Source organism: Miniopterus schreibersii, assembly GCF_964146895.1.
Source record: "Miniopterus schreibersii genome assembly, chromosome: 12".
Lineage (NCBI taxonomy): Eukaryota > Metazoa > Chordata > Mammalia > Chiroptera > Miniopteridae > Miniopterus > Miniopterus schreibersii.
This window is the reverse complement of record NC_138112.1, coordinates 68,656,913-68,876,006: the sequence shown is the minus strand read 5'-3', so window position 1 is coordinate 68,876,006 and position 219,094 is coordinate 68,656,913. Positions and strand designations below refer to the sequence as shown.

Here is a 219,094-nt window from a genome sequence, read left to right as displayed (position 1 = left end):
AGATTTCTTGACGGAGGTATAGGATTAGACCAAGGAGTTCCAGCAGTGGGAGTCGAGCCTCAAATCAGCAGAGGCCCCTGACCCCAAGTATCCAGGGAGGACTGATCTGCCCAAGCTGCAGACAGTTCCACCTTGTCGCAGGTTTCCCCAGCCCCAGGCTGCCACCCTTGTCTGAAAAGGGGGCTGAGGGTGGGGCTGTCAGAGTGTAATGTGCCAAAGTGGGGGGACTGGGAAAAGCAAGGGCCTCTGGTAAAATATTTGCTGATAGCAAAGGCTAGCTACAAGCCAAAGAAAGATCAAGAAATATACACTGAAAGACTAAAATTATTTTATTTATGTATTTTTAATAGGTAGCCCTTGCTACTTACTTGTATTTAAAAAAAATACAAAATAGATACTATAAAGTCTCCCACCCAGGCCCCACTTACTTATGAACCCTTCTAGAAGTATTTAAGCAGTCAGGTATGCTTCATTCTTCCTCCTTTTTATACCACAGTAACATTGCACACACTGCCCTTTAAAATCTGTCCTGGTGCCCTGGCCAGTGTGGCTCAGTTGGTTGGGCATTGTCCCGCACACAGAAAGGTTGCCGGTTTGATTCCCGGTAAAGGCATTTCTCTCCCCCTCTTCTCTCTAAAAATCAATTAAAGTACTTAAAATAAATAAATAAGAATAAAATTTGTCCTGGAGAGCTTTCCATGATCAGTGAGTGCCTCCTCTTTTGATTTTTTAATAGCCAGTGGTATTACATTGTATGGGTTTCCCATAACTAATGTTAATTTACTGTAATTAGATTCCCATTGATAGAAATTTGTTTCTACTACTTTGGTATTAAAAATGATGCTGCAATAAATTTGCCAGTGCCACTCTGTACACATTCAAGTGTCCATTAGGACAAATTCCTGGAGTGGCATTGCTGGGTCAGAAGTGGCTGTTTGTCCTTGTGATGGTTACCGTCAAATTGCCCTCCCCCGGGCAGAAGCCTCTGGGATGGGTCAGATCAGCCTCTTAGCCATTCCATGGGTGAGTGCAAGAGGTGTGGGCAGCCCAGGTGTTCAGGTAGCTAGCCATACACCAATCAAGTGAGGGTCAAGAGGAGAGGCAACAACCAGAAAGTGGCCATGTTCACTGTGGCACGCCCAGCACCTGGTCACTGCCTGGCGCATAGCAGCCCCTCAACATGCTTTTCGAGGGAAGAGGAGGCCCTGGAGTCAGGCCCCTGGAGTGGATGAGCTTACTGAGATGTATTTTTTTGGGTATATCATATCTTAAGTTTGTCTGCAGGGCTGTTGGGAGTATTGAAAGTACCCTAATTCACAAAATGCAGCAACACAGATGAATCTTAGGTAACGCTGAATTGAAACAGCAAATTGCATAAAACTTCACACAGTATTATAGCAAAACTAAACCACATATTATTTGGTGATAGGTGCACATGTGATAAAACTCCATTAGGAGGTCAGAAGAGGAAAAAGCACAAAATGCAAAATACTAATCCCTGTGAGGGGAGTGGGGGTGGGGTACAGCAGGACCCCAGGAGTTTGCAAAAGGTATTGGTAATATCTTGGTTCTCAGGCTGGGTGGTAGGTTCACGGTGTTTATAACTCAGTTCCTAACTCACATAAGGTGCACACACCCTTTTGTATGTATCAAATACTATGGAATAAAAGATTAAGTTGAAATACTGTAAATTAATCGCAAAAATTAAAGCCCTATAATGGCTTAAAAAACAAAAAGCCAAGATAATCTTTTCCTAGATGAGGACATCCAGTGGAAATGATGAAATCAGAGTTCTGTGTAGAACTGTGGGCAGATATTTCCCAATAATTGCTTTCTTCTATTGTTGCTTTTTAAAAACAGCTTTATGGAGTTATAATTGGCATAGAGTAAAACCACATATATTAAAACGTACTCTTTGATGACTTTGACATATATAAACACCTGTGAAACCATTACCACAAGCAAGATAACAAACATCTTCATCACCCCCAAAAGCTTCCTCTGCCTCTTTGTAGACACCGCCCCCCGCTCTTCTTCACCTCCCCATCCCCAAATAACCAGTGGTCTGCTTCCTGTCAGTATAGATGAATTTGCATTTTTCAGAATTTATATAAATAGCATCATACACTATGTACCCCGTTCCTCTCTGGCTTCTTTCACTAAACACAATTATTTTGAGTTTCTTCCATGTTGTTGCATGCATTAATAGTCATTCCTTTTTATTGCCAAGTAGTATTCCATTGTATGGAGATGTACCACAATTTGTTTAGCTAGTCACCTGGGCTGTTTCCAGTTTGGGACTATTAGAAATAAAGCTGCTAGCAACATTCATGGTCTTTGTGTGGCTATATACTTTCATTTTGGTAAGTACTATGGACAAAATAGGGGCACTGCAATAAACCCAACAGAAAGTAACCTCACAGGGTGATCTGATCATAAATTCTTAACTGGGCAGGTCATGGTGGGTAGTCACACCCCAGGCCTATAAAAGGTTTATCTTTGCCTTAAGTTGGCCGTGTCCATTGCTCTTTTGTATCTTGGTTCACACACCTTTGGAATGCCAGGGGTAATCCTCTTAGGCAGACCCCTCAGAGATGACCACCCTCAAGGGAGCCCCTTTTTTGTCCACACCAGCATGTTTGGCTCAAATAGAACTCAAACTCTCATACAGGTTTGTACCTTCTTATGTAGACAATACTCTGGAATGGAAGGACTGGGTCATATGGTAGATATGGTTAACTTTTTTACAAAACTGCAAAACTTTTCCAAAGTGGTTGTAGCATTTTACATTCCTACAAGCAGTAGAGGAAAGTTTCAGCTCCTCCACGTCCTTGTTAACAGTATATATAGTCAGTCTTGCTTAATTTTTGCCATCCGTGTGGTATCTCATAGGTTTTAATTTGCATTTCCTTACTAATGATACTGAGCATCTTTTCCTGTGCTTATTTTCCATACATCCTCTTTAGTAAAGTGTGTTCAAATCTTTTGCTCCTTTCAAAAAATAGGGTTGTTTTTGTGTGTGTGCTTAAATTGGTTTTTTAGAGGCAGGAAGGGAGAGGAAGAAACATGGACTGGCTGCCTCCTGTACGCCCCCTACTGGGGGATCAAGCCCAGAACCTGGGCATGTGTCCTGAAAGGGAATCAAACTGGCAACCTTCTGGTATAAGGGTCCTGAGCCCAGGAGCTGATGTAGTGTGGAGTCAGGGTGCACCACCCTACTGTCATATCAGTAAGTCCCAACAACTCAAACATTCTCTAAACTTCATTGTTCAGAGTTTTTGTTGAGGTGGTATCATATACGCACGATTAAATTAACCCCACGCTGGGATTCTAATGACACTGCATATTTGTAAACTAATTTTAGAATTGACAAGTTTACATTCTTTTCCACTTAAGGTTATGTTGTTCCATCAGCTCAGTTTTTCAATCAATCAGACTCTCTTTTATGGCTATTTTCCCCCATTTCTATTTTTTTCAAAGAAAACAGGATGTCCTTTTCTACCTGCGGCGTCAACGGACCCCGTTTACAGGCACGCGCCAGACCCGCCCCTACCACGGTTCCGGGTTACCATGGGAATCGAGAATTGACGTCACAGGTTTAGGCTCCCGACCCCAAGAGCGACCAAGAAGCCAGAGGCAGCTTTGCCCAATCTACGCATGCGCGCTTCTACTCCACTCCTCCCCCGCCGTAAATCTCACTGGGCCGCGGCGTTTCCGTCGCGACCTCTCGCTTACTCCCAAGCGAACCTGCGACAGCCAATCCAAGACACTACGACGCAACCGAGTTTGACTGATTCCATAACGTTTAGCCAATGAGAGCGCAGTTCAAGCTACGTCATAGCATGCCCCGCCCTAACCCCTCCTTTCTGGACTCCTGGCTCCGTTCGCGCAGTAACAAATGAAGTGCGCGCTGCGACACCTCCCAACTCTCCGGGCTCGGCCGCCATTTCCTCGCCTTGCCTAACGGTCCGGCCAATCCCAGCGCGCATCCAGAAGGACTGAAGTTCCGCCAATCGGAGACGTCTGATCCGACCCTTTGCCTCAGCGCGACCCAATCCAGGCTCCAGCCCCTCGCCCCCGGCCCGCCCCCGCGGCGCCCTCTCTCCTCCCTCTTTGTGCGTCTCGCGCCGCCGCCGCCGCCGCGTGAGAGGACGGGCTCCGCGCGTTCCGCGGCAGCGCAGTCGGGTCCCCTCCCCCCGGAAGGTTCGCTAAGGAGAAGCCGCCGCTGAGGAGGAGCCGCTGGTGCGGGTCTCCGGGGGGCGCCATGGCTACCGGAGCGAACGCCACGCCGCTGGGTAAGCTGGGCTCCCCCGGCCTTCCCTCCCTTCCCGGGCCTAAAGGGGGCTTCGAGCCGGTGCCACCGCCTGCCCCCGGGCCTGGGGCGGGGCTGTTGGTGCCTGGGCCGCCGCCGCCCGCACCCGTGGGCTCGGTGGGGGCCCTGACCGCGGCCTTCCCCTTCGCGGCACTGCCGCCGCCGCCGCCGCCTCCCCCCCCGCCGCCACCGCCGCCGCCGCCGCCGCCCTCCTCCTCTCCGGGCTCCTCGTACCCGCCGCCGCCGCAGCCGCCCCTTCCGCCACCGCTCTACCAGCGCGTTTCGCCGCCACCGCTACCCCAGCCGCCGCGTCAGGACCAGCAGCCGGGCCCGGCCGGCGGCGGAGGAGGTGAGTCGGGCCGAGAGAGCGAAAGGCGTCGCGCGAACGGGCCCGGCCAGCTGAGGGGCGCGCGGCGGCGGCGACGGCGACGGCTGCACGCGGCAGGGGCGCGCGCGCGCGCGCGCACGGGGAGGCCCAGGCGGAGGCCCCACGGGGCGCGCGGCCTGTTTCTCTTACCTCGAGTGCGCAGGCGTGCTGGGGAAAGGGCGGGGGCGGGGGGAGCTGTGCGGTCGCTGAGCGGGGGCGGGGTGGCTGTGCGCAGGCGCAGTGCGCTGCCAGGCTGTAAGTTCCGACTAGAAGCTGGGGGCGGGGGTCCCCAGTTGGTCTCTATCCCCTGGTGTAGGGAAAAAGTGTGGAGGGGTTCGAGTAGGTGGACAGGGTGCTGGGTGTGCATGTCAGGAGAGTGTGAAAGAGTTAAGTGATGACGTGGAACATCCTCTTCCTGGTTGTAGAGGAGTCAAAGGCAGAGTCTAAGAACGAAAGAGTTGAAAGTCTTAAGGGCATCGTTGGGTCCAACCTTTTGTGGCTCTTTTGGTGGGGGAGGGAATTCTGGTTTTTCCCCTAACCTCCCTAAGTTGATCTTAGAGAAGTGTGGTACATCTCCTCCTGGTTGGGGTTGGAGCTTCACGCAGGGCCTGTGCCCCCTGGGAAGTAGAATGACGTGTACCAAATGCGTAGGTAAGGAGGATTTAGCTATTATTATATAGTTCTCTTTTCAACCTTTTTTTGAAGGGTTAAAATTTTTTTTTTAAAGTTTTTAATTTTACTGATTTTGAGAGAGACATCTATTTGTTCCACTTACTTATGCATTCACTGGTTGGTCCTTGTATGTGCCCTGATTGGGAATCAAACCTGAATCCTTGGTGTACAGGGAGGATGCTCTAACCAACTGAGCTACTTGGCCAGGGCTTTTTTTGAACTTTTGGTATGTCAGACATGGTGTCCAAATAGCTGCGAAAATTCAATGCTGATCTCAACTAAACTTTTGAAGAAAAAAGTGATCTTGTTTAAGAAATCTGCTGTAGGTTTTGTCAGGTTCTGGCCCAGTTAGAAAGGTGGGGAGGTGGAGGTGGGAGGAGCCAGCAGTCCCCCACTAAACTTTACAAGCTGGTTTGGTAATTCATCCTCCTGTCTCCCTTGGGGCTTGTGAAGCTTTCATGGATGATGTATATATATTCTCTCAACACTTTATTCTGTATCTGAAACTTACTAAGGTTTGTTACCTTGGGTGTTGTCCAGTGCACCGAAGGTTTACTGGTTTGATTCCCTGTTGGGGCACATGGCCAGGTTATGTGCTTAATACCTGGTGGGAGGTGTGTAGGAGGCAGCTGATTGATGTTGCACACAACACAGCAATGTTTCTCTCCCTTTCTTTCTTAAAAATCAATAAACTATTTATTTAAAAAAAGATTTGTTACCTTGTTTACGTACTTTGCAGAGTTTCTCTAAAATGTTAACTTTTTGGACCCACTTCCAGGTGCCCATATGTCTCTGATTTCTCAGGTTTGGCTCCATTCTTTGCCATTTGCGTTTTAGGTCAAGTTCTCAGTTTCACAGTCTGCTGAGCTGCGTGTAATGTCATAAGTATCCTGAACTGCCTGTTGGTAGTTTCTCTGGTGGTTGTATTTGCATCTGATGGACTTTATTTGCCTTTAGATTTCCCAAGTAAGAAGCGGAAGAGGAGCCGCTGGAACCAAGACACAATGGAACAGAAAACGGTGATTCCAGGAATGCCCACAGTTATCCCCCCTGGACTTACTCGGGAACAAGAAAGAGCTTATATAGGTAAATACACGTTCTGCACCCAAGTGCATTTTGAGATTGTTAACATTCTCAGTGACATTTATCCGTTTTAGGTTTGAGACTTTAAAGTTTTCTTTTTTGAGATAATGGTATGGTCAGGTGTATTTTCACAACTTTGAAATAACCCTTCAGTTTTTGTTCTGTGGGTCCTGCATTTGCAGTTCCTTGTTATGGTCTGTTGGTAACAGCAGTGTTCTCCGTGAGTACCAGCAAAGTAAAGGGGCCCACTTAGGAGTAAGAATAGTCCCCAGTTTAGAGCCCACCCTTTTCAGCTGCTGTTATTGCCAGTTGATGAGGTGAGTGTCTTATGCCTCTCTGGACACGGCCCCAGTGGAGAACACTGCAGGTATTGTAAAACCAAGTACCTTTTTCACAGCATGGCCTTTCACCATAATTTCACATTTCTCCCTTCCCCTAAAATGTGGTCTTTTACTTTTTATAGGTACTTTCTGAAAGGAAAAAACTCAATTTAATCAAAATGTGGTTCTGAGAGTGTTTACAGTGGCACCCCCTTTTTACCATTCTGTTGAGTTTAACCTTTCCTTCAGCATTTTTTTTCTGGTTTGATCTTTAGAGAGCTGTCTTAAAGTGAGGGCTCTTGTATCACTACTAAAGAACTCTGCTGGGAAAGGGATGTTGCTTGGATATGGAATAAGGTGGTAGGATAAAAGATCTTAACTGTTAGAAATTTTAAGAATTAAGAATGACTGTCCACAATGGGAATTAAGTTAACCTCAGAATTACCTTTTTTATGATACAAGGTTTTTCATGTAAGTTTGACCTTTATTCATGTACCTGTGCAGCTGTCTCAAAAAAGTTCACTTGATAAATATTTCCTACTAACCAAATAAACACCCCCTTTGGAGTAAATTAGGGCAGTGGTTTCCTGCACCTGTGAGGCTATGGCCTTTACAAATGAAAAGCTACAAGGCCGGCTTCTTGTTTTCTTGAGGATCATGTCTTACATTCTTTAGACTGCTGAGAATTTTGAGGTGTTGGAATTGTCTAATATTCACAGTACTAATATTTTTATTCCTCCACTATTCTATCTACTCCCACCCAGTCTCTTCTCTCTCTCTCATATTAGATAGTTCTGGATCTTCACAGCTCCCTTGTGGAGCAGTATCCCATGACCACAAGCTGACTTAGAAAATGGGAAAACAAGCTCATTCTGTACAACTCCAGTTCTTTTCCTCTGGAAGGAATTAATGCACTGAGCCCTAAGGGCTATTTATAGCTATAATCGAAGGAGCTAGACTCAAAGCTGGGGCTGATGTAGGTTTCTACTCCAAGGAAGATAGCAACCTTTTGATTTAAGTGCCAGCTGTTTTCTTACATCATACCCTACCGCTCCTGCAGTCCAGTTAAGAGAACTGTCTACCCTCATGAAGGCAACTTTCACCTTGAGTTGTTGAGCTTAGTACTTAACTGCCAAGTCAGAACTTTTCTGGCATAAAAGAGATTAGAGGGAGCCATGTGTCTTTCTTCTGTCTCTCTCAGTACACATTGCCTTGTACAGAATGCCCCCAGTGTTTTTTCAATATTAATGTAGATTTTCGTTCCTTCAGAGTTTGAATGGGTGTGTGGTGTAGCCCTGTGGGATGTACTTAAAATTCGAAGGGTTTCTTGGGTTAGGCATACATTAATCCTGCCTTGGAGCCAGTTCAACTTTAACCCAATCCAGTAAGACTTGCTCTTATTAGAGATACCTGCTCAGAACTCTCAGATGCTGCAAAGGTAAGAAATAGGTGGCTGTTCACGCTGAAGAAAGTGATCTGGCTCTGCAGGTCCCATTATTTTGAGTAATCAGCCGGATAGCATTTCCTTGGAGTCACTGAACTTTTGTGAAACCCTCCTCTCTCTTTTTCATGTTCTGCCTCATTTGTCAAGGTCTGAGGGCCACATCATCCCTTTGACCCATTCTCCTCTACACTCCTATGTTTACTCCCATGTAAGGAACAAGCCTAAAAACAGACTTCTTGAATCTTTACCATTACTGATTTATTAAGGTATATGGATTGTCATCTAAGATTTGAATAAAAGTAGGAGGTATTGAGAGATTACTACTAATATGGATCTGGTTGTACAGAAAGTATGTATGAACTTCTGTGAGGTGTTGAATTGGTTATTAACTGTCTTGCTTAAGGAATTTTAAGCCTGGTATCAATGGAAATAATCCTTGCTCAACTGGTGTTTTTCCTTGTCCCACATTAATTGGGTCACATTTTGGGCTATGTTTAATATTTAATGAAGAAAAATTAACTCTCAAGAGTCTTGCCCTCAAGAAAGTAATTGGGTGGGAACGGGGTATTGGTGATTGTACATGGTTTGGTGCTGGGTGCCAATTGTTATAGCCTTGGTGGGGGGGAGAGGTGAAACACCTCCTGATAATTGCTTTGATGTTAGCTATAGTGAACAGTCTATACTGCTAACCCCTCTTCCAACAAACTGTTTGCTTCCTTAAGTGATAACCATTTTGAAGTGAAAAAGACTTATAGATGTAAATGGACTCCTGCCGATAGGTGGTTGGGAGTTTTTGCCTCAGTGTGTTCACTGATCAGTCGTCCCTTTCAAAGTCTCCGAGTTCTTCATGCTTGTTGTTGAGATTTGAGATGTTTTTTGGTAACATTGTCTTTTTTCCATCCTTTTTTTTTCTTTCCTAACCTGGTTTCTTCCAGTGCAACTGCAGATAGAAGACCTGACTCGTAAACTGCGCACAGGAGACCTGGGCATCCCCCCTAACCCTGAGGACAGGTTGGGAAACAGTTTTAACCAGCTGACAGTAACGCTTTTACCTTTTTCTCAATACGTTTTACTGGTGGCAACATATTGTGTCAGTTCAATAAAATCCTAGTAAGACGACTGGTACTCTGATCATTCTGGGGAGTAGGGTTTGATTAGCATTATATATGGTCAGTCATCAGTTAGGAAAAAATTGAAATGAAACTTAATTACTAGCAGAATAAGAAGTTACAGTAAAATGGACAACTGGTTTCTACTTGGTAAGCATGTATATTTTAACCTGATTTGCCCACCCATAGGGAAAGTGAGGTGGGCCGTTACCAGCCTTTTCAGTACCTGCTTTGGCTGAAAGCCCAGGGTGTAGAGTTTTTCTCACAGGTCACGATGCAGGAATTAAGAATATTTTTGAACATCACTGAATTTGAGCAGGCCAGAAACACTCAATCTGGTCAGCTCATTGCTATAATCTTCCTGCTCATGGTTTTGAGATGGTTTTAAAATAGACAAACTTCTAACCAACTTCCTTCACTGCCAGTTAATTTTCAGCCTTGATCATTGCCTGGGGTGTTGGGAGGGGCCAGAATATTCTTACTTATTTTGGGAAGGCAAGCAACCAACCCTCTATTACTGCCCCCCGCTTTTTTAAGGGGTGTGTGGTCCTCAAACAGCTGTGGTGATGTTATCTCAGTTTTCAATTTCACCTGTGAAAAGAAAAAAGTATTTCCAAGGGAAGTGAACTTTTTAAACAGGAATTTTATTGGCTGATTGTGGTCTTTGAACAGCTAAAATCTGGTCCATTTAATTGGAAGAGCAGTATGCCTCCCTCTAAGTGAAATTTTTCTGAGTGCATGCAGCAAAGTTGAAAACACTTCGCTTTAAAAAGTAGTGTTGGGGCTTTTGTTACCCAATTAATAGCTTGTTAAATCCGGAAGATGTAATGGTTTTAGAAGGCACTCTCTTACACATCTTTGTGCTGCCTTTTGCTGGGAAACAAATGACTTTAATTTTACTTATCTTTTTACCTGTAGATTTGTTTGGAGGGTTGTATTTCATATTTCTTGACTTTTTATTTTTTAAGATTTGCATTGTAGGTTGTAGACCACAACTGTTAAGTGCCTTTTTGGCCTTTTTCTTTTAATAAGAAAATTACAGGTAACCAGGCAATTCCTCAAAAGGTTGAATTTTTAACAAACCTTTGCTTCCTGGAGAACTGGGATTAGAATTTAGTTGATCTATACGATGCTTACTCAAAGTGAAGAAGTTGGGCCAATCTAACCTTTAGGATATCAGCTTTTGCCTTTCACATTCATAACTTGGGAAGAGGTTAAACTGTTATGAGGCCTTTAAATGACCAATTTGTATTGCTAAAACTTGTTTGGTGATTAGCTAGAAATGCTTAATTCTAGATAGCTATCAGGTGGGAATTAGAAATGTCAAGCATGCTAGAAATAAAACCAGAGCAGACTTTTCCTCCCTTCTATTCAGTCTGAGAGAGTCCCTAATGCCTGATTGGTTTTGCTTTCAAGCCCAGGTTGGAGGGAAATGCATGAGTTTCTTACCTTAATTAAAGATTATTTCTTAAAAAGGTGTATTTTCAATATAAGCCACTTTATGCCATTTTGATGTTGCTTAAGTTGCACAGTTAAAAATGTTTTAAAATTGCTTGTAGACTTAAATGTATAAGGTGTTAGTCTGATAAGCTGGGGTATGTTTGCTTTTGTTCACTATTACTGGATTGTGCTAACAGTTTATACAAATGCTAGAAACGGAGGTGTCATTTAGCCGTCATTAGCCATGAACAAACCTGACCTTTTATTCCATCGTGTGTGTAACGGATGACATGGTTCCCTTTAGGCTGAAGACAGTGGGAGCAGCCGAGTTCAGTCCTTGCTCTCCAACTAGGCAAGGTTCTCTCAACTAAACCAAGGGTGTAGGAATCTTGACTACTTTCAGGATGTTTTTTAAATAACCTGATCCACATGGTCTCTTCCCTTCTTGCAGCTGCTACTAAATTTTCATTCAGAATATCAAGCTATGGTCCTTTTTGTAATCTTAACTTAGAATTCTAGGAGTGTAACTTCTCTTTTTTTTTATTATTACCGCAAAATCCAGCTGTGGTAAATGGATCATTTTATCATTACTATTTTTTACTTGTAGCAACAGCATTTTACTCCTTAAAAAAACAGAGAGAGAGAGAAAATCTGCTTTCTGGACTTGTAAATTCTGGTGGAGAAGCATAGGTTTTCCCCTTGCTGTTTGCAGGTCCAGACCTCAGACAAGTACTTGACCAAACTGCATTTGCAGCCTCTCTCGGAAGCTGCTTTAGCACTTTAACATTTTCTCTACCCAGACTCCCCAACCTCGAACAGCCAGAAAACAGGTTGACTCCTGGGCCTTGGATACAGCCAGTCAGGCCATTGAAGGAAAAGCAGAGACGAAGCCTTGAACCATCTCTCCATTGTGGGGGCCAAGTAGCTGCAGTAGCCTTGAGTCCTAGTTGCTTTGGGTTAAAGAGCTCATACTTACTATGTGGCAGGGGTACATACACTTCCTGATGGGGCATGAGCTCTGCAAGAGTTAACATTTTACCTAAACTTGGGGTTTCTGTGGTTCATAAAGGTGTAATACTGTAAAATTTTTTGCAAATGATAGAAAATTCATATTTGGCAAGAAGACTCCAGAGAGTACTGTCCTTGCCATTTGCAGTCCAGAGATTTTCCCCCAGAAGGACAGACTTTTTTCCCTCATCATTTTTAGAAAGAAGCAAAACCATTTTTATTCCTTTCTCACACACACCCCAGTCCCCCTAATATTAAGCCAGCTTCCATCTCCCCATTCCACACGATCTTGAATAGCACACGTTATGGTCGGTTCCTCCGAAGAGTGTTGTGTTAGGGTCTGAGGCAGAGGGGCTGGGGAAGACTTACTATAGCCCATGTGGGATGAATGAAAAGGGAAGGTAGAGCAGTAACGGTGGTCTGTTTCCCACAGGTCCCCTTCCCCTGAACCCATCTATAATAGCGAGGGGAAGCGGCTTAACACCCGTGAGTTCCGCACTCGCAAAAAGCTGGAAGAGGAGCGGCATAACCTCATCACAGAAATGGTCGCTCTCAACCCTGATTTTAAGCCACCTGCAGATTACAAGTAAGCAGAGAGGCTGGGTCATCTGAGACAAGGACACATGCAGATTGTGTGAGATGCGGTAGAACAATGTTGGTACTATCTTCTCACCTCTTACCTAAAATCACCTGTAATTTAACACACGGCGCCAAGGGTTCTAGAAGAGCTGTTGTCGCTTCAGAAACGTGCAGTCAATGAGTCTTTTCTTCCTTAGACCTCCGGCAACACGTGTGAGCGATAAAGTAATGATCCCGCAAGACGAATATCCGGAAATCAACTTTGTGGGGCTACTGATTGGGCCCAGGTAAGCAGCTCCCTGCCCGTGGGTAGGTGTCCTACTTGGTGCCATTGCTGGCCCCTTCCTGTTTTTGGTAGGCCCTTCACTTTGGCTGAAGTCATGCTTTCCTGTGAGAAAATCTCTCTAATCTCCTAATTTTACTTCAGAGAAGTCAAATCTTGAGGATTGCTGTGGCTGATCTTAACAGATCATGGATCTCTTGGGAAAATCCAGTTCTCTGCACTCACGGTTTCTTACCAGTGCATGATCAGCCCACCTTCTGTCTTCTCTGGCTTGTGAATTTGCATGTCAGGTATATAACAACTCAATTTTATTTCTGCATCTGATAGAGGGAACACATTGAAGAACATAGAGAAGGAGTGTAATGCCAAGATAATGATCCGGGGGAAAGGGTCTGTGAAAGAAGGGAAAGTTGGGCGCAAAGATGGCCAGATGTTGCCAGGAGAAGATGAGCCACTTCATGCCCTGGTTACCGCCAATACCATGGAAAATGTGAAGAAAGCAGTAGAACAGGTGAGGGAGCCAGAAAGGAAGCCTCTTGCCAGAAATCTAGGTAGTGGTCTTCTCAGTGCCTACATAACTGCCCATTGTGTCTCCATAGATAAGAAACATCCTGAAGCAGGGTATTGAGACCCCTGAGGACCAGAACGATCTACGGAAAATGCAGCTTCGGGAGTTGGCACGCTTGAATGGAACCCTTCGGGAAGATGATAACAGGTGTGTGATCAGTTTGGAGGGGTGCGCACAGGAGACCTACAGAACCTAACAAAGTAAGAGAGGTTGGCCATAGCCCTTGAGGTGACTTTTTTTCTCTCAACAGGATCTTAAGACCCTGGCAGAGCTCAGAGACCCGTAGCATTACCAATACTACCGTGTGTACTAAGTGTGGAGGGGCTGGCCACATTGCTTCCGATTGCAAATTCCAAAGGTAAGGGGCTGCAGTCGTGGTTTGCTGGTAGCCTGTGGTGTACAGGATAGCTCTTTAGCACATTGGCTGGTTGCTATTAACCAGTGGACCCAGGAAAAGTTTTCCTTTCTGTGAATGCGGTCTGTAACAGTGCAACTTAAAGCCCAGGATGATTAGAAACAGGCTGTGCAGAGGACCTCTTTTTAAAATAGATATGTGTGTGCATATATGTATATATACACATGTTATATATATGTGTGTTTTCATTGACTTCAGAGAGGGGAAGGGAGGGGGGAAGAGAGAAACTTCAGTGATGAGAGAGTCATTGATCAGCTACCTCCCCCACACCTCTCGCTGGGGACCGAGCCCACAACCTGGGCATGTGCCCCATGTGCCCTGACCAGGAATCGAACCAAAATCTCCTGGTTCATAGGTCGGTGTTCAACTGCTGAACCACGCTGGCAGGGCCAAACACCTCTATTTTATTCATCTTCAGCCCAGGAAAGCTGAAAACAAAGATTTTTTTTTTTTTTTTAAATCCTCACCTGAGGATATGTTTCCATTGACTTTAGAGGAAGAGGGAGGAAACATCGATGTGAGAGATAAACAGCAATCAGTTGCCTCCCATGTGCACCCCAACTGGGGAATCAAACCCACAACCTGGGTATGTGCCCTGAGTGGGAATTGAACCGGAGGCCTTTTAGTGTACAGGACGATGCTCCAGCTGAGCTACACGGGCAGGGTATAAGTGCTTTTACTGTGTCTCAATATTAAATTAAGTGCCTTTTTATGATGCTGAAAATTGGTTTAAGAAGACTAAATAGTGTAAGGAATTTGACCAGTTGCAAACCAGCACAGGATAGCAACATTTTCCCACTTTTGGGGTGGCTTTGCTAAGGAAGTCCTGGAAGCTATGTTCCAGTCTTGCATAGATATCCTTTCCTCAGACTGGGAATGCAGAATTTGATGAAACTTGCTCCTTAGAAGAACCTGTGCTTTGCTGGCTGACATGGCTGATTGTGGTCTGATGCTCACTGTCTCCCTGTTCTTGCCCCAGGGGTCTCTGCTGTGGCAGAGATATGTGTAGTCCCAGCTACCGAGCTGGGCACACAACTGAAAAGCTGATGAGACTTTTGAAGAACATGTTAGAAAGGATGATTCAGTTCCTCAACTTTCTCTAAATTCCTCAGGGTAAAAGTTGCTTAATGATTTCTTCTTCTCTCTGTGTCCCCCGCCCCACCGTCAGGCCTGGTGATCCCCAGTCAGCTCAGGATAAAGCACGGATGGATAAAGAATATTTGTCCCTCATGGCTGAACTGGGTGAAGCGCCCGTACCAGCATCCGTGGGCTCCACCTCTGGGCCTGCCAGCACACCTCTGGCCAGTGCACCTCGGCCTGCTGCTCCTGCCAACAACCCACCGCCACCGGTGAGCTTCAGGAGCTGGTTCTTGTGGCCTGGCCCCCATCCTCTTTCTGGGGGCTGTGGCTAGGTACTTTGGGCATAGCAGATTGCTGGACATGGCTGGCAACATTGTTCTTCCGGGATGTCAGAGTGTTTGGGGACCTCACTCTGGGGAGATCCTGTCCTTGTGTGTTGGTCCTCTGGCATAGCCGAGAGAACAATGTTGCCACCAGGGGGAGCAGGCAGGGACGTTGGCGGGAAATGCTCTCACGTAGTCTCTCATGTCCACCACCCAGAGCCGCCCACCCTGGATGAATTCTGGCCCTTCAGAGAGTCGACCCTACCACGGCATGCATGGAGGTGGTCCTGGTGGGCCTGGAGGTGGCCCCCACAGCTTCCCACACCCATTACCCAGCCTGACAGGTGGGCATGGTGGACATCCCATGCAGCACAACCCTAATGGGCCCCCACCCCCTTGGATGCAGCCACCACCACCACCGATGAACCAGGGCCCCCACCCACCTGGGCACCATGGCCCTCCTCCAATGGGTAAGTAAGTGTCAGACCAGAAACCTTGGGGCTTTGGGATAAGCACGGGTTACAGCAGGTTGCTGCAAATTAGAAGCAGTTCTCAAAGTGGCTGAGTATTGCATTGGGTTTTTGTCAAGGGTTGGGTTCGAGGAGGAGCAAGATTCCATTCTGATTCAGGAATGGATTTCGTAGTGGAGTAGGCACAGGCCTATCTCTTACAGAACTGATCTTGTAAGGATAGTGACTGCAAGCTATGTGACCGAATAAGCTGTTGATGGGGGTGACTTCCCTGGCCAGTTCAAATGTCCTGCTAAGTCCCTGCTCTTTCCTTCCATCAAGATCAGTACCTGGGAAGTACGCCTGTGGGCTCTGGGGTCTATCGCCTGCATCAAGGAAAAGGTAATAGGGCCTGGGAATGAATGGGGGTCTATCCCAAATCTCTCTCCTCGTAGAGGCCTCACCCTTTCGTTCACCTACCTATAGGTATGATGCCGCCGCCGCCTATGGGCATGATGCCGCCACCGCCGCCGCCGCCCAGTGGGCAGCCCCCGCCCCCACCTTCTGGTCCTCTTCCCCCATGGCAACAGCAGCAGCAGCAGCCTCCGCCACCCCCTCCGCCCAGCAGCAGTATGGCTTCCAGTACCCCCTTGCCATGGCAGCAAAGTGAGTGGCATATTTTGGGCTTGTGGGGGTGGGTGGGATGGGGGTGCTGAGAGGAATGAGAGAACCTCACAGCTCACAGGCAGGCCAGCACCTTAGGGGTGAGACTCTGATCTCTATTGGGAGTGAAAACAGAAAGGGCCTCGTGGCCTCTGGGGGGTCTTGGGGAGATCTGATGTTTGGCGTGGTTGTGTCTGGGGAGAGGTCTGTGGGGGCCTGGAGGGGTCCTGCCAAGTAGGTAGGGTATCAGAAGTCCAGGTTCTCATTGGCTGAGTGAGCTGCTGGCTGGCTCAAGCCTGTGCATATGGCCAGGGGTGGGTGGTGCATGCAAGTTCTGGAGAGGGATATGATTGGGGCCTGAGAGACTGCAGGGATGGGACCTGGCAGTGGGGAGAGTAGCTGTGGCCTTGAGGTTGAATGTGCCGTTCGGTGGTGGCGGCGGATGGGCGGAGGGATGTCAGAGCCGGTTCTTGTGTCTGGTACCTTCCTGTCAGCCCTTCCAGGGGGCATTGGTGACAAAGGGCTTACTCCGTTAAGCCCAGAGACCTTGAGGCTGACCCCAGGGTAGTCCTGCCCACCCCTCCACTCCCCATCACCAGGACAGCCCTGCCCGCCCGCCCGCCCCCCACCACCGTACAGCATGCCAAGCAAGGAGCAGGCGCCCCTCGCCCCCATCCCAAGGCAGCAGCCGCAGAGATCCGCGGTGTGCCCCCCGCGCGTGTGACCTTGGGCTTCTTTACCACCCCAGATACGACGACTACCACCACGAGCGCTGGCACAGGGTCCATCCCGCCATGGCAACAGCAGCAGGCGGCTGCCGCAGCTTCTCCAGGAGCCCCTCAGATGCAAGGCAACCCCACTATGGTGCCCCTGCCCCCCGGGGTCCAGCCGCCTCTGCCGCCCGGGGCCCCTCCCCCTCCGCCGCCTCCGCCGCCTGGTTCCGCCGGCATGATGTATGCCCCACCTCCCCCTCCTCCGCCTCCCATGGACCCTTCTAACTTTGTCACCATGATGGGCATGGGGGTGGCAGGCATGCCGCCCTTCGGGATGCCTCCAGCTCCCCCACCGCCTCCACCACAGAACTAGACTCGTTTTTTTTTAAGAAAATATATATTATATATAGAGAGAATTGGTCTCGTTTAAACACACGCCGAACCTCACCATATGGAGCCAGACATTGGGACGCACGCATGTGATTGTGTGCACGCATGTGTGTGTGTGCACGCACCGGGCTGGGCCAAGCGACTGAGGACTCGGGTATGGGCAGGTGGTAGTAGGGGCGCCAGCTTGGGCTTTCCTGGCGCCCCGTAGCATCGAGTGTCTTCTTTGTCTTCTTTCTCTCCTCACCCAACTCCCTTTGCCTCTCCCCAAACTGGGCTGCCAGGATCCCTCCCCGCAGCAGCGATGGCCCGAGCCATGAGAGTGAGGACTTTCCGCGCCCATTGGTGACCCTTCCAGGCAGACAGCCTCAGCAGCGCCCCTGGTGGACAGGATGGTTCGGCAAAGCAGCCTGAGTTATTTTTGTGGACGGAATCGGAACACGCTGGCTCCATATTGTGAAATTTTTATTAATTTTTTTCTTTTTCCTTTGTTACTTCCTTATCTCTTCCTTTCTTCAGACTCCGTCCAAGGAGATGCTCTCCCCGGTCTTCTGCTGCAATCAGATTCCTTTTCCTTTTCTCCATTCCTCACTCTTCTCTTTCCAAGGAGAGAGGAGCAAATGGTTTAGGTAAAGGCCTTGGCCACTAATGTCAGGCTAGTTGGGACAGGGGTGTTTCTTTGGTTCTAGGATGTCCAAGGTGCCATTGCCACCCTGAGATTTTTTTTTTTAATGTGGGGTTTTGTTTCCATTACCTTCATAGAGTAGTGGCTTCATCTCCAGGTCCGGGGTCCATCCTGATGCCCCTGCCGGCAGTAGTTGTGGCTGCCCAAGCCATGTTGGGCTTGTCTGCCAGACCAGAGATCCTTTCCACTTACCCTGAGCACCTGAGCTGCCTCATATTCCATTTGTTCCTCTCCTTCCTGGAAGGCTTCTTTTTAAATTTTCTTTTAATTCCAAATGTCTGAATGTTTGCAGTGTCTAGGGTGTTGAGCCCTTTGTTTTTCATTCTCCTTCCCCCTTCCCTTTTCATGGAGTGATTATGTTGACAATAATGTAAAATGCGCGTTCTCTTCACTGGTTTATCTGCAGAAATTTCTCTGGGCTTTTTTTTTTTTTTTTTTTTTTTTGGTGTATGATTCAACACTGCGTTAAAGGGGGATATTCCATTGAATAAAAGAGCAGTGTGGTTTTCTGGGTCTGTTTCTTTACTTTTCTCTTAAACCCCCACTCTCAGCAGCACCGTAGTTACCTATGTTCAGCACCTGGTCCCTGGGGAACCTATGGGACATTAGCTAAGGAGGCCTACTGCCTGCCTCCCTATGTGGCTTTGCTGGTGGAAGCGGAGTATGTGGGCAGCCCCACCACCTCCCCCTTGTGTATTAGTTAATAGCTGAGAACCAGGCTCCCCTCTCCCTGGTCACCCCTCATCCTCCTGGTCCCTGTCCTTTTGAAGGTATTTCCCTGGGGCTTGGACCCCCTCACATTTGCCAAACTCCAGTTGCAATTTCTGCCTGGAAGCTGCCACCTGACTAAGGCCCTGGACCTAGGGAGAGGCATCAGCACTAAAGGTCAAGCTAACTAATCCTGCCTGTCAGGCACAGAGCAACTAAAATTAAAATTGCCAAGTGGCTTTTCCTTCTCTGCTGGTGACTTGCAGCCTGCCAGCACTGCAGGCTTTGGGGAGTGGTGGGGGCAAGAGAACGTGTTCCATCTTGTGCTTTGTAAGCACTTCTTTGCAAAGGGTCTTAGCCTGTTCTTTTCTTTCATGTCTGCACAGTGCCCATTGTGGCACCAGATAAATCCATGTCCAGTCTCCATGAGGTAGTGAGGTCCTCATCCCTCTGCACTGCCCCTGGGAGGCTGTGTTAGAGCTGGCCCTTCCCTGGCTGTCTTTTCCTTCCTTTGGGGAGGCTAAGGGACAACAAGCTCCTGCTGCTCCCAGCACCTGACCAGTGGAGACAACTCTTGCCCGGGCTGTTTTCCAGCTTCAAGCTGGAGCTGGCCACTGCTGTTGATCTGGAGCAAAACCCAGGTGTCTGAGTGCAGTCCAGGGTGCCTGTCCTTTGCTGTAGGCCTGCAGGGGTTAAGGAAGTTCAGTGGGTTCCCTAACCCAGCCCTAAACCTCAGTTGACTAAAAGGAGAGGGGAAAGTCTTTCAACTGATGGAATGGAGGTAGGGCTGGGGCCTGGCTTCTCTCTTTGACCTTGGCTTCACCTCATTGCTTCCCCACAAGCTTGGTTTCCCTGGTGGGCTCATTGGGCGGTTAATTAGCTCTTTGAAGCTCTGAAAGAGGCAAAGTGGCGCTATGTGGGTTTTAGAAATAAAATCAATAAATGACTTAACCACAGCCCAGCTATCTCCTCTGTCTCTCCCCTGGGGCCAGCTCCATTCCTGTGCTCACTCCTCTTGCTCCCTGCCGTTAGCTTTTGTTAAGGTTTTGGAGAATAACAAAGTGGTTGAGGTAGGCATCAGTCTTGGGCTTTTCTCTAAGCAGCTTGAGACCCTGAAATGGGGAGAAACAGCAGGAGGATTTGGCCCCCAGAATGGCAGCAAGCCACCTGTCTTTGTGGCAGAATGGAGAGAGATGAACGCTCCCCCCCCGCCCCCCCACCTGGAGACACACAGGGTGAAAAAAGACCCTCTATGTGACCCTGTTACAGATGACCATGCACCCCTTGTTTCTGTCTGCTGCTGCATCTCCCCACCCTCGCAAAGCTTGGTTAGAGAAACGAATGCCAGTTGAGAAAGGTCAGTGTTTGCACTGTTACTGAGACACAGCCAAGTGCTCTGGAGAAACCCAAGATCAGTCTGGGGAAGGAGACAGGATTTCTGATGAGAAACCTAGTCAGACATAAACAGTCAAGAGTTCATTCAGGTTGGAAAATGTGTTTTTGGGGTCCTTTAAAGTAAATGCATGTGCAACACCAGGCAGTGAACGAACAGGGAGAACAGTGAAACGAGAAATAGGGGTTTGAGCCTTCAAGGTTTCATACTATTGGGTGGGGGCATCAAAAGAAAAAGCTTGGAAACTGAGTTGGGGCCACTGACACAAAGACTGAAAGAACCCACAAGAAAGACAGTTAAAGAACTGTTGTTCAGCCAGTGTGGCTCAGTTGAGCATTGGCTCATGCACCAGGAGGTCACCAGTTCAATTCCTGGTCAGGGCACATGCCCAGGTTGCATACTCAGTCCCCAGTAGGGGGTGTGCAGGAGGCATCCAATTGATGTTTCACCAATGTTTCTCTCCCTCTCTGCAATCAATAAAAACATTTTTTAAAAACTACATGTGTTTTTCAGTGGAAACGGAATATCCCAGTTCAACAAGTGCCTTGAGTGCAGAGGAAGGCTGAGTACTGAATTGATAAGCAGGAAGAGGGCCTTGGGCCAACTGCTGGGAAAGGATTGAATTAACTTGGGGGGGCTGGATAAAAAGGTTGGAATGGTCTGGCCCTGGCCAGTGTTTCTTGGTTGGGATCATACTGAGTACCAAAAGGTTGCCAGTTCGATTCCCAGTCAGGGCACATGCCCTGATTGCAGGCCTGATCCCCGGCGGGGTGTGCAGGAGGCAGCAGATCACTCTCCTCCAGCTCTAAAAATAAGGGGGAAAAATGGGAATGATCTGTTGGGAGCAGGTCCTTAGTGGCAGGAAGAGAGTCTTATGGGCAATTAGGGGTCAGTGCAAAGTTCTGTGTGGCGAAAGTGTGCTACCACAATTGGGGGGTGGTGAGAGCACACCACAGAAAGTACAGGCTGAACAGCAGGGACCAGGGGCCTGGTGGAAGGTAGAGTAAAGCTATGCAGAGGCACTGCCCAGGAAGCTGAGGGTAGGAGCTGTGAAGAGACCAGAGTGCCACCAAGCATTCTTTTTGGAAATACAACATACAAGACTTCTAGCCCGGCTTGTGTGGTTCAGCAGTTGAGCATCAACCTATGATCCAGGAGATCACGGTTTGATTCCGGGTCAAGGCACATGCCTGGGTTTGGGGCTTAATCCCCACCAGGGGGCATGCAGGAGGCAGCCGATCAATGAATATAATTTATGTTTCTCTCTCCCTCTCTCTTCTCTCTGAAATCAATAAAAACATTTAAATAAAACAGCTCTTTTCTTTCGGACCTTTTTCCTCCACTGTGAAGCATGGCACTGTGGAAGACCAGCATGGTAACGCTGTCTTGGGGAATAGGTAGGGCAGGGTTTGGTTATCAGAAGGCCTGGGTAGGACTTGCAATTTGGCCCCCATACTGAACTGTAATTACTGGGCTGGGCTTGCTGTGGCTCAGAAAGTTCTCGGGCAGAGCCTAGCTTCCGCTGAACCAGGCTCTCAGTAGCATCCTGCAGTTGTCCAGGCCTCTGACCTTGGTCCTCAGACCAGAACACCCAGTTCTTCCCTTCCACTAGCCCACAGCCCCAGGAGGCACAGACATTCTTTGGAATAGCACAAGGCCCTGGGCTCCCTTTGCTCAAAGAAGAAAGCAGGATCCAGAGTCAGCTTCCACAAGGTTTATAAATTCGATTTGAGTCCAAGGCTCAGAAAAGTAAAGCAACCAGCCTAAGGACACACAGCAAATCAGCACTGGGGCCAGTCCATGAGCAGTGAATTGGGGGCAGCCAAAGCCTCCAAAGGAAGATGAATGGTGTAAAGTTCCTGGGGTGCAGGGGCTTCCATTTTACAAGTGAAGTCAGCTGTGAACCCTGGACCATTAAATCCCTGTCCAGTGGTTGGCCCCAGGTGGGAGGAGTGAGTGGGAGAAGGCCTCCAATCACCTGGCAGCTGCATCACAGGAAGACTTAATACCATAGGCCAATATTATGGCAGGGGGGTGGGGTGGTATCCTTCAGTTCCTCCTACCCCTGTGGGTCCACAGGACTACAGTTCCCAGGGGCCCCTGCTTCAGGCTGTTGGCCCCTAGCCAAAGTTGGCCTGTAATCTGACCGTCCTGTCTCTCAAAAGGTCACTTCAGAGCTACTTGAGAGACAGCAACGGGGGGGGGATCAGTTTTGGTGGGGGTGGGGTGGGGGTAGTGGCCCTGCCTCAGGTAACATCCCTCATGCAACCCCCCTGAAACTCAGGGTCCTAGTCTCCCTTTTCTCAAGACACCTGGTGGCCTATGCTAGTTACACCTTTTCCGTTTGTGGCACACTGAAGCCTCAACTCCTGGTGCTTCGGCCTGCCCCCTTCTGCCACAACATGTGGCCTTCCCACCAGAGTGCAGCTAATGATAGCCCCCCAGTGTAGCCACCATGGAAGCTTGACCAGAGGTCACTCAGCCTGTGGTTTGCATTCTCTTTGGGTAAATGTCTAACAAACCAAGCTACAAGTGAAGGCTGGGCCTCCTGACATCTGCCCACGTGACAGCCCCCTTAGACTCCTCATTGAGAGCCCACAACCCAGCCCCACCCTTCATCTATAACCTCTTAAGCCAAAGACAGCCCATCAGCTCCAGGCAAGCCTCGGCCTCTCAAGCCAGCACTCTGCCTGCTGCATCTTGTTTCTGACCCTGCAGAAGACAGAAGACAGAGACCCCAGTGTGCGAGGCCCGGAGGAAGTGGGTCAGCACAGGGCTGTGAATGAGCCAGGCTGGGCCTGGCGTGGCCTAGCCCGTGTGGAGCTGGGCCCTGTTCTCCCTGCCCAGCTTTCTTCTTCCCTCACCCCCAAAATAGCTCCTCCGGCAGACTGTCAGGCCAAGACCCTCCCATGGGGGGGGAGGGGGGAGGCGGGGCATGCTGCCCAGAGTCTGGCTTTAAATCACCCGGCGCCTGAGGATTTCCACTCCCTGGCTGGAGGCACCACAGAGGCCACCCGTCCACCCATCGACCCGTCAGGCCCACCCTCCTGCAGCCATGTCCCGGCCCCTGACAGACCAGGAGAAGAGAAAGCAAATCAGTGTGCGTGGCCTGGCCGGCGTGGAGAATGTGACCGACCTGAAGAAGAACTTCAACCGGCACCTGCATTTCACACTCGTGAAGGACCGCAATGTGGCCACCCCTCGAGACTACTACTTCGCGCTGGCCCACACTGTGCGCGACCACCTCGTGGGCCGCTGGATCCGCACGCAGCAGCACTACTATGAGAAGGACCCCAAGGTGCCGCTTGGGGCACCCCGGGCAGGGGAATGGGCAGGGGAATGGGCTGGGACATCTTGACCAAGTGAGCCCCTTCCTGGGGTCAGTTTTCTGCAGCAAAGTTTCTTGAGGTTGGAGAATCCAGGGGTCCTACGGTGCAATAGGTGCTGGGGCAACCCAGGGGGAGAAACCTGAGGTGGGAGCAGGTCAGGGGGCTCAAGTCAGGTGGGCTGGTTGCAAAGGCTCAGTGGGCACTCAGAGAGTGGGGGGACTACTGGGTGTGGGGAACAGGAAGACCCCAGAGGCCTGGGTTGGACCTAAACTGCAAGAACGAGTCGTTGAACGTGTGTGTGGTGTGCCTGGGTAGCAGGTGGTGCGCAGCTGGAGTAGTTGGGGCAGTGGGATCAAGTGTCTTTTGGGGTCGGTGGTAAATGTCAGCAACCTGACGCTCCTGGGCAGGGGTGGGGGAGGGGCAGATGGTGGGGCAGAGAGGGGACCCAGGAAACCTGAAGACTAGGAACCACGAACATCCTGGATCCTGGTGCTTCTCGGTCCCCTTCTTGAGGCTGAGCTTGAGGGCCAAGTGGAGCTGAGCACTGCAGGGACCGGAGGGGACTGACTATCCATGAGTCATTGCATGACCTTGAGCCAATGACTTTCTCTGGGCCTGGCTTTCTCCATTCAGGGAGCACTTGGAGGTATTTCTCTATGTCCTGACTCCCAGCTGGGCTGTTGGGAGGCATGTGGGATGGAATGGGTTCCCACCTCTCCCAGGCACCTCAATACCTGAGGCAGATATGGCCAGCCCTATTTTCTAGATGAGGAAACAGGCTTGGAGAAGAAAAGTGATTTGTCCAAAGTCAGGAAATGCTGGGATCAGAATTTTACCTGCTGTGTCCCAGTGCCTGAAATGGGAAGAGAGAAAATGGGAGAGAGGGCTAGGCCATGCTGGGCCCAAGGAGGGGGTGAGAGGGTGAGAGGTGCAGGCCCCCTGGGCCTACCTGAGTACCGGTTGGCAGCCCTGACCCCTCCCCCTGTGCATCTGTGTCTTGGGCAGAGAATCTACTACCTGTCCCTGGAGTTCTACATGGGCCGGACGCTGCAAAACACGATGGTGAACCTGGCCTTGGAGAACGCCTGTGATGAGGCTGTTTATCAGGTCTGGGAAGGTTGGGGTGGGACAAGCCTAGGGTTTGGAGATTCTTTGCTGGCCCTTGGCCCTGACTGCTGCCCCACCCCCCACCCCCACACCCCACCCCCGCCTAGCTGGGACTGGACATGGAGGAGCTGGAGGAAATCGAGGAAGACGCAGGGCTGGGCAACGGGGGCTTGGGCCGGCTGGCAGGTAAGTGGAGGGTAGCAGGGGGCAGGTGGGCAGAGTTCTTTTGTGCTGAGTCCCTGACACTCACCTCCCTGCACACCCCTAGCCTGCTTTCTGGACTCTATGGCAACACTAGGCCTGGCTGCCTATGGTTACGGGATCCGCTATGAGTTTGGGATTTTTAACCAGAAGATCTGCGGGGGCTGGCAGGTGAGCAGCCTTTGGCCCTGGCTGTGGGGTCCAAGTTGTGATGGAAGGGACCCCCATTTAGTCATCCATCCCTGGATAGACCAAAACTAAGCCCAGTCTTGATGGAGAGCACCCTGGCCCCTTTCCCATGACTCCAAAGCCAGCTGGTCACTCCTGAAGCAGGTGGTTCACACCTGCAGCACCTCTTGAATTCACACACATACCATGTCCCATCAGACATCCCCAGGCCAGGGCCCACCCCAGAGCCCTTAATTTACACCCTGTATAGGCCACACAAGAGCCACTGCTCCTGCCCCCTTCCCCACAGCCCACGGTGGTGTGAGTGGTGGTGTGAGTCTGGTTCTGACGCTGCCTTCGTTTCTCCCCTAATCTGCCTGGGGCTCAGATGGAGGAGGCTGATGACTGGCTTCGCTACGGCAACCCCTGGGAGAAGGCCCGCCCTGAGTTCACGCTGCCTGTGCACTTCTACGGCCGAGTGGAACACACCAGCCAGGGGGTCAAGTGGGTGGACACACAGGTGAAGACAAAGCCAGGGAATGGGGGAGGACTCAACAGGGAGGTACGGGGAAAGAGCCTGGAGGTTTTACAGTGGAGGACACCAAGGCTCAGAGAGGTGAAGTGACTTAGCTGAGGCCACACAGCTGAAGCCAGGAGAGGCTGGAGAAAGTAGGGTCACAAGGGAGCCAGGCCAAGTGCAGAGCCGGGGAGGAGAGAGGCTGCCCTGTTCCATCAATGTCCCTCCCCTGACCGCTCCTTTTCACCCCACTAGACCCATCAAAGAATAACCATAGTAACTTGACTCCCCCCACATCTGAACTGGGGGCTTGACAGGAAGCAAAGCAACCAGCCAGAAAGGGGGAGAGGGGAGAAAATGAAAGCCTTGAGAGGGGGACTGACTTGTTCAAGGCCACATAGCAGGTTAGAGGAGCCCTAAAGCCAAGCCAGGTGTCTGAATTCCAGCTCAGCCAGTCCTCTTGCTGTGGCTACAGGCCATCAGCCTCCAGATGACTGCACAGAGACCTCTAGGCTTTCAGAATTGGGCATTTGTTCTGTCATCCCCACTAAGGTCCAGCAGGGACTTGGGCTGCACCTGGCTGTCTGCTCTTGGGCCTGTTCCTTCCTTCTCCAAGCTACAGCTTCCACTTGGCTCCAATCGGGCTACTTAGTATTGGGGAGGGAGGTGTGGATGTGCCCCCAACCCCATGGTAGTAGGCAGTTATTGGTAGCAATCATTGATGGTTTTCTTTTCTTTCTTTTTTTGGTTACCTGTGGACATTTTTATTATTTGAGAGAGAGAGAGAGAGAGAGGAGAAACATCAACATGAGAAACATCAATTGATTTCCTCCTACATGTGCCCTGACTGGGAATAGAACCCTGGGATCTTTCTGTGTATGGAATGATGCTTCTACCGACTGAGCCACAGTGGCCAGGGCCAATCATTGATATTTGCTAATTGTGGGAAGTGGGGCCAGCATTAGTCACTGCTAACTAGCCCTGTGGTCAACCAGGCATAAGACCCTTGGATGGACTTGGCCTCTTTGACTCTTGCAGCCAGGCCCCAGGATCCCCCAGCCCTTTCACGAGTCCAGAGTGTCTTCAAGGTTGTGCTCAGGCCAGGTGGGCCAGCTCATCCCCATCACTGCAGAGCAGCCACCAACAGAGCCCCACCTTGAAGCTGGGCTCCCCACTGCCTCCTCCCATCGTCCTTACCACACCCGGCAAGGCGGGGCTGGGGATATAGGAGACATTGGGGGTGTCCTCTCTTTCTGGATGAGGACCAGAGAGGTTGAGGGGTTTACTGGAGGTTACCTGGAGCTGGGACTAGACCCTCAGGTTGGGAGTCAGCAGAGTGCAGGAACAAAGCCTGGAGTTCCAGCTCTCAGGGCCTCACAAGGGAGACACAGCAGATGCCCAGCTCCTGATACCAACTGGGTGCCCCTGCAGGTGGTGTTGGCCATGCCATATGACACACCTGTGCCTGGCTACCGCAACAACGTCGTTAACACCATGCGCCTGTGGTCTGCCAAGGCCCCCAATGACTTCAACCTCAAGGACTGTGAGTTCAGCCGCCAGTAGTAAGCAGCCCCGCCCCAACCAGGCTTGGCCGAAGCCTGACCCTGTGCCCACTTCTGTCCTCCAGTCAACATTGGTGGCTACATCCAGGCTGTTCTGGACCGCAACCTGGCTGAGAATATCTCTCGTGTCCTGTACCCCAATGACAACGTATGTCTCCCCCTGGGCTGGGGGCAGGAGGCCTGTGTGCAGGGGAGAAGGCAGGAGGGGAGCGCCATCTTCTGGCGCACTAGTCACGTCCAGGACATATTGCTGGTCCCTGTGTGCCCTCTTTGTCCCCCCAGTTAAGTGGAAGTATGCCTGAGTCCTGGGGCAGCAGGTTAGGGTGGGCACTGTCCCCATTACTATTTCTTGGTGGGGGAAAGACCCCTGGGCCCTTGAGATGGGGGCAGTTCAGGACTCAGAGTCTTGGTGTCTGGGGAGTCTCTCCTGGCCACATCCACAGTCGTGTTAGGCGGTGCCCTTACATCTTGCCTCTGCTCTGCCTTACACTGTCCCCAGTTCTTTGAGGGGAAGGAGCTGCGGCTGAAGCAGGAGTACTTCGTAGTGGCTGCTACGCTCCAGGACATCATCCGCCGCTTCAAGTCCTCCAAGTTCGGCTGTCGCGACCCTGTTCGCACAAGCTTTGATGCCTTCCCGGATAAGGTACCAGGCCGCAGAGAGGGTGCCCTCTGCACGTGCTGTGATGTGTGCCACGCTCTCTCCTCCAGCCTCAGCCTGCCCGCCCATTTTATAGATGAGGAAATGGAGGCTGGGGGCTGGGGGCATGTGTGAGGGTCCTGGATCCTCAATCAACAGGCACAGAAGTTGGGATCCTGCTGCTGCTGCCCCAGAGTTGCTCCAAGGGGCAAAGGTTTGAAGCCCAGACTAACTCCCTACCTGCCCCCCACTCCTGACAGGTAGCCATCCAGCTCAATGACACCCACCCGTCCCTGGCCATCCCCGAGCTGATGAGGATTCTGGTGGACCTGGAGCGGCTGGACTGGGACAAGGTGGGCTCCAGGACCCTTCCGCCCCTGTCTGACCCTCCCTGCCTCACGGTTCCCTTCCCAGCTTGGGGAGTGGAAAGATGTGAGTGGATGCCCTCTAAACAGATGGCAGTGTGAGGCCCAGAGGGGGCGTGTGCTAGAACCTGGTACTGCAGTGGCAGTATGTCCGGAGAGGCATAGGGCTTTGGCCTGGGATCTGGATCCTTCGTTCCTCTCCCAGGCATGGGACGTGACGGTGAGGACCTGTGCCTACACCAACCACACGGTGCTGCCCGAGGCCCTGGAGCGCTGGCCTGTGCACCTCCTGGAGACCCTGCTGCCGCGGCATCTCCAGATCATCTATGAGATCAACCAGCGCTTCCTAAATGTGAGCGGAGGCGGTGTGGGCAGCATGGGGCCTGGGGCTCCAGTGGGGCGGGCCCTTGGCAGATTCTGAGGGTACAGGGCTGGGCGCTGGGTCCCGGCATCCCCTCCTAGCTCTGGGTTCTCCTAGCACAGCGGGTGGCAGCCGCGTTCCCAGGGGATGTGGACCGGCTGCGGCGCATGTCGCTTGTGGAGGAGGGCGCGGTGAAGCGCATCAACATGGCCCACCTGTGCATCACCGGGTCTCATGCGGTCAACGGCGTGGCCCGCATCCACTCCGAGATCCTCAAGAAAACCATGTGAGACCCCACCCTCCACGGGGCCCGCCCACTTATAGGCCTCTGTCACTTATAGGCCCCCCCTGACTGCCCGGCACAGCTGGCCCTTCCACAGGAGGCATCGCTCTAGGAAGCACCACAGCCCTGAGTCGGGTCCAGTCCTGTCCCCAGATGGCCCCCAGGCCTCTTTCATCAAGAAACGAGGCTAGCCTGGCCCGCGCGGTGTGGCTCAGCGGTTGAGCATCGACCTAGGATCCAGGAGATGGCAGTTCGATTCCCAGTCAGGGCACATGCCCCTGTTTCAGGCTCTATCCCCAGTCGGGGGCGTGCAGGAGGCAGACAATCAATGATTCCTTCTCATCATTGATGTTTCTATCTCTCTCCCTCTCCCTTCTTCTCTGGAATCAATAAAGATACATTAATAAAAAAAGAAACCAGGATAGGGATACGGACCCCAGAAGGTGGCCTTCATCCCACAGGGGTGAGTGGTCACCCCCCAACTCCATTCTGCAGCTTTAAGGACTTCTTCGAGCTGGAGCCCCATAAGTTCCAGAACAAGACCAACGGCATCACCCCTCGGCGCTGGCTGGTCATGTGTAACCCTGGGCTGGCAGAGGTCATTGCTGAGGTGAGAGGTCACTGAATGGCCAGTAGGAGTCCACATGGGTTACTGCAGGACTCAGCTGGGTATGGTCATGTAGGTGGTCGGCTGCAGGGTGCCCAGTGGAGGGCCAAAATCCTTGTTGCATTTTGTTCCCAAGACATGCACGTGCTGGGATGAGGGGAACCACTTTCCTGCTTGCATGAGGATATACTATGGGTTAGAGGAGACCCCGGCTATGAAAATCAACCCAGGGGAGTTTACAATCTAATGGAGGGGTCATCAAGAGGTCACATCTGAAGTGAGGCTGGGAGGGGACAGAGATTGGGAGCAGGAACGTGGAGTCAGTGCCTGTATGAGGAAAAGGCAGGAGGAAGGCCTGCTGGGGTCAGCTCAAGGTCGGGAGGGGAGGAAGATGGACGTTTAAGATCACACCCCAGCTGGGAAGCTGGAGAGGGAGGAGCTGTCTGCTGTGGATGGGGCTTGCCTGACCTGGAAAGAGACCGCTCTGTGAGGAAGGCCAGAGGAGGGGAAGGGGCCTGACAGAGCCACCTCCCCACAGCGCATCGGGGAAGATTACATCTCGGATCTGGACCAGCTGCGCAAACTGCTCTCCTATGTGGACGACGAAGCCTTTATCCGGGATGTGGCCAAAGTGAAGCAGGTGAGGAGCATCACAACCTGGGACCCCTGTGCCCGGCCTGGAGTGGAGCCTGCTGGAGGGCTAGACGTCAGGGTCGGGAGCGGCCAATAGAGCTCCTCTCTCCTGCAGCCTCAGGCCACTGGTAGAAGCTGCATGGAGTCCATGGTGGGAAAGCATCATTGGGCCTCACTGGAAGACCGCTGACATTGATTAGCAATGTCTGCCCTGGTGTAGGAGTGGATGCAGGTGGCACGGGAGCCCCCTATCCTCTACCTTCCTGGAAGGAAATGAGACTGTAGGATCTCCCGAGGCTGAGGCCTGTTGGTGAGCTCTCCCCCCTCCCCTGCCTTCAGGAAAACAAGCTGAAGTTCTCTGTGTATCTAGAGAATGAATACAAAGTCCGTATCAACCCCAACTCACTCTTCGACGTCCAGGTGAAGCGGATTCATGAATACAAGCGCCAGCTCCTCAACTGCCTCCATATAATCACCCTGTACAACCGTGAGTCCCAGTGGCCCACCCTTGTCTCCTGGTTCTCCCCTCCGTGTGCCTCCCAACACACTGCACGCTTCCTAGTCAACATCTCCTTTGGCCTTGGGACAACTCTTGGGACATGGAATTATCCCCATTTTAAAGATGGGCAAACTGAGGCTCAGAGAGGGGGAAGGGACAGATCTGAGGTCACATAGCAAGTGATTGCCAAGTCAGCCTACTGTCTCCCAGCCTGGGCCGTGGCTGGATGCGTACCATCAGGAGCTATGACCCAGAGGGAAACCCCTCTCTTTCTCTACAGGCATCAAGAAGGAGCCCAATAAGTTTGTTGTGCCTCGAACTGTGATGATTGGAGGGAAGGTGAGAAACTGGGCCACAGACCATGGCTCTGGTCTTTTGATACCTTGGTTGAGGTCAGTCTTGGCTGGGCTGCAGGATGGAATAGAGAGTTGGGCCATGGAGCTGACTCCAGACTGTGTCCCCACAGGCTGCCCCTGGGTACCACATGGCCAAGATGATCATCAGACTCATCACGGCCATTGGAGAAGTAGTCAACCATGACCCAGTGGTGGGAGACCGACTCCGTGTGATCTTCCTGGAGAACTACCGTGTCTCACTGGCGGAGAAAGGTGGGGCGCGGCCAGTGGGGATCCCAGGGAGGCTCTGATTAGTTCGGTGCCTGGAAGAGGTATTAGTCACCTCTTCCTGAGGTACTTGCACTTTTTTTTTTTTTTTACAATTAAAAAAAAATTTGTTGATTGATTTGAGAGAGAGAGAAAAACATCGATTTGCTTTTCCACTGATTCATGCATTCACTGGTTGGTTCTTGCGCGTGCCCTGTCTGGGGATCGACCCCCAATTTTGGTGTATCCAAACGATGCTCTAACTAACTGAGCCACCCGGCCAGGGCCAGCATTCACACTTTAAAGAAGAATCTGGAGAGGGCATTAATTAAACCATGAGGATGTCCCCTAATGGTGGAGTTTCTGGCAGGCTGGGTGAAATTGTAGGGGAGATGTGTATTTGTCACCTTGTTGGTGTTTGTCAAATCACACAATGGTGCAGGGGTGGGGGAATCCAGGTTAGACCCCAGATGTTCAAGAATCATCAAGAGGCTGGGGGGTGAGAGGGTGACTCAGTTGTTGAAGACTGGAGGGTTGGGGTGGTGGGAGGGGCTCTGAATCTGGCTATGCCTAGGGCCAGCATCACTACAGAGTCCCCCAGCTGGGTGGGACTCTTCCCAGAGCTGACCCTGTCCCCCTGCTGCTGCCCCACAGTGATCCCAGCTGCTGACCTCTCTGAGCAGATCTCCACTGCGGGCACTGAGGCCTCGGGCACTGGCAACATGAAGTTCATGCTCAATGGGGCTCTGACCATTGGCACTATGGATGGGGCCAATGTGGAGATGGCAGAAGAGGCAGGAGAGGAGAACTTCTTTATCTTCGGCATGCGGGTAGAGGACGTGGAAAAGCTTGACCAGAGAGGGTACGGGGGTCAAGGGCTCCTAAGTTATCTGTCTGTGGGCAGGAGGCTGCTGGAGGGTAGGGCTGGGAGCAAGAGGCGTGCCCGGAAAGGCTGGTGCAGGCTGCATGAGATCTTAGTTACGCCATCAGAATTCTGGAAAACTTTGGAGGTAACTTACCAAAAAAAAAAGAGTATATCAATCCTAAGAAATAATATTATTTCTGGAATTGAAAGCAAACAATTTTAGCTCCCTGGCAACCATGGCAAAAAGAGAAATAAGAATATAGCAGTTAACTGTACTTGTGGCCAGAAACACAGTTCTTTAGAGGAGACATTTCCCTGGCATTATGTTTTTAAATTTTTATTTTTAAATATGATTTTTTATCATAAAAGTAACAATGCTCATTAATTGGAAAAATACAAAACTACAAAAAATAAAATAACTGTCATCCATAATCTCATCACCCAGATTTAAAGTCACAGTTCTCTTTTTCTATGTATATTTATATATGTGTGTATGTATGTGTAGTTTTTTAAAGTTGGGAATAACGTATATATAATTTTGAATCCTGATATTTTATTTAACATTAGAGAGGCATTTTTCATATCATTAAATAGTTTTCAAAAATATTGTAAATGATTGTGTAGTGTTCCATCGTATGGACTTGCCATAACTTATTTAACCACTTCATATGGTTGGACATTAAAGTTGATTTCCCCTGTTGGTATAAATATCACTGTAATGACCAACCTTTTACATCTCTGTCCGCATCTCTGATTATTTCCTTAAGATAATTATTAGAAGTAGATATTCCAGAGTCAAAAAGTATGAGCTCTTAAAGTTCTTATTATGTATTGCCAAATTGTTTTCCAGAAAGTTGGTACCAGTCTACACCCCCACCAATAGCTTACGAGGGCTGGCATTAAATAGTGAAAGGAATTTCTCCTGTGAAACCTGGTTAGGAAGTTCAGAGTTGGACGGGAGAGAGATGTGAAATATTTCCAGCAAGGTCTGATATGTTCAGAACTAGGCTCCAGAAGGACAGTTTTGGCTGCAGGATGGAGACTGGGCTACAGGGGCAAAGTGCAGGTGGGGGACCAGTGTGGGGACTCACACCTTAATGCCAGGAGAGTCACTTGCAGCAAACCAGTGCTAGGGATAGGGGATAGGGACATTGTTGAGGAGGTGGAAGAGGGGAGGGAAGGGGAGAGATGAGACTGGCCTTGGGGACCGTTTTGAATCCTAGTGGCTGAGAGCTGTATTGTGCTGCCTCAGAAAATAAAGCACTGGAGGAAAGCCGGGGCCGGGTACAACAACAAGCTCGGGTGGACAGTCTGAGTTTAAGGACACTCCTTAGGGTACACCCGTTGGCTCCTCCTGGAGCCTGAACGTGAGGCTAGGGTTGGACTGGGATAGTGCAGGAAAAAGACATTCAGGGAGGAAATACACTGGTTAGGAGATGGTGGTGGTGTGTGGGCTCTGACACTTCTTTCTGCCCTCTCCAGACCTCGGTTTCCTCATCCCCATAAAAGGGGATGGAAAGCTGAGCCCTGAAGGGAGAGGGCCTCCAGGGAAGGGCCTCCAGGGGCAGCTGCAGGGGCGGCAGAAGCAGGCTGACCCTGGACCCTAGGACTTCCGGGATTTTCTCTGGAGTAAGAGCCAGGACCCCCTTTCCTGGGTGCTGACCCCAGCTCTGCCCTGCAGGTACAATGCCCAGGAGTACTATGACCGAATTCCTGAGCTTCGGCAGGTCATCGAGCAGCTGAGCAGTGGCTTCTTCTCCCCCAAACAGCCCGACCTGTTCAAGGACATCGTCAACATGCTCATGCACCATGACCGGTGAGCCAGTCACCCAAGGAATCTTGCAGGTGGGGCTGCTGGGCTGAACAGGGCTTGGAGTGTTAGGAGGCTAGGCAGGGCTCGTGGGCAGAGCTCCAGTCCACCAGGACAGGATGGGCTGGTCCCTTGACCTCATGGAGCTTTCTGCCTGTCTATTCCCCTCCAGGTTTAAAGTCTTTGCAGATTATGAAGACTATATTAAATGCCAGGAGAAAGTCAGTGCCCTGTACAAGGTAAGAGGTCCTGGGCCAGGGGGCTGGCAGGGCTTTGGTGGCCCTGGCTGGGATGAGGTGGAAGGTGGGGACCCCACCAACAGAGTGAGCCAGAGATCCCTTTTGGCCTGCAGAACCCGAGAGAGTGGACGCGGATGGTGATCCGGAACATAGCCACCTCCGGCAAGTTCTCCAGTGACCGCACCATTGCCCAGTACGCCCGGGAGATCTGGGGTGTAGAGCCTTCCCGCCAGCCCCTGCCGTCCCCTGATGATCTGATCTGAGCCTCCAGACCAGACCCCACACCTGCCCCCGAGTCTGTTTGCAATCCCTTGGGCCAGCCCAGCTCCTGATCCAGAGGCTGGGGTACTGGACTTAGATCTCTAAGCCTCTGCCTGAAACCCTCATTTACTCCCAGCCTTGAGTTCACATCGTCCAGTGTGACTGAGGACACTGCTCCCATCGAGTCTTCGGGCTTCCTGCCCCCTCCTATTTATGGGTCTGACCAACTGCACCCGCCCTTCAATAAATTGATTCTCCTTGGGAGCCTCCTTAACTCCTCTCTCTGCTGGGAAATATTTTTAGTTCTGGGTGGGCACAACGGCAGCTGCGCAGTCACCCTGGCTTACCCCCACCGCCGCAGGTGCGTCCCCTCGAAAGGGGGGCGGCCCGCGGAGGCAGGGCCCGGGGCTCTCCAGCCCCCTTCCCGACGTCACCCTCCACGCCTCTCTTCCCAGAACCGTGTCCATACTAGGTCAGAGGCCTGCCAGGCTGGCCGGGGGCGGGGCATCCGCCTGGGTGGGGTCCACGGGGGCTGGGACTTGGGACTTGGGCTGAGGCTTGGGGACTGCAGAACACCCACGGCGCGGGGAGCGAGACCGGGGAGGGGGCGGGGCCTGGGCGAGGTCGGCGCCTTCACTCCGCCCTCAGCCCCGCCCCACTGCGGCGTTTTAAGGGTCTCTAAGCCCCGGCTCCGCTTGCGCCAGTCCGGGGAGTGTGTGCGGGGTATATTCACAGGCTGTCCAGGCTAGCCAGGGGAAACTGAGGACCAGAGGTCTGTTCCTAGGCCTCGCATTACCTAGACTGAAGTGTGAGGGAGGTCCTGACTCCCCAGCACAGAGTCGGGGAGGGGCAAGCCTCCGGAGGCAGGTTTGGGGCGGGTGGTTTCATAGTGAGTGCGCTTGAACCCACAGTCCGGAAACCGTTACCGGCTCCCCTAGAGCCGGCTTGTGGGGACCCCAACCGCCTGCTCCTGCCCCTCCCAAGTTCCTCCCTGCCTAGGCCTCCAGGCCTCCAGTCGCCAACCTGCGGAGAACCCACCCGCAGCTTGCAGCTGCCCCCTTCCATCTGGCACCGTGGGAGCCAGGCTTCCGGGGCCCCAGTCCCGCCCGTGTGAGTTGGAGCTTCCCCCACAACATCCCCAGACATCGAGGTCTCGTCTCCAGGTAGCGGCGTTTGCATTCTTCCCTCCCCACAGGGCTCTCTCCTCTCCAAAATCTCTCATCTAGCTCTAGCCCCTCCCCCGGGCTCTCACAAGGACCCGGCGCCCCAAGCCCCCGATTTCCACCAGGGCTGTGCCCCCCGCTGCCCGCAGGAAGACGTTCGGCCCCAGGTCGGGGTAGTCCCGTGGGAACGATTTGTTTCAAAAACAGGAACCCGGGCCGGGGGCTGGGCGGGGCGCCCCTTCCCCACCGCAGTCCGCTTCCTGCCCCTCCCGGCTTCCTCTGCCCAACACCAGGCAGGGCGGGGGGCACAGGGGCGTCTGGGGTTGGGGAAGCGGGCCCGAGGTTTAGCCCCCCCTCCTCGTCCGGCGCGGCCCGACCTCGGCTCGCCCACCCTCTGCGCAGCTAGTGGCGCAGCCCCCCGCCCGCAGCCCTGGCCTCTGCGCCGCGCGGTAGGGGAGGGGTTAAGCTGCCGCAGGGACAGCCGTGTGCGGGGCGAGGGGGAGCCCCGGTGGGGGAGGCGCGGCAGCGGTGCGGAGTCCCGCGCAGGGGCGGGGAGGGGAGGAGGCGGCCGCGGCACGGGGGCGGGGCGGCGGGGAGAGGGGCCGCGGCGCGGAGAGCGGGCGGGAGCCGCAGCCGCAGCGAGGCCGGCGGGCAGGAGCGCACGGAGGTGGCGCCTTCCGGGCTGGGTGCGTACTCCTAGCCGCGGGTCCCAGGAGTGAGTGGAGCGTGCGCGGGCGGGGCGCGGCGCTGAGGAGGGCCTGGCCCCTAGGGGCCCCCTAGGGCAGCAGTGGGTTGGTGGGTGGGGAGGCTGCGGAGGGGGTCGGGGGTCGGCAGAAGCTGCGGAGAGAGCTGAGGCGCCCTGGGCAACCCCGGGAGGGGGCGGCATCGCGGCGCACTCGGCCCTTCCCAGCCAGGTTTCAGTGGAACCTTCCTCCGCGGACCCCCCTTTTGACATATGAGAAAATTGAGGCTCCGAGAGGCCAAGTGACTCTCAAGGTCACACAGCAAGAAAGTGGCGGAGTCAGGAGGGGATGGCTCTGGGTGGCTCCTAGGAAAAGTCCGCCAGAGGACTCCATGGAGGAGCCCCCCCCCCCCGCAGTAGGGGGTATGTGTAGGGGCACGGTATCCTTTCCGTGGCGCTGAGCTCTGCCAGTGGCCGGGGTGTGTGTGTGTGGGGGGGGTGTGTGTGTTAGGGTATTTGACCCCAAGGCTGGCCCTGGACCGCGTATGAAGGGGTGGTGTCCGAATGGGCGTGTGTGCGCACACCCAGGGGGTGTGTGCATATGTGGGAGAGTGTACATACGTGCAGGTACATACGTGTCTGGTGTGTGTGCACACGTGTGCAGATGTCAGCGATGCTATGGCTGAGGAACTCCAGGCTGGTCTGGCTGGAGTGAGCAGAGGGTCCGGGAGGCGGCCCCAGGAATGGGTTTGCATTCTGAGGTAGAGAGCTGGGTATACGTGCCTGAGGGTTCTAGGTGTACGCTGGGTGTGGGTGCCACTGTGTGTGTGACACGGAGGATGACCCCCGAATGCCTGAGGCCCGGGTGCATGTAAGCTGGGTCATTTTGCACCCCAATGTGGGTCCCTAGCCTTGGGTATGGAATGAGTGTCTGTGTCTGCGTGGATGCGTACTGGAATTGCTGGTGGTGTCGTCCAGGCACTCTCCAGCCCCCACGGCAATGGCGCCCCCTTCTGGGCACCCTACTCTTTGTGTCCGCGTGTGGCCGGCCAGTTCGTGCGCTCACGGTTCAACTGTGCAGTATGGGAGCCTGGGTCGCAGGAGCCCCGGCTGGGAGAAGGATGGCTGGCGGAGAGGCTGAGCCGGGACCCCTTGGGGCCTTCTCGGAGGAGGTGGCTGGGGAGCTCGTGTTTCCCAGGCTCAGGCATCCCGCAGACGCCTCTGGGCCGCAGCGGGCTCCCTCCCAACCCCATCTCCACCCCCACCCCCGCCCCAGGAATGTTCCGCTCCACTCCTGCCCTCCTCCCCAAGGGCAGGCCCCCGGGGGCGCTACAGCCCCACCTCCCCTTCCCGGGAGCCCGGGAGGGGGCCGAGCGGGCAGGACGCCTGGGTTCCTCCCCCCTCCCATCCCAGAAAGAAATTCCTCCGAGGTCCCCTCAGGCTCTGGGTTCCCAAAATAACCCTGCGGGGGAAGGGAGGCTGTGGTGGGAGGGAAGCGATAGGGGCGCAGAGCCGAGCTGCGGTTGCTGCAGGTGCCTCTGGGGAGAGGGCTCGAGGAGAAGAAGGTCTACGGGGGGCTGGGGGCCCAACACGCCCCCGGAGTCCTGGCTTGTCCCCATCGCCAGAAAGCCCCTCGGCCCTCTGGCGACTCCGAGGGTGGGCCGGAAGTCTCGGCCAGCTGGTTTCCCAACTGGTGGGTTGCACCATCCCGGGCCGGACCGTTTAACCCCGGCGGAGGCCGCGGCCGACGACTCCGCCCCTGCCCAGCAGGGGGCGTGCCCGCCCCGCCCCGTCCCTGCCCGCCGGCCGCTCCCCCGGGCCCGCGCCTCGCAGGCTCCTACTCTGCCTCTCCCCCCACAGGGGTCCAGTCCGAGCCCCGCGGGAGGCTCCCGGAGCGCACCCGGGCCCAGCCCACCCGCGCCGGCGGCCATGGCGGGCGCCCTGGACCTGGACAAGGGCTGCACGGTGGAGGAGCTGCTCCGCGGCTGCATCGAAGCCTTCGGTGAGTGGCGCGGGAGCCCCGCGGGAACTGACCCGCTCAGCTCCGCATCCTCCCTAACGAGACCCTCCTCTGCACCGCGCAGAGGCCCGCGTGCTTCAGAAAGATAAAATGCTTCCCTTCCCTGCTATGTCTGCGCTGAAGGCAGGGACGGGGGTCCCCGGACTCTTGACACACGGGGAGCATTACGTGTCCCCCTCCTCCCCCCGGGAATCCGGAGGAACTCTCTATCTCCGCCCTGGGAGCTGTTTCCGGCTGATGTGGGGCAGCTTATCTGGCGAAGGGGTGCCCCTTCCCCCAAGCCCTCAGGAAATGACCTCTGCATTCCCGACCCTGGGGAACCCAGGCTCCTTCCGCCCCAGCTGGTTCCCCTCCGAGGACCGGCCCGACTCGCGCTCCCCTCCTCCAGGTCCTCGGATCCCGACTTCTCTCGCTCCCGCGCTCCCTCCTCTTTGCAGCCTGCCTCCTGGTTTCCGAATCCTGGGGAAAGCGGGAGACGGGGCGGGGCAGGTACCGACCCGCTAAGGGGTAGGGTTGAGAGACTACAGCCCACTTCCCTTTGCCCCCTCGGAGTTAGATGACTCCGGGAAGGTGCGGGACCCGCAGCTGGTGCGCATGTTCCTCATGATGCACCCCTGGTACATCCCTTCATCTCAGCTGGCGGCAAAACTGCTCCACATATATCCTTCGCGGGCCTCGTCAAGGACCCTGCAGCCCGAGTCCCCAAGCGAGCCGCGGGCCTGGTATGGGCTTCACTGCAAGGGTGCGAGCGCCTCCCGCGTCCCAGAGTTCAGGCTCGCCCAGCCCGTCCCTCTAGGGCCCAGGCCCACCCTGACTGTCTCTCTAACCCAGGCCTTGCCGTGCCCTCTCTACAGCCCAGGACCCTGCCCTTCTGCCAGCCTGGTCTGCCTTTGCCTCTCCCAGAAACCAGGCCCTGCTCTCAGCTGCCCCCAGAACCTAGCCCCCTTCCCTGTCACCTACCCTCCTAAAGCTCACTGCTCATCCCTCCCTTCAGCCTCTTTCCAGAGCTTTGGCCTGGGCCCTGCCTCTGCCCCTCCCCCTGCCCCAGACCCCTCCCCCAGCATTTCTCCTAGAACCAGGCCCCACCCCCCGTCTCCCTTTGTAGATTTAGGCTGCATTCAGGTTTTCCTTAACTCTTTTTCACCTACCAACAATCCCAGAAGGACAACTCCAGTTCACTGCAGTTGAAAACTTGTCATCTAGTCCGGTGAGTCTTCCCTCCTGAGACACTGTCCCCTCCCTCCTCTGCGCCCTGCTCCCAGGCTTCACACTGGCTGGAAGGGGTTGGTCATGTGGGTTTGCCCCGGGCACTGTCCTTGGTGGGAGTGCTGCCATAGGCCTGCCCCTTTCTGGTCCTGGCCTGGGTTTTCTGATCTGCCCGGTGAGGGTGGGGAAAGACAGAGCTAGGACGGGGGAAGCGTGGTTTGAGGCTCTTTCCCCCTTTATGGGGAACTACAATACCAGGGGATGGTGGGGGAGGGGCCACCTTGGTGACTCCCACTCCCCTTCAGGTACTGGATCTCAGCATTCCCGGCAGAGTTTGACTTGAACCACGAGCTTGCTGAGCAGATCAAGGAGTTGAAGGCTCTGCTGGACCAAGAAGGGAACCGCAGGCATAGCAGCCTCATCGACATCGAGAGCGTGTGCGTGGGGGGAGCTCGCGGGCAGGGAGGGCATTCGGCATCCTACACTGTCTGTGCTTAATAAATGTTTGTTGAATTGAATGAGCGAGGGTCATGTCACTCTCTTGCTTAAAAACCTTCTGTGGTTCTCTGTCGCCTTCCAAATGTCTTGGTGGGGAATTAAGGCCTCTCATGGCACCCTGCCTCGTCTTCCACAGCCCAGCGCCCATCCCACCCACCTCATCCTGCAGTCACATGGGTCCACTCGCCATCCTCCAGCCCTGCATCCTCTCGCATCACAATGCTCTGCTCATATCGTTCCCCTTGCCTCTCTGTATCACACTCAGTGTGGAGTGTCTGAGCTCTGAGGGCCCAGGCTCTTCCAGGGCAGAATTTGTTGTCCCCTCCTCTGCTCCCCCGTGGCCCTTTTTGCAAAGACCTGTACACACGCCACACTGTTTTGTGATTGTTTCTGTGTCTGTCTCCCACAGTAGCCTGTGAGCTCCTTGGGGGCAGGAACCATGTCTTGCTCATCTCTGTGCCCCCAGCGTCTAGCACAGTGCCTGGCACAGAGCACGTCTTCCATCATTGCGTGTGGAGTGCCTGTTGAGGGGGGCTTGCAGGAGTGCTGGAACCGGGGACATTGTGGGGGTCCTCAGTCAGCTTGAGTGGCCTGTTTGCATGAGTGTGGGGCATCTCCAGCAAAGGGCTCACTGCCCTTCCCCCCCAGCCCCACCTACAAGTGGAAGCGGCAGGTGACTCAGCGGAACCCAGTGGAACAGAAAAAACGAAAGATGTCCCTGTTGTTCGACCACCTGGAGCCTCTGGAGCTGGCTGAGCATCTCACCTACCTGGAGTATCGCTCCTTCCGCAAGATCCTGGTGTGGCCCCAGGGCCTTTGGTCAGGGGTGGAGTGCAGGCTGGGGCTGGGGTCCCAGAAGGGGCAGCATCCCTGGGGTAGGTGGGGTCACAGGATGGATGGGTGGTTTCAGTGTAACCACGAAAGAGCATCTAGAGGGTGAGGAGTGGCCATGGGGGAGGGGAGGGGCACACAGGGCACTGAGACTGCTCCCGTCCCCAGTTCCAGGACTATCACAGCTTTGTGACTCACGGCTGCACCGTGGACAACCCTGTCCTGGAGCGATTCATTTCCCTTTTCAACAGTGTCTCGCAGTGGGTGCAGCTCATGATTCTCAGCAAGCCCACAGCCCCACAGCGGGCCCTGGTCATCACACACTTCGTCCACGTGGCAGAGGTGCCTGTCTGTCTCCTGTTCCCTCCCTGCCTCCCCAGTTTGCCAGTCTGGCTGAGTCCGTCCTTTCCACGAGCCCACTGCCCCCTCTTCAGAAAAGCTGGGCCAAATTCTGGGCCCAGTCAGTGACTCTCCCCCTCCCCCTTTGTCCCCCAGAAGCTGCTGCAGCTGCAGAACTTCAACACGCTGATGGCGGTGGTCGGGGGCCTGAGCCACAGCTCCATCTCTCGCCTCAAGGAGACCCACAGCCACGTCAGCCCTGAGACCATCAAGGTTCCTGGGACTGGGGGGTCAGGGAACAGTCTTGTCAAGCCCTGAGGTCAGCCTTCCCAGGCCTGGCTTCCCTGGGAACTCACAGCAGCAAGCGCTGGGCACTCCTGCCCTCATTTGACAGATAGGGAAACTGAGGCTCAGAGGGATGAAATGCTTTTGCCAGGTTACACAATGAAAGTGGCAGAGTGGGGCTCACAGGGCTGCCTGACTCCAAAGCTTGTATTTTCTCCTTTTGTTTATGTTGGGTGACATACATGTAGAAAAGTATAGGGTGTCCTCAAAAATGTACACACACACTTCGAATAATTAATTATAAAGGCAGTGTTTATTAAAACACATTTCATTTTCAAAATTGAGCTATCAGTTGTTGAAGTGTATATACATTTTTGGGGGACACACTGTATATGAAACCTATGCACAGTTTAAAGAAAAATTATAAAGAAAACCGCTGTGTAACCACCACCCAGGTCAAGAAATAGAACACTCACAGCCCCCAAAGCTCCCAGCGCCTTAGAGCGTTAACTCCCTCCTCTCAGAGGCAGCCAGCGTCATGACGTCATGACTGTCACTGTCGTAACAGTGATGACCTTGCTTTCCCTTGTAGCTTTACCACCTGTGCATGTATCCCGAAACAATGTGGGCTTTTTGTTGCCTGATTCTGAACTTTCTATAAATGGAATTATGCTGTTTATGTTACTTTATATCTTCTTTCATTCTTACATTTTGTTATGTGGAGCACTTGCTCATTCATTTCAATCACTACGTAACATTTTATTGTACTTACATCCACTCCAATGTATGGACCTACCCTACCGTTGAACATTCGGGTTTTTGCAGTTTGGGCTGTTATGAATGACATACCTGTGGACATTCTTCTAATTGTTCCTGTGCTGCTTTGCCCCACTGAGCCTCAGTTTCTTCTCCTGTTAAGTGTTGATAATCTGTGGCCAGGCCTATTGTAAAGGTGTGGTATTTGGCAGTGGGCGTTCCCTTGAACTCATGACCTATGAACTCTGACCCTCAGGGGCTAAGGGAGCCAGTGTTGGGGGACCGTGAGGGAGGATTTTGACTTTTCACCCCTCCCTGACTCAGATCCCCATCCTCACCCACATTTCTAGGGCTGAGTGGGAGGGCGGTCGAGCCAGTGACGTGTGTGTGTGTGTGTGACTTTCTGCCCTTTCCCCCCAGCTCTGGGAAGGTCTGACAGAACTAGTGACGGCCACCGGCAACTATAGCAACTACCGACGGCGGCTGGCAGCCTGTGTGGGCTTCCGCTTCCCCATCCTGGGTGTGCACCTCAAGGACCTGGTGGCCCTGCAGCTGGCCCTGCCTGACTGGCTGGACCCTGCCCGGACCCGACTTAATGGGGCCAAGATGAAGCAGCTCTTCAGCATCTTGGAGGAGCTGGCCATGGTGAACAGCCTTCAGCCACCAGTGCAGGCTAACCCCGACCTGCTGAGCCTGCTCACGGTGAGGCGCCCGGCGTCAGGGTTGACAACCACACCAGGCCCTGCCTTTACACATGGCTGCAGGCTTGGCCTTGGGTTCTCGGGTCCAGTCAGGGGACTAAGATCCAGCCTGGACTCCAGGGTTTGGAGTAAGTTCTGAGATGAGTTCCAGGCTCCAGTGGACAGGACTGTGGACTGAGGTCTGATCTCAAGGTTGGCTTGTGGTCCTGAGTTGAGTTCCTAGTAGTGGGTAGTGTTCAAGGTTTGGGGCGAAGCTCTAGATTTTGGGTGCAGGGCTGGTTTCTAAACATGGCCCTGAGCTCTAAGGTTCCGAGTTTGACTTTGGACTTGGTTTTGAGGTCTAGGGTGGGAGCTGGATTCTAGTGTAGATCTGACCCAGGTTCTAGACATTGGGCTGGGGCTTAGGTTTTGGGTTTGGAGTGAATTCTTAGCTGTTCCCAGGCTCTTGACTGGGATCAGGGTTGAAGTCTGAGCTGCATTGGATTCTGGATGCTGGGTTGGGCTCTAGGGGTGAATTTCAGAGCTCTCGTCTGGGTTCTGACCTGGGTTCTTTTTTTTTTTCTTAAGAGAGAGAGGAAGGGAGAGAGAGAGAGAATGAGAGAGAGAGAGAGAAACAGTAATGTGAGAGAGAAACATGGATCAGTTGCCTCCCATATGCATTCCGACTGGGGATAAAACCTGCAACCCCAGGCATGTGCCCTAAGCGGGAATTGAACCCGCCACCTACTGGTGTACAGGACAACGCTCCAACCAACCAAGCCACACCAGCCAGGGCCTGACCTGGATTCTTGGCTGAGGTCTTGGCAGTGCGTTGTGCTCAAGGTTTCGGGGCAAGCTTGGGTTCTGGTCTGTGCGCTAGGCTGGCACGTGGTTGCTGGGGCGTGTTCTAAGCTGGCCTTTGTCCTGAGTCTAGCTTCTGGACTGGGCTCAGGACCGAGCTGGTCTCTAGGTGGACCTGTGACCCTGGGCTCTAGGCAGTGGGCCCTGAAAGCAGCAAGGGCGGTGGGAGTGATCAGACCTGTGTGCCGCAGGTGTCTCTGGATCAGTATCAGACGGAGGATGAGCTCTACCAGCTGTCCCTGCAGCGGGAGCCGCGCTGCAAGTCCTCGGTGAGGAAGGGAGCTCTCCTCTGCCCTGCCATTCCTCTTCCTCCCTGGCCTCTGCCCCTCCTGGGAAGCCCAGGATGTGAGGGCTTTTATTTGGTAGGGGGTTTTCCCAGTGGGATGGGTAAGGTGGGTGGTGGGTGGTCCTAGTGAGGGCTCAAACTGAGGCTCAAACTTAGCCGCTGCCTCACCCATCCTGCTGGTCGTGCAGGCTCCCTTCTCCCCAGGGCTTCTCCTCTCTGGGCTCTGGGCTCCCCTGGGCTCTGGGCTCCCTCACCTCTGGCTCTCGCTCAAGCCTGATCATTCCCACAGCCAACCAGCCCCACAAGCTGCACGCCTCCTCCCCGCGCCCCAGTGCTGGAGGAATGGACCTCAGCTGCCAAACCCAAGCTGGATCAGGCACTCATGGTGGAGCACATTGAGAAGATGGTGGAGGTGAGGCGCCGTGGCACAGGCTCTGAGGCCTGAGGACGCTGGTTTTGCCAGGGCACCCGTCTAGGAACCACCACCAGTGCCAAGTTCAAGCGCTAGGGCTCAGTCTCCAGGAGGCATGGGGGTGTGGGAAAGGGAGGTGGTGGGGGAGACGGACAGCTGCCCACATCCAGACACCCTTCATAACACGGGTAGAGAGTGCAGGCAGGACGGGGCTGATGGTCCTTTTATTCTCCTGCCTGTGTGTCCCTCTGTGTCCCCCAGTCTGTGTTCCGGAACTTTGACGTCGATGGGGACGGCCACATCTCACAGGAAGAGTTCCAGATCATCCGTGGGAACTTTCCTTACCTCAGCGCCTTTGGGGACCTCGACCAGAACCAGTGAGGAGGACTGGGGGCTGGGGGAGAGGGAAGGCAAGCTCACTTCCCCTTGGGTTTCAGTTTCTTCCTGAGCAAGATCAGGCCATTGGACCAGATGCTCTTGGCAGAGAGAGCTACCAGTGTGGGAAGGCGCTCTTATCTGGGGAGAGGTTGCTGGCTGCGGAAGCACAGGGCTTCCTCACTTGGACAGACAGATGGGGGCTCCACCTGCATCTTACAAAAACTGTGGCCTGGGGACTATTGCTACACAAATGCCATTTTATTTGTGGAGTTCACAGCTGGCAAAAAGTGTGGGCAAGTTGACCTCCTGGGTAGCCTGTTTTAATGAATAGATAAGAAAGACCTGTAATTAGCAGCACCCACTTGCTTATCAACAATTCACAAGCTGACAATTTGGACAAACAGCTGGTTTGTCTGAAGTAGGTTAAACATGCCCCCTGCAGCCATGTTCATATTTCTGTTTTGCTGAACAGACAAAATTCCAATCAACATTTACAGTCCATCTCAAGTAGAGAGATTTTTTAAATGTTAATCCATATTTTAAAAATCTGGTTTTTTTCCATATTGCAAAAATCCCTGGTTAAAAAAAATCAGGTGTAAAGTAGATTTGTAGTAAACAAAGTGTACAAAGTAAGAAGAGAAAGTTCCCTTCCTCCTTTCCCATCTGAAGAGGTTACTGTCATAACTTCCTAGTAACACCCTTAGCAATGTTCCTGGTTTGGCAATATGTGTATCCTTCCAGTCTTTTTTTTCATGCATATGCAAATTGACAGATTTTGTTTGCCTGTGTCCCTGTCATGGACAAAAAGAATTATAGCATAAATTTAGCTCTGGCCTTGGTGTTTATTGTAGTTGCTTTGTTTCTCCACCCAGAGTTGAGAGAGTTCTACCTTATCTCCCTGGGTTGGTGGGTGGATTGTTCTGCAGGCCACATTTCAGTGAGGATGCAGCCCTGGGAGACCTTTGAGGCCCCAGTCCTCACCACCTGCAAACCCCAGGCCTTGTGCCTGGCCCCTGGTTGGATATCAAAACCCAGCACCTGGCCCTGGCTGGTGTGACTCAGTTGGTTGAGTGTCGTCACATGCACTGAGAGGTTGCTGGTTCAATTCCTGTTCAGGGCACATGTCCCGGTTGCAGGCTCAATCCCCAGTAGGGGGCGTGCAGGAGGCAACTGATCTATGTTTCTCCCTCTCCCCCCCCTTTCTAAAGTCAATAAAAACAAAATTACCCTTCCCCCCCACAAAAACCTAGCACCTGGCTTACCAGGAGGTAGACCAGCAAGCCCTCGTGGGCCAGCCCCAACTCACTGCCTCAGCTTGAAGCTCCCCCTTTGGTTCTGGAACTTGGGGGTTTCCATGTCTTTCTTTCAAACTCATCTATGCATTGAAAGCTACTTTTGATATATTTAACCAGCACCTAGGTATTTGTAGCAGGAGGGTTTCCAGGGTTTTTTTTAGTCACTATCCTGACAGAGCTGCACGCCTGGCTTTTTCTGCTTTTGTTTTCCACTTACCCTTTCTCAGGGCCCTGTCCCCACGCCCACTCAGGTAGAACTGCCTCATTCTTTCGAGCAGCTTCAGAGCAGCCCGTGACGCGGCCGGGCATCGCTACTCGCCGCTCCCCCGGGCACGGGTGTGTAGATTGTGCCCTGTTTTCTCTATTAATATACGCCGGGCTGCTGTGAACATCTTTGTAGCGAGGTGCTCGAGCCACTGTTTCTGTAGGAGAAATTCCTAGAAGTGGGATAATTGAATCAAAAGATATGCACATTCTAAATTAGGAAAGAGCCTGCCAAAGTGACCTCAGGCAAGGTTGTGCCAGCTTGTGCCCTCATCAGCAGCGAACGAGTGCCCATTTCCCACCTTCCTTGCCAACAGTGGAATCTATAATAAGCTTGACGACTTTGCCAGTCTAATTGGCAAAGGTGCTTTGGTTAAATTCGCATCTCTTTAATACTAGTGGGGGTAGGATTTCTCTTCATGTGTACTGGCCACTTCTATTTTTCTGTTAATTGCCTGTTCATAGTCTTTGTCCATTTTCCCACTGGGTTTGTTGGTCTTTTTTCTCATTGATTTTTAGAATCTCTGTTAATGGATATTAACCCTTTGCTGTTGAATGTGTTTGCAAATATTTTCTTCTAGTCTGTCATTTATGTTGTCTTTTCCCATATAAAAATTTTAAAAAATTTTGTGTGCTCGATATGTCAGTCTTTTCTTTTATGGCTTCTTGGATCTGTGTTATGTGTACAAAGGCCCTCACGCCCTCAAGATTACAAAGTTATTCCCTTATACCTTTTCAGATACCTTGATACTTTTTATTTTTTACATTAGTGTTCTCGGTTCAGTAGGAATTTAGTTTTCATGCACCATATGAGGTAGGGATCCAGGCTTATGTATTTTTTCTAGCTGGCCAGTTGTCCCAGTGCCCCACTGATTTGAAGGACCACGTGGATCCCATGATGGAGCCCCAGATACAATGGGTGGGAGTTTGCAGCAAGGACCAGCCTCAGCAGAAATAGCTCTGGGTAGCCTGGGACCTATTAACTACACAGACACTGTTGTAAATGCTTCACGTGCACTATCTCACATAATCCTCACAAAACCCCGTGAAGTGCAGGAACTGTCATTACCCTCATTTAGAGGAGAGGAAACTGAGGCACAGAGAGACCTAACCAGCCCAAGGTCGCACAGCCAGGAAGTAGTGGAGCTGGAATTTGAATCGAGGTCTGTGGATCTCCAGGGCATGTGCTCACTCTTTTCCCAAACTATGGGAAGAGGTAAAGAAAGGATTCTGTGGGAAGCTCTGGACAAAGTGGGAAACTGATTACAGGTGTCCTTCCCATAGGATTATGCAAGAGTTCCTGCCCCAGAACTCATCAGAGATCTCTTTAATTCTCATGGCTCTGAACTGCTGCTGTTTGTCAGAGCTCAGTTTGGGAAACAGAGGCTGATAATCCCAGGGGAAAGTTTACACACCAACTCTGTGAAGTGCGCAGGGCAGGAATTATAATCCCCATTTTTTTCTGGGGAGGAAACCCAGGAGAAGCGACTTTACCAAGACCACACAACTAGTTAGTAGCAGCCATACAGCTGCCTGACTCCAGTCTAGTGGTCTTTCTCTTGCCTGCCCAGGGGTCAAAATCAGGAGTTTGGTGAGAACCTTTTATTTGGTAGGGGGTTTTCCCAGTGGTGTGGGTGATGGATGGTCCTGGGGAGGGCTCAAACTGAGGTGGTTCCCCCCACCCCCCACCACACACAGGGATGGCTGCATCAGCAGGGAGGAGATGATCTCCTACTTCCTCCGCTCCAGCTCTGTGCTGGGCGGCCGCATGGGCTTCGTACACAACTTCCAGGAGAGCAACTCCTTGCGCCCGGTTGCCTGCCGCCACTGCAAGGCCCTGGTGAGCCCCTGCCCAAGCCACCCCCCTCCAGCCCTGGTCCCACCCACCCACGCCCGCCCTGTTCTCCCTTCTGGCCCTGCCCCAACAGAGCCCTCTCAGCTCTCAGCCCAGGCAAGCCTCATTAATTTCATCTGCCTCCCCTCTTGCTGTTCTGCACCTAACCCTAACCCCTAAGGCCCCAGGGAGGGTCAGTCCCAGCCCCTGCCCTTGAGAAAGAAGAAATAGAGTCATCACCTTTAAGTACCTCCCCCTCAGCACGGCCCCCTCCTCTATTTCAGATCCTGGGCATCTACAAGCAGGGCCTCAAATGCCGAGGTGAGATGGAATGGGAGGGCCACTAGGCTGATTTATTTTGGGAAGAGTTATTTTCTGGGTGGGGATTCTTATTGTGGTGGGGCAATTGCAAAGGAGTGAAGTACCTTGGAGCCAGGGAGGCATGATGGTTATATGTGAAAGGTTTTTATTTTGGTGAGGCAGCTGCCCAGGAACAGAGAACTGTGGAGAGGGCATAGAATGGCAAGTAGGATCAAGAGAGCACTTTGGAAGGAGACTTTTGTTTTGGTGGGACAGCTGCTCAGGAGCAAAGGAACCTGGGGAGAGGTGCAGGCCTAGAGGTGCATGGAGGGTGTTCTCACCAATGCCTCTGGCTGGGCTCCCCATCTGCCTCCCCCAGCCTGTGGTGTGAACTGCCACAAGCAGTGCAAGGATCGCTTGTCAGTGGAGTGCCGGCGCCGGGCCCAGAGTGTGAGTCTGGATGGGTGTGTGCCCTCACCTTCACCCACACACACCCACCATCGAGCCTTCAGCTTCTCTTTGCCCAGACCAGGCAGGCGAGGCTCCCGGCCTCCAGGTAAGAAGAAGCCTCATTCTGTATTGGCCTGTGGAGGGAGGGAGTCAGGGCCACTGTGGCAAAGTCTTAACTTATCCAGGGTGGAAACCATTTCAATTCATAATTCTCTTATTTTGGTGGGGCAATGAAGAGAGTTGGACTGGTTAGGGGGCCAGAAGGTGGCCAGGGAACCCTAAACCGTCTGAGGCTGAGGAAGAAGGAGACTTTAATATAGAAAAAGAGTAAAAATGAGAGTCTTCAAGATTCCAGTCCTACTCTTATTTTGTTAGGGGGATTAACAATGGATTGGACAGGGAGTATGTGAGCCATTTACATGCATTTTCCTTTTTGGCTTCTCTGGAGGCCATTCTGAGTATATAAGTCCCTTACCCTGAAAATCTCCTGGCGACTCTCTTGGGGCCTCTGATGGTTTTAGGTCAGCTTGCTGAATGGTAATTCCTCCAATGATTATTTTGCTGAGAGCAGTCTGAACAACTATGTTAAATTGGGGTCTAAGGCCATTGACCACAACCATTCGGATTGGCATAAGTTCTCAAAAATAGAAAAGATAAAGCCATTTGCATCGAACCTTCCAGAAGTGCTGGGGCCTAAAATGTGAAACACACAGAATTGACATTTAAGCAAACTGCCTTGACAAACCTGTGGCTGCAAAAAAGCTGCGGCGAAATGAAAACCTAGGAGAGCCTCAAAAATTGGGCCATTTGGTCAGTCAACGAATCGATTTTTGGTGGGCGGGTCTGCTAGCTTCCGGGATGGGGCTGGGTGCCTCCTGTGAGTGGGGAGGGCTGCCCATGGCTCAGGGGCTCAGGTGTTGACCCTGGGATGCGCCCCGGCCCGCAGGGATCCGAGAAGAGCAGGCCCAGCCGGTGGATGACGCAGTGTTTGATATCCACCTCTAAGGACCGTGAGTCCCCTCAGCTCACCAGGACGTCCCGCTGGGGCTGGGGACCGGGGACTGGGCGGGGGGGGGGGGGGGGGGGCGCTCCGTCCAAATGGCCTGTGCCAGGGCGGCTCCTACGTTTCGGGGAGGATCTTCCTCACCACCTGTGTTTTTCCCTTCCCAGCTGTGACTGGATCGAGCACTCACGCCGGCCTTGGAGAAAAGACCTGGACCAGAGCAGGGAGCCTGGGGCCGAGGCAGCAGGCTGGGGCTGGGGCTGGGGCTGGGGCCGGGGGGCGGGGCCTGAGGGTGGCATGCGTTGAGGGCAGGGCCAGGGCTGGTGTCCCTAAGGTTGTACAGACTCTTGTGAATATTTGTATTTTCCAGGAATAAAAAGGCCTGTGTCACGAACCTAGATCATTAGAGCCTAGACTCCTGAAGCGGGGCAGGGGCTGTAATCACAGGGATTAGAATGTTAGAGTCTAGACCTCTGTGGTCAGAGAATCTTGAGAGATCCGAGAGATCTCATGTGTCTGGAATTGGGGGAACTAGAATCCTGGGGGATAAAACCTTAGGACCAGAAAACCCTGGAACTTAAGTATCTTGGAGAGGGTCTGAATTCTCAAGGAGTCCAGAATCTTGGGGGTCTAAAACTTGAAACTAGCATGTCTTTGCACCCAGAATTGTTCGGTCCAGTGGTCTTGTGTAACCATAGCCTTCAGCCCATAGTCGAAGTTCCCTTGCTTCACAGGTGGCCTCTCAGCTCCTGCTTGAATACTTCCAGCAGTGGGGAGCTCACTGCAGAGAATCGTGGAAGGGAGAGGGCAGCCCTGAGTGCCAGCTGTGGGGGGGAGGGGCGGAGGGGCCTGGGCAGCCTTCCTGCCTGGGGGTGGGGACCGCTCTCCTTGGGCTCACAGCCTCCCGGCCTGGCCTGGTGCTGCTGCCAGCCGGAAGGACAGTGACTTCCAGAGGAAATGCATATTGATCCTGCTCTCAGCCTCCTGCGGCCTCTCCCAGCCCAGCTCCTCTCTCCTGAGTTTGCGGCATGGAGGTTTTGGGGGTCACTGCTACCTGAAGAAGGCTAAGACCACTTCTGAGGCTGGTCTAGATTAGGAGGTCTTCTAAAGGTTTTGAAACTGGGCCAGGCTACTGCTGGAGTCAGGAAAGTCCAGACAGAAGCCCTGGGAGTAGGAGCTACTTCCCCAAACCCCCAAGTTGGGGTGTGTCCTACAGCAGCTATGGGCAGTCCTGGGGGTGGAGGCCTGAGCAACCCACTCCTACCTGCCAAGCTCATCCGTGGACCTGCCAGCGGCCTCAGCCCCCTCTCCCAGGGTTCCCTGACCCCATGGCCATCTTCCCCTTTGAGACCCCCCTCCCCTGGCCTACTCCTCATTTGGGTCTCCTTCTCCCACCCTGTGACTTTTCAGCCCCATGTTGGCCCCCCAGCTTTGTCTTCCACTGGGCCCCCTGCTCTGCCCCTCCTTTCATTCTCAGCCCCCTCCCGCCCTTCCCCCTCTGAGGCTGTAATATCCGTTTCACGATTTGGGGGCTGAGTTGCTATAACAACAGACGGTGATTGTGTTGTGAAGAGCAGCTCGCTCCCTGCGCTGCCCGCCTCCCCTGCTGCCTCCACCCCTGCAGCCTGGTCGGCTCCCCTCCCCACCGCCCCAGCCCAGCCCGGCCTCTTCCCAGTGTGTGTGTGTGTGTGTGCGTGCATAAATGTGCCCAGGGCCACCCGCCCAGGAAAGTGACGTGGGGTTGCATGTGTGAATCTGATGTAGGAGCTTCACGTTGTGCATGTGCATGTGTGTGCACAGACACACTCACTGCATTTGCTGCATTTCCCCTTCACCTTGTGCCCCCACTGGACTTCGCACTGGAGAACGGTCACATTGGGTGGGGCCCTGTTGGGGAGGGTGTCTTGAGGTGGTGGGTCCCAACTGCATTAGGTAGTCTGAACCTTGGGCCTTGGGGGGAGACATCCTTGTAGCTGGGGGGAAGGGCAGGGAGGTGCAGCAGCTGTCAGGTGACCTTTCCTGCCCTTGATGGGCAAAGGTGGCCCAGGGAGCTGGGGGTGGGGACAGGAGACAAATGCTTTCTCTTACATTCTTTCCTGCCCCTGTCCTGCCACCCCTTCCCACACCCATCTATAAGAGTCTGAGAGACAGTCTGTGAGTCACTACACCTGTCTGTCTGTCCATTTATGCCCCAGTGAATGGCTGGGTAAGTCTGTGTGTGTGTGTGTGTGTGTGTGTGTGTGTGTGTGTGTGTGTAGGCTGAAGGGAGAGGAGCCATGGGGGGTTGGGTGGGGCAGTGGGCTGTGGGGTCAGAGAGGCAATTTCACATCCACAGGCCCTGACTCAGCAGTCCCCATTCTCTGGCTCCTCTAAAGACCTTGGTGGGGCCAGCCTGGGGGTCTATTGAAGGTAAGAGTGGGCCCCAGGTCTGAGACCTGGCTCGGGGATCTCTCTTCCTGACCCCTAGGAAACACCCCCTGCAGCCTGGGTCCCCCTGTGACCCCATCACAGGCTGTGGAGGGAGACCTTTGGTAGGTGGCTGTCCCTACCCATCTACTCAGTAATTGACCACTCTGTGCCAAGTGCCTCAGGGGGGCAGCACCTGTGGGTAGGTCCTCTGTGTGTACCTGTTTCCTGGGCATGTATTTGCCTCTGAATGTGTAGGCACCTGTATGCACAAGTTTGTGTGTGTTCTTCAGAGAACATGAGCTTCCTGTGGCTGTCTTACCATGTGGGGCATTTCTGCAGCTGTCCCTGTGTGCTGCTTTGGGAGTGGCTGTGTGCACATGGACAGGTGTGCATGGCTGTGAGTGTGCTCTGCGTGCCCACGCATGCATTAGTGGTTGAATGTGAGTGTGTTTGCATGTTCCTCTGGCTAAGGAAGCGCCAACTACCACCAGCTGTGCAGATCACAGACCCTGCTACAGAAATCAGGATCCTGGAGTGAGCTGGCAGAATGGTCTGGCCCGCGCGTGCACACACACACACACAGACACACACTGCTTCATTCAGAAGCCCATTGTCCAACTTTGTGGTACACACACTAGGTGCCAGGTCTACCTTTCATTGGCTGAGTGAGTGAAGGTGTGTCCCATTCCTCCCATACTAACACACACACACACACGCACACGCATGCAGTGATGCAGACGCCCTTACAGGACAGAGCTTCCTCCCAGCACCACACTCACACCGAAACTCATGGTTGATACAGAAAAGGGGGCTGCTGTCAGTTTTCCTTCAGGGTAATGTGCAGTCACGCCCCTGCCCTCAAACCTACTCTTACCCCAGTCCAGGGTTCCAGGCAGGGCTGGGAATCGGCTTCAAACTCTGGGATTCCCATGAGGCAGGGCTGGGAAACCCCAAGCCCCTAGGTCCACCCTGCCCCCTCTCTGCCTTCCCTCCCCCACCGCCTCCTCAGTTCTAGGGGCAGCCACGGGGCCCTCGGGCGGTGGGAGGCAGAGGCCAGGCTTCGGGCTGGAAAAAGCCCCAGCAGCCGCGGACAGGGTCCCCCTTCCCTAGGCTCGTCGCTAGTCCGGGCCCGAGACTGGGCGTAGCCAGCAGAGGGCGCTTCGGCCCGGGTCCCACACCGGTCCCGCTCGCTTGGTGCCCCAGGTCGGGGCCCACAGCCTCCCCTCCGGCTCGGCCCAGCTCTGGGCACTGCCACAGGGGCCCTCCGGCCTGGGAATGCGGGACCCGAGGACCCAACCCAAGGGGCGAGAGGCTAGGGCGCCTGGGTTTCCAGAAAAGGCACTGGGGCTGGGTTGAGGGTCTGCCTGTTTGGGGGCCCGGGCTCCAGAGCCAAAGACCAGGAGAGGCTGGAAAGAGCTCCGAAGCCCTGGGGCCCGCAAGCTTGGGTCCTTCGCGAGGGAGGGAGGTGGGCCTGTGGAGCCGCCGGACTGGCGGCTTCTGCGCCTTTCCATTGGCTGCGCCGCTCGTCCATTAGCGCTGCCTGGCCCAATGCGCGCGCGTGGGAGGCGGGCCCTGGTGCTGATGCTGCCGTCAGTCGGTGTTGCAGGGATGCGGCGGCGGGAGCAGCCGCCCTGACTCGCAGAGCATCCTCCGAGCGGCACCGCGGCGGGGCGGGCGGGGACGCGGCGGGGAGCGAGAGAGGCGCGAGGCAGCCGGCACCGCTGGCCCCGGCCCTGTCACCCGCCGGAGACGGGGCGGCTCCGGGGCTCTGATCCCCACCCTCCAGTTCCTGGAGCCCCCAGACCAGGTACGGGTGGCGGGGGGGCTGCGGCGGAGACGGGCGGGGGGCGGGAGCCGATCCGGGGAGGGAAGAGATCGGAGGGGCGGGGGAGGCAGGAAGGATGGATTGGGGGGCGGGGGCACTGCCGCGCTGAGAGGGCTGGCTGGGTGACTGAGAGGAGGCTAAGCGGCTGCGGGTTGGGGGTCGGAGCCTCCCTGTGGAAGGGGCACTGGCCCTGAGCTAGGGTGAATGGAGCTGGGGGGAGGGATGGGAGAGGAGGGATGCGAGGGAAGCTCTGAAGAGGGGTGTCCCCGGTCTGTGCTAGCCCCAAGGGCTGGAAGCAGTGCTCAGCTAGAGGGGTTGGGGAGCTGTTGTGCTCCGAAGGGTCTGCAGGGGAGAAACCAGCGAGGAACCGGGCTTCGTGGGAGGAGGAGAGGGGACTGGAGAGGGGAAGGAGAGTAGTGGAGAGGCAAGGAGCTGGGGCCAGGCCAAGGGCTTCATACTGGGGGGCACCACTGAGGACCAGGCTTTACTGGGGGATGGGAGCCAAGGAGAGGAGGTTATTGGGAGGGAGCAGAGGGGAAGGTGCCAAGGTGTTTGAGGCAGAGATGGGTCTCTGCTGGTGGAGAGCAGGGAAAGATGGGGGGCCTGAGGGAGAGGAGGGGAAGCTTGTGTGCGGGGGGGGGGGGGGGGGGGGGGGGGGTTGGGGGCGATGAGAGAGGGAGATAGAAATCAGTAAGAGGGGGCTGTGCTGGGGTGGGAATGCACTGGGGCGGTGACAGGGTTATGGTCAAAGAATGCTGCAGGGAGAGGAAGCTGCGGGGCCCTGGGCTGCTTCCCACCCCCAAAGAGGAGGGGACCTTTTCTCATGTCCCAGCCTCCCCCCGAGCTGAAGTAGACATCTGCTCTGGGTCCTTTGGGCTGTGGTGTGAGCCTTTAAACCCTTGATGGGCCCTTGGCTGCAAAATTGGCTTTGGGGGAAGGGGCTGTTGTCTCCTTTACTCCCAATCCCACCTGAGTCCTGGGTGAGGGCATTGGGCGCTTCACTGAACCAGTGAGGTCTGGGAGGGGGCTGGTGGTTGGTGCCTGGAGGGGAAGCTGTCCAGACCTGGAGTGATGAAACCAATCTTAGGGGGGGTCTTGGGGCTCCAGTCCTCTTGACTGCCTTTGGGGGCTTCTGTATACCTTTGGTTTTGTATGTGTTGGGGGTGGGGGGTGGGCGAGGACCTCCCATTCATTCCTGCCCCTCCCTCTTACCCCGCGCTCCCAGTGCCTGGGTACTCCTTTCGTGGAAGGGCAGACTTTAGGGTTTTTCGTTCTCTATCTGCTGCCAGAGGGATAGAAAGAGAGAAGGGAGGTCGGCTGGTCTGTTAACCAAGGCACCTTCTGTTTAGTGGGTGCTTCAGCCACTCAGGTCCCTAACTCCTTCTGCCCCCAGGGATGCTGATGTGTGAGGATGGGCTGTCTCTTTCTGGGGGTAGGAGAGAAGTGTCTGGCAAGGGGCTCCTTCATTCCTGCTAGAAGATGTGTTCTCAGACCCATCCTGTCCTCAGATTCACAGGGGTGGGTGGGACCGACGGGTTGGCCGAGGCCAGTGGTCATTGTCAGCGGGTGGCTGGGGAGTTCCCTCCAGAAGCCCAGGCCTCTTTTGGCTTCTTGGCCTGGGCTGAATCCATACTCTGGCTTCTTGAGGAGGGGGCTGGGTTCTGGAGGGGTTGTTGGGAACCTCTGTTCCCTCCAGACTCTCTACCCAGGTCCAGCTGCTTCCTCCTGTCCACCTTTGTCCGTGACATAGACAACCTGACACTGATACATATGCTCTGTGCCCCCCCCCCCCAGACCCGCACCTACACAGGCACACACACCTGAGTACACAATACATCTCCTGGCAGCGTGCCACCTACACTGATGCCCAGAGAGGCTGCCACCTCGCTGCCTCAGGGAGCTCCCCAGGCACCTGCTGTCATGTCCATGCTACACACATGACCCCTATACCCCCCAGAGCCCCAACACCACACTGCCAGCCCTCACAGTCCCCATCCCTCCACCCACCTCCCCATGTTCCCACAGCCATCTCAGGCACACTTGTGCTCTTCCACACACACCTTCACTCCCTGGGACACACCCTCCTCTCCCAGACACCCAGGCATGCACACCCTCCCAGATACATCAACATCTCCCACCCCCTCATGCCCCCGACACACATCATTAAGTAACAGGTTCTCATCTGGTACTAAGCACTTTGCCCCAGGCCTTTGTGTGCACGTTTGTGCGCTCACCGGCACACACTCATGCGTGCTAAGAGCCCCTTTAAACCTTGGCCCATCCCCTAAGCTTCTCTCTCTTTCATTCTCTCTCTCTCTCACTCACTCTCATGTCTTTGTACCCTCAGAAAGCCCCCCAAACCTCAGGCCCTCCTACCCCTCCTGATTACAACCACAATCCCTCCTGATCTAGTTCATCACTCAGGCACGCCCGGCCTTCCTCAGCACCTTCTTGTTTCTAGGCACCCCCACCCCAGCACCCACCCTCACCCTGGGGGCCCTGCCCCTGCCTGGTGCTGACCATGCTGTCCATTCATTCCCAGCTCCTGATCCCAGCCCCCATGGGGATGCCCCGACTGTGTCTCACACGGCAACCAACCCTGCTCCTCCATCTGTTGGAGCCCTCCCTGCCTGGCCCTGTCCACACCGGAGGGCCTGTGAGTGCTCAGAGACTCATTCAACCCAAGAGGAGAATTCCTTAGAAGTTGTATCATAGGGGAAAAATTACAGTAAAAATAATCCCGTGTGGGCTAGGCACCTCCTTGTCATTCATAAAGCCGTCTCTGCTGCTGCCACCATTTGACACGGTGGGGTAGGGTGAGAGTGAGGCTGCAAGGGCTCAGCTGTGCCCCACAGTGGGCCTCAGTTTCCTCATCAATAAAATGGGGGTCCTCATGCCTACCTCATTGGGTTTTTTCAAGGACTAGATGAGATGATTATGACAATGATCACAGTAACAACAACTGTATTTTTTGTAGACTTGCTGTGAGTGGGGCTCTGTGCTCAGTGCTCTGTGCACTTTACTTGGTCTCATGTATTTATCAGCCACATGGGAAGCCCTCAGTAAGCAGCAACTCTGCATCATCACTGCCATAACCTTCCACACACATACCTGTCACCGATACATTTCCAGGCACCTCAGGCCTACTCACAGGCTGCCCCTGGGAACCATCTGTCCCCTCTGCATGGCTGGGGTGTCAGAATCCCCAGGCTGTGCACAGCGCAAGGGTGGGCACAGGGGTGAGCTCATCCCTCCCACTGCCTACCCCTCTGCCCCCAGGCAACTGTTTCGCCCCCCACTCTGCCGAGTCATTGCACCTTGGTCCTCAGCCCACCCATCTCCTCAGCCCCACACATCAGGCAGAAGCCTTGTCATGCGCACCTCAAGTTGCCACCTCTTGCCCCCTTCATAGACACAGAGACCTGCTCAGAGGGACCCGTGAGCCTAGCCTGTGGTGCTGGGGAACTCTCGTGGGTCTTCAGACCCACTCCTCCATTCTCCCACCTTCTTAGGCAGGAGGAGGTGCCTGCAGATAGAAGGGCCCAGGGGGAGAAATCTGAGTCCCAGCTCTGCCATTTACAAGCTGTATGACCTTGGAGGGGGGGTCCTCTGTGAGTGTCAGTTTCATTGTCTGTAAAAGGGGGCAGTGATAAGACCTGCCTTGCTTACTTCCCTCCCTGGGCCCTGGGTGAGAATCAGAGGAAACATGAGACACATGGAGTTTTGCAAACTGTAAAATGCAGAGATGAGAAGTTTTAAAAGTAATCATTAATACAACACATACTTTTTCACTTCAGTCTAGGCTAGGCACTATTCTAAATGCTTTACATGTATTAATTCTTAATTTTCACAACACCACTATTACCTCTATTTTACACATAAGGAAACCAAGGCCCCCAGAAGCTAAGTAGCTTGCCCAAGGTCACACAGCTAGAAAAATGTAGAATTGGCATTTGAACCTAGCTCTGGAGTCAGTGCCTCTAACCACTGCATACTTGTTTTTGCCCACCGCTGAGGTGTGGCTGGATGTGGGCACACATGAGGGCTCTTCTGTCTCTTCTAGGTCATCAGGGCTGGAAGAAAGGAGCAGGAAGGGTAGATGGGAACTGTTTGAAGCCTGCCAACCCTATCTAAGGTTTTAGGGAGGAGAGGGGACCCTCCACAAACACATTATGTGACTGGAAGGGACCTCAGGGCTCAAATAGTTTGATGTCCCCCTTCCATATGACTCAAGAGCCTGGTCCTGAGCATCTCTGAGTGGTAGTCAATCTGCCTCAGCTCATACACCTCCGCAGACGGGGAACTCACCATCCCCCGGAGGCAGCCTACTCTACTGTTGGCTGCTTTGGATTGCCAGCAAGTTTCTCTTTATCTCGAGCCAAAATCTCCCTCCTCATAACAGGCACTTCTCCCACCTGTCCACGGGCTGCCTTCTGGGGCCACCAGAATGTGTGTAAACCCAGCTCTTCCTCCCTGGCGCCTGGGGGAGGCCCTGCTGTCACACTCCCAGCTGGCATGAGAGGGAGCTGGCGTGAGGAGAGGACAGCCAGAGGGAGGCTGGCATTCCCATGGCTGGAGGTGTATGTGTGTGAGTGTCTATGAGTGTGGTGTGGATGTGACCCAAGAAGGGGCTGAGTGGATGCTGGGAGAAGGCCCCTGACCAGGGGCTTTGCCAGGGTGCTTGTGGACTATCTCACCCTGGCATCTACGTCCAATTGCTCAGTTTGCACTGCTGCTGGTGGGGGGGAAGAGAGGAGAGGCCTTTGGTCAGGTGGGAAGGCTCAGGTATGGAGTAGCAGGCACAGTGGAAAGCATTTGGAATGGAAGGCCAGTGGCCTTGGTTTTAGCTTTGCTCTGCTGTGTGACCCTGAGCAGTCACTGTCCCTCTCTGGGACACAGTGTCCACCACACAAAAATGAGAGGGATGCACTCCATTAGCTTTGAGGTCTGTGTCTTTCAGGCCTAGGGGCAAACTCAGAGTCTGGGTCATCTGCAGAGGGCAGTGACCCCTGTGAAGACCAGATCAGAGCAGGGTGGGCTCTGAGCCTGACACTGCCCTGCGGACCATGCAGGGTAGGAGTAAGGCCACTGCTTACTTGCACTCGAACTTGGGCAAATGAGTTCATTCTAAGCGCAGGTTCCTTGTTTGTAAGCCTGGGTGACACAGCTACCTCCTGGAACTGGAGGGTTAAATGTACCCGGTGGTACAGCCTGCACCCGATGTACAGTGTGGAGCTCAAAAGTTGTAGCCCAGATGCCACAATGGTACTGGCCCGGCCGTGGGAAGATGAGGAGGAGGTTGTCAGCCGAGGAGGAGCCAGAAATAGTTTAGGAGAGGATTCAGTGGGGAAGAGAGCAGGCAAGTCACCCCACTCCCCACCCCCTCCAGCTCCCATCACCACTGGCTCAAGACTGCTGGGTCCATCAGTGGTAGGGGGCACTGGGAGATGACTGCAAAATCCCAGATTACACTGGAGAGGTCAGTTCCCCAGAGGACCAGTGGCCCCAGGCCAGCAGTGGCTGGCAGTGTGCAAGGCCTGACGTCAGACAGTAGGCAGGATATCCCAAGGCTGTTCCGGCCAGTCAGTGTTTGTGCACTCGCAATCGGCCCTGGAGAAGAATGGGTCTTGGGGAGCAGTGCCTAGACTCTGTGGGTGCAGGGGGCTTCCACTGCATTGCATGAGCCTGGGTGAGGGGCCTTGCACAACTCCAGGGACACTGTCTGCTTGATATAGTTGTGCAAGGCAATGGCCATGGCCATGGGAGATCTGAGGCCAGATGCTGTGGATGTACCAGGAGTTGAAGAAGGAGGGGACGTCATCAGTTAGCGGGAATCCCCTGGGTCCTGGGAGGAAGGGCCAGCAGTAGGCTGGGTCAGCAGAAACTTGGGCCTGGGGAGAGGAGGCTGAAGGGAAGGGAGAAAAAGGGTGAAGAGCAGCAGGTTTTTTGGGAACTGCAAGGTGGGTGAGGTGGAAAGGACCCAGGTGTCCGCTTAGCTCACATTCCCCTTGGGACAATCTCTGCAAGCCTGAAGCTGCCCCAGTGGTCCCTGGGTCCCTGGAAAGAGGACCCAGGGAGAAATAGGGCTTCCTCCCAGCCAGCCCTGCAGCCCCTACGCCCCTGGCACTGAGCCAAGCTGGCCTGTGCTGCAGAGCTGCGGGCTGTGGGGAGAATGAGAAATGAGCCTTGAGGGGGCCTCAGGCCCAGGCCCTGGCCTCCCTCCCAGGCGCACCCAGAAGTTCAGCCTGTGTCCCCATAGCTGGCTCACAAACATGTGCCTGTGCATAGCATCCGTTCTTCCCACACTGTCCCTCCACATCTTGGTACATACAGACCAGTGGAGTCACCCTCTCCGAGACTCTCACTTGATTTGCTGCCCCTCCAATCAGGTAATGTTCTTTTTGGCTCTCAGGACCCAGGCCTTTCCCTCCATCTCTGGAGGCCTCTTGACCATCCTTCACTCTGTCTGTCTTCTGCCAGCTTCCTGAATGAGGGAGACCCTGCCCCTAGGTTTTCAGCAAGCACCCCTCTGCAGTCTCCCTAGAAGGTGGGGATGTACCACAGAGGAACTGGGCCGGGGAGTAGGGCAGGGGAATGAAAACCCCCTCCCTCTCCTGAGCTGAGGGGTGAGCGGACAGCGCACGAAATCCTATTCCCTGTGCCAGAGGAAATCGATAGCTAATTAATTCCCTCCCCAAAATAGTGTCCGGAGGTGGGGGCCAGGAGAGAGGCTGGGAGGGGCCAGGCTGGACTGAGACCCCAGCAGGGGAGGGAGGGTGGATGTCGCTCAGGGGCTGTGCATCTGCTGGGGGCACTGGCTGCCCCTTCTGGAAAAGAGGGGGAGTTTGGCCTTTCTCTCCCCCAAGCCTGAGGGTCGGCCTCCCCTGCCCTGGGCTGGAGTGGGGGGTACAGTGTGTGTGTGGGTAAAGGCGTCAATCAGGCTGGGAGCAGGTGCTGCATTTAATTTGATTGGCTAATTAGCCCGAGCATGTTAATTACCTCCATTACCCAATGAGGAGAGGCAGTGGCAAAGCTATATATAACCCCAGTGTTTAGAGGGAGAGGGGCTGCTTCCTGGATCGCCTCATGGCCTCTGTCCCTGCCTGGGAAGGGGCAGGCCTTGGAGGGGCACTTGAGTCCCTGTTGGAGTCTAGGATTGGGGGTGGGCAGCAGTTAGAAGGAGGCAGATGTAGGGACCCAAGAGCTGGGCTTTGAGGGTCTTTGGAGATGGCTCCCTAAACACTATGACCAGCCTCCTGAGGACTCCTCTGCCTCTTCTTCTTTCTGAACATGTCGCTTCAACCATCTCTCCCCTCTCCCTCACTATGCATTATTAGGGTGACTCTAGCTTTCTCTCTCTTCCCTCATACCCCAGCTTCCTCCCACATAGCTTCCTGACCCCTCAGCACATCCCTCCCAGCTCCTCCCTTAGTCAGCCCTCTCCTCTTCTTTAAGTTTCCACCCCTCTGAGCTACACTGTGGTTGCCTTGCCCTTTGTCTCCTTTGTGGCGACAGACAGATGTGGATCAGACAGATGTGGATCTAAGTCCTAGTTCCCTGCTGACTCGCTGTGTGACCTTGGGCAAGTCCCTAGACTTCTCTGTGTGGGCTTCCCCAGTGGTTAATGGGAATAATGGGACTTCCCAGTGTGATGAAGTGAAATGACATTTGTAAAAATGCCCAGCATCCAGGGCCTTGACAAATGCTGTTTGAATTTGGAATTTAATTTTATCTATCTTCTTATTTCTTTTCTCCCCATCAGGCCACCTTTCTCTTCCATTACTCTCCCCTCTCTGTCACTTTTCATGTGATTCCTGTCCTTCCACTTCCCCCTTCAATCTTTCCCTGTCTCTTCCCAAACTCTGGCCCCTCCCTGCTTCTCTCTCAGACTTCTCCCCACCTCCTTCTTTTCCTCCCTCCCCCAAATAAAATCAATGCAATATTCAGGAGGGTTGTTGGATATAAATAATTACGACTTGGAGTTTAACGAGATGCAAATTCCCCTCCCCTGCGTGGGGTATAAATTGCTCTCTGACAGCCCGTTACAAGGGTAATCATTTCAGAAAGGCAATTTTATGCAAATGAGCCTGCCTGCCTCCTGGTGACTCCCCCAGCCCTGGGTGGGGAGGAGGGATGAAACTGAGAGGTTAAGAGAACCCAGGTATTGGGCCAGGTCTGACGCTGAGGACTGGGAGATGGAGGTGGAGGGTGACAAACATTTAGGTTCATGAAGGATCTGGGCTGGTGAGCAGTGGGGTTGGAGCCCAGGAAAGGGTGAGTGTGGTTGCAGGGGCGGGGATTGGAGAAAGGAATCGGATGCCTGTGTCCTTGCGTGGATGCAGAGGGCTTGGGGCCTGGATGCCTGGGTCCTGTCTGGCTTCTTTTATCCGCTTCCCAGCCATTGATACCATTGACGAATTGACATTTAATTAATCCCAATGAATTATTTAGCAACTTCATTATCGAGCATAAGGAGCTGATGAGAGGGAGCCGTGGCTGGTGGTGGGAGCCATGCCCAGGGTTTTGGGTGGCTCAAAGAGGAAGGGGCCCGGGTCACCAGCTGGAGGAGCTGGCCCTGGTCCTGACCGGAGTCGAGGGTGAGGACGTATGGGTTGGGCTCCTACGGGACTCTAAGGTGTTACCTGCCCACGTCTCAAACCAATAATGCCTCGAGGGAGTGACATCTCTCCCCAGGTGTTGAGCCCCAGTACTCCCATCCTCGGTGATGTCTCTTGCTCTCCAGGTCAGGGCGGCTCCTCCTCCTCAGGTGCTAAAGGGAAAGAACTGGGCGCTCGCTGGTGTGAGGGGGTAGCTAGGCACCGACGGCCTCCCCTCCCCGCAGCCCCTCATTAACCTTTTCCTCTCTCTTTTCCCGCAGGCATCCCTCCCCCATCTTCCGTCGGGGCTCGCAGCGGGGGAGGGGCGCCTCCGCCGCGGCTCGGGGAAGCCGGCACTTGGGCCTCTGAGCGTGTGGCCTCGGGGCCAGGCCCATGGCACTGTGAGTCGACGAGAGAGCCCCGCTCCGCGCGGGGGGCGCCCGGCCCCCTCCCCGCCCCATGCGCCCGCGGCTCTGAAGCCTGAGCGGGGCCGGGGGCCGGGCGGGGCTGGGGCCGCCGGAGGCATGGCGCCCGGGAGCCCGTGGCGGCCGCCGTCGCCGCCGCTGCTGCTGGTGCTGCTGACGCTGGCGGCGGGCGCGGGCGGCCTGGAGTTCGGCGGCGGCCCCGGGCAGTGGGCTCGCTACGCGCGCTGGGCGGGCGCCGCGAGCAGCGGGGAGCTGAGCTTCAGCCTGCGCACCAACGCCACGCGCGCGCTGCTGCTCTACCTGGACGACGGCGGCGACTGCGACTTCCTGGAGCTGCTCTTGGTGGATGGGCGCCTGCGGCTGCGCTTCACGCTTTCGTGCGCCGAGCCGGCCACGCTGCAGCTGGACACGCCGGTGGCCGACGACCGCTGGCACATGGTGCTGCTGACCCGCGACGCGCGCCGCACGGCGCTAGCGGTGGACGGCGAGGCCCGGGCCGCCGAGGTGCGCTCGAAGCGGCGCGAGATGCAGGTGGCCAGCGACCTGTTCGTGGGCGGCATCCCGCCGGACGTGCGCCTCTCGGCGCTCACGCTCAGCACGGTCAAGTACGAACCGCCGTTTCGCGGCCTCCTGGCCAACCTGAAGCTGGGCGAGCGGCCCCCCGCGCTGCTGGGCAGCCAGGGCCTGCGTGGCGCTGCCGCCGACCCACTGTGCGCGCCCGCGCGCAACCCTTGCGCCAACGGCGGCCTCTGCACGGTGCTGGCCCCCGGAGAGGTGGGCTGCGACTGCAGCCACACGGGCTTCGGTGGCAAGTTCTGCAGCGAAGGTGAGCCGGGGAGCCGCCGCGGGCGCCTGGGTGTGGGAGGGAAGGGATGGAGGGGCCCTGGGGTCGGGGGTGTGAGTGTGCACCACCACGCGAGGGTCGTGAGGCGTATCGCGTGTGAGGACGCCTGTGCGGGGAGAGCGCGTGTGGATAGCTAGTGGGCGCCGGAGCCCCGGGGTGAGGCGGTCAGTGTGGGCGCAGGCAGTGTGGGCGTGGCTTCGGAGGGCCGGCACCCCGCGCTCCAGAGGGTCCCGTGGCTACCTGAGGGTAGCCCTGTGTAGTCAGGTCCTGCGGAGAGGCTGAAGGTCTGGCGCCCGAGGGCGGGTGGGCCGGGCGGGTGGGCGGACGTGAGGCTCCGGAGGCTGCGGACGGGGCCCGAGTGGGCGGGACCTATGAGGGGCCGTAGATGGGCCCGTGTGGGCGGGGACTCTGGGGCGTTAGGCCAGGGGCCTGTGAGAGTCCTGAAGACCGCGGGTACGGTCTGTGTGGCTGGGCCCCTTAGGGCGGGGCGGGGAATGGTCAGCCCGGGGTGGGGCAGTAAGGCCGGTGAGGGTCGGCGACGGGCTGCGGGCCGGGCCTGTGCGGGCGGGGGCGTGGTCGGCCCGTGAGCGCGCGCGGCGAAGGGCGGGAAGCGAGCGCCTGAGGCCGCGCCGCGGCGGGTGGGCGACGGCCTAGGCGCCCGGCGGTGGGCGCGCCCCGGCGAGCGGGGATTGCGAGGCTGTGACTGCTCGCCCCGAGAGGGCGGGAACCGAGTGTCTTTTTCACAGAATTGGCAGAGCCCCTTCGAGAGTGAAGGAAAAATGAGGGAGAGGGTGGCTGAGGCTTGTCAGGCTCATGACTAGGCGGCGACGGATTTGCTGAGGGGCAAAAAAAAAATGGCTGATCGTTTCTCGCGGGTGAGAGACAAGGAATGGAAGCTTCTGTTTTAAACATCCTGCCCTTTCTAGCTGGCCTTTGGAAGGGAGACTAGTGTTCTGGAGAGAGGTTGGAGTACGGAGTCGAGTGTGGAGTAGGGGCTTGGAAGGGAGGTTTGAGGGAGGGGAGGCTCCGCCAGCTCCCCAGCTGCTCCAGCTGCTGGGAGCGGAGAGGGGTGAAGTGAGGAGACTAGGTGGGCGTTGCACCAGGCCTGGGGCAGGCTGTGATTTTAGTGGGGGAGGGGGGAGGAGGGACTTTAAGGCACTTTGTCTGGCGGGGGAGTGGGGAGAGGTTCCCCGTCCTTCAACCCTGGTCAGTGGCGGCTGTTTCCTGCAGATAAGTGCAGACAGACATGCTTTCCTCTCCCTCAGTACCCTTCGAAGCTGTGGGCCACTTAGCAGCGGTGTGCGTCTGCCCTGAGAGGTGTGTGCCTATGCGTGTGTGTGCCCACAATGTAGCCTGGCCCTGAGACTGCTTTGGGGACGGGTGTCCTCGTGGCTGCCAGCATGTGGACAGCCACAGGAAAAGCCGAGCCTGCAGGTGTAGCTTTCGATTCAGGAAAAGTATTGCACAGTATTTTGATTGTGCATTTATAGCTGTGGTAGAGGAATACATAAGGAAGGTTTTAGGATTGCTTTTGTGGGGTTATTTGTACAAGGTTGTGGGATATATCTTCAGGAACTGTGTTTATTAAGCCTTCTCACCTTTTCCCCAAGGAGCTCAGGTGTTCTCTAAACTGTGAAATTGTGTATTTGTGTGTGTTTGCCTGCATGCAGAGGCCAATGAGTCTGGCAGTGTGTATTTGTGTGAATGGGACTGTTTGCATAGTAGTGTTTACAGCCCGGAGGCCAGTGCCTGGTAGAGTGGGGACTACTCAAGTGTAAGGGCATGTGCTCATCGGTACCCATGTGCATGCGTTTTAATGTGAGGCCTCAGTGAGGCACCTGGACTCAATGAGGAATCCTTCCTATGACCTTTACATGATTCTGTGGTTCCTACGACCCCTCCCCTTCAAGTTTTCCTAAGAAAATAGAATGAACCGCCATTCTAACTTGATGGAAGGGAAATTTGAGCCACAGAGAGGTAGGTTACTGTAATTGGTCCACAGTCTCGCTGTGCAGAATTGGGCCTGGATGTATGGAAAACAGAGCCAGAGGCACCCTAGCCAAACAGAGCCCTTGTATTATTCATTCCCTGAAAGGATTCATCGGCCAGAAGCTCCCTGCGAGCCAAACACAACCCTCACTCAGTGTGTGCTTCTGAGTGAGGGCTGTGTGGTTGTGTGTCTGAGATGCGTTTGAGTACCTGTGTTGAGAGGGACTGTTTTATGTATTATATGTATAGGTGCTGGATATGTATCAAATGAATGTTTGTGTCAGCTGTGTTGGGGCTGTGAGAGGTGGCTATGTATCTGACCCTGTGTGTGTGTGTGTGTGTGTGTGTGTGTGTGTGTGTGTGTGTAGTATCTATTGAGTGAGTGGTGCTTTGTCTGTGATAAAAAGGCAGGGAGATTCATCTCTCTATTCCCTGTACCTAATATAGTACCAGACACTTAGTGGGTGTTTGATAAAGATTTGCGGAATGAATGAAGAGATATTAATATGTATTTGAAAGAATGAGGGCCTGAGGTAAGGCTGTATATGCATATGAAAATATGCATGTGTGTATTTTCAGATATAAGTGTGGGTGGGCATGGGGGTTGTAAATACTGATTGCATCTGGAGACGACAAGCGCAGTGGCAGCTCTGATTCTCCGCCCACCCCATAATCCCATTCCCTCTCCTTATATTTGTGTTCCTTATTTTTTGGGAAGCTTCTGTAGTATCCTGTGCTCATTACACTTCTCGTACATTTTCATGTAGCCAAGGAGGAAAAGATGGGGCTCCTACCCTTCGGTATTGGGGTTAAGGGAGGAAGACTTCAAGGGAGGCAGGCCTGGCACCTGATCTCTGAGACAGAGCTCAGGGCCAGAGGCCCCAGGATTCCCTGGAAGGTACAGTTACTTCATTATTATCTGCTTTGAGTGGTTCTCAACTTTTTATGAGATTAAGGACATTTTTAAAGTCAGCACTTCACAGTACCTGTTACAAGTAGTAGTTATTTTATGTCTGTTTATTGTGAAAATAGACGATGCAAAGCTACTATGAATTCAGGAAAGCTTTTAGATGACTTCGATGTTATATTTGCCATTGTGGTTAATCAAATATACATTAGAAAAAAATAGGTTTAACTTCATATGCAAGACATGCCGATATGTCTTCAGGTGTTTGGTGTGCATATGGATTTGTGGATCCTTTGGAGTCCCCCCCTGCCTTCCCCTGTCTGGGCCTACCCATTGAGTGAGAATGGGAATGTTCTTTTCCCCTCTGGGGTGTCTGGACACAGGTACTTGAAGACAGAGCTAAGTGTGAACAACTGAGTGTGTATACCTGCTGCTGATTATCTGCCAAAGCTGGGCTAGAGTAGACAGGAATTTTGTAGTGGTTTGCATATAGACTCCTCCTCCTGACACTCATGTGTGTAGAGAAAGGGCTGAAAAGCTATCAAGGAAGAAGGGTGTACAGGCTCGTGGGAGACCTCCCAAGGGCTGGGGACACGGAGGTGTAAGGCAGGGTCAGGTGTGTACTTTGTTTGGGAGAGAAATATGAAACTAGCGGTAAAGTGAGTGTTGGTAGGGAGGTAGATGCATGTGTCTCATGTGAGTGTTTTGTAAGTTCATTGGTGATTTCATTCAACAGGTAGCTTTCAAGGCCTCCTTTGTGTTGGGGCCTGAAGGGGAATCAGAGATGAATTAAGGGGCTGCTCCGGAGCTGACTGTTTAATTGGGGAAGCAGATAAAAAACAAGTCTAGTGTGTGATTAAGAGAGCAGATTCTGCAGCCAGACTGCCTGGGCCGTGACCTTGGACTTAAGCTCTCTCTGCCCTGATTTCCTTATCAGTAAAATGGGGACAATAATAGTACCTATGTTATAGGTTTGTTGTGAGAATTAAATTAGCTAATTCTTGTGAAGTGCTTAGAATATTGCCCAGCACATAGAAAATGCTAATACACAACAGCAAAAGAACAACATAAAATAGTGTAATAGATATCCACAGAGATGCAGCAAGGCAGTGTGGCCTCGTGATTAAACCATGGACTCCAAGGCTCAGATCTGGGTTTGAATCTGACTCTCCTACTCACTGCTAGGCCTATGACATCAGATGAGTACCTGACCTTCAGACTAATTTTTCCTAAATGGGGATAAGCACGTTTACATCACAGGTGTGTTATGGGAATTAAATCAATGTCTGGTACCTAATAAGTGGTGAGTAAATGGTAGTTACTGTTACAGGCAGAGAGCTCTTGGTTTTGCTTTTTTTCTAATATATCTTTATTGATTTCAGAGAGAGGAAGGGAGAGGGAGAGAGAGAGAAACATCAATGATGAGAGAGTTGTCATTGATCGGCGGCCTCCTGCACACCCCTTGCTGGGGATTGAGCCTGCAACCCAGGGCATGTGCCCTGACCAGGAATCGAACTGCAATCTCCTGGATCCTAGGTCGATGTTCAACCACTGAGCCACGTCCAGCCGGGCTGCTCTTGGGGTTTTGAAGAAGGGGAGAGTGGGGACGGTTGGTAATAAAGGGTATGCTATTTAAGATTGGCCTTGAGCATTGATTAGTAAGCTTGATTTGGGGGAGGTCTCTCCAAGCAAAGGAATCAGTAAGAACAAAGGTGTGGAAGGGGGGAAAGGTAGTCCTGTTCGTAGAGGGGCACCAAAGAGTACAGGGAAGATGGTGGAATCTAAAGCAGGAGAAGCAGGTTGAGACCAGGTCTTGGAGTTTTGACTTAAGTCCTTCAACCAACATTTATTGGATGCTGACTGTCTACAGGGTATTGGCAGATGGAGCCACAAAAGAATTTTGAGCAGGTATGTGACTAACAAGAGCTGTTTTGGAAGCTGGTAGTGAGGTGTAGAATGGATTATAGGGGGCAGAGTTATTCAGTAGAGAAATCAGTTGGGAGATAGTTCAAGAAAGAGATAGTGAGGCCCCGAACCTTGGTTGTCTTGGGGAGTGGCAAGGAAGGGTGGTGGCAGCTGTGATGGCAGCAATGGTAGTCGTGGCTGAGAGCCACTCCTGAGGCTGGAGCTGTGGGTGTCTGTCTCTTGTATGCGGGGGAGGTGGGGACGGGGCAGAGATGATGAGAGTTCAGGTTTGCGTGGTGGGAAGAATGGTGGGTGCGCGAAAGGAAAGGGGGAAGTCAGGAAGGGAGCAGGTCTGGCCGCAGATCACATATGTGCTGGGTTGTGATACCCTTTGGTATTCCTAGACAGAGGCGTCCAGACAGCAATATGAGACCAGAGCTCTGAACTGAAGGTGGGGCTGCAGATGGAGATGTGGGAGCCACCTGCATGGAGAGAGAGTATTTGAAGCTCTGGAATCAGATGAAGTGCCCAAGGAGAAGGTGAAAGACTTCAGAGGAGCATCCAGTTGGGAGGAGGAGGGAGAGGAGCAGCAGCAGACAGTGAAGGAGCAGTTGGAACAAAAAGAGAGTCAGATCACATAGTCAAGGATGAAAGCACGGGGCCTGGCAGCCAGTGAGCATTCGCTAGGTGCCATGAATGTTTTATCTCATTTAATCCTCATGATCACCACCTGAGATGTAAGAGCTGGGCTCTGAACCCTGAGCTGACTCTGGGACCTGTTGTCCCCACCTTTGTCCATGCTGCCTCCAAACAGAGAGATGGCCAGTCAACTGTGCCCATGGATTACCTGCATTTGGTTTATTGGGGTGCTTGGGGATAGCTTTTGATCAGAAATCAGTAACTACCCCAAATTTCTCAGGCCACAGCTTCCTTAAGCCGGTATGTGATGAGGGTGTTCCTGTATTTGTTGGTTGGCTGTCCCAGCACTGAGAGAAGGCAGTGGAAATCTACTGGGAGACTGTCAATCTTCTGAGTCCTCTAGGAAGAACCCACTCTGGAAAGTGGGCTTCTTCCCATTAAAACACACTGCTCACTAACATTGAAACCATTCAGGTGGAAATCTTCATATATGCTGCACACCTCCCTGCCTCCGTAAGCATCATATTTGGAATGTGATTTAACCTCATCCGGATGACTCAGGGTGTCGTGATTCCCCTCAGGCACTGCACTGGATTTTCCCTTCTTTGAGGTTTGTCCCTGCCTGAAATGGTGCTTGACTGCTGGACTTTAGAATTCTTATATTAGCTTTTTCTAGTTTTTCCACCTCCGCCCTTAGGAGGGGTTGTCAGATAGCATCTCATATTCATCGCTCTCCGTGTCTGTGAACTTTGAAACCAGCATTCCCAGGCCTGGTAGGATTGTGTGCCACTAACAGTAAGTGGAGCCTGGGCAGGGTCTGAGAGGTTCTCCTATGAGAAAACAGCAGTTTTCATGCATAACAGTTATGATGTCAGTCTTGGCTCTCAGAACCTTTTCTTTTTGTTCCAGTCTTCATCAATGTCCTCAGTAACGAACCTGCTGGACTCACAACTTTATGTTGGGCAAGATAGTACCATCTATGCCCTCTGGTGGGGCAGCCACAACCCAGGTGTGTGGAGATTGAGTAATGAGGTCATGTATGTGGACTCATTGTCAGCTCTAACATCTGACACCTGCCGTCCTGACAGTTTCTGTGTCTGGAGATGGTTCCTCCGGGCAGAACGGGACCAACTGCTCAAGAGAGCAGTACAGGGAGTGATTGCTGCGAGACCCCAGAGACAAGGTAGATGTTCCCAAGGAAAACCTCATATGGCGGAATAGCTAAGAGCGTGGGCTGCCTGGTTTGAGTCCCAGCTTTGCTATTTGCTAGCTGTGTGAACTTGGGCAGTTTACTTAATCACACTGTTCTTCAATGTCCTCTGTAAAATGGAGGTTATAATGTTGTTTAAGGACCAAGTGAGTTAATATGTGGAATCTTTTGCAATGTGCCAGGCTCTATTCTAAGTGATGAATAAATGCTACCATGATTATTAATCCTAGTGGTCAGGGAAGGCTTCAAGGAGGAGGTGGGACTTGGCTAGATCTTGAGATAACTGAGTGAGATTTGTGGAGGTGGAAAGGAAAGGTCAGGGCTTTCCCATCAGGAAAACAGCCTAAATGAGGAGTCTAGTGTACCAGGTGGGGGTGTGAGTCAGGTGTCTCAGGGGCGAGTGAGGAGAGCAAGATGTTTGTGCCTTGTGGGAGATAAAATCAGAACTGTAGATTAAAGTCAACTTCTAGAAGTCTTGACTTCTAGGCCAAAAATGTAGTTTCATTGGAAGTTTTAAAGCCAGACAGATTTGGGTTCAGATTTTGACTCTGTTCCTCACGAATAATATGATCTTGGAAAAGTTTCTTCCACTTTCTGAGCCTTAGTTTCCCCATCTTTACGAGGGAGTAATAGCGGTATCCATGGATGAGGGGATGGTGGTGAGGAAATGATACAGTGCATGGGAAGAGCCAGGTACTCTTGAAGTGCTCATTACGTGAGAAGTGCTTTTTATTATTCATTCAACAAACATAAGCATGCTTTTTCCTGAGCCAGGAACTGCATAAACAGCTGGATGTAGAGAGATGAATGAGACATTGTCCTTGCTCTTGGATATCTCACAGTCCAGTCAGGAAGCAGAGATGGAAACACAATCGCAAGACAGATCCGATAAGTGAAATAATGACACAATGTACATATCGAGAGCTGGCACTAAAGAGAGATGGCTTGCTCTGCCTGGGGGGGGGGTCACTTCAGAACACAGACAGAGCTGTATTGACCTGGTCTGAAAGCAAAAGTCGACTTTTTCAGGCTGCTGAGGATGGGAAGAAGGGGGATGGGCAAAGGAGTTTCAAGCTGAGTGAATAGTATGTGCAGAAAAGTGGCATATTAGGGAAATGGGAAAAAGTTGGGTGTGGCTGGAAGCTGGATTGTTGTAGGAAAGGAGGTTGGGGGAGGAGTGGTCAAATTTCTAATGGTCTTTCCTGAGGAGGTTGGGCTTTATCCTGTAGGCCCTGCGAAGCCCTGAAGTTATAAGTAGGCCCGTGACTTGGTTGGACCACTTTGGTGGTGCTTGGGCTGTGAGCTGCAGGGTGAAAAGACTGGTGCTAGCGGGAGGTCGTTCAAGAGGCTTATTAATGTTCTGAGGAGAGGATCTGATGAGGGTCTGTCCTTGGGGCTGTGCTGATGGTGATGGAGGGATGAAAAGGGCTTCTAGGAGCTCAGTTTAGATTTTAGGGTTTTAGGAGGTGGAGCTGATGGACCTGGTGATTGGTATGAAAACAGAACAGGGCTGATTTCTGGGTGCCTAACCTAATCAGGGAATGCAGGCCCAGGAGAGGGGTTGTAGGGGAGGGGTTATGAGGTCCATTTTGGACATGTGGTGTGTGAAAAATCCCTGAGACACTCAGGTAGAGCTTTTCTGAAGGCAGGTGGATATTTAGGTCAAGAGGACAGAGAGAGGTTTGTACCAGAGCCCCTGAGAAGTTCTGAGTGTGTGTGTGCATGTGTGTGTGTTGTGTGTGTGTTGATCACAGCAGTATTTGGCCAGGTGTATCTGGTACTGGTGCCAAGAGAGCCAGCCTGGGGTGGGCAGGGAGACCAACCAGCAGGAGTCTAACGCAGGAAACCAGGGGTGAGGGTGAGGGCTATGGTGGCTTAGGAGTGCAGTGGACAAAGGCCAAGGGGATTTTGTGCTCCTGGGCTAGTATCCTTTTCTATCCAAAGGAGGTAGTTAATACCACTGAGCACATACAGGCTGCTCTGAGGCTGACATGGGTGGCACATGCTGGGGGTCTGCATGGTGCGTGGTCACTAATGGGATCTCTGGAGCCTGGCAGAGTGTGGGTCGCCTAGTGGGTGCTCAAGAAGTGTTGGTTGAAAGCAGTGCCTTTGCCAAACGCAGGGAAATGGGCACTTTGTTTTGGGGGTGGCAATGTCGAGCATGGTGTTAGTGGTGGAGTTTGGATGGCAGAGAGCTGTCCAAGTAACTGCTGAGCAGACGGGTGAGGATGCAGGACTGGCACCCAGGGAAGAGGCTGGGGCTGCAAATACAGTTTTGGGGGGCCCCTAAGCCACAGAAGTGACCTATCGGAGAAGAGAGAGGAGGGTGGAGGGCATGGGAGTGAGCCTGGAGGGGCCCGGGATGGCAGGTGAGGGTCACAGGCGAATCAGCAGAAAGCGAAGAACAGCGAAGAAAGCGAGGTCAATGAGTCCCTAGGTGCCATCTCTCTGAAGCCAGGAGAGGGAGAACCTGTATAGACAGCAAACCAAGCTTAGTTGTTTCGCTTTCCTGAGCACAGCATGACCCAGGTCGGTGGCAGGGCAGGGGACAATAAATACCTTTTGGAATACTTGCCATGTTGGATTATCTGGAGGTCACCGTGCCTCCTAGTTTGTACAGATGCTGGAGAGGTGGTTGTGCTGACTGACCAGGGCCTTCGCACCTGGGGCCAGAGAGATCTGACATAGGGCTCGTCGTGAGAGACCAAGGGTTTTCCCGGGGGCCTCTCCAGTGAACCAGGCCCTACCAACGTAACGTGATTCAGCTTGTTTAAGAAGGCGTCATGTCCTGGCTGGTGTGGCTCAGTGGTTAAAGTGTCAGCCCGCACACCGAGGGTCACGGGTTCCATCCCAGTCAAGGGCACATACATGGGTTGCAGATTCGATCCCTGCCCCTGGTGGGGGCGGCTACGGGAGGCTCCTAATCCATGCGTCTCTCTCACATCGATGTTTCTTTCTCTCTTTCCTTCCCCTTCCCTCCCTACCTCCCTTCCACTCTCTCTAAATTTCAATGGAAAAAATATCCTCAGATGAGGATTAACAAAAAAATAAAAATAAAAAAATAGAAAGGCATCGTATAGACAGCTTTTGGGGGATGCAACTGTCAGGTAAAGGAAGTTTTGTTTGTAACACATAGGTAGAGGCGTGTGTGTGTAGGCTTAGAAAATGGGAGATAGATAGGTAGACAGATAGATAGACAGATAGGAAAAAAGGGAGCTGTGTTGGTCTCAGGGTGTCTTTACCACCAGAGGGTGTGTGTGGGGCGTGGTGTGTACACATCTAATACTGTGTATTAGGTCACTGTGCGGGTATTGATTCTGCATTCAGCCTGTGTGTGTATTATGGGGGTGGCATACGTTATGATAAATGACAGTATGTGTTTCTGGAGTAGAGCTAAACCCCTAAGAGCAAATGAGCAAATAGCACAAAATAAGGTTGGAGGTAGGAGGAGACTGTGTGTACTTGCAGCCTCAATATGTACTGAACTGCTGTTTGTGTGTATGCGCTTGTATCCTGGGGAACACATGCGTGTGTGCGTGTGTGTGTTTCCTCACAGGGTCTGTGTTTGTAGGCTGTGCCGTTTCTATTTCCGCCTGTGGCTTCTCTACAGGCTCCTGTAGGTGGGCGTGCCAGAAGTGTTTGGGGAGGGCTGACTTGGTCCTCTAACAAAAGCAGGCCAGCCCGGCCTGGCGTGGCTCAGCGTTTGAGCACTGACCTAGGATCCAGGTGATCGGGTGTTCGATTCCAGGTCATGGCACACGCCCGGGTTGCGGGCTCGATCCCCAGCAGGGGGTGTGCAGAAGGCAGCCAATCAATGACTCTTTCATCATTGATGTTTCTGTCTCTCTCCCTCTCCTTTCCTCTCTCTGAAATCAATAAAGATATATTTAAAAAAAAAAAAAAAAAGGCAGGCCAGAGCCCAGCCCATTCCAGGAGTTGAAGAAACTGCTTCTGTCCTCTCTTTTCAGCCTTCTCTCCTGACTCATCTGGCACGCTCCAGGGCCAAGCCCACACCGGCCCTACTAGGTGAGGGCTGACTGCCCAAAGGCTGTGCCATGACCTAGGGATGGGCTCAGTGTGGCCCACTGAGTTTTGACCCCCTCCACCACTGAAGCCCATCCAGCCTGGGGACCCCATTGCCTCATTCAGATGTTAAGAAGGTGTTTATCATAGAATCACAAAACTAGAGCCAGAGGGGGTCTCAGAAATGCTCTAAACCACCCTTCTCACTTTTACAGAAGAGGGACTGGGGGCTCAGAGAGGTTAAGTGACTGGGATGGGAGTCACACAGCACTTTTCTGATATGTATACCCATGACTTTTCTCCCCTGGGTGGGTAGCAGTGGGGGGTGGTTGGGTCCTGTGTGCAAAGTCTTTAGATATGAGCCATGTGAGAGATTATACGAGTCTCTGGACCTATAAGTGCCTATGTATGTTAGTGTGTCACTGAGCGTATGTCTCTGGTGAGCCCCATGTGAGCGTGTCCCCATCTGTCTCAGATACGTACTGGAATACAGGGGAGGAGCGTGCCTGGGGGAGTCAGGACGCCTGCCTGCCACTCCTGGCTTTGCCTCTGATTCTCCATGTGACCTTGAGTGGTCACTTCCCTGCCCTGGGCCTCAGTTTCCTGAACTGTGATACGAGGCTTGGGTCCTATCTGGCTGTGTGATCCTAAGTGCAAGGCACCGACTCAAGAAACACCTCTGTCTCTGTCTCATCCCCAGCAGAACCTTTTAGGTTGGGTGACTTGTGTCAGGGCCTGGGTGGGCTTGAGGACCCTGTCTTGGTATCCCTGCTAACAGCCCTCCTTTTTTTTTCTCTCTCCACCTCACCCCTTCCTGAACCTGGCTGGCCTGCAGAGGAGCACCCCATGGAAGGTGAGTGGGGCCTTTTGGTCACTGCAGTGGCGGATCAGTTGTGTGGGGTCCTACGTGAGGGGGAATCGTTAGCGACCTAAGGGCTCCCTCCCCTGCCCGGGCCTGGGGAAGGATGTCTGGGCATCTTCTTGGCGGCCTCTGCCCCACCTCTAGCCTATTCCCTCCTTATTGGTATGCTGGGGAGATCGGCCAAGCAGAGGGCGGCCCTTCCAGTTGCCTGTCTTCCACTGGCCTTTCTTCTTCCTTAGGGAGGAGACAGGGATAGTAAACGGAGGGACAGGGACAGGGACCAGGGACAGGACTGGAGGATATAAATGCCCAGAAGCGAGTGAGCAAACAGTGCTGTGCCCAGTCCAGCTGAGGAAGCTCAGGAAAGCTGTGCCTACGGGGCTGACATGGGGCTGGGGGCACTTGGTTTCAGTCCAGTCTGGGGTCTGGAGAGTGCAGGCAGAGGGTGGGGGCCTATCCCCGGGGCAGGGAGTATTGGGTAGGTGTCGGCTTCTCTGGGCTGATGGACACTTGTGGCAGGCCCCTGTCCCTTGTCCCAGGGGCCAGTAAGTGGGGGTGGTCTGCTTCTTTCCGCCCAGGCCAAGGGCAAGGGTGCAGAGTGTGACTCTTTGGGGATGCTTTCTCCATTCTTTCCCTCTTCTCCTTTGTTTGCCTTTTCTCTCTCTGGTTTTTCTCCAGAGCTCTGTCCCGGGACCTCTTTCTTTGTCTCTTTGCCTCTGTCTTTCCCTAGGCTGTCTTTGGGCTCCTGTCATTCTCTGAACCTTCCAGCTCGGGTTGGTTTTCCCCATTTTTTTCTTCCTCCGGGGTGGACTAGGTCATGGAGAGGGAAGACTGGGTTGGATGGTCCAGACTTGGAGGCTGGGTTGCTGGTGAGCGCACATGGCCATCTTGGAGAAGGCAGGTGGCAAGGTGGGTGGGAGATGGGATCTCAGTCACCAAACCTACCCGCGTTCTCTTCCTGGAGAAGCAAGCAGGAGTGGGAGGGATGCTCACAGCCCTGGGCTAGGAGCTCCCTGGGCCCTGCCCTGGGAGGTGCAGGGGAGAGCAGGAGTCCTGGGAAAAAAGAAGGGGGGGGCTCTTGGTCTGAGTGTGGGGTTGGAATCCATTTTTCCTTGTGGTGTCCAGTTTGGTTGGTCTCTCTGGTTGATGTCTCTTCTCTCTGAATGTCCTCAGGTCCCCTGGTCCTAGTGTGTGTCACCCTTGTGTGTGTGTGTGTGTGTGTGTGTGTGTGTGTGAGCAAGCACACATGCCTACAGCTCTGCTTTGTTGTGTGCCTTTGTGCACATCTGCACATACCTGCTGGGTATATGCGTCTGAGCATGTGTGGAGGTGTATGCCTCCATCGTCCTGTCTTCCGTGGCGAGGCCCACATCTCTGTGCCCCTGTAGGAGTGTGTGTGCCTGTGCCTGCATCTCCGAGCGTCAGTGTTTACCTCTGCGTGTGAGAGAGAGCCTGCGTGTCTGGTGGACACAGCCTTCTGAGGGCTGGAGATAAGATTTAGTGCTGATGTGACTTTTACTTGCTCTTGATGTCATGTCTGCTCTGGAACAAAGGGAGAGATGAAGTGAGGAAGAGAGAAGGGGAAACACGGTGGAGGAGAGAGGCTTGGGGGAGGTAGGAGGGGGCAGATATTCAGGAGGAAGGAGAGGGGGTAAATAGAGGTGGGAAGAGGAAGGACATGCATGGAGGGAGGGGCAGAGAGGATTGAAACGGGGAGGTGGAAACAGCCAGACCAAGACCAAGAGAAGCAAGCAGGGGGGCTGCTCTGGGGAGAAGCGACTGGAGCTAGGAAGAGAGAGAAAGGGAACAGTTCTTTTCCAATCGAGTAGGATAGGCAGGGAAGCTGGATTTTGGAGACTAGTGGGGACTGAGACCTGTGACATCGCCTAGCCATTTCTTGGGGGCGGCACAGTGGTCTGATGGTTTGGATGTGATGCTGTGTGTGTACATACCTAGCGATGTGATGATACTGTGTGTCTCTCTGTAACATTTCTGCTTGTGTGTCTCTGAATCTTGTCCCTTATAACCGGCTCCCTTCTTTTGATGCTGGTCCTCTAGGGATTTTGGTGGGAGAGGAGGAAGTGAGACTGAGAGTGGAGAGGTGGGTTTGGCAAGTGGTGGTTTCAGGGGGGTGGGCTGGGGCCTCCTTTGTGGCACTACGCTCTGGACCTCTTCAGTTCTCTGAGTCCTCCATGCCTTCCCCCTCTTTTCTCGCCTCTTGATGTTGTGTCTTAGGCCTAGCTTTCTCCCAGGAACCCAGCCATTCTGCTCCCCAGACCTCTGATGAGCAGTTCCTTTTGGGGGATTCCGACTGCCCCACCTCCTTTCCCCCCAGCCTCTTGTAGCAGAGAGAAGACACAGAGCAGCCAGATAAAGTGCCCTAGGAAAGGACCCTCGGTAATGCCATCCGTCACAGCCAGCCTCTTCAGCGGTGGGAGGAAGGGCTGATGCCACAGGTGGACATGGGAGGGAGGCACTGAGGGGGAGCTGGGCATGAGGAGGGAGTAGTGATTTCAAGGCTGGGTGGGGAGGCAGGCTATAGGGTGAGCTCCCTTGGGCCAGGCTGGACTGAGCCGTGGGAGACAGGGCAGCGAACTGGCCTCCCCTTCACCAAGATGGCTGGTGCTGTCACGCCTGAGGGAGCTGAGCAGCTGGTTGCCGTGGTGACGGAGAGTGCCGCATGCTAATGAGGCTGCTAGGAGCTGGGCAGTGGAAGGGTCTGCAAGGGGAGAGATGCTGCCCCTCAGCAGTAGTACAGGCCTGTGGGGACAGAGGTCGGGTCCACAGGCCACCTGCTTCCAGGCCTAGGTTTCCAAAGGCGGGAACCAGTGAGCAAGTCCATGTTTGCCAGGAAGTTAGATGAGGCGTTAGGGCTCCAGGTCTGGGTCCTGGATTTAGGGGTTTGGAAGAAGATGCCGGTAGTTCTTGGGGAAAGAGTGGGTGGGGACATTCAGAGCAACATATAAGACAGTCCAAATGCTTGCCCCCCCTCCTCGTTTTGTGAATAAAACCTGTGTCTTCCTAAGAGCTGTTCTGTCCTGAGGCAGCCCTTAGCAGCTGTGCCCCCTCCCCCAACTAGCCTCAGACCCAGAGGTGGGGAGAGACCAATGCTGCCCAGGAGAGAAGGGGGCACCAGGAACCATCTGCCCACATCTTCCACAGGATCCAGGCCTTGGCCCCTGGCCACATCTTCCTGGCCTCCTTGAGCCTTCCTCCTGAACCCAGGCTTACCCACCCTGAGCTTCATCTCAGAGACACTGGGAGCCCTTTACCCTCTGTGGTCCAGCTTTTCACCCCCAGGCCCCACATCCCATTGCCTTGGCAGCTGGGGTGATTTCCAAGGGCTACGTGGCACTCACTGCAGGGCTGCTCCTTTCCCACCCTCTTAGCCAGACACCAGGGGTGCAAGATGGGAGGAGGGGGGAGCTGAGGTTTACTGGGGCTGGCTGGTCATTTCAGGTCCTAGGGTCTCAGCCTCTCTGGAGAGAGCTGTCCTTGATGGGTGCCTTCTAGGGACTGGGGTCCTGGTCCTGTGGGCCGGAGTCTCTTCCCTTAAGGCTGAGGGGTGCCCTGGGCCAGGACTGACCAGGCTCTCTTAAGGGGCCAAGGTAACCCCGAAAAAGGTCCCAGCTGCTCTTGCTTACAATGTTGGATATAGGGCTTCTGTTTTCCATTTTCAAAATTCAGCTTTTGGGTCATCACAGAGAGGGCTTGTCTAGAGAAAGGGGGTCCACAGAACAACTTAGAAGGAGGTGTTTGACCTGTCAGAGACCTGGGCCTTCTACCCATGGATCTTGGCAGAACCTCTTTACCTCTTGCTGTCGGGGAGCCCTGGCCCCAGGCTGTTAGTCTCCCACCCTTGCTCCAGTGTATCCTAGATTCTGCTTTCTCTACCTGCTTCTGCACTCGCTTTGGTCCCCCAAATCCCAGTGTCCTTATAGAGCTGGGGCAGCAGGGTGCCCGCTGTCCTACAGAAGATGTGGGAGGCGCAGGGGTGGTGGTACTGGAGCCTTCCCAAAGCTCACTTTGGTGGGGGGTCCCTGTAGGCCCAGGCTCCTCCTGCCCCCTCTTACCTGCCAGGGTCCATAGGGGTTAGGGGTGGGGCGGGGGGGTTGGAGGCCCCCTGCCCGCTCAATCCCGCGCTAACAGGACACTCTCTCTCTCTCCAGGTGGCTTTGATTTTTGTGTCGTGTTTTATTTTCTCCTCCATCTGAATCGTTTTTTCTCGTTGACCGTTTTTTTTTCTCTCCGTCTCCCGGAAGAAAAAAAAAAAGAAAAAAAGAAAAAGGAAAAAGCAGCCCCCAGCCTCATGCTTCGCCTCCTTTTCCTTTTTTTTTCCGGCAAGAATGAAACACAGAAACCAACACCTCCCCCCGCAGTGACCCCGCCCCTCCTTCCTGGCCCCGCGCCCCCCTCTCGGCGCCCGCCCTCCCCCCTCTGTCTCGGCATCGGGCCCCTCCCCCAGCTTCCGGCTGGGGGCTCCCCCGATGTCTGTCACAAGTTAAAAAGGGCTTTTAAATTGTGGCAGCAGCAGCTTTTTTTCTCCCCTCTCTCTGGCTGATTTTGATGACTCGTGTTTTCTTTGTTTCTTTCCCCTTTTCTTTCTTTTTTCTTCTTCTCTTTTTTTGTTTTTCCTTTTTTTTTCTTTCTCTCCTTCCCCTTTCCAAGGTCCGGCTCACCTGACGTTAAACAGCGAAGGTATGGTTTGAAGTTCTGGTTTGCTTTGGATTGGACTGGATTGCCCCCAACCTGCGCCTGGATTTTCTGCTCTCCTTGTGCCCCTTCCCCTCCTCCATCTGCCCCACCTCCTTCCGTCCCGCCCCACCCCCTTCCTCTGCCATGTCTTTGTTTTTTTGGGGTGCTGGGGTGGGGGTGGGGTTTGCCCACATCTGTGCTCTCCCCTCTCCTCACCTCCCGACACACTCCATACACCCTCATCTCACCTTGGTTTCTAACATCAAGAGATGTTTGAACTCCTGCCGTTGTCTCCAGTCACCTTTTGCGTTTTCCTGGTAGTGTATCTTGCTTTTTTTTTTTCTTTCTCATGGTGGTATTTTATTTCCTTCCACTCATTCTGCTCATTCTTTCTTCTCTATGAATCCAAATAAAAAGAGAAAAGCATGGGCTGGAGAAAGAGGGACTTTAGGCAGCCTCATTTCCCTCCTGCCGTTGCTGTGGGGTGCCCCTGTACCCATGATGGAGTGAGCAGGAAAGTAAGGGGATGCTGGTGTGGGGTCCCCCCTTCCACAGCTGTACTGCTGCACACCTTCACCCTGTGTCTTTTGAACGTCTCTTGACTCTGTTTAACAGGTGAGGACATTTAGGCCCAGAGAGATGCAGTGACTTGCTGGTGATTACACAGACTTTAAATGGTGCTACTGTTGGGACTGCTCATATATTTTTAGCTTCTATCAAGTCCCTACCATTTCAGAAAGCCCTGGGTGTTCAGCTCCTGGAGACAGAGCCCAGGAGTCCTGACCGTCATCCCTGCCCTCTATGACCGCCCCAGGCCTCCTGGTCATTGACTCTCTTGAGCTTATGTATTTGGCCTTCTCCCTGTAGGCACTGCTCCGCTGCCCAGGGCAGTCCTCTGCTGGGGCTCATCTTCCATGGGGATGAGGCGGGGTCCTTAGCTTGTAGGCAAGAGAGGCCTACAGGACAAAGACTGGGCTTTGGGAGAGACTCAGATCTGGACTTTGGGATGGATTTAGGTCAGGGGAGGTAGGGGCCTGTGATTTTTGCAGGGATGTGAAATTATGGCAAGAAATGTGGGGAAAGAGGAAGGCCCACGTGGGGAGTCAGGACCTGGTAGTTTCACTTATATCCTTCTTGCCTGTCAATGCCTGGCTCTGGGAGTGCTGGCTGTGGCTCACCTTTGTCATAGATGAAGGGCAAAAGGCCCCTCCCCCCCTAAAGTTCCACAGTTCAGGTGTTACTCTAGCTTTGGCTCTGGGGATTTGGGACTAGGGTGGGAGGAAGGACCTGTGTAGGGACTTTTAAACTCTATTCTTGAGTTCCCCTCATCCTGAAGCCACCCCATGGGGCCTGGCAAAAGATGTGGGTGCCTGGGAGCCGGGGGCTGAGCACTCAAGTCACTGGCAGGGGTGGGTGGAAAGCTGAAGCTGACCAGGACCGGCATGGAAATACATGCCTGTAGGGGCCTTTGGAAAGGAGGCCTGGGGCTGACAAGCTGGTGGTCTAGAGCAAGGAGTCATCCCTGAGAAAGGGCTTCCCCAGCAATATGAGCTCTGGCTAGTCAGGACCTCCCTTGGTGTGCACAGCCCTCTGAAGGCACAGCGGAGGGACAATGTAGACACAGAAACCATGGCCCTGCCCCTGCGATGCCCCACAGTAACTGGCAAAGATGTGGACAAAGGTGACATTACGAGCACTCCCTGTAAATGAACCAGATGTAGACAGGTTTGCCTCAGACGAGGGGTGTGGTGTGTGAATTGGGGAGTTTGGGTGCCTGAATTCTGACCCAGCTGAGAGGATGTGGGCAAAGATACAGCGTGGGGAGGAGAACGAGCGAGGAGCTGGATGCGGGAGCCCAGGGCCTCCAGGTCCCGAGGGCTGGTCTGTGTGCATGTTGTTGGGCAGAAGGGCTCCTGAACCAGCCCTGAGGCCTCTGCTCCTCTGCCTGGCTCCCCACTCCTGGGCAAAGGGCAAAAGTTGGTGGTGATGAGTCTGGTGGGGATTCTGGGGCCAGTGATCCTTGGTTTATCGATGGGCTCTTTCCTTAGAGTCTCCAAAGCAAGTGAGTCCCCAGAGCAGATCCCCTTAACCCAAACCTGTACCTCTAAGCAAGAGGGCCTCTGCCCTGGATAGAGCACTCCATCACCTCAAGGCTGGGGTGGGACTGGCTGGGTAGCCCCCTGTGCCTGACTCCCCAATTCTGCTTCTCCAGTAGGGTCCTTACTGTTCTCCGAGGGGGGGGCCGGGAGAGGAGGAGCCGGTGATGTGCACCAGCCGACAAAAGGTCAGTGACCCCACGGTTTCCAGAGAGCCCAGCCCTCTCCCCCTGCAGGCAAACTGCATTTCCCATGGGGGAGGTTAGTCAGCAAAGGGGTACCCTCTCTGAGGCCCACCCACTACTGGGCCCGCACCCCCAGGACCTGCCATGGAATGAAGGGCCACAAACTGCCGTGTCTTTCCCAAAGCTCAGCTGTTCTGGTGACCTCTGTCTAGAACACAGATATCTTTTTGTGGCAGTTGTTCAGACTCATTGCTAGAGAGTGTGTTTCTCTGATGGACCAGGCAGCAGGGTACCCCCCCCAAACACACTTAATCATCAAATTGTGGTTTGCAGACATGGTATTTATAACATATGTTTCACATGCTTCACTTAAGTGAACCTCCATCACCCTTTGTGGAAGGAAGGGCTCATTGCCCTGGGTTTACAGAAGAGAAAACACACTTGCCAAAGCACCCCCTCCCCCCAGCCAGACCAGCACGGGGCCTTGAGCCTGTCTTAGGGCTGTAGGATTTAAGCACTGAGGTTGCCTCTCTTAAGAGATTCTCTTTCCTAAGAAGTTTGCAGGGCACTTTCGCAACCCCTCAAGGAACGCCAGTGGGTGCCAAGGGCTGGGGCTATCTAGTCCTGTCTGTACTCTTTTAGTACACGCTGTTCTGTCAGCCTGGATTGTCGCCACCCCGGCCCTCTTCCCCAGCTATTTGGTATCTCTTTCATCTGATTCTTGCAAAAGCAGCCGGGCCGTCCACACTGGAAGTTGCCCCTGAACTCCCAGGCAAACCCAGACAGTCTTTGGTGCTCCCCTGGTCTACACGTCCATTATTTCACTCATCTCACTGTATTGTAACTGTCACCTTACATGTATGCCTCCCTCACTAGACTGAGCTCCCTGAGGACAGCGCTGGGTCTTTTCATTTGTGTATCCCCAGTGCTTCACACAGCTCCTGGCATATGTGTAGGCGTGTGCTCAGTACCTTTATTTTAAATGGGAGAATGGTCTTTGTTCTCAAGGTGCTCATTGACATTCTAACAAGTATGTACAATAAAGCGTGGTACATGTAAAGTATATGAAAAGTGCAGACTTTGTCCAGAGGACTTAATTTATTCACTGATCTAGAGAGAGAGGAAGCACACACACACACACAGAAACTTACATACCAGCACAAGAGCTGTTATTCTGTGGAACGGTTCACAGTTTAGGAAGTTGCGCCCATCTGTTCTCTTTCTAATGCCCACAGCAACCTGTGAGGTAGGTGGATGATTAGCTCCTTTGTCCAGAGGAGAAAGCTGTGTCTTAGAGATGTTGCCTCTTGGCCAAGGTCACAACGCTGGTGGAAGAGCCAGCATTAGTGCCCAGGTCTTTCTCACATCGCACTTCCTCTCAAGGGAGCAGTACAAGATGTTACCAGGCAGTAAGTGCCAAATGAGCAGAACAGACAGCTGTAGTGCTTGAGAGTAGGGAGGGGTGGAAGGGGGCTGGAGACCTTCCCAGAGGAGGGCTCTGGGCTGGGCCTGGAAAGGAGGCAGCTGCTCTGTCCCTCGCTATGCTCAGAAATGCAGTACCACAGCTGGTCTTTAGACACATTCAGCTTGACCGGGGACACTTGTGGGGCTCCCCACTCCCTGACCTGGGAGATAAACAAGTATCAGCCACTTGTCCCCCTTCCTGGGCCAGGGGCGGTTAGGAGCTGTGATTGTTGTTCAAGGCTGCTGGGAGTCGAAGTTTAGGGATGGATGGTCTGGGCTGCAAGGTGGGGGACAGCGCCCCCTGGTGCTTCAGGTCTTGCTCCTCCCAGATGTTGTTTGCACTGGGGCAGCCTCCACATCCTTACCCTGAGAGTCCGCCCTAAAATCCCTTGAGGTCCTGCTGCCCTCCTCCCTACTTAGGGTCTCTCTCTGTCCTCCGCACCATCCTCACGGTTTCTTGTTCACGCTTGCTCATCTTTTGTCTCTCTCTTCAAATTCTTCCAGGCTCCCTCTGGCTGCTCCAAGCCTCTTTCCATATCTGGGCCTTCCCGGGTCCCTGGGTGGCACTGGGAATTGGAGAACATGTAGACTCAGGCTGCGGAGTGGCTGGCTTTGCCACCTCTCCTAGGAGACCTAAGGCAGAGCCCGGAGGAGTCGAGGATTGGCCTTGTGTCTCCACTTTGCCTTGGCAGCCGGGGTCCAGCCCCAGGCCCGCCTCTCTCCTTTGTACTGACCTCTTTTGTTCTGTCCAATCACTTTTTCACGTGGTTGCCTAATTTTTTCCTTTTTTCTGTTTCACACTCCCTTCAATGATACTTTCTTTGACTGCAGTGAAGGTGAGGGAGTGGGAGGTAAGTCCTGGCTTCAGGGAGGGACTAGTACATGTGGCAAACCCAAGGTGAAGAACATCCCTTTTCTGGTCCTTGAGCCCCTCAATCCCACCCCCCGCTAGTGCCCAGGCAGCAGACCTGGTTGCTATGGAAGCAGTAAAGTCCTGAGAAAGCTTTGGCTTCCATTCCCTAGAGGTCACTGTCCCCCTTTCCTTGCTGGCCCTCTTCCCATCACCCTTGCCCGTCCCCTCCCAGTTTGCTCCTTGTCTTTATCCAGATTGCTTCACTCTCTCACCTCTTGCTCCCTCAGCACTCTGAGCCGTCACCATTTCCTTTCTGCCCCGGAGTCCATCTTTCTCTCTCCCTCCCTGGCCTCCCTCTGCACCTTCCCCTTCTTGTCTGGACTTGACTCCTCCCCTTTATTCTCTCTGATCTTCCCCACTGGAGCCCCAAGGTAGGCAGAGCGGGGTTTCGAATGTCCCCATGTTGCCTGTGTCCTCACCATCCTTGCTGCCCTGTGGCCTCAGGAAACTGGGCCTTGCCAGCTGCAGTAAGTGCGGTGCCAGGCTCTGGGGCAGCAGCTGGTGCTTTGGCATCCAGAGGCAATGAGGACAGAGTCTATGGGCAGGCTGCCCGGATGGAGAGAAGCGGGCTGTTGTGTACAGGGGAGGGACATCAGCATAAAATGCACCCAGACAGCCCCTGATTCCTCATGTCCCGCTTGCTGCTGTGGCCCGGCCCAGCAGGTGCCTTACGAGGGCCATGTGTGCCCCCTCCCCGTCTCCTGCCCTGCCATTGTGCCTTCCTCCTGCAGGACCTGGGGGCCTGTACTAAGACTCCCCTCACTCCATAAAGGCTTTTTGCCGGCATTCTTGTTCCTGTGAGGTGGGCAGGACCAGCTGTTTGCTGGGAGGAGAAGTGAGTCACTGTCAGAATCCAGGTTCTCTGCTCTCCTCTGCTTCCATGTCCCCTTCTCTTTCCCTCCGTTTGAGCTCTGGCTCATGAAGCTATGGGGCTGGGACCCCAATTTTCCTCCACCAAGCCATTGACCTCTCACTTGTCACCCACTTATAGTACGCTAAATACCCTTAAGGCTCTCCCAGTCATTTTTGCTTCTGCTTAAAAAGTGCCAGTGGCAGAAGCCCTGTGCACACACATGCACACATGCATGCATGAGAGCCTTGCACTTTCACCCCTAGCCACCTGCCAGGCACGTGGGGTCTCACACCCATCCTTTGGGACCCCTTGGAGGCTCTCTACTAAGGACCCATCTGTGCTGTCCTCTGAGGTTGGAGTAGGAAGCTGGGAGTGGGGGCTATAGCTGGCATGATAGCTACCCTGTAAGCCCTGCCCAGTGGCCTGCTGCTACCTGGTGCACATCCCTGTCACCGGCATTGCCTTTCCATGTGTCCTCCCCTTGCCTCCCCCAACACACCCTTTCTGCACTCTTCTCAGCTGCTCCCTGCTGCACAGCCTACTAGTTCCATCCCTAATGGTGAGGCCTAAAACTGTCCCTGGGCTGAGGATGGTCATCACCAAGAACAGGCAGGAGTGGGAGGTGGGCTGCACTCAGGAGACTGTGCCACCCCAGCCATAGGGGAGGCACTCCCAGGGAGAAGTCAGGTGGAGCCTCCTGAGTCTCTTTTGCATCCCTTGGTTAAGGGGAGCGGCTGATGGAAGGCTGGTGAGGGAGGAGACAGTGAGAAGTCTGCTTTGCCTGGCCCTGTTGGCAGCTTAATTGTCAGCTGTCAGTGTGAGAACCACTTAGCAGCCTCTTGCTTAGGAAATGGATATGTGGGAAGCTGACTTCTGACAGCAGAGATGGCAGGGTCCAGAGAGGAGGGTAGACAGGCCAGGGAGGGGAGAGGGCCTAAGCTTGCAGTTGGGGCCACGGGGCTCCCGCTCCCAGACCTGCACCTGGGCTGCTGGAGGGGAACAGGGAGGTCTGGCATACCCTACCCCACTCAGCCTTCTCCCCTTTCCCCACACCATGGTGTCCAGGCAAGGAGGAGTTTGTGGCGACCTTCAAAGGCAACGAGTTCTTCTGCTACGACCTGTCACACAACCCGATCCAGAGCAGCACGGACGAGATCACGCTGGCCTTCCGCACCCTGCAGCGCAACGGGCTGATGCTGCACACGGGCAAGTCTGCCGACTACGTCAACCTTTCCCTCAAGTCTGGGGCCGTCTGGCTGGTCATCAATCTGGGCTCTGGAGCCTTCGAGGCCCTTGTGGAACCTGTCAATGGCAAGTTCAACGACAACTCCTGGCACGACGTCCGGGTCACCCGAAACCTGCGCCAGGTAGGGAGAGCAAGAAGAAGGCCAGGGCCTGGCCATGTCTGGGGCAGAGTGGGAGTGTGGGTGGGAGGCATCTGGACAGAGCGCTGAAGTGTGGTTGTGGAGGAGATCAAGGCTCGGGGCTGAGAGGTCCATGAGTGTGGCTGTAGTGGGCAGGCTTCAAGGACCAGGGAGCTGAGCTAGGGAGGTGGCTGAAGAGCTGCCCAGGGTAGGAGTTGGAGGGACAGGGTAGGGCTGGGCTCAGATTGGTGGCAGTTGCAGGGGTTTCAAGGGCTAAGAAATCAGGTGATCTGGCAGAAAGGTGATTTGGGAGATGGGAGGAGAGAGAGAGAGAGCCTGATGAGTGAGCCCTGGGGTACGATGAGGTAGGGAGACACTGGCCTGGTGGAGCAGCTGTGGTGTCCCAACACTAGGGCAGAAAGGCACAAATGAAAGCCTGAGGTTGTGTGGGGGCAGGATGTGCCTCAGGGGGACCATTCTAGGACAGAGGCAGGGATTGGGTCAGTGTGCGGTGGAGGTACAGCAGGTGAGTGAGGGAGAGCAGGGCGGAGGTGGCTTGTCCTGCCTCTCCTCTGAGCAGCACACTTCCTTCTCTTTTCCCTTCCAGTCCCTCTAAAGGAGCCCATGCCCTCTAAGCAGTCTATGGTTGTCTTTCCATGGCTCCCAGGCCAGCCTGTGCAGGAGCTCAAAGGAGACTCTCGGGTCGGCTGCTACAGGCAGGACAGGGCTCTTCTTCACAGTGTCCCCTCAGCTCCTGCTCTCAGGCTCACCCCCTGGAGAGGTGCTGACATTTCTGGGCACGTGCCACCATGCATCCTGCCTTCACTTCTTCATAGTGGCCTCTGCTTCTCATAAGGCCCAGGGTGGCTATGGCTGGTAGGGCCATCTCTCTGGCCAGGCTTCCCCTTGACAGCAGCTGCCATAGCTTGTTTCCAGCCCTGAGAAGCTCCTGCCTCAAACAGGGTCCAAGCCATACCCTTCTGTGCAAGCAGGAGAGGCCACCATGCATCCTGCCTCCACTTCTTGTCTCCCTTCCCTGCTCACCCAGAGGCCCAGGCTTTTGCTGGCCCTTCTCTCTTGGGCCCACTGCTTTTTTGTGTAGCTGATGGCAGGGAAGCTTTTCCAGCTCCACCTCCAGCACTAAGTGCAGCCAGGAGCAGGCGCATCTCTGTTGGTTTAGGGCCCTCCTCTTACTAGTTATCGGCTCTGTACTTTCTGGTTCTGGTTGTGTGGTGGCCAACCTTCCTGTCTCTCTTCATCATTGCCCTCCTCCTCCTCCTGCCCTTCCTCCATTGAAAGGCTTGTCAGTGGGGGTCGGGATCCCGGCCGACCTCTCACTCTTCTTACCTATTCTTCAGCGCCATTGAGTGATCTCCCAGGGATCCTCTTCCTGTGGTTCCTTCCCTCGTCCACCCATTAGGACACCATGAGCACTCCTGCTGTCCTTCCCAGCCTGCTCTACCTCTTGCAGTTGGGTCCCTACCCAGGCACCTATTCTTAGTGCCCCTGTGCTCTATGGAGTGGCATGCTAGGTGGGGGCACTCCTCACAGTGCAATGCCCTCGTCATGTCATATCATTCCTGGAGCGAGTCAGAGGTATGTCCTGTGTTGTCACCACTGTCTGAGTGAACCTGAGTGTGTCAGGTACATCTGTCGTACTTTTATGTGCCACACACATTTTACTGCATGTATGTGTTGGGGAGAGTTGCCTTTGGTGCTTTTCAATTGCTTTCCCTCTCCAGGACCGGTGCTGTCACCTGGCACTGCCTCTGGCAGGAAGACACTGTGAGCTCAGAGTCCCTGTCTGTGCAACATTTGGCCAGAACAAATGTACTGTGTGTCCATATTGGGTACAGAGGGAAAAGGGCATGGTCCCTGCCCTCCCAGCCCTTTAGCTCTTGAGACAGGATGATCTGCTGAAAGTGAACTCAGCGAGACCATGCAAGTGCCAACAGTGTGACAGAAACTTTAAATGTTCTAGGAACTAGAGAGACCTAGAGGAGGGAGCAGTCTGTGGCCGAGGGAGCAGGAAAGGCTACAGAGGGGACGAGGCTTGGGCTCAGCAGCACCAAGTGTGGACAGTGGCCCGTGGTAGCCTCTTCCTGGGGCTCACAGAGTCATGGGCCCAAGCTAGTAGCTGATAGAAACGACTCCCCTAGCCTGTTCCACTAGATGGGTCTCCAGGACCAGAGAGGGTATCTACTTAAAGGCTTTGATCGAGAGCTCTTCTTAAAAAGGGTTTCTGGGGGTATTACCCAGAAAGTGAGGTATACCCATAAAGTGAGGTACAGCGCTATTTTGGTGACTGTGGCCATCATGGGGAAGGTCAGCCTCAGCATTCTCAATTCACTGGCTTTACCCAGGACCTCACCTGTGGTGAGTCATTCTCACCGGGCCCTTCCAATGTGTGTATCTTTCAGGGCTTCTAAGAATAAGTTATTGGGTCCTGTTATCCCTCGAGTGGTGGTTCTTGATTGAGGGTGGTGTGCCCCCTGCTTCCCAGGAGACACTTGGCAATGTCTGGAGACATTTTGGTTTGTCACAGCTTGGGAGAGGGTGCTACTGGCATCTAGTGGGTAGAGGCCAGGATGCTGCTAACATCCTATAGGGCGCAGGACAGCCCACCAGCAAGGAATGACGTGGCCCAAAATGTCAGCAGGGCCGAGGTGGAGAAACACTGCCAAACAAGTTTATGTAGTGTCTCGATGGTGTCCTTGGGTAGGAAGATCCTTTTGTAATCAGAGGGGGGATGTTGGGTTGGGAGTGGGTGGTTTTAAACCAGTGTCCTGTCTCCTCGGGTTTTGTGGGCAGCAGCAGGGACCGGAGGTAGTGTAAGAAATGACATCTGCCTCCCTTACAGGGTAGATGGCAGGGTCTGGGAACACCGGGTTCCACACTGTTTTCCCCAGGTGGTTAGGCCAGAGTAGGGAGGGCCTGCCCCAGAATAAGCACTGAGGGGGGTCTCCCTTCACCTTGCTTCTGGGTCGAGAGGCCATCTCCAAAGATGGGAAGGAGGCTGGATTTCCCCCCTTACCCTGGAACTAGATAATTATCCCTGAAATCATCAAGAGGCTCTTAGGACACAGCAGTTAGGGCTGGAGGAGGCCTGACTGAGATAGCACCTTGCTCTTGCCTTCTCCCTTAGAACCCTTAGAACCCTGCCTAAGGCCACTATGACCGGAGGTGTCTCTTGGAGGATCTTTGCAGAAATGATTACCTTTGAGAATTTCCTGAGGTCTATTTTAATCCTGGTTGCACTCTCTTCCCATACCTAGTATGCCTCCCACCATGGGAGGTGAGTGCAAACCCATTTCAGCAGCCAGCACCAAATTCAAAAGACAAGCTGGCTACCAAGGTACCACACAGTGCTTCCTCCTGCCCAGCTCCCATGATGCTGCTTCTCAGTATGGAGGTTTCCAGGAGCTCCCCTGGCATCAGGGAGGCAGTCCCCCAAAATGGGGTCCTCCAGGCATTTGGGGCTCCCTCCCCTACCTTCCAGCCCCAGGCCATCTTCTCTGGCAGCTCACATGCCCTGGCCCTGCCTGGCACTGTCGTAGGGTCTAAATGCGCTCCTCTATGTACCCCATCTGTGCTGGATCCCCAGCTACCCCTGTGTTCCCACAGTTTGCCCACTGACACCACCATTCACCCTCGTTTCTGCCTGGTGAAATCCTAGAGCTGGGATTTGAGTCAGGCAGGCAGGATTCCAATCTCAGCTCTACCACTAGTTCGAGAGGCTTGAGGCAAGTGACGTAACCTCTCTGCACTCAGCTCCTTATCAGCCAAGTGAGCCTTTGCTGACTGAGGTGATATTGGAAAGCACAGGCCTGGCACCTTGTGAGCCCTTTCTGTCTGCCATTATTGTTAGCAGCGGGGCTCTTCAGTCCTTCAGACCAGGCCTAAATGCCTCCTTCTTCCCAAAGCCTCCCTTGACCCTCCCACCCCACCAGTCTTTGTTCTTTGCTATGTTCTGGCTTCATCATCACATTCTGTCTGTGTGGTCAATATTTGTGTTCATTTCTTTTCTCTATTTGTAGGTGGTAAGCTCCTTGAGGGCTTAATTTCAGCAACTATTGAGTCTTTTCAGTTGTTTTTCTAGTGTTCTTATCTGGTTCATTTGGGCTCTTTCTTGAAGCCAGTTGGTGAGTTGTGGACACGAGGACCCAGCAGATATATTCCACATGAACATCCAACTATCTCTCATCCTCCGGAAGATACTCTCACTCCTGTTACAAAGCCAGGAAAAATCCCCTCCCATCCTGCTCTGAATTTCTAGAGGACCCTGTTCCTCTTTTACAGCCTCCCTCAGACTGCACGCTGCATCTCTCCTCTGCCAGCCTCGAGTTCAAGGGTCTCGTTTCTCTTTGTATCTCACTGATTTTCTAACAATCCTGTGAAGTGGGAGGTATTCCCATGTTACTAGTGAGGAAAATCCAGACTCAGCAGATTAAAGAACTTGCCCAAGGTGATCTAGTTAGGCCGTGGTAGAATTGGAAGTCTGACTCCATGGCCACTCCAATTCTCTGCCTCCCGGGGCGGGGGGGCCTGGTTGTTGTCATTGGTTCAAAATGCAAGGCGGCTGTAGTTTGTCTTGTAGTTCCACCATTCTTGGACGTTCTCAAATCTCGAAATCATCTGACTGTTCTGCTTGTCTCTTGGAGAGCAGGCCCCTCTTATCTCTGAGTGGAGTGGGCGCCTCTTTTCTTTGTCCTGAGCTTTTCTTGCTCCAGCTCTGCAGAGATTGCCTTCACGCAGACCTTCATGATTTTTGTATGTAATCCCTCTCTTGGCTTTCTTGAAGGGCTGGGGCTACACTCAGAGTTCAAGGCAGAGATGGGGTATAGTTTTGTCCAAAGGCCCTTGAAATTAGCACTTGATGTAATGACTGACTTCTCCCCTCCATGACTTGATGCCCACCTCCCTCATCGAGCGCTGCCATTCTGGGGCCCCTGTGCTGTTTCTGTGGGTGGGGAACCCTTCACTATCCACCTATTAGTCTGAAATTCAGCTCTCCAGATGCCATCATTTGCAAAGGCACCGGTTGCCATGTCACAGGCCACCAGGAATGGGTTCCAGTGGGAGCTCCACTCTGGTATTTGGCCATAATTGCCCTCTCTGGCATGATCCCCATGGACTGGGGCCTAGATCTCCAATCCCTAAGTCTAGAGGGATCCGCTATCACCTGCTCCAGCCTTTAGAGGAAGCCTGGATCTCTGGACACCTTAGTGGACAGTTTAGGCTTAGAACTCACATCTCTTCCTTCTTAATCTTGTTTCTGAATGTGCTCTTCTATTTGTTAAAATGGAAGTTGTCCATGAAAGTTGAAAACTTTTAATTTTAGTTCCCACACTAGTTCTAATTCAAAAAGAGTAGCAGTTGCATCCCTTTCTCCCTGGTACCTTTCCTCTGCCTTGTTTGATGAGTGTGGGGACATCAGGCAGCTCTTACCTTTTTGGTGCAATTGGTTTAGCTGCCCTGAAGCTAACTGTTCCTTGTTCTGACTAGTTGGCCTCTTCATTTCAGACAATCCCACTAAGTAATAGTTCAGTCCTTGAATCACCTGTTACCCCCTTGCTCCAGACCCCCCCCCCACAGTTAGACTCTTGTCCTACTGCTATGTAAACTGCTTCTGCACCACTAATAATTAATATTGGTTTTTCAGCACTTCTTCTAGCTGCTAAATATTGAATTCTGTTATTTTTAATTATGTGAGGCCCTTATTAATTGTGTTACTCAATTAGCCCTGTGCCCACTGGTTATAATAACTCGCTAACTAATGGATCTGTCCCTGGAATACCATCCCTTCTTACAATCACTCTCTCGGCTGTGCAGTTCAGTATTTAAAGGACACCAAGCTATAGTGTCCTCCACCTCTGATAGTCTGGGTGAAGCTGCCTTAGTCCCTTTGACATCTCCTCCCCAAAGACCAGGGTGATTTTGAAGGTGGTTACTGTCTTTGGCCAGGAGAAGAGAAAATGAACTTGGGGGTAGAAGAAGCTGGCTTGTAGCTTAGGGAAGAGTAAAGGATTTTAGAGGTAGGTGGTGTGAATGGGGGTGAATTTCTGGTGCTGGCTGTGGGAAGTGGAGTTCAGGGGTTTGTGGGTGTGTATGGAAGGAGGCTGGGCTGCCGGGAAAGCCTTACCAATTCCAGAGACTTGCAGGGGTGGTGGTGGTGGGTACTTAATTCTGGTAGGGGCAGCTGCACAGAGGAACATAGGAGAATGGGGGTGGGGTGATTGAAGAACCTGGGGAACTTTTTGGGAAATGTGGGCTCTGAAAAGTCAAGTTAGGCAGGAAGGAGGAGTCAGCTGTGGGTAGGAGAGGGGAAGGAGAGGGAGGAGAGTTTGGGATGATTAGATATGATTTGAGAGTGAGCCCTCTGCCAGCCTGTGGAGGGCAAGCTTTCCTTTAACTCATCCTGGTGACGGCTCAGTCTCTCCTCCTTTCTGAAGGAAGAGAAACAGACCAAAAAAAAAAAAAAGGAGCTGCCCCTCCCCTATGGCTCCCTGGATCTATTTGCCTATCTTCCATCCCCAGGAAAAGCAGACACCCATATCCTTCCTAAGCTCCTTGGGAACCCCTTTCCTTTGTCCCCGAATGAAACTGCCTCTCATTCTCGCCACTCCTGTGATTCTCAAGGGGTGCTGGCCACTTGTCTCCCAGCCTGACAGCCAGCTGGCCCATCACCAAACAGTTAACCCATTATCTCAACATGGTCATTGGTCAGCCAGTTGGCCAGCACCAACTCACTCTTTAGCCAGTTCTCTGGAAAGCCATCTGGTTGACCAGTTAGCCAACAAACCCACCCGTCCATCACCTAAGTCAATAGCCCATCCCTTTCTCACACCCCTCGCTCCCCTCCCTTCCTTTCCCTCAACTTCCTAACCTCTCAGCTGATAGGATTTACTAATACTGCATAATTGGGTCTGCTTCTTAACCTCCCGCCTTCCCTCTTTCACCCTCTGTTGGAAAACCCCGTTGCCAACTCTGTGTGTGTTACTAACACGCTTATAACCCAGGGGACCAAGGGATGGGCAGGGACAGGTGGGGCAAGGTATGAGTGGAAGACTGAACTAACCTTTGTCTCATCTGCGGAATGTCGGCCATCTCTAAGTCTTTGCTTTCTTGGTCCAGTTCTTTTGTTGTTTTCTCTCTACTAACCAAGGTCTTTAACTGTTCCCCTTCTCTGCAGCAGGCTCTTCCTCGGGAGGGGAGGGGGGAGAGGCATCCAGAGGAGGGATGGGGGAGGGATTGATTGGGAGAAGAAGGGATTAATTTATGTGTGTGTTTTGTTTCTCCTTCCCATCATAATTTAATTTTCTTTAAACAAAAATACTCTAGCTGAACCTAATAAGGTGGGAGGGTCTGAACAAACAACCGAACATATATGGATATATATTTTTCCTCCTTCCTTGAGTTTCACAGTTGGTCATTTTATTTTTCTTTTCTTTCGTTCTGTTCTTTTGTTGTTGTCTTTGTTGTTTTTTATTTTTGACCCCCCCCACCCCCATCTCCGGTGAAGCACGCAGGGATTGGACACGCTATGGTAAACAAACTGCATTATCTGGTAGATATCACTCTAATTGTCTTACCGTTTGGTTTGCCGTGGGTTTTTTTAACTGTTCGATTCTCCCTCTTCTGTTTCCTTTCCCCGTTTGGTTTTGGTTGTTTTGCTCTTCCTTTTTTGCGTCCTGGACAATCTTTAGATTTTTGCTTCTCCTTTAGTTTTCCTCTTTCCCTTTTCTTTCTTTTTTGGTCCAAACTCAAATCCAAAAGACAAATGGAAATCGAGGAATTTGGCCTGTCCCTGCCCTAACCCCTGACTCCTGATTCCGATTCCTGGCCAGAGGGGCCCCACGTTCATCGGCTCTGGTTAGACCAGCCCCGATGCCAGGCTGCTTATATCTATTGCTTTGTTTTGTTCATTTTCCCCTCTCCCTCGTTTTTTCTCTTTGATTTAGTTTTTTTCTTGGTCTCCTGAAAATCCATGGAAAACACCATCCCATGACATGCTCTGCTCTGCTCACTGTCAGCTCCTGGACAGGCCCCTTGATTTGGAGGAGGGGGCTGGGGTGAGCCCTCCAGTGGCAGCCAGCGGGGCAAGTTACCCAGAGGGGGGCAGAAATGGCCTTGGGAGATGCACAGCAGCCTGGGACCAGTCCAGATTGCTCCTTCAAATCACCAGTTCACACCAGTTTGGGGGCTGCCCCATGCTGGCTGCCAGGGAAGAGGTGACATCCCTGCCCTCACTTCCCAACCTTGAGGGTTCCTGGTTCCGTCTTCCCCCACATTTTGCATGGCACGAATGGTCTTCCCCCCCACCAGGGACAGCGTCCAGTTCCCCCACAGCTCTGCTGCTCTGACTAACACTGTGTTTCACACTGTCTTCCTTCCCCTCCATTTCTCCTCCCCTCTCTGTCCCCTGCCTGTCCAGCATGGCCTCTGACGGGTTGGTTTCCTTCCTGTTGAGGGGGTGTGAGGAGGACACCCAGCAGGGGTAAAGTTGGGGTGGTTGTCACCAAGCTCCTCTGTTTGGGTTGGGCTCCGTCCCCGTGAGTGTTGGTGTGGGTGTCTGTGTAAATGCAGCTGGTGTATGTTGGTGTGTGGGTGCCAGTGTGTGTAAATGTTGGTGTGACATTTAGGGGTGTTAGTGGGAGACTGTACTTCGTGTTTGTGAGACTCTGCCAGTGACTGTACATGTGTCAGTGCTGGTGTGAGCTGGGGGCCATGTGACTGTGTGTGTGTTGAGCCTGGTGAGGGCTCTGTATGGAGGTGGTTGTGGGGGCAGGAGCAGGGAAGGAGCTGAGGCTGGCCCTTTGCTCCTCGCCTTGCCTTGGAGTGTGTGCCTGCAGGCCCTGCTGTGCGCCATCCCCTGGGATTCCCTTGTGCCTGCCGTGTCCTGGCTCTGCGGCAGCAGGCGGTTAGTCATTGCCTATTAATAATGCAGAGTGATTGAGCACCAGGCTGGGGACCCTGCAGATGGACGTGTCTGCTCCCACGGGGCTCGCGCTGCGTGGGGCAGCTGCCTGGCCTTCCCAGCCTCCCAGGTTCATGTGTCTGCCTGGCTGGCGAGGAGGGAAGCATGATAAGTAGGCTCCCAACCTGAGTGGCTCCACCACCTCCCCAAGAGGCTCTGCCTCTGAGGCCACCTGTGGCCTGTCCCGATGCTTCCTCAGGTGTGTGTTCCCTGCACCCACAGACTTGGGGGTAACCCTGTCGTCTGCCCTGTCCCTGAGCTAGTGCCTGTGGCAATAGCCGTCGTAGCTCTCCTAAACCTAACATCTTATCTGGTCACGCCCTGTCGTCCCCGTGTTCAAATGGAACCTTTTGGTGTTCCCAACTACACCCCTCACAATCTCTGTTCTCCAGCTTCTGCTTCTAGCATTTAGCTGCTGCCCACTCCTCAGGCCTGGCCGTTAAGTACCTGCCAGGAATTTTCTTTACAGAGCTTCACTGTGACTTTGGGGACAGAAGGAGGCAAGATAAGCCCATGTAGTATACCCCAAGCACCTGGGGAATACCATCTGAGAATTAGGGGCCTGCAGACCTTCCTTCAAGTCTCAATTCAGTTAAAAATTGACAGTGTCTTGGGCTAAACCACAGTTCCCAAACAGGCTGATGATACACCTGCATCACCTATTTCCTGGGGCCAGTGTGAAGGTCAGAAAGGGTAATGGAAGCGGAAGCATCTGTACTCTGTAGAGGGAATTATAATTTTATTAAGCTTTATAAAATGCTAACTGGCTATCTTCGTGTTTCCAGGGCAGGGATGTTTTGTAAAGATGCAGTTCCCTTCCCATAGCAGACCCTGGAGAATACAATGTCGCTGGCCCCACTGGAGACCCTATTACCATCCCCTCTTAGGAATTAGTCCTAAAATAACTGCATGAAACCCCAGAATGCTGCAGGAATTGGACCTGGGGAAGAGGAGGAGAGACAGGGTGACTTGGGTAAGCTGGTTAAGAAGCAAAGAATCCTGTCTGTATTCCTCCCAGGCAAGGGATGCTGCTAAATTCTCCATCTCTGAAGTCCACGCTCTCCAGTGTGAACATCACTGTTGATGATTGGAGCTGGTTGCCTGGGGGTATCTGAGTAGCCTCATGAACCCAGAGAAATCTGTCCCAGGGATCAGCTCTTTCAGGCCAAGACTGGAGTCAGAGAACGGGGCACCAAAGAAGGTTCACCTGTTCTGATTCCCAGGCAATCCTCAGCCGGGCTCTGGCTGGTTTTGTATTTATTTTTGTTAACTTTTTTCTTGTTATTTAAACGTTTCTCCCTGGGGGAGAGGATGAACCAGTTGAGAGGTCTGGATTAGGTGTGGTCAGGCCAATGGAAGTTTTTTTGTAAAAATAACAATAGTTCTTTGTACAAACACAGGGGGCTTTAGTTCCTCTAAATAGCTCTCAGCTTTTGAATATCATTTAAACTTGATGACTCTCTAGATTGCAGGCAGCAGGCAGAGATTATTCCCAGTTAACAGTCGGGGAAATTGAGGCCCAGAGAAGCCTGGGGTCACGTGGCCAGTTATGGAAGATTTCAGTGCTTTTATTCAGTCATGTCATGTGAGCCTCACTGTCAGCCTGGGAGGAGGGGGAGTGATGGAGGCTGTTAAACCCCTTTTACAGAAGGGAGTCAGAGAGGGAAAATGGGATTGTTCTGGAAAATGGCAAAGGCTAAAGAACTCAGGGTTTCTTACCTGAAGTTTCTCTTCCCCAACGTTTTCAAATCCAGATGTGAGGATTTATTGTTGGGCTATAATTGCTGGCTGGGCCATCTTCCTGGGGCATCTTCCCAACCAGTTTCTCTCTTTAGTTTCTCCCCCACCCCAAATAGATGGCTAAACCTTGACATGGAGCAGGGCTGCATGCCTCCCTCAGACGTCCTTCCCTGTCTTTGTTTTCTAATGCCACCCCACTCAGTTCCAAGTTAACCACCTGTGGCTCGTGAAACCTTTGAGGATTTGGTGACACAGAAATGGTGTCTCACAGGAAAACAGAATGCCCATGGCGGCAGTTTTGCCCATAATGTCAAAACATTTCCTGAATCCCCAAAGCCCACCCAGTCCACCCACAAGTTCAAAACACTTGCCCTCACTTAGTCTAATTTTCCCCCAGATCAGCCCCCTTCCAGGGAGGATGGCGACTCTGTGATCACAGCAGGGAATGGAGAAGAGCTTTGGAGGATGCCAGAGGGTTCTCCACTCTTCCTCAGTCTTCCTTCCTGGGGTATGGTGGACAAGGAGTGCCCCGTGGGGAGATTTGTAGCCAGGGCCTGGTTTCACATCCTACCAGCCTGCCTAAGTAGGGAGCCAGGGTGAGCAGAGGTGAGCTGAGGTCAGTGGGAAGGGCTGAGAGCCCACTCAGGTGGTAGGCTGCCCCTTGTAGCACCTCCAGCCACCCTCCTGGCTCCTGGGGAGTGGAGTGGGGCTGGGTGGCTGGGCGCTGGGCTCCTGCATCCTCTGTTCTCCCCACTCTCCTTCCTGCCTGGGTGTGGGTCTTCTGGGGCAGAGCTGTGTCTCCTTCCTCCTGGCCTACTCAGTCCCCACTCAGGCCTGGCCTGTCTGTGTGGAGTGGACTGGTCTGGGTTGGGTACAGAGTCTCTGCTGTGTCTTGGGGTCCTGACCGTGGTCCTGATGATGAAAAGGACAATGAAATGAGCCCATCAAGACTCCCACACGGCCTCAGTGGGATGTGGTGTGTGAGCAGGTGTGTCTGGGGTCCGTGATCAGTGGTGAGTGGGTGGTGGGAATGAGCGTCTGGGTCACCCTCTGGTGGGGAAGGTCTGAGTCTCATGTTCCCTTTCTTTCTCAACCCATAGATATCTGTCCTAATGGGGGCCCTCTCCCCTCCTCCGCCGGAAGGAAGCTTCTCCTTCCTGTACCCCCACAGCTCTTTTGCCTCCATCTCTGCTTTTCCCTGTCTCCCCCGGACCGATGCCTTCTCATGGTGGCTGTGTTCTCTCGCCTCTCCCGCTGGGCCCGGCCCTACCCCGGCCCTCTAACCTGCATGTGCCCTCAATGCAGTGGCTGTTCTGTGTTGCATGGCGCCCCCTGCCCTCCTCCCCGCCGGCCCTACCCCTTCCAGAAGCTGCGCGGGGGGGTTGGGGGGCAGGGGCATCATGAACCCCCAGGGTGGAGGGGGACGGGGAATTACTCCCCTGTTTCCTGCTTTTACTAACGAACCCGCCATTTTTGTGTCTGGACTTTGATTTGTCTGAGGGAACAGTTGGGTTTACTAATCTGTCATCTCCCTCCTTGCCCTCCCCAGAGACCTTCCTCCATTCCCCTGCCCTTGGCTTCCTTTCCACCAGTGCCCATCCCCCATGTTCTCTACTTCCCCCGCCCCCAGGCTGAGCCCCCTTCCTTTGTGCACCTCCTGATGCTCCCCACCTCCTGTTATCCTCTCCTCCAACCCCTGGGCCAGGGCTGCTCCAAAAAAGTAATTGTGAATTTGGGGGTCATTTAGGGGAATGATTAAGGCAACCCTATTCTATCAGAGGACACCACATGGCAACAATTTGCATGAAGCTGTGGGGATGAGGTCAGATTTGCACCCAGTCTGGAGGGGAGTTGAGGAGGTGCCCCCCCCCCCGCCCTCAGTCAGTTCCTTCTGACTCTGAGAGGGCAAAGGCAGATGAGCCGGCCCAATGGGCTGGCCAAAGAAGGCCCATAGCATGAAGAAGATGCCAGCAGCTGGTGCCCTGGCTTCTGGGGCTGGGGGGGAGGACAGTTGAGTGGCTTGGGTGGGCTGGAAGGCCAGGTGTACTGCTGGAGGCCAGAGGAGCCTCTTCCTGGGGAGCTTTGGGTCTGGGAGGGCCCTGCTTCCCCCTGCACAGGAGCAGGGGTGCCTGGTTAGAGCAGTCTCAGAGGACTGAGGCTCTGCCCACCAAAGGCCCCGAGGCATAGGATTTATAGATGGGACTTAGGCAGTGAGATCCAAGTGTGGCCCTGAGTCATGAGGTGACTTGATATTTGCCTTTAATGACTATGATGTGTACCTTGACCGTGCTGGGATTAGTGGGGTTACAGGAACAAGTCAGGCGAGGCACCCGTCCTTCAGGAGCTGACTGTCTATTTGGGGTGACCAGATGTAGCCTCAGGAACTAATTAGTGGCCCAATTCAGAAGTGGAGGTGGAGGGCAGGATGGAATGGAGTTTGTTCCAGGGAGACCCCTTTGCGTGCCACCCCTCCCTGTCTTATCCCACCCCTTCAGCCCAGTCCCCTTCCTCCGGCCCTCTCCTGCCCTATCTAATCTTGTCTGCATGTTTTTGTGACTAATACTTTGACCCTTCCCTTTTCTACCCAGACCCCACTTCCCAGCCTCAGGTGTGGTGGAGGGAAGAAGAAATAAACTGTAATGACCAGCCCTCCCCTCCAAACAAGACTCAAAAGCTTTCAAACCTTCCCCTCCCACAAAGATACCCCCTTACCATCTGTCCTTGGACCTGATTCCCCCAGCACAAGGTTTGATGGTTCCCAGGAGGGGGCCCTTCTGCCCTGGCTTTGCTCAGCCCCCTCCTACCCCTCACCCTCAGGGAGGCTCCAGCTCAGCACAAGGGGGACTCAAGGGTCCTGTGGGGTAGTTCCCCTTGCTCCCATTCTGCTCATGTCCCATAGGAATTCCTAACACCCATGCCTGCCCCCATGACCATGGGACTCTGGAGACCAGTTGCTGGAAGGTGGCTGGTGGCGTGTGCAAATGGACTGGTTTGGGCGGGGACATCACAGAGTGACTGGAAGGCTCCAGTCTTCAGACTCTGCCTGAGAAGGGGGTGCTGAAACACATTAGGGGAGTGGAAAGTGAGATGCACTGTGGCCTATGGAAGCATGTATTTGCCTCCTGGTGGCGCTCCAGGGACTGCCCGTATTTCCCAGCTGACCATCCTAAACCACAGCTTTCCTGGAGCGTGGGCTCCTGGTCCCACAGACCTCAGCTCTTACCCCCACAGCCTTGCTGGCTGGCTGGATTCCTGGTGGGCCACTCCTGTGGACTTTTCAGGGGCCATGTTGGACATTTGCCTGAGAAAGGGGTAGTCCGAGAGTTCCCTGCACTTGTCACTCCCCTCAAAATCACTGCCTTTCCTAGGCCACGAATGAGCCCTTCTCATGAGCCTCCTTGGAACACCAGGTTCCCCCCATCCTTAGGGTCACTGTATCATGAGGTTAGTCCTGTCCCACTCTGTTCTCCAACCTGGCCCTGACTCCCTAGAGTATGTTAGTGGCATCAGTAGGGAAGACAATGGGGGAAAGGCAGGCTGGTGACTAGGTAAAGTATTGCTCTCTCCTTGGGAGACAGGAGAGTGACCTGGGTGTAAAGAGAAACTCAGTAAGGGGCTTATTGGTGGGAGTCAGCCCTGAAGGATGTTCTGCACCCCTGGGAAGTTCCCGGGCTCCTCAGGATTGTTTGAGTTCTTGTTTCTCACACCCTTGTTCTCCACCCCTCCCTTCTGGACTGAGGGGGAGCTGCAGGTGAGCCAAAGCCCCCTAACCCAAGGACAGTTGGTGTTTTTGCCTCGGTTGTGAAGGATGCTCTGAAAGCACATATGGGCCCAGAGAGCACCTATAGGAGGAGGAGAGTGAAGGTGCCCTTTGCTTCCCCCCACACTGGACCCCTGAGCTGGGGTTCCATTTCCATTTGGAACCACTTCCAGGAACTGGTTCTTGGTGAACATTTCAGTACCTCAGGCCTCTGCCTGCTAAGCTGGGGGCTGTGGGGCCAGCCTGAACCCACCCCAAAACCATCAAACCTTGTGCTGCCCCCTTCCTCCTCTTCTCACCCCCCCCACTGTTCCTCCTCCGAGACAAGCAGACATAAAAATGGGGGGTCTGGTCCCCCTCCCCCACTGCCCCCTGGCCCCTCCCTTGCCCAGCCCTCATCTCTTCCCAGGGAGTTGATGCCGGTTGTCTCCTTGTCTCTCCCCCTCCCTCCCTGGGCTGGGCAGGTGACCATCTCAGTGGACGGGATCCTGACCACCACAGGCTACACGCAGGAGGACTACACCATGCTGGGCTCTGATGACTTCTTCTACATTGGGGGCAGCCCCAACACAGCTGACCTGCCGGGCTCGCCCGTCAGCAACAACTTTATGGGCTGCCTCAAGGATGTGAGTAGAGCTAGGAGAGGGCTGCTGTCAGCCCAGGAACCCTTTGCCCCTGTCTTCAGCGTGGCTTAGTCTGAGCTGGACAGCTGCCTGGGGCCTCTGTGCCTCCCAAGTCCATGATGGGAGACCTTCCCTCTTCAAAATCTAAGGCCACTTACTCCATCAGGAGACTTCTCTCTTGCTTCCTTGGGCTTCGGGAGTCCCCCATCCTCTCAGAGGCCACTCAAGGTAGTATGTGAAGACTAAGCCCCTATGTTCGAGTCCCAGCTCTTCCACTCACTAGCTCTGTGACCTTGGCCAAGTCTCCTGACCTGTCTAACTCTGTTTCCTCATCTGTAAAATGAGTGGTCAGTACCTACTTAAGGTGAGTGTGAGGAGCAGATGAGAGTGTGAACGAAAAGACTTTGGGAAATGTCATCCAGATGGTGGCTGTGGTCATCTTGCCGTTGTTCTGAATGGGCCCCCTTTCTAGTGCTGGACAGGAAGACAGGATGGAGAAACTAAGTGGGGCATGGGAATTGCTTGCTCACAGCCTCTGTGTGTGAAGTTCTAGAGCAAAGGGCCAAACTGGTGGTCTGGTGGCACTGAGCAGGGACTCCCAGGGCTGGGTGGCAGGGCCCCAGGTGCTGGCAGCTGCTGGGCAGAAGTGGCCAGGCCCTAAGCTGCTGCTACTTCTTCATCCCTGACCCCGCCCCTCCCTGCAGGTGGTCTATAAGAATAATGACTTCAAGCTGGAGCTGTCCCGCCTGGCAAAGGAAGGGGACCCCAAGATGAAGCTTCAGGGGGACCTGTCATTCCGCTGTGAGGATGTGGCCGCCCTGGACCCTGTGACCTTTGAGAGTCCTGAGGCCTTTGTGGCACTGCCCCGCTGGAGTGCTAAGCGCACTGGCTCCATTTCCCTGGACTTCCGCACCACTGAGCCCAATGGGCTGCTCCTCTTCAGCCAGGGCCGACGGGCTGGGGCCGGGGCCGGGGCTGGGACCAGCAGCCACAGCTCTGCCCAGCGGGCCGACTACTTCGCCATGGAGCTGTTGGATGGCTACCTTTACCTTCTGCTGGACATGGGTTCTGGAGGCATCAAGTTGCGGGCGTCTAGCCGCAAGGTCAATGACGGCGAGTGGTGCCATGTGGACTTCCAGAGGGACGGGCGCAAAGGTCAGGAGTCTTCTGGTCCCTTCTCTCACTCTAGCCATTCCTGGTCCCTGCCCTGACATCCTTCCCAGGTCTCTTCTGTCCTACAGTTTCCGGAACTCCTCCCTGCCATTCTCCTCCACTCCTCCTCTGGCCTTCCCAGCCCCTCCATTGTTAGTGTGCCCAGGGTGGAACAAGCATAGCATTTGGAGACCTGGGTTCACACCTCGGCTCTTTCACTTACTGTGTGTGTAACTTTAGGCCCATCACTCAACCCTTGAAAAACCTTTGTTTCCTTATCTACAGAAGGAATCTTTACATGGGGGTCATCAAGAGGAGAAAATGAGAGAACACTGTAAAAGCATTAGCACAGTGTTTCTCACAGAGTAGATATCCCATTCCCTTAAAAATAATCTTCCCAACCATACCTCCCTTTTGTCTAGATCCATTCGACTTTCTTGTATTAATTCACTTAAGAAGTAACTTATCAAGTACCAACTCTGCTAGGTGCTGTCCAAGGTGCTGGACTGGAGGGCGCATGAACTAAATAGTCTTTGCTGTCACAGACTCCGGTTCTGGTGGGGGGGAGCCGACGGTGGCCACCTGTTGAGGACTTCAGCACAATAGAGCAGCAGAGCTGAGAGTGCCGAGGTCAGGCAGGTGCTATTTCTTGAACCTTCTGTTGCTTTTAGCCACCCTCTCCTCTACTCGTCCCTTCCAGTGCCCCTTTCCCATCCTTTTCTTATCTTCTGCCTAATTCATCTTGTTGAACATGAGAGAATTATCTGAGAAAGAGAACTGATATAAATGAGAACTGCCATATTATCCAATTTAAGCACTTACCAGTGTCAGCTAAATTTTTGTGCTCCCCCAGCTGTCACCGCACTGGGCCTTCAAGTCTAGGTGGAGTGACGGGGGCTGCCATGGCTTCTGGAAGTGTCCGCTTTCCATGGGCTAGCTGTTCCTTACTCTCCCTTCCTCAGAGAAAGGCTGCTTTCCCTGGGCTTTATGGGAAATGGGCTCATCCCTTGGTTTTGTCTCATGATGCCACCTGGGGTCTTCACTGGTTGCCTCCTGGAGTTTCAACGCAGGTGAGCAATAACTCTTTAGGCTGGAAAGCTGCCCAGAGCTCCTGGGCTTTCTGCTCCTCTTTTTATTTTTTTTAATTAAAAATATGTTTTATTGATTTTAGAGAGAGAGGAAGGGAGAGGGAGAGAGAGATAAGAAACATCAATGAGAGAAACATCAATCAGCTGCCTCCTGCACCCCCCCTACTGGGAATTGAGCCTGCAACCCTGGGCGTGTGCCCTGACCTGGAATCAAACTGGTGACCTCTTGACTCATGGGTCAATGCTCAACTACTGAGCCACACCGGCTGGGCCTTCTCTCCTCTTGGCCTTCAGGAAGTGGTCTTTATAGCCTCACATAGAACTCCAGAGCCCACCCACCAGGTCTGGCTGGCCCTTGGGTCACTATCTTGACCAGCTCTGGCCATGCCCATCTGTGCACACAACACATACACTGGGCAGTCATTCCAGCAAAGCTCTCTGACCTTTTCCATGGTTTCAAAAAAATTGTGGTAAATTATACGTAACATAAAAGTTACCATTTTAGCCATTTTAAGCACACAGTATAGTGGCATTAGGTACGTTAACATTTTGGTTACAACCACCACTACCATCCATCTCTGGGACATTGTCATTTTCCCAACTGAAACTGTCCCCATTAAACACTCACTCCCTATCCCCCTCTCTCAGCCCCGGCAGCTACCATTTTGCTTCCTGTTTCCATGAATGTGACTACTCTAGGGATCTCATATAAGTGGAATTATACACCATTTGTCCTTTTGGGTCTGGCCTATGTCACTCAGCAAACTATTTTCAAGGGTCATTCATGTTGTAGCACGTGGCAGCATTTCCTTCCTTTTTATGGCTGAATAATATTCCATCACATGTTGTCTATCACTTTTTTTATCCATTCATCCATTGGTGAACACTTGAGTTACCCCCTTTCCATGTTTTAGAGTGACCTTGGGGCAAGGCCTAGACTCAATTTAATTTCTTCTTGTTCAGTAAAAGCTTTGAAGTATCCACCTGATCTCAAATCTTTTTCTGAGATAACCCATTTCTCCTTCTAAAAAACTCTTACGATTCAGAAACTCCATGCCTGGCCTCCCCTCTCCTAGCTGCCATCCTGTATCACAGGTCCCAGGAGCTGATCTGCCTGCCCCTCCTGTCCACCAGCCATAGAGGGGCTCCAGGCCAGGGTGGAGAAAGCAGGCTCGGGGTAGAGAATGCTGCCTGGGTGGGGTGCTTTGGCTCTGCTCCTCTTCCGCTATCGTCCTTTGCACAGGTTCCCCAGTTTCTCTAAGGCTTGTCTGCCTTTTCAAAGTGGGATCCTGAAGGACCAATTTCATAGGGCTACTGTGAGACTTAAGTGACATAACATATGTAAAGTGCTAAATGCCTGGCATATAGTCACAGATGGTCAGTAAATGACAGTGGGGAAAACCCTTTAGATTCAAACCCTTCAGCCTCCTTAGGGTTCTGTGCCTCTCATTTTCTGGTTTAAGGGACTGAAGTGGGGAATGACCCCTGAATGATCCAGCCTTTTTGGGGTGTGTCCACCTCCTGTGCATCCTCCGAAGATTCACTCAGGTGGGGAGGGAGGAGTCTGGACCTCACACTGCAGCTGGGCTGGGGCTGGCTCCTGTGAGCTTCAGAGCAATATCTGAGCTTCCCACCCAGGGCTTCTGCAGGGGGTGGGCGGGGTGGAGAGGTCTGGCTGCAGCTGCGAGGTCGATCTTCCTTTCTGGCCTGTGGCATCTCTGGATCCTGCCTTCCCCACTGAAACTCAGTCTGTTCTGGTTGACCCCTAGGCTCCATCTCGGTGAACAGCCGCAGCACACCGTTCTTGGCCACTGGGGAGAGTGAGATTCTGGACCTGGAGAGCGAGCTGTACCTGGGTGGTCTCCCTGAAGGGGGGCGAGTGGAAATGCCCCTGCCCCCTGAGGTGTGGACGGCGGCGCTTCGGGCTGGCTACGTGGGCTGTGTGCGAGACCTCTTCATAGATGGGCGTAGCCGAGACCTCCGGGGCCTAGCTGAGGCACAAGGGGCTGTGGGTGTCGCCCCCTTCTGCTCCCGGGAGACTCTGAAGCAGTGTGCATCGGCCCCCTGTCGCAACGGGGGCATCTGTCGAGAGGGCTGGAACCGTTTCGTCTGTGACTGCATCGGGACTGGCTTTCTGGGGCGGGTCTGTGAGAGAGGTGAGACTAGGTGTCCCCATTGCCATCCCTGTGGCCCCTCCTTTTCCAAGTGCTCCTCATAGACCAGCCCTGGGCCTGTCCTCCTTGTAATGATTCTCTCTGTCTTCTCTCTCCCTCCACTGGCCTTTGCCTGTCCCCTGCTGACCTCTCTCCACACTCCTGGGGCAGAGGCCACGGTCCTGAGCTATGACGGCTCCATGTACATGAAGATCATGCTGCCGAATGCCATGCACACGGAGGCAGAGGACGTGTCTCTGCGCTTCATGTCCCAGCGGGCCTATGGGCTCATGATGGCCACCACCTCCAGGGAGTCAGCTGACACCCTGCGCCTCGAGCTGGATGGGGGCCAGATGAAGCTCACTGTCAACCTCGGTAACCACCCCACCCGTGCCCCTGGCCCCTTCCCCGACCTTGCCTCTGACTCATACCCCCTCTGTCTGGAGAAGCTGGTGGTGGTGCCAACGAGAATCTGGAGGCGGGGAGGGTCAGAGCCCCTGAGAACTCCAGCCCAGTGAGGAGAGGACACAGTGCAGGTGGTGCTGTGCTCAGCGGCACTGTGCGGAGTAGCCCGGGTACGGCTATGCCGGCTGCCCGAGCGTGGTGCTCATGTGGGTCTTGGCAGCGGCCTTCTTGTGTGTGCACACATAACGACAGCTTGTTCTTGGTTGTCGCCTCACCCACTAGCTCATTCGTGGTTCATTCACTGGGAGAGCGTACTGGTGCTGAGCCGAGCCCAGTGCAGCAGCAGATCCAGAGCTGAGGACCTTCCCCCCACCCCCATCAGCCCTCATCTGCACTTCGTTGAGAGCTGTGTCTGCGTCTGGTGCGTAGGCGTGTATACTACATGGGAGGCATCAAGACGTCACCTTCCTTGTGTCTGCTTCCATGTTTGAGTCCCATAGCTGCACTCTGATGATACTAGATCTCCAGAGAGGTGTTACTCTCCCTGTTATGTAGACTGTGGAATTCATATGCTGCCCCATCCAACATCACAAAACTAGTGGGGGTGGTAGGAGTTGGCGGGGAGCCCGGACTCAAACTCAGGTCACTTGCCTAAAGCCCAGTGCTTTCCTCATTTGTTGCCTCCAAAAGAGCTGGGGGTGGGGGGTGTCCGGGCCCCTTGCCATCAGAAGGCTTGTATCTGCCCCTGCCCAGAGCTGGCGACAGCTCCACTTCACTGACAAACCCCTGGGTGTCATGCAGGCAGGATCATGAAGCTTGCTGGGGCAAAAAGAAAACAGCAGGCTCCCTCATTCAGCTGATATTCATGGGATACCTTATAAGTGCCAGGTGTATCCCAAATGTGGGGTACAGTGGTGGATAAGACGAGGTCCCCACCACCATGGAGCTTTTAGCTCGGGAAACGCTGGGAGTGAGCAGTCCTGAGCTGTCCAGGCTGGGTCACATCTGTCCATCCCAGTCTAGCCTCTCCAAGAATATAGACACTTAGCACCTGGGGCCTGCCATACAGGAAGAGTCAGTACACTCGGGTCACTTGTGTCTTGGGCCCTGAGGAGAAGTAGGGCTCTTCTGAGCAGATTAGAATCCTCGACTGGAGATAACACAGAGCTTTGAGCTTTTTTTTTAAATTTTAAAATATATTTTATTGATTTCAGAGAGAGGAAGGGAGAAGGAGAAATAGGAACATCAATTAGAAAGATTCATTGATTGGCAGCCTCCTGCACTCCCCCTGCTGGGGATTGAGCCCATAACCCGGGCATGTGCCCTGACTGGGAATCGAACCTCCATCTCCTGGATCATAGGTTGATGCTCAACTGCCGAGCCACGCTGGCCGGGTGAGCTTTGAGCTTTTAAATGTTTATCTGGAGTTTCGTGCTAACACCGGTCTCCAGGGCATTTGTGGGATAGACTGTGGCCTTTGGAGGGCCTATTACCTTGTTTATAAATTTATACTATGTTCTTTTTCGTTCCCCTTTTGGCCACCTGGCTTTTGTATTCCTAGGACAAAGCTTTGTGGAGAGAGGTGGGAGCTAAGGGTGGGGAGGTGTGCAGGCGTCCAGGGCATCCATGGTTTTAGGGTTCCCTGAAGCTCCGCTTCTAACCATGATCACAGCCTGGAGTGGGTGGCGGGTGGCAGTGCTGCAGGGGAAAGCGAGAAGGGAAACACCTTCTGTCCAATGTGCTAGGGGTCTGTACCACACCCCCAGGTATCCCTGAGATGGCCATAGGAGGAAGGCACCAGCCTAGGAGCCCATGAGTGGCCCTATGCTTCTCACACTGCCCAGGTCTGCGTACCCAGCATGAGACTCCCCCTTGCCCTGGGATGTGTGTTCTCTGTGCGACTATGCACATGGCCCTGTGCATGGTGGGGACACAGCAGGGAAACTCAGGGCCTTCTGTTTGCAGGGAAGGCAGGTGCTTCATCCTCACTTGGGCTGACTTAGATCCTTGCAAAGAAGCTTGGGTCCCTTTAGGTTAGAGGGGAGGCAGTGTCCTTGGCCAGAAAAACATACTCTGGTGGGCCCCCAGGACCTTCCACTCTTAGGAACTAGCCTCCTTCCAGTGGGCATGTATTCCTGTCTGTGCCACATCAGTACTTAGAGAAAAAGGTGGCCCTCAGGATGATAGCCAGCAGGACAGTCCTCCCACCTGCCTCACCCTTGGCTGTGTCTGATCCCATCCATAGAGAAGCCATCTCTCACATGGCTCATGACAAGCTGTGATCAAATGCTTGTGCAGAGCAAGTGTCTGCAAATACCAAGAGATGCGTGTACAAGGAGGTGTGTGGCCGCTGTGTGATCACACAGACTCAGCCTGTCCACACCCAGCCACCTGGCCTTGGACTGTAATGGGGCCAGAAGATCTAGGCTCTAGCCCTGGTCTCCTTGACTGCTGGGTAAGTTATTTCCTCCCTCTGAGCCCGTTTTCTTCTCTAGAATGGGCATAAGAATCCCCCCGCTCTGCCCACTCTCTGTGATGGGCTTGAGGCTCAGATGGAATAATGGGAGTGAAGACATTATACAGATGCAAGTCAGGCATAGAGATTCACCAGCCTTTTTTTTGTTAATCCTCACCTGAGGATACTTTTTCCATTGCTTTTCAGAGAGAGTAGAAGGGAGAGAGGGAGGGAGGGAGGGAGCGGGGAGAGAGAGAAACATCAATGTGAGAGAGACACATCAACTGGTTGCCTCCCGCACATGCCCTGACCGGGGGTGGAAATCGAACCTGCAACTCAGGTACATGACCTTGACCAGGAATCGAACCTGAGACACTTTGGTATGTGGACTGACACTTTAACCACTAAGCCACACCGGCCAGGGCTCACCAGCCTTCTTGAAGGAAAATCGTACTGGGATAGGGACATAAGCTTAGAGCCAGGCTTGGGCCTTGCTTCCTTCCACATTACATGATTCCACCTCAGGATCCCCATTCTGAGCCCCATCCTGCTTGCTATGCAGGGCCCGTTGCACCTCCCAGACAAGCAGCACCATTGAGTTCCCCAGTCCTGGGCTGGACTCACTTCTGATCAGTGTTCCTAGGTTCCTTCTGCCTTGGGCATGGCCCTTGGGGCTAGTACCCAGCCCTGTCTCCCAGCCCTCCTCACCCTCCCTGGAATTGCCCTCCACCAGGTGTGCCTACCTGGTCCCAGCTACCAGTGGCTGGTCAGTAGGTCTCGGGCTCCCTCTGTTGTCTGGGCTCCTGAGGCTCCTTGCATAGAAGCCTTCCCCCCACCATGCCCCCTCCAATCTGTGGGGCAGGGGGCTGGGTGGCAGGGGGTGGCAGCGTGTCAGATGGGGCCTGGGAAGCCCAGGTTCTTTCCTTCAGTTCCTTTCATGCAGGTGACTTCCTCCCACCTGTCCCATCACACATTCCTATTGTCTCCCTGGTCTATATGTCCAGCCCGGGCCTTGGTGCATCTGCATAAACCAGTCACTGCTGTCCATTCCCTGAACTAGAGGCATAGGTTACTAGTCAATAGGTTACTAGCTATGCTCCCTGAGCTGTGCTCTGGGTGGGCAGGTGCACTGGGAGGCTGTTTCCCCCTCTCACCGCTGCTGGCTTTCCTCCCCATGGTGCTGACTCCCTCCTGGGGTGCCCATCTTCAATGGGTTTGCTCTCCTCAAACCCCACTGGAGTGGGGGCTTCAGAGGTGTGGTCACTGCAGAGAGTGGGCCTGGAGCTGACACCTCTTCTCTGGACAGATGGACCCCCATTCCTGGTGCTCCCCTGCTGGGGAGGGGAAAGAATTGCACTCCTCCCTGGCCTTTCCCCAATGAAGTCAGCCTGCCCTTCCCAGCTCCCTTTTTTCTTTTTTGGACCCTTCATTGGTGAAAACTCTGCTGGCCCGAGAGAGCCCCCGTGACCTTACTCCAGGCCTGGCACCCTCCCCCCCCTCTGTCCAGCTCCTTCCCTCTGCTCCCCCTTTTCTTCCTCTTTTCTCTGCTCCCTCTCTATCCCCTTCCTCTTTTTGGGGCTTCTGACTTCCCCGAATCTACCCCTTGACCTTCTGCCCTCTCTTGGTGCCAGGCTTGGACTCAGGGTCCCGGCTGCTCCCCCCCACTCTTCTGCTGCGGTTGACAACGCGTGTGGAGCTCAGCTGTACTGCCCAAGGGGCCTGTGCCCCCTAGAGCCACAGGGGAACCTGTTCACCTCCACTGCAGGAACCTTCAGGGCCCAGGGGATGCCAGGTGCCCCTATGCCCCTTTGCTCCCTAGTGCCTGGGGTTCTGGGGAAGAGCCTGTTCTGGCAGGAGCTGAAAGATGCCCGGATATTCCCGTTAACCCAGAGCTGGAAACTGCCCCCTCTGAAAGGCAGGGGACAGCCCCGTGAACACCTGTTTCGTGCCCCTAGCTCAGGACCCTCTTGTTTGAGCCCCTCAGCCCACAGGGAGGGAAGCTGAGGCTCAGAGATTTGCCCAGTCACATAGTGAGATTTGGGGACCCAGCTTTTCTGCCTCCTGCTGCAGGAGTTTCTGCAGCTCCTGGCTGTCGGGTCTGAAGGAGTGGTGCAGACGCTCAGGGCCCTAAGCCCAAACTTCACAGGACTCAAGTGCTCTGTCCCCCCCCCCCCCCCCCCCCCCCCCGCAAGGAAGGCAACTGGCTTGTGTGGGTAATGTGTCCCACCAGGGGGATAGCTACCGGGGCCCCAGGCTGCAGCTCTGAATAGACAGTGTGCTTCCAACCACGTGGGGGCACTCGGAGCCTGGAGTTGGAGGGTAGCAATCCTGGGGCTGGGGCAGAGGCAGGGAATGTTGCTTATGGTGCCTACTTATCCCTGACTTGCTATGCCCTCAAAAGTCATACTTTGGGGGGCTCAGTGTCCCATTCTGCGAGGCCATGGCTCCTCCTATTAAAACATTAATGTTAGTTCCTCTTCAGGATGAGGGACTACTGGGCCCCCAGTGACAACCTGGCATTCTCCAGGTTAGGGAGGTAGAAGGAAGGTTCCTGTAGGAGTGGTGCCAGCCCCCTGGGACTTCAGGAGGTACGTGGCCAAGGGAAGGGGGCCCTGGGGCAGACCCCTCCATTTAGCTCAGAGCCCAGAGGGCATGGGAGTGACGTGTCACAACCTGGGCTCTGAGCAGGGAGTCGTCCCAGAGCAGGGGATGCAGGGACTCTGGCCTGCTCTATGCATCCTTCCCAGAGATGAGGAGGTGTTGGGTCGGTCAAGCCCTTAACCCCCAGTGATCCCCTGTACGCTGAGGTTCCCAAGGTGCCATCTCCCTCAGACAGGAGTGCTGGGGCCCTTCTAAGAAGGGAGAAGCAAGCCCTCTTCCTGTCGCCCAACTGCCCTGCCTCCTAGCCCTGGGGAGGGTTGGAACCCTCTTGGGGGCAGGAGGTGCAGGGGTCCAACTAAGGAAGGGGAGAGGGCACCTGGGCACGCGTGGTCCCCGGAAAGTGGCCCCGGGGGGAACCCCCGCCTGCAGACACCCCTCCCTGTGAAGGATGTAAAAAAAAAAAAAAAAAAAACTTGTTCTGCCTTTTTGTCTCCCCTCCCCCTCTGCCCGCCCCATGGCCCCCCCAGACTGCCTGCGCGTCGGCTGCGCACCCAGTAAGTGGCTTCCCTCTTCTTCTGCAGAGCCCTGAGGGGCTTGGGATGCTGGACACTGGGGTCTGGGGAGGGCTGGGCGGGGGAGGAGAAGCCTTCATCACTGGCTTGTGTGGAGTTGGGCAGTGGGTGGGGGGAGGGGAGCCGGAATGGGGTAGTGTGGTTGTGTAGGACAGAATGGGCCAAATGAAGCCAAACCAGAGAGAGTTGGTGGGGGTCCGGAGTCAGCATGCTCACTGGGTCTGGGAGGAGGAAGGCCAGTAAACCTTGTCATCTCAAGTCCTCAAGAGGGTGGGACAAAGTCTTGGTGGCACCTGCAGCAGGATAGCCCACCACCCTTTACGGGCAGGAAGGAGCTGGAGAGAGGAGCTAGGACATTCTGCTGCATCTCCAGAGGCGGCCACAAGGGGGAGGGGGAGGCACGCTGGAAAGAAGATGCGGCTTGAGTCAGTGGAGGCGAGCATGGTGAGGGTCTCAAAGCAGCCCTTCACAGCTCCTGTGTGGGGTAGGGGCAGAGTTTCTGCCAAATTGGGGTGCTTTCCAAGGTGGCAGCGAGGCACTTAGCAGGGGTGAGATGGAGAGTGAGTGTGAACATGTCTGAGTGTCCCAGTGTGCTGGGCTCAGTGCTATCTCTGGTCCCCCTGGTGTGCCCTGAGGTTGTTTAGGAGAGACAGGAACATGGCAGGCAGAGAGGCTGTGTGATTTGAGTGTCTCTGTGTGTGTTTGGTACCTGTATACATATGCATGGTGACCATGTTCCCTGCTGGCGGGAGCACTGGGGGCCCAGGGGTGACCTGGGAGTGCTGTGAGGTTCAGCACCATCCTAAAGAGAAATATGTTTGTTTTAGGCTTGGAAGCAGATAATCTTGGTCTTGAATAAATGGCCATAATTCCTAGAAAATGCTCCCCTCTCTGGCCATCCTGAGTGAGCTGTGTGTAGAGTTAACCGGTGTGTGCAGAAAGGTCTCACTGAGTCCCTGTAGCTGGGGCCCTGAGTGTCTATCTGAAAGCTCCACCGCCAGCAATGAAGCTAAGGGTGCACCGTGAGGCTCTGTTTTGGAAAGTTGTACGTCTATGCATGTATGCTGGGAATTTGCTGCTGGCTATACACACTGACATTGAAGGTCCTTAGGAGGTGGGGAAAGAGTATATTGCTTGTAGGATGTGTGTCTGTTCAGGGCCTCTGGGCATGCTTCACAGGCACGATTCAGGTTGATTCTCTTCAATGGACCCTTTGGATGTTGTACAGAGTGGCAGTACTGAGTGTTGGGTGTGTAAAAAGCTCTGTTCCCTTGAGTGTGTGTACCTGTGTGCATAGGTGTGTGGTACAGCCAAGTATGTGCCATAGGTTGTGTGAGAACCTGCGTGCACACGTCTGTGGGTGGTGGGGCTATGAGCCTGGGCTGTATATGTGGTCGTATACAGGTGCCATGCTCACTCCCTCCTTGGTGCCGCAGGTAAAGGCCCCGAGACTCTCTTTGCGGGGCACAAGCTCAATGACAATGAGTGGCACACGGTGAGGGTGGTGCGGCGTGGCAAGAGCCTGCAGCTGTCTGTGGACAACGTGACTGTGGAGGGTAGGTGGTCTGAGGCCAGGGAAGTGGACACATGTCTAGTATACATGCTTGGCCCGTTCTTCTGGGTGACCCCTGCCTAGGGTAGCATTCCATCAAGCTGCTGCTGGCATTTCTCCCTCAGGGGTGGGATATTGTGGGGTGGCCTGGACCCCAGAGACCATTTCAACTCCCTGCAGACAGCATGTCCCTAGAAGCCAGTCAGCCCAGGACTAACGAGTCCCACCACTTTTCAGGACCCAGGAACTGTGCTTGTTGCCAGCACTGACCTGGGAGTGTTTGCTGGTTTCTCTCCCATGTGGTCCGTATGTGGAGGGGAGGCTCCTGGGGACCCGAGACCCAACCTCAGGAATGATTGGACAGTTTGTGCCCCAAAGCCACCTCCCTCATCTCTCTCTCCTGTCCTGAGCAGGACAGATGGCGGGAGCCCACACGCGGCTGGAGTTCTACAACATTGAGACGGGCATCATGACGGAGCGGCGTTTCATCTCTGTGGTGCCCTCCAACTTCATTGGGCACCTGAGCGGGCTTGTGTTCAATGGCCAGCCCTACATGGACCAGTGCAAGGATGGGGACATCACCTATTGCGAGCTCAATGCTCGCTTTGGCCTGCGTGCCATTGTAGCCGACCCTGTCACCTTCAAGAGTCGGAGCAGCTACCTGGCACTTGCCACGCTTCAAGCCTACGCCTCCATGCACCTGTTCTTCCAGTTCAAGACCACGGCCCCTGACGGGCTTCTCCTATTCAACTCGGGCAACGGCAATGACTTCATTGTCATTGAGCTGGTCAAGGGGTGAGGCGCTGGGCTCTGCACTGCTGTCAAGGAAATGGTCCCCTCCCCCTGCTGGCCAGGATATGGTCCCTCAGCCACTGGCTGGGACATCTAATCCCTCTAAACCACAGGTCAAGATTTAGTTCCCCAGTCATAGGCCAAGATGTCGAAGCAGCATTCCCTTCCACCTTGGTGATGCCCCAGTTGCTTCTCTGCCAGGGGTTTCCCAGTTATATCCATTCCCTATTCACAGTCCTGGTCGTGGCCCTCCAGTCCTCCCTACAGGCAGGAGACAGGGCTATGTCCCTGTGGCCTCTTGCTTGAGGGGATCCCTCCCTAGAGCAGCTCTGTCCCTGATCCCCGGGGACTCGGCTTCCCCCACGAACCTCTCCCCTGACCAGTTCCTCTGTGGCCTGCCCTCTCCACATTCTCCCCATGACCACAGTCCTTGTGCCATCAATTTGGGTTTCTCCACTATGGGGTCTCCCACTCTACCCTTCCTCCTGTGGCAACTAGGATCCCCACCAGGGGTAGTTCCTCCTTCCCAGCGTTGCTCCCACCTTGACCCAGTGTTTCCTCCCTACTGTGGGGCAGGTACATCCATTATGTGTTTGACCTGGGGAATGGCCCATCCTTGATGAAGGGGAACTCAGACAAACCAGTCAACGACAACCAGTGGCACAACGTGGTGGTGTCCAGGGACCCAGGCAATGTGCACACACTCAAGATTGACTCCCGCACTGTCACGCAGCACTCCAATGGCGCCCGGAACCTCGATCTCAAAGGTGGGGCCCGGGGCCTCTGCAGAAGGCCTGGCCCTAGACCAGATACCCCCTTGGCCCCACAAGGTCACCCACTCCCTGTGTGCCTTTCTACCAGCATGGTTCTCCCTCCTCCCCTACCTGTGGTTTCCCATCTTCCCTGTTCTCCACTGCGTCCAGCCTGACACCTCCTTGTCAAAGGTCTGCTCACCTGCAGGGCTGCCCTCAGCACTGAGCACCTATCACAGGATGTGTCCCACGGGGAGCTTGGTGGCCTTACTCTAGAGCTTGGAGTAGGTAGCCCGAAGACCTCCGGAGGCCTTCCAAAGACCTCTTGGTTCTCTGAGGTTGAGAAGCCTGCTTTGGATGAGGGGGTGGAGAGAGAATAGGGAGCTTAGCTTCTTGGCAGGTGCCTTTTCTGGGAAGGGAGGGAGGGGCAGTTGATGAGTGGAGGAGGATGTAGTAGTAGCTGGGTCCCTGCATGCTGTCCTATGCCTTGGGCCTTGGCTGGGGTAGCTCTGGGGACTTTTTTGGACCCAAGCTTCCCTGGTGGGCTCAGCATGATACCAGGATCCCACATTCCCCAGGGCTTCTTCAGTGGCTGTTGAAGCCACCATCACTTGCCCCCAGAAGGGGTGGCTCAGAGAGCAGAGGCCAGACCTAGAAACGGATGTTGGAACAGAAGTGAGGACGATGCCCGCTGCGGCTATTCCGGAGCCCAGTGGGCGACGTCTTTCACTCTCCCAAAGCAGCCCTCAGTTCCACAGGGACCCCTGGGCGTCAGTGTGACTCAGACTGTCTGAGTTTGAGGAAGATCCTCAGAGACCATTGAATTCATCCCCGCCTTGGGGAGGCGGAAACAGAAGCTTCTCAAAACTAGATGGCTTGCCTGAAGTCACTTAGCTGGAACTGGAAGCTTGGTCAGGTCCTGGGCTACATAGAGCAGCATGGTGCAGCCAATTCTCCCTGCTCCCAGAAGGGGGTGATGTGTCCCAGATAACCCACAGTGGTAGCAAACCTGGGGTAGTCCAGACCCCTCTTGTGTTGCACTGAGCCCATGGCCAGGGCATCAGGGTTGACTGTCTCCCGAGGCTCTGCTATGGGCTGGCTGAAACTTCCAGGGAGTTAGGTTCAATGTGGCCAGGCAGTGATGTGGGAATCAGGCATTCCCGAGGAGAACTTCCAAGTGTCACCCAGAGTTTCCAAGCCAAGCCTTTAGTTGTTGCGGGAACAAAGCTGGGCTTATAACCCCCAGGAGACAACTCAGAGTAGGGAGAGGCCTGAAGGTGTACTGAGAATGGGAGTTCTGGGAAGGGGGGAGCTGGGAGTGGAGGGGGTTGGGGCTACACATCTATGAAAGGCCCTGATTACAGGCCGGAACTGGAATCAGCTGTGTGGGAGAGAGCATGGAACGGTTTCCTCCAGCTGCTCCCCTCCCAATCTCCCCCCCCCCCCCCGCCCCCTGCATCTGGGCTTCTCCAGGAGAGGAGCAGGCAGATGGCAAAGTGGAGAAGGGAGAGGGAAGAGGTGGGGGTGGGGATATGCAGAGCGCTGGATCTCTGTAAGGAAACTGGAATCTGGGATGGGACACTGCATGGCCAGGAGGATCTGACAAGTGGATGCAAAGTTCTGGGAGGGGAATGGGCACTGGGATGCCTAGGCTTTGACCCCACTCCCTTTGCAGGGGAGTTGTACATTGGTGGTCTGAGCAAGAATATGTTCAGCAACCTGCCCAAGCTGGTGGCCTCCCGGGATGGCTTTCAGGGCTGCCTGGCCTCTGTGGACCTCAACGGGCGCCTCCCTGACCTCATCGCTGATGCCCTGCACCGCATCGGGCAGGTGGAGAGGGGCTGTGACGGTGAGTGCAGGGCGGAGTTAGGTGTGACCCTGCAGGCTGCAGGAGGGCCAGCTGCAGAGGCCCACCAGGGTGGCAAAGTGGCTTTGCTTCTCAGGCCTTACAGCAGCCTGCCCCAGGTCTGGAGCAGGGGTACAGGGTGGTGAAGGGCCGCTTGCTCTCCCTGTTGCCTCCCACCCTAACCCCTTATCACAGTTCAAGGCCAAGCCTGGCAGTCCTTGAGTCCCCATTCCCACCCCACCCCCCTCATCAGCACTTGGCCCTCTCAGCCTGCAAGAATTGAGAGCAGGACTTCAGCCTGGCCCTGAAGCTTCTCCTCCTGGGCAGGGAGTGGCCTTGGCTGAGCAGGGTGTGTTCCTTCCTCCTGCCTCTTCCAGGCCCCAGCACCACCTGCACCGAAGAGTCCTGTGCCAACCAGGGCGTCTGCTTGCAGCAGTGGGATGGCTTCACCTGCGACTGCACCATGACTTCCTATGGTGGCCCTGTCTGCAATGACCGTGAGTGCCTTGGGGTGGGAGTACTAGGGGGAGGTCCTGGCCCTTTCCTGGCCTTGGGGGCCGCTGGGGAGGAGGGAGGGTCTCTCTGAGCCTTGACCCTTGCTTCTTTCTTACCCCTTATTGTCACGAGAGCCCAGGAAAGCTGCTGGCCACTGCCTCCTCTCAGTCTTTTCTCTCAGGCCTGTGCAGGGCTGCTGCTGCCTGAATTTCTGGGGTGCCTGTTGATAGATGGACTCTCTTCTTCGTTCTGAGCTGGTGGGACACTGCTCCCTTCATTCATAAGCAGAAGTGTCAGCCTCTGCTGCTGTCCCCATGTGATTCTGGCTATGGTTTTACACATACAGACTATTACACAGGGTGGGGGGGCTGGTGTCAACCTGCACCCCTTTCCTCTGATGCCCTCAGTGGAAGCCTGTTATCTCCTGCCCAGAGAGGTCCACACCCCACAAGGCAGGCACAGCAGAGTCCTAGGAGGCCAGGGCGCTGTACAACTGGCTTCCTTGGACGTTGTCCGAAGTTCTCTCCCTGCCAAGAACCCCAGCTGCAGGTTGTCCCTTGGAGCCACAAGGACACTCCCTTCTACCCCCTGGTTGGGTATCTGTTTGCCAACTTGCATATTGTTTGACCCCCTCCCCTCCCCAGGGCAGCTTCAGTAGCGGTTTCCAGTCCCTAGTGGTTGCTGGCCAGCGAGTGTGGCAGAGGGAGACAGCTGGGGCAGGAAGTGGGAGAGGCAGCCTCCCACTTGAGGGAGGTTTGGAGTTTCCCTCTGAGATCAGGCTGGGGCAGTGGCTGGGGAAAGTGCTGCTCCCTCAGGCATCAGTTCAATGGTCATTCCTGGGGTGGCCCTGCTGAGACAAGGGATGTGACCACTCAGCTGCCTAGGGAAAAAAGACACACACACACACACACACACACACACACACACACACACACACACGAGAGGACAGGGCTTCTCCATTTTCAGAACATGAAAAGCGAGGCCTGGAGGGGTGAGTGGGTTTCTGGAGGAACTGAATAGTAGGTCTGGGCCAAGACCTGGGGTTAGTGCCCCACCTTAGAGCCTTGGACACTAGGGCAGATCCTGTTTCCTATGGGAGGGACCGGTTCCAGAATGGGCTCAGTGGGTCAAGGCTCTCCCTCTCCCTTGGAAAACTGTCCAGCCCATCTCCCTTGGCACTTCCCTGGTGCTGTCAGGCAGGGCCTGCCCTTAGGTACCTCACATCCCTGCCTTGTCCCCTAGGATTTTCCTTGTCTGACCTGCCGTTGTATGTACTTTCCGAAGCCCTCAGACAATGGCTAGCTTGGGGGCACTGCAGCCCTGGCTAGATGGGGCTGGGCTGGCCCTTCCTCTCCAGCGCATTCAGCTGTGCACAGATCTGAAGACATGGTAACTTTGCTGCTGATAGTAACAATCTCCACTGATTGTGTAGTGTTTTGGAGCTTGCAAAGCCCTTATAACTCATTCCTACAAGAGGGGCAGTGGGATATAGATGAATCATCCTATTTAACTGATGAGGAAATCGAGACCTCAGTGGGCAGTTTCTTGCCCTAAGTCAGGGTGCGGGTGGTGGGGCCCAGCTAGGACCTCGGCGCTCCTGACTCTGATACTCACTGCAGCTCACTTAGTCCTGGGTACTGGGGGTGCCGATGGTGGGCCTTGCTTGCTGGGGGTGAGGGGATCAAGATGAAGAAGCACTGCTGCCCATTGTCACTACTCAACTCCCATGGGTGGAACCTTCTGGAAGGGGCATAGAGATGGATGGGGGTTTAGGGAGTCACAATCTTTCAGCAGAGGTGGGGAGAGAGGTTGGGACTTCTCCTGGTTCTGGGCAGGGGGCCGGCAGGGAGAGTTGGGGCTGGGGAAAGTGTCACCATACAGGAGCACTGATCTGCAGTGTGGCGGCAGAGCGTGGCAATAAAGACAAGGTGGGTGTGATCTGGGAGCTTCCAAACACCTGCCCTGGGGTACCTCTGAGACCTCCGCCCTGAAGGACGGGGCAGGAATCCAGGAGTCGGGGACTCTGCCAGGCCTTTCCAAGCCACAGCCCCTCTTCCTTGGGGCTGCTCCTCCTCCTGATCTCCATGCTTGGCACTGTTTCCTGTTCATGCATCTCTCTGGGGCTGGCCTTCCTGGGGCCCAACTGAAGTGCAAGCCACGCAGGAAACTGGCTGAGGCCCGTTCAGTTGTCCCTCCCCCAAGTGTGAAGGTCCTGGGGGCACCACTGGGCACCAAAGGCCTCTTCATCCGAAGAGAGGGAGGTGGGTGGGTATGGCAAGGGTGGAGAGCCTGGACCCTGTCCTCTGAGGCTGAGGGTCTGGGTGTGGAGCTGTCTGGGGTGGGTAGGGGTGAGACTGGGATGAAAGGTCCAACCTGCATAATAGCATCTGTCCACTTATGACCCCAGTTTCTCCATCTGTGACATAGGGATTAAATTGGGTGGGCGTGGGATCTCTGTGTCCCTTTAAGGCTCAAGAGTCTGCTCTGGGAAGGTAGAGAAATCAAGGGGAGGGAACCCATCTCTTTGATGAGAAAGGGGAAAGTGGAGAGAGAGTGAAAAAGAGAATATGAAATGAGGAAGGAAGCTAAAAGGAGGGACACTTCCGGATGTGCAGTTGAAGCCCCAGGCCTGAGGTTCAGGACCACCATGCTCCGCTTGGGCCTGCTTGCTGCTCTGTCTTTCAGAGCCTGTCTGGGCCTCCCTCAGGCAATCAGTTCTTCACCAGCTCTGCCCCCCTTTCTCATCCTTCCATTTGCTCTGTTCATCTCTGCAGCCTCTATTGATCTCTTGCACACCTCTGTGTCTCCCTTCTTTTGTACCCTCTGTCTCCCCTCTTACTCCCCAGCATCACCCCCTCCAACTCTCTTCACTTCCCACTCGCTGATATTGATTGGCCTCTAGGCGGTTTCCCTTCCTCTCCTCTCACTACCGGCTCCTCCCTCCTTCCCTCTGGGACCATAAATTTTCTGCCTGCTCAGAGCTGTGTCAGTCTATATTTCATAGCCAGGGACACAAGAACGGGACGGAGAGGGCAGGAGGACAAGGCTTGGGGGGGGGGCATCCCTGTTCCCCAGCCTGCATGCAGTCTCTCCCTCCTGGGGCCACACACCACCGAAGACCCTCCTCCCTGGTGTCCCTTTCTTCACTTCTGAAGGGCCAGGGTCAAAAGGTGCCTGGCATCTAAAAAGGGTGGGGATGGGCAGGAGCTATGGGAAGCTGTCCTAGGTCCTGACAGCACTCAGGAGCTGGGTGCAGCAAGCATGGGACTGACTACTGGTGATAGTTTTTGGAATTCAGAATCAATAAGCGGGAGCCAACTGCCCCCACCCCCCCTCCCCCCGCCACCCTGACTTTCCTTCCCCTTTCTCCCATCACCCCCTTTCCTTTTGCCCCTTCTTCACCACTTTTCACTCTACTGCATTATTTCTTTGATTCCTTCTAAGTTCTGTCTTCATCACCTTTCCTCTCCCCACTTTTCTACACCCACCCCCAGTCCTAGCAGAGCATCCTCTGGGCAGAACCCAGGTTGATATGGGTACAGAGATGGCCAAATGAAAGGAAGGGAGCCTGCCTGCACTTACCTCTTGGGCTATGACAAGTGCTTCCCAGAGATCCCCAAAAGTCTGGGGGGCAGATCCTAGTGGGGGGGGGCACCTAGAGGGAGAAGTGACTTCCTCAACTGGACATAAATGGCCCAGGAAGGGTTTGGTCCCAAGTGGGACACTCAGTGGACAGGTGTCTGGAAATCCAGGGGAGGAAAGGTTGAGGCTGGGGGAGGTGCAGGGGGAGTGAAGAGGAAGGATTGGAGGAGTCCAGGAGTGTGAGGAGATTGGGGGCACCCTTTTGGGGAGGTGGGGAGGAGACTGTGTGTGTGATGTGTCTTACTCTTCAGTACCTTTGAGGCTCTGGGTGCATTGTTTGTATGCATATGGGTGACCCTGTTTTTGGAGAGCTGGAGACAGGTGTCTGTGTGTACTTGGCTACTCGTTGCCTGTGACCAAACATGTATGTGTGTGTAGGTATGCCTCAGTGAGCATGTGTACATGCTTGGCTGAGTGTGAGTTCATGTGTCAGCCTCATGAGCACATGCATGCATGTATGTGTCTGAGCCTATGTGTGCATGCACATGGATGTCTCCAACCCCAAGCCCGTCCACATCCTAGCGTACACGTGTGTTCCGAAGGGTGCTTGCAGAGGTGTGGGTGGCCATATCTCTGCGCGCTGGGCCAGCGAGCACTATTGGGGTTCGTCCAGGTGCGGAGGGAGGGGAGGAGGAGGAAGAGAGCCGCCTCTCTTGCTAGCCTCAGTCCTGTTCAATTATTCAGCAGGGCCCCTTCTTCCGAGGGGGCGGGAGGGGAGCGCGCTCCTGGACGCGGGGGAGGGGCGGGGCGCGCGCCGAGGAGAGGCGAGCGCGGAGCGGGCTAGCCAGGTGCTGCGCGCCGGAGCTGCCCAGCGCCGCCCGCAGACCGGGAGCCGCTCTGGTCCCTCGCCCTGCCCCCTCCTCCCGCGCTCCCCTCCCCTCCCCACTCCCTCCTTTCCTCCCTCCTCGTCGCCCTCCTCCCTCTCCCTTCCAGCCTCTCTGCCTCTGCAGCAACACTCCGCTGCCTCCATCTCTCCGCCGGAATCTCTCAGGCTCGCGCCTTTCCTCCGCTCAGCCCCGCTCCCCTCCTCTCCTCTCCCCTCCCTTCATTCCGTTCCCCCCTCACTCGGATTTGCTTCCCTTCCCCCTTCTCCCGCCCCCCTCCCCCCGGCCGCTCCCTCCTTTCCCCGGGCCTCCGTAGGGCGGCAGCGGCGGCAGCCGCGCGGCCGGCCCGTCTCCGTCGGGCTCCCGATTCTCTCCTCCAGTCCCCTCCCCGGCTCGATTTTTCCGCAGGATTTCCCCCGCTGTTCCCTCCCGCCTGGCCCCCGCGCCTTCCCTACCTCTCCACCCGGAACTATGCCCCCTCCCTCGGGCGCTCCCCCGGGTTTCTGACGGTCCTCTGCGCCGCCCGACCCCGTCGAGATGCGGGGGGACCCTTAGCTTCTCGCGATGGACCCAGGCGTTCTGGACCTTGGCGTTGCCGCTCTGCAGACCCCGGATTCCCCGGCGGGATCCAGTTGATTTCGTTGGCTCCGGACTGAGGCTTGGGCTCTGGTTTTCCTTCTTTTCACCCCTACCCCCCCTCCCGGGGCTCGGAGCCGGAGGGGGGCTTCGCGGGGCTCCGCAGCCCCGCGTCCCCGCCCCCGGCCATGGGGCTGTGAGGCGGCTGCCCCGGGGCCGAAATGCCCCCCGGGGGGAACGGGCCGGGGGGGTGCCCGCGCCGCCCCCCCGCCCTGGCCAGGCCCCTGCCGCCGCCACCGCCACCACCTCTGCTGCCGCTGCTGCTGCTGCTGCTGCTGCTGGGGGCGGCCGAGGGGGCTCGGGTCTCCTCCAGCCTCAGCACCACCCACCACGTCCACCACTTCCACAGCAAGCACGGCACCGTGCCCATCGCCATCAACCGCATGCCCTTCCTCACCCGCGGCGGGCACGGTAAGTGGTGGGCTCTGCCGAGGCCGATGGGCCGGCTGGCCCCGGGCCTCTGGTGTGCGGGGCCCTGGCCCGCGGGCCGCACCCCAGCCTGTGCGCAGGCCCGGCCCCTCTGCTTTGCGGCCCGCGCCCCCTCCCCTCCCATCTCAGGCTCCCGGCTCCTCGGCCCCACCCTCGCCTCTCCATCACCCATCTCTTTATCACCTCCTCTGTCCTCACCACTTTCATCCTGTGCCTCGCCTTCACCTCCTCACTCCGATTTCTCGTTTGTTGTCACCTTCGTGTTTCTGTGCCCCCATCACTGCCTGTCCTTTCACCCTCTCTGTCCAGCTGTCCCTTCCCCAGTCTCTCTCCCTCATCACTTCCTCCATCTCTGCCCCTTTTTCTCCCCCCTGCTTACCTCTGCCTCTGCCTCACCTTCGCCTTCCCATTGCTGGTCGAGCATCTGTGTACCCCGTTATCTCTGTCCCCCCGTAACCACCCTCCCACCTCTGTCCCATCTGTCACCTCTGCCTCTGACATGCCCCATCCCTTCCTCTTTCACCTCTTCATATCTGTCTCTCATCCCTGTCCCCCCAGCAACCTTCCCTTCTCCTCATTACCGTCCCCCACCACCTCCCAAACAGTCACTGCACCCCATCCCAACAGTCTCCCAGCCTCAGTCCCTTCATCCCTGGTTCCTCCTTCCTATACCCCTCACCCCTGCCCTCCCTCTACTGCTGACCTCCATCTCTCGCCTCTGTAGCCCTGTACTTGGAATTGACTCCCCCAGTTCCAGTCTCCCCTTCACCTCCCTTGCTGGTCCCGTCACTTCCTGTGTCAGCCCTCCATCACTTTCCACTACTCTCACCTCACCTCAGCCCCTCCAACCTTCCATCTCAAAACCTCCTTTACTTTTCCTCTCAGACTCCACCACCTTCCATTTCTCACCCCTGTCACTTCTCATTTCTGCCCGTCATCACCTCCTGTCTCAGTCCCCTCATCAGTTCATGTCTGAGACCCTTAGGACTCTCTGCATGCCACCTCTTCCCATCCCTGTACCTGCCACTTTCTCTCTCTGTCCTCCATGTTCTTCATGCCCCCATCACCGCACCCCCATCATTTCCGTCCTCTGTACTCCCCGATACTTCCCATGTCTGTCCCTCTTCACATTTTATTTCATTTCCACGCCAGACTTGATCATGTTCCATTTCAGTCCCTCCTCCACCCTCCATCGCGGAGGTCCTGTCTCCTCCTATCCCAGAGACCCCATCACCTCCTATTTTGTTCCACTCACCATGTCCCCTCTCTGTACACCACATCACCCCCCCAGACCTTGCTGTGCCATTCCACAGGGTACCCCAGCACCCCCATTTCTATACTTCTCACCTCCTGTCTCTGTCCCTCTTTTACCTTCCATATGGTACCACTCATCACCTCCCATCTTTCTACTTTGTCACTTTTCATCTTTGGCCCCCATCTCAGCCCTCCGTGACTCCCCATTTCTCTACCTCTGTCATTTTCCATCCCTGAAATCTCATCACCTCCCATCCCTGGACCCCCGTCACCTCCCATCCTGGTGCTCTGACATCTTCGTGCTCCTGTCACCTTTTACCTTGACTCCCACCGTCTCTCATCACCGCACCTTCACCAGCTCTCACCCGGACTTACCCTGTACCCTGCTGCCTCCAGTTTCTGTACTTCATCACTTCCCATTTCTATTCGTCCATCATCTCTCATTTTTAATTCCATTTTTGTTCCTCCCTCACCCTCCATGCCTGTATCCTCACCACTTCCCCTCTAGGCCAACACAGTCTCCCACTTCTACACTCACCTTTGCCTCCCCACTAGTGCTCTCCGTCTGTCTGTCTTGCTCCCAGCCTTTGTCCCCTACACTGCTTCCCATCTTCCCACCCCTTCTTTTCTCTTCTTTTTTGCTTTCCTCCTACTTCATTTTTATCTCATTTTTTATGCCTCTACTTTCTCTTCATCCAGTTATCAGGAGTGGCCCCTTCCAACCCTCCTCCTCATTGCTTTCTTCTGTCTTCCCCAGTATAGCCTTGTCTGTCCAGCCTCTGTCCCAGCTGGGGTCCTCTCCGTGTGGTACTCTCCCATCTGTTTCTCTTCTTCCACTCGCCCACCCCACACTCAACTCTGTTTCTCTCCACAAGCTCTCTGGTCTGTGCCTTTCTCCCTCCTCTTCGTTGTTCCCTCTGGTTCCCTTGAGGCCCCGTGTTGCTCCCAAAGGGGCCCAGATAGTTCACAGTCTTTCTGGGCAATGAAGAGAGGCACAAAGGGGTGAGACAGGAAGGAGGAGCTAGGGATATTGGAGGGGAGCATTGTGGGGGGAAGAGGAGAGTTGGTAAAGAGGAAGGGAAAGGAGAGATGCACTGGCCCAGGGAGATTGGAAGGGGGGGCCTGGGCCCTGGAGTCGGGATGTAAAGAAATGGGAGAGAGGGAGAGAAAATGGAGGAAAAAGTACTGGGGAGTTGGGGGGATCCTGTGGAATGTTGGTGTTGGGATTGTCTCAGACATGGCCACCCCCTTGCTGGGCAGAGGAGAAAAACAGCCTCAAGAGGGCAATGGCTGCCTAGTGCCATGTGGAAGCAGAGGAGAGCTGGGGGGCACCCAGGACAGTGATGGAAGGTGGTGGAAGACTGAGTGGAAGAGCCCGTGAAGGGTTAGGCAGGTAAGAGGAAGGAAGAGGGTCAGAGGACAAAAGAGTAGGGAGGAGGCCACCTGTCATGGATGAACCCTACTTCTGCTCACCTTAGCCACGGGGGTAGCAAAAGAGGAGGCTTCTCTTGGGGCCCCACACTTGGCAAGAGGAAGAGGCCAGCTTGGAAGACCTTTCTAGATCAGGGGAGACCTTTCCTGTCTGCCCCAATGTCTCCTTAGCATCCCCCAGGTGGGGGAGTCTCCCTGCACCTGCTTTTCTACCTCCCTTCTCTTGGGGTCTCACTGCCTTTCTTCTTGCCTTCCTTCCCTCCTCCTCTTCACTCTTTCCTCCACTTACCTTTCCATCCCCCAAACCCGTTAAATAATATCCCCACCGACTCCCCACACATCCGTGACACTCGTATACCTGATGTTGCTCTAGACATGGGAGGGCCATTACCACTGGGTCCTAAAAATGGCCTGAGAAGGCGACACTCTCCTGGCCCTTGACCCCAACTTTGGTTTCAGAGTCCTTGAGGAGCTTTTCACCTCCAACCTTTATTTTTGGTACCCTCTGAAGCCAGGAATGGAGGAGTCAACCCCAGCTCAGCTCTGGATCAGTAGCTTCCAGGGGTTCTGGATTCATCCCTCCAGCTTATAAAGGGGGATGGCATTTATTTTGATTCTGGATGTGGATGTGTTAACTTGGATTTCTAACTGGATGGTTTATGGCCAAGAATGGACTTACATATGGAAGGGATATTGTTCTGGGATTGAGAGAGAGCCAAGCCCAGGGATAGGGTCTGTGGAGATCCCTCTGAGCTGTGAAGGTCCATATACAAGAGCTGGGGCAGGCTGTGGGCACCCAAAAGCATGGCTTTTCTAGATTGTGTAGGACTTTTTATCCCCATGATTCTATATGTACTAGATTTTGTCACGGTTTCTGATGCTGCAGGAAGATGGACAGATGGAGGGTCTGCACATGTAGTTTTAACCACAGGGGCATCCCCGCATGGGGTGTTTGCATGAGATGATTATGTTGTTTGGGTCTGGGTTAGCTAACCATTACTAATGGTGGGTTGATTTTTTTTCTAGAATGCAGGTGTGTGGGAACTCTGTGGAAGATTCTTGATCATTTGGAGTATTTTACTGGATCAGTGAATTTCTGGGTGTCCAGGAGGCATTGAGGGGGACTATGTTGGGTGTGGGCAGAAGGTTCCAGCCCTGGGCCTTTGGGTGGTGGACCAGAGCGCTTTTGTCTTGGGCTTCAGGGGTGTCGCACACCCCTGAAATGTTATGCACAATGTAGTTCACTAGTGGTTTCCTGGGGAGATCAAAACCAGTGGGTCTGGACCACTGGTCTTGGCTTGGGTCTTGGCTTAGGCCCCTCTCTACTCTGCAGCCCTTTCCAGAACCTTTCAGGGGTTCTAGATGTGGTGGGAAGTCCTGGACTCCAGATCTCTTGTGCCTTCCCCTGGGAGTCTGGTGGCCAGGACAAAGGGCAGCTTCCCAGGTGAGAGGCAGAGACAGGAGGCCCCTGAGGCCCAGGTGGGTCCAACCTGGGAGGGACCTGGCTGAGCCCCGTCCCCCTCCATTGTCCTCCCTGCTCAGCCCTCTGCACCCCCTGGTGGGAGCGCAGGGCTGGGGAGAGAAATGTCTCTCAGAGGTAATTAGTGCTGCCCCAGCCCAATAAACCATTCATCCTTCACCTCCTTGGCCCAAGCAGTGTCTCTCTGCCCGATCCCCCCACAGTGTAATAAACGCCCTTAGGCTTTTGCAGGTTCGCCCTCATAATAAACTGGCTGCAGTGTGAGAACAGCTGGGTAATAAATCCCGGGGGAAGCTGGGCTGAGCAGGGCCCGGCAGGGCCTGGGCAGGCGGTGGGCGGGCGGCACGTGCGCCCTCAGCCTCTGGGGCGGGACTCGTGCGCAGTCCTGTCCTGTGTGTGCCAGCCTCTGCCGTCTCGCCGCCTGCGTGGCCTGTCTTTGTGCGCTTTCAGCCATGTTTCCCCGCTGCTTCGCGTATCCTGTGGGGGGCCTGCTTCTCTACACTGGGTCTTTGTGTGCAGCTGGGTGCATCGTCCGTCGCCTGTGTGTTGGCGTGGGGCCTGCTGGTGTCACTGGGGACTTGCATCGTGGGGCCTGGGGCTCCAAAGCTGCCTCCGATCCCTCGGGCCTCACTGCCCAATGGGACATCGGGCTGCCTGCCCTCAGGCCCTGGCTGGGCACAGGCAGGGCGCTCCCCAGGATAATGTACAGTCTGGGTTCCTGGGGGGGGGGGATGAGGAGAAAAGGCCTCCTTTCCCCTGACCTGGGAGGTTTGGGAGCAGGCCCCAGGTAAACGGCCTTTCCTTTGCTGGTTTGAGGGACTAAGAAACCCAATAAGCGCCTCCTTCCTCTACCTGGGAGGCCTCAAGCCCAGGGGGTGAAGAGGCAGCAGTCTCTGGTCCAGGAGGCTGGGAGGCAATGTGGAGAAAGGTCAGCATGGTAGCTCCCCTGGCCCTCCCCACCCCCCAAATTTGGCCATGCAGTTTGTGAGTGAGTGGAGGGAGAAGGGAGGACCCTGGGTATTACAGTTGCCATGGAAACAGCCGATTTTCCAGAGTGCTGCATTGGGAGTGGAGAGGCTTACTGGCTGAGGCCTACCCTGCTCCTGGCCTTCAGGCCCTGCCCTTCCCAGGCAGGTGGCCCACCCTGTGTGGGGGTGCAGCTTACTGTGTACACTGCCCCCATACAACTTTCCACCCTAGTCTTGGGGTCCCATCCTGAGGAATCAACCCTCTTGCTTAGAGGGGCCCCAGGTAGGGACACTTGGGTTTGGAGGGGGCGGAGCCAGACTTCCTCTGCGGGAAGTGCTTTCCTGGCCTCATGCTGTGGCCGAGAGGTCAGTTATTAGACTTTGAGGTGGTCCTGCCTCTGGGGATCATCTCTCCTCTCTGGCCCTGCCTGGGGAGATTGAGGGCATTGGTGACAAGTGCTCTGGGGAATAGCTCCTGCTCGCCCTCTGCCCAGCCAGCCTTCTCTCCTCCCTCCTCTTTGGGCCTGCAGATGGTGCCTCCCTCCAAGGCTCTCAGAAGTCCACTCTTTTGGGGGGACCTGGGAACTTCCTGGGCTGGAGGCCCCTATCCCTGAATGATGCTGCCTGAACTACAGTGGGGCTCCTGAGTCCCTGAGGAGGTACTTGAGGGGCTGGCCTTAGTGTTACCAGCTGGGCTGCCATCTTGGCAGCGCAGGTCTGCTCCTTGGAAGTGCCTCAGGCCCTCCTCTAGCCAGGCTGGCCCTCCCCCAGATCCCCAGCTCTCTGACCCCAGGGTTTCTATCCCACCCAGAGCTCTCCCACCTCCAAGGCCCCACTTTTCTCTCTGCCTACTCCAGGCTTTTGCCCTCCAGCCCCACCTGCCTCTCTCCCCCTCTGGATAAATCCTCCTTGAACCCCTCTCCCCTCAAGAAGTGCTTTGAGAGGAGCTGTTAGTGGCTAATTATTTAATTAAGCATTTTATGAATCTCATCTGCTCCATTTATGTTCTAAAGAATGCAAGATTGTTCTCCTCCCTTCTCTGAAGGCCCCAGAGTACTAGTCCTCTAGGCCTCCCAGACAAGGCTCCCTTCCTGGAAACTGGGTGACCAGCCCACCCCCAGCCATCAGTCTGCCCCACCCCCCACCCCCAGGGAACCCAGTCAGCCGCAGGAGGGAACATGGAGACTAATGGGGTTTATTTTGGGGCTGAGATCGTTAGGGACCTCACACCCGCCCCCGGCAGCCCTGCCGGATGGAGAAGAGGAGACAGGGAGAGAGGGTGGGGTGGGGGAGGGCAGGGAGAAGAAGCCTTCATCTCTGGCTCCCACTCTCCCACTTTCTCTCACCTACACCCCTCTCTATTCCTCTCTGTCCATCTGTCTCTCTGGCTGCCAGTCTCAATCCCCCCACACCCCCCATGTCTATCTCTTCTTTCTAGGCAGGGCTCCAGGACCCCCTTGTTTAGGGACCCAGGCAGCTCCCTAGTTGTATATGGAAGCAGGGAGTCCTGGGCAAACTGGGCCTAGGATTTCTAGGGGCCTGGATGGGTGAAGGGCAGGTGTTGGAGGGGTGCCAAACTGTGGGCTATGAGTCAGAGCTGAACATGGCTCCTGTTCCTCCTCCTGCCATCACCTGGGGCTCCTTTTGCCTTGGTGCCTGCTCAGCTCTGGCCCCACAGAGGCATACACCTTGGATCTGTCACCTCTGCCAGCTCTAGAAGAAGTCAAGCGGGTCAGGCTCAGGCCCCTTGGGCCCTACCTGCCCCCAGCAGTCCTCTTGGTCCTCTTGCAGCCTCTCTCTGGGCTCTCTCTCTGTGTCACACTCTCTGTTACCTCTGTTTTGCTGTAATTAAAGCCAGAATTCTTGATGAGGCAGCTACATCTGTCTGTGCGTGTGCATAGGCTCTTACCCGTGCACCCGCCTGCCAACTGTTCCCAGGACTGCAGGGCCAAGTGGCTGCTGTGGGCATCCTGGCCGAAGCTCTGTACCCTAAACCTGGGGTCCTTGTGCTCTGGTCACAGCCCCGTGAGCCTGCTGATCTTGCCCTCCTGATGTCATATCTCCCTCTCCCTTTCCTTCTCTTTGCAGCCGGGACCACATACATCTTTGGGAAGGGGGGAGCGCTCATCACCTACACGTGGCCCCCCAATGACCGGCCGAGCACGAGGATGGACCGCCTGGCCGTGGGCTTCAGCACGCACCAGCGGAGCGCTGTGCTGGTGCGAGTGGACAGCGCCTCCGGCCTCGGAGACTACCTGCAGCTGCACATCGTAAGCATCCAGGCCCTGTCGTCTGACTCCCAACTTTCCTACCCTGAATCCAATCCATCCCTTCATCACTATGGGATCCGTCCCTCAATCTTTCCCTCATGCGAAGCCCTCAGGACCTCTGTTCCCTGATTCTTGGCGTTTCCTCTCGGTAGTTCTGCTTCTGAGACCCATTCCCTTCCTGGTTAGTCATGAGATTCCCAGAGTCACCCCGCTGATTTGAAGCTGCTAGTTCCCTGCTCCTTGAGACCATCGATGCCTTCTGACCTTTCCAAATGCAGTCGAGGGCCCCTTGAGTATTCCAGGCCTTTCCAAATCCTTCAGAGATGTCCCCACATTAGTGACTGCCTTGGGCTGCTGCTTGCTTATTCCTAGACTGTGTGGGGTATCCCACTGTGTCCAGAAGCTGTTCTGACACCCTCCTTTACCCTCCCTGCCCCAGAGCAGCCACCCTAGCTTCTTCACCCTTGCCTTCAAATTCCTGCCTCTGCCTTGCCCTTGACCTCCATTTCTGTGACCTTTGCTCTCCCAGCCACCCTCTGACCCTGCCACCCTTCCTCTAACCCTGCCACCCCTACAGCCTCTCTGGCTGTACTCACTCATCTCTGACCTCTAGGCCCAGCCCCACATCCCCACCTTGACCTCTGGTCCCACTCAGCTCTGCCTTTCTCTGCCCAGCTGCTCCCTGGGCCTGCTTCCTTCCTCAACCTCTGCTTCTTCCACTCCTCCCTCTGGGCCTCCTGCCCTATCCGCAGCTCCTCTCCTCATAGTTCTCATCCTAAACCTAGTCTTCAGGCAGCCCCTTTCTTCCCCTACTCTTCCATCTCTGGTTCTGCCCCACACTCTTCTCTGTGGGCTCTGGCCTTGCTCCAGTTCATTTCTGCTTTTAGCCTCTCCCTTTCCCCCTCCCATGGTTTTAACCCTTGGGGCTCTGCTCTATTTCCATCTGTACAGCCCTTTACAGCCCCCTCCTTTACCTGCCTGCCTCCCACATGCTGACCCTGGCAAGGACCCCTGAGCTGGGAGGCTGGCCAGGCTGTGTGTGCTGGAAAGGTCTGGGTGGAGTTCCTGGGCTTTGAGCGGACCGAGGAGGCCAGGGGAGAAGGCTTATTTGGGCTCTGGCCCAGCCCCATCTGATTGGGACATGGCTACTGGCCCTTCCTTATACAACAGTTTTTTAGGGACCCATGGCTGCACACCCTTCCCCCAACACCAGGGAGCGAAGGAAGGAGGTGTGAGGAGAAATGTCCTGTGGGCAGAGTGGAGCTGGAGTAGAAGTGACAGCTGATGGGCGCTGCGCGGAGAGAAAGGGCAGGGCTCGTGGAGGAAAGGGGTGCAGAGCGAGGAGTAGCCTGGGGATAAGGCCTGGGAGTTCTGTGCAAGTGAGACAGTGTCTCGGCCTGTGTGTGAGAGACAGTGTGGCTGTGACAACGGGGGCATGGAATAGAGTCAGGAGTGACAGTGTCGCTGTGGGGGATTGTAGGGCATGATGGGACAGGCTGTGTCCTGTGGCCTCTGATCGGGTGTGTCACTCTGTATTTGTGTTTCCTGGCGGAGTGGTGCTTGCTGTTGTTACAGTTGCCTGACCATGCGTGGCAGGTGAGACTGTGTTTCTGTGTCCCTTTCTGTAACTAGGGGCTGCTGTTCTCGCTCCCCTGTCATGAAAAGCTATGTGTGGCTTTGGAGCCTGGGTTCGAGTCCTAACTCTGCCACTTCCTTGCTCTGTCTATGCAGTCACCTCACCTCTCTGAGCCTCAGTTTCTTCATCTGCATAGTGGCATGATGGAGGGAAGAGGGATGCTGTGAGGTTTGAATGAGATCATGTGTATTAAGCACTTAGAACATCGCCCAGCCCTTAGGAAGGACAGTGTCAGCTAATGTCTCTGTCAGTTAATGTCACTTGTGATCATCCACTTGGATGTGTTGATCTGTGTGTATTCTGTGTCTGCCTCTTTGACAACTTCTGTGTGTCTCTGGGGCCCCTGTAGGTTTAGGGCACAGGGTTCCCCTGGTGCTAAGGAGAAAGGGGCAGGGTGCAGGGTGGAAGGCAAAGAGATCTCCTTTCCCTTCCCAGGAGTTGCCCACAGGCCTTGCCTGGTGCAGGGTTGTGGAGGAACAGGCCTGTGCCTGGTGCTGCAGAGGGCAGGGAGGAGGGTGCCTGGTTGTCGGATGGGGATCCTGGTGAGGGTGGGGGGCCCTGGAGGAAATGTGGGAGCCATGAGATAGGCCAGCTCTCAGGGGAGAGTGGGGCACCAGATGGGCTGCAGCCCCTTGGGAGCAGCCCCCAAGCTCGCCCCCTCCCCCCCGTGACACATCAGCTCCCACCACAGCGTCATTAGCGGCTCTCAGAGAGCGGGGAGGCGGCAGCAAAATAAGAGAAAAGCAATTTGACGTTTCTAATAAAGCGTCGCTCCACTTTGCCAAATTAATTTTGACTCCCATAATTATTTGCTGTAGGAGCGGCCGCGTTCTCCCCACCGCCGCCTAATGAGGTAATTGGGGAATTAGGAATTAATGACTTTAACAGAAGTGACAACTGACTTCACGTCGGGAGCAGCTCTGGGGAGCTGCCTCTCCCCCAGAGTGCAGGGCTTGGAGCTTGGCTGCTTCCTAGGAAACCCAGGTGTCCTGTCTTCCAGCTGCCCCAGCTGGCCCTGGCTTCCAGGCAGCATCTGCTCCTTGACCGCCTTCACTGCCCAGCTGAGCATTGTGGGGAGACACCCTCAGAGGAGTCCAAGGGGCTGACGCTGTGCTGGGTGATGTTATTACTAACAATAGTACTGAGGAGCATCGGCTGCTCCCCTCACGTGCGTGGGAGCAAATGATCACTCGTCTCCCTGAGATGTTGTCAGTTGTGGGTGGTGGATGGGTGGGGCTTGCTAGTACTCTGTTAGGCAAGACCAGCCTCAGTTTCCCTGCTTTATTGCATCTGAGAAGGAGAGATGCTACATGTGTATGACTCTGTGTGTGTGTGTGTGTGTGTGTGTGTGTGTGTGTGGCTTTTTGAGGCTCTAGGAGGAGAACTCAACCCACAAGTGGGGAAGGGATAGGGCATAGGTTTCCAAATGAGCCATGGCTGCACATCCTGCCCCCCAACTCTCCAGACCCCAATCCCTGCCTCATCTGTGAGCCACCCTATCCCCACCCCCAGTGCCACCAAGCTGCTCGGTTCCATTGGATGCAGGAGGTGGCAGCTGAATGGTTCTCTGTGCCCAGGCAGGACGGGAGCAGTCTTTCAGGAAGATACCAGGAGTGAAGTGTGTCCTGTGATGATCTGGGTTCCCATGACTGTGTGCCCCAGGGGGCTGAGTGAACCTTGCCGGTGTCTCCTGTGTGGGAGAAGGAGCATGGGAACGTAGGAGGCTCATCAGTCATGCTGTTGGGAAGTGCAAGGGAATGGAATAGGGACTCGGGTTTAAAGCCAATGGGCCTTCCTCTGGCCTCTTTAGGTATCTTTGGTTTTCAAAGGTAGGTTGGCCTCAGGAGCCTCGCAGATCACTCCTCACCCCCAGCAGTTTGAGTCAGTGTCTCCCCAGACTAGCTGGTAAGGGGAAGAGAGCATTGGCTTTGGAGTCAGACCAACTGGGGTGCAATCTGGGGTTCTTTTCTTATGAGCTATGAGATTTTGGGATGCTACTTAACCCTCCTGAGCCTCAGTTTTCTCTGCCATAAAATGAGGATGCTATGAGCTTCCTCAGAGGTTGCTGTGGGGATGAAGAGTGTGTGTGTATGGTACTCAGAGAGCCTGCAGGTTTTAGGGTTTGATGAAGCACCCTTCTCACTCAGGCACCATCAACAGAACTCTTCCTGATTTGGATCCTGGTGGCCTCTGCAGGGTCCCCTCTGGAGGTCCTCTCTGGAGTCTGGGGCCTGGGTCCCAGAGGTTGCTCAGACTGACTCTTTACTCCCTTTCTCTAGGCCTCAGTCCCTGTCTGTCCTCTGCCTGTCCCTCCCCAGCACCCAGCCTTGTCCTGTACCCAACACCCCCATGCTCACTCACCTTTCCTTAGTTAAGTTCAGCATGGTTTGTCTCCCTGATCTCTTTCCATGCCTACCACCCTCCCACCCCAAACATGCAGTTCAGACCCCTTACCTCGACTCTGGAGAGGCTTCCCCCACACTCACGCCTGACCCCCATGGGGCGAGGTGAGATGGGCTGCTAGGAGAGGTGTACTGAGGCCCTGGTGGGGGATCCCCGGGGACCTGCTCAGTGCTGGTCATGTGGGGGAGGCCTGAGGCTGGCGGGGGGTGGGAAGGGGGAGGTCAGATGTTCCCCAGGCACCAGGCAGGCTCCCTGGGCTTCTCTGTTGGTTGTGACTTAGGGAAGCCCCATCCTCTGTGTGCCCACTGGTCCCATGGTGGTCCTGGTCATTCTGTCTGATGACCAGGGTGTGCCTACATTGGGGGCAGAGCTAAGCAGAGGGTCATCCTGCTGTGAGGTCTGGGCTCCGTGGCCCTTGAACAGAGTAGGCACCCTGTAAACATTTGGGAATATCCTGAATAAATCAAAAGGCTGAAGCAGGTGCGGTCAGTGGAAGTGTTCCGGGTGCAGGCTCTGGACCCCACAGTGTCTCCCTTTCCTACACATGGGGAGGAGCAACCTGCCCCCCTCTGGGCAGGTGAGCGCCCAGTAAAGGCGTGACTGGGAGAGGTGTATTGTAAAGCTGGGAAGTGCCGTGGAGCTGGGCCAGTGGTGGTCGTAGGTAGAGCTCTAGGAGTGGACATTGCTCCCTCCCAGTTGCTGACCTCTACTTCTCTGTCCTTAGGACCAGGGCACCGTAGGGGTGATCTTTAATGTGGGCACCGATGACATTACCATCGACGAGCCCAACGCCATTGTAAGCGACGGCAAATACCATGTGGTGCGCTTCACTAGAAGCGGTGGCAATGCCACCTTGCAGGTGGACAGCTGGCCAGTCAACGAGCGGTACCCTGCAGGTAGGCGGCCTGGGCGCCTGGAGGAGGTGTGGTGGGAGGGGCGGTGCAGGCAGGGGCGGCCTTTGGTAGGAGTACTGCCTACATCAGGGGCGGGGCTCAGCGGAGAGTCATCCCGCTGTGGGCGGGGCAAGGCTACAAGAAGGTGTGGCTTGGGGGATGGGACAAGGATGGGCGTGGCTAAAGAAAACCACCGGTATTTTAAGGCTGGGCTTTGTAGGGCCTGGGCTAGACAGTGGTCCTTGGAGTATGACAGCTGGGTGGGAGAGAACGGAGCTGAGTGAGGCGGCTGCGAGGCCATGGCCCAGTGTGGGCATGAGGGAGAAGGAAAGAGGAGAAAGGGGAGAGGTAGAGAGACACAGCCCAGGAAGGATGGGTTCAGAATTGGGACAGGTGGAAACAGGGAGGCAGATGCAGAAACCAAGGAGGGAAGATCCAGAAATAACCGAAACATATCTTTGCAAGTAGGCAGAGCTGTTCTAAGGACAGAAAACCAAGGAACAAATCAAGATCTTTACAAAGAGTCAAAGATCCGTATTAGGAGGGCTAGATAAAGCAAGAGAAGACCCAGAGACCCAGAGAAAAGGAACCCCGGTGTCCTGGGGGGTGGGGGAGAGACAAGTGAAGAGAATGAAGAATATGGCCATGTGCATTCCACAGACCTTCATTGATAACCTACTAAGTGTCAGGTCCTGCGCTAGGCCCTGGGGACACAGGTGATGGGACACAGCCCCTGCTTGCAGGGAGTTCAGTGTTGGGGGGCGAGCACAGGAATGCAAATAGACCCAGTTCAAGTGTGACAGCTGTGGTGGCTGAGCACAAACCAAGGTCTGAGCAGTACAAGAGAGAGACGGGCGAGGATATGGAAAAATTAGGAAGCAGAGACTCTGCAAGATACTGAGGAAGGCAGAGAAAGAGCCTCAGAGCGAGAGGAAACGAGGAGGAGCGATGGAGAGATATGGAAATAGTCCCTGAGACATAAACAAAGACGGAGGCAGCTCCTGGAGTGCTGCAGAAGATACATGGAGACACTGTCATGCAAACCCAGCCAGTGAGAAAAGAGGCAGACAGAGCCTCAGGAGGACAGGAAGAGAGCCTCAGCATGGGAGATACAGAGGGAGGGGAAATGGAACCACTGCAGGGGAGAGCCACAGAAACACAGAGATATGGAGATACGATGGGCTGAGCGACACCGCAGTCACATACATGGGGGCAGACAGAAGCAGGAGCACCTTCAGCCTCACTTCCTGTCTCAGGCAGAAATGACAGTCAAGGTAGAGGCAGAGCAGCTGCCCCACGCTGACCAAGGGGGGCATGGGCAGAAAGACAGTGAAATGCGGGAAAAGCCTCATGGGGCCAGTGGAGGCTCACAACTCACAGTCCTGCGAGCTTGTACCCAGATGTGGAGAGACTCATGGCGCACTAGAGGCTGATGGACACACCGGCCAACCCCAGACACCTGGATGACTGTAAATATTCATATGGTCAGACAGACACAAGAAAAAAAGGTCTGCAGTGGGATACCAGCCTGCACCAAGGCCCTGGGCATGTGTGAGGTCACTCAGACACACATTGTTCCTATGCTAAGTCCCACACATGCTCAGACACTGACAGGCTGTGTGGGTGTGATTGCCCTGTGGGTATCAGACTTCTCTCTCTCTGTCTCAGCCACACATACATCACAGCGGTCTTTGTAGTAGTGAAGACATCAGCCTATGCTGGATAAGGCTGGACTGGGTAGGCCACGAAGGCCTCAGCACATGGAGTCATGGCTCAGGCCCAGAGCCCCTCCCCGTAGAGCCCTGTGGGCCAGAGGTGAGGTCAGAGGAGTCACACCTGTCCTCTTCTGCTCAGGACCCTGGCTGGGGTAGGGCAGACTGCGGGGTGCCCCCTCTCATGCAGAGCAGAGTACCCTGAGGGCCTGGTGGCCTCCAGAGTGAGCCGTGAGCAGATCCTCAGAAAAGCTGAGTGTCCTGAGCCGCACTAGCGGGCCGGGTTAGCAGTGTGCGTAGCTGAGAGCCTGGGCCCCAGATGCTTAAGGAGCACAGAGACACAGCTCAGGGACCTGGCTTTTAATCCTGGATCTCCTACTGACAAGCTGTGTGACCTTGGACAAGTCATCTAGTCTCTCTGAAAGTGGGCATAATACCTACCTCAGCGATTCTGAGAGAATTCCTGAGATACTCTAAGCAAGGTACTGGCATGGCCTGGCATAGAGGAGGCTCAGCAAGCCTTTGTTTGAATTGCTATGTGCTCAGTGAGGCAGAGGTACATGCTTCCTTTCCTCTCAGGACACACACATGGGCATAGACACAGACACACACACAAGTGTCCCAGCACAGGTAGGTCCCCTCTGCCTCCTGCCCCTCTGCCTCTTCACGTGTGCTTCCCCTCCCTCCATTTCCCTGACTGATTTCCTTCTGGCCAATCCACTTCTCCTCCTTCAGTGTCGTCTTTGGCTTCTCCCTCTCCCACCCCCAGGAGGGATACCCTGTGCTGCCTCTAACAGAACTCAGAACACTGCTAGTCACCTGCCAGTCTCCTCTGCTTAGCTGGGGCTCCTGTTAGGCAAGGGCCAGGCCTTCATCTTCCCATCTCTAATACCCAGTCCCAGAAACAGAGCAGGCAATCAAGAAATGTTTGTTGAGTGACTGAATGAAAGAATGATCCATTTTTGACTTAAACACAAATGACCTGAGTATGTAGGGAAGGCAGTGTCTCACTGCCTCATAGTCACCTAGGGGGTGACTATGCACACTGCCATGCACACATGGACACATGGTGTGCTCATTCAAGGAGTGTTCACAGGCAGACCCAGGCCCAGGTACTGCTGGGCAGGCGAGCATGGCTGTGCAGTGGGAGGTGAGAGGGAGAGCCCCTCCACCACCCAGAGTGCATGCTATTGAACAGTGTGTAAGTGGTTTCAATGGGAAGAGAGGCCAGACTCCCAAAGGAAATCATTTCCATTTCCATGGCTGCCAACTGGGATCGCCCTCAGCCCAGGATGAGGCAGGAGCACACAGAACTCCCAGGTGCACTGACAAACCTCTGTCCACAGACACACAGACACACACATCCCCCTTCCCTGTCCCCAGGGCCTGCAGCATGGTGAGTAGAGAGAGGAGCAGGTGTATATCCAGATGACCAGCTGAGGACTGAGAAGTTGGAGGCTAGGGGTGGTGGAGGAAGAGCCTGAAGGAGAAAGGCTGTGAGTGAAAGGGGTCAGGAGCTGGGCTGGGTCCACAGGGCAGAGAGGTGAAGAGACCTGAGCAGAGAGAAGTCTGAGGGTCTTGGAATGGAGCTGAGATGGGCGAGGAGAGCAAGGTGCCACCAGGCAGAGGAGGACTGAAGGTGGAGAAAGTGGGTGGAAGAAGAGATGAGATGGCAGAAGAGATGGAGAGAAGTGAAGAGGGGTGGGTGGGGCTGCTGGGTGATGATCCAGCTGCCACACCAGGCCCCATGCTGTGAGGTCACGGGTAGTGGTGCTGGTGGACGGGGAGAGGTGACTGGGGGAGAGACCTGAGGCGCCTGCAGTGAGAGCTGTGGTGGGCTGGGGGGGGCCTTCGGGGTGGGACTGCAGGGACTAAGGTGGAAGCTGGTGGTTGGGTCGGGTGTGGGGTGGAGTGGGTGATGAGGGGAAAGCTGGCAGTTGAGCATGGAAGGTTAAGGGAGCCAAGACCGGCTTGGAGAAGTGGTTTTCAAATCTGTTAAATAAGTGTGTGGCCACCCCCCTAAATGCCACATAAACCCCTGCTTAACCTGCCCCTCCCACTTCTAAACTGCCCTCTAAACCAGTAACCAGCTGGGCCGCTGAGGCCTCCTGCCCCCTAACTTAAACCTGCTAAATGCCCCTCCCGCCCCCTGCCCCACTCTGGGATGGGGAAGGAAGAGGTCCAGCTGCTTGAGCACAGATAAACCTGTTTAACCTCTGACCTTTGACGTCCCAGCTGCCTTTCCTTTCATTCCCCTTTCATGGTCTTCTTCCTCCCTGTCTTTTTCTTTGGGTCGCTCCTGCCCCCAGGGTGGGGCTGGCTCTGGATGGGAGCCTAGGGGAGGGGGCGGGAGGACAAGGGACCCAGCATTTCCTCTCCAGCCTTGGGTGGACCCCCCCTTTCCGGTGGACGTTGCTGCTTCTCTGAGTCTCCTGAGAAATGCATAAAAGTTTACTTTTCTAACTCCTTTGGACTTCGCCGCCTGAGAAACCTACTGTCTTTCTAAACTTTTCCAAGGAAACTTTGATAACGAGCGCCTGGCGATTGCTAGACAGAGAATCCCCTACCGGCTTGGTCGAGTAGTAGATGAGTGGCTGCTCGACAAAGGTAATTAACCAGAATTAATTAATTAATTAATTAACTTTAAAAACACTATCTTAAAGGTGCAGAGCTCTCTCTTTCCCCATCCATGCCTTCCCCATCGCCCACCCCCTAGTGAAGGGACAGTTGTCCTGCCTGGATACCCCTTTCTTTCTGTAGTCAAGGGCCTGTGTTGTTTAAGGTGGTGGTTTGGAGCAGGGACGGGTTTTCCTGCCAGAGTTCTGGTCTCTTTCTAAGCTTAGGATGGGACTAGGATTATCTGTGAGAACCACTGGTAAAGCAGGCTGGTGTGCAGGCCGGGAGGGGGATGGAGGTGGAGAGGGAGGTCAGCTCAGAGGTTTCGTAAAGCGCCAGCTGAGGGCTATGAGTGAAAGGCAGAAAGACTTTGGGGAGCAGAAATGCGGATCCTAGAATCCAAAGAAGGGTAGGAAGACTTCACCAGGGTCATCTGAGGAGAAAAGGAAAGTGGGGAGGCCTTAGGTCCTATTGGAAAGGCCCCCCAAGAAAGTGGCTATGGGGCCCCTCTCTGAAATGGACCCACCATGGTCCAGAAGGGGCCTTAGAAGTAGTGGAGTTGGGGATAGACGAGGGGAGAGGGAAAGAGGGGGCTATCCCACTGGGGTTTCTGTGCCTGCAAGACAGAACAGGCTCGCTAAGAGGTTGAATGAGGTGAGGTGCTGCCGGGTGTGAGGGAGAAGGCTACTTGTCACCAAGGGAAGTTGGGGCCAAGGGCAAAGCCATCCCATTCCCTTTGGAGAGGGGGCGAGCTCTGTACCTCTAAGGCTAAACTCTAGGGGGGAAGTATAACTGTTAAACCTCCATCTAACCAGCTGATAACTGTACTTCTAAATATCACTGGGGCCTTCCCCAACTAAAACCCCAAATGTCACTTCCAGCCCCACACAGCCAGCGGGGACTAAACATGCTGATAACCAGATGTGATAAATCCGAGCAGGACAAAAAGTTAAAGGGACTGTAACAGGCATCGCTAAAACCTGCAGCCCCCAGCCACGCTGGGTCGCTCTCCAGCGGGGTGAACTTTAACCCTTTGAGGAGTTCATGGCAGGTGAGGCCACAGGGGCCCAGTGCTAACCTATGTAGCTTCCTCTTCGTTACCCACGTCCCTCTCCCAGGTTTAGAGAGGCCAAGGGAGCAGCCTGGGCTGAGGCTGGGACAACTTGTGACCCCAAGGGGCATGGAGAGCAGGACAGGCCCAGGGGAGGAGGGTAGGCAGGTCTTGTGGTCCAGATGGGGAAGAGCTCAGGCTGGTGATTGGAAACCCAGGTGATTGGAACTAGCTGCGTGGTCACCCTTCTCTTTAGGCCTCTATTTCCTCTTCTCGGAAGGGCTAAATATTCTAGTATTTCCCCAACTGTGGAAGGAGGAACTTACTTGTTGGTCAAGCAGGTCAAGATTTCTCCTTCCTGGGCCTCAGTTCGTTTCTCCAGGGAAGACAGGGACCGTGGTCCTCTCTCAGCCTCCCCTACAAGGGTGCTATGAGGATGAGATGAATGAAGGAGCAGGACGATATTGGAGAACAGGACTTGGCATCCTTGGGGGGATTATGTTACTGTCAGCACCTGGCATGCGGTGGGTGCTCAATAAATATTTATTGAATGAATCAGTTTTCTGGTTCCAAAATATGTCCTGTGAAGCGCGAGTCCCACGAGATGCTTCGCAGTGAGAGGCTTGGGAAATGAACTTGGGAAATGCTGCACCCGTTACTCCCTCCTGGAGATGAACAGGGACATTGGCTTTATAAAGGCTCTGAGAAGTCCCGGAGAAGAAACCTGTTGTTTAACTGTGAAACGTTTGCTTCCCAAACTTGGCCTGCTGTGAACCTCCTCCTCTTCGTTTTTCTTATGATCCTTATGCCTGGAAATAAACTCTGGACACGGTGCCCTCAAGGGCCTCTCTGGGTCTAGTGTCCCAACTGCCACTCACTAGTGCTCAGCTTCTCGGCGCCGACTCCCCCATTTGTTAGATGGAGATGCTCTCTGGGGCTGAGTGAGGTGCTGGGCAGTGGGAGGGTGCTGGAGGAGGAGAGGCTGAGCAAGGGGCTGAGCGGACACACTTGTGGCCAGAGGCCAGACAGAAGGGTGGGTTGTCCTAGGGAGCTCGGGTTTCCAAAGAGAGTATGGGTTTCACAGGTTGGACTGTCCTCAGCCCAGGCTTCAGGGGCAGGGCTTACAGGCACCTAACTCTAAACCAGATCTTTAACGAGGCACTAACCAGAGGCTAACAAGGGCTAAGCCAGGTCTTAAACCCCCCAGCGCCAGCAGCTGAAGGTCCCGGGGAGCAGGGGGCAACGTAACATTTCCTCTGCCTCCCTCCCTCCCCAAAATAAGTAATTCCAAAACCAAAGTTAAATCTAAACTTAAACATAATAAATATCTTTCTAAAAACCAAACCAAAGCAACAAACTCAGAGGGTTAAACGGACCCCCAGATCCATTAAAATCAAACAGAACAGCAAAAACCCACCCAGTTGGGAATTCGGAGGTGTAACCGCCGAGTGAGGAGTGAGATTGGAGCTGGAGCGGTTTGGTTTTTTGGCTGTCAGCGAGCGAAGAAAGGTCCCTTTAACATTTTCCATCTCTGTGCTTGCACATCCTGGCCAGGAGGAGGGCCTCTGCTCTCCAAGGCCTGATCCCCAGGCAGTGGCTGGGCCCCGAGGGAAGGAGGAGAGAGGGGAGCCTAGCCAGAGGTCAGACGGCCTGGTGGTGGCTGGGAGGGGAGAGTGAGGTCCTCGTGGCTTCTCCCACCCTCACACGTCCTCCTCACACACTGTCCTGTCCACCCCTCCGTCTTGCCTCCCTCTCTGCCCTGACACACTGACACTAGGCTGGCGGCCGTGTCCTCTGTCTCTGCCTCTGTGCTCTCTCTGCCTTTTCCGAGGGCTCCATGGCTCGGGGCTGGACACTAGGTTTGGGACACTTGGGGACGCAGAGGGAGAAGCTGGGGATCAAATTGAGGGTGGGAAAGAAGGGGGGTGCGATGCCCCTGGAGCAGAAGAGGAGAGGGGGATGGGAAGGTCAGAGGCATGAGCATGGTGGGGAGAGGGGGGAGCTGGCTCCCTTCCCAGACCATGTGCGCCCCGGGGACCCTCCCCCCTCGGGTCACCACTTGGCTGGGCTGGGGGCTGTGGCTGACAAGGACTTTCCCTTTGGTGTCTGCCCCCCCTCGTTTCTCCCTCTCCCCCACTTGCTGGTTTCCACCTTGACTTCTCTTCCTTCCCCTGGCCTTCTCCATTCCCCCATCCTTTCTGGTCTCCCCCCATGCCTGTCCCTCCATTATCTGTCACCCTTGCCCATTCCCTTTCCCCCAGGCCGCCAGCTGACCATCTTCAACAGCCAGGCTGCCATCAAGATCGGGGGCCGGGATCAGGGCCGCCCCTTCCAGGGCCAGGTGTCCGGCCTCTACTACAATGGGCTCAAGGTGCTGGCGCTGGCCGCCGAGAGCGACCCCAATGTGCGGACTGAGGGCCACCTGCGCCTGGTGGGGGAGGGGCCGTCCGTGCTACTCAGCGCGGAGACCACGGCCACTACCCTGTTGGCTGACATGGCTACCACCATCATGGAGACCACCACCACCATGGCCACTACTACCACACGCCGGGGCCGCTCCCCCACGCTGAGGGACAGCACCACCCAGGTGAGGGTCCCCCGGCTGGCAGACAAGTGGTGGGGCTTCCAGGGGAGGGTCTGAGGGACTGGTGGGGTCCTAGAGGCTGCTGTCCTTGTAGTGATGGTTCAGGTGAGGCGGGCAAGTTCTCCTTTCATGAAGTGTCCTTTACCCTGGTGTCCCCAGCTGTGGGGGTGGCCACTATTTCTAGGGGACCATTCCCAGAGTCAAGGGGCGGTTTGGTACCCAGCTAGACCAGGGAAGACTACCCCACCTAAGAGGGAGGAAGTCTGGACTGGGGTGAGGGTGGAATGACACCCTCTGCCCATCCCATAACGAAAGGCACACCCAGTGCTGTGGGCAGCAGGTGGGAGACAGATGGAACCAGGATGGCATTGCTCTGGGCAGGGCACTGAGGCAACAGCACTAGAGGGGCTAGTGGTTCACCTGTGGTGGCAGCCCCCCTCTGGAGGATGGTGGAGGCCCAGAGCAGCCTCATCCTAGTTGCTAGAGTCCCTGCAGTAGGAATATAAGCCTAGTCCCTTGCTTTCACAAGTCCTATGACCTTGAGCAGGTGCCACCATGTAGCAGGCCTCCGTGTCCTCAGCGGGTGTCGGTGTAAGAGTCCCCCAGTGCTGTACCCTCCCAGTGCTGTACTCTCCCAGTGCCTGCCCCACCTGCTCAGGTGCTCTCCCTGGGCCAGGGCCAGCCCAGGTGATTTGAATTTATCTTCTCTTGTACCCAGAGGAGCACCAGAAGGGACTGTCCCTGAAGAATGAGACTTCCCTGGGGCAAGACAGGCCGTGCTTTCCTGGTGGCTAAAGCCATCAAGCATGTGTGACTTACTGGGGCAATGAGGGGGCCCTGCGGAGTTTCCTAGTTGTTGCCACCAAAGATTGTTGGCACATACCTGGCACATTGGACCTTGCTTAGTTTCCCTGCCCCTTGACCCAAGCTGCTTCTGTCCCCTGTTGCTATGGGTATTGGGCCTCTGGGCCTAGAGGGACTTCTGTCCTTCCAGGGTGAGGGACGGGGCTGGGAGCCACATGGGGGTATATCCTGCCTTTCGCCTCTGTAAATGAGGGCTGGGCTCCATGAGCTCCAGGTCACCACCTCTCTGTCAAGTCTGTGCTGCAAGGAGCCTGGGACTGGCTAACAGGCTCATCTGGGCAAGAGAGACAGGCCTGAACCTCCTTCCCCTCTGGCTTCATTACCAAGAAAACCAAGGGCACTCGGATGCCAGGCCTGGCCCCCAGGAGCAGGGAGCCCTGGGGAAAAGGCCTGGCTCTACCTATAGATCAGCACCCAACATGCCCAGTACCTTCCCAACATAGGCCAGAAGAGCCATCCAGGTTCAGTGGGAGGGTGATGGGCAGACCATCCAGGTAGAGGAGAGGGGTGGGACCCCTAGGGGTCATGGCTGTGCTGGGGAAACCCTCACGGGAGGCTGGCGAGGAGGGGGCAAGGATACAGAGTGAAAATGGGTCCTCAAGGCCCCACCTAGCCCTTGGGTAAGGGTGGCAGTGTCTAAAAATAAAGGGGTGGGGAGAAGGCAGGATGAAACCCTTTCACCCCTTCCCCACCCCAGACTTCTCCCATTCTTGACCTTCGGCTAGGCCCTCCCCAGAACCTGGCAGTCTCTCAGGCTCCCATCCTGCCTGGACTCTGGGTTTCCCTCCTTGGGTCTTTTCCCTAACACCCCCTAGAAGGCCCCCCCTTACACTCTCTCATCTTGGGGATTCTCTTTCTTTGCAATCAGGAGGAGGGAAAATGCTGACAAAGTCGACTCCCGTTGTCATGACAACCACAGCCCTGATTATTGTGAGCAGCCTGGTTCCAGGCTCTGCTCGGGGAAGGGGGTTGGGTGAGAAATGAGGGTGATGGGATTGTGAGGCTGGAGCCAAGAGACCCTCCAGGTCCTGTTCCCCCTCTCTGCCCAGGCTGGCCTCCAGGGGCCCCTGTGCCTTGGTCTCCCTGATGTCCTTGGGTCCCCTTGCGCTAGCCCTGAGGCCCCAGGTCTGGCGTCCAGTCTCCCCAGATGTCTGGACATGCCGCTGTCTCATTGATCCCCAGGAGCCAGGGGAGCCTCTGCAGGGCGGGTTCTGTTTAGTCTCCCTTTGCAGTGAAGGAAATGAAGGCCCGTGGCTACCCACCATGTGATGGGGGAGCTGGGGCATGAACCAGGGTATGGTCTCAGCCCAGGACCCCGTCCCCTGTGCCATTCCACACCTCAAGAGGTGGCTGTGGAGGTCTGCTGACCCCTCTTTCTTTCCCCACCCCTTCTCTCACCCCCAGAACACAGATGACCTCCTGGTGGCCTCGGCTGAGTGTCCGAGCGATGACGAGGACCTGGAGGAGTGTGAGCCCAGTACTGGTGAGTACTTTTCCCCCCTCCCCTGCCCCGGGGCCCACTGTGACATTGATGGGAGGTGGGTGACTGTCCCTGCCACCTGGCCCAAGCCCAAGGGACCTTCTGCCAGGCCTTAGCTTTCCCTGATAGCTCCTCTCCCTTCCTACTGTGCCCCCATCTCCCAGGTCCCTCAAGTGCCCTCTATGGAGGCAGTTTCTGGCCTTGGTGCCCCAGCCCTCAGAAGTAGTGAGGCCCTTAGCTTGGGGTTCTGGGATTGAGAGCCAGGGGATGCTGGGACGCAAAGAGAAAGACTTTTCTCTAGACAGTTGAGTAACTGCAGCTCCCATGAGTCCTGGGGTAGAGGGGATGGGGAATGCAGGTTTAGGAACTACAACTCCCATCAGCTCTTGGGTCCAGAACTGCAACTCCCATCAGTCCCTGAGCCTGGCATTCTCTTGGTCACTAGTAGAGGAGATCTCTGCTGGATCCCAAAGCTTCCTTATCCCTGTCTCAGGGAGTTGGCTGGACATTCTGCCAGGGCTGCCAAGCCAGGGCAGTTACTGCACAGCAGCTCTGTGCCCAGCAGTGAGCTGGGTGAGAGGTTCCCTGGGGAGATTGGGACCTGAGGTCTGGCCCAAATTTCTAGTGGGAGAGCTGAGATAGGAGGAGAGCAGGGCTGGAAGGAAAAGCTTCCTGGGGTGGCATTCCCGCCTCTGCTTATTCCTTCCAGCTGGAGTCAAGAGTGCAGCCCCAGAGAGAGACCAGATTGGCAAAGCAGGGGTGGGCCTTGAGTGCCCACTGAGAACTGTGGGGTGTGGAGTGGAACAGTGGGTGCAAGGGCTGCTTGTCTGAGCAGGTGGGAGGGTGACTGAGAGAAGGTGAGGTCCTCGTGCTTGAGGCTGGCGGTGGGAATGGGGGAAGGATCAGATTTCCCATGCGGGGAGCATGGGCCTTGGTGGCAGCCTGGATGCGCCCATGGAACATACATCCCCTTGCTTGGGTTTCCAGAGACTCCTCCCGATTACCTTATAGTAGGTGGCACCTGGGCTGTTGGTACCGGAAGGCTGGAGGTTGGGGCAGGTACATACAGGATAAGGGAGGCGATGTGGTTAGCTGAGGTAGCAGGGTGACCCACGTACCTCCTGTGAATCTGGCCTGGGGGTGGGCCTGGGGATTCTGCCAGCCCCAGAGGAGATGCTCAAGCTGAGGGTGGACTACAACCATGGAAGGGGTGTGGGTGGAGCCTTGAGGCAGAGGCTCAGCTTCCAGAGACCAAGGCAGGGGGTTCTATGGTACAAGCCTCCACACCCAGAGGCTGCAGCCTGACTGCCCTCTGTGTCCCCCAGTGGACCAAAGCTGGGAGGTATCTTCTAGTGGTCCTGCACCCTGAGGCACTTGGGGAGCCTCAGGCTGCTGGGCTGAAATGACCTCCCCATCCTCAGCCCAGGGCTTGTGCTTTCTAGAGCAGACGCCCCCCTGCTGTGTGTGTATGTGGGGGGCTCTGCTGGGAGCGGCTCTCTCCATCACACCCTCACATTCAGCCATTATGCTGGGCATCTGGCAGCATCAGCACAGCACTCCTCGACTCTGCTGTATCCCCTCTCACCAGTCACTCACTGAAGTTTCCTGTAGGTGACAGTCCTGTAGCCCAGCTCTACCAGAGTGGCCGTGGTGGATGGTGGATGGTCCATGAGAGTCCTGGGATAGGGCTCTGGGGACACAGAGCTGTGTGGGTCATGAGAAAAGGGTACTTGGCTCCACCACACGTGTTTGCACACATGTGCTGTGTTCACACACACTGGGGTGGGAACTGCTGGGGTGAGAGGAGGCATTTCTGTTCTCCCTGGACCCCATAGAGAGGAGTTTTGGGCCAGACAGCCACCACGCAGACAGACACACTGGGCCACACCAGGGCCGCACACTGTCCACCGAGGCTCCAGCTTCCCAGCCCCAGCCCCAAGTCTTGTTAAGGGCCTGGGTGTGACGCTGAGTGTGTGCACAGGTAGGCTGTGTTGGGAGAAGGAAATGAAGGGCCGAAGTAGACTGCACTGGTTGCTGGGAAGCTCTCCTGAAAAAGGGGCTAAGGACGTGACAGGAGAGTGGAAGGTAGAAGAAGAATAGAAGGGGGTAGGGAGAGGTTGGTGGGCTAGCCTGGCACCCAACTTTTAAAATAGGGAGTAGAAGACAGAATGCACACTTGAGCCCCCGGAGGAAACCAACGGAAGCCACAGGCTCCCTCAGACGTGCACACCGCATTTGCACTTGAAATGCTCAAGTTGGGTTCTTGTCATCCTGATGGGAGGCCAGGCGAGGACCAAGATGACTCCAGCGTTCCCCAGGCTGATCTAGACCAGGCCACCCCTTACCTGGAGACCTTTCTGTGCCCCCAGTGCAGAGGACCAGGCCTCTGTGGGCTCCAAGGTCAGCATTAGCAGTGGAGGCAGCCTGGCTAGAGACCGTGGCTGCCCAGGGGCTGAGCTCAGGGTGTTTGCTTCCCTCCCACCTGTTGGATCCTCCTCTCTGGGTCCAGGTGTGAAGCCTCAGCTCATCCCTCCTCACCTTTCCACCCTCTCCCATGACCTGGGCCCCTCCACAGACCCCAGGCCCCACACCCCCTCCCCCCAGCTTGGTGATACCATCATCTAACATGGTTATTTTACCCGAGGTTGGCAACCCAGTCAAAAAGGACATTGTTTGATGGATATGGAGTTTACATTCTTTTGAGTGGGAGTGCCTTTAAGGGCACCATGCACTGCATAGTTGGTAATGCACCCACTGCCCCTCACTGTCTCAGCTGGCCTGACCCACATTGTGTTATGGGCCTGGCCCCTGTAGGCGTCTGAGTTTGCACCTGCTGAGGCACATAGGAATTGCACACAAGCTCAGATCACAGAGGCACATGCATCTACGTGCACACCCAAGTCTGACCAGAAGCATGCACGCATACATCTGTGCACATGTTTGTGGACCTACCAGCAAGCTCACATGAGCCCACTTCCATAGGTACATATATGTACAAATCTAGAAAAGCACATGCCATCCACACCCAGACCAACAGAGGCTTACATGTGCTTAGATCTTAAGAAACACACATGTATACAAAGCCCCAGAAGTTCATACACACAATGGCTATTAAGACTCACAGCAGCACAAATCCATATATACATGCAGTCTCACAGAGGCACACACATGTACTCAGAGCCACGGGTCTTGCACATGTATGCTTAGTGCTCCAAATATACCTACATGTAGGTGTGGACTCACAGATGCTCACCTGCTCAGACCCACAATTTCATACTTACACATGTGCTCAGCTGCACAGAGATGCACACACAATGTGTCTTAAATGTACCATGGTACTTGTGGTCAGAGCTACACGTATGTGTGCAAACTCACTGTGGCACGCTCGCACACACATCTATTGAGGCACGCACCACATGTTCAGCGCGACAAGCATATGCTCAGACCTATAGAAGCACTTACATATTTCAGGCACGATGTACATGTGTGTTCAGTCCTGAGCATGTATACACACTTGCTCAGAGCTATCGAGGCATATGCATATACATGTCCTCAGACTCAAAAATCCCACATCCATGCTCAGCTCACAGGTGCACACGTGCTCAGACCTCAGGATCCTACACACACGCACACTTACAGCTGCTCACATGTTTTAGAATTACAGGTGCACATATGCATGTTCAGAACAGCTACATACACAGTGTGCTCAGACCTGCCAAGGTACAGGTGCACACGTGCACAGACATGAAGGAATTCAGAGAGGTGCACATCTCTGCCCAGGCTCACAGAAATGTGTGTATCCCAGTTCCACCCAAGTACACACTTATGCTCAGACCTGCAGTCACCTGCACATACATTCACATTCACCAAGACGCATGTCCTCAAAGGTATGTCCTCCAGTGCCAACATGTGTGCTTATTCCCACAGAGGTAACATATGCACATTCTCAGGTAGGCTCTGTGTGCCCAGACCCAGGGACCCACGCACATGCACACTTTTTATTTATTTATTTATTTATTTATTTATTTATTTATTTATTTATTTATTTAATATCCTCACCTGAGGATATTTTTTCCATTGCTTTTCAGACAGAGTGGAAGGGAGAGGGAGAGAGAGATAAACATTGACGTGAGGGAGAGACATAGATTGGTTTCCTCCTGCATGTGCCCCGACTGGGGCCGGGGATCGAGCCTGCAACTGAGATATGTGCCCTTGGCCAAAATCGAACCCAGGACCCTTCAGTCCACGGGCCGATGATCTAAGCACTGAGCAAACCTGGCTAGGGTGGCGAATGCACACTTTGTTTAGACTTACAGACTTACACTTTTTGTACCCTTCCCCCACTGGCTCATGAGAGGAGACCCTCCGAGGCCCACATTAGCTCAGCCTACAGCAGCTCATTCTTGCATATGTACCCATGTGCTCAGACACACACACATGTGCTCAGAGACACACACACATCTCAGACCCCTCAAGGCATGCACACATGTACTAAGTCCCACAGTGGTGTGCATTTACACACACACGCAGGTCTACACTGGCCCACATAGCTATGACTGCACCCAAGCATATGCTCAGAGGTGCCCATGCAGCTGCATGTGGAAGGTGCACATAGCCTCAGACCTGCAGGCTTTGCACCCCCTGTTCAGACCTACACAGAGGTGAGCACACATATCTGTTCAGACCCACAAGGGCACATTTGCACACATACACCCCTACTCAGATTTATATAAGCCCCCATGTGCTTAGACCCACAGAAGGAGCCTCATGCACTATCTGTGTGTGTACGTCCCTCCTGAGGCATCGCCCGCACACACACATATGTGAGACCCTCGAAGGTGCACACAGGCTTAACTCTGTAGACACATGGACATGTTTGCTCAGACTCACACATTTAGCTCACATTCACAAGGCACAGATGTGTTCAGATTCCAGAGTGTCTAAGGTGACACCAATTCTACAACAGACAAACTCCACAACACCCGTGGTTGAACACACAGGGATCCATTTCCCCTTCACGTGAAGTTATACACAAGCATTCCTGAGTGGTGGGTGGCTCTTCCTTAAGTGCTGGTTCAGGGCCCAGGCTCCTTCCATATTGGAGCTGCACCACCTTACAGGGTGACGTCTGGAGTGGTGGGGAGGGGTGAGCGGGGAGGGTCACGAAGGGGAGGGTTTTATGGGCCAGGCCTGGGAGGCACTTGCACATGGTTCCTGCCAACTCTGCCCTTTGAAGCTGTCACGTGGCCACAGTGTACTTTCCACCTTCCAGGAAGGCTGGGAGGTGTGGCCTCTCTGTGCCCCCAGAAGGAAGCAGAAACAGCTCTGGTGACCAGGTAGTGATTTATTTGCTGCAGTCTGGCTCTTAGGTCACCAATGATCCATTCCATTCTTCCTCCCACCCACAGAGCACACCCACCCTTCCCCAAAGGGAGACACCCAAAGCCTGGCCTAGTTAGGGCTGTGATCTCAAAGGTGAGGATGTCTGAAAGATGGTCGCCCACTCCATCAGGTACTGACCTGGCTCCTGTGTGGTCTGGATACCCATGAACTAATTGATCTCATTAATAGCCCAGCACCCCCCCAGAATACAGTGGTGGGCCAGAGACAACCCCCACAGTAAACCTCCCATTCGAAAAGGGGATGGATGGGAGACACAGTGGCTCCTAGTTCCTAGTGTGGAGGAAATCAACCAGCACAAAGCACAGGGCACAAGGCTTTGCCCTGCGGTGGGAAGTTTCCTTAAACCCTGCCTCTGCTGTTTGGAAGAAACTCCCTCTCCTTTGTCTGGGGCCCTAGCGCTGCCTTCTGGAAGGTTCTTCCTGGTCTTTAGTCTCCATGGCTATCTCTGAAGTGGGTGTTGGAAAAATGTCCTCTTTGGGAGCCCAAAGATTGTTTTAAGGCTCAAACAGCCAAAGTCACCAGACTCAGAGTTCTCTCCTCAACATAATTCCCCAGCCAGCTTATTTCCTTGTTTCTCCACCCCCATGCCTGTCTCTTAATTTAGTGGTGACTATCTTGAGGGCACTTGAAACAGTTGGTGGGGAGGTGGCCACATCCTTAATTTGATCCTGTGGCCTGGCTGAGCCCTTTGTTCAGGTGAAAGATCCCCTGGGCCCTTGTCCCTCAAAGCCATTTGCAATCTTGTCTTATGATTTGGGTTTTGGAAGCAGCAGCTCTTCTGATACTTCAGTCCCCACATTTCTGGGCTCCCTCTGATCCCTTCATCTCTGTTGGCAACCCCACCAATTCTTGCCTAACCTTGTCTCCTTCTTGTAATATGTTACAAAAAGCAGAGTAAAAGCCGGCACTGCCACCCTGACTTTCCTGGCACTTTCCCTTAGTGCCTCAGCCTCAGCACGGCCTGCTTCTGGGTCATCACAGCAACGGCGGTACCACAAGTCCTGCCGCCGCATCAAATGGCTCTTCACCTGTCCAGCCACCACATCCATTTCCTTGGATTGTTACACGAATGCCACAGGTTTTGGTGACACCATTTCTGGGGCAGTGTCTCTATTTGAGTAACATTTGTTTCTGTAATGAATACCCTCGAATCTCAGGGGGAGTTTCTCACTCAGAAAAGGGAGGTTTCTCACTCAGATGAAGCCCTAGGTGCTCTGATCAGCAAGTGGCTCTGCCTTAAGGGGCGCTTGGAGAATCCAGACTCCTTCCACTTGGTGGCTCCTCTATTTTCAGCAGGTGGTTTGCAAGGGCACTGGAAGGAGGAGAAAGTGTGGAGGATCATACACAGAGGTTTTTATGGGCCAGTACCACCCATTGCTCGGTGATATGGCCACACGTAATTGCAAGGGAATCTGGGAAATTAGTCTCGCTGCCCAGGAGCTGGAGAAAATGAACCTGGGGAAAGAGGTGTTCCCAGAAGCACACGGCGTGTGCACGGACCCATGGTGGCACACTCACATGTCCACAGCGGCACATTCACGCATCCATACCTGCCACATGCGAGTTCAGACCCAGGCCCAGAGCCAGGGGTTCACTTACGTGCACACGTCTGTACAGACTTGCTGACATGCGCACTCGTGTGCTCAGATCCATCGAGGTTCAGGTGTGCACGTGCTTAGAGACATATGCCCAAGAGCACCAAAGCAGGCCCTCAGAGGGGTGTGTTCCTGCACATGCGCACACAGGTACCTCCGTCTCTGGCCTTGAATCCACCTTGGTGTTTGCCCTTGCTGGGTTGTGTTTCCGTGTGGGGAGGGGCATCACCCCTCAGGTCACAGCCCACAGTTACACAGGTTGTTCTCTGCTGGAAAAGGTGAGTTAAGGGCTGGAATCTAGCCAGTGCCCTGCTTGCCACTCGTGTGTCCTGGGCCCTGGAGGGTGGGGCTGTGTTCTCTAAGAGGACAGAATACCTTTGTCCAATTGTGCACCAAGATGCTTTTTGCTGAGTTGCGCACCTGCAGGGCTGTGGCCACGTCAAGGGGCTGCCTTTTTTCTAATTTGCATAAATTGCCCTGTGGGCTACTGGCCTTCTTGCCCTCACAACCTGGGCAGGGCACCTAGTGGTTGAGGCCTTAGCCAGCTTATGCTTAGTTTCTGACACTCAGCCTCAGTTCTAGACACCCCTTTGGAGGAGGTAGGCACATCTTGTTTGGGTGGGAATGGGATTCATGGGTAGATTTCCAGTCAGGGATCTTCTGTTCCCTGAAGGCAGAAAGGGCTCAGCGTCCTGGGCCAGCAAAAGGTGGGGAGCTGAGGAAGGAGAGATGCTCAGCAATGGCTGGTGGTCTCCTGGCCGGAAGGGAATTCTCTCTAGTAAGTGGGACTGACATGCATAGAAATTCAACTCCAGAGCAGAGGGTGGGTAGCATCCGTGACAAGTGCTCCTGTATTTCCCCAATGCTGCAGCTGCCTGGAGTAGGGAGGGGAGGGAGGCTGCCTGGGGTCCTTACCAGTTACCTTAGACTCCCAGGGGCACCCCATCCCGATGTGCACTCTGGTGTGGAGCTTGACCCAGGGTCCCAGGCACCAGCAGGTTTCTGAGTCTACACCCCCAAATGCTCAGCAGAAAGGGCAGCCTGGGGAGCCCCCTGTTGGACTTTCTCACAGTGAGGAGTTTCTGAGGGATCCTCCCATCCTGCAGGCCCTGCTAGATCCTCGCTGGGGCATGCCTGCCTGACGCTTCCTGGACCAGTGTATGGCCCCATGAAGTGTGTGACTTGACTGCCATGGAGCCCAGGCCAGCTTCAGTGAACCTCAGGGAAGGAAGGCAGCGTGGGGTTCAACTGCATATTATCTTGGTGAAAGGGGTGAGGTGTAGGAAGAAGCGGTGTGGGAGTTGAAGTCTGATGTGCAGGGCCGTGAGAAGGAGGTAACAAGGGACAGTTGTGGCTGTGTGGGGGACATGGGTGAAGGCAAGACACCCTCAGGAGATGCTCTCAAAGCCTTGGGCAGGTAATGACCCAGGGAAAGCCCCCAGAAGAGAGGGACGGGGCTGGTATATAGATTTGGAGGCCAGGAAGCAGATGGGGTTGAAGGGAAGGAAAGAAGTATGTGGGGGTGGCTCTAGAGGCAGGAGGAGACTACACAGGGAGCCTGTGTGTCCCAAGGACCTAAAAAACCAGCAAGTTGGAGGAAGTGGTTGTGGGGGGCTCAGGCTGGACAGGATTTGTTTATGGTCTGAGGCCTGATGCCTCCACATTCCCTATTCCAGCTGGAGGTGAGAAAGAAGGTAGGGAGCCAAGGTCTATGCCCTGATCAGCCTCTCAAAGGCATGATGTGTCCCCAGCATGGACCTCTTATGCCCTGGACCTGGCATTCTGCTAAGACCTTAGCTGTGGCCAGCTGGTCCAGGGCCACAAGCCTGCCTAGGACAAGCCTTGATCCTGAAGTTTCTAGGAGCAACTGGTGACCCAGTTTAAGGTTGAAGGTAGGGATGGCTGTGGATGAGAGCCGGGCCCATAGAGCAAGGCTCCTACCAGGCTGAATTCAGCAGTGCCCACTGCTGGGGGTGTGGTGGGGAGGAAGGGTGTTTAGGACCCAACTGCCCTGGCCTGGGAGAGGGGCTTTCACCCCTTTCTAGCCTGGCCTGGCTCACAGGAAATGCTTGATGAATATCTCTTCCCCTCCCTGATCAAAATACATGAGCCCCCACACTGTGCCAGGCCCAAAGCTGGGTGCTAGGGAGACAGACAGATGGGCCTTAGGCTTTTCCCGGCGGTGAGTTCAAACCTGAAGTCTTACTGGAAGAGGAGGTGTTTGGCGGGATTCGAAGGATGAGTGAGACATCAGCAGGGGGAAGGTGTTCTGAACAGAAGGTGAAGGTCAGGAAGGAGCAGGTGGTGTGGACCAGCAGTGAGAACCCCGTGTTTAGGGTCCACCCAGGGAGGGGTGCCCTGCCATAATTGGGGCCAGGGTGCTATGACTTGAAGGGCTGCCAGCCTCCTTAGAGGTGAGTTTGCCCCTTACCCAAGGACCAGGTGCTGGGCCAGCCTTTGAGTCTGGACTCGATGGGGAGGGGAGGTCAAATGTTCATCCGTTGACTGAAGGTCCATGGGAGCCAGGCCTTGGTCTCACCCTGGGCCAAAAGCCCAATACCCTAATTTTATAATTGAGGTCCAGAAAATGAAAGACACTTGCCTGAAGTCACAGGAATTAATGACAGAGCGGATCTGGGGCCTCCTAGGTGAAGCCGTACAAGCATGGAGATGAGTCAGGCCTTCCCCATCTCCTGAGAGACTCGGTCCTTTCCTGGCCTCCGAGAGCCACAGAAGGGACTGGATAGTTCATTGGTTCACCAAGCCTGACACTGATACCTGGTGACCTCAGGAAGTCCTGCCTACCTCAGGCCTCAGCATTCTCCTTCATAAAAAGCCAGGTTGGATGATCCCAGTTCCACAAAACATATTTCTCTGCTCTTGGCTCAGTTTTCCAGTGTGGCTGAGCTCCTGGAGGGCCAGGCGACCTGGGGCTTCACAATCGGGTACAGGTGAGCCCCTGCTCAGGGGGAGATTGGAGCTTGGCGAGAAAAGCAGCCTGAGACACCCAGCAAGGTGGTGAGTTCAATGGCAAGATCTTGCTGCGGTTGGCTAGTGTGGCCACGGATGGCTCTGCCAGATTGCTGGAGCTTGTAGTCTGAAGGATCAGCAGGGGTGTTTGAACAGCAGAGCAGCAGGCCTGGCTGCAGTGAGTCAGGTGGGACCTGGCAGTGGAGCCCTAGGATGCTTCCTACAGAGGGATAGGGGGCTTGTGTGATCTGTGAAGATCAAACCCTGCAGACCGGGGAGAACCACTCAGATGCGGGCAGGGCTAGGGCCGTGCAGGAGGGATAGCTAGAGAGAAAACTTCCAGCCCCCACCAGCTTCCTAGAACTGGACTCCAGCTCCCTTCTACCCAGCACTAGCAGATGGCAGTACTTTGGTTTGAGAGGGGGCCCAGTGGGCTGATGGGAGTTGTAGTTGTTGACCCAGGGGCTGATGGGAATTGTGGTACACACCCCTGCAAAAGCTAATGGGAGTTATAGTTCTCACCCATTGGGGCTGATGGGAATTGCAGTTTCAGCTCTGGAGTCCCCATTCATTAGACCTAGGTTGGGAGGAGACCTAACCCCCTCCCCCAAAAGCCCTCCCCACTAGTTCCCTCGGGCCCTATGTTAGCAAATGCTTCCTTCCCAGATGGCTGTGTATGTATTTTTTTCTTTTTTTGCTTTCTTCTTCTTTCCGTTGTTTTATTATTGTTTTAACAATAATAAGAGGGCCAGAGGCAGTCAAGCCCTGGCCAGGTCCTGGCGGCCCATGGGGGTTCTGGGGAGGGGGAGGGGGGAAGTCAGTGGGGGTCAGAGGTGGAGGGTGAAGAAAGAGACAGTTGGGGAGTTAGGGATAGCTCAGGAATCATGTGTCCCTGCCCACTTCCCTCATTCACTCCCTGCCCCTCCCATCTCCCTGCCTCTACATTGCTTCTTACCACCCTTCCCAAAGTCCTGTGGAACAAGACCCTCCTTCCATGTGTCTGCCTCCGTACTACTCTTCCTCATGGACCTTGTCACCTCCCACCTTCAATTTCTCCTCGCCCCATGGCCAACCTGCAGTTAGCCTTCAAAGCTCCTTCCCATGACCACCCCTCCCAAGTCCTCACACCCATGTAGCAATTCCTACACAGCTGCCTCAAGTGCCCCTTCCCCAAGCCCTCCTTCCCACTGCCGGTCCCTCCCCCACAAGCTGACACCAAGTGGTGGCAACAGTTCCTCAACCCCGGCTTGCACTGCACATTCCAGCTTTGCTAGTTTAATGGGGGAGAGGGCACAAGTGAGGGAGGAGAGAGAGTACTCAGGAGGAAACAAGATGTCCAGGGAGAGAAGATGAGGGAGGGAGATACCAAACAGGTAGACAGAAAACGTGGTGCGGAAAAGTTGTTTTTTCTTATTTTTCCCGGGAGAACCCGCTTACACAGCTCTGTTTGTAATTTTTTTCTTCATGCTAAAATCACACGGCCTATTTGTTGATGTAAGTTGCCTGAATTCCGTGGTATGCTATCTTCTTTTTTAAAAACAAAAGAAAAAAACCAAAAGCAAAAAAAGAAATATCTAGAAAAAAACCCTAAAAGATATTGTCGTTAGGTTTGTTTAAATGCTGCTCTTGTATCTGTTTTTAAAGCCTTAAACCAGTAGAGTTTTTTTTTCCGTTTCTTTTCTATTTCCTTTCCTTTCTGTTCCTTTTGGTTTCTTAAGACAAAAGACCAAAACCCAGAGAGCCACAGAGCCCGTGCGTGGGGTGCCCAGGGCATCCAGCCGCTGCCCGCTTAGAGCGCAGAGCTGCGGCCGGCTGGCGGGCGGGCCCGGCCCGCTCTAGTCTCCGCCAAAGCCAATTGGAACCGATTTGGGTGTGAGGCTGTTGTTTCTCTCTCTGTGGCGGCCGCCTGCGCCCCGGCCCTCGCTGACGCGCTCCCTTCTCTCTTCTCTCTCTTGTTCTAGGAGGAGAGTTAATATTGCCCATTATCACGGAGGACTCCTTAGACCCCCCTCCCGTGGCCACCCGATCCCCCTTCGTGCCCCCACCCCCCACCTTCTACCCCTTCCTCACGGGCGTGGGCGCCACTCAAGACACCCTGCCCCCGCCCTCTGCCCGCCGCCCGCCCGCCGGGGGCCCGTGCCAGGCCGAGCAGGACGACAGCGACTGCGAGGAGCCCATCGAGGCCTCGGGCTTTGCCTCCGGGGAGGTCTTTGACTCCAGCCTCCCCCCCACGGACGACGAGGACTTTTACACCACCTTCCCCCTGGTCACGGACCGCACCACCCTCCTCTCACCCCGCAGACCCGCTCCCCGGCCCAACCTCAGGACAGATGGGGCCACGGGCGCCCCTGGGGTGCTGCTAGCCCCCTCTGCCCCAGCTCCCAACCTGCCAGCGGGCAAAATGAACCACCGAGACCCGCTGCAGCCCCTGCTGGAGAACCCGCCCCTGGGGCCCGGGGTCCCCACGTCCTTTGAGCCGCGGAGGCCCCCTCCCCTGCGCCCCGGTGTGACCTCCGCCCCTGGCTTCCCCCATCTGCCCACAGCCAGCCCCACGGGGCCTGGGGAGCGGGGCCCGCCGGGCGCGGTGGAGGTGATCCGGGAGTCCAGCAGCACCACGGGCATGGTGGTGGGCATCGTGGCGGCCGCGGCGCTCTGCATCCTGATCCTGCTCTACGCCATGTACAAGTACCGCAACCGCGACGAGGGCTCCTACCAGGTGGACCAGAGCCGGAACTACATCAGTAACTCGGCCCAGAGCAACGGGGCGGTGGTGAAGGAGAAGGCCCCCGCGGCCCCCAAGACGCCCGGCAAGGCCAAGAAGAACAAGGACAAGGAATACTACGTGTGAGCCCGGCCGCGCCCCACCGCCGGCCCCTCCCGGAGGCCCGCCCCTCCGGGCTCGGCCACCGCTCCGGGCCTCGGACTTCTCTCACCGAGAGGAAACGCAAAAAAAGAAAAGGAAATCCCGTGCTCGTCCCTGCCCTCCTGCCGTCGGGGCGGCGGCACCGTCAGGCCCGGGGCTGGCTGTCCCTCAGCTCTGCGCTTCGGGCAGGGCACGTGCTCACAGCCCTGGGTTGATTTATTTTTTTAAGGGGGTAGTTTTATTTTGGTGGGGTTGGGCGGGAAGGAAGGCTGGGAGTTTTGTAAAGTGTCCTCTACTCGTCCAGTTCATTTCCCTCAGCTTTTCTTTTCCCTCCCTCTGTCCCTCCCGCCTTCCTTCCCCTCCAAGCCCTCCGGCCCCCGCCCCAGGCTTGCAATGTCTCTGCCCCTCCTCCTCCCCACTTCTTGTGTGTCTGGTTTCTCCCTTCCTGTCCTCCCTTTGGGTTTCCAGAGTCGGCGGGAGAAGGGGGGAGGGTGGGCAAGGGGCCCAGCGAGGGAGGTGGGGGGCAGGGTAGGGCAGTGGGTGGCCCCGAGCGCCCAACTCCATCCGCCGTCCACGGGGCAGGTGCCTTGCGGGCGCCGCCCAGCGCCCAGCGAGGGGGCGCCAGCCTGGGGAGGCCGGTTCCGTCGTGCGCGGCCGGGCGACGTGCATTGCTGGGGAAGCTGCTGGAGGAGCAGGGGTGGGGGCGGGGGGAGGGGAAAGGCAAATGCAGATATATATTAAAGACAAATAATCTAGATACGCGAGCAGCAGCCTGGGGCACCCGATGGGCGCCAGCAGCAGGCACGAGAGAGAGGCATGCCCTCTGGCTGCTGGGGTCACTTCTCTGCCCTCGGGCTCCCTGCTTCCCCAGTTTTTTTTCTCTCTTTGTTAACAAATGTGTCTGAGTCTTGGAAAACACCCCAACCCCGGAAATGTGTGGGAAAAGAAAACAAAAACTTTCCAAACCCAAAGGTCCTGTGCAGTTTGTTCGGGGTTGGGGCTGTTGGGACATTGGTCCTGGCTCTGGACTGGGGCTGGGCTCAAATTGAAGCCCATGAGCGTTGGTAAGTAGTTCCTAAACTTGGTCTGAGCATGGCTTTGGGCTCCCGGGGCAATTGTCTGTCTCCACGTGGCTGAGGATGGGGGCAGGAAACAGCCCCCAGGCTTGTGGGCAAAGGCTGGTCTCTGGCCTTGGTTGGGTCAACCCACCTGAGGACATTAGCTTCTGAATGGGGACAAATCCCCCGCCCCCCGTAGGAGCATGGAGTTGCCCCTAGTGGTTGCCACAGCTCTTGGAGGCAGTTATTCCTGGGTGGCATCACTAGCTGGGTCCAAATTTGCCCCCAGTTCTGCCTCACTCCAGGGTTTACTCCTTCCGCATCTCTAGTGGTTTCAACCCACATTTTCCATATCCACTTGGGCTGACCATGGGCAGTTCCTGGGGCTACAGATGGAAGCAGACACAGCACTACCCACCCTCAGGTGTTTTCTTCATGGAGGCACCAAATAGGCCAACGGCCCCAGACAAGCTGAGAGACAGCTGTGTTTTTTGTTTTGTTTGTTTTTTGGTGGGGTTTTGGTGTTTTGTTTTGATTTTTGAAAGAAGAGAGAGAGAGAAACATCGATTTGTTGTTCCACTTGTTTACGCATTTGTTGGTTGATTCTTGCATGAGCCCCGACCTGGAATTGAACCTCAACCTTGGCGCATCAGAGCGATGCTCTAACCAACTGAGCCAGGACTATTTAAGCCTCTTGGTCACAAGGAGCAGAGACTCGAGGTGGAGGTTGTAGGTGAGGACACGACTGTGCAGGCACCCTCAGGAGCAGAGTATGGATAGGTTTTGTCTCCCTGGTGGCGGTGGTGGATCCCCATGCCACTGAACACAGGAGACATGACAGCCTTGCTTGTGTCACTCAGGTTTCCTCCACCTTCTGCCTGGGGGAGCTTGTCTTCCCTCCGGCTCTGCTTCCTCGTGCCCTTTGCTCACCATCGCCCATCACTGCCTGAGTCAGCTTCCTGAGTTTCCATCCATGGCAGCTCTGCTCCTGCCCAGCTCCTGCTCGTGGCATTTTTCAGTTCACAAACCTGGTGTTTCCGCTTAGACGCTTCCCAGGCCGTTGGGCTCAATGCTTGCAGGAGCCAGACCCAAGTTGGCTCATTTCCCCCTCCTTCCTTCCATTTTTGGAATTCAGCTTTTGTCTTGGGACCATCTCCACCATGGAGTGTGCCCCCAGAGGTCCTTGAGTCCTGCCCCAGAGTCCTATCAAGGTTAGGAGAATGGGTCCTCCCCAGTTGCCTGGGGTGTGGATTTCCATGGCCTTGTGCTCTCCTTGCATCCTAAGCCAGCCACCCTGGCTGGGGAGACTCTGGTCCCCTCTTTCCCTCATTGCTGCTCACAGTCTTAGAGCCTGAGGTCAGCATCTCCACGGTCAGCTCTAACCCTGGTGGAAGCTTCGCAGAGGCCCTGGCTTGGGGCAGTCTTGCCAGGATGTCTTGTCCCTGTACAGGTGCTGGCCTCGCCGCTGGGTGAGGCCTCCCTCGCTCTCTGTTTAAGGGACAGAGACTTATGTTCCCCTGCCCTATCACCACCAGCAAAAGAAAATCAAAACAGGCAGGCCATAGTTCTTTGGTGTCGAGAAAGGAAGGGACAGCCTTCAGAAATTTGTAGAATAGCCCTGAACAGTCAGAATAGGGGGCCAGAGAGGGGGACAGTGCAGGAACCGGAAGGGTGGCCCCAGTCCTGCTCATGCCCTGTGGCTGTGGGACCAGGTGTTTTCCTTTCTGTACAAGGAGGCTACGAGCTCCTGTCACTCAAGGGTTTGGTTATAAGAGGAAAAATTCCTGGACCCTGCCAGTTTCCCCATCTGTAAGATATGGTCCCCTCGGTTTCAGCTCCTTTGTCTTGGGCATCTGATGTTGAACTTGGCACCTGGGCCTGAGTGGGGCTTTTGGGTTCTGGCCAGCCTAGGGGTGGCTGAAGTTCCAGGTGCTCCACTCATCAGCAGTTATTACTGGCAAGAATGTGTCAGGAGATTCTACCTCTGGGGACCAAGGACAAGGTTTGGGGAGGAAGCTAGAAGTGAAGTCTGGCTGAAGCCTTTGACCTTGAAGACCTGTCCTGGCCATGCAAGCCCCCAGGGGAGGGAACACCAGCTTGGCCAGTACTGGGCTCTTCTGGGAGGATGTCCCCCTCCTGGAGGCGGACATGGAACCTGTGGTGCCTGGCACTGCCCCTCCCCACACACCCTCCTGGGTGAGCTGAAGGCCTGGCTGGAGGCAGGAAAATGGAAAAAGTGGGCCTGCCATTCAGGTGGCAGCACCCAGCTGTGAGGCAGCCATTCAGGTGGCAGCACCTGACTGTAAGGCAGGCCTCTGTCTGCTGCCCAGGGAGGACCCTTCTCCCTGCCCAGAGTGCTCACTCTCTCACGGTGATAACACTCCTTAGTAGCCCCAGAGGGGCAGGGCCCTGGGTCCTGGAAGATTGTGACCACCTGGAAGGACTAGGAGCAAGGTCAGTTGACCACTTGGTGCCAGGGGATCCTGCAGGGACCTAGCTGGTTCTGAGCAGGAGGCCCCTGCCCTTGTGGAGCATCACTGGACACCGGGATGTGAGGCCTGAGCTGGGCTCTGGACACCTACAGACCCTCCTGGCTATGTGTTGTGGGCAGTCAGTTTCTCTGAGCCTTAGTTTTCCCATCTCTGAAACAGGGCAAAGTCTACCTTGAAGGATTCAGGAAAAGATGAAAGGAGGTGATGCCTTCAGGTGCCCAGCCTGGTGCCTGGCTCACAACAGGGAGTATAAAGGGAAGGCGCTCAGGCGAACACTCAGGGCAGGAAAGCTGGCCTGAAGAAGGGCCGCCCCAGCAAGGAGCCCCGCCCAGGCAGACTTGGCCCATCACTGAGTCTGTGAGGCCCAGTCCTTTGTTCCTTTATTTACTCTCTCGTCTCCCACCTGTGCCCCTCCGCCTGGCTCTGTGTGGGAACTGGGGATACCCCAACCCCCTGGGAACTCACAGGCTGGCAGGGTGGGAGACAGGCGTGGCCACAGCCATGGGTAAGGGTTTCATGAGATCCTGGGGCTGGGCCCTGGGCCCCTGGAATGAGGACATTGGCCTGGGTCTGGGAGGCTGCGTGGGAGTTTGTAGAGAAGGTGGCAGGGGGATTCCAGGCAGAAGACAGGGCTGGCCGGTGGGACTGGCTGTGTGGCTGGAGTGTGGAGAGGAGCTGGGGCGGGTGAAGCTGAGGAGCAGAGATTCCATCGCTGAGGGCCCTCAGGCTGGAGTGAGAAGCTGAGGAGGTTTCAGCTGTGGGTGATCAGCCTCTGAGCCAGGAGCAGCAAGAGGGGAGCAGGAGGCCAATAGGCGGGCCCCTCCCTCAGGCCTGGTCTCGGCTCCTCTTTGTACCCATGAGCGAGGGTTAGGTGGCCTCCTGCCAATCACACCATCCTTTGCCCTTTCTGTATTGAAGGTGGCTCCTCAGACAGAGAGGCAGGGCTGGGCTGGAGGGACAGCCCCGGGCTCTCTGGAAATCGAGGCCATTGCTTTCCTGCCTTCAGTGGAGGACAGAAGGCTCCTCCCCGGTCCCATTGCAGGCTCTCAGGAAGTCTAAAGCTGTGTGGATTTCAGGACAGAAGGCCCCCGGGTATCATGTGTTGCCTTCTTTACTGTCCTGTTCAGGAAAGACAAGGAGGGGTTGTGTCTCGCAGGTGCAGTGACCCCTGACCTCTGACCTGTGTCCATCCTGAGGACTCAGAAGATACTACTGCTCTTGGAGGCCCAGGACTGAGCTCCCAGGGCATGTGATGGGGGTGGATGGGCAGTTACAGCCTTGACAGACATCCCTGGGCTTTAGCAGTAGAGTAGGGCCAGTAAAGACTCCCCAAAATGGCCATCATTCCCTCGGCTCTCCCCCTTACACAGAGCTGCACTCCCTTCCCCTGACCTATCTCAAGGTGGAGCTGGGGGTAGCTGGGCCATTTGGGCCTCAGTGGTGGAATGAAGAACAGACTACAAAATCCCCACTGTCAGTTGGGAGACCCAGCCCTTGGCCTCTGCTCTCTCAAAGATGTGCTGTGTGACTCTTGGACAATCGGAGCCCTCTCTGGGCCTCTGCTTCTCCTCTGTCCAGTGATGGGCATGGGTAGCCAGGCCCATCCCGTTCTGGGGTTCTCTATAGGGAGAAGATGTTAGTCCCGGGGCTGGGTCCACTCACTGGCTCTGTACATCCTGGATGGTGTCGGGCAGCGGAAGGCCCCGGGTCTCAGGCAGCAGCAGCACGGTCAGGCCACTCAGCACTGGCACCGCCCCATACAGCAGCAGGGGCAGTGAGGGGTTGTGGATACCCAGTAGCCGAACCAGAGGCCCCAGGATGGCTCCCCCTCGGGCCGACATCTGGCCCAGGCCCACTGCAGTTGTCCTGCCAGCACAGGTGCACCTGTGAGGGGCCACTCTGCCCACCCTCGGCCTTGACCTCCCACTCCGGCCCAGCCCGGCTCTGCTCAGGGAGGTACAGTGGGTCAGGCTGAGCAGAGACCCATATAGGCAGCCAGCCTGAGACCACATAGAAGAGAGACACAGGCATGGACACCAGGCCTGGGGAAGACCACCCCATCCTGCCCTCCCATCCCAGGGCACCCCCATCCTTGGGCCCAGGCACAGTCTCACCTGAGTACGGTGGGGAAGAGCTCACCACTGTAAATGGTGATGCAGGTGAAGGTGACCCCTATCCACCCGAGCCCCAGCAGGGCTAGGGCTGAGCGCAGGGACCTCATCTCTGTGGGTAGAGACAGGGTTAGCAGGGATGGTGGCAGGGGCCCCAGGGTCAGATGGAGGCCCTCTCCCTGACTTTCCAGTTGCCTGAGTCACCTTGGGTGTCCCCAGACCTTGTACGTGCACCATGTCCTACGTGACCTCATAAGCACATTCTCTGACCCCCCAAACCTGCTCCCCAACCAGACACCCAGAGCGAGACCCAGGAAGTCCCTCTGATACCTCCCAATTTCCCTGCCCCTGTCCCCACAATTCACCACTGAGATCTTATTTTATCTTCACAATTTTTCACAGGCCACCCACCCACTCCATCCTTGCTCCCACTGCCCAGTTCAAGCCATCACCATCTCTCCCAGACACCCAGCAGTCTCCTTCCTAACTGGGCCCCAGTTCTAGTCCAGCCCCCTGAGAGGAGGGGACAAGGGGCCTGTGTTCCTGGCTCAGGCCCCCCTCCCCAGGTCGGCTCCTCTGGCCACAGTGCTGTGCACCCAGACCTGCCCGCTCACCGTAGGGCACCAGCACGTTGGCCAGGATGCAGAGCCCCGCCAGCACCAGGGACGCTGCCAGCATGGGGCGGCGGCCCAGGGAGCTCAGCAGCAGCAATATGCCTATCTTGGCTGCCATGTCAATGACCCCAATGAGGACCTGGAGCAGGAAGATGTTGCTGTCCAGGGCCTGCAGGTCCAGGGCCAGGCCAAAGAAGGTGAAACCAAAGGCAAACCTGGGGGTGGGACAGGTGGAGTCAGGCTGAAGAGCGGGCTGTTCAACGGCTTGTTCGTTCTCAGGCCCATTTCCGCCCTCCTCCCGTGGGCTCAGTCGGGCAGAGGGTGGTCTCTGCGGACTGCATTTCCCAGGTTCCCTTGCCAGTGCTGCTCCCCGTTAGGTTTGGCCATTGGGAGGCGCTGGTGAGAGGCTGGAGACAGGACCAGGGGAGAAGCAGGGGGTTCCTCCCTCCCTCTCCCTAGTGCCCTGTCTGGCCAAGGCTGTGTCCCCTCCCTCGGAGGCCTCGCTGGTTTCTGTCTTTGCTGGTGGCACTGCTCCTGGGCTCTGAGAATACCCATCCCTCCTCCCCGGTCCCTCCGAGCTAGGGTGGCTATGCCTTTCTGGTGTTGAAGCCTCTGCCGCCTCATCCCACTAGGCCTTCAGCTCTTCCAGCGCTTTTCTTACGAATCCTCCTCATTAATGTCTTCTACCCACGCTCAGCCACCGGAGCCCACCCGGCCTGGGCTGTTTCCCCAGGACTGACTGAGGCGCCAGCGCTACAGGCTTTGTGCTGGAGGCCCCCCAGGCCAGTGGCACCAACAGGAGAGTCATCAGAGGACCCCAGGCCAGTGAGACCAACAGAGTCTTGACTCCAAGTTCCCTGGCAGCCTGTGGGTAGGGACAGGCTGAGGTGGGGCCAGGTGGGTGGGGGTTGGAGGGACATCTACCAGCACAGAGTGGAGATGCAGGTCCGGAGGCCCAGTCCAGGTGTGCAAAGCAGGTTGCCCAAGTTGGTGGGAGTCTGGCTCACGCTGAGCTCCTTCTGCATGGCTGAGAGCAAGACCTTGGGGGGAGGGACATTGTTAGCACTGGGAGCTCCAGGCAGGCCCCATCTCTAAAACCCTTATCCCAGGGGGCTGGGGCTCTTGGTTGCCTCTCCAAGGCCCTGTGCAGGGTCAGGGAAAGGGTCTGAGGGTCCAGCCCTGGGGAAGGCTCGGGCCCACCTCACCTCCGTGGTCAGTGCATCCCCCACTGCCCTCTTCCCGTTGATGGCAGCCACCCTCTGCAGTTCCCGAAGGCCCTGCTCCACCTGGCCCGTGGTGAGGAGCCATCTCGCAGACTCCGGCAGCCACCTGAGGAGGGGAAGGAGGGGAGAGTGGGAGGACGTCATTGCCTGTGACCCCCAGGGCCTGGCTCCAGTGGGTGGCCCAGGGCCTGGCCTACACAGCCTCACTGACCCTCTCTCCCCCTCTGCCTAAGGGGGTGGCCTTACTGGGGCCCACAGGCCCCAGACTCAGGGTGGTGAGGTCAGTGGGTGGGCAGCAAAGGGCGGCCACACCACCTCAGCCACCCTCCTCCTGCAGCTGGCATCCTTCCTCTCTCCTCCCTCCCCCCTCCATTGGGTTGAAGTTGGGAGTCCCTGGTCTCCCTTCCTGTCTCCTCCTGACCCCATGGCCCTTCCCCTGCCTCACCTGGGAGCCAGGCCTGGGTGCAGTAAGGTCTCCTCCCCCCAGTAGCTACAGCAGCACAGTCCTGCCCACCCACCCAGGCTCCAAGCCTGCCAGGATCTCTCCTCTACTGTCTGGCACTGCCCAGGAGCACTGTCACAGGGCCCCCTGTTTATCTCCATGGCTGCACCTCCTGCCTGAGCCTGCTCCTCCCCCGGTACCCCAACCTGCAAACAGCTTCATGCCTGCCGGGGGAGGGGGGACTCAGGCCTGGAGAAGGGTCTTTGGTCCCCACATCACCAGCCCCCACCAGTCAGTCAACAGTTCTCATCACCTCTAGCACCCCTTGTATCCCACAGCCTTTGTCACAGCCCTTTGTCCCTATTGTTCAAGCCGAGACAACAGCAGCCACCTCCTGGGTGCCATTCGGCCCGTGCATGCGTGTCCCCTCCCCCTGGCAGGACCCAGACCCTAACACCAACCTGGCTTCCACGGCCTCAATGTCAAGTCCAGATCTACACTGTGTGCCCGCCTGGCCGAGCTCCCTGGGGTGCCCGCCTCTCTGCCCTGGCTCCCACCCCCGCGGGCCACCAGCCAGCCACACTTTTCCTGCAGCAGCAGCAGGTGCAGCCACGTGCTTCACACCCACCGGGACCCTAAGGTCCTTTAGGGTTTGCAGAACGGGATAGAAGGGAAGATTAAGGTGCCCGTTAGAGGTGGAGTTGACTAGACCCAGTGACCTGCTGGACTCGGGGCGGGAGAGGGCGCGTCAGGGCGACTCTGACTCCAGCACTGGTGGGTGAGGGTTGCTGTCAATGCTGGGGGCTTGCAGAGGAGCAGGTGTAAGGAGATGCTACATTTTAGTGCTAGGACACCGATCATGGAGATGTCACACAGGCTGCTGGAAACAGGAGGCTGGTGGCTGGGAAAGGCAGGGCTGCAGGGGGTTTTGGGGTCTGCAGCCAGTGGAGAGAGAGCCGTGGGCACCGATGAGGCTGCCCAAGGAGAGGGCACTCCAGGCACCCACCACATGCTACAGAGGCCGAGCAGGGTGGCGCAGAGCAATGGTGACAGGTCATGGAGAGTGACAGGACAGAGGGGGGAAGGGAGAAAGAGGCAGCAGCGAGGAGCGGGGGAAGGAGATGCTTCCTGGACCCTTGGGTGGAGTGGGTGGGCACTGCGGGCGGTGGCCTCCAGCTAGGCTGGGCTCCTGTGATCCCCTCCTGCCCTGCACCCCTGGCCTCCTGCTTCCCCAACCCTCTGCCCCCCGGGGGAGGGCAGTCTCCCATTCCCCTGCGAGGAAGGTGGCAGGGGGATGGGGTGGCACCCACCAGGAGTACACAAAGAAGAGGAAGAAGGGGACAGAGGCCACCAGCTGCAGCCACATCCAGTCGCGTATGCCGTAGGCCGCCGTGGCCATCAGGATCATGCCGAAGCTGTAGCCCAGGTTGCTGAAAGTCATCACCATGGCTCGGGCTTGTGCTGATGTCCACTCTATCACTGCAAGGAGACCACACAGCTCGCCCCAGGAGCCTTGAGAGCCTTCCCCGCTCGACCCTGGGTCAGGGGGACCTACGGATGGTGGCGGTGTTCATCATGATGCCCGTGATGGCCAAGGCCGCCAGGAAGCGGAAGAGGCAGTACACGGGGAAGCTGGGCGCAAAGGTGGTCGCCGTGCCCCACACAGCAATCTGAAAGTAGCCCCAGGTCAGCACCAGCCTGCGTCCGAACCTGCGACACACACCGGGAGGGTGGCAGGTCCACAGCAGGCCACGGTAACACCACAGGGGTCTGGACCACTAGAGCCCACCCCACACTTCCAGGCTGAGCAGGGGGCGATGCTAAAATGACACCTGGGGCCAGGCCCACATTATTCATCCACAGGGGGCCCATGAGCACAGGTGGGTGTGACGGTACTCTCGGCAGGAACTGAGTTCTCTGTCAGCGGGAGCATCCAAGCAGCAGCTGAAGGCAGGCATGCGGCTGAGCAGGTGTCGGCAGTGAGTGAGTGATGAGAGCATGACCCTCCACAACCTCGGAGGAGAGTCTGAGAAGCCAAGGCCCGAGAGGGGAGGAGCCCTGCTCACAGCGCAGCTGGAGGGCGTCAGGAAGGAGACCCCACACAGGCATCTGGGAGCAAGGGGGCAGCCAAGGCAATGGGCCTGCTTGGATGGTAAGCGGACAGGGACACGTACCTGTCAGAGGCTTGGCCAGTCACTGCGGTTCCCACCAGGACCCCAGCCAGGAAGATGGACTGGGCCATGGGCTTCAGGGCCTGAGAGTCACACACCAGGTCCCACTGGTGGGAGAGGAGTAGGGAGCTGAGCTCAGGACATCGGGGGAGCCCAGGTGGAAGGGGGAAGTAGAGGGGAAGGCACCAGGGAACTGGGTGTAGTGACCTCTAGGGTTGTAGGGCAGGGTCCTGTGGGACAGCGAAGGCTGTCACTCCTTGCTAAGACCCTTCATGGCTCCCTATTGCCCTCCAGTCAAGGGTCAGGCCCTGTCTGGCCTCATCTGCCCTCCCCTGCCTTGTGGGAGCTGGGAGCTGGCACCTCCCCCTACTTTCCTCTGCTTCTTTACAAAGGGGCCCCTTCCCGCTGGCTGCGATGGGGCACCCCTCCTACTTTCCCAGATGTGTCCAATGCCCCCTTGTGGGGTTGCCTCTGGGAATCTAATGACTTCCCTGAGTCTCCCTGTGGCAGGCAGAGCAGTTGGACTTGCATGTGGAGAAAGCTGCCTGAGTCACCCCTGATAAAAGGCAGTAAAGCCGCCCTGGGCGTCCAGGGTGCCCACTCAGTGTCACCTGCTGTCCCACCAGCCCAGGGCCTTTGTAGGCTGTTTCCTGTCACTAGTCCCTCTGTAGGTGCATGTGGCCGAGGAGGGCTGGCTGGAGAGTGAGATGGCTCCTGGGACGGCCATTCTGCATCCTGCCAACTATGAGCAGTGACTTTGACATCTGAGGCGCCAGGACTGGGGTGGGTGTCGGGGGAGGCCCTTACCTTGTCCACGATGGTGGAGGTGAAGGTGCTACGGTCATAGACCCAGCCATCCACACATGGCTCTGTGGCGGCCTCGCTCCAGTTGGTGGCCGTGCTGTTGGTGTCCAGGAGCTGCCACTGTGGTTGGCGGAAGCGGCGACATTGGTGGGGCCCATGGTTGGGGCCCGGTGGGATGGACACAGCCAGCAGGGCCTCAGGGCGCAGGGCACTGGGGGTGCCGTCCAGGGCAGTGCCGTTGTCCAGGAGCGGCACCCAGCAGCGGTGACCTGGCACAGCAGCTGAGAAGTTCTCCAGCAGATTCTGAGTGGTGATCCACATGATGGGCATGACCAAGGCCACGGACTGGAGAACCTGGAAGCGGCCCAGGCTGCCCACTCAGTCCAGGAGTTCAGAAAAGGCCATGGGGCTCCCCGGGGGGCCAATGGGGGTGCCCACGTCACAGGGATGGGCTCAGGGCTAAGGGGCTGGAGCCAGTGGCCTGCTTCCCAGGCCGCAGAGAGGGCTTCTCTGCCGGGCAGCCTGGGGCATGGCAGTGCCCTCTGCTTTGCTGACTCAGGCTGGGTTCTCCAGCAGCTGTCACTCAAGGTCACTCCAGCTGGAACCTGAGGCTGCGTGGTGTGACCCTGAGTTTGCTGGCATCTCCTCAGAGATGAATTTGAGAAGTGGGGAAAGTGGATCCTGAAGTCACCCGGCCTGGAATTAAACTGTGACCAGTGACACCTATGGATATAGGGGTTAATAATCATCTCAGTCAAAGGTTAACCCAATGTGAGGGAGCGAGTGTAGAACGGCAGCTCCTCCCTGCGTGGGCTGGAGGCCCCCAGGAAGCCTGGTCTCTGGCGGGTGGGGGTGCCTGGGCTCTGTCCTGGGACGCATGGTGCTGCAGCCTCCCCTTGGCACCCCTGCCTGCCTCGCTGGGGATCTTCCTAATCTTGGGGCTGATGTGGGCCTGAGGGACACCCCATGCACTCTGAGGAACTGTGTGTGTGTGTGTGTGTGTCCGTCCCGAGCCACCGGCCTAATAAACATCTCACACCTACTGCAGCCAAAGCTGAACTTCCCTTCAAGGTGCTTCTCCCACGGCTTCCCTGTCGCAGCGTCCATTACTCCACGTTTCCAGCTGCCAGGACAGCACCCTGGAGCCACCCCTGACCCGCCTTCATTCACACCTCCCGAGCCCTTGGCCAGGAAGCCCTGGCGGCGGTCCCTTCAGAACAACCAGGACACGCTCACCCCTGCCTCTGCCCCGCACTCCCTCGGCCAAGCCCTTGCCTCTTTCCCCAGGGTCGCTGCAGTGACCTCTTCGCTGGCCTCCCTGCCTCCACCCTTGAGCCCACCAGTTGATTCTCCACACACAGAGAGGTGGATTCTGCTTTACTTCCACTCACCACGTCACTGTTGTGCTCAGACCTGGCAGTGTCGCCTCATCTCACAGCGTGAAAGCCAAGCCCTTGTGATGCGGGGCCCCTGCCGCCGCTCTGGCTCTGGCTCTGGCTCTGGCTCTGGCTCGGCTCCTAGTCTTGCTTCCTCCACGCCAGCCCCACTGGCCTCCTTACTGCTGCCTGAATGTTCCGGGCACGTCTCTGCCTCAGGACCCTTGCACCTGCTGTTTCTTCTGCCACAACCCTCTTCTCCCAGACAGCCGATGCCTCGTCTCCTCAAACCTTTGTTGAGAAGGCACGTTGTCCGCGAGGCCCTGCCGAGAGCCCTGTTTAACCCTAACTGCCCCTGCCCTCGGCACTCCCCCCTCCCCCCCCGTCCCCTTTCCTGCTTTTCCACTGCACGGACCACCACCCGGCGCCCTTCGCCTCTACCCAAACATCTCCTTTCTGTCTGGCTTCCCACGCTCGAATGCTAGCTCCTTAAAGGTGGGGACTCGCCCTGGCCGGGCGGCTCTGGAGCGTTGTCCTGTACACCAAAAAAAAAAAAAGGTTGCGGGTTTGATTCCCAGTCAGGGCGCACACACCTAGGTTGCGGGTTCGATCCCTGGTCGGGGTGAGTACAGGAGGCGACTGGTGATGTTTCTGTCGCACATCCATGTTTCTCTCTCCCTCCCTTCTTCTCTCTCTAAAAAAATCAATAAAAACACATGCTCAGGTGAAGATTAAATAGATAAATAAGTAAATAATAAATTACAAAGGTGGGGACTTGGCCGGTTTTGCTCACCGCTGCCCCTGTCGCCCGGAGCAACGCCTGGCACACAGCAGGCACCGTTAGTATGGCCTCAGTGGACCGAGGAGAGGCCTCGGTTGCATGTCACAGACGCCCCGGAACTGGTCAGGAAGAGCCTCCGGTGGGCGCGGCGCCGGCGTCCAGCTCGCGCCCGGCCTCGCTGGTTGAATTCCGTCTGCTCTTCAGCCCTTCTGTTGAGACTCGTTTCCCAAAGCGCGGGAATTTTAACTTCCAAACGTGCACCCTTCCGTGGGGTGAGGGCTGGAACTGACCTCTGGGCTGGCGGTGGGCTTGCTGGATGACCGGGGACCCGGTTGGCAGGCTCCTGTGGAGCGGCGGGGCCCAGGCTGGAAGGCAGCGGGGCAGGGGGCGCAGACAGCTCGTTCAAGGAGCTTCGCTGCAAGGAAACGTGAAGGGGCAGCCGAAGGGGGTGCGGTTTGCGTTCGGCTGCTGTCACACCCAAGCCCCAAAACGCACAGTGGCTGAACACAATCGAAGTTTGCTTCTCGGCCATTTGAAGTTCCGAGTGGGTGTTGCCGACTGGTGGGCAGCTGTCGCCCGGTGGCATCGGGGAACTCAGGCTGCCCCCGTGGCTCTGCCGCGTCCAGCATAGTCCACGGTCGCTGTGCTTGTGTGTATCAGGCCACGGAAGGGACGAGAGGCTCCCACTCCCCTTCCTAGTGAGAACTAGTCCCAAGGCCCCACCAGATGGTGGGGGGCTGGGGGGCCTCGGCAGCAGGCTCTGCCCTGCGGGCCGTGGCCACCTCCGCTACAGGGGTTCACACGGTGGTGGGAGAGGCTGCACTCTGGGTGCCGATGGAAATCCCTGGGCTGAGGGGGAACCTGATGATGTCTGCAGGAGGCGGATATTCGGAAGCAGCGTCCCAGGGACCGTGGGAGGGGACTGGCTCCAGCTCCCAGGAGGGCTTGGCCCTTGGAGCTCCTCGGCGGCAGGAGGTAAGGGCAGCGTGTGGACGTGGCACGTGGACACGAAGCTCTTCTGGTGGATGTGACGTTGGGAGGAGCGCGCTGGGAAGTGGGCGGCACTGCAGGCGGCGCCCCTTGGGCTGGCGTCTCCCTAGGTGAGACCGGCTGGCCGTGGGGGCCCTGCAGCCGGGCCTGCAGCTAGGGCCGCGTGTGGAGTCGACAGGGAGCTGGGCTTGGCAGGGAGGGGCTTGGCCAGGCGACAGTGATGACCAGATGCGGGGCCGCTGAGCGGCGCAGGTGCAGGGGAACGGCTGGGCTGACAGTCAGGAGGGAAGCGATGACGTGGAGGTGAGGGCCGCGCAGAAAGGGAGGCCACCGGGCTCTAGAGCCAGGTGGCACCGTAGAATTGTCCTCGTGCGGGTACAGAGGGGGAGGCTGGGGGGAGCCTGGGAGGCGGGCAGCTATGGGCTTAGGTTAGGACTGTGGGGTGAGCGTCAGGTGGAGAGAAGGTCAAGGAGAGAGGCAACTGGGTCAGAAGAGATGAGGGGAGATGGTGCTGGGGGAAGGCTTAGCACCCCCTGACCAGAGCCAGCCTCGGTGCCCATCAGGTACTAACAGTGGGATGACATAATTGTGAGAATGGACACAGGCAAGCTGTTTGTCAATGTGGTTGGTTTTTTTCTTTTTTTCTGGGCCTGGGGGTGCACTGCGTGGACATCTCTCTGGCCAGATCGTAATTCCTCCCAACCCCCAATGTCCTGTGGCGACAGCAGCTGCCTCTGGTCTCAGGCCAGGCAGGAGAAAGGCCAGTAGGATTTCAGACTGTCAGTGACTCAGACAAGTCCCTGGGTGGCCAGCAGAGCTGGCTGAATCCAGGTGGACAGCTGAAGGAGGCGGCAGCCAAAGCCAGCTCAGTTTGCTCATGCTCTGGGGTTCCCAGAACCTGGGACATTATTAATGTGGCATCTGAGCTTCCCCTCTCCTCCTGTCCCACATCTCCATGGGCTGGATTCTTTGAGGTGGGATGACACCCCTGAAAGCGTGCTCTGGGTTGGTCCCTTTGAAGTAATCTGCCAGCTTCTAGCTTGTTACCCCTGCTCAAAGCCTCTGATGACTCCCTAATGCTTCAGAGACAGCACCAAGGCAGCCAGCCCCCCGCCCCCCGCCCCCCATCTTCAAAACCTTTGCTTCGTTGCCTCCTTCACATGGCAGAGCACCGGCCCGTTCCGGAAATGCCCTGTGCCCTGTCTTCCTGTTCTGTTGTTTCTTTTCTTTTTTTATTTTAAAAAATATATCTTTTTTTAATTTAATTTAATTTTTAAATTTTATTATTGTTTAAAATATTACAGATGTCCCTTTTTCTCCCCAATAAAAATATATCTTTATTGATTTCAGAGAGAGGAAGGGAGAGGGAGAGAGAGAGAAACATCAGTGATGAGAGTCATTGATCGGCTGCCTCCTGCGCACCCCCTGCTGGGGATAGAGCCCGCAACCCGGGCATGTGCCCTGACCGGGAACTGAACTGCGATCCCCTGGATCCTGGGTGGACACTCAACCGCTGAGCCACGCCGGCCGGGCTCTGCTGCTTCTTTTACCTGAGGGCTAGTGCCACCATGCCACCCACCCATCCCTACAATCTTCTCCCGCTCCTGTCCCTGCCCACCTCCCAACAGCCCTGCCCGCTCGATGAGCCTCGAGCTCTTCCCTCTGCCAGGTAACGGGATGCAGGCTTCCTAAAGGCCGGGTCTGAGTCATCGTGTCCCCAACTGTGCCCAGAGCAGGACCTGGCATGCAGACCGGGGCCCAGGCAGGGCTGGGGAGAGGCCGTGCAGGCTTCGTGGTCTCTGAATCTGGGCTCCTGGGGTCTCAATCTCTTCATCTGTAAAATGGCATTATAGCCCCACTTTGCAATGTGGTGTTCGTGACAAGAAGACACTGTTCTCTGAGGGTCTTCACCATCTCTGGCCACCCAAGTGTCAAAGTAAAGATAATTAGAGCCCCAAACACCAACTCCTTCTCCAGAACCTCTGAAGGTCTGGTCTCTGGGTGTTTTATTCCAAACTGCTGTTCTGGGCAGTTCTGAAAGGCTGGGCGCCTGCCTTCCTGAAAAACACAGTGGACCCCCTCATCGGTACCAAATGTGCCCCAAATGTGGCCACAGGCTCAATTCAGAATTCCCCAGGGAACAGCTCAGGGTCCCTCGATGCTTTGTGATGATGGTGATGGTGGTGGTGGTGGTGATGATGATGGTGGTGATGGTGATGGTGGTGGTGATGATGGTGATGGTGGTGATGGTGATGGTGGTGGTGGTGGTGATGGTGGTGGTGATGATGGTGATGGTGATGGTGGTGGTGATGATGATGGTGGTGATGGTGGTGGTGATGATGGTGGTGATGGTGATGGTGGTGGTGGTGGTGATGATGGTGGTGATGATGATGGTGATGGTGGTGGTGATGATGCTGCTGATACCTAATGGCCATTGAGTCTTTATTATGTGTTGGACATGATCCTAAGTTCTCTTCCTGTATTAACTCATTTAATCCTTCCAACAACCCTTCCACATTCTTATACCCATTTTTACAGGTGTGAAAACTGAGCTTCAGAGAGGGGAATCTAAGTCATGCAGCTGCTCTGTGGCAGGATCAGGACTCCAACTCAGGTTGGTCCAGCTCCAACATTTATGCTTTTAACTTCTGAGGTTGGCTCACAGGCTTTGGCTACATGGAAATGCATCTTCCTGTGGCCTCAAAGTCACAACCCCTGGGAGTAGGTGAGGCCGGACCACCTATGTGGACCCACTGCCCACGTGGAGGCTCCATGGTGGCCATGGGGTGGCCTCGGGCAGCTGGCTCTGAACCATCTCAGGCAGGTGGCCAAGGCTTGGGGCTGAGTATATCATGGCTTTAATTGGACCCCTCATGTGAGCTGCTGCAGCCCTGACCACAGCCACGTTCGTTCGTTCGGCTTCCCAGGAGGCCCCGCTCCAGGTGCCTCTGGCCCTTTGAACAAATCTTCTCTAAGTAGGTCAAGGAGAGGCCGGGCAGCCGGGCTCCAGCTCCTTCCTTTTCATGTGCCTAGCGGCTCCTGCAAGTCTGGCCTTCCCTCACCAAAGGGACTTCGCTCTCCTTGCTGTGTCAAAAAGATTCTTCATGTTAAAATTCAACCGAGAGATGTTAACCAGCCGTTAGAACCAGACTTGTCAGAACTCAAGCAGCTGAACTTCGCCCAGCTCGGCGAGGGCCTTGCCCGCAGCTGACAGCGACCAGCTGGCGCGTTTCCACAAGGCCCAATGTAGGTACTGCCCCTCCCCCGCCCTGTGCCATTTCCCTAGCCGGTGCCTCAGGGCCCCCCTCTTCCCAGCGGCTGGTCCCCCGGTCTCGGTCCTGACTTTCCTTTAGGATGCTGGTTTAGCTGCATTCTTAGAAATGCCTGGCCCGCTCGCAGAGAAAACTCTCTTTTTGATTTTCGAGTTGCAGCCCATTAAGAGGAGTAATCTTAGGTGGATGCAAGGTCAGGCTGGGAGAAGGGTCAGGAAGGCGTCACAGGAATTTTGGCAAATCTCTCTCACTTCACCGGAAAATATAGTGGCAGGATTTGGCATCCGTGTGCAAACACTGCGGTCATGAGTTTCCGTGTCTGCGTCTGTGGATAAGCGCACAGCCCGGGGTCACAGCAGCCAGCGCCGGCTGCGGCTGTAACAAACCCAAGGATTCTCCCGAAACAGGAGGCGGTGTGGCCCGAGGGTGACGCGCACAGACTCGAGTAGGCTGTCTGGATTTGAATCCCTGCTCTGTCCAAGCTCTGTGGCCTTGGGAAAGGTGCTTAACCTCTCTGTGCCTCAGTCTCCTGGTCTGTAAAATGAGGGTGATGAAAGTTCTGATCTTATAAAGCTCTGGTGAGGACCAAATGGGTTTATGTCCCTGGCAAGCAGCGAGAGCATAATATCAATATTATCATTATCGTCGTCATCAGCATCATTATTTTTTGACAAGGACTGTGGGAGATACCTGGGAGCCCCTGAAGGCTGACTTGAGAGGGGTTCAGAGGAGTAGGGTAGGTGGGGGGAGGGGGCCCAGGGTCAGATCATGCAGGGACAGGTGCCATTTGAAGGACAAGCACTGAACTGTACACCATGGAGTGAGGCTGGTGTGAGTCTGGGTTAAAATGTGATTTATTTTTCCACATATGGTTGATGTTTTCTTCATGGTTTTAATGAAGAATTCTTATTTTTTGAGAGAGAATAACTGTAATGCAAATATTGGAGGACTGGGCCTCCAGGTTCACTCCCCACCAGTGCTGTTTGAGCAAAATGCAGGGTGGTTTGGGAGAGAGGGTGAAGGGAGGGCTTCCCCGCTCCTCGAAGGATGCTGTCCCCACCAGAGTCTGCCTGCCACGGGGCTATGATTCTTCCTGTGTTTCTATCCTGGATGCATCTGTATCCTGGAAACCAAAGGTCAGCCCCCAGCCTTTTTTTTACACAGACACACATGCATGCACACATGTGCACACACACACATGCACGATTTGCCTAACTCTTCAAGGTGTGAGGAGACAAAGGGCGCGTTGGCTGCACTGTGAGAAGATCCCTGCCTGTATGAACTGCACAGTCCTACGTGCTGGCCGCCTTCAGCCTCTGGGTTCATCCGGCAGCCTCCTCCTCACCCTCTCTCACCTCTGCTTTCTCCCACCACAGAGGTCTGCTCCTTCTGTCCTCTCTTTTGCTGCTCTTTCTCCTGCAAAAAGAGGTGCCCAGTGTTCTCAGGATCTTACCCGCCCCCACCCTCAGTGCCAGGCCCAGGATCTCAGCATATCACCAGGCATGTTGGGCTGGCATTTGACTGGGATTGCATTGAATCTATAAATTCATTTGTGGAGAATTGACATATTGGTAATAGAGTTTTCCAATCTATGAATATGGTATGTCTCTCCATTTATTTAGGCCTTCTTTAATTTCTCTCAGCAATGTTTTATAATTTTCAATGTATGTGTAGATCTTGCCTGTTGAATTTATCCCTAAGTATCACATTTTCCTGTGCTGTTGTTAAGTGGTATTATCTGATTGCTCAGTTTCTGATTGTTACTAGCATACAGAAATACAATAGATTTTTGTATATTTACCTTGTAGCCTGCAACCCTACTAAACTCCTTTATTATTTCTAGTAACCTTTTAGTAGATTTTTAAGGATTTTCTACAATTACATCATTTGCAAATAAAGACAGTTTTGTCTTCCTTTCTAATCTGTATGCCTTTTATTTATTTTTTCTTGCCTTATTGCACTGACTAGGACCAATGTTGAATAGAAGTGATAAAGGTGGACATCTTAGACTCATTTCTAATCTTAACAGGAGAGCATCCACTCTTCCACCATTAAGTGCGATGTTACCTCTAGGTTTTCCATAGATGCCCTTTATCAGGTTGAGCAAATTCCCTTGTATTCCTAGTTTGTCGAATGTCATTTACCAGGAATAAACACTGAATTTTGTGAAATGCTCTTTCTATTGAGATGATCACATGGTCCCACTTTGCATTCCTGTGACAAACTCCACTTGGTCATGATGTGTTGACCTTTCTAATATATTGTTGGATTCAATTTTCTAAATGTTTGTTAAGAATTTTTGTGTCTATGTTTGTAAGAGATATTGACTTACAGTGTTCTTTTCTTATAATGTCTTTTTTTTTTCTGATTTTGGTATCAGAGTAATGCTGGCCTCATAGAATGAGTTGGGAAGTGTTATCTCTTTTTCAATTTTATGGAGGCTTTTGTGTAGAATTGGTATTATTTCTTGCTTAAGTGTTTGTCAGAATTAACCAGTGAAACCATTAACCAGTGAGGTCTGGAGTTTTCTCTGTGGGAAGGTTTTAAATCATAAATTCAATTTCTTTAATAGATACAGGGCTAACAATGTTATCTGTTTTTTCTTGAGTGAGCTTTGGTAGTTTGTATCCTTCAAGAAACATGTTAATTTATTGGTAAAATATTAGTAATAATATTCCCTTATCATTTTAATGTCTGTAGGATTTGTAGTGATGCTTCCTTTTTTGTTCCTGATATTGGTAATGTGTGTCTTTTCTCTTTTTTTCCTGATCAGTATTTCTAGAGGTTTATAAATTTTGTTGATCTTCTCAAAGAACCAGCTTCAAGTTTCACTGATTTTTTTTTAAAAAATCATTTTCTATTTCTTAGATTTCTGCTGTTTATTATTTCCTGCCTCCTGCTTACTTTAGGTTTAATTAGCTCTCTCTCTCTTTTTTTTTTTTTACTAATTTCTTAAGCCGATGTATTTGACTTGAGACTTTCTTCCTTTCTAATGTAGGCATTTAATGATATAAATGCTACTCTAATCACTACTTTAACTTCATCCTACAAATTTCAATATGTCATTAAAAAATTTTAAATCTAGTTCAAAATATTTTCTAATTTCCTTTGTGATTTCTTCTTTGACCTATGATTCATTTAGAAGTGTTATTTAGCTTGAAGTTTTTTAGATATATCTCTGTTACTGATTTTTAATTTAATTCCATGATGATCCAAGAACATACTTTGAGTCATTTTAAATTTATTGCATGTGAAGGAAGGCCAGGGACCACAGGGGCCTGTTGGTGGAAGAAGTATGATCTTGATCAGAAGACACCGGAGGGTTTTAAGCAGACAGGGGGTTTGATTTGGATTGTGTTTGGTTGGTCTTGTGTGCCTCAGATGTGAGAGAGGGGAATTAGGATGCCTGGAATGGGAACCTGGGACTTGAGGTTTCCGAGTTGTCCAAGGACAGTGGAGAGTTTTCCAAAGAGTCTGGATCTCCAGGGAGGCATATAACTTTGGGACAGGGCTACAGATAAAAGGGCACAGGGTGTAGATGAGGGCAAGGAGTTGGAAGGAGCCCTGGACTGGGAGTCAGGCTGGGGTTCACCGTGTGACTCTGAGCATGTCACTCCATCTCTCTGGGCTTTAGTTTCTTCACCTCTAAATAGGTGGCCAGCCTCAATGATCCTATAGTTTCAACAGCTTGGGTTGCTGCTGGCACAGGGAGGGTCTTTGCATGAATTAGAAAAGAGTGACCCCTTGAGATAGACAAATAGCAAAAAGGTGCCCCTGTGGGGTAAAGGCTAAAACTGAGGCCCAAAATGTGCTTTTTGACACCTGGGGTAACCAGGAGTGTCTTGAGTGGCCTCTCCATTCTGCTCCTGTGAGCAAGGTCCCTTGGCCAAATGACATGTCTTATCCAGGGGGCCAGGCACGGGTCCTATTATCCCTGAGAAGTGTGTCTAGTTTCCTGTGAAATCATTCAAACAAGCCCATCACATCCTTCGGAACCAGAGGGCACCCACCCACTGGATACTATAAAGCCTCCTCCGGAGCTCCAGGTGGCTCACTGTTCCTGAGCGCACCCCCACAGGACCCTAGCTGGTGTGCGGCCGTGGGTGCATGTGACTGATGATCTGCGGTCCATCTCAAGTGTCCTGTGTTCGGCCATCCCCATAACCACAGGGCAGGAAGCACTCCCTCGCCAACAGGGTCAATAGGAGGCCCTGAAAACGATCCCTTACTCAGAGTGAACGCAGCCCCTGTTAGGGCTAGGGGCTGGGCCAGTGTAGCCTGGGCTGGATTTCAGCCACCACATGCCTCCTTAGCGGGTGCCTTGGGACAGGATATGATCTGTACACACGTATCTGGCCGCTGTTAGCAGCTCTACTTGTTGGAGTCTGGTCTGTACTGAGATCCATCAGCCCTGTGTCCCACCCATTTTACAGATGAGGACCATGTAAGTGGTGGGGAGAGATTAGAACCCAGGTCTGTCTGGTCCCTGCCGGTGTCCTTATGACCCAATCTAGAAGCTGGGGAGAGGGGGTGAGAAACCTGCACAGCAGGTTCCGTGAAGTGGGGGAGTGACACGAGGGCAGCCTGCCTGGCGGGCTCCTCTGGGGCTGGGGCAGGTGGAGAGTCTGACTTGGGCATGGAGAGCAGCAGATGGCCACACTGCCCACTCAGCCACGGCTGCCTGGCCCCAGCCACACCCAACCCTCAAGGTTGCCCACGTGGCTTCCACCCTCTGGTTGGAGATGAGGCAATTCCTTCCATATGGATCTTCTGCCAAAGGGGCTCCACACAGGCAGAATTTCTAGAACCAGGTGCTTTCTGTGATGACCACCTCTTGCCGGTTGTCCTTGGCTGCTGCCGATCTCCTGGAACAGTCAACAGAAAGAGCAGTGACGTGCGGGAAATGGCCCACCTTTGGGGCGTGGAGGACAGACCTGGGAATTGAGTGTTATAGGGGTGCAAACCCTGAGATTAGGGTTTCATTGGCGACTGCATGCCCAAAGCATAGGCCATGGCCTGAGGCACAGTCAGCGCGCAGCAGAAAAGAACTAAGTGAAGGAGCAAATGAAACCCCAGCATCCCTGCTTCTCAGCTGGGCACCCTTAGGCAGGTTACTTAACCTCTCTGTGTCTCCACTGCCTGGGCAGTGAAGTTGCACATGACAGCATCTTGTCGGGTTATCACTTGGGTTAAGTAAGATGCTGTATTAAAACCACAAAGGCCCACTAAGCACCAGCTGCTCTTGTTACTGTTATCACGCCCGGGTCCTGGCTCAGCCCCAGGCTCCTGTAGGCACCCTCGGCCCCGACACCACAGCTGCGCTGATGGAGTGTGCGCTGCGGCCCGGCACTGTCCTCGGGGCTTTTACTAATCACTCATTCAAACCCCCAAACAAAACTGAGCTACGTTGCTTTTTCTTTTTTTGATGCTCATTTTACAAATGAGGAAGCGGACACGTGAAGGTGACTCTGACTATAAAATAAAGGTGAGGAGTGTTCCCTCATTTCTCTTCTCTCCAAGAACACATGTGAGACTAGCGTGGTTTGTTCCTGGACGTCCGGGAGAACCCACGCATCGCCTGGGTCTGAGGCCTGGCCTTCTCTGCAGGAGTCAGTCTTGATAAGAGGTAAGTGACACGCGCGGGTAGGGTCCAGTTCCAGGCAGTCTGGCTGCAGAGCCGGCTCGTAGCCACAGTGTTTTCCTGCCCCAGGTACAGTCGCCTTCTACCTGTGGGACCTGGGAAAAGCCGCTTCATCTCTCTGAGGTTCTCTTAAGTGTAGCGAGCAACCACCTCTCCCTAGCAGGGTCGTTGTCAAGATTAAACGGTTTCAGAAACACAAGCCTCACCCCCTTCTGTGCTGCTGCCCTGAATGTGGTGTCACTCAGCAAACTAGCTGCTAGTGTCATCCAGATGACAAGCCCAGCCCAGGTCCTGCCCTCTCTACCCAGGTCGGCTCCCTGACCCGTGGGCTGCTATCTCTGCAGCCTCACCCAGCAAGGTCCTGGTGCGAGATGAAGCCCAGTCCCACTCCCAGGTGGCCAGGAGTCACTCACTGGTTCTCCAGGTCCTGGATGGTGTCAGGTAGTGGAAGTCCCCGCGTCTCCGGGAGGAAGGGCAGGACAAGGCTGGAGGCGACAAGGATGACACCGCAGGAGACAGGGGGCAGCAGGGGCAGGGCCTGACGGGTCATCATGATCAGGGGGCCCATCACAGCCCCCAGCCGACCTACTGACTGCAGGAAGCCATCTGCCATCACCCTGTGAGCAGAGGACGTGGCCCAAACCCTGGTCATAGCTGGCACTTTAGGGGGGGAGCTTTACCAAAGGGGGGCATTTGGCTGGGCCAGGAGATGCCAGGGGAGAAAAAACTGGGCTAAAGGAATTGCCCTCCTCAAGGTGTCCTCTAATGTCGCCTCCTCCATGGAGCCCACCTAGATTTTTCCATCCAGAGGGGGTCTCTGCTTCCTGGGAACCTCCAGTGTCCTGCCTGGGAACTCCAGGGCCCACTCCACTCTGGTCTTAAGTAATTTGGACGCTTGCCTCAGGGCTCCTGCTAGGCCACTGAGTTGTCAGATTGAGCTTTCTATATAATATCGACAAAATCAATAAATGCGCATCAAATAAATGAATGAAAGTATGGACAAGTGAGGAAGTGGGCGCCATGAGTGAGGGAAAGCACTGGGCTAGGAGTCGGGGGAACTGAGGTCCACTCTTGCCCGTCCATTCAGGAAGTCCTTTGATACTGAGTCCTTAAGCCTCAGTTTACCCAATTGCTCAATGTGGGGGTGGTCTCGCGTGAGACCACTGATTTTCTATCTGTGTCCCATGGAGCCCTTGGTTTCTGAAGAGGTGAGTCTGGGAGGGGCAGTAAGGGGCAAGTAGGGATCCCCACTATACCAGGGCAGCTCTTGGTCTCCTTACCAGGGTTCCTACGAGATTCTACCTGAACAGACGGCTCTGTGGCTCAGGGCGGTTCCCAATCACAGGCCTAGAGGCCCACTGGGGCCTCCTGTGCAGCTGCCTCCCAGTCAGGGCTCTCGGGAGAAGCTGCTCTGGGAGGCCCGGGCTGAGGATGGCCTCCAGGGGAAGGAAGCTGGGCCGTGTCCTCAGCTCCATGTTGGCAGCTGGGTGCCCTCTGCTGTGCACCCTTGGACCCTCCCAGGGTGTCCCTTTGTCGCCCACCCCCTGGTCTGGTGCAGCCTACCGTAGTGAGGTTGGGAAGACTTCAGACTTGTAGACGGAGAAGCAGGTCAAGCACACGCCAAAGCACCCCTTTCCCAGGACGGCGAAGGTGACACGCAGGGCCTGCAGGTCTGGGCAGAGGAGAGGATGAGACCGGGTCTGCCCAAGAGGGTGCCCAGCCAGCCTGCAGCGGAGGTCTGGGTCCTAACGCAGGCTTCTCTGGGCTGAAAGCAGGTCCCGGCAAGGCCAGGTCGCTCAGGGGCAGGCAGGGATTCAGGGGAGGCTGACATCATGGCAGGTTGGGGGGTGGGGGTGCAAGGCAAGACCCCAGCCAGGTCTGGGATGGTGAGCATGGCTGGGCAGCTGCTGGTAGCACCGGAGGCCTGCTTCCTACGGTGTGGCCATGCGGGGGTCCCAGGCCTGCAGCAGCAGCCCCGGGGTGCCCAGGTACCCAGGATCCTTCTCACTGTCCCCCAGCCTACCTGTGGGGTTCCTGAGGTTCTCAAGGAACCACGGGTGAATAGCAGGATCCTTGCCAGGAAGCGGAGGCCCAGGGCACACTCCAGCATCCCTGCCCCTCCCCCAACCTCCCTCCTTGAGCAACAAAAGGGACCTGGAGAGGCTTTCTAGGGCGCTGCAGCCTCATTCAGAAACAAGAGGAAGACAGGCCCTCAAAAGCTCTGCACAGCTTTTGAGAGGAAAATGCCACACACATCTGGCTCTGTGCCTGCCCTGCCTGCCTTCCAGCAGCCCAAGGCCCGTCCCAGCTCCCCGGCCCATCTCCCGCTGCAGGCTCCAGCCTCCGGCCCTGAAGTCTGGCCCGGGCCCTGGCTCTGGCTCTCGCCAGCTGAGTGATCTTGGGTTCGTGACTTCACCGCTCTGAACCTCAACTTCCTTAGGAAAATGGGCAGGGCCACTCGGGGATTGGGTTCCTGAGATGGTGCCGCAAAGGCTGTAAGGGTGATGGACCTGGGCAGAGCTGGGATGAGGGACCCACCAGCCTTGGGGCCGGGTCGGGAGTGGGTGGAGTGCGGTGTGGGGGGCAGGGAAGCAAGGACCCAGGCGGTCAGCGGCTCCGCTCTGCCCCTGCCCTGGCTCACCTCGTGGGACCAGCATGTTGGCCAGGATGGAGAGGCCACCTATGGTCTGGGAGCTGGCCAGGACCACGCGGCGGCCAAAGAACCTGAGCAAGCAGTTGTTGGTGGCCCGGCCCAGGAAGTCCACGGCTCCGAAGAGGACCTGGAGGAGGAAGATGTCACTCCCCAGGTTCTGCAGGTCCAAGACCAGCCCGTAGTAGGAGATCATGTGGGAGAAGCTGCAGGGCAAAGCCAGAGGTCGGGTCCCTGCCCTGCAGAGAGAGGCCCCCTGCAGCAGCGCCTGACACCCGACTGGCCTGGGAGGGTGCAGCCCATCATGAGCTTGTCACTGCGAGAGCCCAAGAACCCTGTCAAATGCAGGACTTGTCTCCACAGGGTCAGGCTGTCTGAGGAAAGGGTGGGGAGGGAGGTGGCCTTATCCACTCTTGGCTGGCCTGGGGGTAGGGGCCTCGTTGGGCTCCTGACCACAATCAGATGGGAAGCTTGACCGGCTCAGGTGGACGGGGACTCTGGGGTCACGCTGAGCTGCTCCCTCCTCTGGCTCCAGCATCCTCTGGCTGTTTCTGGAACCAGGACTTGGCTCCAGCTCTATTAACCAGAGAGGTCTCCACCCCTCTGGTAGCCCATTTCTGTCTTCAAAGATGGAATTCAGGAGAGATTGAAGTCTGTGGGGGAGGCGGGGCTGGGCCCACCTTCAGGATGGAAGTCTATTTGGGGGTGCCGCCCCTCAGCTGGGGAGAGCATCCATGACAGGTCTACACGGACAGAGGGACAACTCAGAAGGGCCTCCCAGCTCCCAGCTCCCAGCTCCCAGCTCCCAGCTCCCTGCTCCCAGCTCCCAGCTCCCTGCTCCCAGGGGTGGGCTGGAGCCTTGCTGTGAACATGTCCCAGGGCTTGTCCCCTGCCTACTCCTTCTCCTCCCCCAGTTGATCCCTGCTGGCTAACTAACCTCAGTCTGCTTGGGGTGGTGGGGGGAAGGGCCCCTGCCACGGGCTCTGAACTTACAGGCGCTGAATTCCCCAGTTTGGAGATTGAATTTGGATCCACGATGTGAACTTACTCTTGGCCACTTTTCAGATCTGTCCTGTTTCACCTGGACACTCACCCCAGCCCTCCCTGCTGTGTCACCTGAAGGCTGTGCCCACGGCCTTTGCCGCCACAGCTGCAGGTACGGCTGCAATTCCGGCCGCTGCGGCAGCATTGCCTGAGTTTGTGAGGGTGACGCGGGGGCTCGCACGCGCTGTGGCTGACACGAGGGTCTAGAGCCTCAGCCCAGAACCTCCCGCCTCCCTGTTAACAGCCAAAGACAGGAAAAGCAGGGAGAGCTGCTTTCCAGCCTGTGACTTGAATAAGGAAGGATGCAGAGGGGCCCCTGGGGGAGGCTGGGAGGCAGTTGAAAGAATGACCCTGGACTTCTGGCAGGGGGGCCGCTCCTAATTTGTCAGAAAGAAATTTAAACCAGAAAAAAGCAGTTGATCCATGCTCTGTTCTAAGATGCAGCAAGTGTTTGCCATTATAACCCATGTGTGGTTAAATATAGCGTAAAATAAACGTTTTCATCATCTTCAGTTTTATTTCAGGATAAGCCCCTCACTTTTCAATATGCTCCTAGAAGTCACTTTAACTGCATTGGTTTTTTCCTGTGTTTTTTTAAATCCTCACCTGAAGCTTTTTTTCCACTGCTTTTCAGAAAGAGTGGAAGGGGGAGAGAGAGAGAGAGACATAGATGTGAGAGAGACACCAACTGGTTCCTCCCACACACGCCCTGACCAGAACCAGGCGGAGCCTGCAACCAAGTACATGCCCTTGGCTGGAATCAAACCCAGGACCCTTCAGTCCGAGGGCCAAACGGGCCGCTAACCACTGAGCCAAATGGGCCAAGGCCTCATTGGTTTTATTAAAGGGACTTTTCTTTTCTTCGTCTGGTCCCAGGTGCCCTTGGGCACCGAGACAGGGCCTCCTGGGGTGGGGAGAGGATTCCATGCTCCATGTAGGGCCTGCAAGGTGACGTCTGAGAGAGGAGATAGCTCAGTCTCAGTTCAAATGCCTGCTGTCATCTTGGGCAGTTACTTGCCTCTCTGGACCCCACTGTCCCCATCGGTAAGTGGGGGTATGAATGAACTGGTCTCACAGGGTTGCTCAGAGGGGTCAGTAGGTGGCCCCAGGCACGCAGCCCTCTAGGAGTGAGCTGTTGGGGTGACAGTGCTGACAAGCAGGGGTCCATTCCAGCCACCACTGGGCCTGGGCCCTCCCTCTGCCCTGCGCTCTCGGCCTGGCCCTGGCCGCCCGTCCAGCTGACCTCCTGCGGAGCCGGCCTCCAGACCACAGCTACACGCTGCTCTCTCCTGCCCGCCAGGACCGCTGCCTCCTGCGGAGCTGCCCCTCCCAGCCAGAAAGCACCCCAAGCGGCGGGTGGGTGCGCTCTCTGTGGCTCTGTCCCGGAGGGGGGAGGGGGCGTACTTCACCACCATCAGGCAGCAGCTTCTCCGGCGGAGCGTGGGCACCTGGAACAGATCCAGCAGCGACCGGCGCGCCTCCGCAGAGGCCGCCTCCTCCTCCACGCAGGACATCAGCGCCTCCGGGAGAGCAGAGCATAGTGAGTTCAGGGCAGCGGCCTTGCCCCAGCCCGAGCCCGGGAACCGTGTCCGGAGTGATGGGGAGCCTGGCCTTGACGACCAGAAACGAGAGCCCGAGGGGAGCGGGCGGGATGGGGCCAGAAAGGGCTTTCTCTGCCTCTTGGCTGAGCTGCTTCTGCAGACGTGGCCCCCCTACCCAAGAGCCGTGTGTCCCAGCTCTGCCCTCTGGGCTGGGGCTACAGGATGCTCTTGGCAGCTACTACACAAAGCCTCACCAGCCCTCAGTCATCAGGGCTGGCATCAGGGCATGCCCGCTCCAGCCACACTGGCTCCTCACTGTGCCCCAAGTGCCTGTCTAGTCTCCTCCTGCACCTCTGGGCCCTGCCTGCCCTGTACTCAGTTCAGTCCGGGTCAGCTCTAGCTTGCCTCCTCCTGGAAGCCTTCCCTGATTTTCCCACTGCAGGACACTTTGCCTCCTCTAATGTCTGGTCGCATATCTCCCACACCTACTTCCTTGAAATGGCTACTTTCAAATAGCAACATCCTGTTTCCCAAATACACTGAGAAGCCCCATGGGGTGAGTGCAATATATGTGTATTAACACGGTAAATAATAAGGCGGTGATGTGAGCATGTTGTCGGCGACAGTTGCACTGTTACTGGTGGTGGTGATGGTGATAGTAAGGTAATGATGGTGGTGAAGGCGATGGTGATGGTAGTGGCGATGGTGTTGGTGGTGTTTTGTAGAGATGCTCGTGCGGATGTTAGTAATGATACTGGTGGTGCTAGTGGTGACGAAGGTGAAGTCCATCGCCGAGGCTGCTGGTAGAGGAGACGATGGGGATGGAGAAGGGGATGGTGGGAGTGCGGATAGTTGCAGTGCTGTTGATGATGCTGTTGATATTCGTGGTGTTGTTATTATTGTTGGCAGTGATTGATGGTGGTTGTGTTTGTGGATGACAGTGGTGGTGATGGTGGGTGTAGTGGAGGTGGTAGCGGTGGTGATGATGGAGGTAACAATGGCGGCGATGGGGATGGGGATGATGGTGGCAGTGGTGGTGGTGGTGATGGTGATGGTGATGATGATGGTGGTGATGATGCTGATGATGGTGATGGTGGTGATGATGGTGATGGTGGTGATGATGGTGATGGTGATGATGGTGATGGTGGTGATGGTGGTGATGATGGTGATGGTGATGGTGGTGATGGTGATAATGGTGGTGATGATGGTGATGATGGTGATGGTGATAATGGTGATGGTGGTGATGGTGGTGATGGTGGTGATGATGGTGATGGTGATGGTGGTGATGGTGATGGTGGTGATGGTGGTGATGGTGATAATGGTGATGGTGGTGATGGTGGTGATGGTGGTGATGATGGTGATGGTGATGGTGGTGATGATGGTGATGATGGTGATGGTGATGGTGGTGATGATGATGGTGGTGATGATGGTGATGATGGTGATAATGGTGGTGATGTGATGGTGGTGGTGATGATGGTGGTGATGATGGTGATGATGGTGATGGTGGTGATGGTGGTGATGGTGGTGGCAATAGTAGTGGTGGTAGACTGGGCAGTGGTGAAGTTGGTGATAATACATCGGTGGGTGTCCTTTCCCAGACATGTCCCACACTCTGGGTCACAAACAGCAGCATCTCACCTCCATGGTCAGTGTCTTTTTGGCCTCCCTGTGGCCGTTTATCCTGGCCACCTTTCTGAGTTCCTGAAGTGCTTGGTCTGCTTTGCCGGTAATAATTAGCCATCGTGCAGATTCTGGCAGCCACCTGTTAAAGAAGCAGGTACCTGGCTGGGTCTTTGCTTTCTTCATGCCTGCTGGGCACTCCCCCCAGGTCCAGTGGGCAGCAGACCCTCCTACTACCATGGGAATGAGCAGAAGGCAGCCACATCGCCCTCTGCACTGCTAATGCCAGGCTGGGAGACACGTCCCTGATGGTTTCAGATGAGTCCCAATGCCAGACCACCTCTTTCCCCCAGGGCACCCCATCTGGCTTCCTGGCTGCCAGGATCCTGCCCATCTGAGCACTGCAAATAGCCAGCACACAGGCTGCCTGGGCATGGGGTGATTCTGGGGCCATTTCTTTTTTTTCCCTGGGGTTATTTCTATGGCAGAAAGCTTACATCATGCTGAATTTCTTTTTTTAATCCCCACCTGAGGATTTTTTTTTTTTCATTGCTTTTCAGAGAGAGCAGAAGGGAGAGAGAGAAATATCCATGTGAGGGAGACACTGATTGGTTGCCTCCTGCACACGCCCCGACCAGGGCCAGGGATTGAGCCTGCAACCAAGGTACATGGAATCAAACCCAGTACCCTTCAGTCCTCGGGCTGACTCTCTAACCACTGAGCCAAACCAGCCAGGGCACATCATGTTGAATTTAAAAAACAAAATAAGCTTGGCTGGGCGTGTCTCAGTGGTTGAGCGTCGACCTAGGATCCAGGCGATCGGGGTTCGATTCCCAGTCAGGGCACATGCCCGGGTTGCGGGCTCGATCAATGACTCTCTCATCATTGATGTTTCTCTCTCTCTCTCTCCCTCTCCTTTCCTCTCTCTGGAATCAATAAAGATATATTTTTAAAAATAATAATAATAAATAAAAAACAAAATAAAACCCACACATTTAAAACAGCCCCAGCCAGAAAAGAATGGTTTTATAAATGAGTCTGCTTCTTCCCAGCCTCAGGGCAGGTGGGCAAGGAGAAGGGTCTCCCTGGTGAAAGGGACAATTTTCCCAGCCAACAGTACTTCAGCCTTGTTGTCAGAGGAGCTAAGAAAAACTTCCAGAGTGACAGTGGTTAAAAGAATCAGCCTGCCTGGGTTCAAATCCTGCCTCTGGCACTCACCAGCTGTGTGGCCTTGGGCAAGTCACTGAACCTCTCTGGGGCCTCAGTGTCCCTCATCTGAAAACGCTGGTAATAACATCATCTTCCTCATTAGAAGTGTTAGTACACATCTGGTGCTATCACCAGCATCCAGGACGCATCCATCAGCATGACCAGGGTGGCCTGCCTAATTAGTGTAATTAGGGGCTCTCTCCCTTCTTGCTATAGATCCTGTCTATACAACAAAACTCCATATGGTCAGTGGCTTTATTTGCTCATGTGTCCCCAGTGCCTAAAACCATGTCTGGCATGGGCAGGAGTGCAGTAAATATTTGAGAAGAGATAAATGAGCCCTTAGGACTCTCTACACCCCAGAATAGACTCACCTGGGCCCAGGTGAGCTCCACACTGACTCATGGGCACAAGAGAACTTGTAGGTACCTGAATTTGTGTTTGACCCCTGGCATCTCTTCTTCCCCACCCTAGAAGGTATTTGCAGACCCCAGGGATTTTTGTTGCACCAAAATAATGATGATGATGATATATTTCCATACCTGATGCCAGTCCTCACTGACATGGATGCCCACAGGCTCCGCAAGTGATGTGCAAGTGAGGCTGGGTGGGTAGGGGCTGGTGCCAATGTGAGGGAGGCCAGTGGGCTGGATGGGACCCTCAGACCTCTGGCCAAAATGCCCACCCTGAAATTCTGAGTCCCCAGACTGTCTCTCACCAGCAAGGGTTCTGTTCACATTGATCCTTTCCATGACCCTCAGCATTTTGGAACCTGTGGCCAGCCAGAGTGCTGGGGTTGAGGGGCACCCTCCCACCCTGGGTCCTCCTCCTGCTCAGCGATGCCCTCCCCAAGGGACAAGGCCCTGCATTGTACCTACCAGGATATCAGGAAGATGGCAAAGAAGGGCGTTGACACTGCCAGATGGAGGGTGCGCCAGTCCCGCAGGGCGAAGGCCAGACCCCCCAGGAGCATCTGGCCTGTGCAGTAGGCACAGCCCAGGATCGTCATGGTGACAGCCCGCCTGCGGGTCGTGGTCCACTCCACCACTGAAAGGCGATGCGAACGCGTGCAGGTGAGAGCCACGCGTGGTGGCCTTGAGTCCCATCTTCCCCACCACCCCATGGCAGCAAGTGGGCCGAGCCAGTGACTCACTGAGCACCGTTGAGGTCAGGATGATGCCGGCCAATCCAAAAGCGCAAACAAAACGGAGGCTGCAATAGACGAGGAAATTGGGGGCGAAGATGGCACCGGTGTTGGCCACGGCCACCTGCAGGCAGCACCAGCTCAGCATCGGCTTCCGCCCAAACCTGTTTGGGGAGCAAGCACAGCGCAGCCGAGAGGGGCCTTAGGGACCGGATAGAGGAGGAAAGCCGGGGCCTCCTGGGGCCTGCACTGTGCCCGCGGCAGCGCCCGCAGATCCTCCCCAGAGCCAGGGGCATGTGCAGAGCACGTTTGTCATAAAAACGGCAGCCGCTTGCTCTCAGGGGACAGCACAGCCTCACGGTCAGGGGCGGACCTTGGGGCCTGGCCGGGCAGCTCAGCTGGTTGGAGCATCATCCCGATACGCCAAGGTTGCAGGTTTGATGGCAGGTCAGGGCACATGCAAGAATCAACCAGTGATGCATAAATAAGTGGAGCAACAAATCGATGTTTCTCTCTCTCTCTCTTCTCTCTTCTCTCTCTCTAAAATCAATTTTTTAAAAAAAGGAAATGTGAAAATTATTTTAAAAAAGAAAAAGAAGAATGGACTTGGGCCGCAGACGCCTGGGTTTGAGTCCCTCTCGGCCCCTCCTGGGTGACCTTGAACACATGACTCAGTGTCTCTGGGCCGCAGTTCCCCACGTGTAAAATGCTGATATTCCCCATGACATGCTTTGTAGGGCTGTTGTGAAAATCAAGACACTGAGCGAGGGGACAGTGTAGCCGGGAAGCTGAGCACGCGTGGCCCTGGACAAGCCAGCCAGCCAGCTCCCCACCTGTCTGCATGGCTGGAGGCTGGGGCCTGGGAGGCCTGAGCAAGGGGACAGGTGCAGGAGGAGGGGGTGGGCTGCGGTGTTTGTGAATGTGGGAGTGAGGGAAGGAGAACAGGGCTGGCTCCTAGGGTTCTTGGGTACGCCATGGGGTGGAGGCTGTTTTCTAGGATGGAGGCTGGTGGGAGGGGCTGGACTGGGGCAAAAAGAGGGGCCTTTTTCTCCCCGGGAGACTGTTAGCTCCCTGAGGACAGGGGCTCTGCAGTATCTCGCACACAGTAGGTGCTCAATAAAGGTTGATGCAATAGCTGAAGGATGGAGAGCAACTGTTCAGGGAGCTTTCTCACCTTGCAGGGTTTTGAACATTGCTGCCCCCTGGTAACCTGGGACCCATAGCCAGACCCTGGACCAAGGGAGCCCCCTCTCTTAGAGAACATGGACGCTCACGTGACATTTCTGTACCTCTGCCCCCCCACCCCCCACGCTCATTCTGCCCTGAAGGAGCCAGGTGGGAGGGAGGAGCACTCACCAGCAGGAGAGGAGGCCCCAGGCCAAGGACCCCAGCAGGTTCCCGGCCATGAAGACAGCCTGGCCCAAAGGCTTCAGGCCCTGCTTGTCGCACACCAGGCCCCACTGGAAGAGAAGGCAGTGCGAGCCCAGCTCAGGGGACGTGGTCTCAGGAGACAGAGCGGCAGAGGGAGGCCCGGGTCAGGAGTTCCCAGCCAGGAGCACCCGCTCAGCCTGGGTCCTACGGGTTCAGGTACCCACGTTGGGACCCCAGGTCCCTGGGGCCAGCGGACAGGTGGAAGGGGTGTGCTGGCCGTCGGCCTCCACTCTCTGCTCACAGCCAACTGCATGCCACAACTGTGACAGGGCCTTGTGGCTGACAGTGTGGCGGCCACTCCGAGGGGACGAGGGGCTGGGGGAGGCAGTGGTGGGAGGGGTTAAACTGTAGGCTCCAGCTCTAACTGTTACTGCTGCTGGTGAACCCCTCACCTTCTTGTGACTGACTCTTTCCCTTGTGTCCAGGTCTCATCTCAAATGTACCCTCTTCAGAGAGCCTTCCCCCCTGCCTGTCCCTTCCCTACGCGCAGGACCTGCTTTTCTTCTTTGTGCTCACGTAGGACACTGGAGGCAGGAAGGAGAGTGACAGAAACCCGGGTTCTGGCCCCCAACCGCCTAGACTGAATTGGGTCCCAGTGCGCTTTAGCTGTGTGTCCTGGGACAAGCTGCTGAGCCTCTCTGTGCTTCTGTTTTGTCCTTTATTAAATGGAGACAATACTAAGACCCGACCCATGAGATCACAGCGAGACTGTGACTGCAGGGACAGTGTTTGGAACAGTGCCTTCCTCTCAGAGGGCAAAAGGCGAAGGTTCGCTACGCTGTTATTACTCCTTTAAACATTGTCTGATTCGGAATCCCTGGCAGAATGTGAGATCCGGGAAGGCTCCCTGTTCATCCTGGAACCCTAGCCGCACGTTGGAACCTGGGCCATCGTGAGCAGTCAGCGACACAAGCTGAGGGAGTAGCACATAATTTCACTGTGGTGATGGAGGTGATATGACACCACCCCACCCCCCGCCGCTGGAAGGCGGGAAAGAAGAAAGCAAAGGGGTGGGGGTGGGGGCCCTTACCTCTGCCACGATGGTGGAGGCGAAGGCACTGCGGTCATACACCCAGCCATCCACACACAGCTCCGTGGCAGCCTCACTCCAGTTGGTGGCCGTGGCGTTGGGCTCCAGGAGATGCCACTGTGGTTGGCGGAAGCGGCGACACTGATGGGGCTTATGGTTGGGGCCCAGTGGGATGGAGATGACCATGAGGGCCTTGGGTGTGAGGTTTAAGGGGGCCATTAAAGAGCCATTGTCCAGCATGTGGGCCCAGCAGCGGTGGCCCGGGGTGGCAGCTGAGAAGTTGTCCAGCAGTATTTGGGGGGGTAAGAAGACAGAAGCGAGGAGGAGAGTGAGCACCTGCAGGGTCTGGAAGAGGCCCACGCCCCCAGCTCGCTCCAGGAGTTCCGTGAATGCCATGGCCAGAGCTTCAGGCACCCACAGCAGGTCTGGGCAGGGGGGGATTCTTCTGCCCTCGAGCACGGCCCAGTGGGCTTGGGCGCCTGTCCAGCAACCAGTCAAGTCAGTCCTGGGATGGCCCCGATGCTTCAAAGAGGCCCCTCCTTACCCTGTTTCCAGGAGTGGCTGCATGGATGCTCCACCGCTCTGGAGAGGGGACATTGGGGAACAAAGCTCACTGCATCCAGGCTGCCCGTGGTGTCTGAAGCACTTTGGCTCTCCAACACTGAGTGAAAGGTCAAGTAGATTTTTAAAAAATAATAAGAGGCGATGTTACTGAGTTACAGCGGTGGAGGAAACATGAACTGGGCTGCTGCCTCGGTTAAAGTTTAATCTCCACGTGGGCTCCTGGGTGAGAAAGGCAGGTTCCGCTGGGGAACATCCTCAGCAGCTCCCCGCTGGGTGGCTCAGCTATTCCTAAATCTCAAACTTTCAGAACCCTCCACATGTGGCTCTTTAAATCAGGCAACTGTTGGCCTAACCTTCCCCCATGCTGGGCAATTTCAGTCCGTCTTGCTAAAGCACAGAGGTAGGGATGAGCAGGGCCCTCCTAGCTGGGCTTTGAGGCGGCAGGGATGGGAATGGGGGTGCCTGCGAGCTGGAGGGGGACCCAGGCCTGTGCACAATCTCTCCTTACCTGGCACCTCCTGCCAGGCAGCACTGGGAGACCAGCTCGCAGACTGAACTATTTTGGGAAGCTTCTATTTTGAGGTTCCAGGTTGCTTTAATTAGATTGTAAGCTCCCCCAGGGTGGAAACCATGGCTACAATTTCCTGGCGTCCCTTAGAAGCCCCTCTGTGGGCCCTGGAGCTGGGCAGGGAGCAGATTGGGGGAATGAATAAAGCCACGCCTCCTTGACCCCCTGTCTCAGGCCAACCTATTTGGTGTGCGGAGGGGGGAAGCCAGCCTCCTCACCTGGGCTGCTGTGCGCTCTGCTCTGTGCTGACCACACTATCCACACCTCTCATTCACTCCTCATTGCATCCCAGGAGAAAGGTGGTGCTGATTCCCCCAGACAAGGAAACGGGCTCAGAGAGGGCCCACAGCTGGCCCAAGGTCACACAGTGGAGTCACGATTCAAACCAGATTCTAAAGTGTGAGCTCTCTCCAATGCCCCTGGCTGGCTGCTGCGTGGTCTCTAGCCTGTCATGGGCCAAACCTCAGCGTAAGGCGGGAAGTCAGGATCTGGGTCAGAGTGAGGACCAGCCCAGGAGCTGAAGTCGCCTTCCAAGATGTGAGAAGGAATGGGCTGAGTCAGTTCTGGAGAGCAGTCTGAGTGCTGGGTGGGTGGGTGACCCTGAGCTTCCCAGAACCTCTCCAAAGGATTCGGGGAACTTGGCCAAGATGCCATCCAGCCAGGAAGCCACGGAGTAGGGTTCCGGGCCTGGATGTCAAAGCCTGGGCTGCTTCCTTGCTCTGCCTCTCCGGGCAGGAACTCATTATGCATTTTAAAATAGCAAATAGAGAGAGAACCAACTTACACTAACACACAAGAGGCCAATTGGGCGTAGCCCCAATTTGGAGCAGCCGGAAGGCTCAACTCTACATGGAAAAAACTGTATTTTGTGCCTGTGGGCAAACACCATCCTCACAAGGGGGGCCTGGACCCAGACCATTGCCTTGAACACTGTTTTCCCCTCGCTGGCCCCTGGTTTCTGGCCTGCGAAAGGAGGCGTTGCTGTGTTGGTGTTTCAAACCTGCGTCTGGATCAGAAACCACAGGAGTGCGGGCTGAAATGCAGTTTCCTTGGGCCCAGGAATATGCACTTTACCATAAGCCCCCAGGGCTTTCTGCTGCATTGGGACTCAGCCTCACTTGCAGAATCGCTGGGCTAGAGGAGGCTGCGAAATCCAAGGTGTCCGAGAGAATTCTTTTCTCTTTCTCCTTCCATATGCTTTAAAAATGTTCTCTTTTTTCCCTGCCCTTTGCCTGTCGTGGACGCCCCTAGGCTTTGCTTACTGCAGAAGGTCAAACCTCCCGGATTTGACAGAAGGCTCCCGGAATTTCCAACTGACTCTCTGCTTCCAGGCCAAGGAATTTTTAATTTGTATTTTGTGTTTTCCTGGAGCTGCTGGAAGGGAGGGCTTCATACGGCGGCTCCGCCACCTGGTGGTCACACCCGGGACTGCAGCATTTCCGGCGTCGCCCCTCCTCGCTCCGGTGCCCCTCCCCCAAGGGTTCCCAGGCCCGCGCGGAGAGAAGAGGCACCGGGGAGGCCGGCGGGCAGCCTCAGGTGTCTCATTAAATTAATTGGTGTAAATTTGAACCCGTGGTTCTCACTGAACCGGAATTGCCATTGGGGTTGATTTTCCTAGCCAAGGGCTCCTTCAATTAAAGCCAAGGCCCAGCTCAGCTGCCAGGTGACCTTAGGCAGCTCACCTCCCTTCCCTGACTCCAAGCTCCTCGGCTGGGGTGGAGGCCTTCCTCTTGGGGCAGTAAGACTCAACCAGATGCTGAATGGGCCTGACAGTGACTGTTAGCCATCGCCACCATCAGCACCGTCACCGTCATCACCGCCATCGCACCCAACCCTTTATCCTCTGTTTCTTTTCCAGTTGAAATCAAAGCATTTCCGACTCAGCTGGGCTCAGCTGGGCTCAGCGGGTTTGGCCCCTGCCCGCTCTCCTGGAAGAGCCTGGGCTCACAGACCAGGGCAGGGACGGGACTGTGCAGGGTCTTGAGTCCTGATTCTCCAGGTTCAATGCTTCTTCCACGATACCTGTGAGAAGAGAACCGGTGAGCTTCTAGAAAGGCAAAGAAACAGTGACCATAAGATGTCCAATTATCTTCTTGTCTAGAGAACAGGCCTCACCAGCTGGGACGAGGTGCTGATGAATCACAACAGGAGCAGAGCCAGGTCTTACTTTCTCGGTTCCTTCCTGCCTCCCCCCGACGACAGAACTGGGGATTTCCCCCCAATAGCACCTCGAGCTTAAGGCGCTTCTTTCCTCCCTCTGAAATGCTCTTCCTCCATCCCTCCTTTCCTTTCTCCCTCCCTTCCTCCCCCTTTCCTTCCTACAATCTTTGTCAGGTTTTGGTATCAACTTTATTCTCACTTCATTGAAAAGAATTTGGCCATGTTCTCTTGTGCCCTGCCTCAGTTTACATATGGGTTTTTCTGTTTCTTCCTTTGCAGGTCTAGATCATCGTAGGTCACCTGCCTGGCCCTTGATTTCTAGGAAAGCTGAGAATCAAGGTCTCTGGAGGCTCTGGGAACCAGGAGGTGAGATGGCGGAGGAGGGTCTGAGCTGAGCTTGAGTTTCCAGGCAGTAGGGTTTTGACCAGACTGCCTCATATCTGAGCCTTATTTGCTCAGATGGGTCCAGGCTGCTGTGTACAGGCCTCTGGCTCAGCCTCCAGTGCACCTTTGTCTCCCGCTCCGGGCTGAGCTTGGAGCCAGCTGGTAACGTCCAGAAACTCTAGGAATCTTACCGCTACCCTCAGCCTCAGCCGGCCCTTCCCAAAGTGGGAGGCCAGAGGCTGGGTTTCCCAGCCGCCTGGGCTCACCCCTGCTGCTTGCCTTCTGTTTATTTCCTTTGGTTTTGTGGGAAGGGCCCTCAGCCTTCTGTTATGGGACCTCCTGACAGCACCTGCGCCTCTGCAGGCGCCTCCGTGGGCTGCCTTTGGCTGCGGGCGCTCCAGGAGCCCACGTGGGGCAGTGGGAGTTTGCAGAGCGGAACGCCCTGAGCCGCCTGAGCCGCCTCCACCGGCGGCTGCCCTGCTGTGCTGGCCGAGGTGCCAGCTCCCTTGGCCCTGTGTCACTGTGGAACCGCTTGGTAGCATCCCCTGTTGGCTCCCTTCCCTTCCCCGTCTCACTTCCCAATTGATATCACCTCCAAATAAACAGTTTACACTCAAATCTTTGGAGGAACCCAACCTAAGGCAGGAAGTCCCAACCCTCTTAATGAGGGGTGACAGCTGGTTGACAGCTGCCCCTGGAACTGCGTGCAGGCACCGGACTGATCCCTGGCATGGCCTTGGTCATGCTCAGACAGTCTCCGAGGTGGGTGACCTACGAGGAAATGAGTCAGGCCTCACAGTTAATGCTATGGGGGCAGGAGCAAAACCCTGGCAGCCTGACCCAGAGTGCCAGTCCCAGACCCAGGCCACACTCCTTCAGGGCTCCCCCTTGCAGCAAAGGAGAGGCTCAGAGATGTGAAGAGCTGGCCCGGGGTAGGGGGTGATGGGGCCAGATGCCCCCTGTCTGTCCTCTCTACACTGCCTGCAGCCATATGAGGATGACCATACTCACTGGGCCAGCCCTGCCTTGTTTCTGCCCGACTCCCATTCCCAGCTGTTGGTAGCTCTTGCATTTGCTCCAGAGGGTTTGGAATTCCAGTGTAATTGACATTATAATGGGTTAAATGGTGGTTCCCAAAATAATATGTCCATGTCCTAATCTCCAGAACCTGTGAGTGTGACCTTATTTGGAAAAAGGGTTTTTGCAGATGCGGTAAAGTTAGGAATCTAGAGATAAGATCATCCTGGATTATCCAGGGTCCTAAATCCAATGACAAGTGTCCTTTTAAGAGACACACAGAGGAGAGGCATGAAGAGAAAAGCGGAAGGTCATGTGAAGACATAGGCAGAGACTGGAGTCACGTAGCCACAAGCCAAGGACACCTAGAGCACCCAGAAACTGGAGGACACATGGAAAGATTGTCCCCCAGAGCCTTTGGAGGGAGTGTGGCTCTGCAGACACCTTGAGTTTGGACTTCTGGCCTCAGAGCTGTGAGGGAATAAATGTCTGTTGTTATTAGCCACCCAGTTTGTAGTATTTTGTGACAACAGCCCTAGGAAACTAATACATATTTATTTGTTCCGCTTGGTTCTTGAAATTAATTTCCACCAGTTTCCCTTCATCTACCAAGATTCAGGTCACACAAAAGGACACAGCAGACACATTAATTGTAGAGGGGCTTGGGAAGGACCGAGAGGGCAGAGGTCTGAGGGTAGGGTGGTGGAGGTGGGACAGGTATTCGAGGAAGGAGGACAGCGCGTGCAAAGGTCCTGGGCCTGCGGGGGGAGAGCTGGGAGAAGAGGGTCTGAGCCCCAGAAGAACGTGGGGAGGAGCAGGTGTGGGGCTCTGAGCACAGCCCTCAGCCTGGTCCTGCCCCTGAGGCTGGTGAGCATGTTCAAGCAAGGGAGCCACACAGCTCTGTTTCCATGTTTGAAAGTTCTTCTTGGCCAGTGTGGGGATGGACTTGGGTAAGCAAGGGCTGGAAAGAGGAAAACCAGCAGGAGAAAACACCCACAGAATGACCTGGCAAAGTCCTTCCGCAGAAGCCTTATAAGGCACAGCCCTTTCGAAGATTTCATGGCCTGCAGAGCACGTGGGAATTCTGAAGCATCTGTTCGGGGCAGCCTGACCTGTGGCCCCACAGAGCGAGCCCGTCTTGGTCACATGCTGGATTAGCTGTTAACCTGTTAACCGGGTCAGCAGCCCTCCCCGTAGGCTCATCTTCTGCCTTGAGAGCCCTCGAGGCTCCAGGGTGGGGGCGAGTCTTCCCAGCTTGGTCCCAGGATGGCCACACCTGTCCTGGCCCTGAGCCTGCGTCACGGGCTGCTTGCACCGGAGAGGACTCTACAGCTGCCCTGGAGACTTTACAGTGACCCCGAGTGAACCTGTGGGAGCCCAGCACAGGCTGTGAAATGTTGCTGAGTCATTTGGCCTGAGGAAACCAAGGGTCCCTGGGCATCTGCCACGTGTGCTGACTCCACAGACAGGTCTCATTTAGTACTCGAGGGGTCCCGACAACACACTCTGAAACCTGAGGGGCTTGTGAGTGGCCACGGGACCTGGTCTGACCCCAGCCCCCACCCAGAACAGAGCCAGCCTCCCAGGTTCTGAAGAGGGGTGACCTGTCCCAGTCCCCAAGCTCACCCACCCCAGCAGCCTCCCCGGGGCTGGCATGAGCCCTGGCCAGTGAGATGCCAGGCAGCAGGGCTCTGTAGCCCGGCGACCTCGTGGAGTGCCACATCGTGTCGATTTTGATTCTCTGCCTCATCAGGCGACAGCACAGGGAGCCCGGATGGCACGTGAGGTGATGCAATGCTGCCCCTGACAGCGCTGATAGAGAGCAGAGAGCCATAGAGGTAGACGCCTGGGGACATGCGTTCCCCACTGTCCCCCTTCCATTCTCACCCACCCACCCCTCTGCCTCTGGCAGCAGGTAGATTCCAGACACCCCTCTTCGTGGGTCTCAACCCAGCCACAGACAGAACTCACGCAGCCATGTCTTCCCCAACCAAGGAGCCTGCCTTTAAGGAACCTGCCCGGAGGCATTGACCAGGAGCTACAGGAGGCCCGAGGCCCCGCTTCACAGGCCTCCTGAGGCTTCTTGTCTGGTTTCCTGGCCCTGGAGGTGAGTGTGGGGTGGACAGAGCATGCATGTGCCTCTCCTCCCTCCCCAAATCCAAACGGATTGAGGAAGCTGAGAAAAGGTAAAATAAGAAAGGAAGATGCATAAAGATCATGGGGCACGTGGACAAGGGAACCCACAGACCGAGGGGCCCACAGCCCCACGAGCGGGAAAAGGAGCAGCTCCTGAACTGGAGCCTTTGTAGACGTGGAACAGCGCCAGGGAGAGGCAGTGGGGGATGGAAGGGGCAGGCTGAGGGCCTGGTAGTTACTAAAAGGGGTATCAGCAGAACAGTCATGCCAGCCACCCTCCCCAACACCCCTTAGCCACCGACTCTAGTGTTTGCCCATGGGCCAACGGCGCAAGTACAGCTAGCGAGAGTTCAGAGACTGGGTGCTACGGCCACAGAAAAGAGCTGCACCCAGCAACGAAAGGGTCCCACATTGGAGGAGAGCCATCTATTCAGAAAATTGGATCCACTCACTCCACCTGGCCATGGGCCTCGCCCGCCGGCCCCCACCTCACAATGACCATGGCCAGAGCTCTTGCAATCAGAGATTTCAGTCCCAGTTAGGTGACAGGAGTTCCCACTTGGCCTAAGGAAGGATGTTCCAGCAACCAACAGTTTTGTCCGGACCCCCCTGCAGCAGATATTAATAGACAACCAGGAAACAGCAGCGCTTTAAGGAATTCCAGAGTGACACCAAATCCCCAAACAGAAGAACCAGCTCGGGAAGTGAGTGAAGTCATGCAGTGAGCAGAAGAAAAAGTTAAATCACAGTTTATATTTTCAGAGAAATTTGAGAGGATATCGATGTTTTTCTAATATTTTTATTTTTTATATCTTTATTGATTGCAGAGAGAGGAAGGGAGAGAGAGAAACATCAATGATGAGAGAGTCATTGATCAGCTGCCTCCTGCACGCCCCCCACTGGGGATCCAACCGCGATCTCCCGGATCCTAGGTTGGTGCTCAACCGCCGAGCCACGCCAGCCAGGCAGGATATCAACTTTTTAAAACCAGGCTGCTGTGAAAAGGAAACATTCTGGGTATTTTGGAAACTGCAAACGTGACTGATAAATTCCGAAATCCCCAGTTAACAGAGTAAAGGAGGAAGAGACAATAATATGAACAAGAAGCTGCGAGACGTGGAAGTTGGGGTTTCCAACGTCTAATCGGTGTTGCAGAGAACTTTGATCTTAAGAGTTGAAATGAGGGAAAAAAGGTAGAGAAAACAATAGCTGAGCCCAATGTTTAGACTGCAAGGTCCCAACAGTTGCTGAGCAGGAGTAATGAATGAAAACCGCCGCTCGCTAGGTGCGCTGCGTAAACCCCAGCAGTGGAGGTGGGTTTGTACGTTAAGCTCCCACCGTGGCTCTTGCAACACATAGGTGACCTTGGCCTCCACTCATTTATCCATCCACTATTTCAGTTGCAAACCCTCAGTGGGGACCCGGGCACTCCGCCAGTTACTACAGATATAAAGCTGAATGACAGACGCAGAGCCCGACCTCGCAAACCTTAGTCTGGGGACAGACAAGGAGATGGGCGTCACTGCACAGCAGTTAAGAGCAGGGGAGCCGCTCAGAGACTTTGGGCAGGGACTCAACCTCTCCGCACCTCAGTTTCCTCAGCTTCTCTGTAAATGGGAATTACAGTAGCAGTTCATGTCTCCTAGGTGGTTTTGATGCTGTAAGTAAAGCCCTTAGAACAGCGACATGCACACAGGAAAAGTAAGCATCATGTAAGCGTTTGACAAAGACCTAAGGCAGGGAGGGGTACGTGTTAAAGATCAGGGGTCCAGGAGCGTAAAGGAGGAGCCGGACCCTCCCTGTGGGCCCCGGGGGTCCTGAAGCTGAGCAGGAGTTGCCTGGGTCTGGCCTTGCTGTAACATGGTTTCAGATACGAGGTCACTTGACCAGGTTCCGACACCTTCTCTGTGGGGCCAGGGCCTCGGCTGTCTGGTCAGCTCATGTAAGGACATCGGGCCTGCTGCCCCATGCCCTGGGCCTGTCACCTCCTGTCTGGGTGATGTGATGAAGATTGCAGTGTCACTAGTGCCTGAGGGAAGCCGCCCTGGCCCTCTAGAGTTTGCACATTTTATTAGGTAGCTGTGTTCATCCATAGCCTATTTGTCTCCAGCACATCAGCTCCTTCAGCCCAAGGCCACAGGCCCCGCCGTTTGGGAGCAGGGAGGGCCCTGGAGATGGAGTGGGCTGCAGGCTGTTACATTCTTTTTTATTTTTAATATATTTTATTGATTTCAGAAAGAGGAAGGGAGAGGGAGCGAGAGATAGAAACATCAATGATGAGAGAGCCATTGATCGGGTGCCTCCTGCACGCCCCCAGCTGGTGACTGAGCCCGCAACCCAGACATGTGCCCTGACCGGGAATCAAACCGCCATCTCCTGGATCCTAGGTCGCTGCTCAACCGCTGAGCCGCGCCAGCTGGGCTGCTACATTCTTCTGGAAGGTGGCGAGGTGGGTGGCCTGTGAGGGGGGCTGCCTCTCGGACTCTCGGCGGAAATGGGGAGTCAGAGCACCGGGCACAGGCAGCCAGAGGGGCTTCCAGCCAAGTTCTCTCCTGGGGGGGGGGTGATGCGCCGCCGCTGGGCAGGGTCCCTGGAGGTGCGGAGGCCGGAATCTGAATCTCCTTGAGGCCCGCAGAAGGACGAGAACCGGGTCGACACGATTCTCTCCTCTTGAAGGGGCTGCTTCCTGCCTCTGGAACAAAGAACAAAAAGACGAATGTGCCCTCTGAGGGCTTGGGCTGCGGTCAGGGGGCCTGAGCCCCGGCTTTGGGGCTGTCCCTGGGCTCGTACAGAGACAGGTGGGTCCCATCAAGCATGGGATGACCTGAGGCCCCCTGTCAGCTCTCCCACGGTGGCCGGGGGTCTCAGACTGTAGCCCTGCAGGGTTCCCGGGGGTTAGGGGCCTCCCGTTGATCACATTGCCGGGCTGGCCCCACCCTGGGGCCGGTCAGGGCCTGTCAGGAGGCTGAGGAGGGGACATCGCAGCCCAGGGGACTCCAGCACCTCTGGGCTTTCTCTGTGGCTGCCAGGGCGCTCCCCTCCCTGTAATTTTGCCCCTGTCTCCCCACTAGGGTCCCGCTCACCATCCTCTCGCCCCAGGCTGTCAGGCTGAGGAAGGCCCTTAGCTCCAAGGAGCGGGAGAAGGGGCCCCAGGCGGGCCGCGCTGGGACGGGGCAGACAGGGGAGGCAGGACGGCACAGAGCCAGGCTGCCCCCGCCAGGCAAGCGGTTACCTGGGCCACCCCCCGCTGTCCAGAGGCAGAACATTCCCGACCCCCGGTCCTGGAGGGGGCGCCTGGCAGCATCTGCTTCTCGCTTCAGTGACCATCACTCCCCTAACCCTGCCCTGGAAAGACGATGACCACCTCTCTCAGTACTGCCATCTTCCCCTGACCTGGGGACAGCAGCCTAGGAAGCACATACTGCAGGCTAAGGAGAGGATTTCACCCCAAGGACTTTGCTCCTCCCTCATCCCCCAAATGCCGCCCCCCCCCCGCCATGCCGCCGTCCCCATGCACTCCTGTAGTAAATACGATGCTCTGAGAGGCTCCGAGGCCCCGCACAGACAGGCCCGCGTTTCTGCAGAGCGCCCCCGCCCCGAAGCGCACTTAGAAAAGGCTGAGTGGGAACAAAACTGAAGCGTCGGCCCTGAGCTGCTGAGCACGAGAGCCAGGAAGCGGGGGCCTCGGTGGGAGTTCACAGCACAGGCCCTGGAGCCAGACAGCCTGGGTCCTACCCCGGCTCTAACCTCCGGGCAGTTAGCTGACCACACGGTGCCTCAGTTTCCTCATCTGTGAAATGGGACAATAGTACCGATCTCATCTTTTGAGAGGATGAAATGAGATAATATTAGTAAGGCGCTCAGAACAATGCATGGCCACATGAGGAATGCCACGTACATGTGTAATAAATACTTGCTCCAGGTTTTCCAAACCCTCTAGGCCCAGGTTCAAAGCACCAGGAAAGCCCAAGAAGGAGACACAATATAAAATGATGAGTTCTGATGGTCATCTTGCCTCAAAGCAGCTCTGTCCAAGCTTCCGTCTTTCCCGTGTCCTCCTGACTCCTGTCACATCTTCAGTTCGCTGGTCGATTATTTAATTCATGCTTTTCTCTCAGTCAACTGATTTCTAAATAATTTATCTTCTGCGGGATGTTTGTCAACTACCATAACTGGAAAGCCGGCATCTCTTGTCACACATAGGAGGAAACTATAAAAGCACATCCGGTGGAAACAAAACAGAATTATGTTGTTCTAGCTGGAAGCCTTTTCCTGCTGATGGCGCTGAGCTGAGGCCTATCGATAGATGAACGAAGAAAGATGTGGGACATACACAGTGGAATATTGCTCAGCCATAAAAAAAAGAAAGAAAGAAAGAAATCTTGCCATTTTCGACAATATGGAAGGACCTAGTGGGTATTACACAAAGTGAAATAAGCCAGACAGAGGAAGACAAATGCCATCTGATATCACTTACATGTGGAATCGAAAAAAATACCAACATAAACGAGCAAACAAAACAGAAGCAAACTCATAGATTCAGAGAACAAATCGATGGCTGCCGGGTTGGGGGAACGGGCGATAAAGGGGAGGGGATTAAGAAGCACAAATTACCATTTATAAAAGCGGTCACGGGATGTAAAGGGCAGCATGGGAACGTCGCCAATAATGTGATAGCTGCGGGCGGCGCCAGCGGGCACTGACTGAGCGGGCGATCGCTTTGGAAGGTACATAAACGTCTAATCACTGTGTTGTACACCTGAAGCTAATGCTATATCGTGTGTCAGCTGAAGCTAACACTAAGTATGTCAACTGTAATTGAAAAAAGAAAGGATAGGGGATTAGCAGGGTTACGCAGACTCTCCGGTCAGCCAGTCCGGGGGCTGAAAGAGAACCGACTGAGGAACAAAGCTCTTACCCCGCGAGGGCACGTATCTAACTGCCCTGCACACGGCCTAGAGGAGGCCTGCCCCGCCTGGGTGCGAGCCCCCATCTAGGGGAGCTCAGCCGGCAGCAGGTGAGCATTTAAAACAAACGCTCACTACAGGCCAGGCCTGGGCAGCGCTTCCAGGTGCCATCTCTAGGCGTGTGCAGGGCATGGACCCAGAGCAGGCGAGCCCGAGGCGAGGAGGAGCCGCAGGTCAGGGCCTGGGTTTGTCCGCCTTGGGGCCCTCTGGCTGCTGCAGGGGGCCCCAGAGGAGGAATGTAGCTCATCTGTGGAGAGAGAGAGCAGAACGTAATCTTGCTTTGTCAGCGTGTGACATGGGGCCAATTATTAACTTTTTTAAGCCTGACTTTCAGCACCTGGAAACTGAGATGTGAAAAGTAGCCCTCTCTTGGGGCTGTTGTGAGGTTCCCATGAGATAATATATGTGCCGCCTGGAGTACAGAGCCCAGTGCAGGAAAACTGCCAGGGCCTGACAGCGAACACGATTGGGTCTGTGTTAACCGGACATCCAGCAAGCCCGGGGGCTGAAGGGGTGGGTAGTATTTGTTCCCAGCAAGGAAACTGAGGCTGGAGAGTTTACGTGGCTCTGTGAAGGGTCTAGAAAAGTCTGGAGCCTTTTCCATCTCCCCTCTCCGCCTGTCCAGGCGTCTGTCCTATTCTGGGTAGCATCCCCCCAAGGAAGGCTCTGTTCTGCCTCTCCCACCAGCAGCCTGCCTTCCACAGTTTCTCTGTGTATTTATATATATTCTTTTCTCATTCCTTTTACTCAGATCGTAGCCCCTGGCCATTTCCACTACCAATATTTCTTGGAAGTCATTCCATATCAATACACATAGAGCTTCCTGAATGTTCTTCAGACCTGAGCAGTACCCCTGTATGGATGTGTGTGATTTATTTCCCATAGGTGAGTACATTTGTGGGGAAGTTCCCAGAAGATGCGTGGCCATGGAGCATGTGTGTGTTGTAGTTCTGAAGCTGTCACTGTTACCATGATCGATCTGTCTTCGGAGAGGCCGGAGCTCATATAACACTAGCCACAGTCACTGGCAATGGTGCCAATGTCAAGTCTGGAGACTCTGTACTGATGACTGAGATGGTGAGATATCAACAGCTTCTAGGAAGATGATGGCCTGAAATATCCCCAGGCCACCCAGGGTCAGCAAAGGCCCTGGGGCCCCAGAGCTGGTGCTCCAGCAAGGAGCCCAGAGCAGTGAGATGCCCCGTGCAGGTGGACTCGTTGCCTGTCGCTGCTGTGATGATGCACCAACATGATGACTTAAAACAACACACATTTCTTCTCTGACAGTCTGGCGCCCAGAAGTCCACAATCCATCTCCCTGGGCTGAAATCATGGTGACAGCAGGGACTGGCTCCCTCCAGAGGCTCTGGGGAGAATCTGTCTCCTCACTTTTTCCAGTTTCTGGAACTGTGCTCCTTGCACTCCTCCCAGCGTAGCATCGTGCTTCGGTGCTCACACGGCTGCCTTCTTTCACCAGATCTCCCTCTACCTCTCTCATAAGGACACTTGCGATCACATTTAGGGCCCACCTGGATAATCCAGGATAATCTCCCTTAATCTCAAGAACCTTAACTTAATCACATCTGCAAAGTCTCTTTTGCCAAGTAAGGTGGCATTCCCAGGCTCCAGGGGTTAGGGCCTGGATAGCTTTGGCTTCGAGGCACAGGGGCTGGGATCTCTAATGAGCCCCAGGTCTCTGCAGTAGCCTGATGGGTGCTTTGGGGAGCACCTCCAATTGGGATCAGGGAGGGAAGGCAAGAGTCTAGGTCCAGGGCTCACATCGCCCCCTGGCGGGCACCTCCTGACGTGCCGAGTGACCCATTTGTCCTGGGCATAGGCTGGGCAGGTGGCTGCTGAGTCATCCTCCCTGGAGCCTCCTTCTGGTCCAAATCCAAGGATTTTTCTGCTGTTCTTGAGGGCAGCTTTTGAGCAGAGGAAAGACTTCTCAGAAATACTTTGGTTTTTAAGCCCCGATTCTTCGTTGAGCTTTCAGATGCAATTTACAAATCCTCCTCTGTGAATGGATCCAGCCAATTGTAACAATCACTTTCAAGGCAAACTTTGATTAATGTTTGTACCATTTACCTACTTAGTTAATTAAACTCCTTTAAACATTTTAAGCTGCAATCAAAGTTTATTCTATTCCATTTTCTGAGTTTTTCAATTATTTGACGAACAAGCCTTCCCAAGTCCTTAAGTGATTCTTACCCATCAGAAACACGGAACTCACAATTATGGTGATTTTTAAATATTCAAAAACTGTTTACCAACTTAGCAAGATTTCATCTTACAATCACAGGTCAAAATCAATGACTCAAGAGCACATTTAAAATTAGAACCACAAGTCTGATGTTAACACTCACATATGCCCAACTCTCTTAAACTTCGTAAGTGCTGAAAGTGCCAAAGATTTCAAAGGAGATTTCTGAGCTTAACATGAAAACACGAGAGCAGTTTCACTCTACGTCAGCACCACCACCGTGCCCGATTCTCACGCCCCTGGGCTAAAACTGGTCCCCAGCACACGGGCTCCCCTCAGGCACACCCTCCTCGGCTACATGAGGGCCCTTAACGTTTTCTCAATCCCCAACTGAAGCACCGCAAGTCACTTCTGACATGAATTTTCTTTCCATTTTATGAACAGTCCAGAATACTCCTCCGGCCCGCTGAGGAGGTGCTGGTGGCGGGGTGTTAGAAGCGAGACCTTGTCCTCGAGGAGCAGGGAGGAAGGGAGGGCGGAGGCGCTACCCCATCGACCAGCCGAGTGCGCCACGCGGCGGAGGGGCCCAAGGTCACAGCCAAGTGTCTGCGCTCAGCCCAGGGCCCAACAACCTCAAAGAGCTGTTCCCAGAACCTTCCGGCTCACGGGGCTCCATGGCAGGGCCTGATCCCGCCCGCAGGCCAGCGCGGGGCCTTCTCCCCCACCTGCCGCCTGGAGCACTGCGAGCAGAGGCCAGGAGGCTGGGCCGACGGCAGGACAGCCCGGCCTGGCAGAGGCAGGCGCTGGGGTGCTAAGCTCGGTGATGTGGCTGCCCCACAGGTGGCAACCTCATGAGCACCCGTGGGACACCCAGAAGTATCTGGAGCGAGGACTGAGAAAACTGCAGGGAGCTGAGACCCCCCCAAACAAAGATGGGGCAAGACCCCAGCACAGGTTTCACTGGGCCTGTGACACCAGCCACCCCTAGGCACCATTGGTGCCCACAGCCCGGAGGCCCGGGGAGCGCCCGCCACACCAGCCAATGCTCAAGACACTTAAAGCTCAGGGCACAGCTCTCGAGCCGGCCCAGTGACCAGCGACTCCGGTCTCCTGGAAACACGGGGCCACCGAGACAGGCTCGGAGAACAGACAGGCCCGTAAAAGGTGCTTCAGTCCCGGGTGGAAAATTTACACCAGTTCTAAGAAGCACTCGTTTGCGAGGATTTTCACTTTAGAATATTTGCAAAAACAATTTCCCGAGGGCTTAACGATTCCGATGGTGAATCACAGAAGGCAAAGTGCGGAAGCTGCCGCCTGAACATTGGAGTAAGTGTTAACGGAATGGCGGCAACAGCAGAGCCACGATTGTATGGGCTGAGAGCTTTCTTAACGCAGTACCGGAAGGCCGGGCTCCAGCGTTCCTTTGAGCACCCTAATTTCAAAGAAACGCACCCCCTCTGCCGATAATCCTGCCGCCGACCGCCCGAGCTGACGGGCAGGTCTCGCCTGGGACGCGCGGCGCCTCAAGTCCAGGTCAGAGCCACCTCTGGGCCGTGGGCGTCAGTCCCAGGGGTGGGTAGGGGGTCGGCATGGACACCCACGGACAGCCGGACAGCTGAGGGGGCCTCGGGGGCCCTGAGGACTCTCTCGCAAGCAGAAACAGTTCGCTGCTCAGCCAGGCTCCCTCACAGGCCTTTACGTGCCCCTCGGGCCCCGCCACGGAAACAAGGTGCTCCCTCCAGAAACACCTGGCCAACAGCTGCCTCGGACTGACAGAAACTCCAGGAAACCCCTCTCCCCATAATGCCAAAGCCACCGCAGGAGACTTTCACTCTGGAGAGGACAGCCATGACCAGGAGGGTGTCTGATGGGACATGGGGAGAGCCCATATACATACATATTAACCAATCTATACACACGCACATATACACACAGATGTAGGGGAAACTTCAATATCTATAATGAAATACCATAAAGATCTCCACCTAAGAGAAATACATCAAGAACTTTATATCACCTGGGCTGAGAAATTCATTTTTTCACATCCGTGGAACACGTTGCTGCTCTTGGTCATAAAGAAAACCTTGAAAATATTTTAAAAACAGAGGCTTGGCAGACCACATCCTCTAAATATAATTCAAAACAATTATGGAAAGTTGCTACAGAGGTGAACAAAAAGTGTGTGTGACATTGACATTAAGAACTGTTTCCTTGGCTCAAAAAAGAAAAAAAAATCAATGACATACTATCTTGAAAACAAAGACAAAGAGGACATGTCATCCCAGTATCTATGCAAATTTTCAAAAAAAGTATACTCAGAGGAAGTTTTATTACTTTAAATGCTTTTGTTATTAGAGTAGAAAGGTGAAGAATAAAATAATTAATATTTTATATCCATCTTAAAAAATTAGGAAAGGAAAACAAATTTACTCAAAAGAAACCAGGAAGAGGAAACTGACTAAGGTGAAAGGTGACACTGACGGGAGGGAGGGCTGGGCCATGCCAATCAGTGCCAGGCTCGAGGCCACGTTTCACACTGTCCCCTGATCTTTGGGACATGGAGAAGCCACTGAACAAGATGATGTAAAAAGAGGGTATTTCATTAAAAAAATGGCTCTGGCTGCAGGGTGGAGAGAGACTGGACAGAGATACACAAGGTGGCCCTGTGGCCCAAGCAAGTCATGATCTTGCAGATGGCGAAGGGGTGGGGCCGGCGGGCAGCTGGTGGACAGTGCCCTCATTCTCAGGGAAGGTTCCCAGCAAATCGGACTCCGAGGGGACCTGAATTTGTATTTTTCACCCAGATCCCTCAAGTGATTCCCTCACAGCCACAGACGTGGCACAGCCGTGACGGACTGGAGTGCGGGTGAGCACATGCGTGAGCTGTGTGGACAGTAAATGCGCAATTTCCAGAAGGTAACCATAGAGCCACACCTGGCAAGAGCCTGGAAAGTCGAGTGGAAATGGAAGAGTCGTTTATGAAAACACGCAGTTGTCTGGATGTATTTATCAGATGCCCACAATGTCCAGTGCCGGTCAGGGTGAGGCCAGGCAGGGGATGACGGAAGACCCATGTCAAGACGCCGACGCCAAGGTGAGCAGATGGGAAAGGACAAGGGACAGAGGGAAAAGGAGACTCCGCGAGACCCTGAAACCTGTGTGGCCACGGGCCGGCTCTGAGGCACTGTGAATAGGGATTTGGTCCCTCCTGTTTTGGGGAACCCTCGGGTGCGCCCATGAAAGCCCTGAGGAGTGGGGGCACTAACCTGAGTGAACTCCACCAAGCTTGTGTCAGGAAAGAGCACCCGCCATCCAATCTTCCCACCTGACATCTGGGGGTTCCTTCTGGGGAACCCAACAGAAGTCTCCCAAACGGCTGGCGCTGAACTGATGGCCTAAAACCAGCAAAGCCCCCCAGCCCTGAGACCCTGCTCTGGCCAGGAGCCACAAGTATCCATGGCAACTGTGGCTGACCACCAGGCAGATGCAGAACTCCCTGGAAATGAGGCCACATGGGAGTGAGACCAATGGCAATGTGGGTCCAGCTTGTATGGGGCGCCCCCAAGTGGTCAGTCATGGCAGAGGTACATGAGTTCCCCATAGACCAAGATTCAGGGGTTCTAGAAAAGTGGCCAAAGGTGGACTTCTCTTGAGCACTTGGCCATGGGGATATGAGTTTGCCACGCTGCAGGCCATCCACCCTGGCATTCTGGCAATGAGTATACTATGCATTTGTTTGTTTGTAGAGTCCCTCTCCTCCGCTGGCCTAGGGGACCCTGGGATCCAGGGGACCCAGGGATCAGCAGCTCACCAAGTCCCTTCCCTCAAGGAATGTGTATGACACCCAAGAGAGTATGTCTAGTTCAATGGGGTGAAACAATTCAGCTAGTGATTTTCAATCATATTTTTATAGGAAAACAAAAGCAGAGAACTTATGGGGTAACATGAACAATGTACAAGATTTTTTAAGGTAAAATGGGAGCGTTTCAAGAAATGTTATACTTGGGTAGATCATTTCAAGCTCCTTCTGTGCATTCCCAGGGTGCATGTTCCCCTTCTGTGCTGAGGCTGCTTCTGTGGAAATATCTGAAAATGTGGCACGGGCTACAGAGTCAGACAGACCTGGGCTCGAGTCTCAGCCTAGCCTATCACCAGCTGTGTGGTCCTGGGTGAGTGGTTTAATCTCTCTGATCCCGTGGCTTCCTCTAAAAAATGGAGATTATATCTATTTCCACAAGGCAAAGAAACCTCAAACTCCTTTCTGAACCTCTTAGGAATTTCAGATTACAGTTGAGTCTCGCTCTTCAGGGTATTTATGCTCTATAAAGTCACCGTGAGCACTGAATTATCAAATATGAAGCATTGCTCTTAGGGGAAATACAGGGTTAGGGTCCTGCCAGCATCTGGTCACATTCTGTCAACTCGTCAGTACATCCCCTTGTTTTGCGTGTGTTCCTGTTTAAAATACCTTATTTATTGTATATTGTTGATTCATTAATAATGACCTCACAGCCCATAGCTCATGCCTGAAGCTTGTCTAACACAGATTTCTTTTCCGTGAGGCTCACCCCAGCCTCTGGCGCTTAAGGACAGTAGACAGCACTTCAGCACACCCCTTGGGACCCATTTTCAACAATAAAATCACCAAGAAAGAGCACAAAAATGCATAAACCATGGCTCTGAATAGACTTTGCAAAGGACCCTTGTTTACAGAGGAGAGTGGAAATGAGGCGGAGGAGGGCCCTTCTTCCACCTCAGCTGGAAATGTGCACTCGAGCAACTCAAGGGTTCGCTGCCCTGTGCATGTCCACAAATGACTAGGATGCGCTGCAAGTATTGATTGTGGGTCACAAATAAATTCCAGCAAGTAGGCAAATTTGCAATATGGAATCTGAATAGTGAAGATCGACTGTGCCTGCCGCGGGGTCTCAGTGCCCGCCAGCTGCCAGCTCTGCAGATCTCTGAGCTCGGTGCCGGTGCCGCCGTTGGACATGGGGATGGGGACACCGGGCCTAGCTCAGGAGCAGGCCTGCCCCTGGCTCCTGTCAACCTCAGCAAAGCCACGGTGCATCACTGAGAACTTGCTTGTCCTTTTCTCTGGAAGGATATTTCTACATTTAAGTGATCTTCACTCCTAGGGCACTTCGATTTTCTCTCTAATGAGAAAAGCAATAAAAAGAAACCAAAGTTCACCTCTGGGCCTGTGCTCATTCACGTTCAAGAAGGAGGCCGGGGATATTGGTCCCCAGTCTCTCCCAACTCAGGCCAGCGCCTCCCTCCTCCCTGCTCAAGGATGCCACTCCAGCACCCTTCCAGTCCCCTGTTGTATTACCAGTGTGCCCCTCTCTTGTCAAGACCACCCGTGATTTCCTGCCTCACAGAGTTGCTGTGAGGATTGACCGAAAGAGCGAGGCTTGGTGCTGGACGCGTGGCAGCCCCCCTCCCTGAGTCCCTGGGAGTTCAAGCCCTCAAGGCTATTTATTCATCCAGAAGGTGCTGGGAGAATATTTTCTTGGCCCAAAAGCAATGTATGTGGATCCAAGAGAGAAGTGTGGTGCCCCGGGCTCCAGGGCCTCTGAGAAAAGGTGGGGGGAGAGGGTGGGGTTGAGGATCAGAGCAGGTGCTCAGCTGGGGGGCTGCCACCCTGGGCACTGGGATCTGGGCAGCAAGCACAGCTCTGACACAGAGGAAGGTCTTGACTTCCAGCCAAAGACAGACAGGATCTGGAGCTGCCACAAGCCTGCCACCTGATGTGCCACCACTGCCCGTGGGTACACCGGAGATTAAACAATAAAATAACTACCTTTAAACTTCAATAGTTCTGTTTGTTTGCTTTCTGCAAATTTACTTAGATCTCCTAATTAGCATTAAATAAACATGTGGAAAAGGAGTTTTTAGAAAGTTGAATTCCATTTGGGTTTCACAATGATGACCTGGAGCCCTGCACCTAGGATGCAGTTTTAAGGAGGTGCTCATGCCTGCCCCTGAAACGGGTGCTTCCTTAAGTTTCACGCCACAGGGGCCTCTCCTGCCTCACCCTAGTCAAGTTCCTGCCTGGAAGTCTGTCTCTGTTGAGTGCAATGGGGTGGAATGATTTTCTGGATGAGCCTGTGCTAGGTTGTCCAAACCCACCGAACTGCTCATTTAAAATGGGTGCATTTTGTCATATGCAAATTGCATCTCATAAAGTTCATTTTATAAAACCCTGTCTACTTCCTGTTCTGTGGTAAGAAGCCTAGACAGTGTCTATCTGATGCTCACATTCATCAACTCTAAAGTGAGAGTTGAGAAAAACTTGATTGGCTGTGAAATGAGATCAAGATAAAGCCTTAAAAATGGTTAAAAACAACAATAAAAAACCACAAATGTTAGTTACAAATTGTTTTCATAAATGTAAAATAATAAAGAGCGTAACACGTCATCAAGGATAGGGTTGCCTAGAAGTTACTATGACTAAGTTGTCTAGGAGGTGTTAAGGGGGGAGCTGGTGGTGGTCAGCAAACCTTATTTTCTTAGACTGGAGAGGCAGCCAGTCAAGGGCTGGCTGGGGCCCGGCCAGGCATGGCTCAGCGGTTGAGCGTCGACCTGGGATCCAGGCGATTGGGGTTCGATTCCCGGTCAGGGCACATGCCTGGGTTGCGGGCTCGACCAATGACTCTCTCATCATTGATGTTTCTATCTCTCTCTCCCTCTCCTTTCCTCTCTCTGAAATCAATAAAGATATATAAAAAAAAAAAAAAGAGCTGGCTGGGTACATGAAGGTGGCTGAGCTGGGTGAAGAGAGGAGAGAGCTGATGAGGAACCCTGAGCCCTGGACTTGTAAGAAGAGTTATGACGAAGCTGACACCTCACCCAGGTCCTCTTACCTGGGGAGAACCACACTCTGCCAAGGGGAGCCACCTCCCCTGGGACTGCCTGGGAGGTTACACCGCTCGTTTTCTGGGGCTGCTGTAACAAAGCACCACAGACTGGGTGGCTTAAAACAACAGCATTTATGCTCTCATGGTTCTGGAGGCTAGAAGTCTGAAATTAAGGTGTCAGTAGGGCCACACTCTCTCCAAGGCTCAAGGCCCTCCTAACTTCTTCCAGCTCTGGTAGCTGCCAGTGATCGCAGCATTCCTTGACTTGTGGATGCATCACTCCAATCTCCGCCTCTGTCCTCACGTGGTCTTCTTCCCGTGTCTCTCTGTCTTCGCATGCCCTCCCTCTGTGAGTGTCTGTGTCCAAATTTCCCTTCTCTTATGATGTGTCCACTAAATAAATGTAAATGAGGCAGTGGGGAACAGAAAGATGTTTTCTGATGCCTGCCCAGCTGGCTGGTTCAGCAGACCAGCCAACTATGGGCTATCATCTCACGTTTACAGCCACAGCCACCGAGGCCTTGCAGGACAGACACTCTCGACAGAGGCCTGCCCTGCCCGTGGGTATTTAGCTGCTGCAGGTACAGCTACAGAATCCGGCCTGCCAAGTGCAAGGCCATATCTGCAGTGTTACTCTTCCAGACGACCCGGTCCCTCCCAGGCTCTCCTACCACGCCTGCGTTGAGGATTCGGAGACAATACTGAGGGCTGGTTCCTAATGTCCGGATACCTCACATTAGGATCCAGTGGGCTGATCAGTATAAATCTAAGATGCCGCAGCTTCAGTAAGAGCCCTTGAATCTAATTAAAATCTCACCAGCTGCAAAGCAGGTGCTACTTGCGGGAAATGCCCTCCTGAGCCCCTGTCCTCTCATCTCAGTGGTCAATACGTCTCCGCTTCTTTGTTGTCATTCATTTGTGCTTTCCTCTTGTGTTCTCAATTCCAGATCCACTTTGCCTGAAGCAATCATCCCACTGGGAGACGTTTCCAAATACCCATTTGGGCCCAGATTTCCCCCAGAAACATTTAAGGGAGCTCACCAAGCCAGCAGCCCGGGGCTGAAGCCCGCAGCAAGGAAGCGACCCTGCAGGCTGGCTCGGCGGGGGCTGGAGCAGCCTCCTGTCCATGTGGGCACAAATTATAAGTCAGAGTCTGCCTTCCCATCAAATTATTAGTGTCCAGAGCAAATGAAATGGATTTGAACTTCACAGCTAAGTCAGGTCAGGGATTTTCTATTTCAAAATGTACGGTCACTACTTTCCTACAGATATCGATGGGTCAGATTCTGTGTCAATTTCTTTCTTGTTTAATTTTATTTTCATTATTAATGTTAATAATGCCTTTTGTTTCCCTAGCCAGTTTTGCTCAGTGGTTAGAGTGTCGGCCTGCGGACTGAAGCATCCTGGCTTCAATTCCAGCCAAGGGCACGTATCTAGGCTGCAGGCTCGGTCCCCGGCCCTGGTCTGGGCTCATGCTGGAGGCAACTAATCGATGTCTCTCTCTCTCCCTCTCTCTCTCTCCTTTTCTCTCCCTCTCTCTCTCTCTCCCTCTCTCTCCATTCCACTAGCAAGTCCAGTAACTCAAAGGGTGAAATCATAGACATTAGGAACAAAAAAGAGATCATAACTATTGCTACAGTAGGGATCTTTAAAACCATTAGAGGAGATGATGAACATTTTATGCCAATAAATGTTAAACCTTAAATGAAATTGTACACAAAGTTTTAAAATAATACAAAAGATAGACCCACTTATTTTAGGAAGATGGCATAACTGATACACCAGTTGGACAACAATTGCACAAGAAAAGAATTATAAACCAATTTCACCTTTAAACATACATGTAAATCCTAAGTAAAATACAAGCAAACTTATGGTGTATTTTTAAAACATATACATTACAACCAAGTTGGGATCATCTTAAGCATGAAATGGTCAATTTTAGAGAAATATTTGGATAGAATTTGCCACATTAACAGATTAAAGAAGAGAAAAGATTGCCATCTAAGTAGATGCAGAAAAATGTGTAGCAAAATTCAACACTGATGCATGATGGCAACTAAAAATAGAAAGGGATTCCCTTAGTTTGAGCAAAGATAACTACCAAGAATTCAGCAAATGATCATTCTTCATATGAAACCATTTAAAGCATCACTGTTAAAATTCAGGAATAAAATAAGGGTGCCGACAACCCCTCCTCTGCTCAGCCTTGTCCTGGAGACCCTGCTGATTCCGTGAGACCAGAAAGAGGAGGGAAAGAGCCTGGTAGGAAAGGACGAGCCGAAACATTGTGATTGTTTGCTGACAACATGATTGTGTACATGGAAAATCCAAGAGCTTCTACAACCTTGGAAAAGTAATAAAGGTCCAGATAAAAGATCAATGAAAAGCTCAGTGATACCTCATGCCCTGTAACAACCGATTAGAAATTACCATACTAGAAGGCATTGTGTGTAACAGCCCCAGACCCGCGAGGAACCGAGATTAGAGGGGAGCCACGCACGAGACCTTCCAGAGGAAATTACAGAACATTACTGCAGAGCCCAAGAGACGTGACCAGATAAAGATATATAGCATGTTCATGGGCAGAGAGACTCAGCGTCATAAACACACCAACTCTCCCAAATTAATCTATAAAGTTAATGCAGTTCCAATCAAATTCCGAATGGGCCTTTCCGGGGAACTTAATATAATCCTAAAATGCAAATGGAGAAGTAAAGGGTCAAGGGCAGCCAAGACCATTTTGAAGCACAAGTGGGGGTAAGGAGAGGGATTTTCCTACTTTATAGCAAGACTTAGACAGGCTGCGATAGTCACAACGACATGACAGTGATGGAGGAACAGACAAATACAACCGAATGTGAGCCCGGATATTTGATTGAATGAAATCGGTAAGAAAATGACTATCTGTTTAAGAAAATGTACTGACTCAGCTGGCTGTCCCTTTGGAACAAAATACATGTAGGCGGCGGCCTCACTGTGTGGACACTCACGCCCCGCCCAGCGCAGGCCCACGGAGCTGCCCACCCGCGAACCTGGGGCTAGGGGCTGGAGGCGCTTGGGCGGCGGGCAGAGCTGAGGGGCAAACACCGCCACTTCCTCGCCCCTCCAGGGGCGAGTCGCAGTGGCCCGCAGTGGCCCAGCTCATCACACCCCCTTCCTAGGCCCTTCCCTTCCCCTTCTCACTGTCTGCACTCAGATCTTCCTTGCAGGTCGGCCCCTGGAGGAACTAAGCCTAAGGTAACCCCCACTAAGAATAAATAAATAAGCCAGGTCCAAGGGCATTTCAACTACGAACGGGTGGAAGCGGAGTTTAAAGACTTAGAGGGAAACCTGCTGGTCGCTCCGCAGGAGGGTTTCTCAAACAAGACGCACAAAGTGCCCTGTAAGGGGAAGGCTGGTCAACGGGCGATGTCAGAGCGTCGCACTCCTGTTCAACGACACCATAAGCACGGGAAACCCACTACCAGTTGGGAGGAGGGACCTGACTCTCACTAAAGGATCGTGACAGAATGCACATGAACGTCCTAGAAGGAGTAAAGTCAGACAAAATGGGGACATGAACCAAGGATGGAGACGGGAGCCCCACAAAGTAGACGCTATACATGACCAAGAAACAAAAATTTCTTTCACCTCAATGATGCTCACGGAAGCGCAAATTAAAACGAGATAATCACATTTCATCTACCAGATTGGCAACGTTTTCGAAGATGGAAACTTTGTGCGGGGGGAAGGGCACACACGCCAACACCTTGGCCGCAAACAGAAATCCGCGCGACAACTTGGGGACATCTAAAAACATGCGCAATGCTGTAGCCTCTGACCGGCCATCCCGCTCTGAGAACTGTGTCCTACAGAAATAATAGCACAAAGGGCATTTGACTGCGTTGTCAGAAAGAGGAAAGGAAAAAAGGGAACCTTTTTTCTCAGTAAGTCTCAGTGTGAACTTTTGAAACCAATGGAGCTGCACTACTCGCCGTGAAAAGCAAGGGGTGAGGCGTGGTCTGTACATGCGACGGAATATTACCCAGCCTTCGGAAGAAGGGACCGCGGACGAGGGCTACATCCACGCACCTGGAGTCTGGGCCACCTGCTGGTGCAGCTTTGGGACCTTCCTAAGCCCAACCCCTGATATGCCCCTTCTGCCTTGTCACAGAGGCCTGGCCTGGTGCCCTGGTGGGTGACCCATCAGCTCATGATGAAAGGTTGTGGCCACTTGGTGACTGGCTGTCCCCTGGCAGATGCTCAGTTTCTTCCAGGGCCCGGGAGCATGCCAGGAGCCCTTCTCTGCAGCGCATGGCACGGCCTGTCCCAGCACCTCGGGATCTACACTGTGGCTTTCCTGTGGGACCTTTCCTCTTAGTGACCTTTCCCACTCCCTGCAGTACATAGGGTCTGGCAGGTCACATGTCCCAAGCATGGATACATACGTCATTGCAGCTCCAAATTGGTAGCAGCCTTCTGTGTCACACAACAGAGGAGCCCAAGTCACATTCCCTAGTGCTGAGTATGCTGTCCCCGAACCCCCAGGAGTGCACTGCCTCTTTCCTAATGGTGGAAGGCACAGGGGACAATGAGCTCCCTTGACTTTGGAGGAGATGAGCCGATGCCCAGACCCCTGGGCCTTTTCAAACTTCCCAGTGTGGCAAGCCCTGGATCTTCCAGTTTCTCTCCCTCCAGCCTCTAGAGCACACATTCTACCAAGGCTTCCTGCACACCTACTGCTTCTTGCTCTGCAGGTCTGATTAACATGCTGCTGCTGATGGAGGGGACCTGTTGGCAGTCTGCAGGCTGCCCAGATGGGCTGGGTCCCTTTGGATTATATCGAGACA

At 54.7% G+C, this 219,094-nt stretch overlaps 5 protein-coding genes across 40 annotated transcripts; 4 read left to right on the top strand and 1 right to left on the bottom strand.

The window, feature by feature from the left end:
- Positions 1-3,890: 3,890 nt before the first annotated feature.
- On the top strand, positions 3,891-18,407 carry SF1 (splicing factor 1). 15 transcript variants are annotated; one of them, XM_081153441.1, is made up of 14 exons: positions 4,175-4,295; positions 6,309-6,437; positions 9,134-9,209; positions 12,189-12,341; positions 12,532-12,621; positions 12,945-13,128; positions 13,217-13,332; positions 13,436-13,543; positions 14,769-14,949; positions 15,200-15,473; positions 15,795-15,854; positions 15,939-16,118; positions 16,864-17,068; positions 17,500-18,404. In XM_081153441.1, the coding sequence occupies exons 1-14, from the start codon at positions 4,265-4,267 to the stop codon at positions 17,627-17,629; spliced, it is 1,917 nt and encodes a 638-aa protein (XP_081009567.1). In that variant the 5' UTR covers positions 4,175-4,264; the 3' UTR covers positions 17,630-18,404. The 15 variants fall into 15 exon arrangements, with proteins under 15 accessions (XP_081009574.1, XP_081009570.1, XP_081009569.1 ...); XM_081153440.1 differs by having other exon boundaries at positions 4,175-4,661; XM_081153448.1 differs by lacking the exon at positions 16,864-17,068 and having other exon boundaries at positions 3,891-4,295; positions 17,500-18,407.
- Positions 18,408-22,611: 4,204 nt separating this feature from the next.
- PYGM (glycogen phosphorylase, muscle associated) lies at positions 22,612-34,321 on the top strand. 2 transcript variants are annotated; one of them, XM_081153413.1, is made up of 20 exons: positions 22,612-23,299; positions 24,336-24,437; positions 24,545-24,623; positions 24,706-24,809; positions 25,195-25,326; positions 26,755-26,866; positions 26,951-27,033; positions 27,385-27,528; positions 27,783-27,875; positions 28,093-28,239; positions 28,371-28,534; positions 29,027-29,141; positions 29,677-29,778; positions 30,111-30,258; positions 30,551-30,609; positions 30,737-30,878; positions 31,527-31,734; positions 33,419-33,553; positions 33,720-33,786; positions 33,900-34,321. In XM_081153413.1, exons 1-20 carry the CDS (start codon positions 23,057-23,059, stop codon positions 34,047-34,049), a joined length of 2,529 nt encoding a protein of 842 aa, XP_081009539.1. In that variant the 5' UTR covers positions 22,612-23,056; the 3' UTR covers positions 34,050-34,321. The 2 variants fall into 2 exon arrangements, with proteins under 2 accessions (XP_081009539.1, XP_081009540.1); XM_081153414.1 differs by lacking the exon at positions 22,612-23,299 and adding an exon at positions 23,676-23,976.
- A 423-nt stretch (positions 34,322-34,744) lies between these two features.
- Positions 34,745-49,989, top strand: RASGRP2 (RAS guanyl releasing protein 2). 7 transcript variants are annotated; one of them, XM_081153462.1, is made up of 17 exons: positions 34,745-35,210; positions 37,753-37,894; positions 38,469-38,571; positions 39,057-39,119; positions 39,424-39,555; positions 40,265-40,415; positions 40,616-40,789; positions 40,943-41,059; positions 42,248-42,529; positions 43,560-43,637; positions 43,944-44,066; positions 44,328-44,443; positions 47,702-47,843; positions 48,122-48,158; positions 48,517-48,693; positions 49,534-49,597; positions 49,758-49,989. In XM_081153462.1, exons 2-16 carry the CDS (start codon positions 37,822-37,824, stop codon positions 49,590-49,592), a joined length of 1,827 nt encoding a protein of 608 aa, XP_081009588.1. In that variant the 5' UTR covers positions 34,745-35,210; positions 37,753-37,821; the 3' UTR covers positions 49,593-49,597; positions 49,758-49,989. The 7 variants fall into 7 exon arrangements, with proteins under 7 accessions (XP_081009588.1, XP_081009591.1, XP_081009592.1 ...); XM_081153465.1 differs by having other exon boundaries at positions 34,934-35,210; positions 38,465-38,571; XM_081153466.1 differs by having other exon boundaries at positions 35,052-35,157.
- Positions 49,990-62,945: 12,956 nt separating this feature from the next.
- Positions 62,946-159,724, top strand: NRXN2 (neurexin 2; the record flags this gene model as incomplete). 15 transcript variants are annotated; one of them, XM_081153400.1, is made up of 22 exons in its annotated part: positions 62,946-63,672; positions 75,199-75,216; positions 79,894-79,923; positions 82,133-82,204; positions 86,497-86,798; positions 94,318-94,341; positions 101,737-101,898; positions 102,600-103,050; positions 105,905-106,291; positions 106,460-106,663; positions 112,277-112,303; positions 113,758-113,877; positions 114,287-114,668; positions 115,242-115,432; positions 117,093-117,266; positions 117,641-117,760; positions 130,511-130,692; positions 135,456-135,627; positions 139,854-139,943; positions 143,265-143,590; positions 145,856-145,934; positions 158,443-159,724. In XM_081153400.1, the coding sequence occupies 22 exons, from the start codon at positions 62,946-62,948 to the stop codon at positions 158,745-158,747; spliced, it is 4,545 nt and encodes a 1,514-aa protein (XP_081009526.1). In that variant the 3' UTR covers positions 158,748-159,724. The 15 variants fall into 15 exon arrangements, with proteins under 15 accessions (XP_081009526.1, XP_081009523.1, XP_081009525.1 ...); XM_081153397.1 differs by having other exon boundaries at positions 157,861-159,724; XM_081153399.1 differs by having other exon boundaries at positions 94,318-94,362.
- Positions 159,725-162,669: 2,945 nt separating this feature from the next.
- Positions 162,670-193,802, bottom strand: SLC22A12 (solute carrier family 22 member 12; the record flags this gene model as incomplete). The annotated part of the gene is given in 20 exon segments (XM_081154914.1): positions 162,670-163,431; positions 163,975-164,178; positions 164,427-164,535; positions 165,038-165,252; positions 165,962-166,077; positions 166,243-166,366; positions 168,013-168,181; positions 168,258-168,412; positions 168,877-168,980; positions 169,681-170,055; positions 170,059-170,086; positions 182,151-182,354; positions 183,301-183,409; positions 184,379-184,593; positions 186,836-186,951; positions 188,611-188,734; positions 190,680-190,848; positions 190,955-191,109; positions 192,302-192,405; positions 193,407-193,802. Coding segments are annotated over 20 exon segments (3,255 nt in total). The 3' UTR covers positions 162,670-163,367.
- Positions 193,803-219,094: the final 25,292 nt, after the last annotated feature.

Coding starts and splice junctions, on each gene's coding strand:
- SF1 (XM_081153435.1), top strand. CDS start 4,265: ATGGCTACCGGAGCGAACGCCACGCCGCTGGGTAAGCTGGGCTCCCCC. Junction 14,950..15,199: donor CCAACAACCCACCGCCACCG/GTGAGCTTCAGG, acceptor GCTCTCACGTAG/TCTCTCATGTCCACCACCCA. Junction 16,119..16,863: donor CCCCTTGCCATGGCAGCAAA/GTGAGTGGCATA, acceptor TTACCACCCCAG/ATACGACGACTACCACCACG.
- PYGM (XM_081153413.1), top strand. CDS start 23,057: ATGTCCCGGCCCCTGACAGACCAGGAGAAGAGAAAGCAAATCAGTGTG. Junction 27,529..27,782: donor TTGATGCCTTCCCGGATAAG/GTACCAGGCCGC, acceptor CACTCCTGACAG/GTAGCCATCCAGCTCAATGA. Junction 30,610..30,736: donor CTGTGATGATTGGAGGGAAG/GTGAGAAACTGG, acceptor GTGTCCCCACAG/GCTGCCCCTGGGTACCACAT.
- RASGRP2 (XM_081153462.1), top strand. CDS start 37,822: ATGGCGGGCGCCCTGGACCTGGACAAGGGCTGCACGGTGGAGGAGCTG. Junction 37,895..38,468: donor CGGCTGCATCGAAGCCTTCG/GTGAGTGGCGCG, acceptor CCTCGGAGTTAG/ATGACTCCGGGAAGGTGCGG. Junction 38,572..39,056: donor GCGGCAAAACTGCTCCACAT/ATATCCTTCGCG, acceptor ACTCTTTTTCAC/CTACCAACAATCCCAGAAGG.